This window comes from Amphiura filiformis, chromosome 8 (assembly GCF_039555335.1).
Source record: "Amphiura filiformis chromosome 8, Afil_fr2py, whole genome shotgun sequence".
NCBI classification, from domain to species: Eukaryota; Metazoa; Echinodermata; class Ophiuroidea; order Amphilepidida; family Amphiuridae; genus Amphiura; species Amphiura filiformis.
In genome coordinates, this window is record NC_092635.1 from 66,133,738 (window position 1) to 66,422,095 (window position 288,358).

Genomic DNA, 288,358 nt, shown 5'->3' on the forward strand with positions numbered 1-288,358 from the left:
ATTTTGACATGCAATACACCTTTGCAAGTTATGGAACAAGCAATTGATTCAAGAATATTATACGCAAACCACTTACCATGAGAATTTATCTTAACGGTACCTAAAAGCGGTTTCAATTATGATGGTTCTAGTATGCTCTTGCGTATTTGTAGAACTTATGGTTATGAGGGGACCGTCTTGACGCCTTCAAGGGTGGGTAAGATAAATAAACTCAATAAATAACAGGGTTAAGTGATACCAAGGGTACATGGTACGATTGCAATTGTGGTACAACATCTAAGAAGTGTCGGTCCTTCTGTACAATTTACAGTCACACTTTAGAAATTTGTGCTATATTGTCTTGCCACATTTAAGGTTGGCGGGTAATTTCTTTAAAGGTTCACATGGTTATTATTGTTTGTATGTTTTGTTCTTGTATTTATTTATTTGTTTGGTTTCTTATTGATAAGCCATCAAGACTTGCGCATTCCCCGAAAAGAAAATCTCAATATTTTGGATACAAATCTCGAAAAAGCGGCGCTGTTATTGATCAGTTTATGCCAAAAAGTAAAAAAATAAAAATATGCATATCATCGCTGGGCAGAAAAAAAACCTCGTAGTTTCAAAGCTCAAATGCAAAACCTCATACATTATGAAAAGCGTGGGCCCCATGACAAAATCTATTAATAAAGGCTTCAAATATACCACCCCCTAAAATTACAAAACATTTCTTCGCGTAACTTCACATACATTTTGTTGGTTTGTAATTTTTTTAATACCTGTGAAAAGAGGAAACAATAATTGTCTCTCCACTCAAAGTTCCCTCTTTTCAAAATCATTTTACTTTGGTCCATAATTATCACATTTTCCAAAAACGATGCTTTCAGAAAAACCCATTCATGTCAAAATTCATTTCAGAGAATCGTTGTTTTGTACTGAATGGTGGTTGCATGGGTGACTGAGGCATCAAAAACAGAAAGGCAAATTGAATGTTGAAAGTGCAACATTTTCTGAAAGCAGCGTTTTGAAAAATGTGATATTTGCTTGTTGAAATGGGACACATTTGGGAGGATAGCAAAACGATTCCTCTACCCACAGATTATTGAAGTTTTCAAATCAACAAAATGTATGTAAAGTTATGCAAGAAATGTTTTGTAATTTTAGGGGGGAGGGTTGCTTCTTTTGAACCCTGTATGTAACGGTTTTGTCATTTTGCGTGAGGCATAAAGACTGTTTGGAATTAACAGGGTTTTTAAAAATAGAAAATGTATATCGTCACTGGGTGGGAAAAACCTCATATGTACTTTTGGCCCTTCAACATGGATAAAACCTTGTAGGCATAGACTTTATATTGAAGAGGTTGCCTCATCCATCTTCAAGGGTCAAAAGTACATGCAGGAAACGCCTCATTTTTACTTTTGGCCCTTGAAAATGGATAAAGCCTTGTAGTTGTGGACTTTATATTGAATGGTTTGCTTCATCCATGTTCAAGGGCAAAAAAGTACATATGAGGTTATTCCCACCCAGTGACGATATACAGGGTGTCCCAAAAAAAAGAGGCCCCTCATTGCGCCATCTTTATCTCCTATTTCTAAAATGTTGATCAAATATATTTTGGTATGTAAAGAAACCTTGAGTTGTTAGCTTTAGTAAACTAAAACAATTGTATCAATCGGCTCACAACTTTTAAAGATATGCTCTTTTAAAGAAATGAACCCGTTTTTCACTCTGTCCACGGAGAAGGTTTGGCTACTTCAAAGATTGAAAAGGAGTACACATACCATGCATTAATATCAAACATTCCTCCATGATAACTTTATAAAATAACTTTATTTATGGAATGGGCTTTACCGGTGGGTTTATGGGCAATGAATTTGTTAATAGTGTCATTAATTTGTGGGTAAAATGGATGCCGAATGGGACTTCTTTTGCGTTACTTGCAATTACTTATTTTTTCTTGGATATTTATGCCTTTTTGTTTGATTATGTTTCTTACTTTCTTACTTTGTTGTTTCTTGCTTTCTTTTTTTCTATTTACAACATAAGTCATTTCTCTTTTTAGGATAAAAGGTAGCCCTAAAAGGCTGTTTGGTTTGTCTTTGGTTCTTCAGAAGTGAATTTACTGTGCTGCTTTGCCCTCTGCCTGGTCGCCTCCTTGGCGAAAACAGGTTTCAGCCCTGGTCCTCATTGCATCAATTGCGTTGCGTACCATCCTTGTGCGCCGGATACTTGCGAATGCATTCAGTAATACGTTTGCGAAGATCATGGATTTTGCCACAAAGGAAAACAAATCAAGTGGTGTGAGGTCTGGTGATCGTGCAGGCCACTCCACAGCATGAGCCATCCCAACCACTCTGTTTGCTATCCGTGGACAGAGTAAAAAACGGGTACTTTTATTCAAAAGGGCATATCTTCAAAAGTTGTGAGCCGATTAAAATAATTGTTTTGGTTATTAAAGCTAACGAGTAAAGGTTTCTGTACATACCAAAATATATTCAATCACCTTTTCAGAAATATGAGAAAAAAAGGGCGCAATGATGGGCCTCTTTTTGTTGGGACACCCTGTAGTTGGTTATTTTGTTATTTACAGACACTTTAAATAGTTAAGGGTTAAAAGGGAAATACTCGTATCAATAGGTGTGTGGGACATTGGCACGTCAAGTTGGCACACAAACAAGAATTTGACCAAAATTGAACCTATGAGCTTCTGATATGGGGGCACTGTTTATATATGAGGTTTTTAATTTTGACCTTTTAAATTACACATGAGGTTTCCCCGCCCAAGAACGATATCTAATACTCCGGGAAAGGAATGCATTTAACATCCAACATGACCGCCCATTATTATGCAAATAACATGGCAGATGACCTTTAAGCCTAAATTATATATTTTTAATTGCGCTTATATTAGGAGTCATACCATGAAACACGACCCTCATTGACCCCAACATGACACTGATGAATCTCAAACGGAAGCATTTAAACAAGGTTTATATAACGTCACTTTATTGACAGTCAATATTCAACGCATGAACCAATACAAATGTTACCTGCATTACGAATTTCACCAAAACTAAACTCTTTATTTTACATAGAATTAATACAAGGCACCTAGAATATATCATCAATTATTACTTAAAAACACAAGTTTAATGTCACAGAACAAAAAAAACCCCACACAAATCCACTTATAAGGTAACGATTAGTATCGATTATCAAATCGGCGAATCCGATTTTATGATTAAAGAAATAGATCGCTTTGTTCTTATACATAGGTACATATTACTATTACCTGATACCGCCCATATCTAATAATGTTTATGACAAAATGAAAGACACATTTTTGTCTCTAAACCACATAACTTTAACTAAGAGCACATTTTACCACATTAAAGAACGTCGTTATGTACCAACACACCCCCACCAACCGCTAGACAGTAGACATACACCCCCACTGACATCCATCCACATACACCGGCCATACCCACAGCCATTCTAGTTGACGTTGTTATGCCTGCTCTGTATAAAAGTACACTGTGAGCCTACCCACTATTAACACCCTTTTTGGCGACTGGAATGGAAAGAAGGGAGAAATAAAGAGAGAAAACGAGCACATACGTTTTTGGCTCTGGTGGGATTCGAACCCGAGACCCCTTGCATGCCAAACACCTAGACACGGATCTTCGCTGCCAGGGCCAGCAAATTCGTACCCATATATCATTTAGGGTGATTGCGTCATCACATCCCATGGGATGCACGCACGCGCCGTGAGGTTGTTTGTAGTGCTTTGTAGTACTCAGGCTTGTTAGGATTAAAGCAATAATGTATGATTAGATCACAATGATGCTCTCATTTTTTCGAGTTTCTATTTTTTGCACGATTCGGCAATTCCCCATAGAGTTCCAGAGTTAAGCGGCTAAGTGTTTTTTCCATTTATTTTACCTCTTTATTTCGGCTTAAAATAATCAGATAACCTCCTTTTGGCAAAGAATAACAAAATTAAAATTAAAAAGTAGTTGGGAATGCAAGAGGGCCAAGTTTGCACACCCTGTAGGATGTAATGACACCAATGGCGCTAAGTGTGTCAATTACCAAATTTGTGACGTTTCCAAAATCAAAAAGTGATTCAAGAGCGCGTAAGGGTCAATCAAAGTTCAATATGAATAATAAAACTAAATAAGCAACCTAGTAAATTAGCTGATCGAAATATAATACCTATTTGCCATTTTATAGGTAAAATTTAGAATCCGCGTGTTAACAATAAATTGTCATTTAAATAAGTAGCATGGCTTGCCACGCATATTGTTCACTACCATCGGCGACACATTTACAGGACACTTTCATGACTAATTAATATTTCAGTGACTAAAACATTTCGGTAAATCCGGCAAGCCTTAGATTTAATCCTTATTTCGTCAAGCTGATGCCCACTTAGTTACTGCGAAATTCAACGTATGCAGTGGCTTTCGAGATGTTCCAAAATGGTCTTTATGCTTGAATCTGGTTCTACCAGTATCAGTAACAAACTGGTGTTTGTCACTATGCACAGGTTACTAGCTACATGTTAAGACTGCCAACATATCCAGACGGTTCACAGAAACTCTCGCACATACACCCCACACACGCATCTCTATTAGATTGTCACTCCCACAGAAAAGTTTTACCTTCATACATAACTGTACTTTAACAGTTCCACAAAATGACAAATAATATTACAGAATCTGGTTGTACAGAATATAAAGCACTGTTTCCTATAATATTGGCAGTACAACGAAATAGATCATAACACATGTACAACAACCATTCAACAAGTCATATACAAAACAGACTTCAAGACAAAATATTCTCTAAATATCTTTTTTCCTAGAATTGTTTACAAGAAAGATTACTCTTATTTCTATATCTTCTTTGTGAACGAGCTGACCAAATAACTCTATATCTAGTTGAGCGATTAGAAAAATCATATTAGAAGGTATCTCGAATCTTGTTTTTTAGATATACAAGAAACAAATAAAGTCTGCACAAAAAGTAACTCAGCTGTAATAAATACGCCTATAGATTCAGAACAAATAATTGTTTTCACAATATTTCAAAATAGAGAAGGATGATTTATTTACAAGCATTTTGATACCCCATTCGTCAAACGTCGTTCAATATTAACAACACAGTAGTGCTTTTACAGAAAAATACCCGAATTTAAAAGTTGCAGTTTACAGCGATCAATGGTTATAATGCCAGCACTGTAAACACGTAAAGCTCTCCATTATCTTCGCCTTTACTTCAAATCAATACAAGTAACTGCAACTTTTAAATTGGGGTACTTTTCTTTCAAAACACTGCTGTATTGTCAATATTGAACAAAATTGGACAAATGGGGTATCAAAATGCGCGTAAATAAATCATCCTTCTTTTTATGTTGAAATATTGTGAAAAGAAATATTAGTTCTGAATCTATAGGTGTATATATAACAGCTGAGTTACTTTTTGTGCAGACTTTATATACTTAGCCAATACATATTTATGGGTTCCACATTTCTACTCACTATAATCAATCTATTTAACACGACTGTTTCCCTATTCATTGCGTCTCACACTTGATATTATTTGCCATCCACCTTAGGGACCGGCAGAAGTGCAAAAATGTACTTAGTATCGGAAACATCTACAATAACGACGATAGTGGATATCTGTTTTAGCGCGTGTTGCCTCCGGACGTTCCCAGCGGAAATATTACGCCATTGTTGTGGTTATTACTTTTGAAATGAAGTACAGAATGTAATGGACCGAAGTGAATTGCATCGGTTGAAAATGAAATTACTCTCTTAACAAAACAAAAGAGCTTGGATCACAAGGTTCAAAACCTAAAGACTCACTTCAATCGAATAGTAATGAAAATAATTGACCCAGAGAAATAGCCAAAAGTTGATTACAAAATCGAAAAACACGCCTTTTACATTATTTTTCATCATGAACCACTTCGATTATTATGACTGAATTTGACAGTCCAACGAGGCACTATTCTGGGGATTCGGTAGACTCATCCTTGTGCGCGACATTTAAGGGATGTGTATCCCGACAATCAAGTTTTTGGACATCAGAATATTGCCAGTGGTAATAAATCCTATAAGAGTGAGTTCTTAGCTATAAGGATTTTTTTGTTTACATCGTTAGTATACGGAAGAAGTATGTACCTCAATATCCCTACGATTCTACTTATTATTATAATTATGCAAAATAATTACGAAATCTCGACGTTGTGTCTGGAACCACCACCACCGCAACAATAAAAATATATAACGCCAAACTACAAAAATTCAATTTTTCAAAGGCGGTGATAGACAGACACAAGAGAACTCAAATCTAGTAGGTTTGTTGGAACAGATGACATTTAGCAGCTTCTGGAACCTCCTTTTGGCAAAGAATAACAAAATTAAAATTAAAAAGTAGTTGGGAATGCAAGAGGGCCAAGTTTGCACACCCTGTAGGATGTAATGACACCAATGGCGCTAAGTGTGTCAATTACCAAATTTGTGACGTTTCCAAAATCAAAAAGTGATTCAAGAGCGCGTAAGGGTCAATCAAAGTTCAATATGAATAATAAAACTAAATAAGCAACCTAGTAAATTAGCTGATCGAAATATAATACCTATTTGCCATTTTATAGGTAAAATTTAGAATCCGCGTGTTAACAATAAATTGTCATTTAAATAAGTAGCATGGCTTGCCACGCATATTGTTCACTACCATCGGCGACACATTTACAGGACACTTTCATGACTAATTAATATTTCAGTGACTAAAACATTTCGGTAAATCCGGCAAGCCTTAGATTTAATCCTTATTTCGTCAAGCTGATGCCCACTTAGTTACTGCGAAATTCAACGTATGCAGTGGCTTTCGAGATGTTCCAAAATGGTCTTTATGCTTGAATCTGGTTCTACCAGTATCAGTAACAAACTGGTGTTTGTCACTATGCACAGGTTACTAGCTACATGTTAAGACTGCCAACATATCCAGACGGTTCACAGAAACTCTCGCACATACACCCCACACACGCATCTCTATTAGATTGTCACTCCCACAGAAAAGTTTTACCTTCATACATAACTGTACTTTAACAGTTCCACAAAATGACAAATAATATTACAGAATCTGGTTGTACAGAATATAAAGCACTGTTTCCTATAATATTGGCAGTACAACGAAATAGATCATAACACATGTACAACAACCATTCAACAAGTCATATACAAAACAGACTTCAAGACAAAATATTCTCTAAATATCTTTTTCCTAGAATTGTTTACAAGAAAGATTACTCTTATTTCTATATCTTCTTTGTGAACGAGCTGACCAAATAACTCTATATCTAGTTGAGCGATTAGAAAAATCATATTAGAAGGTATCTCGAATCTTGTTTTTAGATATACAAGAAACAAATAAAGTCTGCACAAAAAGTAACTCAGCTGTAATAAATACGCCTATAGATTCAGAACAAATAATTGTTTTCACAATATTTCAAAATAGAGAGAAGGATGATTTATTTACAAGCATTTTGATACCCCATTCGTCAAACGTCGTTCAATATTAACAACACAGTAGTGCTTTTACAGAAAAATACCCGAATTTAAAAGTTGCAGTTTACAGCGATCAATGGTTATAATGCCAGCACTGTAAACACGTAAAGCTCTCCATTATCTTCGCCTTTACTTCAAATCAATACAAGTAACTGCAACTTTTAAATTGGGGTACTTTTCTTTCAAAACACTGCTGTATTGTCAATATTGAACAAAATTGGAAACATGGGGTATCAAAATACGCGTAAATAAATCATCCTTCTTTTTATGTTGAAATATTGTGAAAAGAAATATTAGTTCTGAATCTATAGGTGTATATATAACAGCTGAGTTACTTTTTGTGCAGACTTTATATACTTAGCCAATACATATTTATGGGTTCCACATTTCTACTCACTATAATCAATCTATTTAACACGACTGTTTCCCTATTCATTGCGTCTCACACTTGATATTATTTGCCATCCACCTTAGGGACCGGCAGAAGTGCAAAAATGTACTTAGTATCGGAAACATCTACAATAACGACGATAGTGGATATCTGTTTTAGCGCGTGTTGCCTCCGGACGTTCCCAGCGGAAATATTACGCCATTGTTGTGGTTATTACTTTTGAAATGAAGTACAGAATGTAATGGACCGAAGTGAATTGCATCGGTTGAAAATGAAATTACTCTCTTAACAAAACAAAAGAGCTTGGATCACAAGGTTCAAAACCTAAAGACTCACTTCAATCGAATAGTAATGAAAATAATTGACCCAGAGAAATAGCCAAAAGTTGATTACAAAATCGAAAAACACGCCTTTTACATTATTTTTCATCATGAACCACTTCGATTATTATGACTGAATTTGACAGTCCAACGAGGCACTATTCTGGGGATTCGGTAGACTCATCCTTGTGCGCGACATTTAAGGGGATGTGTATCCCGACAATCAAGTTTTTTGGACATCAGAATATTGCCAGTGGTAATAAATCCTATAAGAGTGAGTTCTTAGCTATAAGGATTTTTTTGTTTACATCGTTAGTATACGGAAGAAGTATGTACCTCAATATCCCTACGATTCTACTTATTATTATAATTATGCAAAATAATTACGAAATCTCGACGTTGTGTCTGGAACCACCACCACCGCAACAATAAAAATATATAACGCCAAACTACAAAAATTCAATTTTTCAAAGGCGGTGATAGACAGACACAAGAGAACTCAAATCTAGTAGGTTTGTTGGAACAGATGACATTTAGCAGCTTCTGGAAAATGTCAAGAGTCTGAGAACAATTACAATAATCCTATGTGATGTGATCAAGCAAAATCAGTCGGAAGTCGGAAATATAGATTTAGCCAAACTTAGCCAAATTCAGATATAGCCAAACAAAAAAATCTTCCAATGGGTTTTCTGCAAAATGTAGCTTCACGAATTATTGATGCATCACATAGAAAACTGAAAATTATGCCCGACTTCAGATTTTGTTTGACCACACCACATATCTGAATTTACCCTAGCCCCCAGCTCTCGACCATGGACTCTCAACAATTAACAAAGGAATACAATGAAATCTATTTGTTTTTCAAAACAAAATGTAATATATACAATAATTACAATTAAAATGGCTGTTCTGTGGGTGAATAGTGTTAAACGATAATTTATAAAATGACATTGTGACCTTAGCTTAACAGGCACCAAATAATTGGAGAATAGCTGTCGGGACGCTTAATTTCTTTTTGCAATCATTATGGGCCACAACCCCTACCCCTTAGGGTTATGGTTCTAAGGGCCAGGTTTAAGGGTTAGGGTAAGGGTTGAAACGTATGGCGGTTCATTATGGTTGCAAAAAATAAATACGCATCAGGGACCTTCCTCTACTTTCACTATCAACGCCGCCACTACATTATAAATGAATTCGACAAATGACGAGCTTATTTCCAAACCGTGTTTAGTCCACTATCCCATGTTTCTGATTTCCCTGTCTGATATTGCAATGTGTTGTGATGCTAGGTATTTCAGTTGGATGCACCATAACAAATCAAACAGTGGATGGACGCACAGTAACAATACTGTGTGAGGCTTTTGTTTCCCAAATGAGAACAATAGCCTGCATATTGTTATGCAGCATTGTTATGGTAAATAATAGCTTGTTGATGGTACTAATGTCAAACTTGTCAAAGTAAGTGTGATGCATCTCACAAGTAAATGAGACAGATGGGGTTGTGGAAATAAGCTCATCAAAATACCAATCTTTGGAATATCGATTTGTATCACCAAACCTATTATCAGTTAGATGACATGCAAACCACGTACTTATATACCGTATCCGATTATAAAGCACACTTTTATTAATTTAATGGTTTGATACAGATGTCTATTTGTCTTATCAAACTGAACATATCAGACATATTATTACCAATTACACAATTAATAACGGTTATGGAATATAAAACAAATATATTTTACGATATAATCGTATTAAATTGTGCTTACTTCAACGAAATGTATTTAAACTACCAAGCTTGAATAGCGAATGGTAAACAATTACTAATAATAGTTTATAAGGTTCATTCACCATTACATAAAATATGAAACTGATCTAATATTCTGAGTAGTTTCAGGTTTAAAATTCAAAATATACCTGCCAAATACATAACTATATCAAGTATATCATATTGCCATCTACATGTAGATGACACTTATACGGTAATGTAGTTTTTCAAATACGTTTTCCATAGGCTTCAAAATCAAAAGTCCACGTTTTGAGATAATTTTTTCAAAATATCAAAAGCTATCTCAAGAGCCAGTGAACTAATACTGGGCTTTTTTGAACTCATTCTAATGCATTTCTCATGCTGATTCCAAATATGGTCATGAAAATGTTCAATTCTAATTTTTAAAGGGAGTTTAAAATACCGTGAAGGTTCGCCTAATGGCACACATGGGCTCCTTTGTCTTGGGGTAAATTTCATGTACAAATAGAGAGCTCCCATTAATAATTACGTACGTACCCGTACTCGCTGGTTGGATTTTTACAGGAAGGCACTTTTACTTTGTGCCTAAAACTCAAGTTATGTCAAGGAAGCCCATAGCGCAGTTAGATGAATCTTTACGGTATGTGCTGAACAGCACCTATTCTCGTATTAAAGTCAAGGAATCAAGCATAGTAAACTGGCCTCAAAAAGAAACTTATAATTTTCTTTTGCTGGGTTCCAATTTTTCGCCTGTACATGACCAAAAATTACACACAGGATTACTTCAATACTCTACTCTAAACACATGTCAGTAACCAAGCAGTTGTCCAACTGACACAACAGTAAAATGCACTGACACGGAACGAACAGCTTCCAGGACCACATTCACAGGCGAATAATTGGAACGCAGCAAACCCAGAATGTGGTCCAGGAAGGTGTTCCATCGCAGTGCATTTTACTGTTGTGTCAGTTGGACACCTGCTTGGTTACTGACATGTGTTTAGAGTAGAGTATTGAAGTAATCCTGTGTGTAGTTTTTGTTCATTTTTATAGACAGGATTTTAAGATATGACCTTTATGAAGTTTCTTTTTGAGGCAGAGGAGGCTTAAAGGCATTCCTACAATGCACTGTGATTAGGAAATTTGATCAATATAACCTAATTTTAAAGGCAAAGTCCCCATTGCCACACACACAAAATGGTAATTTTAAAACTGCAGCCAACGAGCTAATAGTTGAGACTTATGACTGATATATGATTTTCTTGCAGGAAACATGCATATTGTCCCACTGCATTAATTTTATTCATAAGTCTCAATGTTTTGAATGTTAAATATTAGGATGAAAACACCAGATATTTGCACACAATCCCAAATGCAAGGTATAGTCAACTGTGCCACATGTGTACAAAAGCCAGACATAACAAGGTCAGAAACCCCATTGGGTTGTGGGAATGTCTTTAAACATCCTCTGTGTTTGAGGCCAGTTTATTATCTGTTAATTTGATTATCTTTCATATCCACTTGTATGCTATGAAGCATCGTATCACTGTTACCACGATCACATGGACAAAAACAAAAACAATTATATTGTATTTCCAGAGTCTGGATACCAATATCGATAATGTTTACGGTAATTAAAACCTATAGTATAAACTCAAGCTTGAAAATAACATCTTATAATATCATCACAAAGTCTTGACCAACGAATTTGCGCCTGCACGTACTTTATGTATATAGCTAAACTTTTTTATATTTTTTTTTCTAAAAACAAACATATAGATTGTGGCACATGCAAGACCTAAACTGCAAAATAACTTCTCGAAAAACTATCTATAAAAATATGCTGCTTTAAAGAGTTCGTCGCAGTAGTGTTCAAGAAACATGAACCACAGACGGACACCATAATGGTGGTCAGCAACCCTCATAGTATCTATAATTGACTAATTACACCTCAACGCACCAACACATCTTTGATATTACACATCCACTTGTCCACATTTACATACAATAACGTTACAAACGAGTAATCCCAGTCTGTTCATTCAACTTTGGTAATGTATCTATAGATTTGTTGCAACATTATATGGCGGGAAAATGTTAGTAGAACCGGTCTTTGCCCCCTTCTTCCCTTTGAGCATTTGTCTTCGACGATTGAATGTCAATGTCCTTAAAAAGTTCCTTTTGAAGTTTTCATTCAAGAACACGTAGACAATAGGATTATTAAAACTATTACTGAAGCCAACTAGTTGTACAATGGCTAACATAAGACGGTTATGTCCACTGTCAAGCAAATGGGTGAAATCTCGAAACACGTTGACTATATGGTAGGGGAGCCAAGAGGATGCGAAGAGAACCACCACTATGATTAACATTTTGGTTGCTTTTTTCTTGTACCGAAGTGAGCAGGCACTGCTAGCTTTAGATCTTGGCATGTCACCTGGTGTGACAGCTTTACGTACCCACAATTGATTGGCTATCCGCAGATACAGAACAACCATCGTCGTTAATGGGATTACATAGAGAAGCACAACTAGAAATAAGGTAAAGTTTTGCTTGTGTGTTTTCTTCGTCCACTGCTCTTCACAAAACCTATAGGTTCTTAACACTACAACATCTGCAAGTGTGTCGTGGTGCTCTATTACCTGGGTTACAACAAGGAGAGGTGATACTAGGCACATAGATAGAAACCATAATACTCCGACTACGTACAAAGCTTTACGAGGGTTTTTGATCATTCGTGCACGAAGTGGATAACAAATAGCGTGATGGCGTTCCAGCGCTATCACTAACAAAGTTAATGTACTTTCTACTATCGCCACCATAGCAATATAATTCAAGGCTTTGCACAGAAATGGTCCTAATACCCAATCGATGGTCAAAGTGTCTACTAATGTAAACGGTACACATAATAAAACAATAAGAAGATCGCTAATTGCCAGTGAAAAGATAAACATGTTGATGACAGTTCTCATGCTACGCCTTCGCGTTATGACTATAACTACTAGAGAGTTGCCAATTAAAGCCAAGACGAAAACGATAATGTAGGCGACGATGAGAAGGGTAACAGCTAATGTTGGCAGTACTACGAGAGGAGGTATACCTAGAATGGTTAGCACTTGTTCCTTTTCAAGGCATTCGGTGAATGTCATGTTAGTCCTGTTGGTACAGAGCATCACCAGAAGTTCCTCCAGTGACATATCGCTGAAGATTGTACTATCACTGATTGTACTATTATCCATCTTGGAGTTGTTGACTTGAAAATATGCCTTTTCGTCAAATCTGCAAAACACAATTAATATAAAATAAGAATAACATATATTGATATTACAATAATAATTAAATATATTAATAAATCACTTATCTTAATTAAATCAGTAATATGATATTACATAGCACATATTTAGCACCTTAGGGTTAAAATGATTTTACCATTTTCATGTTTCATTAAAGCAGACAGGTGCATTATTCAATTAAATTAATTTAAGCTTTATCATAACAACTGAATCACATCGATAATGGGTAATTGTTTGATGGGGATGCCGAATAAAACGTATGATGCCACGTCTTAGCCCTCATCCCCCAATTTATATAGTGTTAAAGTAGAGATTTTGCCGTAAGAAAGTCGATAGTATTGTCGAAATCCCAGTGAAATTTTAGACCTGAAACGTTGTGTTTAGATGTTGTGAACGAACAAATATGATAGCAATATCACCTTGATGATTACTACACATACTGTGTCTATGGGTCATTGTGAAATACGCTTTTGCTACTACTATCAAAACCGCTAGCGTAATTTAACTCAAAACTTGAGAATCAAATTATTTTGGTATGGACCTGAATTATGAGGTAAAAACACAATATAAAATATAAAAAAATTTCCCCACACCATTTCGAAAAATCACAGCCTTAGAAAAACTAAGGAGCCTTTTATAATGAAGCAAGTCCCTAAAACGTTCAACGACAATCCTGATGTTATCGGGTTTGTTTTAAATTAAGCTGAACCCTCATGTATCTTCATTAAAGCAACGGGAATGTTAACACAAGCTAGTGCATGATGAAGTCGTTTTATGGTTGAGTACAAGTGCTAGAGCTGCGATTCAAAACGAGACGATCAGTTACAAATGAAACTATCAACAGGGGTATTGAATTCACAGCTTTCTAGGAAAGTGTTAAATTTGACTTAATTTGAAGTCTAGAAAGGTATTCGAATTCACACTTAAGTCTATTGCAAATCTGCAATAATCTCGATGAACATACCAAAAAAAAAAAACCATCGAATTCCAAATTATCACATTTCTTCTTTGAGGCCCTTAATGCTCTTACAAAAAAGTATAACCACATCAAGACCCAATTACGTAGCCCCCTGTATACAAGCATATTATAGCCCAAGGCAATTCACACTTTATTCTGAAGCAAAAATATCGGGAGGGATAATAAGTAGGGAGTGACGGTGATTATTACAAAGATAATCTACGCTATCAGCGTATATCATCTGAAACATTATTATCACATGAGCCTTGTAAGATTTAATCATTGTCTTAATTTATAACATGACAGCAGTCTGCTTCAATTATTATTGTTTTCCTATTTTGAGGCCAACAAATCCAAATATGTTAAATGTATTTGACAACCCAATATATGACTGAAAAATGATTGTCACTAACAGTATTGTCACTACAGTATGATTGTCACTCGTAGTATCATTTCTACTTAGACCCCGAAGCGGGATATTCTTCAGTGATCTTTTATTTGTCCTGTTTTTATATTTTTGCCAGTTTAGATGTTGGTGTAAGTTGTCATAATTCGGTCGATTCACAATATAATGCACCTCCAGCGGTAGCTGAGGAAAGGCCAAAATACGCAGTGCATCCTGGGAAAATGTCGACATCCAAAGCCCGGGTAATACGAATACAACACAAGAACATGTCATAGTGTTTTTAAATGTCAATATTATATTGTTACACGCGAATGTTCACTAAACAGCACTTTACAATAATATGTAGTAGATCCATTTTCGATCTATTGATCACCCGGAATCCTTCGTGGAGCTGTTTTCAGCATTATTATTATCACACTCGCATACAAATCCAAATGTGCCTAGGAAGGCGATGTCGACTCTGGAGGTCAACAATTGGACTAGCAAGAGCAGCCGTTGGCGGCGCATTGTATTGTGAATCGCGAGAATTAAACTAAATCACAATATGCAACTTGTCACAGATGTAAAAGTCCCATTCAGTAATCCCACCAAAATATAAAATAAAATAAAATTGTCTATAAATCCCTTAAAAGTGAAGAATAAGTCGTTAAAATTGTTCTTTTGAAATGAAAAATTTGGACAGGAAAACAAGGGAAACGGCATTATTGACAAAGTGGAAGCCCCATTCAAATACATGTAGCTAATTTATATACTGTCAGTATATAAATTACAGATTCATGTAAAATGTTGTCTTTCATACACGGCTTTCGGCTGAACTACTGGTAGACTATGTTAGCACATCTATGACAATGATAAAGGGGCCAAAATATGAATTTTGATGCTTTTTACGATCGTCTAGATGACCAAATCACTGAATGGGCCTTTAACATCCGAAGCTTAAACCCTAAAGAAAACATAGTACCTTAAAGGTACCTTAAACGGAAAGGAAGGTGACATTAGAGGGCCCGTTAAAGGTAAATAAATTATGGCATCTTTTCTTTGCTTTATTATACGGGCCAACTAATCTCTCCTTTCTTTGTTTTTTATGGGCCCCTTAAGGTATCTCTTCTTTGCTTTTCAGAGGTCCACGACAGGGGCTCATTGACGGGCTCATTGAGGTATCTTTTCTTTGCTTTTTACATGCCCATTGAGGTCTCTTTCTTCTTTTTATGGACCCACTACGGTCTCTTTTTTTGCCTTTTATTGGTCCAAAAGGTTTCCTTTCGTTGATCTTTTCACGTCCCGACTCTAAATTGCAACGGTTAATGTAGTTGTGAACAAATGGTTGAACCGTTTGTTGCACTCTCTTGATGCTACGTACTTTGAAAAAAAAACTGTGTACGTGCAGTGCTTATATGATATAATCACCAACAAATGGCCATATGGGTCAAAATTAGTCTTTTGGTGAAGAGCTCTTTATACAAATTACACCATGTATTTTTGGGACAACTATGTGTTAGAGCACTAACACGTAGTTGTCCCGAAAGTATGCGTTTGTATTTTCGGGACAATTATGTGTTAGTGCAATATAAATAGCCAAGAAATTACTTTTACCAATTACGAGTCCTTTTTCAAAAGACAATTGACATCAATGGCTGTTTTATTGGATTTATATTGTCATTATAGGCACTGTATGTACACAGGTTTATTCAAAGTACGTAGCATTAAGACGTGAAACAAACGATTCAACCATTTGTTCAAAACTCATTAGCAGTGTATGCAGAGTTTGTATGTGTGTTTGTATTATCATTGACATTTTAAAGCATAATACCATATCAATAAACCGCTGGTCGGGCTACAGCTAGTTAAAAAAAATCTTTTCTGATAAGCATTTGATAGAGATTGTAATTTTATGACATTGAAGGCACCTGTGTGCATTTTATGCATCTTTGCAGACTTTTTAATCGTTTTTGCATTCTGATTTAACATAATACCGTTAGCGTCAGAACCAGGTGTGCACATTAATTGAGTTGTAACTTTTTATAAACATCTATCGTATGAAAATAAAAAAATAAAATGACATTAAAAATATGACTGTAAAATATCGAGTTATATTAACTTTAAAGGAGCATTTCGTGATCCGCAGCCTCATCCCCCACTTTTATCAAAAAAAGTTGAGATTTTTATATTACAGGAAAGCTCTGGCTACAAAATGTGTATGTACAAAAGATTTCTTGCAGATTAATTCGTTTAGCAACAATGTCGACTAATTTGAATCACGCTCGGGTACACCAGAACGAAATTACAACACAGTGGCCTATGGAGACTTGCACTACACATAATCATGCATAACTCGCAAACGCAAAATCGGAATCAACTGAAAATTTTGGAATAAGCTTTTTTAATGGATATCTACTGAAAAATGTCATAAGAAGAAGATGCTAGGATCACAAAATACTCCTTTAAAAGGAAATATAATTATACCCCACTGGATATATACACCCCTCGACACCCCGCCAAGTACCCACACGCAGCCTGCTTATTAGGCGTTGAGACAAAAATAACTAAAACATTGCATTTGCCAACATGTATACATGGTATAGAACGCTACAGCGACCATAAAATGTCGAGTTTTATAAACCAGCGTTGAGTTCAAAACGATTACGTTGAGATTGTAACCAACGCTGAGTTTGTAACGCCCAGTTTGTTTTTCGCGTCCAGATTTTTAAACGTCAAAAAGCGCCCTCTATAATTTCTCAATGTTATCCTTTCATAAAACTCGACGTGTAATGGCCGCTGTAGCGTTCCATAAAGTGCAGTGTCCTTTCCCCTTAAAATAGCCCCTAAAGCAAGGTTGCAAACCCTCACCTTATTTGAGTAGGAAGTCTGTAGTCTATAATGTATTAATTCTGACATTTATTGAAGTCATGAATCAAGAATTTGTTCAAGAATATGAAACTCTAGCAAGAGAAATTAAAGGGGCGTCAGCTTTGATTAGATATTGAAGTCATCATGTTTCTAGTATGCTCTTCCGTATTTTGTAGTGCATATTGTTGTGGGGAGCATCTTGACGCCTTCAAGGGTGGGTAAGATAAATAAACTCAATAAATTACAGGGTTAAGTAATATCAAGGGTCCATAAAAATTGGGTTGGCACATAATAATGATTGCATTCATATTCACACAATATAAACAAATAACATTATTGATACTTTATGACACAAAACGTCGACAATAACACATTTTATATAATACATTAAGTTGGATCTTGTCAAACGATAATCAGCACGATTGTACTGAATTATGTTAGGGGGTGTAGGGATTAGGGGTGCGGATTTGTATAAATGCACTAATGTGGTGATTAGTTGTTTGGTTATCAAAAACTTCCTTCACCCAATGGAATTTGGGGAGCTGCACAGATAATTGGTGGATGTTACAATCTTAGTGGGGATATGTTTGCGCCGCTGACCTAGTTGATGCGATCTGATTGTGATGATTCACTATGGCAGCGAAATTACAGCGAGTCCTCTAAGATCTGGAGAAAAGGCGCTATATAAATCTACAATTGAATTTAATTAAATTAATTAACATGCTAAAATAATATTTAAAACCTATATAAGTGTTTGCAAATCTAAATGACCCAATTTCTTTGGTCAAAAACTCCCAAAAGCTCTTATTTGTTCTTTTTGTTGTGTTTGATACAATCCCTATTAATTACCAAGGCGTTTTGAACGCAACTTTTGATCAAAATTACTCATTAATGTGTAAACTACGCATAACGCAGGTGGATTTGGATTTGGATTTTTTTACATGTTATCAAGAACTTTAATAATTTCGAAAGTATTTAAAGACGGAAAAATATTTGTCGACGGAAACTCCGTACTTTACAAAGTTGCAAGAAAGTCAACATTTTCTTGAAAATCTGGTCATGCTTACAGCCTTTCCATTTAGATGTACAAGAAGATCACCCACTATGCTGAAGGTTACATCCTGTCTAGACGATGTAATGTCAGCGCCCATGCAGGTCACGTACAATTAAAAATCACCTAAGCTAGCTGGTTACTGGCTGAAGATACAACCAAACAAAGGAATTTCCTTTTGTTTTCGGTTGTTTTGGAAACTCATTAGTGGCTCATATCTTTGGAACTGGGTGCTCAATTTCAATGGGGTTTTCTGCTAAATGCAGATTTTTAAATGTTTTTACTATTCTATAAGAAACTGAAAATTTGATATTTCCGATTTGGCTTGATCGCATCAAATATATTGATTTAGAAAATGAAAATGATTTTTTTGGCTACTTCGACCAACAATACCTCGTCTTTGTGAGTTGTACAAGGAGAACAGACTATCACTGTGTTTGTTTAAAGCCATATTATAACATTTTCAAACAAAATAGATTAGCATTTCTTTGCCATAAAATGTTAGCTTTTACTGTCAGATATATCCCCTTTTATTTTTGAGCCGAACAACTACGGCAAAGCAAAGAAAATTGGAATTTACTACCAGCGCACATGTCGTCAATTCGTACCACTCCTTCGGTCATGTTGTGGTACGACCCTTTGTTGTGTATATCACCGTCCCGCACGCCGTGTATGTTAGACTATGCCATAGTCGATTTTTGATAAATAAAAATGTTATTAATCATGATGAACGCATTCAGTTGAACTCGAAATTATACTGATATTTAGTACATCAAAATACTAGTATAAAATGGTTATAAAAAAGTTTAGGCTATATAATTATATTTGTGACAGTAAAAGTAAAGTATAGGCCCTATGTAGGCTTATATTATTGAATGCAACATATCATAATGGCATAATTATAATGACACTTCAATACTGAACAATTCTAATTTTAGAATCTGCCAGTTTATTATCCGAAAAACCGACTATGGACTTTCACTCTTTACCCCGGTACTCACACACTGTCAATCATACTTGTTTATCAATAAAATCTAACCACAAGACTAAGCATGGTGGTACAATACGCGCTAGATGCATACGTTCATCCACCAGCACAAAAGCGCCGCATTCCCTAGATAGTTGTGTACCATGTATAGTTACAATGGTACCAGTACGCGTCGGGAGGATTTAAACAATAACGAGATCTGGGCGACCAATCACAAGCCAGATTCATTTTTAAAGATGCATTACATCATCACCAATTTTAGTTAGGCCAGAAATTGGCCTAACTCTCAAGGCAAAGTCAGTAGTCCACTTGGGAAGCTAACAAACAGAGGGCGTACGGTGACTGAAAAGATCAGTTGTGAAAATCTATCAATTGTGCACTCATTAATTAAATCAGAGTTTTAAGCTTAAATTTAATAGCCAGAATAATGCACAATTGGCAAGTGGACTACGGAGAAGTCTACGTGTATGTAAGCTTATGTACTGTGCGTTATGAACATTGTGTATGCGTTCGACTAATAATTCCATCGTAATAATAAAGCGCCGGATCCGGCGTTTTATTCAAAATCTCGGATTTTGACAAAACTACAGCACCTAGAGTCTTGATTTTTGCAGGGTATATTGGCAGGGCTGTCAACTTTTTGGAATTGCTTGGCGTGAGACAGAGACGTACCGGGATTTGCCGCCTCCAATGTTCATTGTGTACCATGATTATTTGAACCACGGCGCTCGAGAATGTGAAAAGGGGGGTGTAGGAGCAACAAATTATTCATGACGATGCGTGAGATTTTACTCATTTTCCAGCTTTTTGCGTGAGCTTTACTACCTTGGCGTGAGATTATACTACCTTGGCGTGAGACCGTGAGAAAGTGACCGAATGCGTGAGACTCACGGCCAATGCGTGAGAGTTGACAGCCCTGTAATATTGGTTTAATAAAGTACAATTTAATCGTGTAAAAAAGGAATTTTAAAAATTCAGTGAGGGCGTCTTCCTCAGCCAATGTTATAATATGGGTTTAACTGCTGCCATCAGCATGGTAATGAAGTAATCAAACTGTAAATATTCTTAATCTGCATCCTTAGGTGCTCCTTTATTCGAGTGTATTCTCCTATTGCTTATTATCTTGTTGTTTGTATAAGAATTTTAACTACTGTTATTTAAAATTTATGTTTCGAAACGAAATCTATTCAAAACAAATCCTAAAAAGAGTGAAAATATTAACAAACCTTCTCTTTTTCGGAGTTGTATTGCCAATACCTTAGGGCAAGGCTGTACGACTAACACAAACTATAAAACGATTTACCCAGCGAGTCTTCAGTTTTGTCCCACATGTATTGTTTTTATTGTCACCATTGAATAGGCATGCTTTAGTAGAGAGAATGTTCTCTCATTAAAATGGTTGTCCCCAGGGCCTCGTATCGTTCATGTTTATATTTTAAACATCAATAAATTCTCTCGAGAAGAAACAGAAACAGTCATTCTCAAATCATTTGTATCTTTTGTCTTGTTTTGTAATTTTCAAACGAGTATATTTAAACTAAACATGGCAAGTTTCCTGAGACGTAATATCCTGATTGCTTTTTGAAAGAAAAGCCTAGACAGATGATCACAAAACAATCGTACCGATAGCTACTTATTCTGTCTGCTTTAGAGAGCGTTGCACTGAGAACACAATTACAAAATCATGACAAAAAACAATAATAAATAGAAAAGACAGCAAATGCGCACCTTATTATTTTTGCTTGTATGTTTTTTTCCTTGGTATTCGCCCGTCAAAATTCGCATAATCGTTTCTAGAATCTAAATGCGAGTTTTATCAACTTTCTGATAACAACTAAAATTACAAAGTCCCAGAATAGTCCCGGATAGGAAATTTATTTTTCTCAATTGTGGCGTGGTTTATCAAAAAGAGACACTTTTGGGCAGGTTATCAATTTTTAGTCTTAGATATAGATATAGTGAAAATGTTAACTAAGGTAAAGGTAAAGGTAAAAGAGGCGAACCTGTATATAAACAGTGAACGGAGTGCCCATCTCTCTTTCATTGGCGATTGGGTCAGACTCCTCCATATAATGTTGCTGTAGGGGGATCGCTGCACCTCCTCCACAGCGAGTCCCAGGTAACAACCTGGGTGGAGACGAGTAATCGAGATAAAGTACCTTACTCAAGGGCACAACACGATGGCGTCGCCGGGGCTCGAACCCACAACCTTCCGAGTATGAGTCGGAGCCCGTTCCGCTCGGCCACCGTGCTCCCTAAAGTATCTCGATATAGATTTGTATTTTATTAACCTCAAAGAAACCAATATAACAATGATGAATTTAGAAAAAACATGTAAACAGGATATTTATAACTTTATTTTATTGACAGTCAATATTCAATGCATGAACCAATACCAAACCAATACAAATGTTAACTGCGTTACGAATTTAACCAAAACTAAACTCTTTAATTACAATATTTTATATAGAAACAATACAAGGCACCTAGGATACCGTAAAGATTCGCTTAATAGCGCATACGTGTTCATTTACATTACTGGAATTTAGGCAAAACGTTCCCTCTCGTAATAAGCCCACCAACTAATAAGGGTTCCACCATTAATTGGTGGGATTTTCAGAGAAATGAACTGTCTATTTGTATGTGAGATTTACCCTAAGGGATAGGAGCCCATGTGCATCATTAGGCGAATCTTTACCATATATGGTCAATTATTACTTAAAGACACGTGTCAGAGAACAAAAACACACACATCCATACTGAATGTGACAAGTAGTATCATCTGTGAATAATACTATCGGCGAATCCGATTTACTAGATAACATCTTAAGTTACATGCCACTACAGCCTGTCTCAAAAAATGTGAAAGTGAAAAGCGCCCTCTTTGGCAATTAGAAAATTTCGTTGTGACATGATGTTTCCATCAACGTCAAGGGCGCAGTCTTAGCTCTATACGGTGAACGACGCATCACATACAGATCTATTCAGAGCTTATTTACGTTCGTAACCAATACACGCATCACATACAGATCTATACGTATAAAAAAACACAGGGAGACTGTAGCATAATATAGCGACAGAGTAAAAAAAAGAGTTTCGCATACAGAGGTATAAGTTTACACCATATTAAACAATAATTTTACTTGAATGATGGATATGTCAATTTCACCAAAATAAAGCCAAATCCATCAACAGAATTTTCAATCGCGGTTTTCTTGAAAAGGGTGTTGCGTCGTATGTGATCGAAATGTGATGCTGCCGACGATATCCCATAGATTTATTATAGAATATATTGTATAATTTACTGATAATTTTAAATAATAAATGTTATATTTTCATACTATAACACGGGAATAATATCATGTATATATGAAAAAAATGGCACTTTTAAAGCCGGGAAGGACTGACTGACCTTTGTCAATTTAGGTCATAGACTTGATATACCGCTTACGGTTGGTTCCCTGATGTACACGTGTTATGTTCTTTATGGAACCGTGGGCGTATAGGTTGGCAATAAATATTACATTGTGCAAGTATTGTTACAATGTTTACAAAAACCTTGTCTTCGGACATGCCCGGTGCCTGTTTATACAAAACGCCCTTAAGTGACTGGCAAAAGTAATATTTGTAACTATATTACCGGCGTTTCTACTCTAATAGATTCCCTTGTGTCTCTTACAAGGCACTCATCTAGCTCTGTGTTTTCTTCCACGGTTGCAGACATAACGTTCAAGATCTTAAGTGAGCTAACCTAGTAAGCTTTCATTGTTTACGAATAGAAACTGAATCTCTCTTCTCTCTTCCATATGGCTAAGATAGCAAACTGTACGCGAATACAAGCATATCTGCATTATTTGGAATCTGCAGTTTATACATCTTTGAAATGTTTTGAGTCACTGATAGTTGTAATAACGATGTTTGTGCCTGAATCAACAAAATACCAGCAGTGACGTAAGTGATTTTGTTGTGATAGAAGACAAAATGTGAACTTTGACTCCTAGAAGTTAAATAGTAATAATCGGTCGAAGTTGAAGATGCAGAATATCAGCAGTAGGCTACCACGTGTCTGTTGTTATAGAGGGAAGTGAAACGTCCACTATTCAGTCATGTAAACAATACATTGTTGTCATGTAAATAAGTTACATAAATATACCCCATACCATACACCCCTACATATAGCCTTACTCGAAATGTTAATCTAAACTGCTTTAACAAATCCACACAATGTCAAGTTACATAATGTTTCAGAATGTCGTGGTACAGAATAAGCACTGTTTCTAATTGGAAATACGATAAAATAGATAATTTTACATACAATGTACAACAATCATTCAACAAATCATACACAAAATACAGTTCAATGTGAAACAATTTGTTTCCTGAATTGCTGTTGCAATTAAATTTACCGTATTTCGGTTTAAGGGGGTACTACGCCCCTGCCCAATTTTGTGCCTATTTTTGCATTTTTCTCAAAAATTATAGCGCATTGGTGACAAGTAAGATATGTATATTATAGTACAACTACTGCACTGGAAATTTTATTTCAGCACAGACAACAGTTGTGGAGTTACAGTCAAAAATGAGGGAAAACCAATATTTGATCAATAAATCAATAACTACTTGCCTTGAGTTGCTGAATTTTATTATATTATATATTTTGTGGAGTTCCGGCAAATATTTTCTAAATTTGTTTACTACAAAGATTACATCATTAAAATCATATGAAAAATGTATTGTTTTCTTAATTTTCATATCTTCTTTGCGGTTTGACCATATAACCCTATATAAAGTTTTAGGATTAGAAAAAACCCTAAAAAGTCCTAAGACTTAGCTTCACAATAGGTATTTCAGGTTCAACATTTTTCCTCGCTATACTCGACCCATTTTATCAGTACTATTTTTCTTTTCATTACTTCATACATCTGATATTATTTGCCATCCACGTTATGGACCCACATAAGTGCAAAAATGTACTTAATATCGGAAATATCTAAGATTACGATGATAGAGGATATTCACTTTAGCGTGTTTTGCCTCCGGACGTTCCCAGCGGAAATATTACGCCATAGTTGTGGTTATTACTTTTTAAAAATGAAATACAACTTGTAATGGACCGACGTGAATTGTATTTCAGATCAGGTGAAAATTAATAACTCTCTTGACAAACAAAAAGAGCTAGGATCACAAAGTTCAAACCCCAAAAGGCTCACTTTAATCGAAAAATAATGAAAATGTTGACCTAGCGACACAGCCCTAAATGAGATTACAAAATCCCATCATGCTTAGCACGGATCTATAGAATTAAGAAGTACGTATTTTGACAACGGGGTACATTGTGGCCATACGTATGTTGTAATACAGCATATCCATCCCAGCACGGCATTTACCGTGCCCATACGACCCGTATGGACACAATGTGTTACGTGTACATATGTGTGTATCGGGTAAAAATGAAAACCCATTAAACAATTAAATGTGTGCTATAGAAAAACACGTTTTGACAAAGTGCGCGCGTAGGAGATTGTTAACTTCTTGTTTTTAACCTTCTTATGGAGTTATGGGCCTCAATCCTTGGGGTGGGGTGATAGGGGGACATTTGTAGCAAAATGACCTATTTTTTGTTCTTTTCAGTCACTGAATATGCCCCCACATTTCAAGACTAATTGACGCTGTAATTAAAGCACTTCAGGATTAGTCATTCACATGGTATATCAGTACACCATTGGACATTACAATCATGAAAATAGTATAAATTCGGGAAAAATTGAGGGCGTGGCTGTGGAGCAAATCACACATTATGGCTTTAATTTGTACCATCAATTATATTATTAGTTAGCAAACCAAGTACTTCATTACCGTATACTATAAAGTACACTCTCGTACCTTTTATGGATCTAATAGTTTAATACAGTTTTATCTATTAAATTCAGTTCAAGCTATTCGATTCAGTTCAATCTATTCAATTCAGTACAATCTATTCAATTCAGTTCAATCTATTTGTCTAATCAATTCAATACATCAAACATATTATTACAAATTACACAATATGAAACAAATATATTATATACGATATCATTGTATTGAATTTTGCTTACTTCAGCAAAATGTTTGAAGGTTCATTTACCATTATATTAAATATTCATTATAGAAAATAAAAACGATAAGAAATTACACTTATTCTGAGTAGGTTTGTAGTTTAAAATACATGTAAGTCTCCATATTAGGGAAACTATCACCAGATAAGTTCATATTTCTGGATCAGACAAACGCTTAATCTGCAAACGTATTTGTTAACCCTCAGATAACGCTGACTAGTAAAATTTTTTTCAATCGTTGAAGTAAAAAAGGATGCGACCGTATGGCCCAATAATAATTCCACGATAATCATTCAACTCAGCTCAAAACGGACTGCCATGGTCTGTTTTGTCTTAACACATTTGTGCCGTTGCCTTCCTCCCAACCATAAATACATGTACATTAACTGAATTAACTACCAATGACTGAAACCAGTTTGGTACTTTTTTCAAAATTGTAAAACTTCTGTCTTGTTGAAATGGTTAAAAATTGTGTTGCTTCTCATAGATGAGGGTACTTCTATACCCTTTCCATAAAACACTATATTGGAGAGTTAAATAGCGATACCCAATAAGTTGTGTACAAAATCTGATATTGATCCGTGGAAAAACGGCAACAAAACCATAAACCAAAATTAAACATAATAAAGGATACGAATAACCTCAATTCGCATATCTTTTTGTAATTTTCAATGAACTATTTTAGATTTAAAGATTCACTGACGTTTTCAATACAAGTCAGAAGTATGATATGTGGCATTGACCGATATCAGAATTATTATTTTATTATTATTTTTATAATTATTTTTGGTTGTCAAAACTGTATTAATTGTGACACATGAAATACATCAAACTGAAAACAACTTCTTGGAAAACATACTAAAAACACTTCTTTGAAAGAGCATGGATAGAGGTTTCCAGAGTAACATTTGAGAATCATGAGATACAGTCGGACGATCCTTACGTTTGTCAGCAACCCTCATAATATCTGAGTGGACACTACGAATGAGCCGTAAACTCGGCAAATTGTATTCTGATGCGTGAAGGTCGTATTCATAGCTCTCTCAATTCAGTGCGACAAGTATCTCATCAAACACTTTTTAAATCAATCAATCAATAATACTATTGCTGAAGAGGATAATAATACCTATTTCTGTAGAATAGTTTTTGTCTTTGTTTGCTTTGGCCAAATCCTGTTCAAGTGGTAGACAACAAAGCATTGTTATTTGTCTAGGTATGTATAATCAACAATTAACAATGAGAGGACATTCCTGAACCTCGTTGACTTGGGAATGATTTGAAATGACCGCCAATTATGACTGTTTGATATTTATTACCAGAAATGTGGAAAAAGAGACACATGTAGAACCGATAAAAACTAAAAATTGTGTTAAAGGAACAGAGTTCAACAAACCATAACACCGCTTCTGGATATCGTTTGAAGTCAAATGATATACCATTTTAAACCTTATGATATATATTTTCTAAACACGAAATAAAACAAAATTGACCGGGGACCGACTTTACGGCTGATTCGTGGTGTCCAGTCACATATAATATTTGCTGCCCCACCTTAAAATTACATATTGATAGTTACATACAAGGATGATACAAACTATCATTCAACTTTGGTGATGCGCTTTATAACGTTGTTGCAATATTACAAGGCGGGCAAATGTTAGTTGATCCTGTCTTTGCCCCCTTCTTCCCTTTGAGCATTTGCCTTCGACGATTGAATGTCAATGTCCTTAAAAAGTTCCTTTTGAAATTTTCATTCAAGAACACGTAGACAATAGGATTATTAAAACTGTTACTGAAGCCAACTAGTTGCACAATGGCTAACATAAGACGATTATGCCCACTGTCAAGCAAATGGGTGAAATCTCGAAACACGCTGACTATATGGTAGGGAAGCCAACAGGATGCGAAGAGAACCACTACTGTGATCAACATTTTGGTTGCCCTTTTCTTGTACCGAAGTGAGCACGCATTGCTAGCTTTAGATCTTGGCATGTCACCTGGTGCGACAGCTTTACGTACCCACAATTGATTGGCTATGCGTATATATAGAATAACCATCGTCGTTAATGGTATCACATAAAGAAGCGCAACTAGAAATAAGGTAAAGTTCTGCTTGTGCGTTTTCACCGTCCACTGTTCTCGACAAAATGTATAGTTTCTTAATACAAAACCTGCGAGTGTGTCTTGGTGCTCTGTTACCTGATGTACAACAAGGAGAGGTGATACTAGGCACATAGATAGAAACCATAATACCCCCACTACGTAGCCAGCCTTTCGAGGGTTTTTGATCATTCGTGCACGAAGTGGATAACAAATAGCGTGATGGCGTTCCAGCGCTATCACTAACAAAGTCAATGTACTTTCTACTATCGCCACCATAGCTATATAATTCAAGGCTTTGCACAGAAATGGTCCTAATACCCAATCGGTGGTTAGAATTTCCACTAATGTAAATGGTACACAGAATAAAACAATGAGAAGATCGCTAAATGCCAATGAAAGGATGAACATGTTGATGACAGTTCTCATGCTACGCCTTCGTGTTATGACTATAACTACTAGAGAGTTGCCAATTAAAGCCAAGACGAAGACGATAATGTAGGCCGCGATGAGAAGTGTAACTGCTAGTGTTGGCAGTGGTTCTACTAGAGGAGGTATCTCCTTTTGAAGGCATTCTTGGAATGACATGTCGGTCCTGTTGGTACAGAGTATCACTAAAAGTTCCGGCAATGACATATCACTGATCATCGTACTATCACTGATTGTACTATTATCCATCTTGAAGTTGTTGACCTGAAACTATTCCTTTTCGCCAAATCTGCAAAAAGCAATGAATACAGGGTGATTTTAAAAGAACTGTACCCAACTTCAAAACTTATAATAAAATACTTACCGACAAAATAAATAATTAATTAAATAACTTTGTATTGCAAGCTGTAATATGATAGTATGCTTCCTAATATTAAATCTTTACATCTAATTTTTATGAAAATAAGTACATTCTTCAAAAACAGACCAGTTTCAGTTTATCATTTGTACAAATGTTGTTCAATTCAAATTGTACATGTTCATTCAAATAAAAATAACGTGACTAATTGATAAATAAGTAAATTTGATATACTATATCAGTCAAGGATTTAACCCCTTATTCTCAAACAGTTAGCGAAAGCAGTGCTTTTTTTGTCTTTGACTTTGGGTGTACAGCCAAAGGACGTTCTCATGTATCTGTCATTGTTAATTTGTTCTAACTTCTTGCATGGAAATTAAAACAACACAACAAATGCTAGGATTGAAAGTTATTTGGCTTTGTTCTTATGATCCATTCTATGCTTCCTGACGCCGCAAGGCAGTAACAGCTCCGGTACTGCGACGTTGCAATGACTGGGCCAGAAACATACACTAAGAGCCTTCAGATATCTCACAAAAAGTAATCACAGATCGTGAACTCAGGGGATCATTTCGGCCATTCAACATCACATCTCATCACATTCAAATGAGAAATACGGACTGATTATTATATGATTCTCTAACCCCACAATTAGTTTGCGGCTGTCCTTACTTCTGTAGTAAATAGAGTCTTTTGGCGGTTGGCGCCTTGGCTTAGGCGCACACATGGATAGCTGCCTCTCATAAAGTTTGCCTCATCGACTACCAATGTCTACAGTTTTGGCAGAGAAGATCGGCACTTGTTTAGATTATGAGAGCGTGCAGAGCGTAAACCCGGAAGTGGGGTTCTGATTGCCTGAACCAATCGTCTGATAACAGACCGATAATCTGATTGGCCGATTGTGCGTCAAATCGTTAGCCGGCGCAGATCGGCGCCCTTGAAGTGAACACGAAACTTCGCGTATGTCGCTCTTTAACAGGGCGCTCGCGTCAATCTGAACAAGGGACTGCCGTTCTTCTCTGAAATCCAATTCCGATTAACTAGCAAATGACATGTGTTTGTTCAGTAGTTCAAATTTCCTTTTAAAATTTCAATTCTGTATTCTATTACATAATTTTATAAAAAACATGCATGCAGAGGCAGATTTAGCAAACCTGACATTGTAATTGAACATTAATAGTAAAATTGTGAAATACTTGACTTTTGCTACTATGCATGTATTCATGGTAGTTGCATTTTGGTTAATGTGACTTTTAGAGTAAACAGACACTCAGGTGTTGACCTCAAAATGGGACGATAACTTGAAAATGCGATATCTTCTTATCAAAACCACCTATTTGCAAAATTTTCCTTCATTCTAGTCGAATGTTTTAACAAATTTGGTGAGGTTGGGTACAGTTCTTTTTAAGTCACTATGTACTAAATTAAGAATTACATATAGTTTAATTGAAATACATTTAGGGTTTTCTGCATGGCCCAGGTTATGATAGAAAATTCGTTGCACAAGGTTTGGCACAGAGCAAAATGCTTTTTTAACATCGGTACATAACATTGCGACTAACTTCGCTGCAACACTTGCAATTATGTCCTTCTGGAATATTACCAAAGTATCCAGGGTCCCTTTGGACACTTGGACATAACCGAACACACTTAGGCTTCCTGCAAGGTTTAGCACAGAGAAAAATAATAGTATAAAATACCCGGGGTAAAATACATTAAACTAACACTACATTATTTTATAGAGTATACCATTCCCTTCCCCAAACTCAGGATACCCCAATATCCCTGCAAAGCTTGCAATTATGTCCCGACGGAATATTACCATCGTATCCAGGGTCCCTCTGGACACTTGGACATAACCGACAATTTCATATATGCTTACAATTATAGTTTACGTAATCATTTGCACCTATTGTGACTCATTGACCGCTTTACTGAACACTTAGGGTCAATTAAATGTAATTTTGATGGGTTTCCAGTGGTGCGTCAATTCAGCCATCCTTCCCAAGCACCACGAACAACATCATTGCCATCGACCCTAGACGAAGAAATACGGACTACATCATAGTAGAATACAAACTCAATTTCAAACACAGTTCAGCCTAGATGTTTAAACATAAGATTTAGCACTTTTAGCTTTATGACTCCTTATTTTTCATTTGTAAGTGTTGGGTCTTGACTAATGGGTTTTTCTTCCCATTTTGTTATGGTCGCACACATTTTTTGCGTCATTGCAATAGCCTATTCGCTCCAGAAGTAGTGATATAACAGGATTAATTAGTATTACCCTAGCAGTAGGTAAAACAAATTTTGAATGTATTGCCCTGCACTAGACGTACGCTGTAACTCTGCACCATTGATTATCAAAGAATAGGCATAAAGACCTGATTCGTAATACTATGACCTGGATCGTAAATCTATGGAAATTTCACATTATGCAGAGTCCATGTACGTTTCATTCATACCTGATCGATTAGTGCCGTTGATACATATACACATACATGGCAGGTGAAGAATGAGCCTACATGTCATGCTTATAGTGCAGGGCAATGCATTCAAAATTTGTTTTCACATTGCTTCAGTCTTCAGTGAATAACTTCCTATAGCAGCTCGTTGAGCACCGATATCGAATGATCAGTTCATGTTCGATCTATTTGAGTCGCTCATATAAAAAAGCGCCATTAGCTGAGAGCATAATTGTTGGCATTCGGTGAGAGCAAACGTCCACAATACAGGGTCATTGGGTGAAATCTAAATTGAAAAGACGGGTAATTGCGTGAGAACATGGCTTTGGTTTAATAGTGGTCTTTGGGTGAGAGCCAGAACAGTCCCACAGAAGCTTTGAACATTGAATTCTAGTTCTAAATGGTTTCAAATAGCATTGTTAAGTAAGAAAATCAGAAAATAAGTGATAAATGAAAGTTCAAATAGAACAATATGGACCTTTGCGTGAGAGATATAATGAAAAATAAAATCCTCAGCATGTGTTTTGGCTAATAGCGATGCTGAAAAAGGCTGTTTTAACAGCACTACGTACGCGTCATGTAGGGTAATAATTACATAAGTAATGTTACAATGATATCATATAAATGCGTTAATTAAATCAGCGATATGATATTAAACATATACACATTTGCACATAAGCCCTGAATGATTTCGTCATTTTCATGTGCGTGCGTCGATTATTACTTGAATCGTGTAACAACTAATTCCCAGTGATTTGGGAATTATTTCGACACTAACCAATCTACCATTGACGTTATAGAATATGGCAGCAAGCTTAATACAAATGCCAGAAAAAGTATAAATTTATCACTTTTATCATCTCCAAGGCCATTAATGTGGTTTAAAAAATAATGTATCACCGGCATGTATTCACCCCGTACAATACACAAACATAATTAAGTGAGGTGCTGCAAATCTTGATTTAGCAACCATCTGGATGAAATCCCGGACAAGGTATTTAAGGTACAAAAATCGTAACTTTTATCAATATCGTTGCACAAATTGGTCCTCTGTGTGCGAACAAAATATAGATTGAGTACTAAGACCCCGAAGACACCGCTTATGAAACCAAGAAATTAAAGTTGATGGTTGTCTATTTTTTTCTGTTTATTTCAAAAATTTTTATACACAATGTGCATGTACAGTATTGACACAGATATTACAAATAGAGAAACAACAAATATTGGGACTACATAATGTAACACAACTACTCTCCAGTTTCATACCTGAAAGAGGGGAGGGAGAAGGGGAGAGAGGGTCAAGAGAGCGAGGGCCCCTAAAGTGTAGGCATAAGAAAGAATAAGTACAGAGAAAGGAAAGGAACGAATGAATAAAGAAAATAATAATAAATTATTATTATTATAGAAACTAAACACATATCAGCTCTATGCAGCCATTCAATAATGCCAAAATCTTTATGCGTTACGTAATTAAAACACCCAGTTAGATGTATTTCACACCTGCCAAACACAAGTCACCCATTTTTGAAATCTGGACGTTGAATGTACCCTCTCATGAATATTGATTGGTAACATTTTCCAATATGTCAGCGCTCTGATCAGACACAACAGAACAATAAACCCTGCAGTGCGTTGGTTATCAGTATCACCTTTACGTGACTGGACACCACGAATCAGCCGTAAAGTCGGCCCGGTCAATTTTGTTTTATTTCGTGTTTAGAAAATATATATCATAAGCTTTAAAATGGGGGTATGGTTTATTGAACTCTATTCCTTCAACAAAATAGTAGCTTTTTTCGGTTCTACATGTGTCTCTTTTTCCACATTTCTGGTAATAAATATCAAACAGTCATAATTGGCGGTCATTTCAAATCATCCCCAATACAAGTCAATAAGGTTCAGGAATGTCCTCTCATTGTTCATTGTTGGTTATACATACAATGCTTTGTTATCCACCACTTGAACAGGATTTAGCCAAAGCAAACAAAGACAATAACTATTCTATATAGAAATAGGTAGAAGCTTATTATCTTCTTCAGCAATATGATTATTGATTGGTTTAAACAGTGTTTGATGAGATACTTGTCGCACCTTATTGAGATACCTATGAATACGACCTTCACGTACATTTTACACTGTAACTCAGAATGTAAGTTGCCGAGTTTACGGCTAATTCGTAGTGTCCACTCACATATAAAGCTGAGTGTTTGCCTTGTGGGATTAGCATTGATTTCAAATTGACTGACCAATACTTGCCGTATCACTTACTTTTTGAATGAAAAAGTTGATTTCCTTCATCACGCTTATAAATGACACAAATACAATGTGGAATTTTGCGCACGTAGACCATTTTATTCATCTCTGCCCAGATCATGGGCAGATGACACCTTAACAAATTCATTTATATTCAATCAATTCCATTTTCATGGCTTAGCATGGCAGAAACCAATTGCATTTTTCATTTCTATTCTATATTGGTTTCTCTCAAGCATAGTACAAATTTACATATCAGGCATACAGCCCTACCACGACGCAAGGACCTATCTGATATTAGTCCCGAGTAAGTTTTCAATTTAGATGTCTCAATGTCCAGTCAGTTACAATATATTGTTCAAGAAATTAAATAATGCGGAGATGGATAGATCATTTAGCAAGAAGATACGATGATAGATGGACTCATAATAGACTAGACACCTAGAGCAAACATTAGAGGCAGACAAAGTAGGAGATGGATGGATGACATCAGCGAATATGGTATCGTTATATTGAAGCCTTGTGATTTGTTAAAATACATCATGTGACAGCCCTTTATTCTAAATGGGTCAATGGCCGTTACACATCATACGCTTCGTTACGCGTTCAATATTTCCGTAATAACTCAAAATAATTGGGCCAAAATGTGATATTTTCTCTTTCAATCAACCTATTTCGTACTAATAGAATAGAAATAAAGGGTGTAGCACTATCATGGACCTGGACAGGTCTAACCATGTTGTGCATCCCGACCATATCGGTGTTATCTAAACTGAGCTCAAAAAGAAACTTATAATAAGGTCATATCTTAAAATCATGTCCATCAAAATGAACCAAAATTACGCACATATTTACTTTAATACTCTACTATAAACACATGTCAGTAACCAAGCAGTTATCCAACTGACACAACAGCAAAATGCACTAACATGGAATAACTTCCTGGACCACATTCACAGCCCAATAATTACAACCAGTACAAGATATCTGTGAGAATGATTACAAGATCCTTGCACTGGTGATAATTCCCAAAGAGTGAGTGGAATTGTAAGGGACAATACCTGTTTCTTGAAGAAAGTGCGTTAAAAGCATTACGCAGCACCGTTTTATCATGTATGCGAGGATCTTGTATGCATTCTTACAGATTTCTTGTGCTGGGTGCCAAATATTGGGCTGTGAAAGTGGTCCAGGAAGCCATTTTGTGTCAATGCATTTTGCTGTTGTGTCAGTTGGACAACTGCTTGGTTACTGACATGTGTTTTAAGTGGAGTATTGAAGTAATCCTGTGTATAATTTAGGTTCATTTTGATGGACAGGATATTAAGATATGACCCTGTGATTCACAAGTTGTGAAAAATTATAAGTTTCTTTTTGAGCTCAGTTTATTAAAATAATATTAAAAGGACTAAGATTTTATTTTATTGGTTAGCGACAACATGTATTTCGTATTTGACCTGCCTAATAAAACAATGAATTCTTCTAATTATTCTCTAATTAATCAATATTTCAAATGTGCTATTAATTCTCGTGGTAGGGAAGTATGAAGGTACCGTCTTGTAAATTTTATATACCATTATTATGCTTGTGTATAAAGAACAACATTATCAAAACGATATTTATCAATACAATATAATTATATTTTCATGTTGTTGATTTAACAAGATATTAACAATATTAAAATGCTGCGCTCGGCAATATTATACAAAAGGTGGTACTTAATCTTAGAGTCCACTATGTACACATCATTATTAATAGGTGGCACAGTGTAAGGCAAGAATAGGATGGGAATGGACTATTAAAGGCCCATCCAGTGATTTGCTCATCCGGACGATCGTAACAATCATCAAAGTTCAGATTTTGGTACATTTGTCATTGTCACAGATGTGCTGACATAGCCCGCTAGTGGATCAGCCGAAAGCCGTGTATTTAAGACAAATAAGGCATTTAACATGAATCTGTAATTTATATACTGACAGTATCTCTGTGGCAGCCCCTCGCATATGGAACATTCTTCCCAATTTTATTCAATCGAGTCATTCAAATCCTTACTCCAGAAACATTTTGTTCAAGCTTGCTTATGAGCTGGATTAATTTGTAGTATTTTTGTTTGTTATTTTTTGCTTCATGTATATTGTACTTGAAATGTTCTTTTGTTGATTGCAATTGAATTGTTCCTTGTTTCCATTATCCCTGCTGGTATATTTTGTTTTTGCTCTGTATGCGCCACGAGCGTTTGCTGCGGATCTGCGCGCTATAAAAGTGTACATATTAGTTATTATTAGTAGTATATTAGCTACATGTATTTGAATGGAGCTTCAACTTCGTCAATATTGCTTTTTTTGCCATTTTTTTTATTTCAAAAAAATCCCAAATGACAATTTGAATGACTTATCCTTCACTTTCAAGCAATTATTTATAAATAATTTTAATTTCTTTAAACTTGCGCTGGGATCACTGAATGGGACTTTAATGGGAAGTGTCCATGAAGGTACAGTCATGTGAATTTTATATACCATTATTATACTTGTGTATAAATAACATCATTAACTAAACGCTATTTATCAATACAATATATATTTCATGTTGTTGATTTTACAAGATATTAACAATATTGAAATGCTGCGCTCGGCAATATTATACAAAAGGTGGCACTTAATCGGAGGGTTCAAAATGTACACATCATTATTGACAGGTGGCACAGTATATAAAGGCAAGAATATGTAGGATGGAAATGCACTATAATTGGCACATCAGTTGTATATCACATCATTATAGCACTTCTGAGGATTTTCAGTAGTATAAAATAATTTTGTTATATTATTATTGTACTACTACTACCACAACATCTTGTATTATTTAGAGGTTAATAACTGCGCATCGGTTATTTGGAGGGCATTGTGAAAAATCTAAACATTTTGCCTTTGGAACCGAGGAATATACCGAGGGGCGTAGCCCCGATGGAAATTTCGAGGTCCAAAGCAAAAATGTTTACATTTTTCACAATGCCCGACATATTACCGATGCAAAGTTATTAACCTCATTCATTACCGTCACTTTAATCTCTTCACCTTACAAAATATCACAAAATTTTGCTCAAAAGTTTATAAAAATAGATGATTTTTACATCTTCCCTTTCCAAAAATCGATCAGGCTAAAACAGGACGACCAATAACAAAAGTGCGTCTCACAATCTGTGCAAATATGGTAGCGCGCAATCCAAATACGGCAGCCGGCACGCGCACAGTTTGTTCGACGCACAACAACACGCAAACGCCGGTCAATTGTGTGCGACATTGGAACAATTACGCATTTTGCGGTCAATTGTGAGATATTAATGACCTCGATTTGCGTTCGCGTTTTCACAAATAATTAACAAATTAGAATGTTTCATTAGGCAATATATACAAAAGGTGCTATTGAATCGGAGGGTGGAATATATACATAAAGCACGATTGTAACATAGAAAGTATTATGAATTGGCACATCAGTTGTATGTGACGTTTTAAAGCACTTGAAAGGGTTCTCATTATTTGTTTTTAATTCAACAAATTTATAAAACCCAATTTCTTGAGACATTCTATTGATTATAGAAGTAACTTTTTTCTTTTACATTAAACTCTTGCAATAATGAATCAGGCACAAATACATATCTGTGTAATATGTTTTTATAATAATTACAATTCTACGCTATACGTTGACGTCAACTAAGCGCACCCACCAATGACAACTTTCCAAGAAGTTCGGTCAGCGGTCAAAAGAATTTGATATAAATAAGGCTACCTTTTAGACGGTAAAATTAAAAATATCATACAATTAAAAGATATCTTTCTGAAATACTATATTAAACCCTTTATGTGTCACCTTTATCCTGTACAAAATTACCAACGTAATGACGTCACAATGTAAGTGCACCAAAAGTAAAGGCCAAAATATTCTGGCTTCAAAATAATAAAATCATGCGAATTTCACATAATATTTGGCTAATTAAGAAAGGTATTTACAAATCTAATCTATCAAGTTTGTTGGCCCTGGATGTGAGGAAGTAAATATCGATAGGTCTCAACAACCCCATGCCCGAGATCGAGACCTTTGATCGACCACCCTACCCCAGGGTAAGGTGACAGGTCACATTTTTCAGCTACAATGAGTACAAGGTGCATACATGCAATTCGCTAAGTTACTTATGCAATCGTTTTACTTCACCAGGAACAATATATTGGGGGCAGTATAGCCCCTGATATATGATTACAGTTAACGGAAAGGTTTGTGTTTAATGATATGTGAGTTGAAGCTTAACATAAGCTTACAAAAGGGACTCGTTAAACAAAGAAAAGCATGACATTTTACTATACATCATTATAATTTTATGGGTAATCACGCCACCTTATTTAGTAAATTAAGACGAAAAGCAGTACCCAAAGTAACTACCGCATGTACTTCTTCCCTGCGTAGTGCTGCGACATAATTATACCCGTCATCATCAGGAAAAGATCAGTAAAGAAATTGTTTGATCAGTGATTGGGATGTAAGTTATACGGAGTAATAAGATCGATGATCCGGTTAAATGTCACATGAACTCACATGTAAACTGGCTCACATACCTACGATACGGTTGTGCATAATTTGCCCACATTGTATTACACCTGAGATTAGAGAAAAATATGAGGTATAGCAAAACAAATACATCATAGTTTATTTCCAGGAAAGTAGTGAAAAACTACTTACCCTGAGGAGTTGTATAAATGTACTTCCCACCGCTCCGTGTTGGGAATTAGTAACAATTATACAACACCCCGATACAGAGGTTTTTACTTCTTCCCTTCAGGCCATGAAGTAGTTACATTTAAGTGAGATGGAAATGATTACAACTGGCACGTCGGTCATTTTAAATAGGATGGAAATAGGCACGTTTATCAATATATTTTAATCCTGATAAAATCTAGACTAAAAAACACTACTGATGTAGCAAGGCATACATAGATATTGAACAATGTTCTTGAGTTATTTGTGGATATATTTTAAGGCAATATGAGGACTAGCAATACATGAAACTGTTCCAGTAAGATTTGGTAATAGAAAGCACAAATAAATGTTTATTTTGAAAGATATTAATGTTCTCATTCCATTCTTCCATCAATTTTGCTTTGATTTTGATTATACTTTTGTTTGTTTAGTTTATACAATCCAATCCATACTACAATGTCGTAGCAACATCATAAGGCGGCATTAAACCCGTAGATGATCTCTTAACTCTCGATCTACGTCGTTGACGTCGACGGAGAATTGATAAAGTTTTGATAAAGTTTCTTTTAAAATTGTCGTTCAGGAATACGTATACGACAGGGTTGTTGAAACTATTACTGAAAGCGATCAGCTGAACCACAGCTAGCATCAAACGGTTTGGACTAATATCTTCCAGATATGAGAAATCACGCGCCAGGCTTACAATATGGTATGGTAACCAGCAAATTGCAAACAACACAACTACAGTGACGAGCATTTTGGTGGCACGTTTTTTGTATCGAAGTGAACACGCTCTGCTAGCGTTGTTCTGAGGCACATCTCCTGGAGCAATTGCTTTACGGATCCATAATCGGTGGGCAACGCGGATGTAAAGGATGATCATCGTAATCAGGGGAATGATGTAAAGAAACACCACAAGGAAGATAGTAAATCTCTTCTTTTGTTGCTTATTTCTCCATATTTCTTGGCAGAACTTATATTTCTTAAGAGCTAATACGTCATCATGTTCAGTAACTCTAAGAACTATAAGAAGTGGAGAAACTAGTATCAGCGAGAACCCCCACAATATCGATAATAATAAAGCAGCTCGTTTTGGGGATTGAATCATTCGAGAACGTAATGGGTAGCATATTGCGTGATGTCGTTCAAAAGCGATGGCAGTTAATGTCAAGACACTAGCCACAATGGCAACCATAGTGATATAATTTAGAGCTTTACACATGAATGATCCAAGTACCCAATCTACAGTAAGGGCATCAATCAAGGTAAATGGGATACAGAACACGACGATGAGGAGATCACTTATAGCTAATGATAAGATGAATAAGTTGATGACAGTTTGCATACTGCGTTTGCGCGATATTACTATAACCACAAGAGCATTTCCAACCAAAGCAAGAACAAATATAAGGGAATAGCAGACTACGAGCGTTATAACAGTCTTTGTTGAGAGGGGTTTAACAATCGGTTCGAAGTCATCCGTAAGATCGTATTCTTCAATGAATTCTCTGGCGGTGGTAAAGTTGAGTAGTTGTAAGAGTTCGTCTAGGGTCATGTTTGTCAGGTAGGAGAGAATACCACCTCGTTCCCTCATGTCAATGGATTGGTTCTCAGCTTTTGCCGGAAATGCTCTTTCGTTTGCCTGCATAATTATAAAAAAGTGCAAAAAAAGTTTGCTCTTATTTCTTTGAAATATATGTTTGAGCTTTTTAGCTCTTTTTGATATGGTTTATTAATCACTGAATAAGGTTAAACGCGCAATAGTTTTCTGAGAAGATAAACCACAGTCGTAGGTAGCAAAATGTTGACGATATTATGTCTACCTTGTGTTTCCAAAACCTATAATAATTCTGAAACGTCTGCCTACAGTTGATTATGGGAATATTTTAATTCGACATGACTCAAGTTTCAACATACCTAAAGAAGAACATAAGTGCAGAACATGTTGGACATACAGGATCATACTCATCTAATCATAATGATATTGCTCGAACGCTTACTACTTTGAGCCAAACTTTCAATCTTGAGCTCGAGTAGAAGTTTTCAATAACAGAATCATAAAAAGTGATATTCATTATTAACTCTCATATGTTTACATCCCATCCAGTAGAGTTCACCTTGCCATTCACATCACATCTTAAAGTATTTTAAGTCTGATTTTCAGTGTTAGAGCATTACTCCCAAGAAACTAAGTGCCTCGAGCAGTCAATTTATGTCTGTTTACACCTTTGAACATTGAACGAGTTAAGGTGGGCAAAACAATCGCTTTGCAATGGTTATATATAACCCTGGTACTACTAAGGGGGAAGGACGAGGTTGTACCAAACCCCCATTAAGGTTTTTCATCCTGTATAAAAAGGCAGTATTTACGCCAAAATACTTATTAGTTAATCGTGAATCTATCCTTTGAGCTCATTTTAGTGAAAACATTTTAATCCCAGCACCTTACCTGCGGTACGGCCGAACATCAAAAATTACCATACAGGGGGTTGGTGAGGTTTTCAGTTTCCTGTTAAAAAATTATTCCCAGAGACACGACTTTGTACTGGGATGTTACTAGGTTTAAATAGTCATTTCCTTTCATATTTAGGAGAACATTGAGTGAAAATGTTTATTTGTAGATTTTTTTAGCCGAAAATTTAGCCAGTTTTTTGTATATACTTTTGTACATGCACAATTTATCTAGGTCGCGCTCTCCTTATGACGTCATAATGAGATTAAATGAGAAAAATTTGTACTTATTTTGGCACCCAGTGGCTAGAATAGATCCATGGCTATATATTGGAACCATGATGATAGTATATGATGGAATAGTTTTGTAACAACCCGTCATTGTAGTTCGTATTACATAAATTGGCTCAGCAACACGAAGCTTATTCAGAAAGATGAGACTCTTATGGTTAAAGTTAACTCGGCTGGTACATGTACCTTTGTCCAAAAACGTTGCACGAAAACCTTCACTAAAGCAGATAGACCGATGTGGCCTCTCTACTAATAGTGCCGAGTAATAATTGTAGACAGTGATCTTACTTTCGGATACTGTATGTGTTTGCCATTGCAACAGTTCATCAATATTAACTCTTTAAATTGATGGTCTAAAGATCGTGCTCTCCCTTTACGATACGAGGTTTACAGAAGTTGTGCATAATAAAATCAGAAAGGCAAATGGGTTTTGCATGCTACGTTATGTCACATTGCCTGTCCATAATCAATCGTGTCTCTACCCTTTCCAATTTCTTTCATGTTGGTGAAAAAGGGGTAATCACTTTATCTATCATTTGCCTTAGAGGATTTTAAACACTCGAGTAATCACTTTGAACTCCGCACAGGATTCAAGGTGAAAAGAACGTATATTAATGGAATTTAAAATTTAACAAAAATATCGATATTCACTACACATTTATGTATATAACTAGCATTATGTTCAGAGAACAGAATATCGACCCTTGTATATTAAAATCATATCTCTGATGAACACAATTTAATGAAATATCAAGGAACAACCCCCACACAAGTGGCGAAACTGTGGAGTGACAATAGTCCGCTTATAAGTGACATAAAAGGAGTTTGATAAGATATCTAAACCCATTACGGTTGAGCGTTAACGATTAGAATTGTGAAAGCTATCCTGGAATATCGAGAGTATTTTATACACATGGCTATGAACTAGAGCCCCTTCCTGATGGAAAGTCATTGTTGGCTGTATCTGTAATGCCTTCAAGACCGTTCCAATAAATATTTATAAGCATAAAGTAATGCAGAATACCCTGAATACATTTATTACCGACACTACAAGTGTTGTTAAATAAATAAAACTGACAACGCCGTAAGCTTTTCGGGTTTGCGTTCTAAAAGTCAATTACCTCATAAATATCCTTCTATTGTCTGCAAACATCAATCCATAAGATCCACACCGCTAGTAGGATTTACCAAAAATGATAACAGAAATCAATGCCTAAAATGCGCAGTACGCGAATTCCATGGTTCGACAGATGTAAGAATCAGAATATTGCATATCAAGAGCAAAACGACGTTTCATACATTCTTAGATAGCGAGAACCAATCAGAGCAAACATTAAACAATTTTGAACATGCATTGATTATGTATTACCTGCAGTGCTTTTGCTTAACATTTGCTTGTATTTTCCAAAAATTTTAGGGACAATTTTGGTATAAAAATTGCAAAAATCACGGGATTTTTTCCTATGAAATAGGTTAATAAATGCACTTGTACTGAAATGGTGATGCGTTCTTATGCACTACCCCTGCGGGGCTCGTGCAGTAGACGCATCACCGTATCATTACGCGTGCATTCTTTTGTACAATTTCACTCTTAACAAGTGATTTATTAACCTATAAATAGAGTCTAGAGGACAGGGGTAGAGGAATTTATCGTTTTTTGGCCATCTTTAATGGCATGTCCTATTGGGTGGGTGTGGTTATATGCTACTGAACTACGTGGATATATTGACAACTTTATTTGATTTGATTTTCTGAAATACGTTTCCCAAGAATTTTCCCGACAGAAAATTATCGAGCACCCAAGCTTCTACATGTAATGCTCATAGCAGGTGTCGCTGGTCGTAGGCGGGGTTTGTATATAAAAACATTTAGATTAAAACCACCGATTGCATAATAACAAACCAACTCTGGATCCAAGTAATTTATATTAATTATTTAACTAGTCATAAACTATAAATTCTGGACATTTCGAGAATATCCAGTGTTACATTTGCAAGATGGCTTTTCAATAAATATCAAAAATTATGGGTACCAATAATTTTGCTACAGCCTGTAAGTATTGCTATAATTGTGTTCAAATAGCAAAGATGACTATGAATAATTGGGTTGGGTCAACAGTTCTTTCTTTCTGGTGCATTATTTCTCAAATTAATTGAACAAGTAATTATGTTTGCTATAGATTGATAGTACCCATACATGAAATGCATGGAGTAATTAATTATGGGGTTTGTTTTCAATAATAGATTTGCTTCTGTTATATAGTAAAATATATAGTCTACCCAAAAGTACGTGTATTTAAAGTTTCATCAGTGAGGTAAATATTGATAGAAAACTTTAATTTTCTGGCAGCTGAATCGTACAAACTTTGTGATATTAAAAGGGCAGACAACGATTATTGATAGTTGGGACAGTAACGGTATATTAAGCAAATACTTTGAGAAGATTAATATTAAAGAAAATAGTTTACATAGATTCATCGTTATTCAATATCTTCGCAAATATGAAATCTAATCGGTTTCAATTTTGTTATTGTAAAGCTTATAAAGCACTATAAATATTAGTGTATTTTTTCAAATTAAGTTAAAACTTGTTTTGATAGATCCTTTTAGTCATTCCACGATTCACATGACCTTGGATCTTGGTGTTATATATTTTAACCGAAGAGTAAGAGCTATGCATGTTATGTTGGGTAAATGTTTAAAAAGTTTAAAATATTTAATCCTTTTTAATGGCTGCTAATGCAGAGTGTCTATGATATTAAAAGGTCTCTCTTACACTTTGAATGTTGTATTTAGAAAGTAGTGATAATGTATACACAAATCATTCCACTATTCATGTGACATTGGATTCTCTGTATTTGATTATTAAACCGAAGAATAAGGGGTAAGTATTTGAAATATTTAATGCTTTATTGGCTGACAATAGAGAGTTTCCTTTCTTTGATGTAGAAAGGTTTCTCTAAAACTTTGACTATTGTTAATCCTTTATTAGCTGATAATGTATTGAATGTATTGAAAGAAAGGAAAGTAGTGATAAAAACACATTTAAGAACGGATACGCAATATTATATGATGATTAAAGTTTTAAACTTTTGATCCAAGCACAAGAATTTATTCCTACCTGAGAATTTTAGGTGGCTATCCATCTTTCATCAGTGCGATTGAAACTATGATGTGTATCATCAAGTCGTGACTGTTTTGACCTTAGATTTAATCATAGACTTCTGAAAAACCTTTTACATGCCCACGGGTAAGAATAATTTCTTGTGTTTGTATCTAAAGTTTTAAACTTTAATCATTAAAATAATACTGTATTGAACAAAATATCCACGATATGACATACTATTCTAATGCACGGATGTAATGCTCTGATTTACTCAACAGATCATTTCATAGAGCAGGTAAATGAAGATATTGACGGGCGCCTTCTGTTGCATTCACTTTCGACTTAGCACCTAAAAAAGAACAACCGTTCTCTCAATTTACTGATCAAATTAAGAGGTGTAACAGCCTCTTTCAAAGTTTGAAACTTTTGATCCAAGCACAAGAATTTATTCCTACCTCGGAATTTTAGATGGCTATCCGTCTTTCATCAGTGCGATTGAAACTGTGATGTGTATCATCAAGTCGTGATTGTTTTTACCTTAGATTTGATCATAGACTCCTGAAAAACTTTTTACATGCCCACGGGTAAGAATAATTTCCTGTGTTTGTATCTAAAGTTTTAAACTTTAATCATTAAAATAATACTGTATTGAACAAAATATCCAAGATATGACATACTATTTTAATGGATGGATGTAATGGTCTGATTTACTCAACAGATCATTTCATAGAGCAGGCAATTGAAGGTTAGTGCGCCTTCTGTTGCTTTCACTTTCGACTTAGCACCCAAAAAAGAACAACCGTTCTCTGCTGATCAAATAAAGAGGTGTAAGAGCCTCTTTCAAAATGCGCATTCGTTGTTGGGCACTTCCTAACACATTAAACTTGGGCTGAGACGGCTGAAAATGTCGTCAAATAAGCGCCAGCCCAATTTTATATTTATATATATTTGAAGACTCGTTCAAGTGACATGGCTTTTGAGAGGTGTCGATCAAGAATACACCATGTTATTATAGCGTTTCTGGTTGACAGTCATTGCCAGTCATTCGTATTTGCATGCACCCTTTTAACCTAGATTTGAATTCATAATAGAAAGATGACTTTTGTAATGTTTCTGAGAGGTATGTAGTGTGTGGAACAAGAATCAATAGCCTACAGTGTGTTGTTATAGCACATCTGGTTGGCAAACATTTTTAAAACACAAATTTCAATCATGTTGTGACATGACGTAACAGCATTATTAATGGAGTTAAAGATACGTGGCCTATTTCCGAATGGTGTTTTTAATATACATGGACAATGTGAAAAATCCTAATTTTAGATGAGGTGAAGTGGAATATGTTGGTCTGTTAATTTGTTTAACTGTTAATCTAGTGACCCAGCTTGCTCGGGAGGGGTGTATGTAAATGCCGCTGAATATCTACCAAGGCAAGTAAATCAACTGAAACTAGTATAAGAAAGTAATCTCCTGGTCATCACTTCTTTCTTTCTTTCTTTCTTTCTTTCTTTCTTTCTTTCTTTCTTTCTTTCTTTCTTTCTTTCTTTTTCTTTCTTTTCTTTCTTTCTTTCTTTCTTTCTTTCTTTCTTTCTTTCTTTCTTTCTTTCTGTCTGTCTTTCTTTCTTTCTTTCTTTCTTTCTTTCTTTCTTTCTTTCTTTCTTTCTTTCTTTCTTTCTTTCTTTCTTTCTTTCTTTCTTTCTTTCTTTCTTTCTTTCTTTCTTTCTTTCTTTCAAATTGTTTCAACTTTCGCTGTAGACATGTAATATCATTCATATAAAGATGACAACAGGTGTACATAATATTCAATTGAAACATTATATCAAAGTAAACAATAAATCAAAGAAAACTATCTTGGGATTTCCGTAGTGCAAAGGCATATAGGTAACTGTGCCGTACCATGCTATGTAATTGACACCATTCCGCCTAAAGAACAATGCTAAAGTTGTTAATCTAGGTTTGCATCTTTCTCAAGTTACCAACATTAATTCTAAGAGACAACAAATGACATAGATCTCAAACACATTTTTCTGCAAACTGCAATTTCGCTTCTCAGAAAAAAGTAAAATAGATCATGGCAACAATTTTGACTTGGTTTCTCTATAGTTCGGGCTCAAACGCTATGCTCAATTAACTAATTCGTCCAGAAAACCAGTTGGGCCATTTTCGCGCATATCAAGCTTGCAGTCAACTTTCAAGATTAGCAATTGCATTTTTGCTGTTCAGAAGAAAATGGGGTCATGGCATAATGTGACATGCAGTAGAATTAGTAATATCTTGGCTAACAGAAAAAACTTTACTTGGTGTCTATCCTAGTTCAGATTTAAAAGCTATACCCGATTTTACTATTTGTAAATTTTTCAAGCTTTTATCACGTACTTATTGTCAAAGATCTCAGAACAAAAGCATGTTTTTCCTTCACTTAATTGATATTAGTAAATACTAGTTGCTTAGGAAATGACATTGACGAAAAAGTAAAATTTAATACAATCAATGATATGATTGCCTATTATTATTTTCTAAACGGTATATATTTTTGTTACAACCCGTAGAACTCATTTTCTTTATCGGGCACTGCACACAAATTCGTGACTTATACTCCCGCATTTAGACTGGTGATCTGGATTGTCTATAAACAAAAGATTACCTTTTAATGTACAATTTTTGCGTTTATTGAAGGTTTAGATCACACTGCACTTGCAAAGGCGTGATATCAAATTGATATAGATATCCATTTCCCCGTCCGTTACACACAATTGCCCTAATATTTCACACCTGTGCCAATGATTAGGTTACACTCAATCAAGTATCGTTTTCATATTTAAAAGGAAGAGGGTCACGTTTGTGAATATTTGACTACACTAACGATTTGAATAAACTGCAAGACAAACTTAGTCAGAGAGGTGGATACGAAGTACGAAGTGGTTGACATCAATATGCAGGTTATGCTTGCCGTATTCAGACCAGGCACACATCTAAAGTCGCTCTGCAGGAACCACGCTCTGGTCATGACAACCGATACTCTCCACATAGCATCGCATTTATTAACTAAACCTCTTAATTATTGCACCTCTGAGCGTCCATTCGGAAAAGACTCTTACTTCAAATACAAAGAATATTTTAGTATATCCCCATTAGCACTGATTTATAAATCCATGACATTTGCACGTTTCGTAAAATGATCTAGTTGTTAGGAAGTACTCAGACTACATGAAAGCGTCATTTAACCTGAGCGCAACAGGTGGCACAGATTTTGACTACTTACGACTGACTCAAATTGAACAAAAAACGTCTTTATCTTGTTCGCTATCTACATAATTATGGCACCTGTAATATTTAGTCTGTATTTTGAACTGTAGGCAATAAATCTGATTCCTAGACAGAAGCATAAAATTCCTCTCATCACGGATGCCCTGACCTACATCTATTATCACTATCATAAGATAAAGCTCTCGTCTATCCTATACTTAATTAATGATTTAAGCACGCAATTTTGACAAAATAATGAGATATGTTTAAGGGTAGACGAGGTATTGTTGGTAAAAGCAACATTAAAAATCGATTTTCATTATCTATATCAATATATTATTGAAAACTAACGCCTTGATGTTTTGCAAAAGTTCATTCTACAAATCATATACTTTACAAACTTGCTTAATTTATTGTTGTTAATGAGTTATGTACGTTTTACAAAAGTGTTGTTGTTTCAGCCCTCTTTACAACGTAACTCAAGAACCGCAGCACCTATAAAAGTGTATCTGTGATATTTATATTCTTCTACACGCTCGCTATAAATTGAGCAATGCAGTTTTTGCCAAAGCTCACTACCATTCGTAAGATGCTGTGAACTACCAAATCACAACAGTTTAAAATAATTAATAACCTTAAATGAATCTAATATCTCTCTTGAGCATACATAATTTCACGTTACATACACGCTTAGACAGGGAAGATCCACGAGGAATATAAAACTGATGTAAATTTTTATGTAAATTTAAATCAGTTGGTGTGTGGTGCTGAAGTATTTACATTTAGTAAGGTTGAGAAGAACATAGTGTTTATTTTTAATGAAGTATTCAAGAGAAATCTGATGAAAATACTAAATAATATCAAACAGAGAGAGTGTATTATGATAACTTAATGTAAAACCTCCGGGTAATCAGGAACTAGTCGGGAAACTAGTTTCTTGAAATCAGGCACTCGAAGGTGTTGCAGTTTTGGAATAATCTGAAAGGGTCATCATCGGTGTTAGGGTATTTTGCATCTCTGTCGGTCAAATTGGGTATTTTCATTGCGGAAATACTACATCGTTTGCCTACATACTCATTTGCCTTAGTGTACATTTTACGTACAATTGGAGAAGTTTGGAGAGGACCCTCCTCTGAAAATCCCAACAAGAATTAAGGGTTCGTTCCTTTATTTGCTAGTGTGACTTCAACGGGAGAGCCCTTTCGGTTTGTACCTAAAATTCTAGTTACTCAAAGGAGCCCATTATGTGCCATATTAGATTTGTGGGAAGGTATAGTCGCAGCTAGTTGTAGTATGTGTATTATGCCTAAAGTATTACATCTAACTTTAACTTTTGTTTTTGAAATTGTCTTTTTAATATAATTATGTGCTTTATAGAGTGTGGTTTTGGGTATTGATAGAGTCTTTACTCGATGAAGCTATAGTTAAACCTGTATTACATTTGTGGGCATGTGAGAAGGGCAAACCATAGTCGCAGCTAGTTTTAGTATGAGATTGTATAATGATAAACGTCTTATATCTAGCTTGTATTTTCAAAATTGATATCAATACTGAAACTTTGCCTACAGTCATTAATAAAATATTGGGTTTTGACATGATTCAAGTCGCAAGATATTCCGATTTTTTTGTCTGAACTCGCAATGTTTTAGCAAAATAGTCTTAATCATGGATTATTAAATCTTGAGCTCAAGGATGGGTACCCAGCAAACACAAAACGTTTTCGACATCATTCGCAAAAGGTTATAAAAGGTTGTCAGAAAACGTTTAAATGTCGGGTTATATAAAGGGTATATTAAGAGTATAAAACGTTTTCATAACCTTAAAACATATTTTTTTGATAATCAACTGCTCAGCAAACAAAAATGTTTTACAGAAAACGCTTAAATGTCGGGTTATATAAAGGGTATAAAAACGTTTTAATAACATTCCAAAAACATTCTTGAAAACTTGATACAAAACATTCTAAACAGAATGTTATTTTAGTTCAAAAATATTTTGCGAAAAATGTTTGCCCAAAATATTTTCAATAACGTTTTATAAAAGTTTTCATGACCTTGATATAACCCGACATTTAAATGTTATTAAAAAGATAAAAAAAAAACATTTTAAGAACATTTCTGTGTTTGCTGGGTTCAAATATTTTAACATAATGTTATTTAAGTATTGACACAATATTTGGCAAAAAAGTTTGCAAAAATAGTTTACAATAACATTTTTTGAAAACATACAAAAATATTGTTGTAGTGTGTTTTCATACAAAACGTTTTAAAACGTTATCATGACCTTTATATAACCCGACATTTTAATGTTATTAAAACGTTTTTACCTAAACCAAAAGCCAAAATATAACTTATTTAAAATGTTTTAAAAACGTTTTTGTGTTTGCTGGGTAGGTCTTTAATATCTGAATCATACGATATTCAGGCTAACTATTTAACATCAAGTAGAGACCTTGCCATTCATATCACATCATTAAAGAATTTCAAGTATGATTGTAAATGTTAAAGCAGTACTCCCTAGAAAAGGAAGTGCCTATTGTGGATTATAACAAGTCAATTTAATTGCATTTACACGAATGAACGCGCGAAGTCTTATACTTCCGAGTTAAGGTGGGAACAACATTTAGATCCCTAAGCAGGAATATTAGTGTACAAAATACCGGTCCCGATCGTTCAGCAGTGGTTATGATAAATAGCGCAAAGTGTTTGTAGACAGTGATCTTACGTTCGGATATTGCGTGCCTTTCCCAATGAATCAGTTCATCAATATAATGTCATGTCTTTAAACTACATCGATCGATAGGAATGTCTCCTGATGGGCTTAACGATCACACCTTCCCCTCTGCGCTTAAAGATATTACGGATAATTAAGGATAACAGCACCCATTTATTTATATCAGAGGGTTGCCATGATTCTTGGTGACGTTCGTTTTTGGTATGACTGCCTCTAGAAAAACCTGGCAACGCGTTGGCATCATATACTTTGCAATAATAAGATTAAAGCGTGTGTTGAAGAACATTACTGAATATCTTGGGGGCTTGGATCGTAGGGTAAAACATTAAAAAACATCAAACTACTTATATTAAACAAGAACCTGAACACGAATTTTTACTTTCTTAGTATTAAAAAAAATGGCAAAATACTTGTTTAGGGTATGTTTTGCACGCGCTGAGTAATACTCGTTTAGGGTGCGTTTCGAGAGTCCATACATGAGCATGGTGTCCATCACGTAATGTAAGTGGCCCCCGGGCTCTATAGTAAATTTCTTGTGCCTGTGTATAAGCAAGAACAATACAACACATAAAGCACTGAGGAGCTAATCGCCAGTAGAACTAAACGGTGAACCATTTCAGACCTTCTATATGAACAAAGTATTGGGAAATGCGAACGTTTTTTAAAAAGCTTAAAGTTGACAAACTGCATCGGTTGAAATATTAAATATAAAAAAACTAAGTTGTTGTTATAACATTTCAATACTTACTTCATTAATAAAATTTAAAAAATGTACTTCGAGGAGAGTTAAATATCAAAAATATAAGTTTTGAATAATTATTCATACAATTTGTATTATAAAACAAATTTCAAAACATCTATATAATTTATTTGATATCAGAAGGACATTCCTCGTATTCAGAATTCCAGTTGGTGTGTCTGATGTGCTCTCAGGTCCTACGAAAATAAGGTGCAAACGTCTCTATCCGATCCCTTAAATTGAAACCTGTTTTGCAAGATTTTTCATGGTAATACTGGGTATTTTGAAGCAATATCCAACAGAAAGCTTTTCAACCGCAATTTACTGGAAATAAATAGAGCAGTATGTGATACACCCGCCGATTTGCACTCAGCAGGTTATTTTCCCAGATACTTTCAGAACCAACTGGTTGCTACCTCAGTGGGTAGTGGTGTGCGAGATGCTGAGAGTCAAGTAGAACTTATACAAAAACTGATCTCACACACGACTACCCCCAGATGAGGGAACCACTTGCAGATGAAAATTCTTACTTTCTGCTGTTTAAATTGTTATTGATATTTTGATAGCATTTACACACAATTGTCCCTACAGTGGTGACATTCTAATAAGTAACATTTTCATATTTAAAAGGAAGAGGATCACCTTTGTGAATATTTGACTACGCTAATGATTTGAAATACCTTTAAGAATAAAAAGCAGGACAAACACATTCAAAGAGGTGCATGCGGAGTGCAAAGTGGTTGATATGCGGGTTACCTTTACCGTATTTCGCCCATGGTCTACACTATGGCGTTTTGGGTCAAGCTGGGAGAAAAAATCCCAGGTCGACCCATAATAGCGTATCGATAATAATTGTTACCGGATAGACCACCTACATTATCGTAAATCTGTTTCTCCCAGGTCGACCGTAAATTTTGGGTGTTGCCACATTCGGCCCGCAAACGCCCAGGATTTGACCATGGCGAGTGTTAACCATTGTACAGCGCTCATTCATAACTTTTGCAAATTAATTCATTTACTCTCATACATGTCATATTTGTATTTATTAAAGTATTCTTGTTTTAGTTTGCAAAATACAGAGGCAAATGTAAGGAGATAATAGTCATACTTTCCAAGTTTTCTACATGATAAGCTTTACATCCAAGTTTGCATTGACGGTATATCAGCCGGATTCAGCCCATGCATGATACAGCGCTCTATCATGTTTTCAGACTTGTGAGAAAATGAAAGTAATACATTATGAGAAGAGGTCACAAATATGATCAAATAAACCAACAAGGAATCACCCTGCCGAAGTGCCGGGCATATACACGTTTTATGGATACTCTATTATTATATGGTCCACAAAAACCACCACCACGAATGTAGTGCCAATTTCTATGAGCCTAGGCTGTCTTTCGATCAACAAGCGCTGACGGCGCTATAAATCTCCCAGCTTGACCGATTCGGCGACACTAAGGTTCATTTTGTTACGAACTGTTATGATTCGTTCCATAAGTTCTTTTCAGAACAACATGGTTGGCCTGATCGACTCCTGTTTTCAGTATCGCAAGATAAAACACTTAAAAAGTGTACATGCAATGCCCGATGCACTTACACTCACTACTTTGAGCGCATTATGGAACTTTAAATCCCAAAGCTCCAGTATTCAGGTTAGGCGTTTTTAATAACCGAGCAACTTTTTAACCCTTATTTTTAACATCCCATCAAGTAGAGTAATTCACCTTGCCATTCACATCACATATTGAAGAATTTGAAGCCAAATTTTCAGTGTTAGACTAGTGCTCCCAAGAAACTTAAGTGCCTCGAGCGGATAAAAAGTCAATTTAGGTCCATTTACACCTTCGAAAATTGAACGCGTTAAGGTGGGCAAAACTGTCTAATCCCTAGGCTGGAGCGTTAGCGTACAAAAAATCGATACCGATCGTTTTGCAGTGGTTATATAACCCTATTACTACTAAAGGGGAGGGGGTTGTACAAAGTTCCAATGACGGTTTTTATCCTGTATATAAAAAGTCCGTATTTACGCCGAGCTGCTTAAAGGAAAGGTGACCTGATAAATTTGGAAATCAAATTCTTTAAAACTTGCGTATAACATAAAATGTCATCCCTTCCCAGCAAAAAGAACATGGAAATGTTTTTTGTATATGTGACTAATTCCTAATGGAATTACCGACATTTATACAGCATGATATTGATAGTCTACAGTGTTTTTATTAATGATAATCATCATGATCAAGTAATATATTGATTTCAAGTGAAAGGCCCTATTTTTCTCATAAACATATTGAAATTAGAAGTTCCAACTCAGTGTATTTCCGAAGACATCATCAAAAAACTGCCGAATTAGTCATGTGGTATACCATATCGGAAATATACCGATTTGGAACGCCAAATTTCAATATATTTATGAAAAAAATATGAGCTTTTATCTGATACCAAAATCAGCATTTTGATGAGGTAAAGTGGGGGATGAGATTGTCGATCAGGTTACCCACCTTTAAGTTAATCGCAGAGCTATCCTTTTTACTCATTTAAACCCCAGCACCTTACCTGCGGGCAACGTCGACTATCAAAAGTTGCCATACAGAGGTTTGGTGAGGTTCTCAGTGTGCTCTTTTAAAACTATTCCCAGAGACATCGACTTTGTACTTGGCAGTTAGGATTGAATAGTAATTTCTTTCAAATCTCGGAGAAAAGTGGGCGAAAATGCATGTTCGTAGATTTTTTCGCCGAAAATCAATTTTCCTATACCTTTGTACATCCAAAATTAAGCTAGTACGTTATGACGTCATAGCGACATTACGTGAGGAATGTTTGTACTTATTTTGGTATCCAGTGGATAGAATCAATCCATCACTATACATTGACACCATGATAATGGTATATGATAAAATAGTTTATAACAGAAAATTAGGAGATTTGTAACAACCACCTATTGCAGTTTGTATTACAAATTTTGGCTCAGCAGCGCGTGGGTTATGATAAATAGTGCAGAGTATTATCAATATTAGCTCTTTAAACTTCTACGATAGATCGCGATCTTACTTTACAATACGAGATTTACCGAAGGTGTGCATAATGAAATCAGAAAGACAAATGGGTTTTGGATGCAACTTTATGTCTCATTGTCTGTCCATAATCAATCGTGTCTCTCTTACCGATTTCTTTCATGTTGGTGAAAAAGGGTAATCACTTTATCTATAATTTACCTGAGAGGATTTTAAACACTCTAATAATTACTCTGAAGTCCGCACAAAGTGCCGCCGACAAGGGAGGCCCATAAAAGCAAAGAAAAGAGACCTCAGTGGGCCCGTAAAAAAGGGGCCCGTGCGTTCATTTTACCCCGGGCCCGTAATGGCTCTCGGCGGCACTGTCCGCACAGAATTCAAGGTGAACATAACGTAGTTTATGGAATTTAACATTTACAAAAATATCGATATTCACTAGACACTTATGTATATAATTGTCACATGACCAGTCCAGCGAGTCAGTTGTCTGATGAAGTGTGATATCACACGCAACGTAGCATTGTTAAAAACAGTAAGTCCATTAATAAAGTATTTTGATTCAATTCCAAATTTCATGTTACAACAACTGGATGACTGAGAACGTTCATCAATTTAACTAGAATTATGTTCAGAGAACAAAGGATTGACCATTGCATATTACTATCAAATCTCTGATGAATAGAATCTCATGAAATATCAAGTAACGACTCACCCACACGTAGCGAGACTATGGAGTGACAGTTAGTCCGAATATAAGTGACCTAACAAGTGTTTGACATGATATCTAAAACCATTACGGTTGAGCGGTAAGTGCGTGAACGATTAGAATTGTAAAATCTATCCTAGAATACCGAGAGTATTTTATACACATGGCCATGAACTAGAGCCCATTCCTAATGGAAAGTCATTGTTGGCTGTATCTGTAATGCCTTCAAGACCATGCCAATATTTATAAGTAGAAAGTAACGCTGAATACCCGGAATACCTTTATTGCCGACACTACGAGCGTTGTTAAATAAATAAAACTGACAACGCCGTAAGCTTTTCGAGTTTGCGTTCTAAAAGTCAATTACCTCTGCTGTACAATATTACCACATAAATATCCTTCTATTGTCTGCGAACATCAACCCATTAGATTCACACCACTAGTAGCATTTCATGATGCAGTCATGTCTACAGTAGAATTCATCTCGACCTTTGCAGGACTTTAAAAGCTATTAAACCAAGATAACACTCATTGAAACAGCTCAACTGATTAAATCGGATCTTCTCTGGCTGTGCACATGTGACTGTTTTCATGTGCGATATCGCAATAAAGTTTGTATTATAGCTTCAGTTGGGTAACCGATTATAAAGGAAACGAAAAGAAACAATGGTATGTGTACCATTGTTCACGAAATGAGACAATGGCGTGCTTTTTGTAAACCAGCATTCTTGAAAATGAGCAACATAATGATTGTTGACTTAACACGGTTTGGAAATAATTTCTTCATATTTTTGGTGTTATCTGTCGTTTACATATCCTTCCTAAAACACAAAAGTACGACCCTCTCCAAACACCTAAATTAGCTAAAAATTAAGGACATGTTACAAAACTATATTGTCTAGAATTTTAGAAGAGTACTTTTAATATTGGCCGGTTATTTTTCACACAGCGACGTTAACTAGGCAATGTACTATTACCTATAACATTAACTAAAACACCAAAGTACGAATATTTCCAAACATCTAAATTAGCTAAAAATTTAGGACATGTTAAAAACTATATTTTCTAGAACTTTAGAAGAGTACTTTTAATATTGGCCGGTTATTTTTCACACAGCGACGTTAACTAGTCATATCCCCATACTTTTAACGTAGGGCTATTTTAACGTAGGTCACGCGTCAATGGGAAAGAGCACTGTGTATTGTGTATAGGAAAACGGATAGTAACTGCAGTATGTACCAAACATTATTCACAGAATTCATTGCCTAAAAAGCGCAGTACGCGTAAAATTTATGGTTTGAGAGTTGAGTAGTTCTTGCAAGATGTGAGAATCAGAACATTGCCGAATTACAGTTGTAAAAAGTTGTTCATACATTCTTAGATAGCGGGAACCAATCAAAACCTGAGAAAATTGTAAACATGCATTGATTGTGTACTACAGGAAGTGCTCTTGCTTTACATTTGCTTGTATTTTCCAACATTTTGAGTGATAATTTTGGCATAAAATAGCAAAAATCACGGGATTTTTTTCTCGGGTATGAAATAGGTTAATAAATGCACTTGTACTGAGATGTTGATGCGTTCTAACGTACTCCCCTCTGCGGGACTCGTGTAGTAGACGCATCAACATCTTAGTACGCGTGAATTGTTTTGTACAATTTCACTACCAAAAAGTGATATGCATTTATTAACCTATAAATAATTGAAATTGTTAAATTTTGCAAATCAACAAAACGAATGTCAAGTTCTGCAAAGAAATGTTTTGTAAATCCTAAATTGATTTTGCCATTTCTGAAACACTCGCTCAAGAAAACATTCTAGAAAAACCCCGTGAATGTCAATGAATCATTGTTTCATAATGGAAGATGATTGCATGAGTGACTGGGTTATCGCATAAGCCTACATAAAAATTAAAGAAAACAAAAACACCACTAAATCAATCCTCATACATTACATGGGAAGGTAGCAAAATGATTCTTCTATTCACAAGACTTTTTTAAATCAACAAAATGTACGTCAAGTTATGCAAAGAAATGTTTTGTAATTTTAGGGAGGGATTTCTTTTGAACCCTGTAGTAAGCAAATGTTTTGAGAAGATTAATATTAATATCCCAATATTTGTTATAGAAAAGCTTATTCAGCGCTACAAGTATTATTGTATTTTAACTTGTTTTGATGGATCCTCTTATTCATTCCACTATTCATGTGACCTGTGACCTTGAATTCTTGGTGTTTGATAATTAAACCGAAGAGTAAAAGCTATGCTTGGTATGTTAGGTAAATGCTTAAAATATTTAATTCTTTATTGGCTGATAATACAGTGTTTACTGGATATTGAAAGGTTTCTCTTACAATTTCAATGTTGTATTTAGAAAGTAGTTATACTCGTAAAAATTGGTATTTAAGAACGGATACACAATATTATATGATGATTAAAGTTTAAAATTTTGATCTAAACACAAGAATTTATTCCTACCTCGGACTTTTGAGATGACTGTTCATCTTTCATCAGCGAGATTGAAACTGTGATGTTTATCATCAAATCGTGACTGTTTTGACCTTAGATTCGATCATAGATTCCTGAAACGTTGCACATGCACATGGGTAGGAATAATTTCGTGTGTTTAGGCAAAAGATTTAAACTGTAATCATTCAATATACCAACAGAAGATGAACTGTCATGAACACACTTGACATACAAGAATAATACAACCCTATATTATTGTATATGTTTCTTTATTTATTTGGCATTAACTAAGCTTTGAGTATATATAGAGGTTACAGCTAAATTAACATACTTTTTTTCGTATTTAAACTGCAGAGACAAACACATTAATCGTTTAGTAAATTTTGAAATTTGAGAGATGCCGAACTCAATTACTGATGTCAGTAAACAGATGCATTTGTAGGATTGAAAATAAATAATTCATTTTGCTCGACAAATGCATTAAACGAGTACTCACTCACTGTCGTGAGTACTCTTTTAATGGATTTATCAAGCAAGAATGTTTGAATCAATTATTGATGGTTATTCGTCGTCCGTCAACATAATAACACTAGTTCCAACAGCTAAATCTCTTGAAAGTGTTTTCGAGTTTTGTCTAAAAAGTAAACATCAAATGACTTGTTGACGTTAAAATTACTTCAGTTTCAATTATGAGGGTAATATTATATTATCACAGCCAGATATACTATAACAACACACATGTACTGTATTAAACAAAGCATCCAAGATATGACATACTATTCTGATGGACGGATATTATGGTTTGATTTACAGATCATTTCTTGGAGCAGGCAAGTAATGGTTTAGACGGACTTCTTGTGCTTGTGATTTACACCTAACAAAATAATGAACCATGATAAAATGTTGGTGTAAGAGCCTCTTTCAAAATGCGCATTCGTAGTTTGGCCCTTATTAACATTAAAGTTGAGCTGAGACAACTCAAAATGTCGTCAAATAATGTATATTTGAAGACTCGTTTCATATTGAGACACGGCTTTTGAGAGGTGTCGATCAAGAATACACATGTTATTATAGCATTTTGGTTGACAGTCATTGCCAGTCATTCATGTTTGCGTGCATCATTTTAACCTAGATTTGAATCCAGAAAAGAAAGACGACTTTTGTAATGTTTCGCAGAACAAGAATCAATAGCCTACAGTGGGTTGTTATAACACATCTGGTTGGCAAACATTTTACATTGATTTCACTCATGCTGTAACATCAAAAACCTTGATGGAAATCAAGAATAGGAACATGACTTAACAGCATTATCAATTGAGTTAAAGGTATGTGGTCTTTTTCCGAATGGTGTCCTTTATCTAACATGGCAAATTTGAAAATTTGAACTTTTAGATGAGGTGAAGTGGAATTTGCTGGTCTGTTAATCTGTTAACCAAGCTTGTACGGGATAGATGTAGGTAATTTCCGCTGAATATCTACCAAGGTAAGTAAGTCCTCTTAACTCTCTTCACGCGGGTGTCGAATGCAGACGACATGTTTAAAAAAAATGTTAAAAATTCAAAATTTCAGAAATGTAAATTTTCATGACCATATTTGGAATCAGCATGAAAAATTCATCAAAATGAGTACAAACAAGCATAGTATTGGTTTAGTAGTTCTTAAGATAGCTCTTGATATTTTGAGAAAATATTTCAAAACTTAAACTTTTTCCGTTGAAGCGCATGGTTAGCACGCAGAGCATTAAACTAGTAGAAGACCGTGATCTCCTGATCATCACAGGTAAATGTATCTTTCTTTCTTTCGTTTTTATTGTTTAAACTTTCACTGTAGACATGCAATATCATTCAAATAAAGACGAAATCATGTGTACGAAACATATCAAAGTAAACAATAAATCTAAGAGAACTATCTTGGGATTTCCCCTAGTGCAAAAGGTAACTGTGTCATATCATGCTATGTAATTGACACCATTCCGCCTAAAGAACAAATGCTAAATGTTAATCTAGGTTTGCATCTTTCTCAGGTTACCGACATTAATTCAAACAGACAACAAATGACATAGATCTCAATCACATTTTTCATCATAGAACTTATTTTTATCATCGGGCACTGCGCACAAATTCACGACTTGTACTCCTGGCTGGCGATCTGGCGTGTCTATAAACAAAAGATTATCGTTTAATGTACTTATACTTTCTGGTCTGGTCACGGTCTGGTCATGACAACCGAACTCTCGACAGCGCGTCGTATATATTAACCAAACCTCTTCTTATAATGAGTGTCCATTCGGAAAATACTCTTACTTTAAATGCAAAGAGTATCTGAGTAGTTTTGCACTTCTTAAAACATTAAACTTGAGCTGAGACAACTCAAAATGTCATCAAATAATCGTCAGTTCAAATTTATGTATATTTGAAGACTCATTCCATACTGAAACAAGCGACACGGCTTTTGAGAAGTGCCGATAAAGAACCAATACACCATGTTATTATAGGATATCTGGTTGACAGTCATTGCCAGTCATTCATATATACATGCACCCTTTTAACCTAGATTTGCATCCATAATAGAAAGATGACTTTTGTAATGCTTCTGAGAGGTATATGGTGATTGGAACAAGAATCAATACAGTATGTTGTTATAACACATCTGGTTGGCAATCATTTAACACAGATTTCACTCATGCTGTGACATCAAAATCTTGATGGAAATCCAGAATAGGAACATGACTGAACAGCATTATCAATGGAGTTAAAGGTATAATAATGGTCTTTTTCCGAATGGTGTTTTTTAATGTATTTTACATGGACTATCTGAAAAATTCTAATTTTAGATTCGGTGAAGTGGAATCTGCTTGTCTGTTAATCTGGCGACCCAGCTTCGGGATAGGTGTAGGTAATTGCCGCTGAATATCTGCCAAGGCAAGGAAATCTTCTTAAACTAGTTGATAGTGATAGTGATAATTGCAACTCTGAGCGTTCATTCGGAAAAGAGTCTTACTTTAAATGCAAAGAGTATCTCAGAGTATCATCAGCACTAATTTATAAATCCATGCCCTTTGCACGTTTCGTAAAATGATCTAGTTGTTAGGAAGTACTCAGACTACATGAAAGCGTCATTTAACGAAAGCGCAATAAGCGGCACAGATTTTGTCTACTTACGACTGACCCAAATTGAACAAAAAACGTCTTTATCTTATTCGCTATCGACACAATTATGGCACCTTTAATATTTAGTCTGTATTTTGAGCTGTAGACAATAAATCTGATTCCTAGACAGAATCATAAATTCCTCTCATCACGGTTGCCCTGACCTACATCTATTATCACTATCATAAGATCGATCTTGTCTATCCTATACTTAATGATTTATGCACATAAATGTGAAAAAATAATATGATATGAGTGTTTAAATGAATTTAATGTCTCTCTTGAATACATTTTCCGTTACATACACGTATACACAGGGAAGATCCATTAGGGATATACCACTTCTTGAGATGAACATAGTGTTTATTTTTAATAAATAATTCAAGAGAAAACTGATGAAAATACTATCAAATGTCAATCAGAATGTATTACCATAACTTAGTGTTGCATGCACTAGTTATATATACCGGGTGTCCCAAAAAACTGTTAGATGTATGTTTTTGAAAATAATCTAAGTTAATGTTAACAAATATAAATATCCTTTTCATGACATAATCTATGTACCCGCTACTAGTATCCCTGTGAATGTCAAGTTCACAACCTACGTACTTACCCCACATTCCAGGCATTCCTGACCAAGCTCTTTACGTGACATAATGCAACATGAGGTTCATTATACCACCGTACATTTGGTGGGGCACTTGAATTGGCCCAGCCATAGCATGGCAGATGCAGTATTTTATTCTGATAAACAAAAAATGAAACAGTTTTATTTCAAGAGTTCAGTCAGAAATGTAAAAACAAACAGCAGCGATTTCAAGTCAAAAAATGCAAGCAAGGCCTAAATGCAAAAGATTGTTATTCATTTCACTATGTTGATAACAGGAGATACATCGTGCAGAATTGCTTTCACCAAAAACGTGTTCTTCTCCAATGACCATCTTCCTTTTTTTGTTACCACCAAGAGTCAAGAAGTTCTAAAACTGATTTATTTTCAGTGTGCAATATTGAATTTTTCAATATGTTTCTTTTGTGCAATAAGTTCAACAATGAAAAATAAGAGAAACATTAAAAAAAAAGAAATAAAGAAAAAATCTGAAAACAAAGTCGTGCTTGTGTTCAACTTTCGTTGTGCGATATTTCGATGGTTAGCCACTCTTGACCCATTATAGTTAAGTTGCTTTTAAGATACGGATTCGAAACTTAGCAAGCAGCTTCAAGAAGGATGAATAAATATTACCTGAGAAAATGACAATGTTTTGTTGTACCATCACAAAATTCGGTTCATTTTCTACATGTAACTTTTTTATGGGACACCTTGTATATCTTGAAATCAAGCACTTGAAGGTGTTGTGCACTTTTGGAATAATTTGTGAGTGTCATCAGCGGTGTCATAATTGTAAAAATGATCAAAAGTTGGTTTATCTTACTTGTATCATAACTCAATTCCAAGATATTCCGAAACACGATTTCTTTCTGTTTGAACTCGCTCTATTTTAGCAAAATAGTCTTAATCATGAAATATATAAATCTTGAGCTCGAGGATGGGTAGAAGTTTTCAATATCCGAATCATAAAAAGGTGATACTTATGGTAACTATTTAACTCTTATTTCTAACGTCCCAATTGCTGTTATACAGAGGATAAAATCACTTAAAACTACTATTCCCCAAACACAAGACATTTTTAAATGTGACTGAAATTTATTATAGAATAATGGAAATCTGATTTTAGGTGTTAAAGCAGTACTCCCTAGAAAATGAAGTGCCTCTTGTGGATATATAACAAGTCAATTTATTTGCATTTACACGAATGAACGCGCGAAGTCTTATACTTCCGAGTTAATGTGGGAACAACATTTAGATCCCTAAGCAGGATTATCAGTGTACAAAAAACCGGTACCGATCGTTCAGCAGTGGTCATGATAAATAGCGCAAAGTGTTTATAGACAGTGATCTTACGTTCGGATATTGTGTGCCTTTCCCAATGAATCAGTTCATCAATATAATGTCATGTCTTTAAACTATAACGATCGATAGGAATGTCTCCTGATGGGCTTAACCATGTTAACGATCACGACTTCCCTTTAAGGCGATGATGCTAAAGTTTGCGCTTAATAAAATCAGAAAGGCAAATAGGCTTTGGATGCAACTCGTATGTCTCATTGTCTGTCCATAAATCAATCGCGTCTCTACTCTCCTATTTATTTCATGTTTGTTAAAAGGGGTAATCACTTTATTTTTTAATTTACCTTCAATGATTTTAAATATTCGCATATTACTTTAAGCTCTACACAGGTTTCAAGGTGAAAGTTACGTTGTAACGATGAAATGTCAAATATAATTCATCAATGTTCACTAGACGTCCATGTAACTAGCAATCTATTCAGAGGAGAACGACCTTTGCAAATGAATACAGTATAATACATATCTATCGATTCAGCGCCGACGGTAGACATTTACTAATCAGCTATATTTTCCAATCTCTGATGAACACAATGGAATGAAATGTCAAGTAACGACCCAGCCATACGTGGCAAGACTGTAGAATGACGAGTAGCCCGATATAAGTAACCTAAAAACAAGTATTTGACAGATTATAAATTCCATTACTGTTGGGCGATAAATACAATACTGAATAAAATTGTGGAATCTATCTTGTAATATAAACATATCAAAAAAAGCAACTAACCCCCCTTAAATAATGACCATTATTAAAAAACGGTTGATTGTATTAGAAATCTGTCAAATGCGTTGGCAGCATAATTTATTTCTGCATATTTTGACACCTCATTTGTAGCAATTGACTAAATATTGATGTCACCGCGTACATTTAAATCAATGTAGCCCAAGATTTGAAAGTTGTAGTAAATTCTATTGATTTTGCATTCAGTGTAATGGAAGGAAATCTGTGAAATGATATATGAGTGTTTTTGTATAGTAAAAATTTGTATGTAAGTGCAATTTTCAAATCTGGACCTTACTACATTAAATTGACTGGTGTTTTATTGTTTTCTAAGCTATCGTATTGGTGTCAAAATGCGCAGAACGAAATTCTGCTTCCAACGCATTGTAAAGATTTACAATACGATAGCCCCCTTTGAATAATGGCCATTATTTAAGGGGTTAGTTACTTTTTTGGGATATTTATGTCATTTACATACATGGCCATGAACCGAGGAACCTTCCTAATGGACAGCCATTGTTGGCTTTCTATATCTGGTATGCTGTCATGTCGATGTAATATGTATAAGCAGGAAGTGTAATGCTCAAATCGCCCTCACCATGACAAAAAGATGTTTTAAATACTTTATTTAATTCCGACGCTATATGCGTTATCAAATAGATAAAACTGACAACGCCATAAGCTTTCCGGTTTTGCATTCTAAACGTTAAATTACCTCTGCTTACCACATGTAAACTATAACAATTGTCTGCGAACATTACCCCATTATAACCACACCGTCAGTATGGATTCACAAAGAATGATTCCGAACATTTAGAGTGCAATACACATGCGTGAATTTCATATAAGCTGACAGTTGAACCATTATCGGAGGATAAAAAGCTAAAAGAATAGCAGGTTGACTGTTGTTGACTACGTCAAAAACTTAGCGTAAGTTATCTGATGGGGACACCAAGACTTAAAGAAGGCGACCAACCGTTTTTGGCAACATTTATTGCAAAACTGTTTATTACGGTCCGCTCGTACCCGTGTGCTCCCACTCTCATAGCCCTCCGACGCTATGACACTGAACTGTATGGAATTGGGTAACTTTATGTTTGAAACTGTTCGGACACCCAGATATTAGTGCAGATAAAGGAATTGAAAGTACACAGATACATTTATTAGGGGTCCGCCTTGATTTGCCACAATTATCCCGACAGAAAACCATTCAGCATCAAAGTTTCCGAGTTGCTGATAGGTGTTGCTTTTAGATTTAGAAACGTTTAACGCTAAGATGTAAAAACACCGATTGTATAATAACGAACCAACACTGGTGGTGCGCAATATCAATAGCAGTCATGAACGGAATTTGAAGCAAGGAAGGTACATAATTACATATTAGGAATGACTCCTTTATGTGGTACAGGTGAATTGCCTTAAACTATGTTGGTTCATTCAACTTTAATTGCAATAGAATGTTCTTTTAAACGGAAATTAAACGACATGGTACAAGACGAACTAGCTTCATATATTTCTACTTTTATTAAATCTGATCAAGTAGTAATTTCTGACAAGAGTAATTTGAATTAAGAAATTATATACATCTTTCAGAGTATTAGGTGTAATAAGAGGTAATTTGACAATGTCAAAATTAAAGGTATATTAAGAGCACCCCATTCACACGCAGGCATACAATATGTATTGTTTGCCTAAGGTATGCATAATGTAGGCACAGAGTACATATTGCCATGATTCCCAACGACTTTCCTTTGGTATTGTTGGCATCCAGTGAAACCTAGTACCACGAACTCTACAATACTAAGATTAAAGCATGTGTTGAAGAATATTCTTTTGGGCTTGGGCATGTTAAGCCCTTCTAGGCACGCGTGGCTTTATGGTAAATTCTTGTGCCTGTGTAAAAGCATGAGTAAACATGAGTGAGTTTCTAATCATTGGAGGTAAATTGTTAAAACTGCCACTGTTAGACATACAATATCATTCAAATAATTGAAAAACCAAGTGTATGTGATATTCAATTGAAAAAAGTGTATCAAAATAAAGAATAAAATAGAGAACTATCTTGGGATTTCCGTAGTGCAAAGACATATAGGTAAGTGTGACGCATCATGCTATGTAAATGACACCCTGCAGCCGAAGGAAGTGAATGCTAAAGTTGGTAATCTAGGTTTGCATCTTTCTCTGGTCACCGACATTTATTCTAAGAGACAACAAATGACATAGATCTCCAAGCACATTTTTTCATTGTAGAACTTGTTTTCATCTTTGGGCAAAGAAACTGTGGTTGCGGTTTATAGACATTCCAGGCATTCCTGACCAAGCTCTTTACGTGACATAATGCAACATGAGGTTCATTATACCACCGTACATTTGGTGGGGCACTTGAATAGGCCCAGCCATAGCATGGCATATGCAGTATTTTATTCTGATAAACAAAAAATGAAACAGTTTTATTTCAAGAGTTCAGTCAGAAATGTAAAAACAAACAGCAGTGATTTCAAGTAAAAAAATGCAAGCAAGGCCTAAATGCAAAAGATTGTTATTCATTTCACTATGTTGATAAGAGGAGATACAGCGTGCAGAATTGCTTTAACCAAAAACGTGTTCTTCTCCAATGACCATCTTCCTTTTTTTGTTACCACCAAGAGTCAAGAAGTTCTAAAACCGATTTATTTTCAGTGTGCAATATTAAATTTTTCAATATGTTTCTTTTGTGCAATAAGTTCAACAATGAAAAATAAGAGAAACATTTAAAAAAAAGAAATAAAGAAAAAATCTGAAAACAAAGTCGTGCTTGTGTTCAACTTTCGTTGTGCGATATTTCGATGGTTAGCCACTCTTGACCCATAGTTAAGTTGCTTTTAAGATACGGATTCGAAACTTAGCAAGTAGCTACAAGAAGGATGAATAAATAATACCTGAGAAAATGACAATGTTTTGTTGTACCATCACAAAATTCGGTTCATTTTCTACATGTAACTTTTTTATGGGACACCTTGTATATCTTGAAATCAAGCACTTGAAGGTGTTGCACTTTTGGAATAATTTGTGAGTGTCATCAGCGGTGTCATTGTAAAAATGATCAAAAGTTGGTTTATCTTACTTGTATCATAACTCAATTCCAATATATTCCGAAACACGATTTCTTTCTGTTTGAACTCGCTCTATTTTAGCAAAATAGTCTTAATCATGAAATATATAAATCTTGAGCTCGAGGATGGGTAGAAGTTTTCAACATCCGAATCATAAAAAGGTGATACTTATGGTAACTATTTAACTCTTATTTCTAACATCCCAATTGCTGTTATACAGAGGATAAAATCACTTAAAACTACTATTCCCCAAACACAAGACATTTTTAAATGTGACTGAAATTTATTATAGAATAATGGAAGTCTGATTTTAGGTGTTAAAGCAGTACTCCCTAGAAAATGAAGTGCCTCTTGTGGATATATAACAAGTCAATTTATTTGCATTTACACGAATGAACGCGCGAAGTCTTATACTTCCGAGTTAATGTGGGAACAACATTTAGATCCCTAAGCAGGATTATCAGTGTACAAAAAACCGGTACCGATCGTTCAGCAGTGGTCATGATAAATAGCGCAAAGTGTTTATAGACAGTGATCTTACGTTCGGATATTGCGCGCCTTTCCCAATGAATCAGTTCATCAATATAATGTCATGTCTTCAAAATATAACGATCGATAGGAATGTCTCCTGATGGGCTTAATCATGTTAACGATCCCGACTTCCCTTTAAGGCGATGATGCTAAAGTTTGCGCTTAATAAAATCAGAAAGGCAAATAGGTTTTGGATGCAACTCGTATGTCTCATTGTCTGTCCATAAATCAATCGCGTCTCTACTCTCCTATTTATTTCATGTTTGTTAAAAGGGGTAATCACTTTATTTTTTAATTTACCTTAAATGATTTTAAATATTCGCATATTACTTTAAGCTCTACACAGGATTCAAGGTGAAAGTTACGTTGTAACGATGAAATGTCAAATATAATTCATCAATGTTCACTAGACGTCCATGTAACTAGCAATCTATTCAGAGGAGAACGACCTTTGCAAATGAATACAGTATAATACATTTCTATCGATTCAGCGCTGACGGTAGACATTTACTAATCAGCTATATTTTCCAATCTCTGATGAACACAATAGAATGAAATGTCAAGTAACGACCCAACCATACGTGGTAAGACTGTAGAATGAGAAGTAGCCCGATATAAGTAACCTAAAAACAAGTATTTGGCAGATTATAAATTCCATTACTGTTGGGCGATAAATACAATACTGAATAAAATTGTAATATGTGATGCGATCAAGCAAAATCAGTCGGAACTCGGGAATATTAATTTTTCAGTTTTTTATAGGATAGTCAAAACATTTACAAAGCGGGATTTTGCAGAAAACCCCATTGAAATTGAACAACCATTTCCAAAGATATGAGCAATTAAAGAGTTTCCAAAACAATAGGAAACAAAAGGAAATATTTCCTTTGTTTGGCTATATCTCAAAATCAATATTTCCGAGTTCTGACTGATTTTGTTTGATCGCATCACATATATGTCATTTACATCACGACCATGAACTGAGGAACCTAATGGACAGCCATTGTTGGATTTCTGTATCTGGTATGCTGTCAAGTCGATGAAATATCTACAAGCAGGAAGTCTAATGCTCAAATCGCCCTCACAAAAAGATGTTTTAAATACTTTATAATTCCGACGCCACGTGGGTTATCAAATGGATAAAACTGACAACTTTGCTTACCACATGTTAACTTCTTTGTACTGTCTGCGAACATTACCCCATTGTATCCACACCACCAGTAAGGATTCACAAAGAATGATTCCGAACATTTAGAGGGCAATACACATGCGTCAATTTCATATCGGCTAACAGTTGAACCGTTATCGGAGGATATAAAGCTAAAAGAATAGCAGTTTGACTGTTATTACGTCAAAAACTTAGCGTAAGTTTACTGATGGAGACACCAAGACTTAAAGAGGGGGAACGCCCGTTTTTGGCAATAATAATGTTTTAGAAATGTTTATTTCGGTCCCCTCGTACCCGTGTGCTCCTACTCCCGTCGCCCTACGACGTTACGAGACTTAACTGCATCGATTTGGATAACATTATGTTTCTATTCCATCGTGCGGACACTATTTCATCGAATGAGGACGTTAAGACTAAGGAACACAAGCATTTAAAATCTGCACTTGGTGCTTGTAGATATCGCAAATGGACCAAATCGCAAAAAGAAAGCGCTTCATAAGCAAAATTCGCTAACAAAGGACGACGCTTCACATACTGCATCAGCAGGGGAAGAGAAACGACGACACAACGTCACCATCCCCTATGTGTCAGAGCTCTCCGAGAAAAGTCGCAGAATATTTAGAGGATACCAAATCCCCGTCTCCTTTAAGCCCACCAACACACTGAGGCAAAAACTTCAGGACAAAGTCCCGAAAGACAAACAGAATAACCTTGTCTATGCTATCCCATGTACAGACAATGGGTGCAATTACCTGTATATAGGGGAAACTAAGCAACCGCTGGCTAAGCGCATGTATCAGCATAGAAGAGCAAGCGCATCCGGTTGTGGAGATTCGGCTGTATACTCGCATCTCAACAGTACCAACCACACATTCGATAACAAGGACGTTGTCATATTGGACAGAGAATCGCGGTGGTTTGAAAGAGGTGTGAAAGAGGCTGTTTATGTGAAGCGTGAGGAGACATCTCTTAACAGAGGAGGAGGTCTGCGCCACAACTTGGCGGGGGCCTACAGTTCTGCTATCCAAAAGAGCCCTCGACGTCTCAGTTATGTGACCCCGTCACGGGTCACTGACCAATCGCCGCCGAAAAATCAGACGGCTTGAGGAAGCATCCAGGATATGATGTGAAACGTCGCCAGTCAATAAAAAGTAAGTCCAGTTGACTAGATTTTAATTTAAATCAACTTGATAATCTTCCTACTACTTAAATTGTTATATATATATATTTTGATATCCGTTTCACACAATTGCCCCCTAGAGTTTCACACCTGTTCCAATGATTAGGTTACACTCTAGCATGTATCGTTTTCATATTTAAAAGGAAGAGGATCACCTTTGCGAATATTTGACTACGCTGATGCTTCAAAACATAATCAAAGAGGTGCATGCGGAGTGTGTACTGTGTAGTGGTTGACGTTGCGGTTACCGTATTCAATCCATGGTCAATTCAGTTCAAAATCCACTAGCTCTACAGCAACTGCCATAATAGATACTACACTGGTATACATATAGTAAATACACAGTTCCAATGTTGCTACCGCACAGGACCACCATTAGTGGTACTGCACTGGTCTGGAACTACACTGGTACTTCACTGGTACCGCACAGTACCAGCAAATACCTTGGCGACGGTGTACCTGTGCAGGCGGCGCCAATATGAACCTTGTAGTGTAGTTATGATACATCTAATAGATGTGTCTAATATATTGTTATTACCTGTCATCTTAAAGAGAAGACTAATTAGTATGTATCTTGAAGTTTAGATAATAAATCTGATTCCAAGGTAGACATATTAAATTACAACAACGAATTATTCTGTTACGGTTTATCTGCCCCACACAAATGATTGTGAATAGTATAAATTCAACGTACAGACAGGAAAGAGACGGTAGTGATGTACCACTGACATTCATTTTATAAGACTATCTTTTGTGGTGTTCAATATTAAGTACTACCATTTGGTAGGGTTTAGAAAAATATCACGTTTGTTTTTACAAATTCAAAAGACAACTGATGAAGCAACTGTACCAATGCCATTAGAAGGTATTATGTGATAACCAAATATAGATATAACAAATTGGAGGAGTAAGAGATACTTCACAAATAAAAGCACACTGACTGATCACTGATTCATTCCACTTAGTGTAAATATTATGAATTTTGTCACGTTAATTAGATCTTGAAAGTGACAGCAATGGTTTCTGGAAGCAACAGATTGAAGTCATAACCGGGTGCCTCTAATGGAGTATCTCTAAACAAACCACCTCTGAGGCGTTTGTGTAAGTAAGCAAAGCATAATATTTACATACTGCGGTGTTCTAATCTATTTTTATAGAAAGATAAAATAACACTATTGTTACTATAATAATACCTGTCGGGGTTCCAACAATGTGCTGTCAAACTGAGGGTATTTGTTTTATTCTAATTTTACGACCATGACTATTTCCACGGTCGCTGAATTACGTTACCGAAAGGTTTCTCGTTGACATAGTGTGATGCTGTACATACTAAGCCACAACATCTTTTTTGGTCCCATAGCGCTATCGATGCTCAAAGATGTACCGATGGCACATTTTATCGTACCCTGCACATTTGTACAGTGCATTTGTTTTTTTATATAAATGAAAAACAATAACACTATGCAACTTTTAATTATTATGCTTGATACAATTTATTATATATCCATGGAGTGATGTTAAGAATCATCGGTACCTAACCGGGTACCGATAGTTGTATAGGACCAAATTGGATGTGGTGCCTAACAACATCTAAAGGTTGTGTCATAATAATAAGAGCTGGACAGGTTCATACCACAACTTTTTCAAAGCTCTACCAGTATCACCATTTAACATTAAATTTCAAGGAGCAATTGGTGGAATCCCTTGCACTTTTTGGAATCTTAGGATGGATCAAGTTAAACATTATGTTGATGGTCAAGTTAAACTATAACTAGACATGAGAATACAAAGTTCATTTTTCAAAACCAATTAGATTTTTTCACTGACACGACAGTTTCGAACGTCATGGGCGACGTTCTTCTTCAGAGTGTTAAGCTATGTCCACACAACTTCCCGACGAATTTCGGCATGTAGAGGACGTACTACTCTCGGAGATGATGGGGTCATAGATGTGACTTAGAAACCCTTAGAAACCCTAACCCTAACCCTAACTATTGCTGCCACTTTCAAGATCTAATAATGTATTCATCCTTTAATGGACATGATGAATATTAATTTAGTTTCGGACGAGGATGATAAACAACAAGAAGAAGTAAGGATCCAAAAAGCATCTAGTCTCTGTGGTTATCCAAATTGGTCTTTTAAGTAGGTGAAACAAAAAATAGGGTTAGTGTTAGGGTTTTAAGAATTTCTAAGTAACATCTATGACCCATCATCTCCGCGAGTAGCGCGCCCTCTATAGGCCGAAATTCGCCGGGGAAGTTGTGTGGACATAGCTCACCACTCCGAAAAAGAACGTCACCCATGACGTTCGAAACTGTCAGGTCAGTGAAAAAATCTAATTGGTTTGAAAAATGAACTATGTATTCTGATTTTTCTGCAAACCTGATGAGTTTATTTACGGACCTAAAACTAGACATAGCTGTGGTCTAAGCCGTTTTGTGGGAGGGGCAAACCATAGGTGCAGCTAGTTTGAATATATATATTGTATCTACCTACAGTAATTCTGAGCCTTATGCCTACAGTTATTAATGAAATTATATTTGATCTCGACATGACTCAATTCCAAGATATTCCGAAAGACGAGGAGGGGCAAACCATAATAGTCTCAGCTAGTTTTAATATATATTGTATCTAACCAAAGCAATTCAGAACCTTCTGCCTACAGTTATTAATGAAACATTTGGTCTCGGCATAACTCAATTCCAAGATATTCCGAAAGACGATTTTTTTCTGTTTGAACTCGCACTATTTTAGCAAAATAGCCTTAATCATGGAATATTAAGTCTTGAGCTCGATGATGGGTAAGAGTTTTCAATATCCGAATCATATAAAGGCGATACTTATGGTAACTATTGAACTTTCTAACGTCACAAAAAAGCCTCTTAGTGCTGTTATACAGAGGATAAAAATCATTAAAAATCACACAAGTATATAAACTACCTTGCAAACTTAACACTACTATTCCCCAAACACATGAAATTTTAAATGCGACTGAAATTTCACAATAGTAAAGAATTCCAAGTCTGATTGTAAATGTTAAAGCAGTACTCCCTAGAAAAGGAAGTGCATCTTGTGGATTATAACAAGTCAATTTATTTGCATTTACACGAATGAACGCGAGAAGTCTTATACTTTCGAGTTAAGGTGGGAACAACATTTACATCCCTAGGCAGGAATATTAGTGTACAAAAAAACCCGATACCAATCGTTAAGCAGTGGTCATGATAAATAGCGTAAAGTGTTTATAGACAGTGATCTTACGTTCGGATATTGCGTGCCTTTCCCAATGCATCAGTTCATCAATATAATGTCATGTCTTTAAACTACAACGATCGATAGGAATGTCTCCTGATGGGCTTAACCGTATTAACGATCACGACTTCCTAAAGATGATGATGCTAAAGTTTGCGCTTAATGAAATCAGAAAGGCAAATAGGTTTTGGATGCAACACATATGTCTCATTGTCTGTCCATAAATCAATCGTGTCTCTACTCTCTCCTATTTATTTTATGTTTGTTATAAGGGGTAATCACTTTATTTCTAATTTACCTGAAACTATTTTAAATTTCCGATATTACTTTAAGCTCTGCGCAGATTTCAAGGTGAAAGTTACGTTGTAACGATAAAATGTCAAATATAATTCATCAATGTTCACTAGACGTCCATGTAACTAGCATTATATTCAGAGGAGAACGACCTTTGCAAATGAATACAGTATAATACATTTCTATCGATTCAGCGCTGACGGTAGACATTTACTAATCAGCTATATTTTCCAATCTCTGATGAACACAATGGAATGAAATGTCAAGTAACGACCCAGCCATACGTGGCAAGACTGTAGAATGACTAGTAGCCCGATATAAGTAACCTAAACACAAGTATTTGGCAGATTATAAATTCCATTACTGTTGGGCGATAAATGCAATACCGAATAAAATTGTAATATATGTCATTTACATCCACGGCCATGAACTGAGGAACCTTCCTAATGGACAGCCATTGTTGGCTTTCTGTATCTGGTATGCTGTCAAGTCGATGTAACATTTATAAGCAGGAAGTGTAATGCTCAAATCGCCCTCACGAAAAGGTGTTTTAAATACTTTATTTATTTCCGACGCTACTTGCGTTATCAAATGGATAAAACTGACAACGCCATAAGCTTTCCGCTTTTGCATTCTAAGCGTTCAATTACCTCTGCTTACCACATGTAAACTATAACAATTGTCTGCGAACATTACCCCATTATAACCACACCGTCAGTTTGGATTCACAAAGAATGATTCCGAACATTTAGAGTGCAATACACATGCGTGAATTTCATATAAGCTGACAGTTGAATCGTTATCGGAGAATATAAATCTAAAAGAATAACATGTTGACTGTTGTTGACTACGTCAGAAACTTAGCGTAAGTTATCTGATGGGGACACCAAGGCATAAAGAGGGGGACCGGCCGTTTTTGGCAATAATAATTGAAAAACTGTTTATTTCGGTCCGCTCGTACCCGTTTGCTTCTATTCTCGTAGCCCTCCGACGCTGTTGTTGACTACGTCAGAAACTTAGCTTAAGTTATCTGATGGGGACACCAAGGCATAAAGATGGGGACCGGCCGTTTTTGGCAATAATAATTGCAAAACTGTTTATTTCGGTCCGCTCGTACCCGTGTGCTCCTACTCCCGAAGCCCTACAACGTTACGACACTGCATGGATTTGGATAACCTTATGTTTGGAACTTTTTGGACACCCAGATATTAGTGCAGCTAAAGGAATTGAAAGTATACACATATATACATGTACAAACATTTCGTAGGGGTCCGACTTGATTTTCCACAATTATCCCGACAGAAAACTAACATCAAATTCCGAGTTGCTGATAGAAGGCGTGGCTTTTAGCTTTAGAAACGTTTAACGCTAAGGTGTAAAAACACCGATAACGAACCAACACTGGTGGTGCGCAATATCAATAGCAGTCATGAACTGAGTTTGAAGCAAGGAAGGTACATAATTACATATTAGGAATGACTCCTTTATGTGGTACAGGTGAATTGCCTTAAACTATGTTGGTTCATTCAACTTTAAGTGCAATAAAATGCTCTTTTAAACGGAAATTAAACGATATAGTATAAGACAAACTAGCTTCATATATTTCTACTTTTATTAAATCTGATCAAGTAGTAATTTCTGACAAGAGTAATTTGAATTAAGAAATTTTATACATGTAACAGAGTATTAGGTGTAATAAGAGGTAATTCGAAAATGTCAAAATTAAAGGTATATTAATAGCACCTCGTTCACACGTAGGCATACAATATGTACTGTTTGCCTAAGGTATGCATAATATAAGCACACAGTACATGGTTCCCAACGACTTTCCTTTGGTATGGTTGGCATCCAGTGAAACCTAGCCAAGCTTTTGTACCATGAACTTTACAATACTAAGATTAAAGCATGCGTTGAAGAATATTCTTTGGGGCTTGGGCATGTCAAGCCATTCTAGACACGTGTGGCTCTATGGTAAATTTCTTGTGCCTGTGTAAAAGCAAGTAGTAAACATGAGTGATTTTCTAATCATTGGAGGTAAATTGTTAAAACTGCCACTGTTAGACATACAATATCATTCAAATAACAGAAAAACGAAGTGTATGTGATATTCAATTGAAAAAAAAGTGTATCAGAATAAAGAATAAAATAGAGAACTATCTTGGGATTTCCGTAGTGCAAAGACATATAGGTAAGTATGCCGCACCATGCTATGTAAATGACACCATTCAGCCGAAGGAAGTGAATGCTAAAGTTGATAATCTAGGTTTGCATCTTTCTCTGGTCACCGACATTTATTCTAAGAGACAACAAATGACATAGATCTCCAAGCACCTTTTTTCATTGTAGAACTTGTTTTCATCTTCGGGCGAAGAAACTGTGGTTGCGGTTTCTAGAAAGGAGGACAAGCAAATACATGTATTCCGGCATGTAGGCTGGCGATCTGGATTGTCTTTAAACAAAAGATAACCTTTTATATGTACAAGTGCTTGAATAATTTTATTTCAACTTTAAAATAAATGGCGTTTACGGTTTTTATGTTTATTGAAGCTCAGAATATTATGTTTACATAATTTATGTATACAAACTTAACAAAAAGTTAAAAGCATCAACACCAAAACTGATATAAAAAACGATTCTGGAGTGCCCTTAAGGTTTAGAATACACTGAACTTGCAACAGAACAAAGATGGATTCTAGATGAAGCAGCAAAACAAGTTTGATCTCCAGAAGGAAAAAGCAGAAGTCCTAGATGTAAATGATGTCTGTGAGATATTTACAAACAAAGTCCCAGGTTGTGCCCTGGAGACAGCAGGAAAAAAGACACACAAAAGATAGACAGGATTTCTAAGGAAACTTTTCAAATTATGAAAAAGAGACGGGAAATGAAGAACACGATTGGAATCCAAAATATCGAGTACACAGAAATATGCAAAACCACAAAGAAGCGAATGACAAATAAAATTCGAGCACACAACACAAAGATGATCCAGAGAACAAAGCAATGACTTGCCACTGGAAACTCTCAATTTATATCCTTGAAAGCGGACCGGGAAAGCGGAAGATGGAAGCATAATCTGAGACAGAGAGCAAGTCATTCATAGAGAATTGATCAATGATCTTAACCAGAGAAGTAATGGGACTAAAGATTAATATGAAACCAGTTCGCAACAGAACAGTTGGTCATAGTAGGGAACATCCACCGCATCAGTGGGTAGTAATGTCGGTGATGCAGAGATTAGAGTAGAACTTCCAGAGACACTGATCTCTACATCTCACACACGGATGAGGAAACCAGTTGGTTCTGCAAGTATCCGGGGAAATAACCCCGGGAAATAACCTAGTGAGTGCAGATGAAAGTTTTTATCTTCCCACTACTCAAATTGTTATATATATTTTTGATATCCGTTACACACAATTGCCCCTAGAGTTTCACACCTGTTCCAATGATTAGGTTACACTCTAGCATGTATCGTTTTCATATTTAAAAAGAAGAGGATCACCTTTGTGAATATTTAACTACGCTGATGCTTCGATACATAATCAAAAAGGTGCATGCGAAGTGCGTAGTGGTTGACGTTGTGGTTACCGTATTCAATCCATGGTCAATAATGGTTTATAATATGATATGTACTTCATGGTTTTTATTATAATGCGGTACATATATATACTACAACTATCGATTATTACCAAAATCGCAATTTAAAGCCATAATGTGTGATTTGCTTCACAGCGACGCCCTCAATTTTTTCTCGTATTTCTACTTTTTGCATGATTGTAATGCCCAGTGGTGTGCTAAAAAACCAAGCGAGAGACTAAGTATGAGGTGCTTTAATTACAGCAAAATGAAAGTTTTTACGGTTTTACTCAGAGTTCACCGATCGAGTGCTTGCTAACACGTCCCATAAATATCAGTTCATGTGTACACACGTATCACTGAATCAGTGACGTATAAATTGTATGCATACCGGTATTCGTCGTACATCTTGACGTATAAACTCTAGGCATATCGCTATTTGTATAACGTCTTGTTTGTTCATCCCAGCTGCGCGATACTCGGTGCAAATGTACATGTAATACAATCGGCGAGTTGCTGAATAAAATCGCAATTTTCCTTGTTTTACTTCATTTGTTTGGCTCGTAATTAAAAAGGGGCAATGTGATCAGTGAAAACTAACGTTTAAATAGGAATCTATTCTTTATGCAAATCACACATCATTGCTTTAAGCAAGAACGCAACAGAAATCATCAAAATGCGTAGTGAATAGATCAAATTATGAATTTTAATGTTCTTGTTTAAGGTTGGTCTTTACGAATTATGGAAACTTTTCCGTGATTTGAATACATCTTTACTAGATTATTTGAAGAAACATTGCAAGTATCTTGGATATATAAAGTCTTGGTACACTCAGATACTATTTGTAGTTGCAATACTGAATTACCCGCAGGTTTATTTATGCGTATAGCTACATTTTGGGCCACTAATGAGGAATTTTTTGATGTTGAATATGCTACAGTTCATAAATGAAATTCAAATATAGTTTTATGACGCTTATAAATGGTCTTTAGTAACTCGATTTGGTTGGCATTAAAATGATATGCACTTTAATTTTTAAATTTTTTGTCCATCACTATGCGTCCCCGTTCGGGGTCATGCATATTCTCTAAAAAATAACTGCATGGATATTTATTACTTGAACTATAGTTTGATCCTCTTGTAATCGGCGGGCCTTATAACATCGCGGATTAATATCAATATATTTTATTTGGAGAATTGTCTTATGACATCTCGCCAGAAGTATTACAACTTATTAATTTAAGTGCTATACTTTGTCTACTTTCTTTAACACGCAAAATATATACCAGCAGATCAACTATATCAATCTTAACGGGGTCTACTTTTCGACGTATGGGTAAAATCCTAATAATTCCCGCCGATTACAAGCTGATCAAAGTATACAACCAATTCATATCTAGTCATTAACCTTTCACTAAAATAACTAAAAGTTTATACGCAAAGACCAATATACCATTATCCAATCAAAAGCTATCTATAATATTTGAGCTAATACTAACTGAAATGAAATAAAGCGCCAATTATCTTGTTCTTAATAGTCTGACAAGTTTATTAATATGATTAATTACATGTAAATTTGGACCATGGAGATTGTTTTTCTGTTTACCTGCCTCTTATTTATCGACTGTCAGACGCTATCTGATGATTAGAGGAATTCCTAATCGAAAACAAACATGTTTACATTATACATATTTATTCATATATCGCCCACATCAATTTTATTTCCTTTAAGGGGGTACTACACCCCTGCCCAATTTTGTGCCTATTTTTGCATTTTCCTCAACAATTAAAGCGCATTGGTGACAAGTAAGATATGTATATTATAGGGGCAAGGACTACAACTACTGCACTGGAAATTTTATTTCAACACAGACAACAGTTGTGGAGTTACATTCAAAAATGAGGGAAAACCAATATTTGATCAATAAATCAATAACTACTTGCCTTATGTTGCTGCATTTTCAGTGCAGTAGTTGTAGTCCTTGCCCCTATAATATACATATCTTACTTGTCACCAATGCGCTATAATTTTTGAGAAAAATGCAAAAATAGGCACAACATTGGCAAGGGGTGTAGTACCCCCTTAATCGGTTGTGCTAAAGTTTCTATAACCATTCAAACTAACCTTTTTGCCGTGTTAACTTTAATATAGCAGTCAGATAGACATCGAGAAAACTCTGGTTGCGGGAAAAGCACACATATTGTATCGAGCAACCAATCACCAACCAAAGCTTAATGAAGAATTGTCCTTCTAATTCTTCTAATTGTCCTGCTAATTATTTATTATTTGATAGTTAACCTATAAATTACTGTAAACATATCCAGCAAGTCCAGCAAAAAAGAATATCACTATGTGGTCAATCTTTCCTAAAGGAATCATTTATATCAAGCCATAACGTACGATCTTTTTGATTGAGCTTCTCCAATCTTATTCAAACCTGAATTTTTGGTATATTGTAATGTTTACACAGTGTCCCAACTATAGACAAATCCAGTTTCACGCATTCCTACACCTCAATGGCAGCCATAGCTGGGTCCCCGTGGGCTCCATCTCACCTAAAATGTGAAATGACGCGGCCTTGGGGGTATTTTAAACAGCATTCTATCACCCGTGTTACACGTAGACAAAAGAATGATGACAGTTTACAACACAAACGAATCTAATATCGAATTTTAAGCGGCTTTAATCCACCCAATTGGCCAGTTACAACACCAGTTTGGTGCTGCGGGGACCCAGTAATGGCCGACCAAATCCTGGCCATGACTTGGCTCGTTGGATTCATCTATAATCATATTCAGTCATATTCATTGTGTTTTTATGAAAACAGAGCAAGTTTGAATTAAAGTCATAATTGTGACTTTAAGTCCTTCCATAGAACACCACAGCATAGCGGCTAAAATATTTTAATATTACTTAAAAGTGAGTATTCTTTATTTTTACCGCATTTCTTTTGCCTCATTTGTTCGGCTTAAAATGACAAGAAAACTTCCCTGACATTTGTTACTAAATGATATTTTATAATACTTTGCAAATAATAACCAAATTAAAATTTGATCGAAATCGTATATTAAGGCTTTTAATGGCAACCGGTGTTTGCACATCTACTCCCAGTTCCGTGGTTTAAAGATGCTTATTGATTTGCCTGGTACTTCAGAGAATTCGCAGAACTGTGTGCTCCCTTGATAATTCAAACGTTACATCTCTTTTTCTTTACCATGCTTAATAATGCATCTCAAAGCAACCAACTGCATATTGCAATGCGATTAGATTTGTCATTACCTTTTTGAGGAAGAAAAACCAACAACATTACCCTTTGCCCTTTAGATATTCTGGTGCTAGCTTAAAATGATCTTATCAATGATGCCTTCCCTGAACAAAAAAAGGGTAAATAATTCGTGTTACCATAGCGACGATAACAACTTTTTTACATCACAACTCAATTTACTTTTTTATTTTTTTTATATTATCCCAAGGAATATTTTATCTATTAATCTAACGCACGAATCAAGTATCACTACTTAATGTCAATAGTTGATGTAATCAAGCCCTAATCAAACCTTTGTGGACTCTTAAGTCAACTATGTGGCCTGGTTTTGATTTCATTCTGTTAAGTAGTACGATTGTCTTACATCCTATGCTCGGTATGAAATATCACCATTCCTCTGTAGTTATCTCATCAATTTCTATACTGGAAGATAGAGATAAAAATACTACTTTGCGTCTGATGTCATCTGTCAATCAAACTCGAGCACGGTTTGTTTACAATTGTCGTGATGATATGAGTTGCTGAACGCGGCGATAAAACCGGGCGCCTTATTGTTAATTTTGCACCTTCAAACATATAAACCATCTCAAAAGTTTGGTCTTTATAGTAGGAAACTTTCTTTCCCGAAGGCATCATGATGCTTTTGTCTTGTAAAAGTACGTAATTTTTTGCCATTTTATGCTATTCCTTTTCTCCGATCGGCACCAGATAAATAGACCAGTGACGTCAGACGCAAACTAGTCTTTTTATCTCTGTCTTCAATTATAGTCAGACGTAAAATGTCATAACAATCTAAAATTACGTACAAATGTTTTTAAGTTACAACTAAACCTTGGGTTTGTAAATATAAGTTTGAATGTTAATGCCTATTTTTTACACCTTCGTTAGTAGCATAGATGTTCTAACATAGCCTGCTTAGAGGTTATTCATAACCTCATTAATATACGCGAAGCCTGTAATCCAATCAAAAGAAATTGATTGCCTGACCGCGCACTAATTGCAAAGGTCATTAATAACTCACAATGACCCCGGACGCGCAACAATGACTTCTGCGCGCGCGTGCGTGTATAAGCTACGCGTTATGGCAACGCACACGCCTACGCGATGCCATCGCGCTTCTGTGATTGGTAGCTCTTGTTGTCAGCGCGAATGTTATATTCGCCTGGTTGATTTTTTTGTAGGGTAGGTTACAACAATGATTAAAACTGGTTATATTTAACAGCGTTTTATGGCATAAATAACATAAAATGCCATTTTGATTTGTTCAAAATATTAGACACGACGGTAATGAATGACAATAATAACTTTGCACCATCTATTTTGTGGTCATTGTGTGAAATTGTCGGGTTTTGTTTGGGCCTCGGTATTTTCCTCGGGAGCTACCGCTCCTCGGAAAAATACCTCAGCCCAAAACAAAACCCTCAAATTTCACACAATGACCTCAAAATAGATGGTGCGCAGTTATTATTGTCTAAGTAATAACTGCGCATCGATTATTTGGAGGGCAGTGTGAAAAATCTAAACATTTTGCCTTTGTAACTGAGGACTAAAGGTCCAAAGCAAAATGTTCAGATTTTACACAATGCCCGACATATTAACGATGCAACGTTATTAACCTCATTCATAACCGTCACATTGATCTCTTCACTGTACAAAATAACACAAAATTTGCTTAAAAGTTTGTAAAAACAGATGATTTTTACATTTTCTCTTTCCAAAAACCGATCAGGCTAAAATAGGACGACCATATGGTGCGTATAACAATCTGTGCAAATATAGTAGCGCACAATCCAAATACGGCAGCCAGCGCGCACATAGTTTGTTTGACGCACAATACGGCGCTCGCGGAGGTTACTAATATTTACTTTCGAACAATTACGCATTTTGCGGTCAATTGTGAGATATTAATGACCTCGATTTGCTTTCGCGTTTTCACAAATAACTAAATATAATTGGATGGCACGCATCGCCTTTATTAATGAGGTTATGAATAGTGGTTAAGTCGAAAACCGTGTATTAAAGACAAAGTAGTACATTTTAGTACAACAATGACTTAACCTTCTACTGTTTGGCAACTTTTACATATTGTTGTATTTTTGTACACTTTTTCTGGGATCACTGAATGGGCTTTTCTACAGAGCATAACCAAATGTTACCTAAAATAATTGCGTTGGAATATATTTGATGATAACATATTCCTACAGAATAGATAAAAGAAAGCTTTATTGTGGCATTAAGGGCAAGGGAAATGACTTAGAAGCACAGCAAGTTTAAGAAGGGTAACGTTCGTCATTTTTCTGACGGCTAATAATTTTAGACAATGCATCGTCAGGATCGTGAGACCTTGAGGTTCTAGGATAACATCCAGAGCAACCTTGAAGGATTACAAAAGATCTGAAGATGCGCGAGTATTGATTTATTTCGTCAAACTATTTGTCACTCACTACTTTACCCTACAACCAATGCTATTTGTCAGTCTTTATTGAAAACTGTGAACTCAGATGTCATACTGTACTTGGAAAGATGCAAATTCGTAAACTTCAAGTATATTCACCTTAAAATATCGCATACCGTACACACATGCATGACACATTGGACAATTTTCAACTACACTAAACTAAAAGGGGTCAAATCAATCTATGGTTTTGCAGAAAAGGGTCAGATCTATATTTTGTTTTGAACGTTCTGGAACATTCTCGAGGACCGTAGAGGAATTCTAGGAATTCTAGGAATTCTAATTCAAATCCATTAATACTACCCGTGATTATATTAACACAACAAAAATGCTCTCATTTATCACTCACTACTTAACCCTAAAACCAATGCTTATTTGTCAGTCTTTATTTAGAGGTTAATAACTGCGCATCGGTTATTTGGAGGGCATTGTGAAAAATCTAAACATTTTGCCTTTGGAACCGAGGAACATCCAGAGGGGCGTAGCCCCGAGGGATATTCCGAGGTCCAAAGCAAAATGTTTAGATTTTCACAATGCCCGACATATTACCGATGCAAAGTTATTAACCTCATTCATAACCGTCACTTTAATCTCTTCACCTTACAAAATAACACAAAATTTTGCTCAAAAGTTTATAAAAATAGATGATTTTTACATCTTCCCTTGCCAAAAATCGATCAGGCTAAAACAGAACGACCAATAACAAAAGTGCGTATCACAATCTGTGCAAATATGGTAGCGCGCAATCCAAATACGGCAGCCAGCGCGCGCGCAGTTTGTTGGACGCACAATACCGCGCACGCAGAAGTCAATTGTGTGCGACATTGGAACAATTACGCATTTTGCGGTCAATTGTGAGATATTAATGACCTCGATTTGCGTTCGCGTTTTCGCAAATAATAAAATATGATTGGATCGCACGCATCGCGTTTATTAATGAGGTTATGAATAAACACTGTGAACTTAGATGTCATACTATACTTGGAAAGATGCAAGTTCATGAACTTATATCCGCCTTAAAATCCCGCATCCCCTACACACATGCTTGACAAATTGGACAATTTTCACGTACACTAAACTAAAAGGGGTCAAATCAATCTATGGTTTTGCAAAAAAAGGTCAGATCTATATTTTGTTTTGAACGGTCTGGAACATTCTCGAGGACCGTAGAGGAATTCTAAGAATTCTAATTCAAATCCATTAATACTACCTGTGTTTATATAAACACAACAAAAAGAGAAAGTCCGCATTTATGTAACCTGTCATAAATCTAAACCTGCTTATGTTGTGACGATTTGATTGACACAGTCGTGCGCAGTGTTAGCTCTAATTTGAAATATACCTTATTTGCTACCAAAACCTCTAAATTGACAAACATTGTTACTAGTAATAGTATATGAAATTTGATTCACTTGTAAATGTTTCAAATTAACAAAGAAGCACGCAGAGCTGTAGAGGCGATCATTGGCATCTGTAAAGTAAGTAAAGAATTGTAACAATCCATATGCCTTGAAATTAAAAAATTGGCCATGCATAAAATTCCAACTGCTTGAACATTTTGATATGCAACGTTTCAAAATGCACAAAATTTCATATACTGGTATCAATCTTTTCATTAAAGAGCTTTTTCAAATTGGAGCTAACAAAATACTAAATACAACCGTGTCAAAACTATTTTTAGATTTTTAGATTGATGACGGGTTATGTAAGTGCGGAGTTTTTGTGTGTGTTGTGTTTATTTAGAGGTATAACCATCTATTGAATAGGAAGCCATCTAGATAAATCCCAATACCGGTCTTTTGAAGATTCTTCGCGTTTACTTTTAATCATTTACCATCAACTTTCGCAAACCCGTGTAAAATATGATACGTCTTTGTTAAATACTGTAATAGTCAATTATAAATGTATCTAGGCTAAACTATTTATTTAACCGTGAAAACACCATTACCTACTTACAGAATTATATGTGTCTCAAATTGCAATTTCTTGCTAGTATTACACGTGGGATGTTGGTTTTTCTGAAACCCGAGGGAGAGCATTGGGCTATTCCGTTTAAAATCCACACTACCCCTGTGGAAGATTTAGCTGAAGTCTTCCACAGAGGGAGTACTAGTATGAGTTTTGATTAATTGGGTAACTTCCATTTGAAATTCTCACTCCAGTTGTGGAAGAGCTGTGTAAAGCCATATTACAGAGGGAGTATGGTTTCAAAATAATTAACCCTGACCAATTACATTTGAAAAAATACTCAATGGAAGATATTTCCAAAATCTTCCACAGGGGTAGTGTAGATTTGAACTGGAACAGAGCATTGTCGTTTTTACTATGACGCTTCGCTGACATAATGTGATCATTTAAGCCTTCAATCTCTCATAATACATTGTGTAAAATATTGTCAGAAGAAAACTGACTTTTACGGTTTTACAGGACGCGGTCAGATATATCTGATTACGATAGCCTGCATGTTTTTATCCCTCGCCTCCAGTTGGTATGTTCAAATGTAATTTCGGTTTCTTTGATCAATTCTATACGAAATGTATATCGATATGAAACAATTTGCAAACTCAATTATTTTGAGTAACGATACGGCTACGCCCCTATACATGCAGATTTATATTTAAATGTGTATCTTTCAAAGTGGGTTCATATTATTCACTAGTGTGATCCTTTGTAAGTTTTATTTTTGAAGTCACAGATTCCGGTTCATTGTCTAAATTGTCTAAGTTTGATTCCGTTTTTCCACTTAAGGTGCCCACCTGTGAAAAACCCATCAGCAAATAAGGGTACGGACCCTGAATTCTTGTTCGAATTCTCTGTTAGTGCGTGCAGCTAACCCTAAGGTAAATGATCTCACGTGCCATTTAGCCAATGTCTATGGTATTCTTGCAACCACTGACTTTTTATGTCGCGTTTAAATGGAAGGTGGGGTCTGATGAAACTGTAGAAGTTCATGTTGACAGAGAAGAACTTCAGACCGTTACACAGTTTCCAAACCTTGGTGCAATCATCACATATGATGCCAACTCAGTGCAAGAAATCAAAATCAAAATTTATGTAGCGACACCGTCATTAGCCAGTCTGAAACTTATTTGGAGAGACAAAATAGGCAGCAATAATGAGCTTCTTGAGAGCATTAATATCTTCCGGTTTAGGTGTTAAACCTGGGAGCTGAATTTCGAGATGGAAACAAGGATTAACTCGTTTGAGTAGGGCCACTAATCTACACTACCAGCAAATAAGTAAGGATAATGATGGTAAAGTTCAATGGAGAGCACAAAAAGATAACTCTAGTGGTTTCACCATGTAATTAGGTGGGAGAAGAGTACAGCAAACAACATTTTGCAGGGAGGTACAGATAGGGTAAAGAAGAGACTTAAACCAAAGAAGACATGGATTGATAACATCAAATAATGGACTGAATTGAACTTTAACCAACTCATACAAACAGCTGAAGACAGAGAACTTGAAATTTTGTGTTTCTGTAGCCATCACTACGTCGCCCCAACGGCCTCCAAGCTATGTGACATAAATGGAATAATGGAATAAACTGATTTTGTTGTCAGTAAGATCAAATACTTAACGTGTGTAAGTACCGGCTGTCTCGAAAGCGTCATTCCTAGTTTAACACTATACTAACACAGACAACTTGAGCTAAACTGGATCAACATGCTGTCAAATCGGATTAACCCCAATTTCTACACAATCCTGTAAATTATTCCTGCTGTACTATATCCTTCAAATTCTTACTCTTGAATTTATATTTTGTTTAACCTTATTTAAAGGAGTATTTCGTGATCATAGCATCCTCTTTTTATGACATTTTTCAGTAGATATCAACGAATAAAAGCTTATTCACAAAATTTCAGTTTATTCCGATTTTGCGTTTGTGAGTTATGCATGATTATTACTGCTCCATAGGCTAGTGTTGTAATTTCGTTCTGGTGTACCAGAACGTTATTCAATATACCAGCACGTTATTCAAACTTGACGATATTTTTTGCTAAACGAATTAATCTGCAAGACATTTTTGTACATAAACATCATGTAGCTAGAGGTTACCAGTGGTATAAAAATCTCAACTTGTTTTGAGTGGGAGGATGAGGTTGTGGATCACGAAATGCCCTTTTCATAATGAACTCTTAATGTATTCTGAATAAGGAAAGGTTTAGAAGAGATTGTAGAATGTACCAATTGTCCGAATAAAGATTTTCATGTTAAGAAGGGTACGAATAGAATATTTCTCTGTTGAATTTACAGCTGGCATGTTTTTTATTGGTTTAAATATATCATGTTTAGAATCATTTAAGAAAATCCTCCAGTATTCGGGTTACAGAGATGTGATCCTTTGTAATTCTAGTACCTTTATCAATTATAGCATGGATCTGCAACTTGAGACACATAGACTATGTGAGTACATCAAGTGATTTCACTGTTAAATAATTGATTTACCCTAGATACATTTTAAAAAGTCACTACTTTAATATTACCATGACATGATAAAAAGCTTCAACGACCCGGTACTGCGGGAGTGCGATATCAGTCAAATCGTATTTACAGATGGGTTACTATTAAATAGACGATAGACCTCTTATCCAATCACATATAGTATAATTGGGTGTTTGAAGTAGAATTTCTAGAAATGATATCGCTCTTTGTGCAGTCGACCTACAGAACGTTTGTCGTTTAACCTCTTTTTGAAAAACCACAGATAGATTTGACCCCATATTGTCTTCTTAGATGTCTACATGAGTTGGTTAGATCATTGATGAGGATCGAAGGGTTTAACCGCATTTAAAAACACATCCATAATATATAGGCCTATATGCCGAAGGCACGATGCATGAGTCAATTGGATCATGTTGTCGTACAGAGATATATTTAGTGGGTACCCCAACACGTGCATTTCTAGTATGGACTCACGATAAGTTGCCAAAAAATGGCTTATGCCTCCCCCAATCAGACCCGGTGCACCCCAATCATGGTCGGTGCACCCCCCCTAATCGGATGACCCACGCTACACCACTGTCGTCTTATCTATTAGCATGCCCTTTAAGATCTTTTGTAAGCCTTAAAGTCACAGTCCCCGAAAAAGGAAACGAAGATCTTCATTTGTTTTATAGGAATTGTTAAAACTGAATAAAATCCATAATTGAAATTAACACTCCAAATGAACTTGTTCAAAGAAAAAAAGTTTGTTTCAGTTTTTTTCACTTAGGAAAGTCACTTCTTTCAAGCTAACACTGTATGTCTTGAACTTTCAAACATATTGATTTTCCTCAAACTTCACAACCATTTGCTCGCCCCCTTTAAAGAAAATTACATCCTTAAAAGGATGTAATTTTCTTTCCATTTATCTATATATATTATTCTGTATAGGACTTTATTGTTATCAAACATTTTCTAACGCAATTATTTTGAGTGCCGATCCGGCTAGGCTCTGATTACATTAACATTTATATTGTATATAAGAGAAATTTTTAGATTTTTAGTTTTTTAGTTTGTTAGCATAAAACGGGAATGAAGTTCAAAGCATATTAAACAATTTGGTTTAATAAACCTCCAGGTTTGTAAAATGTATTTGTTTATATCTTTACACAGTTTGTGATGGATGGGTATGGCATTTTTACCATTAAATCGGACTAAAGTTGATGAGCTAGCATTAAGCATCCAATGAGGAAATGATGATATCAATATAATCAAAGATAGGTCACAAGGCACTAACAGAATGAAATTGAAACCAAAGTACATAGTTGACTTGAAATTCCGCAAAGGTTTGACTTGGGCTTGATATCATGAACTATATGATCAACTATTGACTTTAAGCAGTGATACTTGATGCGCACATTAGATCAATAGATAAATCGTGTTCGGGATATATAAGAAAAATTGGCAAAATCCAAAATAATATGAAGTAAAATTGAGTTGTAGCTATGGCAACATGATTTAGAAAATTTTTCTTTTTTGTTCAGAAAGAGGCATCATTGATGTCATTTGATAAGATAATTATAAACAAGCGCCAGAATAGCTTATTCAAAGGGTAATGTAATCCTTTTTCCAGAAATATGATAAACAAGAAAGTGTTGTTGATTGCTCCGAGATATTGAACATGGTTAGGAAAGGAGATGTTACGTTTGAATTATCAATGGAGCACACAGTTCTGCGAATTCCCTAGACTACCAGGCGAATTAATAACCATTGAAGTGGGAGTAGATGTTCAAACACTGGTTGCCACTGACACATCATAATTTCTTTAAGGAAAGGTAGATTAAAAAAATATATGCTCACATCATGCTTGATCTTATTGTGCCTTACCCGAACTCATTTGGTCGTCCTTGCCAATGCCTATCTAATGGCGCTATTAAAGTACTCATATTTATCGCCACAAATCTTAAGAGCTTCACTTAAATACATATTCGGTTTTCAAGAACTTGTTACTTATTCCTCTATATACATAATTATACAAATAACATCCACAATTAAATAATCCAGATGACAGGCTTTGTTTTATTTTTATGCAACATAAGTGATGACAAAAGTTCTTGTATGGGGAATATTATGCCATTATTCGTGATAGAATTATTTCACTTGTTATCTTTACCATGAGACGTGGATGTGTTCAAGTTGCATGAAAGGTATTTTGGTTGTATTAACCGAATTATCGTTGCAAGTACTTGGAAAGATGCAAATTCGCAAACTTAACTCGCCTTAAGGGGGTACTACACCCATGTGGTAAACTTGTGACTATTTTTGCATTTTTCTCAAAAAATAATTACACACTGGTAACAAAAGTTATGTATATTATTGGGGCAAGGAATCCAATTACTACACTGAAATTTCAGTGACTCAAGACAAGCGGTTCAGTATATATGATAGGAAACGAGGTACATCCTAGCGGTACCTTATTTCTGATCATAAATAACAAACCGCTTGTTCTGGGTCACAGAAATTCCAGTGTAGTAATTGGATTCCTTGCCCCAATAATATACATAACTTTTGTTACCACTGTGTTATTAGTTTTTGAGAAAAATGAAAAAATAGACACAAATTTATCGAGGGGTGTAGTACCCCTTAAGAATGCCGCATACCGCACACAATTGAAAGGCAAGTCGAAAAATTCCCACCTAAACTTTTAAATTACCTGAGATATAACTATAATTATGTATAGTTAAATGCCACCATTATGCGCTTTGTTTCTAAATACGGTTTAAGGGGGTACTACACCCCTGCCCAATTTTGTGCCTATTTTTGCATTTTTCTCAAACATTATAGCGCATTGGTGACAAGTAAGATATGTATATTATAGGGGCAAGGACTACAACTACTGCACTGGACATTTTATTTCAGCACAGACAACAGTTGTGGAGTAACAGTCAAAAATGAGGAAAACCACTATTTGATCAATAAATCAATAACTACTTGCCTTGAGTTGCTGAATTTTCAGTGCAGTAGTTGTAGTCCTTGCCCCTATATTATACATATCTTACTTGTCACCAATGTGCTATAATTTTTGAGAAAAATGCAAAAATATGCACAAAATTGGTCAGGGGTGTAGTACCCCCTTAACCTTCCGATCCACAGCAATAATCTAATCAACCCGCGTATAAATCAACACAAACATAAACAGTCAAATCTATCTATGGTTTTGCAAAAAGGGGTAAAATCTATCTTGGGTTTTGAAGTCTGAAGGTCCATTGAACATGGAGTTCTATAATAACGCGGGGTTCCACTTCAGATCCATTACTACAGACTTGACATTTAATATGGAATATTTTTCGCAAAGTTCAAAGACTGGTCTGGACGGAGTCTGCATAGACCGCACGGTCTAAATATTAATTGGGGTGTGTCGGGAGATGATGTAAAATAATTGTTTGATAGAAAATGTGCTTTCGATATATTTACATTATGGTGCTCATAATCTAGCGAATGTGCCTAAAATGGCGGATTTAGGGAGGCTGAATTTGAGCTTTGTGGGGGACACAATTTCGGACTTTATGCAATGTGGTTCTGTTATTATCAAATTTATAGGGGTTTGAGGTGATATTTCTTAAACTTCGTCAACAACTGGCATTCATCACAGCTGAAATACACTTACAATGTACCAAGTTTTTGAACAGGGCAGGAGCTTAAAAATAGGGCTCTAAAAAGCTGTACGTACTCAGAAAGTTTGAATGGTCCCTGTGGTCAAATGTTATGAACTTACGGTACAAAAACAACTGTGCGGATTCATGGTTGTCCAATGAACTCACACTGTTTCTTTGTGTACAGTAAGTTTATAACATTTGGCCACAGGGGACCATTCAAATTTTCTGAGTGCATACCACTTTATAGAGCCATATTTTTTAAAGCTCCTCCCACTTTCCAAACTGGTAGATCACAGGTGCATTTCAGTTATGACGAACACTTATTGGTATTTAGGTTCAATAAAATTGCCTTAAACCTCAATACATTTGATAATATCAGAATAATGTTGCTCAAATTCAGAAATCGTACTCCCGCAAAATTCAAATTCAGTCTCCTTAAATCCGCCATTTTAGGTTAATTTACTACATTATGAGCGCCATAATGTAAACTAATGGAAAACACATTTTTGTCAAACAATTACTTTACATCATATCCCGACACACCCCAATTAATATTTAGCCCGTGCCGTTTATGCAGACCTCTACCAGACCAGTCGTGGAATTTTGCGAAAAAGTATTCCATATTAAATGTCAAGTCTGTACTACTATCCGTTGTCGTTGATAAAAATAAATATAATTCGTTCAGTGAAGATTAACCAAGTCCAAGCAATAATGTCCTTTGTGCGGGATATATTTTTCCAGTTGTCATGTACTATCAGTCATGTCACCTTTTTATTACGCGTTTGGTGTGTAAGGAAAGGCCAGGCTTCATTCGTAGCTTGGCAGTTACTGACACAAAAAACGTGAGTTCAAGATGCTGTCATGCAAATTGGATTAACCGATTTCTGTTATACTTTCATATAGGGACATTAAGGCTGCGACATTCATCCGTCACGGACTTTGAGAGGCGATTTATAGATCAGGAATCAATCCAGTATGTCGCTTGAGTAACCTAGTTGACAAATGTACATTTCAGCTGTAACCTCATTAAAGAGATGTTGTTTATCATTACCCTTCGTTCAAATAAGCTAGAAACGACACTGCTTTTCATTGTCTAAATCAATGTATTATTGAAAAATAAAACCATGATGTTTTGCATATACTTTAAAAACTTGGCTTGATTTATTGTTGTAAATGAGTTTTACAAACTTGTCAAAGGTGATGTGGTTTCACCCGTCTTTACAACATAACCCAAGAACAACACGACTTTTAAAAAGTATATCATTCTACATCCTCGCAATGAACTGATCTATGCAATTGTTGCCAAAGCTCACTACCATTCGCAGGATGATGAGGAGAGCGTGGCCTAGCGGTTAAGGCATAGGACTGTGAACCCAAGGGTCAAGGGTTCGAATCCCAGGTCCGGCTCTTTGTGTCCTTGAGCAAGACACTTCACTCTACTTGCTCAGTGCTTCGGAGGGCACTTTAAGCTGTCGGTCCCGTGTACATGCATATTTTCTCACATTAATGTAGTGTGCACGTTAAAGAACGTCACAGGCTATTCGAAAAGAGCAGGGATCATCCCGGTCATGTTGACTGTACTTCAAAATACACTCATCTACTCTAGGTTCCAGAGTAAAAAATAAGTACAGCTTGTCTGTACGCAGTGCGACAATACTCATACACATGAGGGAGGCACTTATAAGGAAGAAGAAGAAGAAGAAGAAGATGCTATGAACAACCAAATCGCAAACAGTTGACAACAGTTACTAACCTTAAAGCGCCAAATTGTGCTAGTTCAGTTTATAACAAAAGATCGTTTACCACGGCTTAATATGACAATTTAACTTTACATCCCGGTGTTGGATATTGTTTGAAAGTATGTTTTCTTTACGAGCAACATACATCAATAGGTATTGGATGGGTTATCAATGATGTGTTTCGCAGTTTGGCTTAACGTAATTAGGAGGTTTCGCCACGCCTTTGGGCTTCTTTCACTGCTTATGAGGCATCGACAACTAAGATGGGTCCATGCATGTGAGGTTTTCTTGCGGGGTCAAATAGATGTGAAATATTTATTGAATCTTCATTTTGTGGTAGCTTGATTATATTATTAAACCTATTTGGTTTTTATAATAACAGAGCAGAGATGCCTAACTCATATATTATAAAAAAAATGCCTGGGCATATTCGAAACTATACAGTTCACAACTTATAAGTTCCACCTAATGATTTTTAAAATAAATCGAAAATTATTTAACGAAATGTAAAATTGTAAAAAGTTATGAGTAACCTTATTTGTTTTACAAATCTGGGCCAATTTGTAGTGTCACACATCATTGCGTTCGGCCACAATGGTTCATTATGTAAAAAAAGAGGGAGTTTTAAAAGTTGCACCTGAGTCCATAGGAGTCAATTGTCAAAGAATACAGTATGTTAGGCCTGTCCATGTGTTTGTAATGGAAATAAAACTTAAAGTCTAGATGTTTAGTAGGGGATGTGTCCTCCTGCATTGTTGACAAGTGCATTGCAACGTCGCCGCATGCTGTTTATTAAATTCCGGACCCGTTGCTGGTCCATGTTCCACACATGTTGGATTGCTCGGGTTAGCTCTTGCAGTGTTGTGTTTTCATTGATAAGGTCAACCTCATTTTTAACATGGTCCCATCTGAAATTTTGTTCTAAATTTTCGAATTGCATTAGGTGCAACTCCCATACGACGAGCAATTTATTTCACCGGTACATTTTCATCCAGCAAACCTATTGCTCTACCGCGAAGAAATTCGGGCAAACTCGGCATTATTAAAGTGTGACTTTTCACATGTGATGAACTACTGGCGACGTGGTCTATTCTCACTGCAGTACATATCCCGTCCATCTCAGACATTTATCATTAAAAAGAAAAGAATAAAACACCTGCTTTGCTTTTTGAGAAGAAAAAGAAGAATACCAAAGATCAAGTTTTCTTTTACAAACACATGAATATCCCTGGCCTACTGTATTGTTTGAGAATTGAGCCCTATGGACTCAGATGCAACTTTTAACACTGTTTAAAACGGTCTCCTTTTTTTACATAATGAACCATTGTGAACACAATGACGTGTGACGCTAAAATTTGGTCCACATGTGTAAAACAAATAAGGTTACCCATATCATTTTACAGTTTTGCATTTCGTCAAATAGTTTTTGATTTATTTTAAAAAATATGTAGGGGGGAACTTATAAGTTGTGCACCCTATATATCCATCATCGGTTGTTAAAGGTTATTAATCACGAACTAGAAAAAAAAAACCTAATTGAAAGCAGACAAAGTTTTGTAAATCCGGTTTACAAATATACTTAACAAGGGCAGAAGCAGTGTCAGGCTGTACAAATCGCTTTATGGTAATATGATGATAATGTAGCTATTGACAGCAGACAGTGTTTACTCTTTAATATAATGCATTGTTTTCGACTAAAGATATCACCTAAAGTCATTCACCTTCTAGATCGTCTGGTCGGGTGGTTTATTTACTTACGACATCAAGGGCTGTAACAACTTTGGATGGTAAAAACTACTTTGAATAATGTATAGGTGTTTATATACCGCTTTCATCAAAGCGATTTATATACATACACAGTGGGCAAAAGAATAAAAGGTATCAGTTATGTTCACCCCTGCATATCCTAAACCTCGTCCGTTGAAATCGTTCAAGTAAAAAAGACACGATGGTCCAAAAACCTAAGGAATACGAAAGTTCAAAAGCTGCACTTTGCTCCATTGCATGCCCTATTGATTCGTACACAGTTCTCGAACAAGAGAACTAGTGCCGTGTCTTTCATTGATTAGCACATTCAAACTAACGTCGGGCTTTCAGTTTTAAAACATAAAAGTGCATCTTTTGATTTCGTTCCTTGCTTTGGTTTTAGATAAGAGGATAATAGGTATTGGCTGCTTGCTTTAATTTTCATTTCATTTCATTTCATTTCATTTCATACATTTCATTTCATTTCATTTCACATTTCATTTCATTTCATTTCATTTCATTTCATTTCATTTCATTTCATTATATTTCATTTCATTAAGAGACTATAGCAATTGTACGAAAACGTGCAAAATTGCAGGGTTAAGCTTCTCTTCCCAAATATAAATATAAAAATTCTTTGGCTAATTAGTTCTAACTAAAGGATTAGGTTTGGGCTAAATTTCATTTCATTTCATTTCATTTCATTTCATTTCATTTCATTCATTTCATTTCATTTCATTTCATTGCATTTCATTTCATTTCATAAATACTAGATAATATGTATATAATCCCAAACAATTACTATGATTAGTGCTCACGGATGTTTGATGGCATGTAGAGCTGTATTCATTTTAAAGCAAAGTTGAACACTGATGGCGCCATTTGTCTTAAATCTTGTTTGTTTCTTTACATGGGGTAGACGCTTGTATAATGACATTAAAACACCAGAAAAATGAGTAGGTACACATTTTCTAATTTTATCATGTAATAAAATGAATAACTCATGCTATTGGGCTCAGCTAGACTTTAATAATTATGTGTAAATAGTGTAAAATATAGTACCCCCAATTTGCACACAATTATACAAGTTATAGATTTAAAATTACCTCAAAAGGCAGAAAAAGATGATTGATAAATTTGATAAAGAAATGAAAATCTATGTTTATAACAGCTACAAAATATATGAGAGTAGAAAATGAGTAACAGATAAAAAATGTATGTGTATATTAGTATGAAAGCTATTGGTTTTGCCGAGGTCTGAATTAAAAAATATACGTACAATGCTTTGTTAGAAAAAATAATAAAATAATGATCACATCAAACAACCAAGTGAAGACCTGAGCGCAAGAACACCGTAAGTCCACTTGGCCCCTGAACATGTATACACTAAAGTTGCGTATAGTTTGGTAATGTTTTGTACATGTTCAGGGGCCAAAACAAATCTTTCACAAACTTTCATGATATTTTCACCCTAGAACATGTATTAAACATTACAAACCCTAAGAAACTATACGTAACTTTAGTGTATACATATTGAGGGGCCAAGTGGACTTACGGTCTTCTTGTGCTCAGGTCTTCAACAAGTGCTGTCTGGAATCAGAATCTCGGGAGTAAGACTAAGACTAAAATGCAATTCAGCACGAGAAAGGCAACATCAACTGATAACCTGATAACAACAAATAATATTTTGCTGCACATCACCTTTAGCGTATAAAGCTGTTTGCAAAATAACATAAGATATTCTGTTGATCGCTACATGGCGTCTGATGAGAGGGAGGTAAACAGAAAAAACAGTCTACGGGGACCAACTGTTACGCGATATGTAGTCATGATTATTGATATGTTTACCAAGTTAGTAAGATTAAACCAGTGGTCGTCTTACTTTAATTCAGTCAGTATTGGTTCACAAATGATACTCGTAGATTGAACTTTACTAGATATTTTCGTTTGTTTATAAAACATGACTTTTATTTGAAGACCTAAAAGTACTTAAGTCCACTTTGGGCTAAATTGTTTAGAGGTCGAGTGGGGTCATAAAATACAGAATTAGAAAAATTAACACACTTCTTCTTCTTCTTTTTTTTTGGGGGGGTCAATTTTAGGAGTTTTACTGTTACTCCGATTTGGGCACAAAAGTAATTCAAAATCGATATCGTGACTTATCTTATAATTGTCCGCATTACAATATTTTGTACATGGTGTTCATAACAAATTTACTGGTACATATTGTTTAGTTTAGCAATTGTAAGAAGTTATTTGGTGACTTTTAGCCATGAAAACTTGGGGTAAAATAGTGCTTAAGTCCAAAATCAATATATTGATTTATCTCGTAATCAATTGCCCGCATTACAATATTTTATAAATGTTGTTCATAACATATTTATGTTAGATTTTTTAGTTCCCTATTGTTTGGTAATTGTAGGAAGTCTAATGATTTTTAGGCATGAAAACTGTGTATTGCTCCAATTTGAGTACAAAAAGTACTTACGTCTTTCCATTAACTTCCTACAATACTTTAAAACTTTTGAAGGGCTATAACTCAAACAAAAATGGACTTTTAAGTACTTTTTGAGGTCAGGTCTTCATTTGTATATTAAACTTTATTGGACTATTTTGTTTGAGAGGAAACTCAAAAAGTACAAAGGCGTTTCAGTAAATACTGCATTTGTAAAGTTAAATATTTAACTGAAGCGCCAATTTCCGCCAACGAAATAGCAAACAAAGTTTTAATAGACTATCTAAATACTTTACTAACAAACAGATGGTTCTACGCGTGACATGATGTGGAACGATAAAGCTTTATAAGTATAGGAGTTTAACATTGTGCAGCTCCCTATATATTTACAATTACATTTTTTTAGAACAACGATTTTTGAATGTCTGCATAACATGATAAAGATAAACACAATAGAACTCCTGTATATGAAAGCAACTTGGTTTGTGATGAAATTTGCTATCGCCTACATCTTTCAATATAATAAAATTGGAGTAGAAGAATATAATAAAGAAATCCTGAACAAAAATTATGTCCTAGTAGCGTACTTCCATCTCATATCCGGTCGCAAATATGTCTAAACTAAAGATTCACCTCATGCACTCTTCCTAACCGTTTCGTAAATCTTGATACGTCACTGGACTATTCCTGGTTTCTAATAGTAAAACATGGTGTTGATAAAGGTAAAGCGGATGTTGTGAATACAGCTGTGAATCCTAGGTGATATAGACGAATCCAACCAACCAAGTGATGGTCAGAATTCATTCGGCCTTTAGGTCTCCTTTGTACTAAACTGGTGTTGTGGCTGCCCAATTGGGTCATTTTCTTGTTCACGTGTGATGGAATGCAGTTTAAAGTACCCGCCAAGACCATATCATTTCACAGGTGAGATGGACCACCGGGGACCCAGCTATGGCTACCATCGAGGTATAGGAATGCGTGAAATTGGATTCGTCTATAGATGAGTTGACTTCTGACGTCCATGCCTGGCAGTATTCGCACGCATCATCACAATATCCTTTGTGTTTTGCCTGGCAGTATGCGCGCGCATCATATTTTGTTCAGGGCTCATTAAAAAAAAACTCCCACCACTTCACAATAAGGCAATTGAACAGTGTAGTGGTTGCACGGGGTTCACTCAAGCATATCGATATACCAGTCCCTTGCCATTGGTGATAAACATTGAGGTCTACTTATCTATAAGCGAATGTACACTCAATCCCTGAGCAACGATCGAATGTTATATGTAAAGTACAGACTCCCCCTATATCTCACCCTTCCCCACTCCCCATCTTTCAATGTTGGAGGGTCTCACGGACCTGTTGACAACATGGCTGGGTCCAACATTGAATTGGGGGAGCGGGGGAAAGAGATATACCAAAAGACAGGCAAAGTGTGCCAACCTTTTTTTCCTAGATTGTAGCACTCTAGATTTTATCATTGGTCAAACACCAATTGGCCGTCGACTGAATGTAAATTGAGCTTTACTTTAAAACGATCGAATACAATTGTTGTTTTTGAACATATTTAAAAAATGTTGTACTTGTGGATATACACCAATGTATTTATTTCAGTGCAGGGAAATAGAGATTTTCATAAGTGTTAGTGCATACATGGTCTTTAAATTGATTTGGTACTTGTGAAACAAATTAACCAAGAAAAGAGAGAGAGAGAGATGGATTTAAACATCATTATTAGGGCTAGACATGCAGCTGGAGGACGTGGTTTTTTCCCAATCTATCATAAAGTGCTTTTCGTGTACGTTTTGGAGTATAATCGTATAATGACAGACAATAATCAATTGGCACGGTGGCACAGTTGTGCGGGCTCTGCCTCGCAATCGGAAGATTGCGAGTTCGAGCATATAACAAATATGATCCTGGAACAGTGTGCACTCAAACCATGCTCCAAAATCTCACAGAAGCGGTGTGAAATGTGAAGCTACCATGGGTAATTTGTATGTACTCAGTGGTGTGTTCTTCAGTCAGCCACTTGGTGGGGCGTTTCTGAATCAGTGGCAGTTACCAGTTCTCACAGTTACTGCATGTGCGTTGTTGAGAACATTCAGGTGGATCACAAAATAAGTAACATTCGGTTGTACGCATTTCTTGTCTCTGGGATAATGGAGGTAAAAATACAAAAACAAATGTCAAAAAAGTATTTTTGTTAGCATACCATGCTTTAAGATGCCTACAGAAAAGGAAAGCAAAGAGAATACAGTTTAATCTGTATCGTCTTTTCCTTGCCAGTACAAACCTTTACCAATCTAGTGCAGTTAAGTGGAGTCAAGTTAGCTCAATCGATAAGGCGTTCGACTGTGGTGCGAGAGGTTGCGGGTTCGAACCCTGGTGGTGCCTAGTACGCTCACGTGGAAAGAAAATTGAGTCAGCTTGAAATTCCCCTGGACAAGGAACTCACTGCTAATTTGTCTCGTTGTAACCCGTACGAAACTCGGGGAGCTGATCCTGGTTGCGATGGTTATTTGTGGAATGTCTAGGGTGCGCACTCTTGAAGCAACAAAGTCCCTGATTTTGTTGTTAAATGGTTTATGGAATGATGTGGGGCCGTAGTGGTCAGCGACAACCTGTAAAGTGTGCTGAGGCTTGTTGATCAACGTCTAGGCGTTGTGCCTATGCGTAGCGCACTATAAATCACTGCGCTTTTTTAAAGTTACCCATAAGCCTAGATTTGTAAAACATTATGTATACAATCAACATCCTTAAGGGCTCTGGTTTGGTGTACTGTGCAAACGTTAATATCCGATTCCGTAAGAAGCACGGTATTGAGGTTATAACGTGAAAAGGATATAACATTAACTGGAATTTTAAAGCTCCAGAGACCTGTGTTAATACTGTATAAATGCAGTTGAAGCAGTTGACATACAAATTAAAGCATATAATTGAACTAAAACTTCGTCTTTTTCGGATAATATTTCGCCTCCAATTGAGACATTTTATGCAATAGTAAGATGTTTCTCCCCTCCAAGCTACTCGGTGGGGCGGACAGGAATTTAACTCCTGCTTTTGATGTATAATTCATGACTTCTAACTATAAAAGGTTTCAATATAATTCCTAAGAATAATTCACCCGATGTATAGTACGATCTTCAAAAGTACATTTGCCCTTCAAAAGAAGAAGATAGATTTGACCTATTTTGTTTTCCCTGCATTCTATACATTAGTTGATTAGTTTCATTGCTGTGGTGAGTCAATAGGTTGAACCATATTTAAAAGAAAACGAAGTCTCTAAAGGCACGATGCCTCTATCGAAAATACGGGGTGAATTTAAGCGAAGTAGGTGCAGGTGAAATTTCCAGTGGTGATAAAATGGCGGATTAGCATTGCTTATTTTGCAGTTTGCGAAAACATTAAGGCCATTTTAGGAGTAGGAATTTGCATGTTTCCATGAATTCAGCACAGTAGACGATCAGGATTAAATAAACTGCTTTGTTATTAAGGGTGTAACACTTATGAAGAATGACAAGCTGAATATGTGTGTCACAATAATTCCATACCAATGCATACTCGTGTATCTTCAGCTATATTACAAATATTTTGATTCTGCAGAAACCGGCGTCCAGTATACCCTTAATATTGGACGCAATAACTGGCTTAAAGATATCAAACTTGATATAAATAGTATATACATAACCGCCAACTCAAAAGTCTAAATTAGAAATCATATTTGTTTCTCTTGGCAATGATTTCTTGCCAACCTAAAGAAACGAGTTACAATATAAGACGTATTATGACAATACTAGTCTGACTCGAAATGGATAAACTTTTAAAATTTCACCAACTATTAGCAATAAGCCAAAAAAATAAAAAATTCTCTAAAAATCCGGTAAATTTTATACTTGTATAACATTTGTAATGTAAGATGTGTTGTGGGAGCTGGTGGATCCATTTTGTTTTTCTTTCCTTCCACGAGCTCAAGTACAGGGAATAAAATTTGCGGAAAAAAAACTTTGATGAATGACCACTAACTAGAGCGTACAGAACTATCTGTGGAATTTGGGGCGCTTTGTGTTGGCGCGAAAGTCAAACTCCCACTTGGTGCTTGTGGTTAGATTGTATTTATAGGACATTGTGCTTTAAAAGTACCTGCTCAAAATCATAGTCGATCTGTGTCGCGTAGTTGTCCACATTAATCTTAGTATCATCAGCACAAACATTGACTGTTATCATACTGACATCTTAACGGAATACTACTCTACACTCAGTTAGACGATTTTTATGTTACAAAAGATGTATCAAAAGATGGTCCCCAGTAAGTTCATCCCGCACATCATGCTCGGCGATTGGAGACAACATGGATGGCCCTCTACAATGATAGTCCCAGTGACGTGTGAAGGACATTTCTAACGAGGAACAATGCTAAAAAGATGCTCCCCGTTACAGTAGACACCCAGATGATAACGGACGCAACGGTTGATTGTTTCCCACCAGGTCTCGCTGTCAGAATTGTTCAATAATGAGCTCTCATTATAATTATACCGAAATAACTTTTATTACGACTTACATAATAAACCTGTTGACTATCATGAGTATTTATGAATAATTTTGAGTTCAACTGAATGCGTTCATCATGATTAATAGCATATATTTTCTTTCTCAAAAATCATAGTCTACTAAAGAAAAAGAAGAACTAATCCCTGGTTGTTACACATTTTGTTATAGAAAGCACTAAAGGTTACAATTTACACTCCGCCCACCATGAGATTAGAGATATTACAGTCAATGTTATTTCCATCAAATTTCCCAATGATTATTTATGAATGGGCGCTGCACATGATATGTTTCTATAACTAGTCCAAATCCATCATAAAAAATAATAATGTGTTTTAATGAACCAACTTGCAGTCCATCGGAACCAAGCTAGAAAGTTAAAATATCACTCTCGCAGCCAAAATGTATTAACAATAAAAGAAACGTGGTACGGGTACAAAGGATACTTCTTTTAATTATGCTAAGCGGTCGGTCAGTCGGTCACCCACATTTGCACAGTATTTTTTGTGTGGCCTGAGAGTACATCTGAGTTATGTCCTTAATTAATGTCCTTCTGATATTAAATAATTTAGAATTTTTGAAATTCGCGATATAATACAAATTGTATATTTTTGATATTTAACAGTCTTCGAATAAACTTTATAAATCTAATGGCATGTACTTAAAGTATATGTAGCTAGGAGGAAGAGCTGTCCATCATATGAAAATTTTGACTTTTTGTATTAAAGATATACAAAGTTTCCCCAAAGACTTTAATATGTGCCTTCAGGTCCCCAAACATACTGTGCAAGCCTTAAATATCGTCTTTAACGTTGATTCATCAGAATATGCGAAGACCTGTTTTGAGGTCAATTGAACTTAATCTGAAAAATGTATTTATTCCTGGATTAGACAGATATTTATCTTACAAAATAGAACCTTTGATATAGTCATTTGAATTTATTTCATTATTAGTTCAAAAAATAGGAATATGTATGAGCAAGAACAATTTTATTGTTGAATAATTGCTGCATCAAATTCGAATAATTGCTGCATCAAATTCGCGTTAGTAGAAATTACATGTACTAATATGTTATGATTAAGCATCGCTTCAAGTCTGTGTGGGTGTTCCTACAGTTTAAGTCGGGCAGTGACTTTTCTGCTTATCTAATGGAACGGCAAATTCGGCCAAACCTTTTTAATTTCAGATCTATACATTCGAATGCATTCATAAGTCAGATCACGTTATGTAACCATTAAATAACACGCGTTAAATCATAAAATACTATAAATGAACATCCTGCTACTTGAGAGTATTGCTATTACTTGAACGTGGAAGTGCTTGGGTGAGTTTTTGCTTCCCTAAGACGTGTTTATAATCAAGCAAAGAAATCAGTGTAGGCAAAAAAATAGTACGTGCATTACATTCGGCAAGTTTTATTGTTCATGAATGTTTGAAAAATATTACAAGAGAACTATCGAATACCGATAAAGCTTATTGTTAAATGGCTTTTCACTAAAAGCTTTTCAAATAAAAACATTGCGAGTTTTTCGGTCGTATCTTAGATATTATATATTATTTTAACCTTGAAGTGAGAGTATTTGTTTCACTAAGGCATGTTTATAATCAAGCAAAGAAAACTGCATAGGAAATACAATAGTACGTGCATTCCATTTCATTTTAATGCACAACAGAAGCTTCTTACCACGTCCATTGTAACCAAGTTAAAATATTCCCTTTCTCTTTCTCAAAATTTCACTAAAAACTTTTAAAATAAAGATATTGCGAGTTGTATCTTAAAATATCATATATTATTTTAACCTTGAAGTGAGAGTATTTGTTTTACTTAGTCATTTTTATAAGCAAGCAAAGAAAACAGCATAGGAAATACAATAGTACGTGCATTCCATTCTGCAAAACTTTGTTGTTCATGGACGTTTGAAAGTAAGAAGCAAGTTTATTCAAATAATTATTACAAGAAAACTAATTAGAACGATCAAATACCGATAATGCCTATTTTTAAATGTCTTTTCTTCACTATTTTCTTTACTCTTCTATCATTTTCATTCAGGTCTTTAAAATAAAATAGCGAGATATGCAAACGAGTTTAGGAAGATCTGAAACATCCAACCACCCATGCCTACTGAATAATATTCCCTTTACTACCAATCAATACATATTTTAAAAACCTTAAAAAGTAGCCGTGTTATGTTTAAACAGATTGCGATTCATAAAATCTTAATGCAGATGAAAATAGTTGGGTTACAACCATTAGACTTATTACACGGCTGTTTATAACACTTTGCGATACAAATCTTGTTGATTGTAACAGCTTTTTATCTTATAATGTCCAGATTGTAACGAATTTTTAACACTACTTTTGGGCTTTGTTGCTGTAGCATTAATAATCTATTATATACATGCATCAATATGACAGTTGTAATTTCATATTTTTACTCAAAGCACCATTACATTTTACATTCCGCCAACTATGATGTAAGAGTTTATAATACCTAGGGTCATCAATAAATGGGCGCTGTACATCCAGCGGCGTCCCCGTTTGGCATTTGTGGGGATGACATGGGGGCGGTGTTGCTGTTATGATACGCACTTTTCATTTGATCTGCTAACGGTGCAAAGTGTTGTATGAAGCAAATTTTCCAAGAGTCAAAATTGCAAATCCGTCCCACTGACTTGCTCCCAATGCTAATATTAGTCAAAATAGAGTTAAATTGGGTCTAAATTTAATCGATCACAATAATCACAGTAAAATACTACTCACAAACAATTTTTAAAGCACAACAGAAGCTTTTTACCGAATCCTTCCTAACCAAGTCCGAAGTTAAAATATTCACTTTCGCTAGCCGAAATTCATTAACGTTTAGTGCAATAAGAAACGTGAGATGAGTATATAGGTTACTTCTTTGACACCTTTTGCGCAATTTTTAATTATCTTATTTACGTCTAAGTAAAAAACTGTCGATTTCAACGTTGAAGCATCAGAATACAAGGAAGACCTGTTTTTGATGTCAATTGAAATATCATTCTTAAATTTCTGGTTAGACAGTGATTTTATGTTACAAAGTAGAACCTTACCAGTGCTCAATTTTATTTCCCAAGAAACTAGTAAATTAGAAGCGACATTAATGTTTAACCCTGCAATTTCTAATACATTGGCGCTACATTCACTGTTTAGTAAAGCTTTCAAGATTACAAATGTGCTTTTTCAAATAACAGCGTTTCTTCACAAAATATTTATCTGGCCACGTAATAAAAGTAAGATCCCATCAACCCGGAAGCTTTGCTATTTTACACAGTTCTGAGTACACGGAAGTGTTATTGGGGTGTTTTCACAATGTCTCTATACTCAACTTATCCTGTGCATTCGTTCTGCTCTAAACATTCAATTTTAAAAATTAGGGCAGATAGGATTACGATCTTAGTTTTATTTATGCGTGACATGAGTGATGACAAGAGTGCTTGCACGACACAGATTTTGTCTATGAAGACCCGAGCGCAAAAAGACCGTAAGTCCACTTAACCCCTCAACATGTATACACTCAAGTTGCGTATAGTTTCGTACAGTTTGGTATTCTTTTATACATGTTCAGGTGCCAAAAATCTTTCACAACCTTTCATGATGTTTTCACCCTGGAACATGTATTAAACATTATAAAACCCTAAGAAACTATACGTAACTTTAGTGTATACATGTTGAGGGGCCAAGTCGTCTTCATGTCTGAAAGGTGATAACAATTACTTTTATTATCTTTACCATTAGACGCGGAAGTTGTCCGGTATTTTCATGTTTTCCTTTTATTTAGTTTTCTAACATAAATATACGTTCGGTTTATGGTTCTTGCAAAAATGCAGTTTTTGTATACAAGGTTCTGTCAGACACAAAGGATGCTTCAGTTTTATTTACCTAAGTCATACAAAAATATACGATATTGCAATAGAGGGTTGACCAAAAAAGAAAATAAGGCTTGTACAGGTAGAAAGTAGAAATTAGATGTAATAGTATGTTATGATTTTATGCATCGCTTCAAGTCTGTGTGGGGGTTTAAGTCACGCAGTGACTTTTCTGTTTATCTATTAAATGGAACGGTAAATTCGGCCAAACCGTTTTAATTTCAGATCTGTACATTCGAATGCATTCATAAGTCACATCACGTTATATAACCATTAAATAGCACGCGTTGAATCATAAAATACTATAAATGAACATCCTGCTACTTGAGAGTATTTTTATTACTTGAGCGTGGAAGTGCTTGGGTGAGATGTCTTCAAACGTTACTGAAGGTTGTTTTTAAATCCGGAAATAAATTCAATCCATACTGAATATAAAATGTTTTACTAGGCAATCGTTTTTCATTGAAATTGTCATTGTTCAATATTTCATTAACCCAACTTGGTACTGGAAATAAACTTGGCAATTTCTAAGGCAATACCCCGGGGCAATACCAGGCTCTTGCATTTATGTTATACTTTTTCCTCTCTTACGAAAAGTCTGAGATTAGTAACAAATCTTAATGAATAATTCACTGCTAATAAACTGCTTTAATGGAATAAAAACATTCTTCACAAACGTAGTTGTTCACCAACCCAGTGTTTTTTCCCAATTCGGAATAACGCTCCTTCGGATATAAACGGACCGACCACCTTTACTAGACTTATCAATTAATAGTGCCGTTATAAAAGAAAATGATGAATATGCGAAGTTGACTTAAGGACTTTAAGCAAACGGTTTTTTCGATGAAGAATGACTTGACACAAAATTTCCCTAAAAGCTTTTCAAATAAAAATATTGCGAGTTTTTCGGTCGTATGTTAGATATTATATATTATTTTAACCTTGAAGTGAGAGTATTTGTTTCACTAAGGCATGTTTATAATCAAGCAAAGAAAACAACATGGGCAAATCAATAGTACGTGCATTCCATTCTGCAAAACATTGTTGTTCATGGATATTTGAAAGTATGGAGCAAATGTATTCAAATATTACAAGATAAATTAGAACGATCGAATACCGATAATGCCTATTGTTAAATGGCGTTTATTCACTCTTTTCTTTACTCTTCTATCATTTTCATTCAGGTCTTTAAAACCTCTTTAATATCTCTTTAAAATTAAGAGATATGTGAATATATTTAGGAAGATCTGAAACATCCAGCCACCCATGTTTACTGATTAATATTGTCTTTGCTACCAGGTGAATCAATACTGTACATATTTGAAAACCTTATAAAGTAGGCGTGTTATGTTTGAACAGATTGCGATTTATAAAATGTGCACAATTTCTTGAGGATATCTTTCCTAAAACTATTTCTTTTCGTGTTATCTTAATGCAGATGCAAAAAACTGGATAACAGACTTATTACACGCCTGTTTATAACAATTCATGATACAAATCTTGCTGACTGTGTCAGCTTTAATCTATAATGTCTAGATTGGAACGAATTATTAACACTACTTTCGGGCTTTGTTTCTGTAGCATTAATAATTTATTATATACATGCGTCAATATGACAGTTGTTATTTCATATTTTTACTCAAAGCCCCACAGGTTACATTTTACATTCCGCCAACTACGATGTAAGAGTTTATAATACCTAGGGTCATCAACAAATAGGCGTCCCCGTTTGGCATTTGTGGGATGGCATGTGGGCGGTGTTGCTGTTATGATAAAAGTTATGATACGCACTTTTCATTTGATCTGCTAACGCGGTGCAAATTGTTGTACGAAGCAAATTTTCCAAGAGTCAATATTGTAACTCCGTCCCACTGACTTGCTCCCAATGCTAATATTAGTCGAAATAGAGTTAAATTGGGTCTAAATTTGATCGATAACAATAATCACAGTAAAATACTACTCACAAACAATTTTTAATGCACAACAGAAGCTTCTTACCCAATCCTTTCTAAGTTAAAATATTCACTTTCGCTAGCCGAAATTCATTAACGTTTAGTGCAATAAGAAACGTGAGATGAGTATATAGGTTACTTCTTTGACACCTTTTGCGCAATTCTTAATTATCTTATTTAGGTCTAAGTAAAAAACTGTCGATTTCAACATTGATGCATCAGAATACATGGAAGACCTGTTTTTGATGTCAATTGAAATATCATTCTTAAATTTCTGGTTAGACAGTGATTTTATGTTACAAAGTAGAACCTTTATTACCAGTGCTCAATTTTATTTCCCAAGAAACTAGTAAATGAGAAGCGACATTAATGTTTAACCCTGCAATTTCTATTACATTGGCGCTACATTCACTGTTTAGTAAAGCTTTCAAGATTATAAATGTGCTTTTTCAAATAACAGCGTTTCTTCACAAAATATTTATCTGGCCACGTAATAAAAGTAAGATCCCATCAACCCGGAAGCTTTGCTATTTTACACAGTTCTGAGTACACGGAAGTGTTATTGGGGTGTTTTCACAATGTCTCTATACTCAACTTATCCTGTGCATTCGTTCTGCTCTAAACATTCAATTTTAAAAATTAGGGCAGATAGGATTACGATCTTAGTTTTATTTATGCGTGACATGAGTGATGACAAGAGTACTTGCACGACACAGATTTTGTCTATGAAGACCCGAGCGCAAGAAGACCGTAAGTCCACTTAACCCCTCAACATGTATACACTCAAGTTGCGTATAGCTTCGTATAGCTTCGTACAGTTTGGTATTGTTTTATACATGTTCAGGTGCCAAAAAATCTTTCACAACCTTTCATGATGTTTTCACCCTGGAACATGTATTAAACATTATAAAACCCTAAGAAACTATACGTAACTTTAGTGTATACATGTTGAGGGGCCAAGTCGGTCTTCATGTCTGAAAGGTGATAACAATTATTTTTATTATCTTTACCATTAGACGCGGAAGTTGTCCGGTATTTTCATGTTTTCCTTTTATTTAGTTTTCTAACATAAATATACGTTCGGTTTATGGTTCTTGCAAAAATGCAGTTTTTGTATACAAGGTTCTGTCAGACACAAAGGATGCTTCAGTTTTATTTACCCTAAGTCATACAAAAAACATACGATATTGCAATAGAGGGTTGACCAAAAAAGAAAATAAGGCTTGTACAGGTAGAAAGTAGAAATTAGATGTAATAGTATGTTATGATTTTATGCATCGCTTCAAGTCTGTGTGGGGGTTTAAGTCAGGCAGTGACCTTTCTGTTTATCTATTAAATGGAACGGTAAATTCGGCCAAACCTTTTTAATTTCAGATCTGTACATTCGAATGCATTTATAAGTCACATCACGTTATATAACCATTAAATAACACGCGTTAAATCATAAAATACTATAAATGAACATCCTGCTACTTGAGAGTATTGTTATTACTTGAGCGTGGAAGTGCTTGGGTGAGATGTCTTCAAACGTTATTGAAGATTGTTTTTAAATCCGGAAATAAATTCAATCCATACTGAATATAAAATGTTTGACTAGGCAATCGTTTTTCATTGAAATTGTCATTGTTCAATATTTCATTAACCCAACTTGGTACTGGAAATGAACTTGGCACTTTCTAAGGCAATACCATGCACTTGCATTTATGTTATACTCTTTCCTCTCTTACGAAAAGTATGAGATTAGTAACAAATCTTAATAAATAATTCACTGCTAATAAACTGCTTTAATGGAATAAAAACATTCTGCACAAACGTAGTAGTTCACCAACCCAGTGTTTTTTCCCAATTCGGAATAACGCTCCTTCGGATATAAACGGACCGACCACCTTTACTAGACTTATCAATTAATAGTGCCGTTATAAAAGAAAATGATGAATATGCGAAGTTGACCTAAAAGCAAACGGTGTTTTCGATGAAGAATGACTTGACATAAAATTTCACTAAAAGCTTTTCAAATAAAAACATTGCGAGTTTTCCGGTCGTATCTTAGATATCATATATTATTTTAACCTTGAAGTGAGAGTATTTGTTTCACTAAGGCATGTTTATAATCAAGCAAAGAAAACAACATAGGCAAATCAATAGTACGTACATTCCATTCTGCAAAACATTGTTGTTCATGGATATTTGAAAGTATGGAGCAAATTTATTCAAATATTACAAGATAAATTAGAACGATCGAATACCGTAAATGCCTATTGTTAAATGGCGTTTATTCACTCTTTTCTTTACTCTTCTATCATTTTCATTCAGGTCTTTAAAACCTCTTTAATATCTATTTAAAATAAAGAGATAATGTGAATATATTTAGGAAGATCTGAAACATCCAGCCACCCATGTTTACTGATTAATATTCACCAGGTGAATCAATACTGTATATATTTAAAAACCTTATAAAGTAGGCGTGTTATGTTTGAACAGATTGCGATTTACAAAATGTGCACAATTTCTTGAGGATATCTTTCCTAAAACTATTTCTTTTCGTGTTATCTTAATGCAGATTCAAATAGCTGGGTTACAAGCATTAGACTTATATTACACGCCTGTTTATAACAATGATACAAATCTTGCTGACTGTGTCAGCTTTAATCTATAATGTCTAGATTGGAACGAATTATTAAAACTACTTTCGGGCTTTGTTTCTGTAGCATTAATAATTTAATATATACATGCATCAATATGACAGTTGTTATTTCACATTTTTACTCAAAGCCCCACAGGTTACATTTTACATTCCGCCAACTACGACGTAAGAGTTTATAATACCTAGGGTCATCAATAAATGGGCGCTGTACATCCAGTGGCCCCGGCCAGTGGCGTCCCCGATTGGCATTGGTGGGGATGGCATGGGGCGGTGTTGCTGTTATGATAAAAGTTATGTTACGCACTTTTCATTTGATCTGCTAACGGTGCAAAGTGTTGTACGAAGCAAATTTTCCAAGAGTCAAAATTGCAAATCCGTCCCACTGACTTGCTCCCAATGCTAATATTAGTCAAAATAGAGTTAAATTGGGTCTAAATTTAATCGATCACAATAATCACAGTAAAATACAACTCACAAAAACAATTTTTAGTGCACAACAGAAGCTTCTCACCAAAATCCTTTCTAAGCAAGTCCGAAGTTAAAATATTCACTTTCGCTAGCCAAAATTCATTAACGTTTAGTGCAATAAGAAACGTGAGATGAGTATATAGGTTACTTCTTTGACACCTTTTGCGCAATTTTTAATTATCTTAAGTACGTCTAAGTAAAAACCTAACGGCTTCAACGTTGATGCATCAGAATACAAGGAAGACCTGTTTTGATGTAAATTGAAATATCAATCTGAACAGTGTATTTCTTGTTAGACAGTGATTTTATGTTACAAAGTAGAACCTTTATTACCAGTGCTCAATTTTATTTCCCAAGAAACTAGTAAATGAGAAGCGACATTAATGTTTAACCCTTCAATTTCTATTACATTGGCGCTACATTCACTGTTTAGTAAAGCTTCAACACTTTAAATGTGCTTTTTCAAATAAAAGCGTTTCTTCACAAAATGTTTATCTGGCCACGTAATAAAAGTAAGAACCCCGCAACCCGGAAGCAGTGCCATTTCGCACAGTTCTCAGTGCACGGGTGTGTTATTGGAGTGTTTTCACAATGTCCCTATACTCAACTTATCCTGTGCATTCGTTCTGCTCTAAACTTTCAATTTTAAAAATTAGGGCAGATAGGATTACGATCTTAGTTTTATTTATGCGCGACATGAGTGATGACATGAGTACTAGCACGACACACTTTTGGTCTATATCTGGAAGGTGATGACCATTATTGTTATTATCTTTACCATTAGACGCGGAAGTTGTACGGTACTTTCATACTTTCCTTTTATTTAGGTTTCTAGCATTAAAGACCCATTCAGTGATCACAGCGCAAGTGTAAAAAAATTCAAATTATTTATAAATTGCTTAAAAGTGACGTATAAGTCATTCAAATTGTCATTGGGTATTTTTGAAATGAAAAATTTGGCAAAAAAAGAAGAAAACAGCCGTATTGACGAAGTTGAAGCCACATTCAAATACATGTAGCTAATTTATATAAATTACAGATTCATGTAAATGCCTGCATTTGTCTTGAATTCCCGGCTTTAGACTGAACCATTAGCAGGCTATGTTAGCGTATCTATGACAATGGCAAAGGTATACCAAAATCTGAATTTTGATGACTTTACGATCATAAGGATAAGCAAATCACTGCATGGGCCTTTAAGTTATTGGTGTTTTGAAAACATAAATATAAGTTCGGTTTATGGTTTTTGCAAACATACAGTTCTTGCATTCATTGGTCAGACACAAAGGATGCGCTCTTGTTTCAGTTTCATTTACCACAAATCATAAAAAGCACACGATATTGCAATGAAGAGTTGACCAAAATAGAGCTCGTACAGGTTTGACCACCTTTTTGCTTAGTTCGTTCTTTCTTTCTCATATTGTTCTTGCATACATTGGTCAGACACAAAGGATGCGCTCTTGTTTCAGTTTCATTTACCACAAATCATAAAATGCACACGATATTGCAATGAAGAGTTGACCAAAATAGAGCTCGTACAGGTTTGACCACCTTTTTGCTTAGTTCGTTCTTTCTTTCTCATATTGTTCTTGCATACATTGGTCAGAGACACAAAGGATGATGCGCTCTTGTTTCAGTTTCATTTACCACAAATCATAAAATGCACACGATATTGCAATGAAGAGTTGACCAAAATAGAGCTCGTACAGGTTTGACCACCTTTTTGCTTAGTTCGTTCTTTCTTTCTCATATTGTTCTTGCATACATTGGTCAGACACAAAGGATGCGCTCTTGTTTCAGTTTCATTTACCACAAATCATAAAATGCACACGATATTGCAATGAAGAGTTGACCAAAATAGAGCTCGTACAGGTTTGACCACCTTTTGCTTAGTTCGTTCTTTTTTCTTTCTCATATTGTTCTTGCATACATTGGTCAGACACAAAGGATGCGCTCTTGTTTCAGTTTCATTTACCACAAATCATAAAATGCACACGATATTGCAATGAAGAGCTAACCAAAATAGAGCTCGTACAGGTTTGACCACGTTTTTGCTTAGTTCGTTCTTTCTTTCTCATATTGTTCTTGCATACATTGGTCAGACACAAAGGATGCGCTCTTGTTTCAGGTTCATTTACCACAAATCATACAAAGCATACGATATTGCAATGAAGAGTTGACCAAAATAGAGCTCGTACAGTGACCACCTTTTTTGCTTAGTTCGTTCTTTCTTTCTCATATTGTGTAAGTGTTTGGTCATGACCAACGTTAACGAGTTTGATCACGGTCAAATCATTTGTCAGCGATCGTACTATATAGCAAAATGGAAAAACTCCCTTGATACTGCAAGATGTTATTACCGTTTTAATAGTAACTATGAAATTTATATCATACTTTGACCATAACCATCTAGCTTGAAATTCAATGCAACGCGCCATAGGCAACGTCAAAGGATCGAGACTACAATAATAACATGATAAACAGAGATTTTAAACAAGTTTTCTCAACAAAATGTTTGACTTACTTGATAGTTCATCCCACATCCGTGGGATTTCATCAGAAAGTGAGGTGGAGCGGTAAACACCTAGTAATAATAATAACAGTATTTTGCTGGACATAATTAAAAGGTTTAGGTTGCATGCATCGTAACATACGATATTATGCTGATCATTAGATAGAGTCCGAAAGGCGCCTATTCCTTACATGAGTAGATGTTCAACAGAATGAAAGATAAAGATAAACATTCTGCATGTTATAAATCATATCTTATGGTTACTATTACTTTCATAAATTTTCAATGATGGCATAAGATGCCATTTGAATTTAATTTAATATTAGTTCACATATTATATTTATGTCCAATTGATTGAATAATGATGAACATCACATGTATTTAAACATTTATTACTTTTAAATCTATCTGGGTGTTGGAAACATGTTAAGTCAGTCAGGGACTTTACAGCTAATGTAATGAATCTAATGAAATGCCAAATGGGGTCAAACGTTTTTCATTTCATATTGTAGATTCTAGTATATCAAGAGGTCACACCACGTTGCATCTTGAATTAATAACACGCGTTAAATCATAACAAACTATAATGAACATCCTGATACTTCAAAGTATTGACATAACTTGATCTTGGCAGACCTTGGCACGTACGTCTCGGAAATTTGATTGAAGATTTGAAAAATTCTGGGAATACTTCGATCCGCACTGCACTGTTAGTAAAATGATCGACTAAGCAATCGTTTTTTGCTTACGTATTGCCATTATTTAATATTACAGTAGCGCAACGCAACTTGGTGCTTCAAATGAAATACATCACTTTATTTATCATGTTTATAATGCAATATCAACAATATCAGACGCTTACACTTGTACTTTTCGTCTCTTACAAAAAGGCTTGAGGTTAGTAATAAATCTTATTACACAATTGATCTTCTTTAAAATACAATTCCTACGCGTATATTAAGCTGTTTCATCTAGCTTGACAACACAATAACACTTATGTATATAAGGTAAACATGGTTTGTGGTAGTTTTGTGATCAGAAGTTCCTGTCTTCCATATATATAGAATAAAGAAATCCTGTACAAACTTAACAGTTCTGATTTGCACTATTCTTAGCATCCGTCTCATATCCGGTCGCAAATATTACTCTTGGCTAGATTCACCTCATGTATGCACTTTACTAGAATTTTTCTTTATTGATGTCTTTTATGGTATTTGGAGTGCTCAAACCAGTTATCAAAGAGGGGAATTGATGATAATGAAAAGTAAGGACTTTAAGTAAACTACATCTTCGACAAACATACCTTACTAAAAATATCAGCCCAAAACTTTAGAAATAAACCATTAAACACAAATGAAAAACATTCGCGTTCCCCACTTATATCATAGATAGACTATGCTTTTTCAATGATGTGTATATCATAATTTGTAATTATTCTTGCAATTTACTATCACTATTATATTATATCACTATTATATTTATTGAATTATTTTTAATGTATATAATGATTGATGAAGAAAATATGAATGAATACATGAATTAATGTACCAACTTTTATTAGCGTAAAGTTGAATTTTGCTGTCTATCTAAAAGTTAATTGAAAGTAAAAGTCTTTGTTTCATCAGTATTAAAGGTCCATATAATCAATCAAAGAAATCAGCGTAGGTGAAATAATGATACGTGCATTCCAGTCTGCAAAATTTTATTGTGCGTGGGTAATTTAATGCAAGAATAAAGTTTATCCCAGAGACAACTATTTAGAACGACTGAGAACCGATAATAGTTATTGTTAATTGCGTTTTCAAGGCTACTTTGGAAATCAAAATCCTTAAATCGAAGCTTTTAAAATATGTACTTAAGGCAAATATCAAAGTATTTATTTCGGAGCAGGAAAGCCGATATTTGTACTTGTACTCAGGAGCATTGGATGCAAATTTTGGTGATGCGGTACTTTTTGTATGAGCATTAGTGCCTAAAACGGCCTAAAATGACGCTATAGCGCGGCCCTTTCCGGTCTTAATCTCCATTGCCTCCAAAACAACGGCATCGAATTGTGTAATAAAATGTTTACAAAATGCTAATTGAGCAAGTACGTATGCAATGCACTAGTTTTCGGGAGGGGCTATACGAAATATTTTTTAAAGTATTGTATATCACTGGTAACAATACTGTACGGTCTTTTCAAAAATAAAATATCCATCTGAAAAGGTGAGTGCGATCCGTAACAAAGGGACCGTTTAATATTTAGATTTTAAGGCAGACATGTTAAAAATTAAATTGTTGTTTTACGTAAACAGAAACAATGTTTTTCAAGCATGCTTGCCTGACCTAAATATATTATTAATAACGAGATAGAAAACCCCGGCTACATCAATGTGGCAAAAAAATGAGATCTGTATTATGTTTTAATGAATATATAAATTCTCTTGAGCGTCAATTGTAAGCGCTGCGTTCACTAGAGATGTGCTACTGACAATGATTCTTATATTAGTCTAGTTTCTCTGAGGTGTTCAGGCAGGTTCATGATGGAAGAAGCAGGAAAAATATTACGCTAGATTATGTGTTGTGATAAATCATGTCAATATCATCACGGTACTTAAAAAAGATAACATTTAAAAACTTCCATGGGCCACTTGCCGCGGGGCCACTTGTCTACAATCAGTGCAGTGTTCTTAAAACAGGACATCGGGTGGGCTTTTCTGAGGATAGTCCTCGCGGGTCTTGGATTGGCAATTAGCAGTGCTCCACACTTCAAACTTGATAACAAAGACATGTCAGTCATTTCTAATCGGAGACGCAAAATCGAAATAACAAATATTATCAGGAAAAGTACAACATGTATTAATGCCAACTAATGATTATTCTCTCATATTCTATCTATGGAAAAAATAATTATATTGACAGTATACAATGTCATCAGCATCATGTATTCTTTCGATATTATACCTGCATTACCTGGCTCAAAGGAATAGTACAAGCGTTCTTTACCTAACCACTTCAGTCGCCTCCTGTAAAATACATTTTTGATTATGTTTGTGATGTTGATACGCTGTCTATTTTCATAATTTATAATTTTAGACTCTCTCCAGAAGGTTAACTCTATTACGTGGTTTTCAGACCCAGTTTTTCCAGCTTACCTAGCGACGTAATAAAAACATGCATGACCCCACAACCCGGAAGCGTTACTGTTTCACAGTTTTCAAGACACGGAAGTGTTATTGAACTTTTTTCACCGTGTCTCTATACTCAACTTCTCTTTTACATCCGTTCTGCTCTAAACATTCAAATTTAAAATATTGCAGATATGATTACGTTATTAGTTTTATTTATGTGCGACATGCTCTCTAAATGTGAAAGAGTAAAAAATCACTCAAAAAGAGTGAAATCTCACTCTTTCAAAGAGCCATCTGAGTGACAACTCTTTTAGAGTGAAGCTCACTCTCAAGAAAGAGTGAAAAATTCACTCCGGAAAAGAGTGAATCAGAAAAGAGCATTTATTTATTTATTTATTTATTCATTTAGGCCTATTTTATATACAAGAATATCACAGCAGTTCATAACAGCTACTATGTGCTTTAAATTGTTCTGAGGCTAGGCCCCAGGTTAGGGTAGGGCCCGGTCTAGGAATATTGAACTGGTCTAAAGCTTAAGCACATACACAATGTTTCGAACTTCAGTGTGGGATGAATGATGAAAAACTATGGATTTAGTGAAGCTAATAGTCAAACTGTTCAATGGTGAGTACACTTAGGTGTAGGACATAACACTTGGCAAATACCATGTTTACGGTCACAGTCTGGAGAAGCGTGATGCGGCGTAACCTACATAAGCTTACATATGCGTACATGTAAACCGGCACTGGGCCGGTAACAAACTGCTCACATATGACTTAAGCTTACTGCCGCCGTTGTCTCCAGACCAAGTGTATACTTGCTACGAGTTATGACCTACACATAAATGTAGTCACTATTGAGTATGCTGTCTATTTCTTCATCAAATCCGCTTTCTTTTCGCCATTCATTCACACACTGTTCGCCATTTTGTTACACAAGTTCAACAAACATCGGCCGATTTTCGGCGCTTCTGATTGGCTGACAGTTTTGCGCCACTTTTGAGCGAGTGAGGCTCACTCGAAATCGCGAGTGAAATTATGTGTACTGTTTTCACTCTTTTAGAGCTAAAACCCACTCTTTTAGAGCTGACTTAAATTCACTCTGAAATTCAGAGTGGTTTTTCACTCTTTTACATTTAGAGAGTGAGTGATGACAAGATACATACTTTTGGTCTATATCTGAAAGGTGATGACCATTACCTTTATCATCTTTACCAATAGACGCGGAAGTTGTCCGGTCAATTTTACACTTTCCTTTTTTATTTTCTAGCATTAAGGCTTTAATATTTTTCCAGAAAATATAAATATAAAGTCTGTTTTGTGTTTCCGCAAAAGTACATTCGCCTTGGTATCAACGGACGTGATCAAGAAAACCTGTAGAAAGAAGGTTCTATTTTGCTTGTCCGAAGGAAATGCATTTACCTAACATGACCCAAGCAGAAAAATCGATGATTACCTCATTATGTGTGTGTGTTTTGCCTAAAGACTAGTGCCAATTAAGTGCCAATTCTATATCTGTCCCTCCAGTAATTTCAGCCATTGCGATGTCTGAACGGGTAGCTATTATCCTTGTTTTTTGGTATATAGCTTTGCCCCGAATCCCCCAAAACCATGTTGTCAACAGGTCTGTGATACCCCCTACACTGAAAATGGGGAGTAAAGAAGGGCGATATATATAAATATAGAGCCTTTCAAATTTTGATAGGGCATGCATTTCTGTTGCTTAGTACAACAGATACACAAGTTGTATAAAATGGCCCTGGCAAGTTCAACTCTTTCTTCGCCGTGGGTTCGCCACTCATATCCTGCCCATAGAAGCTGTTTTACATTCCCATTTTATACACCTGGGTGGAGCGAGACAATATATGTTAAGGGCCTAGTCTAATTACACATTACGATAACACCGCTTTGGTTCGAACCCGCAACATTGCGATCATGAGTTACAACCCGTTCCGGTGCGCCGCCGAGGACCGTAGCGTAATAAGAACTCCTTTGACTGCATGCAATAAACAATTATAAACTGGCCTCAAAAAGAAACTTATAATTTTTCACTAGGTCATATCTTGAAATCCTCTTCATAAAAATTAACAAAAATTGCACACAGGATTACTTCAATGCTCTACTCTAAACACATGTCAGTAACTAAACAGTTGTCCATTTGACACACCAGCAAAATTCACTGACACGGAACAGCTTCCTGGACCACATTCCCAGCCCAACATATTTCTTTTGCTGTCTTCCAATTATTCGCCTGTACATGAACAACAATTACACACAGGATTAGTTCAATACTCTACTCTAAACACATGTCAGTAACCAAGCAGTTGTCCAACTGACACAACAGTAAAATGCACTGACACGGAACAGCTTCCGGGGCCACATTCACAGGCGAATAATTGGAACCCAGCAAAAGAAATCTGTTGGGATGTGAATGTGATCCAGGAAGGTGTTCCATGTCAATGTATTTTGCTGTTGTGTCAGTTGGACAACTGCTTGGTTACTAACATGTGTTGAGAGTAGAGTATTGAAGTAATCCTGTGTGTAATTTTTGTTCATTTTTATAGACAGGATTTTAAGATATGACCTTGTGAAAAAGTTTCTTTTTGAGGCCAGTTTATAATTTGAAATCAACTTGAAACGCAATGCCACCAGAAGAGGCAACGATAATAAGAATTTTATTATGGAATGTAATGCAACATTACATGTTATGACAATCATTAGGCAAAAAGGTAAAAAGGTGCCAAGGCGTTGCATGCGTAGAATATAAACCTGATAGATAATCCACAAGGGAGACATTTTGCATGTTATGAATCATAATTTATGTTAATAGTCCTTTTATAAGTATACAATGATAGCCATAATATAGCCATTTGAATTCATTTCATTCACTATTAGTTTGCAATATGGAAATATGTATGTTCAATAACAACTTAATTGAATAATGCTGGATCAAATTCGTGCAATGTTTGTAATAATATGACTTTAAAAACATCACTTTCAAGTCTGTCTGGGTGTTGTCACACGTTAAGTCAGTCAGTGACTTTTCTGCTGATCTAATAAAATCAGATCTGTATATTCGACTGCACTAAGGAATCTCATCACGTTATATCTTTAAATAGCACGCGTTGAATCATAAAATAATACAAATGAACATCCTGCTACTTGAAAGTATTGATATTACTTGAGCGTGGAAGTTGTTGGGTAAAAATGTCTTGCAAACTTTATTGAAGATTGATCAATTTCCGTACTGTGCTGTTTGGAAAGTGTTTGACAATGCAGTCGGCTTCATTAAATTTTGGTGCTTTAAATAACTTTTGAAAGTATTGATATTACTTGAGCGTGGAAGTTTTTGGGTAAAATGTCTTGCAAACTTTATTGAAGATTGATCAATTTCCGTACTGTGCTGTTTGGAAAGTGTTTGACAATGCAGTCGGCTTTTCATTAAATTTTGGTGTTTTAAATAACTTTTCACTTAATAATGCTATATCAAACACTTGCATTTGTTCTTTTCCCTCTCTCATAAAAAGGCCGGGATTACTAATAACTCTTTATCTCTTTCAAACACATATACAAGATGCGTGACAAAAATGACAACATAATAACACTTATGTACGGAAGGATAACATGATTTGTGGTATAATTGTGATTGATCAAAGGTACATTGGCAGGTAATTAATTGACATGTTGAGGACAAAATTAATAACTTGATTTGTATCTGAGGAGATTTTAAGGAGGATATGGTACATTATAAGTTGTTAAAAACCTTTCTCATATTTAATTTACCACATAGATTAAACTTTATTTCTCCGTCTCGAATATGATTTCGGAAGGATTTCCAAACCTCTTTCTTAAAGCTTCTTGGATGAGAAGATGATAGAGGGCGGGTATTGAACTGAAGGCCTATAGATAATAACATCACTGCTTTTCTCCATCTGACTTATTAGCTCAGTTGGTAGAGCATCGGTCCGGTGATCCGAAGGTCCCAGGTTCAAATCCTGGATAGTCAGTGAAATTTTTTCACTGGCGGTCATTTATGTATGTGTTGACTTGTGTTAAAAACCTTTCTCATATTATAAGTTGTTGTTTTATGTAAACAAAAGTAAAGCTGCTTGAGCTGGGTTAATTGACTTACATGTTACCAATAATAATATAAAATACCGATCGCATCCATGTAAAAAATAAATCACTTAAAAGTAAATATAATAGTTTTTCATTGAACATCAAGTCCGCTCCATTAGATCGACCAATAATTCAAATACGATTGGTGACAAAGCATGCAAAGACTTAGAGAACACCTACTAATTAACTTCATGTATATAGTATAATAGAATAATGAGAATAAAGCATCATTATTATGATGAGGATGCCCTCACATTTCCCCCAAAATTACACGATTATAATGAACTTTAAATGAACTAAAATACGCTACATAAACCAAACTCAAAAGCAATACCGGTATTGCTTTAATGGACTTAAAATGTATCTCGAGCATCACTTTCTATAGCGCTACATTCACGTAAACGGGCAGATTCACTAGAATGTGCTACTGACAATGATTTTAATATTAGTCTAGTTTCTTTGAGGTGACCAGGCACGTCTATGCAGGTAGGTAGAAAAAATATTGTATGTAATATGGCAAATCATGTAAATATCATGGTCCGAAACGATATTTTTGTCAACTTTCATGGGCTACTTGTCTTCACAAAGTGTGGTATTCTTAAGTTAAGCACTTGAGCGTGGTTTTCTCGATGTCAGAGTATTTACCATGTCATTTCATTACTGCATTTGAATTATTGGCGCAGATCTAGATGCGGTGGATGACGCAAATCTCGCAGCCATTTCCGATCACGGAAGCCCTGGTATCATAGAAGAACAGCGCTTAACACCGTTTTACAGGTTAAAGAAATCTATAAAAACTTTCAACAAAATATATTATATTTAGATATGAATTATAGCAAAACTGTGTGTATAAAAAAGACAGGAAATAGGACAAGTAAATCAAACACGGTCCATTTGTAAATCAGTATAAAATGTTATATAAATATCCCGATAACATCCGCAATAAACACGGTATTGGATTATATCAATAGATGAAAAAGTATTGCTTTGAAGAAGTTTTGCGTTGTTATAAATCCAGTTTACCTACTGAGCCATATTTTGTAACACGGACTACGAAGGGGTTGTTGCATCCCTCTAATTTTCAATTATAAACGTCGTACCAATGTATAGCTATGGGTCTCTTCTATGCAGTGATACCAACATAAGTACAAACATTCCCCACATAATGTCGCTATGACGGCATACTGTGAGTGCACCCATGCAAATCAGGGACATTTTGGCTATGTACATAAATATAGGCAAATTTGTTGTCGGCTAAAAATTTTACGAACAAATGAAGTAGGAAATGACTATTCTAACTTACAAGTAAAAAGTCAGTAGTTCTTGGGAGTGGGTAGTTTAATGCATGAATGTAAATCATTGCTTTTACTGTAGAAACCAATGGTGGGCTTCACCAATCAACCTCTATGGTCATAGTTGATGGCCGGTCCTACCACCGGGTAAGGTACTCGGGTAATAATTTTATTACTAAAATATGCGATAATCTACGATTAGCTTATGCCGTTTGGGCGTTTTTTTAAATGACGGATAGCAAATCTTAGAGGTGGTACAACCCCATTCGTAGTTCTGCTGTCTTACAAGTTAAACGTTTGAAATGATAATCATGGCTAGGCTAGATAAGGGGATGATGTGTTCCAATGATATATTCTGTTTTCCATTGTGTCGAAGTGTCCTGCTATATTTATTTTGCTTTCAATTTTACTTTCAGTTGAATTGATATGTTTTTATTGTTTTCATTGTTATATAAAAACATATTTTGTCCAAAAAACAAGATAGATTTGACCTCATTGCTGCTGTCGATCGTTGAACCGGATTCAAAAGCAGGACTTTAATCGCTATATCGAATGCCTAGTGCCAGAAGTGGATAAGTACAATAAGTCTACAATATCGGAAATGTGTAGCTGCTATGTGTAGATGCGATCAATATTATGTGTGTATGTTGCCAAATGTTCACAGGGCAGTTTTTGCAAATACCCATTTCAAGCACTGAACAGTCGATATGCTAAAGTATTCTTGGAAGCTTAGCATCGATTTGGTTTTTTAAAACTTATAGCAAATGGATGTGGCTATTGTTGTGGTAAATTGGCCGATTAGCATTGCATAAATTTTGCAGTAATACTTGGCATCTCCATCATGTCCATGCACAGTATACGATAAGGAGTGACAAAAAGCCTTTTTGTAATATAGGAAGTGAATATGGGTGTCAAAAGTAGTCACTACAAATGTACATTCTTGCATATTCAGCTATATTAAAGTTAGTAAGTAATCTTATTAGAAAATTGTAAACGGTTTAAATGCAAGCAAATTAAAACCCTTTCATATCATCTGAACAGGCCATTTGCCATAATTATTTTTACTGAAAGCACGTATAGCATATCTTCCACTCACCGAGAGATACGGGTTGTCAAGATTAGTTATATGTTTTAGAATTAATGAATACGCGCTGCCTGTAACTCAGCTACTTTGATTTATACCTTATCAATGATGCTACTGTTAGTCAACGACAATTTAATACTTTGAAAAGATTTTTGACTTGACAGTTGCTTCGCATTATGTTTAATTTCATATTTATTGTACTTCAATCACCCTCTTGAAGGTTACATTCCGCTCACCATAAAATAAAAGCTTTTGCTGTGGCTTCTTTTTTGCAATTACAACCATTGGAGTAGTTGGTAGGTTTCAAAACAACTGACGCGAAGATTGATCTGTCAACTAAGCCAAAAGTATATATCATAATAGGAGCCTAAAATATGGCTCTTAAACGTGGTACGTACTTAGAAAGTTTAAATGGCCCCCTGAGGTCAATTGTTATACACTTACGGTACAAAAACATCTGCGCGGATTCCTGGTTGTCCAATGAACTTACGCTATTTCTTTGTATACAGTAAGTTTATACCATTTGGCCACATGAGGTCATTCAAACTTTCTGAGTGTATACCACTTTTAAGAGCCATATTTTCCAAAGCTCAACTCACTTTCAAAACTGCTACATTACAACTGCTACATTGATCAACACATATTGGTATTTAGGTTCAGTAAATGTCACCTCAAATGCTCAATAAATTTGATAATATCAGAACAATGTTACCCATTTCATGAATGTTACCCAAATTCAGAAATTTTACATTATGAGTACCATTAAATGTAAACTCATGGAAAGTACATTTTTGTATCACAAATTATTTGACACCATCTCCCGACACACCCCAATAAATATTTAGCCCGTGCGGTTTATGCAGACCCATTTCAAACTAGTTTTGGCACTTCGTGAAGAAATATTCCATACTTAATGTCAAGTCTGTATTAAATTGTTGTTGGCACATCGTAGCATCATTGATATAAGTCAAAGGAGCTCACGGTGAGTAGCAAAATGCTATAAGTGCTTTTAGTAAAAACATGTGGAAAACGTCTCGTCGGGATGATCCCATTGTCAAAACATGTACATTGCAAGTGCATTTCAGCTCTGATGAATGCCAATTGCTGACAAAGTATAGGAAATATCACCTCATCGCAATAAATTGGATAATTACAGAACAATTCAGCCTAAATTCAGCTAATTAACTATTATGAGCACCATGATGTAAAAGCATGGAAACTCAAAGGGTTTCAATAACCTTGCGGTTTATGCAGACCCCTTTCAGACTAGATTAGACACTTTGCGATGAAATATTCTATACTTAATGTCAAGTCTGTACTGTGATACATGTGTTTATGACATTTGCGACACATTTTGTTTTAATTTGTATTTTCAAGACATTTACCAATCTATATGAACCTTATTACGATCCACCAATGAATGCACTCCCAATTTTGCAACGGTTAATGTAGTTGTGAACAAATGGTTGAACCGTTTGTTACACTCTCTTGATGCTACCCAGCAAACACAAAACGTTTTCGACATCATTCGCAAAAGGTTATAAAAGGTTGTCAGAAAACGTTTAAATGTCGGGTTATATAAAGGGCATATTAAGGGTGTAAAACGTATCCATAACATTTGTTGATAATCTACTGCCCAGCAAACACAAAATGTCGGGTTATATAACATTTTTGAAAACCTGATACAAAACATTCTAAACAGCATGTTATTTTGGGGTTGAAAGAATATTTCGCGAAAAATGTTTGCCCAAAATATTTGCAATGACGTTTTAAAATCGTTTTCATGACCTTTATAACATAACATCTTAAGAACATTTCTGTGTTTGCTTGGTGCAAATATTTTAACATTATGTTATTTAAGTAATGACAAAATATTTGGCAAAAATGTTTGCAAAAATAGTTTACAATAGCATTTTGAAAACATTTTAAAAATATTGCTGTAGTGTGTTTTCATACAAAACGTTTTAAAACGTTTTCATGACCTTTATATAACCCCACATTTTAATGTTTTTTAAAACGTTGTTACCTAAACCAAAAGCCAAAATATAACTTATTTAAAACGTTTTTGTGTTTGCTGGGACGTACTTTGAATAAACTTGTGTATATACAGTGCTTATAATTACCAATAAATGGCCATATGTGTTAAAATTAGTCTTTTGGTAAAGGGCTCGTAATTGTTAGAAAACAATTTATTTGCTCTTTATACAAATTACACCATGTATTTTAGGGAAAACTCTGTATAGTTGTCCCGAAAGTATACGTTTGTATTTTCTGGATAATTATGTGTTAGTGCAATATAAATAGCAAAGAAATTACTTTTACCAATTACGAGCCCTATTCCAAAAGACAATTGACACCTATGGCTATTTTATTGGATTTAGGTCATATAGAAAAAAAGGAAGGTTTTATTTCAAACTCTAATCGTGACCCGCGGGTCAAATTGCTAGAATTGTACATTAAACACACCTAAACAGACACAATGCAATTTGCAGGCAGCAGCTTAATCAGCGCCAATATTGCAACATTGAAACAAACAACTATACAAACATCCAATCCAACCCAACCACATCCCCCAAGTAGGCAATGAGGATAAAGTGCCTTGCCCAAGGACACAACACGTTGGCACGAGCGGGGCTCGAACTCACAACCTATGTGTTATGAGTCGGGCGCCTTATCCACTCGGCCACACGTGCTCCCATATAGGCACTGTATGTACACAGGTTTATTCAAAGTACGTAGCATCAAGACAATGCAACAAACGGTTCAACCATTTGTCCACAACTACATTATCCGTTACAAAACGTAGAGTGTGGGCACAGCATACAAGATTTCAATGCTATTCTTTTTTTTATCCTGGATCTAAAAATGCGGACCTGGCCACTAAATTAAAGTATAATAGCATCCTACACTCCGGACGTTTGGCCAATATACATAATTCATTTTGCAGATTACGGTTTATTGAAGTGTTTTTACTGTGTCTCATTACTCATTTCTTCCTATGCCTCTATTATACTATAAACATCTAAATTTAAATAATGCAGATTTTTGAGCGACATGAGTGGTGACAAAAGTACTTTAACAACAACACATAATGCCTATTATTACACTCATTATCTTTACATAATACTTGAATTTGTCATTTGTCCTTCCTGAAGTTTGTGCTATATTTTCTTTCATTGAAGCCGCACAGATTCATGATTAATTTAGTTTCATTTATTTCCACAATGTTGTTTTGCACAAACGTACATTTGTTTCTTTATCATAGGACACGTGCACAGTTGTTCAGTTTGTGCAAATTAGGGTAAAGCCAAGAATTTTCTGCTTTACAAATGCTAAATTCCGCTTTTCTCCGCTTTGTAATTTTAGCACATTTCTGACATAATAAAATTTCACAAGAATCTTACTTTTACTGTAGTCGCCCTTCAAACTGAATTGAAGGACATGCGTTGTACGGTAAATCTATGACGGATTTTACTTTATTTTGATGAATTTTGAAGACCCATTTCATTTAGTATTTTATTTATTTATTTTCAATTGTATTTTTTTTTTTTCTAGGTCGTTTTTGCTTATTTTTAAATTTTTTCTCAGAAATGCGTTTTCCGCTTTACCTCCGAATTCCGCGATTTTCGCGGAATTTCCGCAACGCGGAAAATTCTTGGCTTTAAATTAGGGGTTCATTCATATAATGACTAGTCATGAAAATATATGAATGAACCCCGTTCATACATACCAGAACATTTTGTGGTTGAAATTTCATCAAAATAATAACAAAAACTACCAGTAACAATATTTAAAAACATGTTTTCTTTCATTTTCCCTACCCGGCGATCTCACATTCGGGACACCGGGCATAAACGCTGTTTATGCCCTTTCTCGACTAATCACGCGCGTTGTTACATAGCGAGTATGTATGCATTGCATGTTCATGCATTGCATGTTCATGGAAATTGTTTGTACAGTGTATCTACCTTGCTGTATTGTTTTATACAAGTTATAGTTGCAACAACACCCCATTCAAAACCAAATTAACACTCAGGAACAGAATAAAAGCAACAAAAGCTTGTTGACATTTATGTAACTTCGTGGTTGAAAATCATGAACTTTCAAAATAATAGTCAACGTTAGGGGCGGCTTGATGGCGATTGAACAACTTTTAGAACAATAGAGACCAGACAAAACCGGACTTTTGAAGTCGTTCCTTTATGTAAATCTAGTCTACAAAGATTACAGAAATACTTCACAAGGTCAAATTATCGTTCAAAAATGTAATAGGAGAGCCACTATCCACATTATGACATAAGAAAGTGTTTACTTATTTTATACAATCAACAAATATTATATATCTTGTGTTCGATTGAAGATATTAAATGTCATCACCTTCTAGATCATCTTGCCATGACCGACAATCAACGATCAAGAGAGGAAAACTGTATCCGGTTATGACATCACAGGTTGTAACCACATAATAGAGAGATTGCGATTTCCAAACGTAGGTATCTTTTCAAAGAGACTAATCTTACAGGTGCAAGTGGTTAGCATTTTTCTTTGACATCTAGGTTCAATGCATCGGTACCGCATGAACGTTGTAGTGCGGGGCGATATACCCGACACATGTTGGAGTTACCTATATTCTCTATGTTTAAAATTCAATTTGCTACCAGTAAGTCATGTGGTACAGCGAGCTGGACTTGAATATTCTGTATGTAGCCGCAGCGTGGGTTCGAGGCCCACCTCAGCGGAACTGAAATTCCCTTTTTTTTAAATTTCATATTATTGAAATGGGACTGGGCGAATTTATGTATGGCGTAAGGAGGAGTGACCCGGGCTGATTGCGTGCAGAACAATTCAACAGATGACTGACTATAAGACATAGCGCCAGTGTCTACGTTTGGAAAATCGCAATATCTCTATTATGACAATTTAACTCCCATGTACGTATCTGTAATACGTTATTAGAGTCGCAACCAACTGGGTTATATTATAACTTGAAATGCAATGTACGACAATTCAATAAACATCAGTAAACATTCCGGGTAAACACATGCGAACGCACAGCGCGTAGAACTCAAAAAGGTGTGCGAGTGGAGTTATATAATATTTATACACTCTGGGTATTTTTCTAATCGTGTTTCTATAAATTGGCTATGTGTTTCTTAGAGTGTATGAAATCAGATTAGGATTATCAAGTTAGACGTATTAAAACAATACTCGTTTTCAAACAGTGGGAAATGTTATGATAAATAATAATTTGATTGGATAATGGTGACAAATTATAGGTAAGTAAATGCGTATCACTTGATGAGAAAGTGAATGAGAGAAAGTTTCTCATGAAAAGTGTCGCCTCAAAGTAAGCATGAACTTTGTAATACTATACATCAAATCACCGGCATTTGTGTTTTCTGGATTTTCCTTCAAAAAAGTCCAAGCTTATTAGGCCATCTTAATTTAATAGTCTGTCTCAAAGCCCCCGCGCATTAGTAAAATCGCCTGCTTTTGGTGCGTTATTCCCACTGGATTTAGTCAATTTCATTTTTGTTCAAATCAACCACACAAAAATATCACGTCGGACATCGTCAGGCGTCAAAATAGCCTAAATCTTTAATCTCAATAAAATTCTTCATCTTGACCACAATGAAACCTCCTTGACAGATGAGAAGGTAGTCAATTCTTGTCAAGAAGCTCGTCCCACAGATAAAAAAAAGGAAAAAAAAACCTAACAAAAACTGCATTTTGCATTATGTTTTCAACTTGAGAAAGGCGGCTTAGCGTTTAATAAAGCTCGTATTTGACCTTATCTCCTTCAATTGTGGTAAGTAAATTAACTTTCCTAATATTTGACCGGGAAATGGTAACTTTTAATAGAAAAAGAAATCTTGTACAAACTTTGTGGTTCTATATTGCCCATTTAGTAGCGTGCATCTTACATCCGTTCGCAAATATGTCACAATGCCAGATTTACCTCGGATATGTAGTTGATCACCGACTTTTTTCTCCCACCTTGTCTAGTAGTACAATATGGCATACGCTTTTTTCGTGCAATTTTGTTATGTTACCGTACTAGGCTGTCGATATCCAAATTGTAAGGATTTTGACCAAATGTAAAGATTAAGTGAACATATTCTAACCAAATGGCCACTGGTGGTACACCACCGATTATCATCCTGTGACCGCGCCTCCCGATACTAACCTTAAGCAGTCTAACTCTCCTGCCTAGAACAACCAAATGCCTTTAAATAATGTAAAATATATTGTTTTCTGATCTCCATAATTTATTCTTTGTATACAGCTCCACACCCCCATACACACACGCACACACCAACAGGAAAAAAAAAAGAACAGTGCCCCGTTTAAAATAAGAGTTATGAAGTTATGAAATATTATAGTTCATGAACCGCAGCGAATGGAAAACATTTGTGATCGCCTGCTCCGCAGCCGATTGAAATGAAACAGCTTTTAGAGTGATTCAAGTACTATCTAGTTAGCTGTGATAAATATAATATTCTGTCACCTAAATGTCAAACATCATAAAAACACGAGGATCAAACTACTTAATCTTAATCTAGAGAGTACTGATTCTGAGGCACACATAGTAAACTAGTATAACATGTGATATTTTATTTAAACAAAAGCAGAAGCTTAATTCTTTCAGCAAGATCGTCTGACCTATATCTATTATCAGTATCGTAAGAAGAAAAACACCCACCTATATCACACTTTTGTAATCATTTATGTATGTATAGTGCATGTAATTGTGAAAACAAGTGTGAAACCTGTATGTCTAATGGATTTAATATCTCTCCTGAGCATCAACTGTTTAGGTTTCATGCATATGCAGACGAGCAGATCTACAAAGGATGTGTCACTGACAAAGATTTTAAGCCTTTAGTTCCTTTGAGGTGTTAAAGGCAGGTTCATGCAGGCAGGGCGTACGTAGGACGTGGACATGTAGCTACGCAAGGCTTCTCGGCGTATTTAGGAAATGTTGACCTGAACACAAAAAGCTTCAAGAGTGTGTTCGCATTATTACCACGCAGCTTCGTACCCAAACCTCTACAACACATATACACGGAGACGAACTTACGGTTCAAAAGCAAAAACTTCAACTTCTAGGGGAAATCTATTCAAGGCCACTCTGGCATAAAAGCCTCGTCTAGGGGAAAATATATTCAAGGCCACTATGGCATGAAAGCCTCCAGAAGTCGAAGTGAACGCCTAAATCGATAGCAGAAGTAAATTATGATCAATATACTTCAAGTTAAGAACAATAGTTTATATATGTTCTTATGCAGTATAAGATTAAAAGTTAATGTAATCTAGTTAAAAGACATCTCTTTTGATTTGGGTGAAAAAATACTTTTAGAATACTATTAGAATATTTAATTAAAACATGTTATATAACTACTTTAAAAATAATATGATAAGAAGATTAGCGAGATAGCTACCGATATTATCCCTGTTGAGAAGGTAATCGCCTAGCGAGTTCATTTATGTTTATTTAAATTAAGCATCTAAGGTAGAGTCTTTTGTGTCTGTCTGAATGTAGTAATTTAGAGCAAGAAAACCAATCCATGTGAAGTTGATGTAGAAGTCGATGTAACTCTGAAAACATATTTTCGCAAACACTGTAGTATTATTATGCAAATCTTTAATTGCTAAAATGTAATAATGCTATGCTAAGTAAGCCTAAACATAATGTACCCATTATGTGAATAAAAATCGAAAATCTTTTTACCCATCACAGTTTACTGATTATAAAACGATAATGTTAATCAGTCTGAAACTGCTCTTAAAATAATCATATGAATCGTTTTAGTGCAGTGATAGCGCCATCTGTGGTTTATTGCAGTGATAGCGCCATCTGTGTTTTAGTGCAGTGATAGCACCATCTAGCAAAAATGTATCCAATACAAGAATTGGGCCAAGCACCTAAAGAATTGGATTAGATTTTCTATACCCTCTCGTCTGTCTGCTTTCCCCCTCTTTGCATCTTTCTGTCCCTTTCTTCCTCTCTCCTTCTTTCATCTTTCTCCTCATCTTTTCCCTTTTTATTACATGGGCCTTGACCCTCAAGATAAGACTAAACATGTATGAGCTTGTCCAACGTCAATGGAATGACCATATCAAGTATAGTATATGCTAGTGCGCTATAGGTGAAATGATACTGGATCAGGTCGCATCACGGCCGCATTCAGTTGATTTGAGAATTCCACAAGGATTTGATTAGGACTTGATTTCATCAGTAATCGACAATAAGGAGTGATATTTGATGATTGTGTTATATTCATTATTACATTTAAAAATGAAGAAAAAATGTTGACTTCAAATATCCATTACTGGTTTTGTGTGTCTATGTGGCCACAGAGTTAGTTGACCTTTATATAAAACGATTTTTGGTTCAAATTGCGAGCTACTTAGTATCCCGATTCTTTCCCGCAAGTATAGGCAATTACTAACGCAGTTCAAAGTTTTAAAAGCAAGAGTCATGGCGAGTCATGGATATCTTTGAGAGAAGTGACGAAGTGAGAAGGCACTGCCACTATACATGAATGGTAACCAACGCCTGCATGTAAGGAACTCGTGTGTCAGTCAACACATAGGTAGCTCTGTTTTCGTCCACAAATAAGCTCCTCGGCTCTTCCTGTCGTTGTACCGAAGTAGGAGTTAACGTTCATTATGTTCCTCTTGATTGATATGTGCCATTCATTGAGAAACTTTATTATTAAACGTTATGTGCAAGTGCTAGCTATTTATTTTCAAAGGTAGTATGAATTATTTATATACTGTAGGCCCTATATATATCTTGACGCTATATAAATTGATGTTTATATATATTGACTCTATACAAATTGAGGTTTTTGTGCTTGCACGATAAACAGTGTACTTAGGTTACATTTATATATGCGCTTTTATAAATATATACGCACGTGACCACCTCGCACGCGCCGTCATAACAGCTTGTAGACAGTAAGTCTCGAAGTGACCTTCTACATAGCGGGTGGTCTTCCTATACATTTGAATGCAAAGGCGGAATAAGATGACAATACTGTGCAGCAAAATTGTCTATTTTGTTCAACTTTGTGATTATATTGTAAATGTTTCCGTCGTTGAATATTTTTTCAACACGTTGTTTTTGATAACATATTACAAATTCGGAATCCCCACATGTGCAACAATTTTGCTATTCAATTAAAGCTTAAATTTGATGATATTTTTTCAGACAGACTTTCTATCCTTTTCTGTATGGTGGTCAATGCATGAAGATTTAGTCACGCTTGCTGGTCTTAGTATATCGTGCCCATGAGTCACATGCGTATTTATAAAAGCGCATTTATAAATATAATCGAAGTACACTGATAAATGTTGAAGTGATAATAAAAATTACTAGAACATAAATGGTGCTGGTTTGTTACTTACAGATCAAGTCTTGCTTTCTAAGACAGGTGTTTCATGAAGCTGAAGGTAGCCCAATTAGACTTCCATTGACAAGAAGTTGGCGTTGTCTGTATAAATGAAAAGGAACACAAATCACAAGAATAAATGAGAGACACTAAACACCAAGGTGCGTATGCACAAAACAAGTTAGACTGTGTCTAACTTTCGACCTGGTCTAACTATGGAGATTAGGCACCACATACAATTTAGTGCTATAGAACTCTCGGTGCACGGTTAGGTACCGATGACTCTTAACAACACTCCCTGAAAATGTAGTAATAAATTATATCAAGAATAATAATTAACAGTTGCATAGTGTTATTGTTTTGCATTTAAATAAAAAAACGAATGCACTGTACAAATGCTCAAGGTACGATAAAAAGTGCCATCGGTATCTCTTCGGGCACCGATAGCGCTATAGGATCAAAAATAGTTGTGCCTTAGTTCTAAGCAGAAGGAACTTTTTGTTTTGGTATTTACATACCGTATTTTATGTTATTGTAGATTCTGTGAAGAGCAAATAAATGTAGCTTAATATTAGATTGCTGCAGTTTAACTTTTCTGGATTTTGCTAAAAGTAAAGGTGAAAAAGAAAAAAGTAAAAGGATCCCTCCCTAATTCTAAGCTCCATGGTTAGACTGGTCTAACTTGTTTTATGCATATGGGCCCAAATTAACACATATTTACATCTCTAATCTCTGCCAGTTGACCTGACAGGTTCCAAACATTTGTTAATTGTATATTGTCACTTTAAACACGTAAACGTACATTCCATTCCCAATGAGAGGGAAGCTGCAAAAGTCAACAAGATTTTTATCGCTGTAACTATGGAAACGATCCAGCTATTTTGATTGTCTATTTTGATATGTCTTGACAGTTGCCATACATTTGTTAGTTTTTATTATTATGCTGACAGTTGTCATATGTTTTCTTTATATATTTAATTCAATCAAAGTCCACTCATTCCCGCCATGACATAATCTGGGCTCAATAAGAAACTTAAAATTTTTTCACAAGTTCATAATATTAAAATCTCCTATCCATCAAAATGAACCAAAATTACACACAAGATTACTTCAATACTCAACTTTTAACACATGTCAGTAACCAAGCAATAATATTGTTTAACAGCAAAATGCACTGACATGGGGGCAGCTTCCTGGACTACATGTCACAGCCAATCTGATGTGTGTGTAAAACAATTGTAACAGCAATGTGGACTTTTCTGTCCCAGAATAACACTCGTACTCAACGAAAATAAACACACCCTTAAAATGGACACACATACGTTATGTCATCTTAAATCAAAACGGGTCGGAGGGAAGCATGACTTTGCATTCAAATATTGAGACAAATAAAGCTGACACATAAGAGGAATGGCATGGGTTCTATTACAGAGATCCCTTTATGAAATTCTCTGCCTATGTACCCGGCCCATGCATGGGTTTTCGAGAGGGGTGACGCTCAAACATTTCGTTTGCAATTGTTTTAGCTTCGTTGATCCATTTCCTATAACATCAATGTACTAATATCAAGAAGTAAATCAAAAATACATGCCTCCTGTCCTGCCATCCCGTTCGCCTTAACAGTTACTATTTTTTAACAGTGAATTTTCAAGGCCATTTGCTTTGATAAGAGTGATAAGACGTGAAAAAGCACCTTTACAAATGTCAAATTGTATTATGTATATTTCATTGAACTTTCAATTCCTTATATAATAGTATTATTTTCTTCTTACACAATCACAGTTGGTGATGATAACAGGATTAGAGTTGCAAGAACACCCAATCAATATGTAAAAATATCAGGGCACATTCTACACTATATCCATCATAAGCAACAGAGTAAGAGCAACAAATGATATTGTTTAATATTTGTAAAGTTCAAGGTTTTAAAACACGAGCTTATATTAGACAAAATGCAATATTACAATATTACAAGATAGTACTTCTTAAAGTTGAATTTCTATTAAAACATTTGTTATTAGTAAAATGTGAAATCGATCCTTTTTATAAATCTTGTTTTTGATCAAAGATTTCAAATCTTATCCACCTTGTACACCGTCTTACCAAGGTCAAGTACAGCTCTTTTCATGTATTAATGGCGATGTTATTGTATACATTGATTAAGACAATTCCTCACGGTTGTTTGATTTATTACTGTTTCTAACAAAACATTACACTTGACAATAAATACCAACATCTATCGCACGAATATACATATTTTTAGCTACTTTTAACTTGGATTTTCTTTTCTTTATCAAAATTATCATATCTTTTATCTGCCTTTTCGTGGTAATTGTTATTCAATAAACTGTATATTTCTGTGCAAATTGAGGGCGCTATTTACATATATTTTACATTTAATTTAGCCCAATTTTATAATAAAAAGTAGTTTGAAAATGTCCTGGCTACTCATTTTTATGATGTTTTAATGTCAGTATACAAGTGTCTATCCTTTGTAAAGATGCAATCACGATTTAAGATAAATAGCGCCACCAGTGTTCAACTTTGCTTAAAAATAAATACAGTTCTACATGCCATGAAACAACCGTTGATCCTGGTACCAGAATAGTGAAAAAAATGTGTTTATGCCGCTTAAAAGATATATAAAAAAGAATTTTAACAATTTCAACATCTTTCCATATGGATTTAAAAAATATTAGAATATTAGAATATAGTATCTGCTGTTATGACATAGCTCTAAACCATCTGGCATGAGGTCTTCGGCAACCTGGTCAATAGATGATAAAATATTCGTAATATATGTATAATGCATCTCTACAAATAGATTTGTCCGAAGCCAATGATAGATTTGACCTCTTTGTGTCTTCTCTTAGGTCGTTGGTTCATTGCTGTGGATCGATGAGCTAAACCGCATTTCAAACAAATCTATTATTTGAGGTACGTTGCATCCGTCAAGCTTAGAATCCTTGCATACAAGTTATGTTTACTGAAAACACTCGATGAATATAATGACGGTACTTGAGAATGATTTGTGAGAACTGTCTGATTGGTATTGTATGTGTGCGATTGACGAGAAGTGTGGAAGCAAGAAAGTTATCAAATTTGCATCTTTCCAAGTATCAAAACCGACTTAACATCTGTGTTACCGTATTAGGATAAAATTGAGACAAGCAGACTGGTTTAAAGTATTCACTTGAAATACGCTTGGTTTATTTAAGGACTTTAATTTCCAGTGAGTACATGATCATTTAATTGCTGTCACATGAGCCCGCACATGAGTTGGCAGATTAATGCTTTGGTGTTACTGGGGTTAGTAAATGTTTCGAATATGGGTATTTTGTCGACCCAGCGTCCATGGCTGGACACTCAATTGACCTTTTCGGTAAATCCCATAAGCATTTGCGTGTACACCCGAGAACTCGTCATTTGACGACACGTCGATCTGCGGGGGTCCTCTCGCTATTCCGAAGGTCCGCCATTCCGAAGATTTGCTATTCCGAAGGTTCGCTTTTCCGAACGTGTAATTTTACCATTCGCTATTCCGAATGTAATTAAAGATTCGCTATTCTGAAAATACGGTTCTCTATTCCGAAGGTTCTCTATTCCGTAAATTCCCAAAACACAAACAGGTTCTCTATTCCGAAAACAGAAAGGTTCTCTATTCCGAATATGAAAAAAAAATTATATTCCGAATATTCAAATATGGGTTCTCTATTCCGAAAACAAATAAAGGTTCTTTATTCCGGAACAAGTCACCATGTTCTCTACTCGAATATGAAAAAAGGTTCTCTATTCCGAATATGTTATATGCAGTGGAATTCGTAACATCATGGCTAACCGAAAAACTTTTACTTGGTTTCTTTTAGGGCCGTTTTCCTCCTTCATCAAACACATAATTCTGTCAAGGCTAGCACTAAAACTACAAAGGACCCAGGGCCCATATGTGGTACACTAACGAACTCTATCCCGTAGATTGATCCTTTGCCCATCTTGGCCCCAGAGGTCAAAGGTCACGGGCCGCAGATTTCGGATGGAGAGTCCTTTTTTCATATTCGGAATAGAGAACCTTTTTTTTATTTTCTGAGTAGAGAACACAGTGGCTTATATCGGAATAAAGAACCTTCTTTCGTTTTCGGAATAGAGAACCCATTTTTACATATTCGGAATAGAGAACCCTTTTTCATATTAGGAATAGAGAACCTTTTCTGTTTTCGGAATAGAAAACCTTCGTAATAGAGAACCTTTTTAATTTTCGGAAAAGTGAGCCTTCAGAATAGCGAACCTTTGGAACAGCGAACCTTCGGAATAGCGAAGTTCGCCCGATCTGTGCCGATGCGCACATCGTTTATCGAACATCGTTACTGCGCATTGCAAGTCGGCGTGACGTCAAATGACGAGTTCTCAAGTATACTCGCAAAGGCTTATGGGATTTACCGAAAAGGTCAATTAAAGTATACATGACCCCGAACCCGGAAGCTTCACCATTTCACGTAAGTCTCTTTTCAAAGTGTTATTAAAGTGTTTTCACTGTGTCTCTATACCCAGCATTCCCTATGCATACGTACTACAATAAACACCTCAATATAAAGAATACAGATAAGATTACGATCTGAGCTTTACTTTTGTGCGAAATAAGTAACGACATCAGTACTTCAACAACACACATTGTATATATACAAACATTACTCGTATTATCTTAACCATTAGACGCGGACGACGTCCGGAAATATTTGTTTTTTCCTACTGTTAAGTTTTCTACCATAAAAGCTTTAAAGGTATTTTTATGGTGTAAGATTGGTTTTGCGTTTCCACAGAAGTACATTTGCTTTTTCGGTATTAATAAAACCTTTAAAACAATAGTTTGAAGAATTTCATGCGGTAAATTTACATTCCTCTTATATTTTCATTTTATCATAATAACAAAGTTTATACTTATCATGACATAATCATATCTGGATCAATACCAAATTACTCTGTTAAAACCGTTTTTGGTAAATAAAACAGTCAGTGACGTAGATTTCTTTTTGACATTCGGTGAATGGGGTTGGAAAAAATGTCTTGAAGTATAGTAAGTTCAGCACCATTTGGCGACATAATAAGTTTATGGTAGAAATGCGCGTGAAGCGCGGCAAAAACTTTGCCAATTTGAAGCTAAACTGTTGAAATGTAGTGCAAAAATGGAATAAACTCGGGCGAAGCGCGAAAACATTTACACTCACTAAACCCACATACAGGCGTCAACACGGGAGGGGGGTGTATGGCCCTGGCAAAATATTGGCAACAACAGCGTAAGGGTAACAAATGTATTTATAGATCAGTGTTTTTTTTTAACATGGGAATTGACTGTTAAAAATATGTATGCTTAGATAAGGTTTTATGCAATGTAATATTGTATTCGGGCCGACTCTCCAAATTTCTAATTGAACATGCCATAAGTATACATCACCAAAGCTCGGACACCTTAATTACCAATATCATAATTCTGTTGTTAACCGGTTCACGTTTTCACTATATATTTCTTAACCTATGCCAGCCTTTTCAAATTTAAATAATGCAGGTAATATATATTTCACATTCGTATTGTTGCAAGACACAGTGATGACAAAAAGTACTTCCTTGACACAACTTTTGCTTATAAATATGCGACAACATCTCTTAAAGCCCATATGATAACCACTATTCCTATTACCAACAAATTTCTTGCTTATATAACCCATAAATATCTTCCTTTTACGATTTATAAATCAGCATAGTATTCAATTGCGTTAAAATATATTGTGCGTGGGTAGTTTAATGCATCAAGACAAGTAATACAATTATCACAAGGCAACAATTAAGAAAGATTGAAAACCAATAATATTTTTGTAAATTGTCTTTCAACGCTATAAATTCGATATCGATGCCTCCAGATCGAAGCGTAATATGGCAATATACCAAGGTTCTTATTTGAGGGCATGAAAGAAGATATCTTAAAAGTGCACATGTATCCTTGAAAGTGATTTGGTACTTTAAAAATTGATTTAACGCTGTTAATGTAAGACGACGAAGCACGATTTCCGACCCGGAGGGGTCTTTTGTGCATATTTTATAGCGTACAATATTAGTTGTTATACAACATCATCCTGTGCGAGTAGGATGATTCGAGATACCAATATATTGATTTTAGAAAAAAACTTGAGTTTCATGGTAACGTTTCTTGATCAAAATTGTACATTACTTGTATTACTTACATAATGAAAATAGTGTAACGGTGAGATACAAGCATATATATTATCATCGCGTAAAGTAGGTATGGATTGTTCTAAGCATTATGTATACAGTTAGTTAAATGTATTTATTATTAAATACTTTATTATTATTATTATGATTAAAGAGCAAATTTTTCAAAGTCGTTTACAGAGATTCTACTAACAATCAGTGAAGTAAAGCAAACAAGAAACGTTATGATAAATGCTAAGGATATGAGTTAAGATTTTATGTTTTCTAATGTGCATGTATTATGTAAAGAAAAGAGAACATAGTTGGAAAATGGTTTGATTTAGAAAGGGGTGCAACATCGTGGTCAGGGGTTTTGAAAAATAAGTTCAACAATCATGGCAACCGATCGTTGATACCATGGCGTGTTAGTATATACCCTCTAGATCACTGCTATGGGAGTAGTGGACTCAAATTGCAAGGTACGTTTTTCGCTACAGGGCGTTTTCAAAATGTCCATCAAACCCATTAAATGGGACATTTATGGGTAAAGTATTCATTCTATAGTACAGATCCAATAGGTTTGCATATATTTTTGAAGGATTTTATAATCTGTGCTACAATGTAAAGGCAGAAGTTAAGTTCAGGAACATTTCAAAATGGCTGCCATAAAATACCACAAATAGTGTTGGAACCTATTTCATTCCAGATCTTATTGCCAGTTAATTTAATAATCAAATTAATCATTCTTTGATACTGTGAGTTGTTAGTATAGATCCTCTAGAACAATGTTAGGGGTAGTGGACTCAAATTCTAAGGTACAATTTTCTCTAGAGGGCGTTTTCAAACTAGCCATCAAAGCACATCAAATGGGCTATTAAGTGTTCAGTACATAATTTTTCAAAAATATTTATATAATCGACTTATATATCGATATAAAAATATTTATTTATCCCATTGAGTGTGTTTTTGATGGCCATTTTGAAAACGCCCTCTAGTGAAAAGCGTACCATACGAATGTACCCCCTAGCAATGATCTAGAGGCACGGTTGTTTGATAGCATGTAAAACTACGTCATTTTCACGAAAAGGTGAACACTGATGGCGCTATTTATCTCAAATCGTGTTTTCATCTGTACAAGGGGTAGACACTGGTATAATGGTATTAAAACATTAGAAAAAGAGTAACAAATAGCAACGACATTTTCAAAAAACTTTTTATCATGAAATGTTAGGAATACTGACCTATATTACTTGGCTTAATTAAATTAAAAAAATATATGTAAATAGCGCCCTCAATTTGCACACAAATATACGGTTTATAGAAGAAAAAATACCACAAAAAAGCAGAACAAAAATAAACAAGTTGGAAAAGAAACGAAAATATCCAGGTCTAGAATTGAACATATGTAATGTTTTGTTAGAAAATCTAATAAATGATCACATCAAACAATCGTAGAGGGTCTATTCCAAAACCCCATTCTATCAAATATTGGTTGATACCCTTACTTAAGACCCGTACGAGATTTAGCTCATAGACTAATTAAATTGAACCTAAGATTTTTCTTAACCAATGGTAGAATGGGCCTCTTTTTCTTCGTCTCTGAGTCTGTTTGTTTATTACTGTGAGTCAATGAGTTGAATAACACTTAGAACAAATCTATAATCTGAGGTACGTTGCATCCACCATTCGGGGAATTTTTTTATACAAAGAAAGCACTGAAAGCACTGGGTGAATTTAATAGCGGCAATTGAAGGTGTGAATGTTTGAGATAAACTACCCGAATAACATTGTATGTGTGCGGTTTACGAGTATGTTATGGCAGCATGTTACCGAATTGACATCTTTCCGAGTTTCTAGTTCGATGATCGGGGCTGACTAAACATCTGTGTTATTCAGGGGTGTTATTATAGTAAAATGGAGAGTAACGTACCGGATGTGGCAGTCAAATACATCAACGTATTTTCATCTCAATTTAAAGTTATTATCCCCTACTAGAAACTGAAATTCAAATCCGGGGCTTGAACTTTAATTGAAAATATTTATATTCTCTCTTTTTATATGGCTTTCGAATTTTGACAAACAGTTAATGATCGTGCAACAACAAATTTAATTAAGATGGCATCAAGGAAAATATGTAAGATAATTATCGCGTCCTCTACGGAATGATATCAAAACCAGACCCATATTGACTTTGAAGCTCCACATTGATGACATTACGTTTTGTTACCTGGAGAGATTTGATCATGTCTCACCTCCTTAATCAACCAAATCGACGGGTAATAACTCTTGTAGAGAGGGATCAACATTTAACCACAAAGTGCCTCAAGCAAAACTCACATCCTGGGAACTAAATACCACACATTTTTATGTAACTCATTGACCCATGTGTGTCATATACTGCCTCTAGCTATAATGACAGCCTGGTGATCTGGTCAACAGATACAGGAGGGAATTCATTTTTGATCAATTCTCTTCAGGTAGTGAAACATAATGAAAAGAGGTAACAGGTGTGGACAAATGGAAGTAGGAGACCAAGAGGTTGCCATCAATAATGTCATACCACGCAAACCGTTAGCAAAAGTAATTATTGAAAGTGATTATTCAAAGATGAGAAGTGGAATTGTCTCCGATCGTATTAGACTATAATTAACAAGAAGTACGTGTTGGTTATAATGTGACATGTCTGGTCAACGGATACCGAAGGCGGCAAATTTGAAATTGAGATAAAGGCAAAAATATGGAGTAAAAAACAACAAAATACAAAAGAAACTAGACATCACAAATCTTCATAACTATAGAACCAAGTATGCTAGACCTTTGGTGTTTTCAGTATAACTATGATATCCTAATGTTGGTATAACATGTATAAGGTAATAATTATAGTAACTCAATTTTCAGAAATGCCTCCTTTGGCCTCCATGGACCAGATTAAATTGAATGAAGTATACTCATCACAGATCACAGGAATTAGCCAGAGACAGATCCATGTCCACATACCGTATACCTTCTGCCCTTTAAATATAAGACAGTAAAGCACACAGGGTCGTACACAACTGTCGATCTTGATTTGGCCCACGCTCTGTCCAATAAGCTGAAATCATCTTACGAAAGACGTTCACAAACTTTTTACAGTTTGGAAAGACCGCTCATTTTGACAGGATAGTTATTTATATTTATACTAAAAGCACTTTTAGCTTACATAATCTTACGGTTAGATAGAAGTTGTGTCACTTAAAACGATTATATGAATTTTATTAACAGGGATGCATGCCCACTGCCTGTCATGCCAGAAGCTAGAGTAATATTAACCCAGTTATATATTTTGATTGATGTCAATGATGCTGTTGTGTGTCTTCAACACTTAACCCCCTGAACACTACTGGTCGTCTTACAGCATTTATGATTGGTTAATGACCTGAAATGTTAATTTCAATTGCCAATTGTGACTAGGCTTTAAACTATTTATGGTCAAACTTGCATTTGCAGATGATCTTATTAATACCCTCCTTGATTGGTTCAAAATTGGACACAACATTCATTTTGGCCAATCGGCAGGTAGTTCTCATAGGTTAACTTGACAATCTAAACGTCTGTTTACTTATATAAACACCTCAAATAAAGAAATATGTAACCTGATCTTGTTACGACAATTTGATTGATAAGGTCGGGTGCAAAATCTTGTGAGATCCAATTTGATTTCATATTTGCTACCAAACACTCTAAATTGACACAGAGATATCCGTATATGAAAGTTGCAAATCAAAACATGCACGCAGTCGAAATTGCTAAGCGTGGTAAAGCTTGCTTGTCTGCAATGGGCCCCTGTTGACTATCACTAGTGCCGGTACAATTGTACCGGTTTATTCAATTGTTAATTGGAAACGCATGGATGATAGATGAGAATGAGGCGCCGCTGTGTGCCCGTGGTAAACACCAATGGTGGATATACGAGATATTGAGTTGAACCATTTTTCAAAGACCTACAAATCAACAGGACTCAAATGACATTAACAGAGTTATAAAATTTGAAACCATGCTGTATTAAATGGTAGAAAGCAACTTGTTAATACCCAGTTAAAAGTTGGAACAGTTCAAGGGCGCGGGTATTATGGTTTTATTTTGGCTAGAATTGATAAGACTGTCTAAACCTTCTCCTAGGCTTTATTTTAACCGGATCCTTTCTAGCATTGTTCCTTCGATGTGCTAAACCTTCATTCTCCTCATTCATCCATGCGTTTCAAATAAACAATTGAATAAATCGCGCATTGTTCCGGCACTTGTGATAGTCGGCAGGGGCCCATCGCCGGTAAGCAAGCTTGACCACACTTAGCATTTACGACCGCGTGCATCGTTTAGATTTGCATCTTTTGAAAATGCACTGATGTTGGTAACCATCTTTGTCAATTTAGAGTGTTTGGTACGAATGAGGTACGTCCTTATTACCAAACGAAATACCTGTTTCTTAATCATTCAAATTGTATTAGCTTGATGCCCCATGCGCGGGGAAAATAAATAATTTGGCGTTTCCTCTCACGTAGCTGGACACGCAATCAAAGTATACAACATCCAGGCACTTCACCGTTTCATATATAAGTCTGTTTTCAGGACACGGAAGTGTTATTGGAGTGTTTTCACTCTGTCTCTATCATCAACTTATCCTATATACATAGTAAACACTTTAATTTCAAGAATGTAATAGGATTACGATTTTAGTTTAACTTTAGCGTGACATGAGTGACTACAAAACTGCTTACAAGACAGACCTTTTGTCTGTAGACAGATAGCCATTACCGGAAGTTTTCTGGTTTTATTTTTCAATTTGTATTCGTCTTTTAAGCTTTAGCATTGAGACCGTTGTATTTTGGAAGACGTTATGATTCGGTGAATAGATTCATCAGGTTTGTACTTCAAATCAATTGGTAATTTTTGCGTGACAAAACCATTTAGTGTTTACTTTGTTAATATTTTGTCCATCTCGTCGGAGGACTTCATCAGGGCTAGATGTGAGTATGTGATGAAAGTCAGTTTCCCGGGAAAGTGGATCAGATGCTCACATCTGATGACATCCTCCCACGAGATGGACGAAACTTTAAGTAAGTAAAAACTTACTAATGTTGTCATACAAAAATGACCAATTAGTTAGGTATGATTCGGTTTTAAATATTACAAAGTATAATCTGTAACAAATTAGAATCACAGTGACATTCACAATCACATTTTGTGAAAATGTGCAACTTGATAATATTTCCTGTATTAAATAATAAGTTGGCTACTAGAAACAGTTTAGTTGGCTTATTTTAAAACTCGAGTTTACCTAAAATTGTCTAAGAAATGGTCTAGAAAATGAATTGGGCTTGTTGTACCCCGTAATATGTAATTAGTATTTTATCATTAATTATCATGTTTTTCTGAAAGTAGAAATTACAACATTAAATGTATGACTTACACATTTCATGTTTTTCATGTCTCTGGTTGTTGCCCACAAGTTATGTCAGTCAGTGACTTTTCAGCTTAGCTATTGAAACGGTGTATTTTTTCAAACTTTTTTTTATTTTAGATTCGTAGATTCTAGTAGTCAAGAAGTCACACCACGACCACGTTTCTATCCTTAAATAGCCTTTACATAACACGTGTTCAAATATAAAAACTATAAATGAACATCCTGTTAAGTATTGACATTACTTGAGCTTGGAAGTGCCTGGGAGGTCTCGCAAACTGTATACCCAAGACGCTGGCGAAGAAGTGCTGGAAATTGACAACCAACTTTTTCTTGGGGGGATTAAATGGTCATATAGCTAGTACCTGAAGTATAAATTTGAATAAGAAAGCATTCTTTTTGGTCAAAAAGATGCAAATTTGCTATCCAGTTTCGTGTGTCTTTTACATACAAGACGTAAACTGACACCGAATTTAGATCTTGTAAGAGGGTGTTTTAAACACGATTAAAATACAGCAGGTATACGGGTATTCCTTTCCATATGCGATAGAGACTTCGCTGCTTCGAGTGTCTTGTTAGCTTCGTAAATAGTATTCCCGATTCATACACTTCAGGGCGATTCTCTGCACTATGTCTTACTTTTTTTATAGTGTGTGCAAAGCGGGGGTGGAAGCAGTTATGTGTGTAGGAGAGGGTGTGAGGGACGCTATATAATCTGATATTATTCGGCTCATATCAGCAAGGGTTTTACTCTGTGGTCTCGTGTCATCCTTTTATTTAAAGAAAGCTTGCCTCATATTCAGTGCTTGTTACATTGTAGTAAAATTATAAGTAATTTTTAAAATATAAAAATAAAATCATGAAGGCTGCACAGCAATTCCGTTAATTAAATTTTTCGGTGTAACGAGGGGCTCCCTAACACTGTAAGAATTTACAACATAGATATAAATGGATCATTATCAGACAAATGATAATTTATTTCCAATGTATTATTCTTTATCATCGGGATAGGCACGGTTTAAAGCTGTAATCTTTACAACACAACGAGTTGTATAATGCAGAGGAAATCAGCGTTGGTGAAACAATAAGCTCATTATGCGTGGGTGGTATAAGCAGGAGGTTGAGAATGACACACAAACTCAATTATCGCAAGAACAACTAATTAGACATTTTTGTATTTTGCCTCCGAAATCGAAGCGTAATTTTTGCCGGGAATTTTTGCTTGTCGAACGTGATTTGATGCTAAATTATTGTCCCAGAAAAGAGAGATTGATTTTAACACTGTCAATACATGTAATATGACAAGAGGAAATATAAATTTACGACCGGAGGATTCTATTTATGCGTGTTTTGGAGTCCAATATCAGTGGTAAAACGATATCATAACACTGAGTGGAGCTGTACTAGTTGATATGATTCGAGGTACCAAGAAAATGTAATTATGAACTGGTTTGTGTTGAACTTGATCTTCAATTATAGTGGTTTTCCTATATAAATCAAAATTATATAAAGTGTTTTTATTATTTTTACACGGTTATGTTTTCCCACCGGCAAGTTAGGAAATGGGAGGATTTTTGTCAAGATTTGGTACAGGTTATGACCTCTAGATATAAGTTAAAATCCTTCAAAGTATTATGCCTTAAGATGTGAAAGACGAATACTTAAGTTATGAAAATATTTGTCAAAATTATATCTGATTTAGATTTTTTTTCGATAAGATTAGTGAAATGCAAAATGGAACTACAAATGTATTTTTACTGCGGGAGGTTTCCAATTTCTGGGCAAGAATTTCGTTTGATTGATAAAGGTTCTTTTTCAGATCTAATTAAAAATGATACTACTCACTCCGAAATATTTCATATAATGAGAGAAAATATACCATTTTGAAGCATCAAACCCTAAAAAGTACTTTTTTGGCTATATACAGTATCTTAATATGTGTCCGGGAATGACCAAATTAATTTCTTCACATCAGCGCATTAAGTTTATAGAACCATGCAAGCAAAATATACTATCTGCAAACAATTAATATTACTGTGGATTCCATTAACTTGACTGTCATTTGTTTAATTGGCAGTAGCATGAATATACCAGCAAAATTGATATAAGCCTACCGCATCTGCCTCATATATCATTCTCAAACCACGTTGCAACAATGTACAATTAATTAGAGGTTAATGACTGCGCATCAGTTGTTTTGAGGGGATTGTGAAATATCTAAACATTGTGCTTTGGAACCGAGGGATATGCCGAGGTCCAAAGCACAATGTTTAGATATTTCACAACACCCGAATAATAACTGATGCAAAGTCATTAACCTCGTTCATAACCGTCACCTTTCACTTTTTTAAATTCAATTTACGTCACATCTTCTTCTTTTAATTTGAAAACAGAACACAATTTTAACTTTATCTGTCGTTTTCCCTGTAAAAAATCGAATAGCCCATTAAGGAAATACCGCTAGCGACCAATCACACTAGCACGCAATCATGCGATGTCCAAATACGGCGGCCAGCGTCCGCGTAAATTGTTCGAACGCGTAACACGTCACGTAACGCGGTCATTGTAGAGCGTACTTTTAGCTACGTCACGAGACGCGGTCATTATACTTTTCAATGACCTGCATTTGCGTCCGCGTATTTAAAAGTTATTATCTGTGATTGGATCGCACATGCTGCGTATATTAATGAGGTTATGAACTTCAGACAATAAATGCAGTGAACAGTAATTATTCGGGAGAATGTGTCCGGGAATGACCAAATTGTTTTGAGGAATGAATGTGATATTTGTCCTTTTCAATGTTTCTTTGCATCAACGCTTTAATTTAAAAAAAATATGAAATTGTCAGTATCAGAAAAAACTTCAAAATTCTCATAGCAACAACGTACAAAAGTATATATTCATTGACATGTATTTGAATAATTGCAAAGAAATACCAAATATGTAATTATATTTAACACTACAGTAGTATAACAGTGAGCTACAGCATAACATTTACTTATTATTATTTCAGACAATCTTTCCTTTTTTTAATATAGCTTAAGATGACTCCTTTTGTCCCCTGTTTGTTTGTTTGTTTGTTTGTTAGTTAGTTTGTATATTTGTTTTGTTTTGTATCATCTCCCAAAATATTTCCGGGATGATTAAATTATTAAAAAAAAAAGTTACCTTTGTTCCTCTCATTGTTTCGTCAAATCATTATTTTACCAAAATATACTACGTAGAAAAAGATGACAAAATTCCATCTATCATCGGCAAGCGAATGTTAAATGGGATTCAATTGAACTATTCAATGTCTGTTATTATTTAGTCGCATGAAGATACCAAGAAAATGTATAGTACCGCACCTGTGCCATTTGCCTTTCTCAAAATCCGTAACAATGTACCCAGTAAACACAAAACGTTTTCAACATCATTCGCAAAAGGTTAGAAAAGGTTGACAGAAAGCGCTTAAATGTCGGGTTATATAAAGGACATATAAATGGTATAAAACGTTTTCATAACATTCAAAAATATTTGTTGATGACCTACTGCAAATATTCTAACATACTGTTTTATGTGTTGATTAAATATTTAGCATTAAAAGTTTGCAATTTTTTTTACAATAACATTTAATAATATAATAATAATAATAAAGACATTTATAAAGCGCTAGTATGCAATAAAGCCTCTTAGCGCTGTTATACAAAGGATAAAAACATTATAAAAACACATGAGTGGAGTACACAAAGTATATAAACTACATTACAGACTTAAAAGCTACCATTACAAACTTAAAAACTACTATTCCCCAAACACAAGTGACTGAAAATTCACAGGTTACAAAGCAATAATCTTGAGCAAAATTAAATATTGTTTAGTGTGTTTTTATACTAAACGTATTTTAATGCTTCCATGACCTTTATATAATCCGACATTTAGTGTTATTAAAACTTTTTGATCTAAATTTAAATCCAAAGTATAACATGTTTAAATGTTTTAAAAACATTCTTGTGTGTGCTGGGTAACTGCATTAAAATGTAATAATTACTGTTTATAAGTAGTTTGAATAGAATATCAGACTTATTTTAATGGTCAAGTGGATCATATTTTGAAGCAAATAGAAAAGATGAATGGACATGTTAAAAGTACTAAACCGTAAAGGGTACGTGTTTATACCAAAAAGGTGAAAGCAAAGCAAAAGTAAGACAAGCCAATACTATTTACAGATTCGATTTCACACCATAATGTGGTGTGATCAAGCAAATTCAGTCTGAAGTCGGTCATATTCAGTTCCTTATTGGATTGTAACACGCATTGGCAAAGCTACATTCTGCAGCAAAGCCCATTGAACTATTGGACAACTAGTTCAAAGGATTTGAACAGCTATAGAGTTACCAAAAACAGTAGGAAACAATTGTTGCCTTTGTTTGGCTATATCTATAGATCAATATTTCCGAATTCCGACAGATTTTACTTGATCACATTACATATGCTGAATGTTATTATTATACAATAAGTAAAAAGAAAGTTTCCACAATATTACATTATAATGCAAATGCAATCACGATTCAAAAAGGGCACTGAGTTTAATTGCTTTTTGGTGAAAATTTCCACAGACAGAATTCCATTATCTATTTCATTCACCTGTCACATTCAAACAGTGGATTGGTGCATAACCTGCTCATTTATTAAATTAATGTCACTTTGACTTTTCAAACTATTCACCACTTTGTTCTGCTTCATTTGACATCCTTCCTTCCTTCCAATACTGTGCTGCTCTCAAATGGCTGAGAATAAACGCACAATGTGTGTGGGCATGCGACGCATAAGACAACAGGAAAATTGTATACATTGGTACATGTATATAGAGGTGCGAGTAAAAAGGCTGGTGGTGAGGTTACTTCAGATAAAAGATTCTACTGATAAAAGAATCTGACATAATTATAGAAGAACCTCTAACATATTCATTATTCATATTAAGGCTGCATGAACTTGTTGACATGTTAAATCACACGATAAAAACGCCATTTGTTTAAGTAACCTGAAATGCAAGAGGTAGGGTTACTTTCAACGCTCTAGTCATAAATTTGATGCACTCACGCACTGTACACTGATTTTGGTTTGCAAAGACTAACGCCTGAAATCTCTTGGGTAAAAGATGCAATATTGAGCAATATTGAAGTGTATGTTTTCCAGTGAGTACCACTTTCAATGTAATACCATTTTAACACCCAAAGTGTGGGTAGCAGTTTGTATCACAAATCTGTGCAAACATGAAATATTCATTATATAATTCTGCACAGATCAATTCTGTATACAGTCGTGTAAGCCACACTAATAACTTTATTACAAAAACGGGTATATATAAAATATGGTGACCTTCAAATTGTTTTACATTAGCATACAAATGTACACGATATGTAACAATATGCATCTTATCTTAAGCAGATCTTATTTGTGTTAATGCTATTTACTATTCGATCTCACATATGCTGAATGCTATTATTATACAATATGTAAAAAGAAAGTTTCCACAATATTATAATGTAAAAGCAATCATGATTCAAATGAGCGCTGAAGTTAATTGCTTTTGATGAAAATTTCCGCAGACAGAATTCCATTATCTATTTCATTCACCTGTCACATTCAAACAGTGGATTGGTGCATAACCTGATCATTTATTAAATTTGACTTTTCAAACTATTTACCCACTTTGTTCTGCTGAATTTGACTTGTGTGATAACAGAAACTGACATTATAGAACCTCTAACATATTTACTTTGTTTATTAAGATGATGGAACAAGATTATTTCTTTTCAGGCTGCATGAACTTGTTGACATGTTAAATCACACGATAAAAACGCCATTTGTTCACGGAACCTGAAATGCAAGAGGTATGATTACTTTCAACGCTAGTCATAAATTCGACACACCCACGCGCAGCACACTGATTTTGGCTTGCAAAGACTAACGTCTGAAATCTCTTGGGTAAAAAATGCAAAATGAGCAATATTGAAGTGTATGTTTTCCAGTAAGTATTTGTGATTACAAAATCTGTATATATAGAATCTCTAACATATTTATTATTTATATTAAGATGATGGAACAAGATTATTTCTTTTCAGGTTGCATGAACTTGTTGACATGTTAAATCACACGGAACCTGAAATGCGCAGCACACTGATTTTGGCTTGTAAAGACTAATGCCTGAAATCTCATGGGTAAAAAATGCAATATTGAGTAATATTGAAATGTATGCTTTCGAGTTAGTAGCAATTTCGATGTAATACCATTTTAACACCCAATTTGTGTATAGGGTAGCAGTTTGTATCACAAATCTGTGCAAACATGAAATATTCATTATATAATTCTGCACAGATCAATTCTGTTTACAGTCGTGTAAGCCACACTAATAACTTTATTACAAAAACGGGTAAATAAAATATGGTGACCTTCAAATTGTTTTAAAATATCTTACAAAATGTACACGACACGTAACAATATGCATCTTATCTTAAGCAGATCTTATTTGTGTTAATGCTATTTACTATTCGATCTCACATATGCTGAATGTTATTATTATACAATATGTATAAAGAAAGTTTCCACAATAGTATAATGTAAAAGCAACCACGGTTCAAATGGGTACTGAAGTTAATTGCTTTTGATGAAAATTTCCGCAGCCAGAATTCCATTATCTATTTCATACACCTGTCACATCCAAACAGTGGATTGGTGCATAAATTGCTCATTTATTAAATTAATGTCACTTTGACTTTTCAAACTATTTACCCACTTTGTTCTGCTTCATTTGACTTGTGTGATAACAGAATCTGACATTATAGAACCTCTAACATATTTACTTTGTTTATTAAGATAATGGAACAAGATTATTTCTTTTCAGGTTGCATGAACTTGTTGACATGTTAAATCACACGATAAAAACGCCATTTGTTTACGGAACCTGAAATGCAAGAGGTATGATTACTTTCAACGCTAGTCATAAATTCGATACACCCACGCGCAGCACACTGATTTTGGCTTGCAAAGACTAACGCTTGAAATCTCTTGGGTAAAAGATGCAATATTGAGCAATATTGAAGTGTATGTGTTCCAGTAAGTACCACTTTCAATGTAATACCAGTTTAACTCACATAATTATGCTTAATGTTATTATTATACAATATGAAAAAAGAATGTTTCCACGATATTATAATGTAAAAGCAACCACGATTCAAATGGGCACTGAAGTGAATTGATGAAAATTTCCGCAGACACAATTCCATTATCTATTTCATACACCTGTCACATTCAAACAGTGGATTGGTACATAAACTGTTCTTTTAAAAAAAAAATTAACGTCATTTTGACTTTCCAAACTATTTACCACTTTGTTCTGCTTCATTTGATTTGGGATAAACGAATCTGACATATAGAATAACCTCTAACATATTTATTATTCATATTAAGATGATGGAACAAGATTATTTCTTTTCAGGTTGCATGAACTTGTTGACATGTTAAATCACACGATAAAAACGCCATTAGTTCAAGTAACCTGAAATGCAAGAGGTATGATTACTTTCAACGCTACTCATAAATTCGATACACCCACGCGTAGCATACAAATGTACACGACACGTAACAATATACATCTTATCTTAAGCAGATCTTATTTGTGTTAATACTATTTACTATTCGATCTCACATATGCTGGTGTTATTATTATACAATATAAGAAAGATTTCGCAATATTATAATGGGCTCTGAAATTAATTGCTTTTGATGAAAATTTCCGCCGCAGACATAATTCCATTATCTATTTCATTCAGCTGTCACGTTCAAACAGTGGATGGGTGCATAAACTGCTTTTGACTTTTCAAACTATTTACCACTATTTATTGCTTGTTTTGACTTGTGATTACAGAATCTGTATAATATATAGAACCTCTAACATATTTATCATTTATATTAAGATGATGGAACAAGATTATTTCTTTTCAGGTTGCATGAACTTGTTGACATGTTAAATCACGCGATAAAAATGCCATTTGTTCACGGAACCTGAAATGCGCAGCACACTGATTTTGGCGTGTAAAGACTAACGCCTGAAATCGCATGGGTAAAAAATGCAATATTGAGTAATATTGAAATATATGCTTTCGAGCAATTTCGATGTAATACCATTTTAACACCCAACTTGTGTATAGGGTAGTAGTTTGTATCACAAAATGTGCAAAAATGAAATATTCATTATATAATTCTACACAGATCAATTCTGTATACAGTCGTGTAAGCCACACTAACAACTTTATTACAAAAACGGGTATATAAAATATGGTGACCTTCACATTGTTTTACATTAGCATACAAATGTACGCGATACGTAACAATATGCACCAAGATGTACTAATAATTAGTCCGATATTCAGATTTACACTTTTAAAGTCGGTGACCCTACTTTAGGATATGGATTTTTATGCATGCATATAAAAACATTTTCAGCCTAAATGTGATTAATTAGAACAATTAATAAGTTGGTACGAGTGAGATGCATTGTGGTTTCTATCACTGTAAACAACGAAACAAGCAAAGGTGTGGCGTATTTTCTCGAGAAGAAATAGTGAGTTTATGTCAAGCAGTATCGTAATCGCTTTCATTCAATAGGCTTTTACTAACTATAGTGGGTAAAGCAGTATTCAGACTTTTCATTGTACGTACAATATTGTATGCAACATATCTACGTTGTTTAATCTATTGCCATTCTATTTACAGTAATGTTTAAGTTCTAACGAATGTTTGATGACGTAAAATCGATAATATATTTCTACTAGATATTACATGTAACATATTATCGGAACATTACTGGAAATAGAATGGCAATATATTAAATAACGTAGATATGTTGCATACAATATTGTAGTACAATACTCGGAGTCTGTGGAGCGCTTTAGCGTACATAATAAGCGTGGTTACCACAAATCGATTTCCCCATTTCTGATGTGATACAAAAATCTTCTCAATGATGGGGTAAATTGGGAGATAAGGCTGTCAATCGGATCAAAGATAAAACGTCTCAGTCGAATTCAAGACGGGAATTAAACTGTGTTATCCAATAAAGTTTTGACAATAGCCGAATTTCGTGTATGCTATACGAAGTATCAAGTTGGTACCAGTTACTGTGTTGGTTGTGTAGCTAGCCTATTATCATGATACATTTTAGCATACATACTATTAGCAAATTTACATTCGAGTTACGCTGAAGCGTTATGATAATGCTCAAAGAAGCTGTTTAAAGCGAATTTCTTTAACTTAAAGTTATGGATGAAAATGGCCTTCACATTAATTTGATTTTTAGATTCGACTTTCATTGCCCAATGGGTGCCCATTGTCATGAAATGGCAAGGTTCAATCAATGGTTCAATCCATAATAAATACATTAAATAAGTGCACGGATAAGCATGTCACTTACATGTCACAGAAAGCGTTTTGAAACGTCAAATTGTAGGGTAATGAGAAATATAGGATCTATTATAAGATACCAAAATCTGGGGGATGAGGCTGTCAATCAGGTAAAAAATAATAATTTAACATTGATTCAAAAGCAATGCTATGGATGCAATCCACTTCAGAGAAAATACTTCGCGATATTGCCTGAATACATAGATTTCCCAATGCATCGTCTCAATACCAAAGTTATTGCTTGAGTCAATACTACTTAGCACTTTATTACAGGATCAACTTGAATGTGCCTGGCAGGTGCTCAAATTGTAATGATAAATGGACAAGATTGCAGTACGTTAAGGTACTTTGCAAAAATGATGAAATATTCTGTTTTTATACTTATATTAACAGCGACTGCAACAACAACAACAGCAGCATCAATGGCAACAACAACGTCACGAACATGAATCGAACTTATTAATGATGACTGCTAAGTTTTAATGTTAGTTGAGTACCATTACCGTTATACTTTTGCTCACTCTTTTGCCGGAACAAATGTCATCAAAACAGGTAAGGTTACACAATTATTCAAAGATTCTAAATAAAAAGTGTTGTTTGACCTATCTGCAATGTTTCCTAGGTAACAGAGCAAAAGGGGTAAAACACATGGAATCCTATTGATAATTTTATAATGTACTAGTAATTATATGTGTTTAAACATCCTACTCTATACACGATATTCTTTATTGGAATTGTTGTTGCAATAACTGTCAAAAAAAGAACAACCTTTCACCAGTATCCCACACTAATTTTCTGCACCGATGTTCGTTGATTATATTGAATGTCAAACAGATAACGCCTTTGTACTGGGCTCTACAAGAGATCTAGAACATAATACCACAGTGTATTACCCTTGATTAAATGTCATGTAATATCTAATTCAACAATCAGGTGATCAAAGACAGAAACGCGTAATTTACAGAAAAAAAAGTATTCATTGTGTTTTAACAATTGCCTCTGGGGCACCGTTCAATTTATTATTAACTTAATTCGCGTACTAAACTCGCTTAATATTTGGTAATTATTAATTGTGCAATTTATTTATGTATCGTCCTTTGCATACTAGTATGTAACATCAGATACAAACTTCATACCTTACAGGTCTATAATACATTGTTTTCAATACAAACTATACTGATCATAAAGCTAATGTTTAGGGATGTCACCGTATGTCACAAGCTCGAATGTAGAGAATGGATGGGATGGGGTTACATATTATTTGTTTAACTAAGAGCTACTACGGAACATATTAAAGCAATCATTGTAATCAATGCATAACATGATCTTAAATTCGCAAGACTGTCTTTTGAGTTGAAATCAATCTGACTGACAACCTTTGAGAGTGAGTTGTTGACCCTGGCAGTTACAGCACATACCCTTAGGTTCTTGTCGTTGTTTTAACCCCTCTCGTTCGTGAGGCAAAGAAGATTGTCACAGCATCCCACAATTCGTTATTGTAAAATGTCACTTTCATCAGTCAGATAAAACACCTTACCTTAGAGTATCAGGTTGCTTAATACCCAGAGGAGGAAATGTTCACTGTAGTTTTTTTTTTTGTATAAAGTATGCCAGGAAGAAGTGGTTGGTTCCACTTCTCTATAAAATTTCATTATCAAAAGTGGACTTATTAAAGTTAACCTCTTTATTATTAAAGTTAACTTCTTTAAGAAAAAAGAGTATGCGGTACTAAGTACAGCCCCGGTACAGCTTCTTAACAGCAGTAAGTATACGATATATTACTGCAGAGCGTCATTGGGCTCTCAGACTTGAAGGGCAACTGACGTCAGTCAGACGTCAGTCTCGGCTCAGCTGGTGTAACATTCTTATAGAAATGAATAGTGGGATGTGGGAATGTCATCTTTTTCTTTCGTAAGCCATCTGTCAATCTTTTTATCTGAAAAGTTTGAATCATCAGCTTGAACTTGATCTGCGTAGACTGCGTTTATCGAGTTGGCAATGTCAATACGGTGGCTAACACGTCAAAATTGTGCCTCAACTAAGGGGAAAATTGAGTGCTGCTGATTTTGTTATCATTTTAAGTTAGTTAACACGCGAATCGTTTTTTATTTTTTGATGGAAATAAATTTTCCAGAGATGTGAATATTGTCTAATCCTCGTTCAACATGAACAACGAAGGGAGATGCTGCAGCCCCAACTATTTTCTAGTAAGCTAGTATGAAAGTTGGTGCCCTTTCAAATGTACCACACTTGCTTGCCGACTATCCCAAGTGTCAAGTATAATACGCGGTTTGTTCAATCGTTAAGGTTAACAATTATGTTAAACTGTTGCGATTTGGTAGTTCACAGCATCTTGCGAATGGTAGAGAGATTTGCTAAAAATCGCATTGATTGCATAGCGAGTGTGTAGAAAAGTTACTAAGGGCTGACTTAATGTGGTTCTTTTCCTCGGGAACTTGTTAAGAGTCACTGATGATGGTGTCAGCTCTATATTAGAGAGTTCGAATTACTCCTGACTTGTGTACGAGTGGATGATGGGAACCAAACTGGAGATGATCAGTATGTGTGGGGTTCCTATACACCTTAGATGTCAGGGTAACATCGCTTTGAACAGATATCAAACAGTCGAGAAACGCAAGGGTAATGTCTTTGCACAATTCTTGAGTGAATTTTTTTGTTGTCATCCACGCTATTGATGTGTTCGAAGAACCCGTCGAGCTCGCTACATGTCATCGATAAAACGCAACCAAACCTTCGGTTTTGTACCCTGGTTCGACTTCAAGGCCTGTTGTTCGAAGCTTTCCATACAAAAATTCACCACTATTGGTGAAACGGGGGAGCCCATAGCACAGTCATTTCCCCTTGTAAGAAAAATATGTTGTGTTCAAACAAATTTCAACCATTTCTACGATTTGTTCAACCTTCAAGTTTGTCCTTTCACTCAGTGTATTATCACTCTCCAAACCCTCTTTCAGGGCAAAGTCAGGTGGTGTACATGTGAAAAGAGCAGTTACATCATAGGATGTTATAATTTCACCTTTGCATAACTTGAGATCTTTATTTTAATTGAAAAAATCTTGCGTGTTCTTAATATGGTAAGGTGACCGACCAAGGGCCAAGTATTTTGGCAGCGTGTTTGGCGAGGTAAGTTACGGACCTAATGCTACTCACTATGGGCCTGACAGGAATTGGGTCAGGTTTGTGGATTTTTGGAAGCCCGTAAAACGCCTGTACCACAGGCTCAGAGGGTGGGGGGTCTAACTGTCTCTTGAGCACAATGTCTATGGAACCATCAGTAGTGATTTTATTGGTGAAATCAGTCATTCGCTTTCTGTAGCCACTGGTTGGGTTGTAGCCTACCGGTTTGTATGTTTTCTTGTCCTTGAGCAAATCATTGCACTTGTCATCGTAATCGCTTTCATTCAACGCAACAACGCATGTACCTTTATCAGCTGGGACTACGACGATGTTATCATCCTTGGTTAAATCTGATAAGGCTTTCCGTTCGTCCTTGGTGATATTCGACTGAGGCAATTTGGTATTACAAAGCGTTTGACAGATTTGATGTCGTAATGAATCCACGTCCGATGGTGTTAGATATGCTACTGGAACTTTCTCCGGTACCATAAATACCAATTATACCAATACCAATTATTCCAATAAATCAAGCAAGTTTTCAAAATATATGATTTGTAGAATGAACTTTTGTAAAACATCAAAGTGTTATATTTGAATAATATATTGATTTGCTTACTTACTTGCTTATGTCGACTTGTCTAGTCGGACTTATATTGATTGACATAAAGACTCATATTGATTTAGATAATGAAAATCGATATTTTGGCTGCTTCGACCAACAATACCGCTTCTACCCTTAAGCGATCACAACCTCCGGCTCCGTTTTCGATTTTGCGAGCATGTGCACAATTATGCCTGGGCTTGTACCAAAACAAACCTAAAAGAGGTTTTGTCTCCAATTGACAGACCTAGCGTTTGTTCTTTGGTTTGTTCACTGTATAAAGGTGACATTCGATACGCTTTCTGCATCATCACATTGGACGCTATGCATTGAATAGAGTTAATTAGGGATGATTTGCCTAAAAGTAACAGGAGTTAGCAGAAAAGTAATACATTTCAATAATCAGAATTGCAAATTTAATGGAAAAAAACATCCCCTGGCAGAGTTAGTGGCGCCTCTTGCAACTCCGACGTTTATATCGACGATACACAGGGATATAATGCTATTCTTTCACGTGAACATGCAAGTCGAAGTACAATCGATCACATAGTTGTTTGATGTGATCGTTGAATTTTCCCAACAAAACATCATAAAATATTCAATTCTAGATCTTGACAATACCAAGAGCTATCACACTACTTTTAACATATATTTTCGATTCTATATCAAATTATTCATCTTTTTCTGCTGTACATTTTGTGTGCAAATTGAGGGCGCTATTAACATACATTTATAATTTTAATTAGCCAAATGAAATAAGTTATTCCTTACAGTTCATGATAACAAGTTAACATTTCGTATTCATTTGTCTTTTAAGACGCACAGATTTAAGATAAATAGCGCCATCATTGTTCAACTTTGCTTTAAAATGTTTTACATGCCAACAAACAATGGCTGGAAAATAGTCTAAATCTTCATAGCGCATCTACATCTACAATAAAGTTATAAAGCACAAGTAGCGTAAGTAGAAGTAACACCCCCACCACAACCACGTATGAGGAGAGAAAGTACATTTTTGAGATGGTATTAATATACATCGACATCCATTTGAAGAGAAAGGAAGCTCATTATTTTCCAAATGCCGTCATAATCTGTGGGAGTTGAGTTTGAAATAAGAAATCAAAACCGTGTTTTATTACCATACTAGAGACATCCTAATAATAAATGATACAGTTTTCAACATTATAAAACAAGCGTGACGTGCAACAGTTTATTGTGTGTCAAGATAATAATTCGCTGAAATTTCCTTTCAAGTTTTGTAATTAGTATTGTAACCTAACACTACGGCTAGAAATTTATTACTAGAGCTCAATATATACTTCGTACTCTATCAATGAGCGCGTTAGCTATCAACGAGCAAGCTGAGCTAATCAATATAATTTGGTTGTTTGTATTTGCTATCTAATAATGCTGATCTGGGGTTTGTTTGCGCAGAAAAACCATTATATAATGTTTTGTTAGAAAAATTAATAAATGATCACTTTTATAACGCAAACTCTTTTGGGTACTAACTTCCGAATAAAAAGACGATATCTCGATAACTAGACGGACTAAGTCTATAAGAGACTTATTAAAGTTAACCTCTTTATTATTAAAGTTAACTTCTTTAAGAAAAAAGAGCATGCGGTACTAAGTACAGCCCCGGTACAGCTTCTTAACAGCAGTAAGTATACGATATATTACTGCAGAGCGTGATTGGGCTCTCAGACTTGAAGGGCAACTGACGTCAGTCAGACGTCAGTCTCGGCTCAGCTGGTGTAACATTCTCATAGAACAGAATTGTGGGATGTGGGAATGTCATCTTTTTTTTTCGTAAGCCATCTGTCAATCTTTTTATCTGAAAAGTTTGAATCATCAGCTTGAATTTGGTCTGCGTAGACTGCGTTTATCTAGTTGGCAATGTCAATACGGTGGCTAACACGTCAAAATTGTGCCTCAACTAAGGGGGAAAATTGAGTGCTGCTGATTTTGTTATCATTTTAAGTTAGTTAACACGCGAATCGTTTTTTATTTTTGATGGAAATACATTTTCCAGAGATGTGAATAATGTCTAATCCTCGTTCAACATGAACAACGAAGGGAGATGCTGCAGCCCCAAATATTTTCTAGTAAGCTAGTATGAAAGTTGGTGCCCTTTCAAATGTACCATACTTGCTTGCCGACTATCCCAAGTGTCAAGTATAATACGCGGTTTATTCAATCGTTAAGGTTAACAATTATGTTAAACTGTTGCGATTTGGTAGTTCACAGCATCTTGCGAATGGTAGAGAGCTTTGCTAAAAATCGCATTGATTGCATAGCGAGTGTGTAGAAAAGTTACTAAGGGCTGACTTAATGTGGTTCTTTTCCTCGGGAACTTGTTAAGAGTCACTGATGATGGTGTCAGCTCTATATTGGAGCGTTGGAATTACTCCTGACTTGTGTACAAGTGGGTGATGGGAACCAAACTGGAGACAATGATCAATATGTGTGGGTTTCCTATACACATGCGGTACTAAGTACAGCCCCGGTACAGCTTCTTAACAGCAGTAAGTATACGATATATTACCGCAGAGCGTCATTGGGCTCTCAGACTTGAAGGGCAACTGACGTCAGTCAGACGTCAGTCTCGGCTCAGCTGGTGTAACATTCTCATAGAAATAAATTGTGGGATGTGGGAATCTCATATTTTTTTCGTAAGCCATCTGTCAATATTTTTATCTGAAAAGTTTGAATCATCAGCTTGAACTTGATCTGCGTAGACTGCGTTTATCTAGTTGGCAATGTCAATACTGTGGCTAACACGTCAAGACTTTGTTATCATTTTAAGTTAGTTAACACGCGAATCGTATTTATTTTTTGATGGATATAAATTTTCCAGAGATGTGAATAATGTCTAATCCTCGTTCAACATGAACAACGAAGGGAGATGCTGCAGCCCCAAATATTTTCTAGTAAGCTAGTATGAAAGTTGGTGCCCTTTCAAATGTACCACACTTGCTTGCCGACTATCCCAAGTGTCAAGTATAATACGCGGTTTGTTCAATCGTTAAGGTTAACAATTATGTTAAACTGTTGCGATTTGGTAGTTCACAGCATCTTGCGAATGGTAGAGAGCTTTGCTAAAAATCGCATTGATTGCATAGCGAGTGTGTAGAAAAGTTACTAAGGGCTGACTTAATGTGGTTCTTTTCCTCGGGAACTTGTTAAGAGTCACTGATGATGGTGTCAGCTCTATATTAGAGAGTTCGAATTACTCTGACTTGTGTACGAGTGGATGATGGGAACCAAACTGGAGATGATCAGTATGTGTGGGGTTCCTATACACCTTAGATGTCAGGGTAACATCGCTTTGAACAGATATCAAACAGTCGAGAAACGCAAGGGTAATGTCTTTGCACAATTCTTGAGTGAATTTTTTTGTTGTCATCCACGCTATTGATGTGTTCGAAGAACCCGTCGAGCTCGCTACATGTCATCGATAAAACGCAACCAAACCTTCGGTTTTGTACCCTGGTTCGACTTCAAGGCCTGTTGTTCGAAGCTTTCCATACAAAAATTCACCACTATTGGTGAAACGGGGAGCCCATAGCACAGTCATTTCCCTTGTAAGAAAAATATGTTGTGTTCAAACAAATTTCAACCATTTCTACGATTTGTTCAACCTTCAAGTTTGTCCTTTCACTCAGTGTATTATCACTCTCCAAACCCTCTTTCAGGGCAAAGTCAGGTGGTGTACATGTGAAAAGAGCAGTTACATCATAGGATGTTATAATTTCACCTTTACATAACTTGAGATCTTTATTTTGATTGAAAAAATCTTGCGTGTTCTTAATATGGTAAGGTGACCGACCAAGGGCCAAGTATTTTGGCAGCGTGTTTGGCGAGGTAAGTTACGGACCTAATGCTTCTCACTATGGGCCTGACAGGAATTGGGTCAGGTTTGTGGATTTTTGGAAGCCCGTAAAACGCCAGTACCACAGGCTCAGAGGGGGGGGGGGGGTCTAACTGTCTCTTGAGCACAATGTCTATGGAACCATCAGTAGTGATTTTATCGGTGAAATCAGTCATTCGCTTTCTGTAGCTACTGGTTGGGTTGTAGCCTACCGGTTTGTATGTTTTCTTGTCCTTGAGCAAATCATTGCACTTGTCATCGTAATCGCTTTCATTCAACGCAACAACGCATGTACCTTTATCAGCTGGGACTACGACGATGTTATCATCCTTGGTTAAATCTGATAAGGCTTTCCGTTCGTCCTTGGTGATATTCGACTGAGGCAATTTGGTATTACAAAGCGTTTGACAGATTTGATGTCGTAATGAATCCGCGTCCGATGGTGTTAGATATGCTACTGGAACTTTCTCCGGTACCATAAATACCAATTATACCAATACCAATTATTCCAATAAATCAAGCAAGTTTTCAAAATATATGATTTGTAGAATGAACTTTTGTAAAACATCAAAGTGTTATATTTGAATAATATATTGATTTGCTTACTTACTTGCTTATGTCGACTTGTCTAGTCGGACTTATATTGATTGACATAAAGACTCATATTGATTTAGATAATGAAAATCGATATTTTGGCTGCTTCGACCAACAATACCGCTTCTACCCTTAAGCGATCACAACCTCCGGCTCCGTTTTCGATTTTGCGAGCATGTGCACAATTATGCCTGGGCTTGTACCAAAACAAACCTAAAAGAGGCTTTGTCTCCAATTGACAGACCTAGCGTTTGTTCTTTGGTTTGTTCACTGTATAAAGGTGACATTCGATACGCTTTCTACATCATCACATTGGACGCTATGCATTGAATAGAGTTAATTAGGGATGATTTGCCTAAAAGTAACAGGAGTTAGCAGAAAAGTAATACATTTCAATAATCAGAATTGCAAATTTAATGGAAAAAAACATCCCCTGGCAGAGTTAGTGGCGCCTCTTGCAAATCCGACGTTTATATCGACGATACACAGGGATATAATGCTATTCTTTCACGTGAACATGCAAGTCGAAGTACAATCGATCACATAGTTGTTTGATGTGATCGTTGAATTTTCCCAACAAAACATCATAAAATATTCAATTCTAGATCTTGACAATACCAAGAGCTATCACACTACTTTTAACATATATTTTTGATTCTATATCAAATTATTCATCTTTTTCTGCTGTACATTTTGTGTGCAAATTGAGGGCGCTATTAACATACATTTATAATTTTAATTAGCCAAATGAAATAAGTTATTCCTTACAGTTCATGATAAAAAGTTAACATTTCGTATTCATTTGTCTTTTTAAGACGCACAGATTTAAGATAAATAGCGCCATCATTGTTCAACTTTGCTTTAAAATGTTTTACATGCCAACAAACAATGGCTGGAAAATAGTCTAAATCTTCATAGCGCATCTACATCTACAATAAAGTTATAAAGCACAAGTAGCGTAAGTAGAAGTAACACTACCACCACAACCACGAATGAGGAGAGAATGTATATTTTTGAGATGGTATTAATTTACGTCGACATCCATCTGATCAGAAAGGAAGCTCATTATTTTCCAAATGCCGTCATAATCTGAGGGAGTTGAGTTTGAAATAAGAAATCAAAACCGTGTTTTATTACCCTACTAGAGACATCCTAATAATAAATGGTACAGTTTTCAACATTATAAAACAAGCGTGACGTGCAACAGTTTATTGTGTGTCAAGATACTAATTCGCTGAAATTTCCTTTCAAGTTTTGTAATTAGTATTGTAACCTAACACTACGGCTAGAAATTTATTACTAAAGCTCAATATATACTTCATACTCTATCAATGAGCGCGTTAGCTATCAATGAGCAAGCTGATCTAATCAATGTAATATGGTTGTTTGTATTTGCTATCTAATGCTGATCTGGGTTTTGTTTGCGCAGAAAAACCGAACGTATCTTTTGTATTGAACCGCTTGAAGAAACGTTTAATCCTCGTCCTCACGGTTGTTTGATGGCATGTAAAACTGAGTCATTTTAAAGAAAAGTTGAACAATGATGGCGCTATTTATCTTAAATCTCGTTTGCACACTTGTATAATGATATTAGAACATCAGCAAAAAGACTAACAAATAACAAGGGAATTTTCAAAAATGTTTTATCATGAAATGTAAGGTATAACTCACATTATTTGGCTAATTTAAATTTGAAATATATGTAAATAGCGCCCTCAGTTTGCACACAAATATACAGTTTATAGAATAAAAATTAGTACACAAGGCAGAAACAGATGAATAATTAGATATAGAACCGTAAAATCTATGTTAAAAATTGCTACAAAATAAATGTGTATATACAGTTTATTAATGTGATAGCTGTTGGGGTTATTCAGGTCTAGAATTGAGCATTATATAATGTTTTGTTAGAAAAATTAATAAATGATCACTTTTATAACGCAAACTCTTTTGAGTACTAACTTCCGAATAAAAAGACGATATCTCGATAACTAGACGGACTAAGTCTATAAGAGTGAAACGAAAGAAACCTATAGACGAATCCAAGGAGCCAAGTCATGGTCAGGATTTGGTCGGACATCTTCGGGTAGCCGCTAGCACCAACCTGGTGTTTTGAGCGTCCAATTGTGCAAATAAAAGCCGCCTAACACCTAGAGAAGATGCAAGGACGAGGAGGGTTAATAGAATAATAGCTAATAATATATATAATGGAAATAATTCCGCAGGTAATCCCGTCGCATCTATTCATACATAGTCCTTTTGTTCGCAAGTAGGCCTATACATCAATGCATAGATACCGCGTGTAGTTAATCCGATTATTATGTCACTTCAACAGCGAATAGACCATGCTGTGTGTTTTGTCGAAGGAACTGTATTGTGTTATTCTTTTGTCTACCTGTGTTTTCGCGGAAGGTGTAAAACGGGTGATGGAATGCAGTTTAATATTTCCGCCAAGGCCGAATCATTTCACATTTTGAGTGCATTGTAGCCGACGGCTACCCAACTAAAGGCTGCTAGTCAGGTGTAGGAATGCGTGAATTTGGATTCCTCTATACTGGGCCTCACCAACCCATCATCTATGGTCATTATTGATGATCGGTTCCACGTCTGAGTAAGATGATGGGGTAAAAATCGCATCACTAAACATGTTAAAATGAGCGCAAATGATAGATGGACGATAATTTTAGGGGAACAAACCCGCAGTTTTTTTTTAATTTACCCCTATTTGTAGTAGTAAAGTTAAACTGACACCTGAACACGGCGCTTCAAATACTATTGGAAAGGTGGCAGATTTTGGCTATATTTGGTATATCTATTTGCAGAACTTGTCAATTTAAAGTTTATGGATACTGAGAAGAAAGAACTTTATACATGTCATACATGGTGATACTAATGAAAGTAGGGCACGGTGTGATAAATTATGTTGCTAAAAGTAGACGCGTTTCTAATTCTGGTAGTGTACGCGGTACAATTCCCTCAAAGTAACCTAATCAGGACTTCATGTATGATTCATCCAATACGAGATTAAACAAAAAGCCATGTTGTTGAACGCTACAGCATTAACACCACAAGGAACCAGTTTAATCAATAAGATATATAAAGAATTATATCTTATTACACTTTCATTTAGATGAAACTTTACATCACCATCATTATTATGGTACATGTTCATCAATGAAGCGGTAATATTTTGTGAAATGCAATTCTTCATTCTGCAGACGACTTACAGCCAAGATACTTACGTACGTTTACCGTATATCTAGCAAATATCCGTAAAATGAATTTTGATAATGAACATCTAGAGTACATTTAGCTATGATGTGTTTTTCATATTTACAGATATAATTTGTATTTAAGTCTTTGGTGCTAAAGAGTAAATGTGTAAACAACTTGTCAATTTGTTTGGAACATGTATAATTGATTGTCAATAGAGTTGTGCGAAGGCTGGGTATCATATATGGATCATTAGTTAGGTCAAGATCTTTGTTTATTGCATGAAGATAAAGTCGTTACTGTCAGCTATCTTGGGTATCACACCTACGGTTGGACAATCTGATGAAAGCGTTTCTTACTACAATCTTAAGGTTAGCAACTATTTTAAACTGTTGCGATTTGGTAGTTCACAGCATCTTGCGAATGGTAGTGAGCTGTGGCAAAAATTGCATTGATAATTTCATAGCAGGCGTGTAGAAGAATTCAAATATCACAGATATACTTTTGTAGGAACTGTGGTCCATGAGTTATAACAACAATAAATCAATAGCAACAATAAATCAAGGAAGTTTTCAAAGTATATAATTTGTAGAATGAACTTTCGCAAAACATCAAAGTGTTATTCAATAAAATTTTTAGATAATGAAAATCAATTTTTTGGCTGCTTCGACCAACAATACATGGTGTACTTATTTACGTCTTATAGTCTACTTGTACTTCAAATTTATATCACACTGCACTGACACTTAATGCAATCTACAGGGTGGTTTTATACAAAACCGTGACTAGAAAATGTGCATATCCATCATGAACATAGTGCTGGTCGGAAAAATAGCCTTCAGCAAACAAACAACATCAACTTAAAGTAAAATCAGTTTCACCTTAATTATATTCATGTTGGGAAAGCGTTCCAATTGCATGTTAAATCAAACATGCTGCTCTAACCTTAGGCTTTTTTTTTTATCAAGCACTCAATTTCCTTTGAGATAGTTTGCAGAGTAATCTACATGTCTGAAACATCAATCGCACACTAGACGGGGATTATGTACGCATCATGATTGTTTCATGTTTATGGAGTTAAGCAACATCCATACCGAGTGAATCAAAATAAAGTATACAGTTTGAAAAATGGCACTAGATTAAAAAATGTATGAGGTATTTGGTCAAAATGTTGTAGTTGATAGCTGCATCAACATATTGTCCCACCCACCCACCCCCCCCCCCCACACACACCCACACAGCTGTAAAATCACTGGTGTGTGACCATTAAGAAGGACTCAGTGGTTAATTTTGTGTGACGAATAAAAATGCACGTTACATTAGGTTATAATATTTTTGCTGTAAATTTTCAAAAAGCGTTTTTGAATATTATAGAAATGTTTAAGACCTTTAATTTAACCCAATATTTAAACATTTTCTGGCAACATTTTCTAACTTAATGTCGAAAACGTTTTGGGTTTGCTAGGTATACATCAAGAAATCGCACCATATCTTTAAATAAAGTCCGCACAAGAAGTAACTCAGCTGTTATAAATACGCCTATAGATTCAGAACTAATAATTGTTTTCACAACATTTCAACATAGAGAGAAGCATGATTTATTTACGCGCATTTTGATACCCCATTCGTCAAATGTCAACAATATTAACAACACATTAGTGCTTTTACAGAAAAATACCCGAATTTAAAAGTTGCAGTTTACATCTATCAATTGTTATAATGCCAGCACTGTAAACACGTAAAGCCCGCCATTATCTTCGCGCTTACTTCAAATCAACACAAATAACTGCAACTTTTAAATTGGGGTATTTTTCTTTCAAAACACTGCTGTATTGTCAATATTGAACACAATTGGACAAATGGGGTATCAAAATGCGCGTAAATAAATCATCCTTCTTTTTATGTTGAAATATTGTGAAAACAATTATTAGTTCTGAATCTATAGGCGTATTTATAACAGCTGATTTACTTTTTGTGCAGACTTTATATAACAAGTGCTCAATTATATTAAATATAAAAGAACATCCTTTGGATGTCTCACAAGCTTCTTTGAAGATTTATCCAGAAGTTGTTCGAGTCGTACAGCTATAACAAAATGTAAGAAGACACCCAAGACGCAAGAAATTCACCAATACATTCACCTGGAATGTTTCTTGTATTTAGGGGAAATTGGGTTAAATGATCTTAATGCTAGCAATTAAAGTATACATTTATATAAGAACGGATTCTTGTTGCGTCAAAAACATGTAAATTCGTTTTCATAATGCGCAGATAATACGTATCAAGTTGCGTGTGTCTTTTATAGAATACGTAAACTGACACCGAAATAAGATCTTGTAAGAAGATATTCCAACGCGATTAAACCGGTATTGTCGATTACATAAGCTTTCCGTATGCTTGGTAGAAGCTTATTTCAGACCCATAACTTTTCCGTGATACGGAAAACAGATCATTTTAACGGAATCGTAGGTAGAAAGTGGAAAAAAAGATTTCATGTACATGTAGTTGGAAAAATAACATTGAATTAATTGAAAAAAGTGAACAAAATACGGACTTTAGATAGTAAAGCGTGCAAAACACGGAAAGCTACACACAAACAAAACATGGGAAGTGACATATTGACAAAACGGAATTTCAAAAGTAGAACACTGACTTATGATTCTATACAAATCATTTAAATTCTGGGAACGGATTGAAAATGTGATATGAAGTAAAATTTTAATTTCAAAAAAGAAAATGTCAAGAATTTTAAGAAATGAAAGCTGTGTTATTGCTCAGTTCCATGCATTATTTGGTCTTGTTTAGTTCTTATATTAAAATACCCAACAGGTTTTAGACGATACGATTTTTTCAAGGACAGCCTGTATTCGGGGTATCAAACATTCGAACTAACAAGTAACAAAATTACAACATAGATAACTGTCAAATTAAGAAAATTATCAATTATCAGACGAATGGTACTGAGGTTTTTTAATTTTTGTAATCAGGTTAAACTGAAATCGACGTTAATACTTCATCCATATGAAATTATTAATATGCGTGAATATTAATACACGTCGCCATAAACCATTCACGCATATTAATAGGTTCATATGGATGAAGTATTATTAGTTTATTCAATTATCACAAGAACAACTAATTAGAAAACGTATATTTTAATTTCCGAAATCGAAGCGTAATTTGTACTTGTTGAAAATACACCCATATATTCAATTCTGTGTCGCCATAAACCATTCACGCATATTGATAAGTTCATATGGATGAAGTATTATTAGTTGATTCAATTATCACAAGAACAACTAATTAGAAAACGTATATTTTAATTTCCGAAATCGAAGCGTAATTTGTACTTGTTGAAAATACACCCATATATTCAATTCTGTGTCGCCATAAACCATTCACGCATATTGATAAGTTCATATGGATGAAGTATTATTAGTTGATTCAATTATCACAAGAACAACTAATTAGAAAAGGTATATTTTAATTTCCGAAATCGAAGCGAAATTTGTACTTGTTGAAAATACACCCATATAATCAATTCTGAGTTCTAAGGAGGTAAACAAACATTTTAAAAGTGCATATGTTTGTCTTTGAACATGATTTGATACTTGCAAAAATATTGTCGCTGAAGAGAGAGGTTGATTTTATCACTGCCAATACATGTAATGTGACAAGAGGAAGCACACATCTTTGGCCCGGAGGATTTTATCTATGACTGTTTTGGAGTCCAATTTCAGTGGTAATACGACGCCATAACACTAAATGGAACTGTTCTGGTTGATGTGATTCAGGGTACCGAGAAAATGTAATTATAAACTGTTATGCATTGAACTTGAGCTTCAATTATATTGATTTTCATACAAAAATACAAATTTTATAACATGCCTATTTCATTTATGTTTTCTCAACGTCAAGGTAGGAAACTGCAGGATGTTTTTTTAAAGATGGGATATAGGTTATGACCATAAGTAAAAATGCTACACGGTATTATGCTATTGTGCCTTTATATTGTGAAAGACGAAAGTAAGCAACATTTCATGTAAATATTTATTTTAAAAATTGATTTAAATATTTCCACATAAATCAGTGAAATGTAATCCGTCTTATTTAAGAAATAATATTTATATCGAAGTAAACATATTTTTCAGTGTCTGACTAAAAAGTATATAGAGTTGTTATAGGAGATACAGTAATATGGTATACCACATTTGAGACTAATTAGGCAGGTTTTTTGATGATATCTTCGGAAATACACTGAGTTGGACCTTCTAATTTCAATATGTTTATGAGCCTTTCACTTGAAATCAATATATTACATGATCATGATGATTACCATTAATAAAAACACAGTAGACTACCAATATCACGCTGTATAAATGTCGGCAATTCCATTAGGAATTAGACACATTTACAAAAAACATTTACATGTTCTTTTTGCATGAATGCTTGAAAGGGATGACATTTTATGTTATACGTAGGTTTTAAAGAATTTGATTTTCCAAATACCGTAAAACTCCGTCTACAAGCATATATATATATAGTGTTTTTATGAAAGCTAAATTAATTCGATGCAAGCGTTAATATACCAATATAATAGATTGGTCTTAAAATAATACTTGTTTGTATAATTTATGCTTAGATCCGTAATTTATTTGTTCAAATTCCATAATGGCGCCTGGATTAATGTAGCTTTAATCAGAGGCACTCTATATGCTTGTAGACGGGGTTTTACGGTATATCAGGTCACCTTCCTTTAACATCTGCAAACAAATGTTACATCGGATAACATTAACTTTGACTGGCATTTTTTCGTTAACAGCATGAACATATCAGGAATATTGATATTGCCGCACCTGGCTCATTTGTCAGGAATGACAACATTAATTATTTTCATTTTTTTTAAAAATCGATGCATTAATTTCACGACACAATTAACTTATCTGCACCAAATGACAACATTCCATCTAACATATGTTCTTTTCAAAACCGCAGTAACAAAGTACAATTGGCGTCAAACGATATATTTATTGAAATGTGATTGTTTAACAATTTATTGTTTAACAATTTACAACGGAATACTCAATAATTATGTAATTATAATCAAAACTAACCCAAAGTGAGATGCAAAGAGAGGGAAAAGTGTAGTTCATAATATCAAAGGGTATAATTGATAGACCGATAACGCCTTTGTAATATGAGTCCAGGAGATCTAGAATGGGTTGGTCAAAATCATCAAAATAGGTAAGGTTACAACATTATTATTAATAAAAAGTATTGTTTGACCTATATAAAATGTTACCTAGGTAACAGGGCAAAAGAGGTAACACACTGTGAATCCTCTTGATCTATTTTGAATTTTATGTAACGAAACTTTTGCCACCCTTTTGCCATGACGCACGAAAATACTTATGCTATAGTTCATAATATCAAAGGTAGAGTTGATATACCAATAACGCCTTTGTAATACGGGTCCATCGATCTAGAACAAATGCTACAGTCCATTACCATTGACTAGATTGACTGTGCAATGGAAAATGCCATTTAATATCTAAATCAAAAATCATAAGCGTAAATTACAGAAGCTGTCATTGTGTTTTAACAATTGGGTTCTAGCGAATCTGATTAATTACTACTAAACTCGCAAGATTGATAATAACATCAATTTTGAAATGCATTTTTGTAACTTTTTGTAACTTAATATTATGTAAAACAGATAAAAACTATACATACCTGCGACAAGTCTAGAATATTTTTTTTCGATATAAACTGTATAGATCGTAAAGCTAATGTTTATGGATATCAACGTATGAACTCAAGGTCGTATGTACAGGAAGGTTCGTATAGGGTAACATACTATTTGTTTTACTAAGAGCTACTATGGAACATAATAAAGCAACCATTGTAATCAATGCATAATAGCATCTTGAATTCTTAAGACCGTCTTTTGAGTTGAAATTAATCTGACTGAAAACCTCTGAGAGCGAGTTGTTGACCCTGACAGTTACAGCACATACCCTCAGGTTCTTGTGGTTGTTTTAACCCTTCTCGTTCGTGAGGCAAAGAAGATTTTCACAGCATCTCACAATTCGTTATTATAAAGTATGCATAGAAGAAGTGGTTTTCCCCACTTTTATAAAATGTCGTTATCAAAGTTGACTTAAAAGTAATAAATGCAGGATAAGTACAGGAGCTTCACAATCAGGTACGCATACAATACAAGGCTTTTATAGAGCTCCATTGATATCAATTCTGTTGGTCTCTCGGACTTGAAGTGGTTTTGACAGACGTCGGTCTCTGCTCAACCTGTGTAACATTCTCATAGCAATGAATTGAAGGGCGTGTGGCGATTCATCTTATTTCATACGTCATCTTTTTGTCTGAATTATCAGCTTCAATTATGCCTCGCTATAACTTGGTTGGAAATGTCAATACCGACGTTGGAAATCATGCCAAAGATTGCACTGCTTTGATTTCTAGGGAAATGTGAATATCATAAATCTTCGTCCAACTAAAACAAATTTCTAAAATGAACTACGAATGGGGATTTGGGACCCCCCAATATTTACTATAAAACGTGGAATACCAATATATTTACTACCAATGTATAGTTACATATAGTTACAGGAATTGTAAAATTTGTTCATTTCAACTTTGTAAAGATGAGAATCCCCTCTGATTTAATCAAGTTGAATCACGATAACAAAGTTAGTCAGACCTACATTATTTTTAGATCTGGAAATCCCCAGATCTTGCAGAATGATCATTGCATTGCATAATATTGAAAAACCAGTTGCTAGAATAAGGGAAGTAGTGAGCTATTAATATAATGAGGGGATCTTACCTTTTATTATAATGTAACAATGATTTCGCAGTAGAACTATGATAGTGATCCAAGTGTGAGATATAGGATTATAGCGCAGAAGATGGGTACAGCCAGTCAAAAGTGCTCCTTTTCCGGTCAGATTTTGAGTACGCCAAAAAGGTGCATTTTCCCCAAAAGGGAATTGTCTGTCAGGGCCAGTGAAGCGGTATAGAACAATTCCTATTCCTGAAAAGAGTGAGTAAAAGCAACATCGTTCAGCGATTATCTAAGTTTTTGTCAATTAAATCATCAATCTGGTCGGGTTGAAACTAGCCCCCCTCCTCCTTCCCTTGTTACAAAATATGTTCAGTTAGTTGAGAGTTAAATGGGGTCTGCTCCCTGAATATGTCTAAAGCCGACATTGGAGACACGTCTTTTATCATCACGTTGGACGTTATGCATTGAATAGAGTTGACTAGGGCGATTTGTCTAAAAGTAGCAGTAGTTAGCAGTTAAGTAATGCGTTTGAATACTTATAGAATACAAGACTTGGAGGAGATAAGTGAATTGCAAATTTAATGGGAAAAACGCCCTTTGCAGAATCACCGGCGCATTTTACAAATCCGACATTTAATGCGACGATAAATAGGACCATAATGCGCACAGCTAGCAATTCGTCAATGTGAAAATGCGAGTAGAAGTGCAATTGATCAATGGCTGAACAAAAGACTTTAACATCCGCACAGCGCATTCACATCACCATGCTTACTAAGTGTCATTACCGTCCCATAACGCATATTACAATGACATGGCGTTTCAAGTTAGCTCAATCGATAAGGCGTTCGACTATGGTGCGAGAGGTTACGGGTTCGAACCCTGGTGGTGTCAAATATCTCGTGGAAAAATTGAGTTAGCTTGAAATTCCCTGGACAAGGAACTCACTGCTAATTTGTCTCGTTGTAACCCGTACGAAACTCGGGGAGCTGATCCTGGTTGCGATGGTTATTTGTGGCATGTCTAGGGTGTGCGCTCTTGAAGCAGCAAAGTCCCTGATTTGTTGTTTAATGGTTTATGGAATGATGTGGGCCATAGTGGTCAGCGACAACCTGTAAAGTGTGCTGAGGCTTGTGGATCAACGTCTAGGCGTTGTGCCTGTGCGTAGCGCACTATAAATCACTACGCTTTTTTTTCTTCTTTTTTTCAAATACTTTGCAAATAAGGTGAGCAGATGTTGTTATGTTTGTTTATCAAGAGACTTCACAAAAAGTAACGCAGCCGTTATAAGTACGACCTTTAGTTTCAGAACTATTAATCGTATGTACAATATTTTAAAAAGTAACGCAGCTGTTAAATCCGCCCACAGCTTCAGAACTGATAATTGTGTTCACATTATTTTACATAGAGAGAAGGATGGTTTGTTTACGCGCATTTTGATACCTCATTTGTCAAATGTCGTTCAATATTAACAGCGCAGTAGTGCTTTTAAAGAAAAATACCCGAATTTAAAGGTTGCAGTTTACAGCGATCAATGGTTATTACGCAAGCATTGTGGCACGTAAAACCCTTTATTTATCTTCGCGCTGACTTCAAATCAATACAAATAGCTGCAACTTTTAAATTTTTCTTTAAAAACACTGCTGTGTTGTTAATATTGAACGAAATTGGACAAATGGGGTATCAAAATACGCGTAAATAAATCATCCTGCTTTCTATGTTAAAATAATGTGAACACAATTACTAGTTCTGACGCTATAGGTGTATTTATAACAGCTGAATGATGGTTTACTTACGGTAAATACACAATCGTTCTTTTTTATGTTCAAATATTGTAAATATGATTTATTTACTATTAAAATAGTTTAGATATTATATAACGGCTCTGTTACTTTTTAGACGTCTTTATTTAGAAATTTCAATTCATGGATACTGAGTAGAAAGAACATTTTACATGCCATACAGAATTACAGGATAATACTAATGAAAGTAGGGCACGGTGAGACTATTGTGATCAATTGTGTGGCTAAAGGTAGACATGTTTCTAATTCCGGTAGTGTACGAGGTACTATTCCTTCAAAGTAACTTAATCATGCCTTCATGTACGTTTCATCCAACACAAGATTGAACGAAAAGCCATACTCTCTGGCAACGATATAAACACCACACGGTGCCAGTTTAATCAACATTCTCTATTCAATTTATTACACTTTTATTTCGATAAAACTTTCATCACTTGATTTGAAACATCACCAATAAAGTGACATAATTGTAGCTTTTTCATATTTTGGATCTTCTGAAAATAATATGTATGTTTATTAATTTGATTCTAGTTATCCTATAGAAAATGTTCATCAATGAAGCTGAAACGGTTATATTTGATAAAATGCAATTCTGCAGATGTATAGAGTAAAGAGCCAAAATACTAATGTGAATTTACCACACCAAGCAAATCACCGTAAAATGAATTTTGATAAACATGCATCTAGAATACGACTTGATGATGTGTTTTTCATATTTGCAGATAGCCTTTGTATATAAACAGAAAATCTTATTTTAAAACTAATAATGCCACTGCTATTGTGACGCAATGATTGAATAGGTGTAATAATCTTGTCAATGTGTGAAGTCCCTTTACCAGGCATCAGTAGTCAGGATCATGGCTGGTTAGCCCTATTGCTGCAAACCATTATATGGAGTGGTTCGAGCAAAATGCACTAAAATCAGCTGACCACCCATTGCGTATTTGGCTTCGATACGTAGACGGCACTTTTGTTGTTATCGACGAGAATAAAGCACATTTATTTAAGTTTACATTATTTGGTTGTTTTGCATGAGTAATTCAATTTCAGCTCCCTTAGAGCCATGTTGTAACATTTGCTGTGGAGGATGCCCTCAATATTTTTCAAGATTCTGTTTTTACACGCTTGTAATGTACCTTAGTCATGTAAACTTTAAATACCCTGCACAAATCAAAACTTTGGATGCTGTAAAATCCGAGATTTTGAATAAACCGTCTGAACAAGAAGGTTTATTATTACGATGGAAATATTATTAACATACGGGGTGTTAATACCACAGTACGCCTTCCGGTACGGTCATACACACATCAAAGGACCAAACCGTAAAACGAGCGATGGAGTGACATGCATTGGTGACATCGGCGCTGGTAGTAAATCCCAATTTTCTTTCCTTTACCTCAGCTGTTCGATTCAAAATTTAAAAAGGAAATATCAAACAGTAAAATCTAACTCTTTATGGAAAAGAAAATAATACTAAGGGACGCACCATTAGATTCTCAGGGGGGGGCAAGGGAGTTTGGGTCAGGCAGAATTTTTTTTTTTCGCCGCCGAAGGCGGCAGAATTTTTTTTTTTTTTCGCCTCCAAGAGCACCAAATTTTTTTTTTCACCGCCTTCGGCGGTGAAGTTATTTTTTTTCAATTTTAATGTACATTTTTATACAAAGTTGGGTGGGGAAATTTTTTTTTACTCATCAGTGAGGCAAAGTTGTTGTTTTTTTCTCACTAGTGGGCAAAGTTTTTTTTTTTTTCCTCACTAGTGGGCAAAGTTTTTTTTTCAAAAAACTCCCATGCCCCCCCCTGGAAATCTAATGGTGCGCCCCTAATCTATCTTTTATGGAAATATTACAATATGGCTTTAATGTATACAACGTTAGCAAAATTAACCGTATACAAGCATAAGCCATGCCTATGTAATTAACATCTGTTCAGTTTTACAGTTTTACACTTTGCCTGTTATGAAATTTCAATATTGTAAGAAGTGATGGTAATTCTTAAAACTGAATATGAATTTTATACAGGACGAAATGCACAATATTACCTTTTATAACTTATTTCCCCTCTGACTCATATACTGCCGTGGCTTTCAGAGAAACGGATCATATGGCAACATCTATGAAAGATAACGAACCCCAGTGGCAGCTCAAGCAGTAATGTTTTTAAGTATTTTAAAGGAGAGATGAATATTATGTTCTATAATCCATTATTTGAAGCTGAACTTAAAGTAACTCACTCCTCATCTGTGTTAAGTACTGCCTCTAGCTATGATAACATTGACACCTGGTCATCTCAAAGACAGATGAAGAATCCCATTGGAAGCATATTAAACTATCAAGGTAAATTAGAAAGTCGTTAAAGGAGAAATGAACCTTAAGCTTGGTGACCCATTTTAATGATCAGGTCTATTTGACGCTGTACTGAATATAACTCACTCAATATCTGATCAGCTCAGAGACAGTAATATAAATCAGAAGCCTGGCCTCAGTGACATAATAGAAATACAGTATAGTTCTAAAACAGCCAGTTTATTTTTTTCTTCTTCAAGAAAGACGATTTTTGTTCTTCTTCGAAATGTGTTACTTGAAGTACATACCACTAACTCACAACGCCTCATAAACTATATTCACAATCTGGGCACAATCTAAGAAACGCGTTATCTCAGCTTTAATAATAATAGGATTTCAACCAACGTTTCTGATTAATGTTCATTTACATTCTGTAATAAGTATCCGACCTGTTGAACGGAGACCTGATTTTCTTACCGAATTTTGATTCATGTCATAGCATGAATTTAGTTATTAATTCTCTAAAGGCTCGGATGAGTCCCTGAAAGTCTTTGAAGTGCTCTTCGCCGCTTCCTTTTTTTAGCAAATGAAAAAATTAAGAGTCTTGTTTAAAAATTTAAGTGTCTTGATTGAGTGTCTATCAAGGTCTGTTATATATTCATACATTTCCTGCTTTCCATAGGATTCAAATTACAATTTCATATTATCTGTTACAGTATCCAAAGAGAATATGAATTACGTATTAGCCATGTTAACGAGTTGATCTACGTTTCGTGCAGGATAATAATATATAGTCGCTGGGAGGTTTTGTCATTAGGGCACACTTTTTGCATAATTATGAGGTAATGCATTTGAACTTTGAAACTGCATTATGAACTTTTGCCCGCCCTTTTCCCGCAAACTTTTTGATTGAATCATAAGGCAGAAATTGTGTGTTCAATTAACAACAAGACTTTGAAACGGTCATAAACCCATTATAAAGTTGCCTTTTTCGACGGAATGACACGCATCAGCGTTAGAATTAAATTGCAATCTCCTTTGTCTCACCTCACTAGTTCTGCTAACAATTAAAAGGGGACATATCTGACGGTAAAAACTAACATTTTGCTGAAAAGAAAATACAGATTTATCTGTATGAAAACGATACATTGCGAACTCAAATCTATTATAATAATTATCGCTCAGTATCACAGTATCGTTCTAAAGCTGCTCTGGATATGTTGAAGTTTAGTAACAAAATATTCATATGAGGATATCCGATAGGCTTCAACTGATATTTCTCACATTAATCAAAATTGATATGCACCTGCAAAAAGATCAGGTTCTGATCACGCATGTTTTAAAAAAGCCTCGCTCTTAATATTGATCTCTCTGAAAACTCGATCCAGTTATCAAACTCCACTAAGCTTATGACGGCTTATGCTATCACATCTGTCAACAATGTACGGTGTAATGCATCTGCTTTCACATCCTAAATCGCTGACCAAAACCAACTTTGGTATTATCCGAGTATTATAGGTAAATTAAAATATCGCTAGTAAATCCTTGACTGGCTAAAATATAATCACGCAGTTAAGCTTGACGAAGCTTTTGATTCCCATTGTTTTGTATACGTGGTATTTATAAGACAAGCAAAGTATCAGGTATTAAATAATGCAGGTTTAATATATCATCTTAGAATCCCAGAGTGCTAAGCTTTACTTGAAGACCTGAGCGCAAGAAGACCGTAAGTCCACTTGGCCCCTCAACATGTATACACGATAGTTACGTATAGTTTCTTAGGGTTTTATAATGTTTAATCCAGGGTGAATACATCATGAAAGGTTTTGAAAGATTTGTTTTGGCCCCTGAACATGTATAAAACATTACCAACCTATGCAAAACTATACGCAACTTTAGTGTATACATGTTGAGGGGCCAAGTGGACTTCTTGCACTTAGATTTTCAGTCTTGATATTTTCCTTAGATTTTATTAGACCTACTTATCTGCTGTGCCAATCCACAGCAAATCTACAGGTGCGAGTCCCATTCAGATGCACACGCTAGGATAAGAAAGTCTATAAAAACATGCTGGCCTTTCAAATAAGTAAGAAGGTAGAAGAAAAAGATCGGACATCTCAGTCAAAAGCGTATTTCCTCAGGAATAATAATACTAATCACAAACTATATTATACTATACTATACTATATTATACTATACTACACTATACTATACTATACTATACTATACTATACTATACTATACTATACTATACTATACTATACTATACTATACTATACTATACTATACTATACTCTACTATATTATACTCTACTCTACTATATTATACTATACTATACTATACTATACTATACTATACTATACTATACTATACTATACTACTGTAAACGTTTGCCTAATGGCACTATGGGCTCCCTTGACATAAGTGGAATTTTAGGCACAACCTAAAAGTGCCCTGTCGTAAAATTCCCACCAGCAAATAAGGACAAGAAACCTTAATTCTTGTTGGGATTTCAGAGGAGGGAGCTCTCTATTTGCACCTGAAATTTACTCCAAGGCAAAGGAGCCAAGGTGCGCCATTAGGCGAACGTTTACGGTATACTACGACGCCACGGTGTTGTGCCCTTGAGTAAGGCACTTTATCTCGATTACTCCTCTCCACCCAGGTGTATGGTACCCGCATTCTTAAATGTTGGGAAGGTAACAGACTCGCTGTGGAAGATCCCCCTATAGCAACATTACATGGAGGAGTCTGGCCCAAGTCGCCAATCAAAGAGAGATGGGCACTCCGATCACTGTTTATAAAGGGTCGTCTCCTTTACCTTACTATACGTTTGTATACCTTTTATACGCGATATTTTTTCCTATATAAAACGTTTTGTATTTGCTTAGAACTCTACCGAGCCGTCAGAAGTGACATCTTATAAGTTATATTTTGATCCGAACGAAAAGGATCATTCCGATAAGCTTTGTTTTTACTCTATGCCTATGATATAAGCACTGATAATATGCCGATAGCAAAACTGTTTAGCAAAGATTTATGCTATAGTTGCTAGAGAAACGCGAATAATTGTTGACAAATAGAGGTAATGGATTCTTTTTAGCACACTCAAAATATCGATCATACAGGCAATGTTGACAATCTTATAACTCTTTAGCTTGCGGTTAGCATTTAATCTTCATCATGTTAAAATCTGTCGGTATTTTGGAAAAGAAGCAAACTAAGACATAAAAACTAGACATGTCTAGTTTCAACATTCAATTTATAACTCCTGAACTAAGCAACGTAGAAGAATATGACAATCGACTTTTTATTCTCTGTGATGAGAGACACATTAAAGGAGTATTTCGTGATCCTAGCATCCTCTTTTTATGACATTTTTCAGTACATATCCACGAAAAAAGCCTATTCCCAAAATTTCAGTTGATTCCGATTTTGCGTTTGCGAGTTATGCATGATTATGTGTATTACACTGCTCCAAAGACAATGCGTTGTAATTTCGTTCTGGTGCACCAGAACGAAATTCAAATTTCACGATATCTTTGCAAAACGAATTAATCTGCAAGAAATATTTTGTACATAAACATTATGTAGCCAGAGGTTTCCAGTGATATAAAAATCTCAACTTTTTTGAGAAAAGTGGGGATGAGGCTGTGGATCACGAAATGCCCCTTTAAGATACATTACAACATGATGGGGCTATTTTTAAGTTTTGGCACCACTGTGACTCCGACCCCTCGTTGGAACCACAGGGGCATAGAAAAAACTGGAACCAATCATATTTTTAAATCGGTGATTAGTTGTTTGTTTATCAAAAACTTCCTTCACCCAATGGAATTTGGGGCGCTGCACAGATAATTGGTGGATATTACAATCTAAGTGCAGATAGGTCTCCGCCAGGTTCGGCAGCAACTGGCCTAGTTGATGCGATCTGATTGTGATGATTCACCATGGCAGCCAAAATACGGCGCTTTAAATCCTCAAAGATCTGGAAAAAGGCGCTATATAAATCCGAAATGTATTTATTATTTGTTATAATAATATCATTTCAGGATAAAAAAAAACATTGGTTCCACTAATGTAGCAAAAAACATCCCAACCCCACAGCGCCATGTACTATAAAATTCTACAATATTCTATACTTCTCAGAAGTAGACGCTGATAAACTAACATCCCGGCCAATAACAAAACATGATTACAGGATTTCAACATTATAGGCACATGTTGTGACAGGAAGAAGAATTCTCACCTAAAGCAAGTGCAAGTCTCAAAATCAGATCATATTCTCCCGGCCGACAACACTTGTAATGTTTCTTATTAGCGATTTATAATTCCAACTCACTGCATACATCCTACGTGGTGGTTTTATACAAAACACAAACTAGAAAACGTGCAGAGGCTCTCTCAAGAACCGAATCACTATGAACAAAACACTATAAACCATCTTCAACAACGTGTCTGTAGCATCGTTGCATGCAGTAATGTTCATTTTCTGAATTTCTGTTAAAAATATTCAAACCAGTTTCAACTTAAAATTATATTCTTGTGGGGAAAGAGTTGCAATTGCATGTTAAATAAAATGTGCTGCTCTAATCATGTTTTTTTATTTATCAAGCATGCTATGTCCTTTGAGACATTGGAATTGGAATTATGCACGCATTATATTTAGTTTTACTTATGACTAAGGTAACTCATTAATGTCCATACAACGTTAGCAATATTAATCGTATCAAAACAGATGCATATAGCACAGTTCCGTCTCAGGATTCCTGTAATCTGCTGAGGCAGTGGCGTAGCGTCATAGGGGCACGGGTCACGTGCCCCCAATCGATTGCAAAATTTATAAAATTCCATAAAACGGATTGTGCCCCCGCCCCCATCAGACCCGGTGCCCCAATCATGGTCGGTACCCCCTCAATCAGAATGGATGTCCAAACCAACCACTTGTTATAAACTGTTTTTTCTTCTCCTTCAAGTAAGATGTGTTTTCCTTTTTTAAACTGTGTTAGCGAGTCCTTCATGATTAATTGCACCCAAGGACAAACACAATGAGTCCACGAATGTGTGCTAAGATTCCTCGTAATTTAATGTAATTGTTCAGAAAATTCAATATAAAACTTAATTCACAATCTGGGCACAATTGTAGTACAAAAAGTAAAACAGATTCAACTGCACTCATCATGTTATTTTTTCTATATAATTGATCATTTCAGAAGCAATTGGTTCCGTCCTAAAAAGTGACCAATGGTGTGTAAGTTGATGATATCATTGTTTCAAGAAGATCTTCTTTTAGATATGTCAGTTGGTTTTGCTGATTTCAACAAACCGTTACATACTGGAGATAGATTGTATCCCTGCGAGTTGTTGATTTTAGGCTCCTGGTCTCTCCTAATGTGAATCACTTCAAGGATTTTTCTCTGTGTCGTTCCTGTTGTTGTCCAAAAATGGGGACTCCTTCCGAGACCGGACTGAGAATGAGTGGATGCACGGGAACTGACACTTGGAGCAACTGACTTATGTTCCTAAAGCCATATTATAACATTTCTTTAAAAATAGCTTAGTATTCATTTTCAATAAAATGTTAGCATTTACTGTCAGATATGTCCCCTTTTAATTTTGAGCCGAACAAGTGAGGTAAAGCAAAGAAAATCGGAATTTACTACTAGCGCCAATGCATGTTACTCCGGCGGTTGTAATATGGTACGACCCTCTGGCGTGTGTGTGTGTGTGTGTCCCACACGCCGTGTACGTAGGGATGTGTTGACATCGCATACGAGTTCGACTAATATTTCTATCGTAATAATAAAACGACGGTTCCGGCGGTTTATTCAAAATCTCGGATTTTGACCAAACTACAGCACCTAAAGTCTTGATTTTTGCAGAGAATCTTTGTTTACTAAAGTACATTCCAATCGTGTAAAAACCTGAATTTTATATTTTTTTGAGGGCGTTCTCCTCAGCAAATGTTATAATATGGCTTTAAGTCTAAACTTGAGTTTCCTTCCTGTTTCACCCATATGTAACCAGAGCTACGCGTGCATGGACAATGCTGCTGCCAGATCTTTACGCACCGTGGTGTTTTATATCACGGTACGTTTAGTAATAAAAGGCAATAGGCTTCCCACCAGCGCTTCTTGCGGCTCATTAATGTTCATTTATAGTCTGTAATAAGAATCCGACCTGTTGACTATAAATCCGATTAATTCTCTTAAGGTTCGGATGAGTCCCTGAACGTCTGTGAAGTGGTACTCGCCGCTGACATTCTTACCCGAGCGTTCTCAGCAAATACGAAATTTAAGTGTCTTGTCTGAGTGCGTATCATTGTCTGTTACTTATTTATATATTTCCTGCTTTCGATAAGATGCAATTATTTATTACATAATCCAAAGGGAATATGAATTACTACTAACGATTGAATTATTAAATTACGTTTCATGCAGGCAGAAGTTGTGTGTACAATTAATAAGTTGCTGCTAGTCTTTTCAACGTTCGTAAACTGTTTCGTAGTCACATTTCTTTGCATACATGTATTAAACTGCACTTTCCAAAGGGTGCTATGTCATAAATATGCTTTTGCGAGCTGCATCGTGTACCGGTTAAAAATATGTTATGAAGACAAGTGTCACAGTATCATAATAAAGATGTCCTGGCTATTTCGATTAGCTATAAAACTTGTTTGCTTGTAGAGTCTTTAAAAAGAATCTTTTCGTCTATAATTAATGCAGACGTCCAAAAGGCTTCACCTGATTTCTCTCACATTCTATGAACAGTAACCTCAGCTAATCTACATATCTACTTTCACCTGCAAAATATCGTATTATTGATTCACTTGCGGAAATCACATTCGATCCAGTTATCGAATCCGCGGATCTTATGACGGCTTACACTGTCACATCTGTCAACAATGCTCAGCGTAAGGCATCTGTTTTTACATCCTGAATCGCTTTCTAAAACGGCGTTGGAATTATTTGATTATCGAAGTTAAATGAAATATCACTATCAAATCCTTAACGGGCTCAAGTATAATCATTTAGTAAAGCTTGACAAAGTTTTGTTTCCGATTGCTTTATATACGGAGTATTAAGATAAGCAAAGGATCAAATATTACATAATGTAAATTTTAATGTAACCCCGTAGAATCCCGGATTGCTAAGCATTGTTTTATATATTTTTTAAGATAATGAGCAAATTTAACAAATAATTTTGGAGTTAGATTTTAGAAAAAATATTTCATTTTCTAATGAAAGGAAAAACAAATCAAAAATAAAGAAAAACTTGGATTTTGCACTAAATAGCGCCCTCTATAATTTGTTTTTACCTCTTCCTAAGAAAAGGGAATGTTTCATCAAGATTCTAACTCCAACGTTTTTTTTACGTTTGCTTACTATATTTCATATGAAAAAGAACTACTGTACTCTTTTGAAATTCAACACCTAAAAATCCAAGATGGTCAAAATTAGGCAATTTTTTTGTACCTTTTGCATTTATTCAACCTAAGTGACCTTGATACCAAATATGAAGTGTCTAGTATGTTTAATAATAAAAAAGTATTTTCGGTGGAAACCGTCCTTTAAACATAATTATGTGCATACGTTAGAGAACCCTTCATGATTGTAATTACACCCAATTACAAAAGCAGAGAGTTAATGTATCTACTCTTGACATTATCAGTGACCGCGGGGAAGAACGAAAAAAGTGACCACTTAATCAGAAGACGTCAGTGTAGTATATAATCCATATTCTCCGGGCGTTTTATCAGCACTAGCTTAAATTATATAAACTTTGCTCTATTGATGATTATGTTAAGCTAATTGTCATTAAATGATTTAAGATTACCATATTGATCAGGTATCCGCAAAATTGTTTTTTTTTTGTGTGTGTTTAGAGAGCTTTGCAAGTACGTAACCTCTATCCTCTAAGTTAACACACAAATTGAAATTAATAGCTTCTAATACATTGTCCACACTTTTAAGAATATCAATGGACATTCGCCATTTGAGTATAAAAATATAAACATATGAATGAGAGAGAATAATTAGCACTATTTATTGTCCGTAGAAATAAGAAATTATTATTTGTTTGCAGAGACACTGGTTGCAGTGATGAAAGTACGAAAGGCAACGTAGTAATACGTAAATTATGCTTTGTTTTTCGACTTTCAAAATAATTATATATAAAGAGAACTGAAGCATCGTAGGTTATCTATGCTTTAAGTGCTCTTGCTTGCGGGTTTAAAGTATTGTTTACCAGAAACTAATGGGCGTTTTATATTCAAAACGTACATGTATGAATAATAGTATTCACAATGCTGCCAAATTAAGCCTTCAGTAGTGAAACCTGACAAGTTACTTTTCTACCCGACAGTAAAGGTACATTCCAATAAGCTTTGTTTTTGCTCTATGTCTATGATATATGAGATAAGCACTGATCATTATGCTGATAGCAAAACTACTTAGCAGAGATTTATGCTATAATGGCTAGAGAAACGCGATTGATTTTTGACCAATGAACGTGATTGATTCTTTTAAACACACTCAACATATCAATCATATAGTCAATGTTGACACTCTTATCATTCTTATTATCGCTTGAGGTAATATATCATCTTCACCATGTTAAAATCTATTCGCATGTTGGAATGTTGAAAAAGAAGCAAAGAAGAAGTGAAATGGATCCCAATGAATCAACCTTTAAATCTATACGAAGAAGATATGTACTGAAACATCTACTTAAAACATAACCTGCCCTTCGGTCTTTAAAGTCATTATGCTGCCTCCCCGGGGCTGAGTGCATCCGATCGATGTTAAGAAGAGCATAATAAATTGGTCAAGTGGTAAATAGAGTGGTTCATTCAAACCTCTGTGTTCGCATGGCTTTAAAAACTATCATAGTCATGGATTATGTCAAGCTAACTTGAACACAGAAAAATCTCAGAGTATCTGTTTTCAAAGGTAGTCTTGTACAAAAACGTTAAGGCTGAAGATCAAGAGATCTTGAACTAGCTTCCTGTAAAAGCTGGTATTTTAAAATGATGGCTCGGTTAATCCTTGAAACTGACATGCGAGACAACAACACGGGCGTTGTAAATAATGCAAAAAGCAATTCCAATTTCATTCCGAAATATGAATTTACAAACTATTTGATTCCCAACCAAAAAAAAAATCTCAGTATCATATTTTCTCTTTAGTCGATTCATGTTTCTTGAAAACTATTGCAGATGGAAGGTTGAATGTCTTCAGTCAGACAATTTATCAAGTGTTTTGTTTTATTGTGCCAATGAGGGAACTTTAGACTACATGTTTTTAATGATTTAAAGAAAACAAAACAGTGTGAAATGTGTGACTAATATACGAATTTTGTAATATTGATATAAGTATTTTGTAATATTGAAAAAAGGAGCGGAATTAGATTCCATCAATATACTCGTTCATATGTGGAATAAAAAGTTAAGGATTATATAATGAAACTTTTATAACAAAAGTCTCGATTATCATGACTACTGGAAACTTTTAAGATTATGAATAATGTAAGCGAATGAAGGTTTAGAGTTGTAAACAAAAGCAATAGAACGTCATTAATAGCTTACTGAATTCAAATTCGGTTTTTGTTATCCATGTGTAGCTAATTTGTGATCAGAACATTCATTGTTATGCTTAACGCTGCTATATTGTATAACATTAAGCTTTCCGCGTTTGCCACAATTCAGTATTCAAACATTGGTTGTACTTTTCTTGCCGTGATCTTTCAAGACTTCATGTTTATGTGGAACACATTAAGTAAGATGCATTAATTGGATTATCAATCGCTATTTTTATTCAATATGGTTGTCCGTTGTATTTGTAAACGTTTGATTTCTCTCTATGCCTATGATAAGCACTGATCATGATGCGGATAGCAAAACTACGTAGCAGAGATTTATGCTATAATGGCTAGAGAAACGCGATTGATTTTTGACCAATGAACATGATTGATTCTTTCAAACACACTCAAAATATCAATCGCACAGTCAATGTTGACACTCTTATCACTCTTATTATCGCTTGAGGTAAAATTTCATTTTCACTATGTTAAAATATATTCGCATGTTGGAATGTTGAAAAAGAAGCAAACTAAAACTCAAAGTGAAATGGATACCAATGAATCAACCTTTAGATCTATAGGAAGAAGATATGTACTGGAACATCTACTTAAAACATAACATACCCTTCGGTCTTTAAAGTCATTATGCTGTCTCCCCGGGGCTGAGTGCATCCGATCGACGTTCAGAAGAGCATAATAAATTGGTCAAGTGGTCATTCAAACCTCTGTGTGCGCATGGCTTTAAAACTGTCATTGTCATGTATATGTCAAGCTACCTTGAACACAGTTAAATCTCAGAGTATCTGTTTTCAAAGGGAGTCTTGTACAAAAACGTTAAGGCTGAGGATCAAGAGATCTTGAAATAGCTTCCTGTTAAAGCTGGTATTTCAAAAATGATGGCTCGGTTAATCCGGGAAACACATCACACGAGACAACAACATGGTTGTTGTAAATAATGCAAGAAGCATTATTCCAATTTCATTACGAAATATGAATTTACAAACTATTTGATTCCCAACCAAAAACAAATCTTAGTATCATATTTTCTCTTTAGTCGATTCATGTTTCTTGAAAAATATTGCAGATGGAAGGTTGAATGTCTTCAGTCAGACAATTTATCAAGTGTTTTGTTTTATTGTGCCAATGAGGGAACTTTAGACTACATGTTTTTAATGATTTAAAGAAAACAAAATAGTGTGAAATGTGTGACTAATATACGAATTTTGTAATATTGATAATGTATTTTGTAATATTGAAAAATGAGCGGAATAAGATTCCATCAATATACTCGTTCATATGGGGAATAAAAAGTTAAGGATTATATAATGAAACTTTTATAACAAAAGTCTCGATTATCATGACTACTGGAAACTTTTAAGATTATGAATAATGTAAGTGAATGAAGGTTTAGATTTGTAAACAAAAGCAATAGAACGTCATTAATAACTAACTGAATTCAAATTCGGTTGTTATCCATGTGTAGCTAATTTGTTATCAGAACATTCATTGTTATGCTTAACGCTGCTATATTCTAAACTATTAAGATTTCCGCGATTCAGTGTTCAAACATTGGTTGTACTTTGCCGTGATCTTTTAAGACTTCATGTTTAAGTGGAACATATTAAGTAAGATGCATTAATTGGACTATCGAGCGCTTTTTTATTCCATTTATATGCTTGCCTGTTGTATTTTTAAACGTTTAGTTGCTTGAGAGATTCACTGTTGTTATTTAAGTTTGTATATCGTCACCTTGGTACGATAATTGCCTCATTTTTTAGTTCTGTGGAAAAGTACAAAACATGGTTCACCAAATGCTAATGAGACAAAATAATTTTTTTTATCAGAAACGATTAGGGTGATTACATAACTGATACATTTGACTTTCAGTGAATTTGGCCTGTGAATACATGCAGACAAACAACAGCTAGCATTAATTCTGGCGTTAAAATGCCTAACTCACCAATTTTCACCTGTCAAAATTGACTGACTCACACCAAAATCTCCCTTAAGATTGGTCAATGACATTATTATAGCAGGGGCATATGCTAATAGAGACAAGATTTAGGCAAAAAGGCAATTATTGTAGCAGGTTGACGATATGTTAAAGTGCTAAAAGATCTGCCCTACCGGCCCGTTTGCACAAGATAACGCTGTAAAACTTTTGAGAAAGAATGAAAAATCCGTAAATTGAAGAACTTTTTGTTTGCGTGGTATCTGAAAAGACAAAAGTTTGAATGATATATTTTCTCTTAATATATGACACTTGTTTTTGTGATAGTACCAAAATGCATCCGCACGGCATCGGTTTCAGTGCGTTAAAACAATCTCAGGTCAACCTACGTTGAGTTTTTGATCATTTGGCCTCTAAATCATCTAGTGTCTTTGAGAGTTCTGATTATGAGAACATTCCGCCTGAAATTACCCATTTTCTCATTGACCACTGTGTAATAGATAATTAGTGGTATTGAACCAAAAAGCACTTGATTTTTCATTTCACGCCCCCCCTACCCCGAACTATTGAATTAAAGGCTGAATAAATGCCGAAAACATCCAATCTACATGTATAGTGCCACTTGCACTATATTTATTAACGAAAATGAACGAAAACACATACATTAGAATTTTTTTTGAATATTTATGTTGTATATAAATATGGCTATACATTTGCAAACAAGGTGAAAAACAATTGCAGAGTTATTAAACCCATCTGACTTTCCCTCGTTAATAGCATGCAGCATTAGTTACACGTATTTCAACGTTAAATAGCATTTACTAATTGAACTCAAACATAGCTTACTCAGGTATAAAATGTATATTTTTGCAGTGCGTTGTTAACTTGTTATATTCCATAACTCCATCTTGGTTTTCTTTCTTTGTGGAAATTACTTGCTAACTATTGTATTATTATATAATTTTGTACTGAAGACTTGATCCATGCAACTTAACACCCTGTGTGTCTTTGGAGTAAAGTCGTATCGGCAAATCATTAAACTACTGCGTGACACGACAACGTATGTGTTGATAATGCAGTTCGTATTTACATTTCCAATTACGTTCTGGAACATGAGTGTTATAAGCTTTCAAAAATTCCAAGCCATACACCCAAAACAATTATTTAAAATTTGTTCCAAAACAGTTTGAAGTTGAAAGTCTTCCTGATGATATCAAGCTCAGTAGGAATGCCCTTGAGCTTAGATCTAATGTCAATTTGTAATTAAGAGGAAACTAAATTTTTGATGAAATCGTAAATTGAGTAGTGTATTTTTCTTTTTAAATCTGAGCAATTATATGTGAGCGATTGCGTCTGATAAAAGTATTTACCGTAATATTTCGTAAACCCATATTTTATTGGTGGAATATCTATGAAAGTCACAATCAAAATTTCGGAGTGTCTTTCCAGAAAATAAAACAACAATAACACCAACATAAATGAAACAAAACTAAAAAAACCCACAAAAAACAAAGAAAAAAAACCACCCAAAAAATAAACAAATAACTGAACAAATAAAGGAAATAAAAAACTAACGCAAAAAAGAGTAATCCAAACTTTGTTCCATTACTGTAGTACGTAATATAACATCATGTGTGCTGTAATAATATAAACAACATTTCCAATTCCGAAATATGAATTTGATTCCTAACCATGCGTTTGCAAGTCATAAAATCACACAGTATCATATTTTTTAATCGATTCATGTTTCTTTGAACATATTGAAGTCGGAAGGTTGAATGTCTTATCTGACACGTTTGATCGAGTGTTTAGTTTATGTTGCCCTTGAAAAATTTGTAGACTCCATATACATAATGATTTTAAGAAAACAAAAACAAAGTAAAATTCGAATAATAATATAAGAAGTAGTTAAAATGCGCAATATTTATAAAGACGTGGTGTAGATTTCATCAATATACATGCATGGAAATCAAAGTTGTATGTTTGAGGAATCCTGTCAGGAAATCTAATTAAAGGAAAACTTTTCGCTTTTCATATAGGTGCCACTTTGGCAACTTTGAAGATTATGAATAATGAAGTAAAAAAGCTATAAGAATATTTTTCTTGTCGAAACCAAGTCTTGGGAGTGATGGTACTTGATCCTTCCTTTTCACAAGGAAACATTTGTTGGTGAAAATTCTATGACTGGCTGAAAAATCCGTCACAAATGTGTCTTAGATTACAAATTTTTTTACGGATTTTTCAACCAATCACACATTTTTGTCTCCTAGTATTTGGTTGATTGGTCACCGACAGAGGGCGCACTAGCACTCAGAAGTGGACTGAAGTGACTAAGAGATGCCCCCCCTTATCTCTGTTCATGGTCTTTGGAGTTCTCTAATCTCTTATCCGCATGGATTTGTTGATGCGGCGATCCCTTGTCAACCATTTTGACGCCGCGCCGTCATGACATGATTATGTTGAACTACATGTACGTGGTCTACAATTGCTGATTTGGATTGTTCGCTTACATATTGTTTTTTGGGTTGTCTAGTAAAGATTCCTTTACGTTTTGCTACTTTATCCGATTCCTTCTTTTGTTCACCCAATCTAATTTCAAAACGACCTATTTCACCCACATTAATAGAGTCATAATTGGCGCAAGGTATCCCATTTACACAATTTATCGTACAAAGAGTGTCTCTTTTCGTCCTTGTGGTGAACTATTAAAGAATTTCCTCTGGATGGTGTGTGGCCGTATCACGGTATCTAAAATGTGAGTGGTCGTTTCTGACAATTTCTCAACATAAGAAACGATGACAATATTCCTTTGTTTTGCTCTGTTGAACCCTTGCTCATGCTGGGTTTTCCATATGTTTATTGTCCATTTTTTCATTTTACCTGATTAAACGTCCACTCAGGGTAGCCACACTGTTTGAGGGTAGCCAAACTGTTTGAGGGTAGCCACACTGTTTGAGGGTAGCCACACTATTTGAGCGCTTTGCTTGTGACAAATCAACCACAAGGAATGATCAAGTACCATCACACCAATGATGGCCTTCGACCAAAATGGGCGAACTGTCAGTCAGTAAATGTATTTAGTTTTGACAAGAACATTCTTATTCCACAAACCCAATTTCTTCAATAAGAGATGTGAATTAAGGTATGTAAATGCAAGGAAATTAAGAGGATGCCGGGTTTCATGTTTAGGTTTGTAAACAGTGAACATCATTAATAGTCTAATGCATTTATATCCGGTACGTGTTACAAATGAGTAGTTGATAATTATGTTAGTAGATTCATTAGGATGCATTAGTTACGCTGCTATACACTGATTTAGTTTTCACCCTTTTCGGCAACGCATGTTCATATTCAAACAAGAGTTGTACTTTTCTTGTCGTAAATGTTTAAAGTCATTATGTCATTATGTGTGGTGCTGAGTTATATGAATACTATGTGTAAAGTCTTTATTGGATTACCGCACACTATCTTTTATTCATTATGGTAGTCCGTTGTACTTTTAAACGTTTAGTTGTTTGCAAGATGTTTGTAAGATGTTTGCAAGTTGTTTACAAGAGGTTTGTTCCTTAGTTCGTCCTGGTTGAAAGCGTACTGGGATGTGCAGCGGTTTTGGGGGTACCTTTTGGTATTTGTAAAGCACCCAATCTGGGCAAATTTGGGTGCTTTTTGGATGATCCTTGGGACATTTGTATACTGATGGTTAGCAAAAACAGCACAATGTAGGTATAGAGAAAGTCAGCATCGGAAAGTCTGCGAGGCACGTCTCGTATTTTTTTTGTTTTGCGAAGAACCACCCCGGGTTACTTAGTTTGTATATGCTAAAGTGCTAACGTCCAGGAACTACGATCTTGCACAAGATAGCATTGAAAAAGTTTTTGAGACAGTATTACAAATCCGTAATCTAGTACAATGTATACACGACTTTTCCCTCAGAACTATCGACGAATGACTATTTGCTGAAAGCATCCGGATAAATGTTTATATTGCGCCATTGTATAAATACTATTGTGTTATACTATTATTTTCGTCGATAAATTAAAGGAAAAAATGAAAGAGCTGAAAGTGTGCACTAGAATGTTACAGCATACTTTATAGTTTGAATAGTTTCATTCCATGAATATTGATGAAATGAAATTAGTTTTCTCTTTGGAAGATTAGAAGAATTATTTTTTGAATATTCATTAGCATCCGTTACATTAAGTCCCTGGTATTTACTAATTGAACTCAACCATAGCTTGTGTTTTTTAGAGGGTAAAGGTTTTGTGTGTTTCTTTGGTGCGTTGATTTAGAGGAATTTTCATCAAAATGTTTTTGGTCTGAATACTTCATCAAACTTAACACCCAATAAGGATTTCGAGTAAAGTCGTATCGGCAAATCAGTAAATTGCTGCGTGATACTACAACTTAAGTGTTGATAATGAAGTTGGTATTTATATACATTTCCAATATTACTTTCTGGAATGTGAGTGTTATAAGCTTTTAAATATTTCAAACCATGAACTGACAAATTGTAGTCAAACCAAAACCCAATTATTGGTCGAAGTTAATATATTCTTCAGTTTGAAAGTCTTCTTGATGATATTCAGTAGTTGTGAAGGAACGCCCTTGACCAAAATCTGGATTAAATTGAAACAGTTAAATGAGTAGGGCAAAATCAGGGTTGTTTTTAACCTGAGCAATAACTGTTGGATATCGTATCTGATTTGATTTCCGTAAACCATATATTATTGGTGCCATATCCACAAGAAAGACTTTCTGAATGTGTTTCTAATAAAAATGGGTAATCTTTGGTTACATTTTCTTCAATAATGGTATCGATTGCAAAGTCATTATCTCGGCTACAAGCGGTATGAAAGGAGTTATGTAGAAAATAGAAAATAGAGAAACGTAACCGTGGAATGGAAATTTAGGCATGTCTACATAACCACTTATATCAACTTGTCATGCTTTCAATGCGGTATTACCTTTGCGCATATCTATTAATCAATATGCATTGGCAAAGACAATGCACAGGTATTATTACAACTTTTTTCGCAGTTGATGAAATGTAAGAATGAGTTTAACTTTTGCTAATGCAATCTTCCTGTAATTATATTTCCGTGCATTCATTATGTGACATATTTATGTCAAGAATCCATTTTCCAAACAATGGATATTATTTGTGGAGCTTTCACTGACTAATGCATTTAATTAAGTATGAAATAAAGGCTTTTATTCACGGTTGATTGATGTGATCATTTATTAGTTTTGTAAACAAAACATCATGTATAACCCAATTTTAGGCTTAATCAGCTAAAAGCGATATTATGCTAATGTATACAGATGCTTTTGAGTCATTTTCAACTTTAATTTTACCTCTTTTACAAAATTATTTACGTTTACAGCATTTTTAAAGCTTTTTTTGGATATAAAATTAATCTATTTATGACAAAATTGGTGGCGCTATTTAGTTACTGGTAATTACTCTTTCAAGCGTTTAATATAAATAATTACATTTATTTTTTAATGAAATATGTTTATAAAATGTCTTTGTTGCTTATTTCACACGTTCTATCTATTTTAATGGCAGTAATGATCACCTACCCCTTGCAAATTAAGAAATATGATTTAGGATAAATAGCGCCACCTATAGTTTGCATTTACTTAATAATGAAGCCAATTCTATATACATCAAACAACCGTGTATTTTATTGCCTTGATGTTTATTGTTTTGATAGTACAATACTAATTAAAACAGCTTCACTCCCTGTTTAACGTTTGCGTTATCTCTAGTGAAATATACGTACCATAAAAATGGAAAACATAGAAAATATCTTACACTTCCCACAATGCATTTCTTCTATTTTAATTTTCTGTACTGATTTGCTATCTAGTGCAACATAGGTCGATACTGACAAAAAGTACCTCAATTAACAGAGCATCCAGATGTTGCAAAATATGTTTATTTCTTAACTACTCATGTTAGCTAGTCTGTTCAGATCATAAAAACAAAGGGAATTAAACTGTATAAAGTAATAGAGTGTCATTTGATGCAATGAGGTTATGCATCACGTTGCAAGGGATTCGGGGAAGGGTAATATATCTTCTCTGAGTGAAAACTATATTTTGTATGCCACTAGTTTCTTGTTTAAAAGTTTGTGATAGCTTAAAAAGGTAAACAAGGAGCAGCTCTAATGCTTAATTTAAAATAACATTTATTATATCTTTTTTGATTTATTTGCCATAAAGTTTGAAATGAGATAAAACTTGTAAGCAATTAAATGGGTTTGATACGATCGACAGGCGCATCTGCTATTTTTCTTCATAAAAACCAAGATTTTGGTATCAGAAGAAGGCTCATATTTGTTTCATTCCTCTTGCAAATTTGACTTTTTAGATGTTGCGAACAAAAACATGGATTGTGGTTAAACATCGGGAAATATGATACTATCCTATGGGCATTGCTATACACATTTTCGCTTCTCATATCTAAACCGCTTGATCAATACAACTCAAATCTTGAAACATATTACCTTAATGTTTGGTCTAAATATAAGGTAGAGAATTGAATGAAAAAATCGGACCAAGGCCTGATAACAGTTCAAAAGATTTCTTTTAAACAAAACTGAAACTTGTATATCCTATTGATCATCTATTATGACCGATATGTTCTACCAACAAACCTGGCGAATCTATTTACTGTGTTTATTTCATGATTTACTGACCATGCTATATCATCCTAGTAAATACGAACATTGCCGCTATTACATTAGAAGAGTCAGAAGACACACGAATGTAAAATTAGGTTTAATTGACTCTTGACTTCGACGAAAGTGTGTGAAAGCACAATATAGCAATTGGGCGATCATTATTTAATACACTTTATGAATAATTAATATTGTTAAAACCATAAGCAGTGTGATGAAATTTCTGATTTTTGCTTGTTAACCTATAGTCTAACGAAGTCTAACAACTGCCAAACGGCTCAATGTCATCATCCGACCATTATTTGCGCTCCATTTTGCGAAAGAAAATTACAAATCTCTACGACTTTATTTTTATGAAACTCAATTTTTACCCAATTTTGACTGACGTTTCTTGGAGCCCTTGACCAAAGTATCTGAGAATGGAAGCTGTCCACCCACCTCAGCTTCACATGTGAAATTTATGTGATCACTTTGCGAGTTGACATGCTCTGTGAATTAGCTGAAACGATCCCGTTTAGTCACTACGAACGTGTCATCTACCTAGCGAAGCCACACTCTGGGTGGATGTGGTGCAGACTCAAGGGCCAAGCTTTCAAACTATTCCATAAATAGCTTCCATGTCGTTGGTGAAACTGGACCACACATGTCGACGTTATTTACTTCAATAGCGTTGTATACAGGTCCACTGATAATCAATGCGGTGGCATCGTATGAAATAATCAATTCATCCGTGGCAATATTGAGGTGCTCGCAAAATTCACATATTGCTTTAATAGTGTCTATAATGTGGTGAGGTGTTTTTCCAACAACCGAACTAAGAATGTCAGCCAAGAATCTCGAGGAGTTGTAAATAACTGACCCAATGCTGGAAATGATGGGTCTTAGAGGAATACCAGTTTTGTGCACTTTTAGCAAGATATATCTTAGGCACATCACACTCTGCTGGAAACAATCTTTCTTTTAAAGCAAAGTCAATGGCCCCACAAGACTTGAGATCAATAAGAATCACTTACAGCTCCATTTTGTATCATATAAATCAGATTTGTTTTTTGTCGAAAATCCGAAGGGGTTGCAAATAACCCCTTTCGTTAAGGATGTTAGAAAAATACCCCAGTTACACAATGGATTAAAAGGGATATGCTCCCACCACCACCATAGCATCTCCAGTACCAAAGCCACCAGCAGCACCACCAATAATATCACCAATGGCATGACAACCATTACAATTACCACTATCACTGGTAGGGGAGAACAGATAAGCTTTCAAATAATACCAATTTACTTTGCCTTCATTGATCTCACAAATGAAAATCGCTATCTTCCAGGCGTTATAAGCTATAGCCCAAGGGAGTCCTAAATAATAAAATAAGACAGTGTTTTAATACCATACTCGATACAAGCTAATAAAAGACGGTTAAGTTTTCAACATGATAAAACAAGCTAGACGTGCATGGATTATTGTAAGTCAAGATAATAATATTTCCTTTGATGTTTTGTAATCAAAGTAATCTAATACAGACCAGTTTATTAATAAAGCTATTTATACTTCATCGGTAGTTAAAATGTGCGAATTGATCTGACCAAATGCTTTAGAGGATTATTTCAATTTGCTTTGTAGTGAACAATCAAGGTGCGTAAAAACTATTAGTTTGTCGCTAGCGACTATAGTATAAACCTATGTCGTGTGTGACTAAATTTTTTTAATTATTCTGAACATTAACTTTTCAATGTTTTAATGCCTTCGCCTAAATTGTAATAGTGGTTACTTGTTTGTGACAGTAAAGTCACTATAATCTGGTGAAGAAACTTTCAGTCAGGCTCGGGCGTCTGCTAAGTATATTATTAAGAACGCTATTCAACAAGTGGGCAGAGGTGGATAATCTTGGATACATGCTTAGAAAACTTGCCAATACAAATCACACTATGGGCCAAAATGGCATCATGCCTCATGTCGAAGTTGTATTTCATGCATTGAACAACTGGCTACTGATAAGTTGACATCGCATTTTGGAGATTTTGTACCAACCAATCACATAAAAGATTATTATATCGTGCACGCACAGGCACATTTGGGTCAAAGTAGATGAAGTAGGTGAGAATATTTAAGTACTGAAAGTTATGAAAGTAGGGCACCGTAGGACTTTTGTGATCAGTTATGTAGCTAAAATTAAACTCGTTGTTACGTTTGGTAGTACAAGATGTACTGTTTTAAAGTAACTTAATCAGGACTTGTTTATTTCATCAAATACGAGATTAAACAAACAGCCATGAACGACGACATGAATACCGCGCGATACAGGTGTAATAAACATTCTCTATTTATTTTATTATACTCACACTTAAAACAACATAAATCTGATTTTGAACATGGCTGTATTGAGGATTTTTCCGTTCTCAGGATCTTCTGAAATTGACATTGATTAGTTTGATTAGAATTTAAAGAATATCCACAAAATCTAATCATCCTGCAGTCAAAGTAAAATCAGTTTAAGGTTATTAATTATTTTAAACTGTTGTGATTTGGTAGTTCGCAGCATCTTACGAATGGTAGTGAGCTTTGGCAAAAACTGCATTGCTCAATTTATAGCGAGTGTGTAGAAGAATTAAAATATCACAGATATACTTTTATAGGTGCTGCGGTTCTTGAGTTACGTTGTAAAGAGGGCTAAAACAACCACACTTTTGTAAAACGTACATAACTCATTAACAACAATAAATTAAGCAAGTTTGCAAAGTATACGATTTGTAGAATGAACTTTTGCAAAACATCAAGGTGTTATTTATCAATAATATATTGATCTAGATAATGAAAATCGATTTTTAGGTTGCTTCGACCAACAATACCTCGTCTACCCTTAAACAACAAACAAAACAAAACAACACCTTAATCACATACATAAATACAAAATGCAGTCACGAAATCTGATCTTTCAATACCTTGCAAATTGAAAATTATACATAATTATTAATAATATATAATACTGTCTGGTGTTAAATCTAAAACAATCTTGTTTATTCCTGTAACGTAATTCAATCTGTCTGCGGTATGTATAATTGATCGTCAATAGATTTGGGTGAAATCCGATTATCAGACATCGTTAACCAAGTCAATACCTGTGTTTAAGGCAGGAATACGAAGTCATTTTCACTACTTGATACCTTTCTTTTCTTTTCTTTCTTTCTTTCTTTCTTTCTTTCTTTCTTTCTTTCTTTCTTTCTTTCGTTCGTTCTTTCTTTCTTTCTTTCTTTCTTTCTTTCTTTCTTTCTTTCTTTCTTTCTTTCTTTCTTTCTTTCTTTCTTTCTTTCTTTCTTTCTTTCTTTCTTCCTTCCATTCTTTCTTTCTTTCTTTCTTTCTTTCTTTCTTTCTTTCTTTCTTTCTTTCTTTCTTTCTTTCTTTCTTTCTTTCTTTCTTTCTTTCTTTCATTCGTTCTTTCTTTCTTTCTTGTTTATGTTTCATAGACTAGATGCAGATGCTTCAATTTGCGATTAAATTTCATTCGGTGATAAAGAAATGCTTAATGATAATTTAGTATGTGGATATTGAAGAATCTTCACAGGTAATTGAATACATGAATACAAAAGCCACCTAAGTCCATGGGAAGTGATTTTGAGAGAAAAACCTGTGTATCATTTTAATTCCTTCAGTTAGATTTACCTGGTCAATATGGTAATTTTTACGTGCAAATGAGTGGATTAACCTGTATTAGGTATGACGATTAGCATTTCAGGGACTTCGTGGGGTTCATTTTAAATTTTGGACTTAGGTGGTTTTTGAATCATATACAAAGACAACAATGTTAGAATGAGATTACCACTAGTAAGATAATACAAAATAAAGCGCACAGGTATGTATAATGTTGATAAGCATTCTGCCATGTAATATAAACCACACACTTTCTTTTATTAAACCCATTTTTTTTTTTTTTTTTTTCTCTCTAGCAATGAATGTGTTACAAGTGGACTTTTATACATACTGGATTTTAATCAATGTGTTACAAGACTCAAATCATGGAATTGGGTGATTCTTTCATACATGCTATTTTTCACATGCTCAATAGACACAGAGGATGAATTTGAGTTGTTCTTTCATACATATGACAGGCCTATGTAAAGCAACACTTTCCCATGCTTAACTCAATTTGGTTTAAGTATGGACTTAGGTGGCTTTTGTATTCATATATTCAATTGGAACCATTTTATTCACGCGTACACTTACTACTTACTATCCGAAAGTATGATGAAATTTAATATATGATTAAATCAAATTAGTAATTTTGCTTGCCAAAACCAGTAAGTTTTACTTACTAATATTTCGTCCATCTCGTCGGAGGACTTCATCAGATGTGAGCATCTGATCCACTTTCCCAGGAAACTGGCTTCCGGTTTTGAGTAGTCTTACTTCCAGTCTTCAAAAGTGGGTCAAATACGTGACTTAGGAAATAAGTGCCCTCCTCTCTGTTCATGGTCTTTGTCCCCCTCTTTCTGATCTCCATCGCTTCTCGTACTTCTCTAGACTTTCTGACATGTTCCTTGCCAAGTATCTTGGAATCCTCCCAATTGACGATATGATTTGCCCTTGCGACATGGTCGGATATGGCCGACTTTGTTTGCTCTTGCTCGGATGCCCTACGTTCTGACCGTGTGAACTTTTTTCTCGTTGGCTTTCTTGACTTCCGCTTGGTGTTCCGCGAGCCTAATCCCAAACAGACGAGACGTCTCGCCAACATAACTGAGATCGCAATTTTGGCACTTATTTCCTAAGTCACGTATTTGACCCACTTTTGAAGACTGGAAGTAAGACTACTCAAAACCGGAAGCCAGTTTCCCGGGAAAGTGGATCAGATGCTCACATCTGATGAAGTCCTCCGACGAGATGGACGAAATATTAGTAAGTAAAAACTTACTGGTTTTGGCAAGCAAAGTTACTAATTTGATTTGATGTACAAACCTGATGAATCTATTCACTAATATATGATTGATTAATTGAACTGTCTGTTTGGCTTGTAAATATTTGTAATGATTAGAGTGATAGCGATACTTTTCTAATCTACGTTACTGTCATCTATATTGTCGATATATTATAAACATCTCAAAAAAGTAACTAACCCCCATAAATAATGACCATTATTCAAAAATGCGATTATATTACAAATATGTAAAATGCGTTGGAAGCAGAATTTATTTCTGCACCTTTTGACACCTCATTTGTAGCAATTGACTTAATGTTGACGTCACAGCATACATTTAAATCAATGTAACCCAAGATTTGAAAGGTGCAGTAAATTGTATTGATTTTGTATTCAGTAGAATGGAAGGAAATCTGTGTAATGATATATAAGTGTTTTTGTATTGTATGTAAGTGCAACTTTCAAATCTGAACATCACTACATTAAATTGACGGACGTTTTATTGTTTTCTGGGCTATCGTATCAAATGAGGTGTCAAAAATGCGCAGAAAAAAAATATGCTTCCAACGCATTTTACAGATTTGTAATGCAATAGCCCCTTTTTGAATAATGGCCATTGTTTAAGGGGGTTAGTTACTTTTTTGAGATGTTTATATTAATACATATTGTGTGAAGTAATTTAATTGTGACAGTAATTACATTTTCGTATTATTATGTTGATAAATAAATTATCTACTATCCTCAACAGTTACGACTGCAACGAGTGCCGCTAAAACGCGTGTTAAGAACAAGCATTACAGTACTGCAGTACTGCAGTACTGCAGTAACGCTCTACTGGCTATTTGGAGTTTGTCATTAAACCTATTCGCCTATTTTGTAGAATCATTTCGTTTATATTTTATGAGGGATTCCGATTTTTGTTTATATAAAAAGAAAACCAAAATTGATTTGCACCTGCAAAAAAAATTGCATTATATTTTAGCTGATAGCGCAATAAATCCGTAATATAATCTGCTTATGAATATCTTATTACTAGCTTCACTTTTCGAAATTTGTCAATCTTACACCATCACATCACTATTAAGCAATGCTCAAAATTTAAGGTATCTTGTTTTTACATCCTAAATCGCTAGCCAAAATCAATGTTGAAATCATTCTCCAAGTATTGTATTTAATATTTGACATCCTTGCTTGGAAAAGATGGAATCATTCCAATAACTTTTAACAAAGATTTTATAGCTTTACATTGTTTTGTAAGTAAGGTGTGATTGAAAGATGCATACCAAGGCATGAAAAGTATATCTCTTTATTGGCCAGATTTTATTTTGGACATGTCTATTAATTATTGTGGGTGGTTTGGTATATCGTCACAACAGGTAGTATGCATTCAAATTACTCATAGATGTACAAATGTGATGGGTTTTTTTTTCGTGTATCCAGTTGCTCGGTAAAGACACACGCCTAAAGCTCTTAAGGAATCAATAGTCAGACATATACCTGATATTTACGTATGCAATGGTTAGCTTTAACTGTTTACAAACATGGTGGCCTTTAAATCATTTTTTCTAGTAAACACTTGGATCAAAAATAATGAAACACACCAATATAAATGTTACTATAGCATGAGTTTGGAAGATGTCAATAGCTTCTTTCTTTAATTGCGATATGCAACCAAAAACAACGTAACACTTATCAAATTTTCGTTGCGTCTTACAACATTTGGTCATCATATGCATTTAGGCGGCACCCTAGGACAAACGCAGTCATTTCGTACTATCAATAGTGTTAGATCCTCCGTTTGAAATGTAACAAATTCTACAAACAGGAAATGCTTAGGGTGATAGAATGAGAGAACGTGAATATACATCCCGAAGTACCGTAACTTACATCTCTGATATAGTCATCATATATAGAACACGGTCATTTTCCTCAAAGAACTGTCTTTGTTATCCCAGCAAACACAAACGTTTAAAAAAACCGTTTAAATGTCGGGATATAAAATATTGTAATAACCTTCAGAATTTGTTTTTTAAACTTAAGGTTGGTCTGAACCCTGGAATTATGGAAACTTTCGGGCCTCATAACTTCTAAATTGTTTGTCTAAAGTATATAAAAGTATACATATTTAGAATGGCAAAGACTGGATAAGTTCATCTGTGAGGTCAAATTTGGGCCAAAATGGCACTTTTTTGGCCCAAAATCTAAAAATAACGGTTTATGGCCCACTTCTTTTTTGTGCACCGTAACAAAAAAATTCTTGGGCCAAAATTTAATTTTTATTAATTTTTAAAAACTAGATCAAAATATCTAGGACCCGTTTTTTAATTTTTTTAATTTTGACCAATTTCACCAAAAATATTTGAAATTTGTGCCAAAATCGGGCTTTTTTATGATTTTTTTGAAAAATCAACATTTTTTGACCATTTTTGGCGCAAATTTCTCAAAGTTAGTCGAAATTCAAAAAAATGAAAAAACGTGTCCTAGATATTTTGATCTAGTTTTTAAAAATTAATAATAAAAACATTTTTTGGCCCAAGAATTTTTTTTTTTTTTTGCACAAAAAAGAAGTGGGCCAAAAACTGTTATTTTTGATTTTGGGCCAAAAGTGCCATTTTGGCCCAAATTTGACCTCACAGATGAACTTATCAAGTCTTTGCCATTCTAAATATGTATACTTTTATATACTTTATACCAACAGTTTAGAAGTTATGAGGCCCGAAAGTTTCCATAATTCCAGGGTTCAGACCAACCTTAATGCAAAACATTCTAGCATAATATTATTAAGTGTTGACGAAGTAATTTGTAAAATGTTTGGTAACAAACATTATGCCAAAGCTACAATGTCCCTGCACATTTAAAATTACGTCGCAGACACTGTACTTTCAAATCAACCAGACACCCATTTAACAAATATGATATTCAGATACTTCAGCTAAGAAGCACACACCTAGACATATTACATACACATAAACCATCACATCCCGGATTGGCTCCTTTGGTTAAGTATTACTATGAGTTACACTGTGACAACAAGAGGTTCTTTGTCAAGCAGATTATAGCTAATGTTTACTACATAAACTATATACCACACACGAACTCTTACATCAGGAAATTAATGTGTATAATCTTTGTTCAGGTCTCTATTTGTATAATCTTTAAATCTGAGGCACCCTGTATTTTTGTAACATATTTATCAGGCACGGAGTGCGGAAAGCCACGGCAAACACAATTTGTATCTTTACACACTGAATCCATTACATCTTTGTCCACAATTCCAAGTATTGCACCGAGCATTCGCTATGAGAGTATGAGAAAGATCACTATGGACCACAATGGCCTCATCCCAATGGCATAGTTCAATAATCTCAATTGAACAATCATAGTGCAAAATTTGACCTCAAATTGCAGAGTATGTGTTTTAGTACCCAAATTTTCGAAGGTCATTCAATGAGTGTACAAATGTATTGGGGTAAAAGAAGTGTGCCTTGATAAATGAACATGCTGTGGATCCTAGTGGATGTAGTTGTGTTTGACAGAGTCGAAGCTGCCCCGTGGTATATGTAATCCTGAAGCGCAAATATTACTCTCATAATTTTGTAGCGTCTTTTAATCACATTAATAATAAAATTGTTATGATTTTTATTAGAAGTGACAAACCTGGTGCAGAACTCGAATTTGACACTTGTCCGTGGCAAGGGAGGGTTGTAAATGCCTGCGGTAAGTTGTACCACGGCCGGCTTTTACTTATAGCCGGACGTGTTATGTACCGGCGTGAAGCCATAAATATCTTGAAGTGTTAAAGTAAAATCTAACCTAAAACGCAGTCATTAAACGCATTTAGCGCTAAAGGGCCCAGTTGATCAAAACGTTAACCATTAGCCAAGCCTCCCATCAGATTTAACCTAACCATACTAATATAAAAGAAGTAGGTCGAATTTACATTGTGGTTCATAGTTGAAATAATACATAAAGCCAGGACACAAAGCCCCTTTTGCTATCTACGCAAATACATCTTTGATGACATCGAAAAACATGTGCATGCTATATCATGCTTATCCAGGCTGTTCATTGCAACTAAAAATACATATGAGTAGTATATGTATTGTTAATGAACAAATATTGAAATAGGCACTTGTTTATATTGTTCCGTAGAAATATGAAACTGGAACTTATCTGCATAGACACTGCTTATGGCGATGTTAGTACCGAGGGTAATGTAGTGGTTAATCCTGTTTTTGTGTTTTCGATTTTCAGGTCTATATAAAGAGAGATAAAGTATCTCAAGACTCTTGCTTGCGGATTTAAAGTATTCTTTACCGGGAATTAAAGGGTATTCTGTATCAGATTAATTTCAAAGACTTATTTAGCCCTTACTAGTGGATGACCCCTACACCCTATATGTTGGAAGGTACCACTTCAGGGAGGGGTGTACTGCTGCTAGAGATAGATGACATTATGTGGTACACAGAAATGCACTATTGCAATTGAACCAGAGTTGCTTTTGGTGAGAAAAAGGTCATACAACTTTGCATATGTTTAACTTTTTCCCTCCAAAAATGACATCAATGTTAAATGTCGCATTGTGTACTACTGTATTATATAAATACATATATATTAGTTTTGCGGTATTATTATTGTTATTATTATCATTATCATTATTATTATATGACAACCCCGTGTCAATTCATAAAAGAATAAAGCATGGTGTAAAATAACAATTATGAAAAACAACATTGATAATAAAAATCACACAATGCAGCCTTTTGAGATCGACAGTGGGTAATGCGGTCGATAAATTAAATTGAAAACGTTAGCCTATCATTCGAATTGACAAAATATTTGTATGCCCCCATTGAGCTCATACGTACCCAAAGACATTTTTGAGAATGCATGTTTGTACCACAACCTTGGGAAGAAATTCTTGTACTTAACGAATGTATAGGGTCGTGTATGTCTGCTAGTATTATAAATAAAATAATTTGTCATTTCCCTTTCATTTGTCATTTGTTACTTCTTTAAAAACTACCACATTTTTGGAATTAGAGCATACAAAATCAGAACAATACTATTCAAAATGCTACGCCATCATTATAAAGACACTCGAACAATTTATTTTTGACCCGATGGCCGAATGAAAACGTGCATTCCAATAAGCTGTGGTTTTATTTTACTCTATGCCTATAAATGATGAGATAAGCACTCATCATATGCTCATAACAAACCTACTTAGGAAATATTATGCTACAGTTGCAAGAGATCAATAAACGTGATTCGTTTTACAACACTAGCAATAACCAATACTAGTATTCAAATCCATGCAGTCTCTATGAAAGACATGGCCATAATCTTCCATACAAGGAGCGCTGTCACCATTTAGGTACCTTCCCCTTTGAAATGTACACTCCCTTGTGGAAGATTATGTTATGTCTTCCACAGGGGGTGTATGGATTTCAACTGGAATAGCCGTTGACGCTCTGATTCCTCTGTCACCTGAGGTAGTATTATATATTTGTCATGCTTAAGTCTGTCCGTATTTCGGATGATAAAGCATTATAAGACTCAACGAGAGTTGGATGAAAGAAAAATCCAAATCATTCAGAACTATAATCAAGAGCAAAGATATATCCCGGGAAATAAAAAGCCCTCTGGTCTTTAAAATTTACTAGTTCAGAAGAGGAAAATCGGGCAATTGTTAAAGACACGGTTCATTCAAAGCATTGTGTCTGCGTAGCGTTGGGTAATGTCACTCTCATGTACCTATTTATTCTAGTACACCGAGGCTCAAGAGGTCTTGAAACAACTTCCTATAAAAGATAGTATTACAAACATTGATGGCAGAGTAAATCCGAGAAAGTGATACATAACACTACCAGTTTGGTATTATATATTATAATATATAATGTAAATTCCAATTACGTGCCGGAATATTTGTTCTACGAATGAAACAAAAATCTAATCAAATCCCAGTATCATATTATTTTCATCGATTCAACATAGAAAGTGAAAGGTTGAATTCCTCCCCTCGGACATTTGATCGGGTGTTTACTTTAGAGAATTTTAGCATTTATCACAAATTTTGTGATGATTTGAAGGAAATAAAATAAATACAAAACGCGTTAATGTTACAAAAAGTAGTTACAAAATTGTAATAGTTATAAAGAAATTGTGTAAACCTACAAAATGATTGCTATGAAATAATGGTTTCCCGTTTCGAGTAAAGAGAAGATGGATGTTTTCTTTAACTCAACGTTTCGATTATCATGACTGCTGGCAACACGTGATGAATAGTGTGATTTACTTGAGTGAATAAAAGGTTTGATTTGATGTTAGTAAACAAAAGGACCACAACAGGAGTTAGGGCTTCCATATTTGAAATATGTGACAAACCTGGTGCAAAACTCAAATTTGACAGTTGTCCGTGGCAAGGGAGGGTTGTAAATGCCTGCGGTAAGTTGTACCACGGCCGGCTTTCACTTATAGCCGGACGTGTACCGGCGTGAAGCCATACATATCTTGAAGTGTTAAAGCAAAATCTAACCTAAAACGCAGTCATTAAACGCATTTAGCGCTAAAGGGTCCAGTTGATCAAAACGTTAACCATTAGCCAAGCCTCCCATCATATTTAACCAAACCATACTAATATAAAAGAAGTAGGTCGAATTTACATTGTGGTTCATAGTTGAAATAATACATAAAGCCAGGACACAAAGCCCCTTTTGCTATCTACGCAAATACATCTTTGATGATTTCGAAAGACATGTGCATGCTATATCATGCTTATCCAGGCTGTTCATTGCAACTGAAAATACATACGAGTAGTATATGTATTGTTAATGAACAAATATTGAAATAGGCACTTGTTTATATTGTTCCGTAGAAATATGAAACTGGAACCTATCTGCATATACACTGCTTATGGCGATGTTAGTACCGAGGGTAATGTAGTGGTTAATCCTGTTTTTGTGTTTTCGATTTTCAGGTCTATATAAAGAGAGATAAAGTATCTCAAGACTCTTGCTCGCGGATTTAAAGTATTCTTTACCGGGAATTAAAGGGTATTCTGTATCAGATTAATTTCAAAGACTTATTTAGCCCTTACTAGTGGATGACCCCTACACCCTATATGTTGGAAGGTACCACTTCAGGGAGGAGTGTACTGCTGCTAGAGATAGATGACATTATGTGGTACACAGAAATGCAGCAATTGAACCAGGCGGGAAAAGGTCATTAAACTTTGCATGGGCCTGTCTAAGATGTGTTGTTCATTAGCTGAATGACCTGATGTAAAGTTTGACCTTTTCCATCCAAAAATGACATCAATGTTAAATGGCGCATTGTGTACTACTGTATTATTGTCATCTAATTGTACACTTTATATATTAGTTTTGAGGTATTATTATCATTATATGACAACCCCGTGTCAATTCATAAAAGAAGAGAAGCATGGTGTAAAATAACAATTATGAAAAACAACATTGATAATAAAAATCACACAATGCAGCCTTTTGAGATCGACAGTGGGTAATGCGGTCGACAAATTAAGATGAAAACGTAAGCTTATCATTCGAATTGACAAAATATTTGCGTGAAGCCATACATATCTTGAAGTGTTGAAGTAAAATCTAACCTAAAATGCAGTCATTAAACGCATTTAGCGCTAAAGGGTCCAGTTGATCAAAACGTTAACCATTAGCCAAGCCTCCCATCAGATTTAACCAAACCATACTAATGTAAAAGAAGTAGGTCGAATTTACATTGTGGTTCATAGTTGAAATAATACATAAAGCCAGGACACAAAGCCCCTTTTGCTATCTACGCAAATACATCTTTGATGATTTCAAAAGACATGTGCACGCTATATCATGCTTATCCAGGCTGTTCATTGCAACTGAAAATACATATGAGTAGTATATATGTATTGTTAATGACCAAATATTGAAATAGGCACTTGTTTATATTGTTCCGTAGAAATATGAAACTGGAACCTATCTGCATATACACTGCTTATGGCGATGTTAGTACCGAGGGTAATGTAGTGGTTAATCCTGTTTTTGTTTTTACGATTTTCAGGTCTATATAAAGAGAGATAAAGTATCTCAAGACTCTGCATATTTTTTAACCTTTTCCCTCCAAAAATGACATCAATGATAAATGGCGCATTGTGTACTACTGTATTATTGTCATCTAATTGTAAACATTATATATTAGTTTTGAGGTATTATTATTATTATATGACAACCCCGTGTCAATTCATAAAAGAATGAAGCATGGTGTAAAATAACAATAAAGAAAAACAACATTGATAATAGAAATCACACAATGCAGCCTTTTGAGATCGACAGTGGGTAATGTGGTCGACAAATTAAATTGAAAACGTTAGCCTACCATTTGAATTGACAAAATATTTGCGTGAAGCCATAAATATCTTGAAGTGTTGAAGTAAAATATAACCTAAAATGCAGTCATTAAACGCATTTAGAGCTAAAGGGCCCAGTTGATCAAAACGTTAACCATTAGCCAAGCCTCCCATCAGATTTAACCTAACCATACTAATATAAAAGAAGTAGGTCGAATTTACATTGTGGTTCATAGTTGAAATAATACATAAAGCCAGGACACACAGCCCCTTTTGCTATCTACGCAAATACGTCTTTGATGACTTCGAAAAACATGTGCACGCTATATCATGCTTATCCAGGCTGTTCATTGCAACTGAAAATACATATGAGTAGTATATGTATTGTTAATGAACAAATATTGAAATAGGCACTTGTTTATATTGTTCCGTAGAAACATGAAACTGGAACTTATCTGCATAGACACTGCTTATGGCGATGTTAGTACCGAGGGTAATGTAGTGGTTAATCCTGTTTTTGTGTTTTCGATTTTCAGGTCTATATAAAGAGAGATAAAGTATCTCAAGACTCTTGCTCGCGGATTTAAAGTATTCTTTACCGGGAATTAAAGGTTATTCTGTATCAGATTAATTTCAAATTTTTTTAGCCCTTACTAGTGGATGACCCCTACACCCTATATGTTGGAAGGTACCACTTGAGGGAGGGGTGTACTGCTGCTAGAGATAGATGGCATCATGTGGTACACAGAAATACACTATTGTAATTTAACCAGGGTTGCTATTGGTGTTCCCTCAAAAAATGACATCATTGTTAAATGGCGCATTGTGTACTACTGTATTATTGTCATCTTTATATATTAGTTTTGAGGTATTATTATTATTATTATATGACAACCCCGTGTCAATTCAAAAAAGAAAGAAGCATGGTGTAAAATAACAATTATGAAAAACAACATTGATAATAAAATCACACAATGCAGCCTTTTGAGATCGACAATGCGGTCGATAAATTAAATTGAAAACGTTAGCCTATCATTCGAATTGACAAACTATTTGTATGCCCCCATTGCGCTCATATGTACCCAAAGACATTTTTGAGAATGCATGTTTGTACCATGCCTGATAAATATGTTACCTTGAGAAAAAACTCTTGTACTTAACGAATGTATAGGGTCGTGTATGTCTGTTATTATTATAAATAAAATAATATGTCATTTCCCTTTAATTTGTCATTTGTTACTTCTCAAAGAAAAAACAAACAAACACATTTTTGGAATTAGAGCATACGAAAACAGAACAATACTATTCAAAATGCTACGCCATCATTATAAAGACACTCGAACAATTTATGTTTGACCCGATGGCCGAATGAAAACGTGCATTCCGATAAGCTTTGGGTTTATTTTACTCTATGCCTATAAATGATGAGATAAGCACTCATCATATGCTCATAACAAACCTACTTAGGAAATATTATGCTACAGTTGCAAGAGATCAATAAACGTGATTCGTTTTACAACACTAGCAATATCCAATACTAGCAACGGGTTATTCCATTTTTAGCGTAGTCACCATTCAGGTACCGTTACCCTCTCCTTTGATATGATTAAGGTCATGTCTTACACAGGGGGTGCATGTATTTCAACTGGAATAGCCAAACGTTGACGCTCTGATTCCTCTGTCACCTGAGGTAGTATTTCATCTTTGTCTGTCCGTATTTCGGATGATAAAGCATTCTAAGACTCAACGAGAGATGGATGAAAGAAAAATCCAAATCATTCAGAACTATAATCAAGAGCAAAGATATGTCCCGGGAAATAAAAAAAAGCCCTCTGGTCTTTAAAATTTACTAGTTCAAAAGAGGAAAATCGGGCAATTGTTAAAGACACGGTTCATTCAAAGCATTGTGTCTGCGTAGCGTTGGGTAATGTCACTGTCATGTCCTTATTTATTCTAGTACACCGAGGCTCAAGAGGTCTTGAAACAACTTCCTATAAAAGATAGTATTACAAAAATTGATGGCAGAGTAAATCCGAGAAAGTGATACATAACACTACCAGTTGTGTATTATAATAATGTAAATTCCAATTACGTGCCGGAATATTTGTTCTACGAATGAAACAAAAATCTAATCAAATCCCAGTATCATATTATTTTCATCGATTCAAGTTTTTTAAACATAGAAAGTGAAAGGTTGAATTCCTCCCCTCGGACATTTGATCGGGTGTTTACCTTAGAGAATTGTAGCATCTATCACAAATTTTGTGATGATTTGAAGGAAATAAAATAAATATAAAATGCGTTAATGTTACAAAAAGTAGTTACAAAATTGTGATAGTTATAAAGAAATTGCGTAAACCTACAAAATGATTGCTATGAAATAAAGGTTTCCCGTTTCGAGTAAAGAGAAGATGGATGTTTTCTTTAACTTAACGTTTCGATTATCATGACTACTGGCAACAAGTGATGAATAATGTAATTGACTTGAGTGAGTTGCTTACTTACTTGCTTGCTTATGTCGACTCTTCTAGTCGGACTCCCATAATGACTCTACAAACTGCTCTGTCAAGCATACAATTTTGATGTCTAGATCTGTTAATCCCGTATCATCTGCCAACATCTTGATATAATCCTTCTTAGGTGGGCCTCTTGTTCGTTTTCCATGTTTGGGCTGCCACATAAGAACCATTGAAGCTGCTTCCTCTTCGCTTCTTGCACAGTGCCGTGCAAACTTTAACCTTCTGATCCTGAGCCTCTCAGAAATTGGTAACAGATTCCCATACAGTTCTTTATTGGTGATGTGTGTTTGCCATGAGATATCTATTGCCTTCCGCAAGAGACGGGTATAGCAGCCATTCATAGCTTTTCTCATGTTGGTTGTTATTTTCCATGTTTCAGCGCCATATGTTAGTACCGATTCTACAGTAGTGGTAAATAACTTGATCTTGGCAGATTACTTTTCCAGATCTTGTCCATGCTGTTGCATGATTTCCAAGTAAGTGCCGTTCTGATGTTAAAGTCCTTCTCACTACTGGCAGTCCATGCACCTAGATATTTGAAGTCGTGAGTAAAAGGTTTTGCGGATGTAGAAAATGTAACCGACCAGCTTGCCAGAGGTAGGGGTATTTGAGGGATGGTATGACCTGTGAGAAGTGAGAAACCTTTGCAAAATGAAGGTCCAATTTAAAGAATTTGGTGGAGCATTTTGACACATTTATTGTGTACAATTTTAGTTGCAAAAATCGGAACATGGATTGAAATTGAGGCCATTCGTGGACAAGTTTTCATTACTATTGTATAAATTATGGTTTTGAACCAGAGGATGATTTAAGCACTTCCCAGCAAGTCTTGCGGTTAGCATACACACGTGCATGGTTAAATTTGAATTTGGACAGATATATTTACAATAAAAACACCTTCAAAAAGTTGGTCGATTTCACATTTTATGTTATCTACAGAAGGTGTGAATTATCCTTCATGCATGCATCACTTAGATCTGAAATCGACCAAGTAATAACGACACACGGGCAATTCTAAAACAACATCTTTTGCACAGAGTTCAATGGGATTTGAAAAGTAAAGTGGCAGTTGAAACTCTAGTGATAACACTTTTACAGTGCATGATTGGGCTTCCTTAAATAATCCTTTTTTTGTTTTGAACATAGAGTACTGGCTAGGTAGGGGGATCTGTTTATACACATAAAAGAGGTTTTAAAATCTTGCAAAATGAAGATTCAGTTGAAGCTATTTGGGTCCTCATTTTTACGATTTTTATCACGAGGGTCTATAATAGAAATTATTTATGCGACATTTGACACACAGCACCTTATGGTTAAATACCACTAAATAGGCCTGGGCGATACATTGAAATACGATGAGGAACTATTTGTTTTCATGGCATTCGAAAAGACTGCATTAAAATCGCTGAAATTGATCAAGTTATATTGCCAAAAAAGTACTTTTTAGAGTTTGATGCTTCTCTCATTATATGACATTTTTGAGGTAATAGTACCAAAATTCATACGCACGGCTTCGGTTTTTAGTAAATAGTCGCCTTATCATATTGTCTCAGGTCAACCTATGTTGAATTTTTGATCATTTGGCATCTAAATCATATAGTTTCACCTGATATTGGTGGCATTGAACTGTGAGAGTTCTGAATATGAGAAAATTCCACCCGAAATTAGGCATTTTCCCATTGAAACACGTGTAATACATAATTAGTGGTATTTAACCTTATGGCTTTGATTAAAGTGGCAGTACCCACCCACCTTGAAAAAGTGGGAGAGGGGCATTAGCCACCGGTTCCGCCGTCGTCAATTCAAAGTCGGTACTTCCTACCCATGGGTAGTCGATTTGTTATATAAGAACATTCCCAGCAAACACAAAAACGTTTTAAAAATATTTTGGCTTTTGGTTTAGGTAAAAGCGTTTTAATAACATTAAAATGTCGGGTTTGTATAAAGGTCATGATAACGTTTTAAAACGTTTTGTATGAAAACACACTACAACGATATCTTTAAATGTTTTCAAAAAATGTTATTGTAAAATATTTTTGCAAACATTTTTGCCAAATATTGTGTCAATACTTAAATAACATTATGTTAAAATATTTAAACCAAGCAAACACAGAAATGTTCTTAAAATGTTTTTTACCAAACCTTTTAATAACATTTAACTGTCGGGTTATACAAAGGTCATGAATATTTTGGGCAAACTTTTTTCGCAAAATATTTTTTTCAACCCCAAAATAACATTCTGTTTAGAATGTTTTGTATTAAGTTTTCAAGAATGTTTTTGGAATGTTATTAAAACGTTTTTATACCCTTTATATAACCCGACATTTAAACGTTTTCTGTAAAACATTTTTGTTTGCTGAGCAGTAGAATTTCAAAAAATGTTTTTTAAGGTTATGAAAACGTTTTGTGTTTGCTGGCCATTGTTATTCAGTTTGTGTACGCTAAATTACATATGTCATGTTCGTCTTCAGCTATCGCTTTGCATATGGTAGCGGTGAAGAGAAAGTGTTCAAAATAACAAAATAAATCTGTTATACTACGTGACACAAAAACGTGTGCTCCAATAATGATAACATTCCAAAGTACATTCTTGAATAATGAATGTATTAGAATCATATATAGATCATGAAGCATGAATGCAATGGTATGAAGTTTTCGGTTTCTGATATTTTACACAAAAGAAGGTTGAATGCATATATTTCCGCAAACATCTGAAAATCAAGTGTTATTGTAGCCTTACATGAAATATTTGAATACTAATGGAATATTTCAAACATGTTTCATACTTTGAATATTTATGAGAAATGTTCAATGCCTTCTATGAATATAATATACATCCAAATGTTTAGACGTTGCAAAGAACCAGATTGTCTATTATATTCATTATTATTATATAATTGTAAAACTTGTCAAAGTTTAACATGAAAAACTTTCAGAAAGCTTGTCAATTTGTGGATTCTTGCAAGTGAAGTGTATATCATTGAAATCAGAGTAGAGGAAAGAGCAGATTAATTTAATTGTTATACTTAAGGTTTTGTAAACAAAAGCTCCAGATCAGCATGTGTTTATAATGTTCGTGGATTAAATTCAACGCACCACAAAAATGTAAATTTATAAATATTTACAGTAAGAGAAGTACACATTAGATTTAAATACCAAAATGCTTTTAAGCACAAAAAATGCTTTTTAAGCCTTAACTTGCAATTATTTATTGTCATGTATTATACTGACTACTTATTTCACCGTCATAATTCATATTTTGACTTGTAATATCTTATAGTTGATTTTTCAACAAAGATCCTATTTGTACTTTAAAAATATTTGGGATTTGAATTTTGTAATCAAAAGTATGGTTGGACTTTGACAATTTTTTGGAATGTTCATGAATTAGTTAATCCATGTCATTGTGGACTTAGTCCATTTTCCATTACAAATTGTATTAGGGAATCATTGTGATTTAAATAATCATTATCATAAGGTTATATAATCCGGTAACCAGTTTTCTTGTATAACTCTGTATTGGTTTTTTTATTATTGATGGAGAAAAGAAACTCAACGAATTATTATTATTATTATTATTATTGAATAAATTACTTGTAAATAATTTACAGTATACACTGGTCCGTCTGATTGTTTTTCCTAGTGTCTTTACTGAGCAATAGTTAGGATTTGTATTAACACTTCGGTTTAAATTGAGAAAGTTTGGGGATCTTACGAAGGCTGTTTGTAAGCGAGTTCCGAACAGCTGGAGCAGCAAAATGAAATGAGCGTTCACCGGCTGATTGAAGGTTAACCCTAGGAGTTTTGAGTAATTTTTCAGAGGATGCTTAAGGGAGCGGGAAGGTTGATAAGTACAAAGCGCAGATGACAGGTATGGTGGTAAAGTGCAATCGAAGTGACGAAAAGCCCAAAACAGCAACTTTAAATTGGATGTGAAATTCGACGTAGGGGTATGTTTTGTATGTTATTACATGAATAAGATAATTTGTCATTTCTTAAAACAAACAGTGCCACACTCATGAATTGGAGTTGTAAATCAGAATAATAATATCCACAACGCTGCGCCATCAGTAAGACGCACTAACAAGTTATTTTGGCCCGATTATAAAGGTGAATTGCGATATTAAGCTTGGTTTTTATTTTATTTTACTCTATGCATATCAATATCTACCAATAAACGTGATTCGTTTTACCACACTAGCAGTAACCAATGCTAGCAATGGGCTATTCCAGTTGAAATCCATACGTCCTCTATGAAAGACATGATCTTCCACACATGGAGCGTAGATTTCAAATAGAGTCACCAATCAGGTAGCATCCCCTTTGGAAATGCACAGCCCCGTGGATGTGTATGGATTTTAACTGATATAGCCCAACGACGCTCTGATACCTCTATCGCTTGAGGTAGTATTTCATCTTTTTCATGTTTAAATCTGTCAGTATTTCAGATGAAAAAGCATTTTAAGGCTCAAAGAAAGATGGATGAAAGCAAATACGCAAATCATCGAGAACTCTAATTGAGAGCAAAGATATGTCACGGGAAATCTACTTCAAAAAATCTGCCCTTCGGTCTTTAAAATTGGCTGGTTCAAAAGAGCAAAATCGGCCGATTGGTAAAGACACTGTTTATTCAAAGCAAGTTTCGTGTCCACGTTGGAATATATCACTGTCATGGAAAAAAATAAATGTCCTTTTTAACGTATATAGTCGTATCTTTTAAACATGGAAACGTCATTTATTTTGGTACATCGAGGCTCAAGAGGTCTTGAAATAGCTTCCTGTAAAACGTTGTATTACAACAACAATGATGACACAGGTAATCCGGGAAACTGATAATACTACCATATGTGTTCTGTAAATAATACAAATACAAATTCCAAATATGTGCCGAAATATTAGTTGTACCAATGAAACAAAAATCTAATCAAAATCCTAGTATCATATTTTTTTTCATCGATTCAAGTTTTTTAAACATAGAAAGTGGAAGGTTGAAATCCTCCCATCAGACATTTGATCGTGTGTTTACTTTATTATGGCCTCAGAGAATTCTTACCTTTATCGCAAATTGTATGATGATTTGAAGGAAATGAAATAAATATGAAATGCGTTAATATTACAAAAAGTTGTTAAATATTTGTAATAGTTATAAAGAAGCGGTGTAAGATTTTCGAAATGATTGCAATGGAGAAGTTTCACGTTTCAAGGTATACAGTGAGAAAGTATATATAAAAGTTTTTTTAACTTGATAATTCGATTAACATGACTACTGCCAACAAGTGATCAATAATGTAAGTTACCTAATGTTAGTTTAGTGAATAAAAGGTTTGATTTTATGTTGGTAAAAAAAAAGACTACTTTCAAGAGGGGCAAACCCTTGGTCAAAAACGGGCTAAAAGTACTAAAAAGCATACAAATTGTCCAGAATCCAGGGGGTAAGAGGGCTACTTTACCCTTTGCCCCTCCACTGGCTACGCCACTGTGGTTAAGGTCTTTGCCATTGGTGCGAGAGGTCCCGGGTTCAATTATTCGCATCACCAAAAATAATAATAATAATAATAATAAATCAAGTCCACTCCCGTCTCTCTGCTCTTGCAGTATGAAAAGTTTTCCTTAGGTTTTCCTTAGAATATGGGCTTATACAAAATATGTACATGCCAGTGAATATTTATGAAAAATCTCGACAGAATTCGCCTTTATTTTATATCTTCTTGTTTTTCATCGCCTTATTCTGATATCAAAATCATTACACGTCGCCTGAAATACAAGATATTTACAGTCCCCTATGCTAATCTTCGAGCACTTTTATGGTAAACAAGAAGGAAAATCTCTACTTTTTCTTTAAAGGCATAACCTTTTCATTGAATTAGTCATTTGTATGCGCAAAGCTTAGTTAAATTCAGATGTATGTATTCATGGTTTTCATAGTTTAACTCTCAAAGTTTGCGATAAGTGTCAGGTATTTTTATACGGACGACTTATTCTTCACTGTCACGCCCAAGATGGCTTTGGAACCCATACATTTATATCGGTAAAGCAGTAAACTGCTACGTGACACAACAACGTACGTGTTGATTATTGTCGATCTCGATACTATTTATGATTGTTATCCATTTATAATGAAAGACAAAGATAAGAAGACGAGTTTGCGTCTGACGTCACTGTCAATCAAATTCTCTACGATCCTTGATTGGCTAATAGCGCGTATAAGGAAAATCGATTCATCTGGCTGGTGCCGATCGGAGAAAAGGAATAGCAGTGAATGGCGAAAAATACGTACTCTTACAAGGCAAAAAGCAACTTTTCTAGGCATTGTGGACATGGTGCCTTCGCCAAAAAAAGTTTCCTACTATTAAGACCTAACTTTTGAGATGGTTTGTATGTTAAAAGGTTAACAATAAGGCGCCCGGTTTTACCGCCGTGTTCAGCAACTCATATCATCACGACACTTGTAAACAAACCGTGCTCGGAGCAAGTTGATTGACAGGTGACGTCAGACGCAAACTAGTCTTTTTATCTTTGTCTATCATTATACTTGAGTTAGAGGGGTTTTGAGATATCACCCCATATGCACCCTCTAACTGCGGAAACGGGTGGGTGTATCGACTAAATAGATATATATAAGCCATGGATTTCCAAATCATAAGCTGAACAATTGATTATGGTTAATATTTTCACCATACATTAGTGGATGGTCCCTGAGGGATTAAAAGAAAACGAAGTTAATAAATTTGTAGAATTATGTAACAAAGCGTTTACTGATCACAGCGCACTTTTATTTTCTTATACCATATTTTGATAAAGTTTTATCTTCAAGAGAGACTTCCTCAAATGTTTTTGTAATACTAACTAAAACTACTATCCCTTAGGTATATTAGTAGTATGTATATTAGGTATAATTACTAAGATATATTCTGGTATATTCTAGTCTTAGAGAGAGATTAGCGTAAATTTTAGTAACGAGCGGATTAATTTGGAATTATAAAAAGGAAACACGTTTGAGTATTTATACACAGAAGCGTTTATGAGCATTATCGGCTTTACACGATTATCAAATTCGATATTACACATATCAATTTGTATTTAAATATTAATTTTAATTAATGTGTATCATGAAATTGTGATCCAAACCTTAAACCGAATTTGAGAATGAGTTGAATTTGTCTTAGCGTAATGTTTTGGAATTTATATTTCAGGGCTACGTCGTAAGTGGCACACGTGTATAAGATCCATTATCCAAACAATCAATACTCTGTATGGCTGCGGAGCGTTCAACCCTGCGTTTACTTCTTAATGCTTTTATGTATTTTCGAACCATTTGTGATCTTTATTGTCTTTAAATATTATATTACTTAATATAAAGTACCACTTTGCGATATATGTTTGAAACAAAACACTTTCATTCGAAAATGTCATAATGGCATTTTGAACATTATTTATGTTCACGCAACCGTATTTGATTGAGTTTTTAGATTTTAATATTTGTTTAAAGTTTAAAGATGAAATTATCAATTATGAATTGTTATTTTTTCAGGTTATTAAAATTGATCTATTTTACTTAGGTACAACACATGCCGCATTTCTACATATTTGAAAACTAAATAAATAAAAGGGAGTTAAAACGCATTTAATAATGTAAAGAAGTTTTGATTTCATCTATATCGATCTATATGCCGTATGGTTAGATGAGCGTTCTAATAATTTTGAATATGTACACTGGTTGAAAATGGATTCCTTCTAATGTAAAATGACCTGGAATTTAAATTAAGCGAAAAGATACTGATATTATTATTAAAATTGACACAATTCTCATTGTAAAAGAAACTTATGTGAAGCAAAAGTAGCCAAATGTCCAAAGGCAAAATATGAGCGATTCTCGCTCCTGAATAAAATAAATAATACATGTCATCAACAGAAAGGTTTTCAGGATTTATTTTTGAAGCCCCTTTGTGATATATCTAATACATATCAAGATGCTTAGATTTATGGTGTCAAAACAAATGGCTGACATGCAAGTCTCTGTATGAACACATGCCTTAAGGAAAGTAACCAACCTTCCCACCAGCGATTCGCCTTTGTTAAGTAAATATCTCTCAATGCTATCGTATTATAGATTCTGGTTAAACAGGCTAAAAGGTCTTACATTAGGTATGACAAATAGATCAAGCATGAAGGTTTTTGTTTTGATGCCACAGATAAGTCATGTTTGAATGTTACATTCAAGGCTTTTAAGACAGTGTGGCAAACATTAAGTCTGCCAATTACACGGACGAGCTGAATTTTGGTTTTTGTTGTATTTAACTATTTGACATAGAAATAAATATCTCATTTCGAATAAATGTTGTATCAATTGTTTTGTTGTTGTTTGCTTGTTGTTGTTGTTTTTTTAAAATTTTTGGTTAGTTAAAAAAAATTATTTCAAAACATAGTTCATGCTCATGCTAAAGGAATTCATTTGATGTGAAAATGAGGAAGTCATGAATAACACAAAATTAATGTTCTTAAAACGTTTATTCATAGCGTGTTAATAACATTCAAATGTCGGGTTATATAATGATCACGAATTCGCATATAAAATGTCGTTGTAAAATACTTTGGGCAAACGTTTTTGTAAAATATTTTGTCAACATTTGAATAATTTTCTGTTAGAATGTGTTGCATCATGTTTCAACAATGTTGTATGAATGTAATTAAAACGTTTTTATAGCCCGACATTTAAACCTTTTCTGTACATTGTTGTGTGTTTACTGTGAAGGTGATTCTAATTGTGGCTCTGGTTAGGTAGGCCTATTCATCAATACTTGACAATTGAAACCAGACAGGAAGGACGTGTTGTGTTGTTAATTTTTTTTTGTGATCTGGGTAAGGGTAGATCAATCGTGACTCAACCGCGTTAGAGGTGTCCAGACAAATCTTTCTCAAGACTGGGACAGAATCATACAGGACATTTCTCGTCGAATGTCATCTATATCGGTAGTTACTGGTACTCAAGGCATTGGCATCACATCGCAGCTGAAGACTGAAGGTTTCAATGGTGAGCAATTAGTACTCATCAAATAAATGTAATGTGGAAACAATGTTTTTAATTTTGTTAAAATACATTTACTTGCTTTACCATGTTAAATTCTGATAAATATGGATTTCCAGTATGTAAAATACGTTTGTATTAGAGCATGAATTGACTTAATTTCCTGAGTTGCCCTTATGGAAAACAGCACCATATCAAGAATGAACCGCCAAATAGGTAATATGCTTTAGATCATTGCGACTCAATAAAAATATGCCTGTCACCTCGAGAAAGGTTAAAAAGCTTTTTAATACATGAATGTGTTTTGTTTTTCTCTAACCAGGCGCGATTTACCAATATTCTTAGATTATCTTCTCTTCATTTCAATGCATTTTCATGAGAGTGACACAGATTTCGCGTGGCTGCTGTGCACGATTTTGTCAGTAGCATTATCAGTTTCTGTTGCTTATGTTTGTTTGTCTGTTATATTTTATGTTTCCAATTCTGATGTCTTTAATACATACATACATTTTGATGTAATATTCATAAGGAACCATGATATCATGAGATCAAAATGGAACTTTTCCATGGCCTCGTGAAATGGAACAGTCAAAACGATGATATATTTGATTGCATGAATATAGGGAGGCTATGATATCGAAAGCCCATGGATTCTTGTCTTACTATGGGATAATATAGCGAAATATTATTTTGACCTAGTCTCAAGGCGCCTTTGCTTATGGTGGATATTATTAACAGTTCCCTTTCCCTACGGATCGGATGCCCCAGGCAGGGCAATAGCGTACATATCGTGTTTGTGAATAAACACTACCATAACGGATTGGGACGGTTAGAGGTTATCACCCTACTCATTTCTAAACTGACTGGGAGATACGTGTTCATGTATAGGTATCTGTGCCATGGACTAATGGCTCAGCTCTCTGTACCATGGACTGATGGCTCAACGTCCAATCTAATTTATACTATACAATTACAATTTTTCGTGTTATTTTAATCAGCTTATTGTATATAACCGGTGAATCTGCTGTTATTTCGTATAAATACATATTGATTGTAGCCATAGTAGATGGAGCAATTGACAAATATAATACGCTCTTGGGGTTTAATAATGAAAATTTATTTCGGGTATAAACCAACTGCTGCAATCACTGTAATCCAGGTCTTTAAGATTGTGTATTTTGATTTCCTACTCGTTCATCTATACAAACTGTTTGCAATGAATTACAGCATTTTATTTGCGAAGATACAAACACTTGGCTATTTAATATTTATCTAGGCCCAAAATGTATGCACGCAATTACTTCAAAAATAAACAAACTGCTATACCGGCTCGATTCGATGCAAATTCCTGGCGTAACAGCGCTAACTGTCAAATAGTACTTGTTACCGTTAGAGATTTTACCTGTCAGAAGAAGCAGATGTATGAGGATGAGCTCGAAAGCAAAACAAACATGAAACATGAAAATATTTGCCGATAGGCCTACAGCTTGACTTACAAATACAATAAACCGAAAAAGATTAGCATGCATTTCCAGTGGCGAGGCTAGATATAGAAAGCGCAAACTTGTCGTATTAGAGAATTCCTTTTAAAAAGATATTGAAAATTGTTTGAGCGAAAACAACAATCTTATACTCACACTACAATGATTTTGTATTGTAAAACGTTAAAAGCAAAAGATTGGAAGTGTCACTATAAGTTAGAACGAGACAAGTAGAAATGATATGCTAAAGGTTGAGGACTTTTAGAGGATATTTAGTCAACTAGTTAAAATCCAGTTCAGTTCAGTACAGATAAAAGCAGCAAGTAAACATAGTATCTATGAACAAAAACGGTCAATTTGTCAAGAGATCACTGTACTACTTGTATACGGTACTTGCTGATTCCAACTGTCATTCAAATGGTCTTTTTAAGGATAAGACAGTCAAGTAAAAAGACAGAAGACAAGAGCTTTGCTCATTTCTGGGGCTCAGATGGATTCCGCAAATTTCAAATTGTAGGATAAATTTTGCTTGCAACAACAAACTTATACTCACACTACAATGATTTTGTATTCTAAAACGTTAAAAGCAAAATATCGGAAGTGTCACTATAAGTTAGAACGAGCCAAGTACAAGTGATATGTTAAAGGTTGAAGACTTTTAGAAGGTATTTAGTCAACTAGTTAAAATCCAGTTTAGTTCAGTTCAGTTCAAATAAAACACGACAAGTAAACATAGTATCTATGAACAAAAACGACCAATTTGTCAAGAGATCACTGTATTACTTGTATACGGTACTTGCTGATTCCCATTCAAAAGTTCTTTATAATAATAAAAAGACAGAAGACAAGGGCTTTGCTTAGTTATGGGGCTCAGACGCATTTCGCAAATTTCAAATCGTCGGATTACAATTTTCAAATTGTTGGAATAATTTTACTTCAGAAACATGTTAGTCTATACAGATTGACATAATGATACAATATAAATTTATATTATGTGGAGGTGCTAGATATTAAAAGTGCACAGTAGCAACAGATTTGTTGAATAGAGCATTACTTCCCAAAACTACTTTATTTTCTAACAATATTGCAAGTGTCACTATACATGTAATACATTACACCGGGACATTACACAAAATCATATTACACAAAAACAAGCTTAACTAAACAAAGAACAGTTTCTTCGATTCGAGACTAAACAATGCTATCCATGGAGAGCCTTCGCAATCTACCAATCAATAACGGCTAATAGTCAGAGAAGTCTCATATTAAAATAGATACACATCCCTATAGAGGAGTAAACTTTCCATAAAAGAAATGTCTGGATTTCCAGGTGTGCTTCCTGACAACGACTGGAATTTCAGTTGCCAATGTTACTGGAAAAAGTTTGAAAATAAGATAAAATGAATAAAAAAAACCCACATAATTGTCCGAAATGAGCTGTCACATTGAGGATTTCTGATTTTGAACTATTTTTCTCCTGGATATTTTCGCCTTTGAGCACTTTAAACAAAAAGTCCGGAAATCTGAACTCCTCTATACGGGGTGTGCATCTTTTTTGTTTTTTGTTTTTTGGAATAACCCATTACAGATCGTGTTTTTAAAGTCACATGCACATAGAGAAAATTTTGTATTAGAGCATGAATTGACTTAATTTCCTGAGTTGTCGTTATGAAAAACAGCACCATATCAAGAATGAACCGCCAAATAGGTAATATGCTTCAGATCATTGCGACTCAATAAAAATATGCCTGTCACCTCGAGAAAATTTTAACAAGCTTTTTATTTCATGATTGTATTTTGTTTTTCTCTAATCAGGCACGATTTACAAATATTTGAAGATTTAAACTTCATTTTCAAATGCATTTTCATGAGAGTGACAAAGATTTTGCGTGGCTGTTGTGCACTATTTTGCTAGTAGCATTATCATTTTCTGTTGCTTATGTTTGTTTGTCTGTTATATTTTATGTTTCCAATTCTGATGTCTTTAATACATACATACATTTTGATGTAATATTCATAAGGAACCATGATATCATGAGATCAAAATGGAACTTTTCCATGGCCTCGTGAAATGGAACAGTCAAAACGATGATATATTTGATTGCATGAATATAGGGAGGCTATGATATCGAAAGCCCATGGGTTCTTGTCTTACTATGGGATAATATAGCGAAATATTATTTTGACCTAGTCTCAAGGCGCCTTTGCTTATGGTGGATATCATTAACAGTTCCCTTTCCCTACGGATCGGATGCCCCAGGCAGGGCAATAGCGTACATATCGTGTTTGTGAATAAACACTACCATAACGGATTGGGACGGTTAGAGGTTATCACCCTACTCATTTCTAAACTGACTGGGAGATACGTCTTCATGTATAATAGGTCTCTGTACCATGGACTAATGGCTCAACTCTCTGTACTATGGACTGATGGCTCAACTCTCTGTACTATGGACTGATGGCTCAACTCTCTGTACCATGGACTGATGGCTCAACTCTCTGTACTATGGACTGATGGCTCAACTCTCTGTACTATGGACTGATGGCTCAACTCTCTGTACTATGGACAGACGGCTCAACTCTCTGTACTATGGACTGATGGCTCAACTCTCTGTACCATGGACTGATGGCTCAACTCTCTGTACTATGGACTGATGGCTCAACTCTCTGTACTATGGACAGACGGCTCAACTCTCTGTACTATGGACTAATGGCTCAGCTCTCTGTACCATGGACTGATGGCTCAACTCTCTGTACCATGGACTGATGGCTCAACTCTCTGTACCATGGACTGATGGCTCAACTCTCTGTACTATGGACTGGTGGCTCAACTCTCTGTACCATGGACTGATGGCTCAACTCTCTGTACTATGGACTGATGGCTCAACTCTCTGTACTATGGACTGATGGCTCAACCCTCTGTACCATGGACTGATGGCTCAACTCTCTGTACCATGGACTGATGGCTCAACTCTCTGTACCATGGACTGATGGCTCAACTCTCTGTACTATGGACTGATGGCTCAACTCTCTGTACCATGGACTAATGACTCAACTCTCTGTACCATGGACTGATGGCTCAACCCTCTGTACTATGGACAGACGGCTCAACTCTCTGTACTATGGACAGACGGCTCAACTCTCTGTACTATGGACTGATGGCTCAACTCTCTGTACCATGGACTGATGGCTCAACTCTCTGTACTATGGACTGATGGCTCAACTCTCTGTACTATGGACAGACGGCTCAACTCTCTGTACTATGGACTGATGGCTCAACTCTCTGTACCATGGACTGATGGCTCAACTCTCTGTACTATGGACTGATGGCTCAACTCTCTGTACTATGGACAGACGGCTCAACTCTCTGTACTATGGACTGATGGCTCAACTCTCTGTACCATGGACTGATGGCTCAACTCTCTGTACTATGGACTGATGGCTCAACTCTCTGTACTATGGACAGACGGCTCAACTCTCTGTACATGGACATGGCTCAACTCTCTGTACTATGGACTGATGGCTCAACTCTCTGTACTATGGACAGACGGCTCAACTCTCTGTACTATGGACTGATGGCTCAACTCTCTGTACCATGGACTGATGGCTCAACTCTCTGTACTATGGACTGATGGCTCAACTCTCTGTACTATGGACAGACGGCTCAACTCTCTGTACTATGGACTAATGGCTCAGCTCTCTGTACCATGGACTGATGGCTCAACTCTCTGTACCATGGACTGATGGCTCAACTCTCTGTACCATGGACTGATGGCTCAACTCTCTGTACTATGGACTGATGGCTCAACTCTCTGTACCATGGACTGATGGCTCAACTCTCTGTACTATGGACTAATGGCTCAGCTCTCTGTACCATGGACTGATGGCTCAACTCTCTGTACCATGGACTGATGGCTCAACTCTCTGTACCATGGACTGATGGCTCAACTCTCTGTACCATGGACTGATGGCTCAACTCTCTGTACCATGGACTGATGGCTCAACTCTCTGTACTATGGACTGATGGCTCAACTCTCTGTACTATGGACAGACGGCTCAACTCTCTGTACTATGGACTAATGGCTCAGCTCTCTGTACCATGGACTGATGGCTCAACTCTCTGTACCATGGACTGATGGCTCAACTCTCTGTACCATGGACTGATGGCTCAACTCTCTGTACTATGGACTGATGGCTCAACTCTCTGTACCATGGACTGATGGCTCAACTCTCTGTACTATGGACTGATGGCTCAACTCTCTGTACTATGGACTGATGGCTCAACCCTCTGTACCATGGACTGATGGCTCAACTCTCTGTACCATGGACTGATGGCTCAACTCTCTGTACCATGGACTGATGGCTCAACTCTCTGTACTATGGACTAATGGCTCAACTCTCTGTACTATGGACTAATGACTCAACTCTCTGTACCATGGACTGATGGCTCAACTCTCTGTACTATGGACTGATGGCTCAACTCTCTGTACCATGGACTGATGGCTCAACTCTCTGTACTATGGACTGATGGCTCAACTCTCTGTACTATGGACTGATGGCTCAACTCTCTGTACCATGGACTGATGGCTCAACTCTCTGTACTATGGACTGATGGCTCAACTCTCTGTACCATGGACTGATGGCTCAACTCTCTGTACTATGGACTGATGGCTCAACTCTCTGTACTATGGACTGATGGCTCAACTCTCTGTACCATGGACTGATGGCTCAACTCTCTGTACCATGGACTGATGGCTCAACTCTCTGTACCATGGACTGATGGCTCAACTCTCTGTACCATGGACTGATTGCTCAACTCTCTGTACCATGGACAGACGGCTCATATTTAAACATTACATTTTCTATACTCTAGAATTTTACAAAAGAGCAATTTTAATAATCTATGTCACATGGAGTGGCTAAAGTGAATAAAAACAGCGAAATGTCATTAGTATTTCCTGCAAAAATCATGATAGTTCAGCAAACAGAGAATGTAATATCTATAATATAATAAAGATAATTATAACACACGACTTGGTGGAGTTGTTAAAATACTTCGCCCACCAAGATTACCCTTATCCCCACCCACTTCATTATGTTTCCATCTTCAATCCATCGAAGTTATTCAAATTAATACGGTGTATTAACTTTAATGATAGTAGCTTATTCCGGATTTCTGGTTGCATATGTTAGTGTTAAACACAATAGAGTATGTTTAAGTATCAAGAGTCAAAATATTTCTCCACTGAAGAATTTACCCTTTCAATGCAAAACAAAAGCATCTTATTTTCCGTTTAATCTTGTTTGATTGAATATATTTGATTGTTTTTATAACAAATACTAATACTTATATACTTTTATCGTGTTATTTTAATCAGCTTATTAGCGAATATGCTCCTATTTTGTATAAATACATATTGATTGTATCCATAGTAGATGGAGCAATTATTGACAGATATAATACGCCCTTGGGGTTTATTAATACAAAATTATTTCGGGTATAAACCAACTGCTGCAATCACTGTAATCCAGGTCTTTAAGATTTTGTATTTTGATTTCCTACTCGTTCATCTTTACAAACTGTTTGCAATGAATTATAGCATTTTATTTGCGAAGATACAAACACTTGGCTATTTCATATTTATCTAGGCCCAAAATGTATGCACATAATGACTTCAAAAATAAACAAACTGCTATACCGCTTCGATTGCAAATTCCTGGCGTAACAGCGCGAACTGTCAAAAAGTACTTTTTACTGTTAGAGATTTTACCTGTCAGTAGAAGCAGATGTACGAGGATGAGCTCGAAAGCAAAACAAACATGAAACATAAAAATACTTGCCTATACAGCTTGACTTACTAATACAATAAACGTAAAAAGATTAACATGCATTTCCAGTGGCAAGGCTAGATATAGAAAGCGCAAACTTGTCGTATTAGAGAATTCCTTTTAAAAAGATATTGAAAATTGTTTGAGCGAAAACAACATTCTTATACTCACACTACAATGATTTTGTATTGTAAAACGTTAAAAGCAAAAGATCGGAAGTGTCACTATACGTTAGTACGAGACAAGTAGAATTTATTACGTTAAAGGTTGAAAACTTATATTTAGATACTAAAGATATTTAATCAACTAGATAAAATTCGAATTTAACAAGGCAAATAAATACAATATCTATGAACAATTTGTCACGAGATCACTGTACTGCTTGTATATGGTACTTGCTAACTCTCACTGCCATCCAAAAGTTCTTTATAAGGATAAGACACTCAAGGAAAAAGACAAAAGGCTTTGATCATTTCTGTGGCTCAGATGCATTTCGCAACTTCCTAATTGTCTGATTAAATTTACAAAATTTTCAAATTGTCGGATTAATTTTACTTCAGAAACATAATACAAATTGACTTAATAATACAATATATATTTATACGATGTAAAGGTGCTATGTATTGAAAGTGCAGAGTAGCAGCACATTTGTTGAATAGAGCATTACATCACAAAACTACTTTATTTACTAACAATATTGCAAGTGCCACTAAACATTTAAGTTAAAAGACGTTTTTGATCACTGGTTCACTATGAAACAGACGAAACACATGTAAACAAAGAGGCTTTCAAAAGAAAGGGTTCAAATAAGGTTAATTTGTCTAGAGACTCACTTAAGTTGTTTTGTAAAAATATAACATCAATGATATCGATGATAAAACAATGCTATTCAGACGGGACTAAAAGACGATTTTTTCCATCGCTTACATAACGTAAATTCATATTACATAAAAACAAACTTAACCAAACAAAGAATCTGCGATTCGAGCCTAAACAATACTATGCATTGACAGCCTTCACAATCTAGCCATCAATAACGGTTAAATGGCAAGAAAGCCTCATATTTAAAGCAACAGCATTAAATGTTGTTAAAGTTACATAGAGATGTTGCATATATGCCAATTTAGTACATGTATTTATCGTAGAATGCAATGGTAGTATAAAGACGTAGATATACAGTACATCGGAAGCGCATAATAGCATATGTTTGAAATTATTTGTACAGAAAATTGGAAATGAATAATAATTTTCGTTGTAGACTCGGAAACAGATGACCTTTATTAAATCACCATTTACATCATTAATTTTATTTTGTATCAGATCGAACAGTACCAATCTAAAATAAATACTACTTTGTAATGAGTTTGATAAATATTACGCATATCGCTGATAAATAAGGTAAAGTGTAATAAAATGTGATTTTAATGATGTATGGATTACATCTCCTTTCAAAATTTGCTTCTCCACTCAAAATATTATTGTTGGTCGATGTTTAACAGTAAATCACACATATTAAACCACGACCTTTAGATGTATAGTTTGCCAATAGCACTGGTTCCATAAAAGGCATGATTGTGCTGGAAGTATCAATAATATTATATTCCAATCAACAGTAAAACGAAATGATATTTGTTCAAAATTGCCTGATCTCCTATATTGGATGATATCAGGTATCTAATGGTGTGAATATAATATACACTGTGTAGAAGTTCTGGAAATTCATAAGAATGATATCACCCATTAGTAGCTGAAATTGTACGCATACTTACATTAAGAGTCTCTCATTGAGGATAAGCTTCACTGACTGTTCGTATTCCAACTCGCTATTAGATCTCCATTTAATGTTCCCTTTGTAGTGTAACAAAATGCTTCAAAGTAGGAAAACCGAGTATGTCAAAATGCGAAAACAATGTGATATAATTAATAGCCGAATGTAGCAAATATGTACCAATTTCCAAGCTGTCCCAGATCTGAACGGTGGTTAGGTGTGCATATATCATATAATGCGATGTTCACACTTTGAATGCAGTAATCATACTGGCAAATTGTCGTGCTCGGAAGTTTTATATTACGCTGTCGTACACAGTGACTGATGTGCCATTTTGTGCGCATGTCATCCTCAGCTACCATCAGTTTATTATCTACAGCCAGTGCAACACTCGGTACAAAGATATGATTGTTGCTCTTCTTTGTTTAAAGGGTTTAAGGGGGTACTACACCCCTGGCCAATTTTGTGCCTATTTTTGCCATTTTCTCAAAAATTATAGCGCATTGGTGACAAGTAAAATATGTATATTATAGGGGCAAGGACTACAACTACTGCACTGAAAATTCAGCAACTCGAGGCGAGTAGCTATTGATTTATTGATCAAATATTGGTTTTCCCTCATTTTTGACTGTAACTCCACAAATGTTGTCTGTGCTGAAATAAAATTTCCAGTGCAGTAGTTGTATAGTCCTTGCCCATATAATATATATATATCTTACTTGTCACCAATGCGCTATAATTTGTGAGATAAATGCGCAAATATGCACAATATTGGGAAGGGTTGTAGTACCCCTTAAATGATTGAACAAATCAAATACAACATCGTCAGAGGCATATGTATTTGAATTATTGCAATGGTTTCAAAAGATTTGGATCATAAAGATTCCAGTGTTTGTAGAATGAAACATACATTAATCTTGAATGTGCTTCTTTACTTTACAGAAAAGGATCTGTCGATAATTATTAATTGAAATTCCCCTGGACAAGGAACTTACTGCTAATTGTCTCGTTATAATCCGTACGTAACTCGGGGAGCTGATCCTGGTTGCGATGGTTATGTGTGGAATGTCTAGGGTGTGCGCTCTTGTAGCAGCAAGTGGTTTATGGAATGATGTGGGGCCGTAGTGGTCAGCGAAAACCTGTAAAGTGTGTTGATGCTTGTGGATCAACGTCTAGGCGTTGTGTCTGTGCGTAGCGCACTATAAATCACTGCGCTTTCGGTTTTTTTCTTTTTTTATGTCACAGCCCATTTGTGTGTAATACAACTGATACAATTTCAACAGCAATGTTGGCTTTGCTGTCTCAGATTTGCCTCACAAAAATAACACTCGTAGGCCTACCCAACGAGCATAAAAGCACCCCAACACTCTCTCACGAATACCTCCATTTATTTCGACTTCTTCACATTCCTTAAACTCTATGTTGCCGAAATTTTCAGGCTGTGACAAGCGATTCCATGTAAGTTTATTTTTTCAGTGTGTAACTTTGGTTCATTTTGATTCACAGATTTTCAAGATATGACCATGTGAAAATGTGAAAATGTGAAAAAAAAGTTTGACCCCAGTTTAGCTATCCATGTACACTGTTGCCTATACAAGGAGAAAAAATTCTAATTGAGAGCATGCGAACACTTCGCAGAGCCGTTGTAAAGAACACCGGGGGTAACACAAAATATTGATGGAAGCAACAGAACTGAAACAAAACGAGCTACAGAAAACTGAAACATAAGAACTCGAAAAGTTCGCGAGACAATTTCACAAGTTATTTTTGACCCTTGGCTTGGTTTTACTTTGTGTGTATGATATATTAGATGAGCATTAAAGGGGCATTTCGTGATCCACAGCCTCATCCCCCAACTTTTCCCAAAAAAAGTTGAGATTTTTACACCACTGGATACCTCTGGCAACATAATCATAATGTTTATGTACCAAATATTTCTTGCAGATTAATTCGTTTAGCAAAAATATCGCCAAATTTGAATTTCGTTCTGGTGCACCAGAACGAAATTACAACACATTGTCTATGGAGCAGTGTAATACACATAATCATCCATAACTCGCAAACGCAAAATCGGAATCAACTGAAATATTGGAAATAAGCTTTTTTCGTGGATATCTACTGAAAAATGTCATAGAAAGAAGATGCTAGGATCACGAAATCCTCCTTTAAATGACCATTGTACTGATGATAAAGCTACTTTAAAGATTCATACTACGTCTATCGCTTAAAACAGTTTTCTTTATCATGTTTAAATCTGTCTGCATTTCGGATGAGGAAGCGTACTATGACTTAAAGAGAGATGGATGCCAGAAAGGTTATCGTTGAGAATTATATTGACAGCAAGAGATATGTACTGGGAAATCTACTTCAAAATAACATGCCCCTCGGTCTTTAGTCTTCTCTAGTTGAGAAAATAAAAGCGGTCAATTGGTAAAGACAAAGGTTCATTCAAAGCTTTTGTGTCCGTTTAGCAATGGAACATGTCGCTGTCACGGATATGTCAAGAATATACACACAATATACCTGCAGGTGGTCTTATATTTTTAAAATGAAAACATCATGTATGTCTCTATACGCTGAGAGTTTATACTAGGGGAAAGGTCAAAGGCTAGTATGGTTAGGTCACTCAGGCACTCTCTTTAATACTATTCACCTTTTATAATACCCGATAGGTAAAAAAAAGACCTAAAAGACCTTTAAGGAAAAAATGTTTCTTCAAAACGGAAAACGAAAGGTCAAAAAAGGCTCCACTTTCGTGATTTTTTGTAAATATGTTGGAATGGACTTTTGAATGTTACTATTCTTAAAACAGATGCTGTTTTGCCATATTTTAGATGCAAACACTTCTACAGCGGTAGCTGAAGCGCAATAGCATCAAAAGTATGAATTTCCATTTTCGGATATCTTGCACAAATAGCGATGGAAATGCATGTCTTTCCCAAAACATCCACGGATCAAGTGTTTAGATTGTGCCCTAGCGTGAAGATAAGGGAAGATTTATTCTATCGTCAAATATATAACATATCCATAAACCGTTTGAATACTAAATGGAGCATTTCATCCATGTTCCATATACGTAGTTTGAATATTTGTAAGAATATGCATGCAATTGAAATTGTTATCATTTCAAGGAATAGGAATGTACCGTCATGGACATTTTTTGCAACACACGAAAAAATGTATGTTGAAAACAAAGGATTCGTAAGGTTCCGCAGCCTTAAAAGTCTTTAGGATTTTGGTGTAATTTTGTCTAATATTAAGGTGGTACTACACCCCTGATAAATTTTGTGACTTAATTTTTGCAAACTAACTACACACTGGTAACAAAAGTTATGTATATTATAGGGGCAAGAATCAATGATTCCAGACAAGTGGTTCATTATATATGTGAAGAAATGAGGTATATTCCAGCGGTACATATTTTCTTATCATAAATAACGTACCGCTTGTCTTGAGTCACTGAAATTCCAGTGTAATAACTAGATTCATTGCCCCTATATTAAATATACATAACTTTTGTTACCGAAATCCTAAAATACTTAAAAAGCCTTACGAATCCTTTGTTATTATTTTTTTGAGACAAATGCAAATATAGTACCACCTTAAGCAATTATGTACTATGAAGAGCTTGTTGCCAAAAAGCATTAAGTCAATTTTTAGATAGTTCTGAGAATAGTTCTAAAATATACAAAATACATTTTAATGCGTAATTAAAATTAAAATGCATTTTAATGCATAATTAAAATTATGTTTGTTAATTGAGTGGCCCAGTATAAAAACGGCCCATGGCACATTTTTCATCATTGGGAGAAATCGGCACTGTAAATGTACGAATGTTCAATAAAATACATAAGAAATTTGATGCTTAAAAGATTAAATTGCCAACATTCCCGAGTTACATTCATGATGTGTTATGTTTGTATGGATGACCTTTGGTGACCTTTGACATTTTTCAACAGCGCCCTCTATTTTTCAAAAATGTGCCATGGGCCGTTTTTATACTGGGCCACTCAATTGTGCCTTAACTTGCATAACATGGCGTTGTAAAAAGTCTGACCATGTAATATACATGTAACACTAGTTGCAACTCCCTACAAACTTTCAAACAGCATCCAACCAAATGTTAATTAATGTTGTGCTTTTGATTAAAATGACTAAATAATCGTATTTTCAAACTTTAATAAATGCATACATGGGAACAATTTAATACTGCACGTACAGTTAACAATTCTTCTAACAAATCCAAAATTTGATGAAACTGTAATTGATTGAGGTATATAACATCAAATATTGGTTTTGGATTTGCTTTGAAAAAATTTAGAACTGTATATTTCATTGACAATCCTTATGAACTTATTTGTGAATATTGCATGGTTTAAAATTTCGAGTTTTTTTAGACGAATTGTACTGTGTAAACTTGAAATGCTATTGAAATCGGAAATGAATTAAAGAAAATGAAATTATAGGGAATTTATAAACAAATGTGCATACTGTAGAGAAATTATTACAATTCCATGGGATTGTTTTCCTTATTAAAAAAAACAACTTTAAATGGTGTCTCCGGCAATCATAACATTATGCCTTATATGTTGGAAAAATAAGTATCAATCACATGGTTTTATTTAAAACACACTCAGTCGGCTCTCAACACGCGATATTCAAAATTCCCGCGCCGATATGGTCTAAGTGCAATGACGTATTGGTTATTTGTGCTCAATTGTAGTCAGCATTCATTGTATTACTGGGACGTCATTGGACTCGACAATTTCGGTGCCCGGAAATTTTGAATATCACGTGTTGAGAGACAAATGTTTTTACTCGTTTTTATGGTCACTATGAGTTTGTTTTAAATAAAGCTACGTGATTCATGCTTGATAATTATTGTTCTTACACATAAGGCATAATGTTGTGATTGCCGGAGACTCCCTTTAAAATGTTATGCTACAAATTCAAAGCTATTTAAAGTTTGAATTAGCACTACCTAAAGAATGCGTAGCAAGGTAAGGCGATATCTAATTTCGAAACAAAACTATCCGTTAGAACGAAGTAAAAATGAAACATACCTCGTAGCTTCGCTGTTACAGTGTTTCATAGCTAAAGGAATATATCAAATATGTTGGAGCTCGGATGACTTTTGCAATGTCGAAGCCATCATTTTATATGCATGTCACCTCCAAAGTACTAGTTTTGGATATGCACACCTGTTAAAAAGGATTCATTTCAATGTAAAAAGATCTTGAATTTATTATATTTCAGCAAAAAGGTACTTAAACTTGAAACAAAGTTATGTGAAGTAAAAGTATCCGACACCCGGAGGCATACTATGAGCGATTGTTGCTTCCAAATAAAGGAAATAATGCATGTTACCAAGAAAGGGTTTTAAGACTTATTTCTGAAGCCCCTTGACATATCTAGTATGTATAAATATTAAGGTGTTAAAATTTATGGTGTCAAAACACACGATTGACGTGTAAATCCCAGTAAAAATGGATGAATACTCATCTTTCCACCAACAATCCGTCTTTGTTAAGTAAATCTTTCCCAATACTATCGCGTTTATGTAAAAAACTCATCTTTGAACATACCAAAGGGTCTTACTTTAGCTATGACAAATCGATCAAACATGAAGGGTTTGGTGCCATGGATAAAGTCATGTTTGAATATGGCAAACGGGGCTTTTAAGACAATGTGAATGGCATTTGGTTTGCCTGATTATACGATGTACTAAACGAAGGTTTGTGTGGTATTTAACTATGTATCATTAATATCTCCAAATAAATATCTCAGTTCGAGTCAAAGTGCCGTGGTATTTTCATGTCATATAATAACCGATATTGTCAACAAGTCATTAAGTACTGGTACCTTTCCTGACCCATTGAAACATGCAATTATTTCTCCGATAATTAAGAAACAGTCTCTCAAAGCTGATGAATTAAAGAACTATAGACCTGTCTCTAACATCCCATATATCTCAAAGTTGTTGAAAAGTGTGTCATTAATAACATCAACAGGTACATTAAAAATAATGGTCTTGGTGAGGTTTTACAGTCGGCCTATAAACCAATTCACAGTACGGAGACAGCTTTGTACAAAGTGAAAGATGACATCATGAAATGTATGTGTCAACATCAGCGCGTCTTTCTGGTTCTGCTGGATCTCAGCAGTGCCTTTGATACGGTTAACCATAAAGTGCTGCTTAAGAGACTGGCTGACGAAATTGGGGTTCGAGGTAGAGTACTAAGATGGGTCCAGTCATATTTGTCCTGTAGAACAACTAGGGTGTGCGTTAATGGTGTGCTATCTGACCCTCATGACATTGAGTTTGGTTTACCTCAGGAGTCCATTGTAGGACCTTCAATGTTCATAATTTATACACTTCCTATAGGTAGTATTGTAAGACAGTTTGGTGTATTGTATCATATGTATGCCGATGACATACAACTTAACCCAAAAGATCATGGTTCCACAGCTTCTTCGCTTCATCGGCTCTCTGAATGCATCAAATCCATAATGAACTGGATGAATAATAACATGCTTAAGCTAAACGATGACAAGACAGAGTTTATGGTAATAACATCACCACACCTCAAATACCACATATTTCCTATATCTTTGCTTGTTGAGGACGTTACAATATCTCCTAGTGACAGTGTTCGTAATCTTGGTGTCATCTTTGGCTCACAAATGTCCATGTCTTCACATGTAAAATCTCTCTGCACAAACTTAAACTTCCAACTCCGCAATATTTTGCGTATACGTAGGTTCCTGGACTATGACACCTGTCATCTCGTCACGCGTGCCATTATTCTCTCCAGACTGCATTATTGTAATGGACTCCTTCTTGGATCAACCAAAACAGATATCCAGAAATTACAGAGGATCCAGAACTGGGCCGCGAAAGTTATTTGCCAAGCGTTGAAACGAGATCATGCTACGCCTTATTTACACCAACTTCATTGGCTCCCCGTTGAGGATAGAATTACCTTCAATATCTTGGTGCTAGTGTTTAAATGCCTCAATGGGATGACACAGGACGACTTATCGCAATGTCTTTCTCTTCACATTCCAACCCGTCAAGGTCTCCGTTCAGACACAACTCGCCTCTCTGAGCATAACTCAACAAAGACATTAATATCTTTTTGAAAAAAAAAGACATTCTCATACACAGCTCCTCACATCTGGAACAGTCTACCTGTCATCATCAGAGAGTCTACCACATTACCTGCTTTTAAGAAATCATTGAAAACACATTTGTTTCCTGCTTAAGTGACTTTGTCTTATATACATGCCTGTATTTCCTCATATTTGTAGTTTTAGTATAGTTCTTCTTGTTCAGTGCTGCGTTCTTTATGTAGCAGCGCTATATAAGAATTTTGTATGTAAACGGTTCCAAAAAAGTTAGCCCCCCCCCCCTAAGACATTTTAGTATAACCCAAAAACGGCTTGATAAATTTTCTTGTTTTAAAGTTTGGAACATAGGCTGATTAGTTATACATCAAGTGAGCGGGTTTTTGTTGCTACTTTTTTTATCATCTTCATTGCAAAATGCAGCCATTTATGAAATTTTCGGCCAAAAAAAAGTTGCACTTTTCTACATAGGCTTTTTATGCTTCAATTTGTGTTTGACAATTTTTCCCTTTAAGTGAGTAATTTAATCAAAAAGAAGCATAATTTACTTTAATTAAATTGAAGCTTTTCCTGATTTAGGTGTCACACATTCAAAAACAATTTTTATGGTTCAGTGAATAAAATAAAATGAATGCTGCAGCTTATTAATGTCTTTCAATAATGAATAGGCCTTCCTTCATGTGAGATGACTTCTAGCATTGTTCTTCTCTGCTGTTGGTCAAGCTGGTTCCCCGCATGCTGCAGAATTTGCTGCAAAGTCCTCTAAGGTGGTGTTGTCCCTCTCTTGTCCGCTTATAACAAGTTGAGTCTTGATAATGGCCACCCATATGAATGTTTTTTGAACCATTCAAGGAATAACCACTTGAAACAAGCGTATAGGGATCCAGCATAAACATCTAACCAGGAATCTGTTGGTCCATTGGTTAAATTAATCAATGAACACAAGATTTATCATTGAAGTCACAGTTGGTCCTTCCTAATAAATTTAATTAGAATGAAAAACTTATTAAATTTACGCATTTTAATGCATACAAAAAGCCAATTTAGAAAAGTGCAACTTTTGTTGCTGAATAAAATGTCAAAAATAGCTATATGATTACTCACTGGACCATAAAACATGTTTGAAATGTGTACAAATTAATTCATGAATATCTTAACTTAAGTTATTAAAAAAAATGAATATAGAAACATTCCTTTGTGATTAATTTTCTTCAAGTGATAGTGGTCTGAAACCAAAAGTCATGCATAAAAAGCCTATGTAGAAAGGTTTTGGCCGAATTGTTTTATAAATGGCTGTGTTTTTCAGGGAAGATGATAAAAAATAACAATAAAGCCCCGTTGACATGATGCATAACTAATCAGCCTATGTTCCAAACTTTAAAACAAGAGAATTGATCAAGCCGTTTTTGAACTATACCGAAAATTCTTAGGGGGGGGGACTTATTGTTTTGGAACCGTTTATGTATGTAAATGATCTTGGCATTAATTTCATGATTATGTCATTGTGCACGTAGTTCTAGTTTAAGGTTCTAATACTTGTCATTTGAAGCGAAACAGGAAGGAGATGTTGCAATGCAAAGTCTGGTTGGGTTATGTAATATTTTCCCAACTTCTCAATAATTAAACCAATCAATCAATCAATCGATAATAATAAAAATAATGCATTAACTTTACCTATTCGTTTCTTTTGATTTTGTATTTAGCGTACAGTTTTTTGACCTGCAATTATTTTGTAAATGTAATTGTTATATACTGCGCCAATAAAGTATCCTTACAGTTGGAAAAATAATCACAATTTCAAAACTGAACAATATTAGAGTCAATTTGTTTTTTAATAGATGCACTGTCTAATTCTGCACATTATGACACCACATTGAATCCAATGTGACTTCAAGAAGTGAAGTTACAAGCATTTGATTAGACGAAGGTCAGTTTCAAAAGTGACACACTGGCCTATTCAAAACTCCACAGACCACAAATCTGGTTTGAGAGTGGTGAATGGCTAATTTATGCGTTTGGGTTTAATTTAAAACAAAAGGAACAAGAGAAAACTGAAACAAAAGAACTGACACAAATAATGAAAGTTATGAAAAGTACAGAGAAGTAAAAACTGAAATAAAAACTGCTTGAAATAACGCTTCATTGAAGAAACTGTGTTGTCTCTTTGTTGCGCTTGTTGGAAACTTTTTGCGCCTTGTATAGGCCAGTTTGTCACTTTTAAAACTGGAACCTCGTCTATTCAATTGCTTGTAACTTCACTTCTTGAGGTCACATTGGATTCAATGTGGTGTCATAATGTGCAGGATTAGATAGTGCATCTATTAAAAAAACAAATTTACCCCAATATTGTTCAGTTTTGAAATTGTGATTATTTTTCCAACTGTAAGGATACTTTATTGGCGCAGTATATTAAAGATGCAATCGCTATGATTCCTTACACTCTTTACAGTGATACATATTTCATACAAAATACATTTTCATAAAGGTGACAACGAATACGTGTGACTGTTGTGCACGATTCTACTAGTAGCTTTAATGTTCTATGTTGCTTTTTGTCGTGGGTGTAAAGTCTTCCAATAAAAATGCAAATTACATTTTTCCCTGTTTGTGATTATTTTTATACGTACATGCATTAAGTCTCTCAATCCACGCGGGTGTCGACTGCAGACGAAAAGTTTCAAAGAAATCTTTAGACCTAGTGTAACTGAGGAGATTAGTCCTGATCTACATATGTGTCTGATGGTCGCCATATCGTCACGTGGTAAAAGATGGATTGTTCCATTTTACCGAAGTTTATATCAATCATACATACTCCAATATAATGTACCTCTGGCTTATATCGGATTCGGATGGGTTACGCATGCGCAAATTGGGCTGAGGAGCATTTTCTTTCCTGCTGGTACATGATACACGTACTTTCTTTCTATGACAAAGGCGTGGTGGCTGCTTGACGCTAACAACCGGCCGCCAACGGCCAATACGCGCTAGCGAGCAAGAAACCAATACGAGGATCCCTGAAATATTTTGGCCTTGGTAAGACAGATTCGCTGGCTGATTTTGTCATCAAATAGCAAGATAACGGGACGATCATTATCCCGAATAACCAGTTATACATGAAAATATATTATTAAAGTATGAATTTCTGCATTTGATTCTTGTATTGGACTCTTATTATGACTTTGAGGACAAATGCTTGGAAAATCATAAGAAGTGGTGACGTCACAGAATTGTTTTTAAGTATTATTTTTTGCTCCGGGGACCCACGCATATATATTAGCTACGTATCCGCTTTTAGTAAAAACGTGGAAAAAGGATTGGATTTCCGCCATCGCACGTCGTTTTGGGAATAAGGGGTAAAACTCGTCGCCAGAGTGCTACACTATCGTAAGTGACATTTTTGGCCAAAATGAGATTTTGACGAATTATGGAAGGCCACATAAAAAGGCACATTTTAAACCAGGTTCTAAGTTTCAAAATTGCTTAATTATTTTTAATTAATAAAATAAAATATCGTAAGTGCAATGCAATTTTAATTAATGCATGCAAGACTATCGTATGTGCCACTTACGATAGTCTTGCACGCTAATTTTGTTTTTCATTTGCTGCAAGACCATCGTATGTACCACATACGCTACTTTATTGGGCCTAAAACAACAAAATCACGGAATGCTACACCATCGTAAGTGCAAAACACTCTCTAACACATCACTGGCTGTGACGCTGACGGTTGTATGCGTTGTCATCACGCTGGCTAAGTTCATAGCTCCCACGACTGGTAATAGAAACGACAAATCCGGTGTTTTTAGTTTTAGATTCAGTAATAAATCTTGAGAGATAACATTACTGCAAAAGGTGTCTTGCTATTGTTAATATTATGTGCCAAAATAAATTAACACTTGTTAAGAAACATAAAATGACAAAATATTGGATATTTGAGCCGATATTATGCATATCCTAATTTAGCAATGAATGCTACACTATCGTATGTGGCACATACGATAGTGTTGCACTCTACACTCATTTCAATTTGAGTGTAACACTACCGTATGTGGCACTTACGACATCTAAATCAGTAAATGATTCATCGATTTATTAACTTTAACACGATTTTTATAATTTATATTATTAAAATCAAATTGCTTTACATTCCCATGTCATTTTATGGCTACTTGGAAACAAACGGCTACGCTAAACACAAAAATGCTCCTCCTGTAAACCGGGGTGCACCGCTCAGTCCGACACGCCGCTAGTCCGACACGCCGCTAGTCCGACACGCCGCTAGTCCGAATCTGAAAAACACTTTTTTAGTCCGACACTCCGCTAGTCCGAATTTAAAATACACTCTGCCAGTCCGACACGCCGCTAGTCCGAATGTGAAATGCAATGCGCTAGTCCGACACACCGCTAGTCCGAATCTGAAAAACACTTTTCAGTCCGACACTCCGCTAGTCCGAATATGAAAAGCACTGCGCTAGTCCGAAACTGAAAAACACGGCGCTAGTCCGACACTGCGCTAGTCCGAATTTAAAAAGCATACCGCTAGTCCGAAACTGAAGACCATTGCGCTAGTCCGAATCTGAAAAGCACTGCGCTAGTCCGAATCTGAAAAGCACTGCGCTAGTCCGAATATGAAAAACACTGCGCTAGTCCGAATTTCGGACTAGCGCAGTGTTTCTTAGATTCGGACTAGCGCAGTGTTTTTTAAATTCGGACTAGCGCCGTGCTTTTCATTTTCGGACTGACGCACCTCTAAGTATAGGGAATTTGTGTTGTCGGACTAGCGGCGTGTCGGACTAGCGGCGTGTCGGACTAGCGGCGTGTCGGACTAACGCCCTGTACCCCTGTAAAACTGTCCAAACTGCACTTACGATAGTGTAGCACTGCCGACGAACTATTTAGCGGCGGTGGCTGATGGCCAAATGGTAATTAATCAATAAACCGTGTACGATCTATGTATGAGTGAATATAAAAATAACATCCTCCTGAATAAAGATAAATGGCATTTTTACACACTATGATCACATGTGATCACATCTAATTAGTAATATTACTAGATTATGTTGTATTGAATGGAAATCCCTATAGTCATTGTCGTTGCGTACTTGTTGGCTTGACAATCTATGGTTATATCCCGCCCCAATTTATTCAGTTTGCAATAGTTAAATAACCTACAAAAGGTGTTCCCGAAAGTAGTATTTCTCTTGAAAATACAGAGGAAACGGAGAATAGTAACATCTACACATGAGCAAACTCGGAGGACTGTGTTAAGGTGGTACTACACCCCCTAATAAATGTTGTGACTAATTTTGCATTTTGCTCAAAAAATAACTACACACTGTATGGTAACAACAGTTATTTATATTATAGGGGCAACGAATCGAATTACTTCACTAACATTTCAGAGATTCAAGATAAGTGGTTCAATATTATGTTAAGAAATGAGGTACATTCTAGCGGTACCTCATTTCTTATCATAAATAACGTACCGTTTGTCTTGAGTCACTGAAATTCCAGTGTAGTAACTGGATTCCTTGTACCTAAATAAACTTTTGTTACCATAGTCACAAATTTATTAAGGGGTGTAGTACCACCTCAACTCTTCGCTCACCAAGATTTTTCCCCACCCAATACACATTTTGTTTGCTTCTACTTTATATCGAGTTATACAAGTTCAATATTAACATTTATGATATGTGACCGTCCACGGCGAATGAGCCGTAAATTCCTCCCCCGGTCAATTTTGTTTTATTTCTTGTTTAAAAAATAAACATCATAAACTTAAAAATGGTATATCATTTGACTTCAAACGATATCCAGAAGCGGAGTTATGGTTAGTTAAACTTTGCTCCTTCAACAAAATTATAACTTTTTTTTTTTTTTTGTGTGTCTCTTTTTCCACATTGCTGGCAATAAATATCAAACAGTCATAATTAGCGGTCATTTCAAATCATCCCCAAGTCAACGAGGTTTAAGAAGGTTCTCTCATTGTTAATTGTTGGTTATGCATACCTATACAAAATACAATGCCTGGTAACCTACCACTTGAAAAGGATTTAGCAAAAGCAAACAAAGAACAGAGCTATTAAAAGTTCTATAGCCATCTAAGGTAGAAGCTTATTATCCACTTCAATAATAGGATTATTGATTGGTGTTGTGACTATCAAAATAAGACAGATGTCGCGCCAGCTTAAGTGACCGATGAATACGACATTCGTACACATTTTACACCATAACTCCGAATACAATTTAGGGAATTTACGGCTCGTTTGTATTGCCGGGTCACATATATTATTCGAGTGTTGGGGTGAACCTGTATGTGTTACCTTTATGTTTTGTTTTCAAATATCACGAATATCAAGAGTCAAAATATTACCCCAAGGATGCATCCTTTCAATGCAAGATAAAGCATCGTACTTTCCTTTATAAATTAGCTTGATCGAATATCAACTACTGTATTTATGTTACTTCCATCTTTTCATTATAACCAGTTTATAATATTTTATTGCTGGTGAATAATAAAAATACCATAACAAATCATTACCGATAGAAGCAACAGATGGAAAAAAAAACCCACACAATTGTATCCATATTAGATAGAGCGATGAAAAATTAAAGAGGTACTGTTGAATATTGTTTTAATGAACAGCTGTATTGTATATTGGTTTCATTAGTACAACATAATTTTGGTTCTAAATCAACTGCTACAATTAAAGTGCAAAACCTGACGTCTAGTTTATTTTTTGTCCATTCATTATACTTTTCATTAAAGATTCAGAGTTTGTTAACTTAATCAAACAGTGTGTTTTGTTGTGCATTCTGAAGTGAATTTGTGTATTAAAAAGATCTTTTATTTTTGAGTCATTAACGACTCGTAACGTTTGTAACTAATCTAGAGTACTAGTGCAGTACCAGTTCAGTACCATTGTGTACTATACGTACGCAGTGTATAATCGAGCTTGAATTTCCTAATCGTTCATCTACACAAACTGTTTGCATTCTTAATTCTAGCATTTGCCTAAGGTACCTGGCTATTTCTTACTCATAGCAATTAGCAAACTCCTTGGCCTAAAATATACTGACATAATGTCTTCAAAAATAAACCACTAACTATAGATTTGTGAACGCGTATTACTTGTTTGGAGAGAAATTAGACAAAATAATGCACGCGCGCTGATGTTGATGTGTTGATGCGTCCAATGCACAATCCCCGAAGGGGAGTGCATTTGACGTATCAACATCAACATCGGCACAAGTGCATTATTTTGTCACTGCGCGTAGTACGCGGAGTGCACATTAGGCACAATCAATGCATTGTTTGGATTTGTTTAACGCTTGCTCTGATTGGCTTCCGCAAATTTAAGAGTGTATGCATTTTTATTCTAGAGCCCTTTAGGGCCAAACCTGGCATAATATCACCACCTAACACATAGTATTTGTCCCAGATTCTAGCTGACAGCAGTTTTCTGCACAGGGATAAGCCACAAAAGCAAAACACACAGAAAACACATTTTCCTTAAATCCATTGACGGTATACTTTTGTATGAAAATATGAGCTTCTACAGCTTGACGTACTAATACATCAAACGTTAAAGGATTTGCATGCAGTTGGTGAGGCTAGATATAGAAAGAGCGAGCTTCCCATATTGAAAAATTCCAGGTACAGATTTATCGACAATTTGGTTATAAAATTGTTTGAGCGAACACAGCAATCTTAACCTCACAAAACAATGATTTTTTTTGTACTATAAAATGTCAAAAGCAAAATTAGTTAGTCTCAAGTAGTAGGGGACACGTGTACTTAATAGTGCTAACACTCGAAGAGTTTTTGAAGATGTATAGCCAACTAGTCTCCGAACTATTTTATATTCTTTGCAAAACATTAAATTACTAAACCTTGTATTACACACGAAGGATTGCAAGTGTCACTATATAAACATTACATTGTAAAAAGCTTAATTTGATTTTTTTTTTAATTTTTGATATTTAACAGACCTCGCAGTAAACTTTATAAATCTAATGATATGTACTTTAGCAATTAGATATGCCTAATGTGCTCTCATATCCCACAAAAAATACTGTCCAAACGTTGTTACCAGAGCCCTTAAAGACGTAATTAAATAAAACAAATAAAGATTTATATATCACATCCGTGCTTTACTACCTTGCCGTATGCTTCCTGGCCAATCAATGCAGCAAGCGAGGCGATTTTTGAAGAGGTTTTCATTGATAATACGCAAATGCAACAACTGGGTTATGCATGTTTATACTTGAATTGACACTTGGACGGAGCTATCATAATTGACACCAATGTAACTCGTACATAGTGTCTTACTATTTTGACTCCTTAGAGTCTTTCTTGCAAGAGAGAATGCGCTTTGATCCTTGTCTAAACAATGTATGTTTTTGCTGCACAATATGACATATGCTGCCATATTTTGGTATCGTGTTTTCATCTGTATCAGTTTATGTGTATAGTCGACATAAGTGGAAAAGTAAGGATGAGGCTACAAATCGGACACTCTATTAAACACCTTTAAATGACGATGAAGGTTTAAGAATGCACCTTTATCGTAAGAACAATAAGAAAGCTCTACCATACGACTCTAAAACATAAGATTATTTGAATTTACGGAAAGGTACTGTTTGAAGACCATTGTTGAGTAAGCAACCACTTGCGTTTAAGCATCCATTTAATTCCTAATGTGTGGAAAAAATCAATATCCTTATAAAATTATTATTTAAAGAACGATTATGTTGCTATACAAATTCGATGAAGTTTGTTTTTAATCTTATAAAAAATTCATTTAAGCAATTTGAATGGTACCTGATCTATTCATTTGCGGCAGACTCATGTTTTATTTTCTTGTGGTCGTTTTTGACTAAGATAGTACAATTATTGTTTGGTAAATGAGTTTTGTTTTTTTAATCATTTAAGCCAGACAAACAGAATAATTATTGTTTTCGGAAATAACATCTAATTAAACATTAGGCTTTATTACCTGTTCACTCAATGTTAAACTTTATAAAATGTTTGAAGCATATTTAAAACCTGTGTGATAAATTCTCAATGAAGTAATTTTTCTGGAAACTAAACGTGTCATATTCTTTTGATGCAAGAAATTTAACAATTTTCCACAACGATAAAAAAAAATCTAAGGTATTATTTCCAAACACTTTAATATCTGATTTCAACGAATAAAAGCAGCATTGAAAAGGAAAGTATCTCTATTTTAAGAATATGTAGAAAACCCCTATAATTTGACCCCTGCACAGAAGTGCCTTTGTATCTTTGTCTTTCAGAACAAATATGCATTAGAAATGTTGAATACTTTACATATTTCATATTATGACATGCCCTGGATTTATGGTGAAAGGAGGTGCAGAAAATTGAGGTATTGTTGCATAATAAATAGTTTTGTAGACTAACAACACACGGTTGACGCAACACTAATTTTAGACCTATACCTCTGTTTAGGCCTATACGATCAGCAAAATATGACATAAGGAATTATGTTGAATATCTCCAATTTTGAGGAGGCTTTTTCCCCCCACTTGTTGTATATGACGTTCAATTAAATTTGGGGGGGGTGCAAAATCGGCCAATTTTGCGCAAAATTGCCACAAAAAGTGGAAATTTACGTAATTGTGTGGGTTTGCCTCAAAAGTGAGGAGGGGGGGGACAGGGGGCATTAAAAATATTTGCCCACCACCTTGCCCTCGGTAGCGCCGCCACTGTAAAATAAGTAAGATACCGCATAATTATATGAAAACACGTTATACTTTATAATGTTGCATTTTAAACAGGTACACCCGGTATGAGTTATTTTAAACTATGAATATAAATGTTTTAGGGATCCTCATCGCTTTTGATAACAAAGACTCATAGATTTATGAGTATGTCAGTCAGATGTTGCCATCGGGCCTATACAACATTAAAAACTCTCCCATTCGTGCCGAATAAAAACTCACATAAGTGATGTGAATGATATGTGCGCCACCCATCTTGAAAAGCTTGATGCTCTTGCCAACAGATACATGTATTTGAAGAAATATTTTGGTATTCTTCATCCTGGCACCATGGCTTTCACTCACATGCACATAAGGTCTGCACATCAAATCTGTCTCGGATCTGTACCGTGACGTTCATTTGACAGCTCATATCTCTTCTAGAGTAAAAGGGGATCTCCTTGCCAACCACTTGCTGGACACTCATCTCAATAACTCGGAGTGTCTATTCTGTTCTATTCTCCGGATGAAATATTTCGATCTATGTATCTATATTTTTCACAAAGAAATAATCCAAGGATTATTTGAATATCTACACCACGCTTTCAAATCTAGATTGCTCGATTTTTTTTGTTCTTGAATATTGCACTGCGAAATTCAAACACTTCTTTTGTATACTTTGATCAAGGTTACTTTAAACCAACATATTCTGTGTTCACACGGTTATGTAACAAACTGTAATGAAAACCGAAACTGCTTTCTGCAAGGTTTAAGTTTCAAACAAAGAGTACAGACAAAGATATCGGTAATGAGGTTAGTCAAGTTTAGGCAGGATAATTGGAAACCACGTGAATAAAAACAAAACCAATCCTGAAACGACCGATTTTATGTAAGTTTGCAGACAATCCATATCTAAAACCAATCGGGTTACCCCCTTTAAGAGCCCAAGATAATATAGACATCGTATTATAATATTCATGAGGCTGCGTCATAAAACCATTAGTAGTGACCTGTTTGTGAAACATTTTCAGAAATAATTTTTGATCCGGATATAAAGATGCATTCCAATACGCTCTGAGTTGGCTTTGCTCTATCCATATGATAATGCGATAAGCAGTGATCATTATACTGATAACAAGTATACTTTCAAGTTTTATTCTACAGTTGCTAGAGAAAAGCATCTACGTTTTGACTCACTTGAAATAGGTGATACGGGCAATGTTGACCCTCATATACGTCTATCGCTTGAAGCAGTTCTTCCTTTATCATGTTAAAATCTGTCTGTAATGCGGATGAAGAAGCATACTAATATACTCAAAAAGAGATGGATGCAAGAAAAGGTCTAACTTGTTTTGTACCTTATTGTACTATATTGACAGCAGAATAATGTAAAGTCTGCACGAAAAGTAACACATCTGTTATAAATACACCTATAGCTTCAGAACTAATAATTGTTTTCACAATATTTGAACAGAAAAAGAAGGATAAGTTATTTACGCGCATTTTTATACCCAATTTGTCCAGTTTTCTTCAGTATTAACAATACAGCAGTGTTTTGAAACAAAGATCCCCGAATTAAAAAATTAATTCAATTTAAATTTACGTGCTACAGTGCTGGCATAATAACCGTTGATCGCTGTAAACTGCAATTTTTAAATTCGGGTATGTTTCTTTAAAAGCACTACTGCGTTGTTAATGTTGGACAACATTTGATAAATGGGGAATCAAAATGCGCGTAAATAACCACCCTTCTCTCTATGTTGAAATATTGTGAAAACAATTATTAGTTCTGAAGCTATAGGCGTATTTATAACAGCTACGTTACTTTTTGTGCAGACTTTACTTCAAAATAACATGCCCTTCGGTCTTGGAGAAGAGCAAACTCGGTCAATTGGTAAAGGCACAGGTTCATTGAAAGCTTTGTGTACGCATGTCAGTGGAACATGTCGCTGTCATGGATATTTCATAGCGCTGGCAGCTCTGGGCAAAGATTAAAATTTGTTAAAATGGTCCTTATAAAACTTGAGGTATATTACGACTATTGACTATTGTAAATGTTTGTTTAGTGATTCAAATATTTGATTTTAATGTTAGTAAGCATAAGCAACAGAGCCACAGTGTTTGCCTCTCATATACTGCACACCAAAAGTATCCGAATATTAAGATATTGCTTTTGTTCGAACCCCTTTTGTGCGCAGAATTTTTCACAAGGTCATATCTTAAAATCCTCTCCATAAAAATGAACAAAAATTGCACACAGGATTACTTCAATACTCGACTCTAAACACTGGTCAGTAACCAAACAGTTGTCCCACTGACACAACAGCAAAATACACTGACATGCAACACCTTCCTGGACCACATTCACAGCGCAACAGATTTCTTTGGCTGGGTGCCAATTTTTCGCCTGTACATTGTTACGAGCCGTACTTGACCCAAGGCCAAAATCACCTTTTACCCGAACTCACACGAATGCACAACACAAATACACTGTTTGATTAAGCTAACATAATCTAAGTCTTTAATTGAAAACAAAGTATGCTTGGTACATATAACAACAATTACAATAAAATCACACAATCAGTTTTATTCTATAGGTACTTAACCAGCGGTCTTCTTGTTGGTGATTCTAGAGTTCTTGCAATGTTCTGGACGACTGATGTAATATATCCTTATTCACTTGTCCTGCGAAAATCAGCGAAGTCCATAGTACACTTGCATTTATAAATCCTTGCGTATAAAATCCTCATACGAAAATGATGATGCTTCCTCCAATCTCCTTTGCACTGCTATCTCCACAAATATATCTCCTTGCGCTGCTTTATCCACAAATATATCTCCTTGCGCTGCTTTCTCCAAAAATGGTGTTTCTTTCACCAATCACTCTTTTTCCAGGGAACAGGTTTCTTTAACACAGCTCCGCTGTTTTTTGACAGATGCGTGGCCTTCACAAACCCAGCAAACTCCAGCAATTTGACAGAAGAACTTTTAATCCTTTGATGAGGAAGAGCACTTTTGTGTGCTCGCTGTCTTCTTCGTTGCTGTATTAAAATTAGCTCAATTATTGGCTATATAACCTGGTTAAAATGTACTTCTTTTTTGAAGCACGAAGACCACCACACACATGTGGAGTTTTCAATCTCACATGACATTCTGTAAACTCCCAACAAAAGCCTTCAGCTTTTTATATCAGTACTCATGCAAAAAACCCATCATCTATTAATAAACCATTACTTCAATCACATTGTCACAACATTGCTGCAATCTTGGGATTTCCCAATATTAATAATACACATTCACCTTTCACTTCCTGGGGGGTTTTCCTGATGGTGCAATAATGAACTGGGGCTTTCCAAGTTCCAAACATAGCTCTGACTTTGTTTACAATAATTTGGGGAATTCCAAAATGACTTTCCACACCATTATCTTGCACGTACAAGGGGCTTTCCCATCTCATGACATACTTTCAGCTTGTAAACAAAGTTAAATAATTAAATTAAATTAAATTACTCAGGGCACATCACAACATGAACAAAAATTACACACAGGATTACTTCAATCCTCTATTCTAAACACATGTCAGTAACCAAGCAGTTGTCTAACTGTCACAACAGTAAAATACACTGACACGGAACAGCTTCCGGGATCACATTCACAGGCGAATAATTGGAACCCAGCCAAAGAAATATGTTGCGCTGTGAATGTGGTCAAGGAAGGTGTTGCATGTCAGTGCATTTTGCTGTTGTGTCAGTTGGACAACTGCATAGTTAGTGACATGTGTTTAGAGTAGAGTATTGAGGCAATCCTGTGTGTAATTTTGGTTAATTTTGATAGACAGGATTTTAAGATATGACCTTGTGAAAAATTATAAGTTTCTTTTTTGGCTTAGTGTATTATAAAGCGTTAAGTTAACCACAATTCAATGTTCATATCAATTTTTGAAACTGGGACATCTGTAGAGAAGTCCAACAATCACTGTTGCAAGAAAAGTCAAGCTTTTTCACACTAATTGTGTTACAGCCTTGCTATATGGCTGTGAGTCCTGGGTGATATCTACTGACATGGAAAATAAGACCAACGCTTTTAGTACATCATCAACACTGTGCCTCTTATCAACTCTGTCAATTCACGACAACTAAGATTCCTGGGACATATCCTGAGGATGCATGAAGATAAACCATGTAGAAGATATGCTCTCTACACCCCCATTATGTGGTAAAAGAAGATCTGGAAGGCAAAGAACATCCTACTTGTCTTATGTGCAAAAACTGTTGGGGGAGGGGGTTTCGACAGCATTTTACTGCCAGATGCCATTACCACAATGGCTTCAAATCGTAGTACATGGAGAAACATTGTGGTCAAAGGCGAATGAAATTATTCATTTGTCATCAGACATTAGTTTTCACTTGTTCTGATATTATCTCTATTTGTTTGTATGTGGAATATTCTAGAAATTCAATGGAAAATGCTGATGAATAAAGTGAAATTTATGGATAATGGGCTATATTTAAAAATTAAGTAATATGCTGTAATATGCTAAAATTAGTTATAGCTATTTTAGAAGAAATTATAAGGCCTGGAGAATGAATGATTTGGGCAGATATTTAACAGGAAACGTATGTTAGCCAGTGGTATAAAAGTTACCATAATTGTGTGAAGTCTTCAAACTTCGGTTCGCGGTTCTTGTATGTTGGAGAGGAGAAAATACACCAAAGGTGGTAGTGAAAGCCAATAGTGCTTGATTGTCTTGTCGACTCAAAGAACTGACAGACTGATATATCTCTATCAACGAACTGCGGTATTTTGCTGGAGTAACATTGTGTATCATCTGACTATCAAGTAGAGCAGATAGCATGTTCAAGTGATCTCCGAGAGAGGAGCTTACGGTTAGTCAGCATAGAAGACCATATAAAAACACTTCCACAGCAGCTGGGAAAGTGAAAACAGGACTTGGTCGCAACCTGTGGTAGACCAGGGGTTTCCCTTGGGTAGACATGATTTTGGACATTGCCGGATCTTAGATCAAGAACTGAGATTATCAAAGGAATCTCCTATGATAGTCAGCTAATCAATAGCACTAGGCTTAGATAAGTAATCTTAGCCAAAGAAATCTTTGTAGTAATTTTAAGCATAACTCTTGTATGATTTTGCAGTGTGACTTGATTGATAGCCATACTGAACTAAATTTAATCAATAAATAATCATAAGTTATTTGATATAATAAACAGTGTGTTTGCGTGTTCGGTGTTAAGTGAACTCTGTAGCAGGTGATTTTGACCTGGGTCATTTTAGTGACAGTAACACTCGCCATCTTTCGACTATTTTATTTTGTTAGTTATAGGTTTAGTGTCTTCAAGATATTGCTTTTGTTTTAAGTGTTCGAGTCCTTTTTGTACGCAGATATTATTTGTTATGCCTAACGTTAGGTATGTTAGAAAGCGTTAAACCAAGTTAACCACAATTCAATGTTCATATCAATATTTTGGAAACTGGGACATCTGTAGAGAAGTCCAACAATCACTGTTGCAACAAAAGACAAGCTTTTTCACACTACTAGTGTTACAGCCTTGCTATATGACCATGAGTCTTGGTTGATATCTACTGACATGGAAAATAAGATCAACGCTTTCAGTACATCATGTTACAGGATATGCTGAACATCAAGCGCACTGACCATGTTAGTAATGCAAGGATCTATACCATCACCAACACTGTGCCTCTGATCAACTCTGTCAGATCACGACAACTACGATTCCTTGGACATATCCTGAGGACGCAGGAAGATGAACCATGCAGAAGATATTGCTTTCTACACCCCATTACATGGTAAAAGAAGGAAGATCTGGAAGCCAAACAACATCCTACTTGTCTTATGTGCAAAAACTGTTGGGGGGGAACTTCGACAGCCTTTTACTGCCAGATGACATTACCACCTTGGCTTCAAATCGAAGTACATGGAGAAACATTGTAGTCGCAGCCGAATGAAATGAACGAAAGAATGATCAATTCTAACTTTCGGTTTGAAAGACTAACATTAAGCTGAAGAAATTATCATGAGAATACTTATTAACATGAATGAACCAAATTTCAACTAGTTTCGCTATGATTTATCACCTGCAGGTTTCAATTTAAGCTTAAGTAATTAATTTTTGTAAAGATTCTATAGCATTCATATTGCGGAATGAACTATGGAATGTTATCATTATTAAAATATATGGTTTGGTGTCACGTTTTAGATAAACATATGTTATTCGAACACATTTTTTCACCGCTATCATGTGCAAGGTGGTAGCTAAAGCGCGATAGTATCACGGGAATGAATTTTCAGTTTCTGACATTCTACACAAACAGCGATGGTTAAGTGCATGTCTTTCCCCAAAAATTTAACAAATTAACTTAAGTGCCCTAGCGGGAAAATGAGGCAAGATTTCCTTCATTCGACAAATCCAAAAAAACACACAATAAAACATTTTAATTAATGGTGCATTTCATCTATGCTTCATATTTTGAATGGATAAAAGAATATTACATAAACATAAATATGTAGCTTTTATTGATGTGGAAATTTAAGGTCAGTTGCTATGGTATCACATTCCTATGATACTATTGCGATTCAGCATGGAAGGATAGAGGTTGGAAGGCTTCTTGCTAGCCTTTCGAAGTCGGCTGCCGTTCTTTTGTTGCAAACTCTTTCCAGAAGTAGTTGCGAAATCTAGGCTCATACAGAAGAGAGATTAAGTCAGTTAGCTGGGCAGCGTCAGAGGATACACAAACAGGATTGTCGTGGGTGTGGTCTATATTCATAAGAGTAAATAATGTGAAAGAGAAGTACATCATCAGTATTCTCAGCCAGGTCAGGCAGGTCAGCTAGCCTAAGGCAGACACTTTTGAGACATTATTACAAATCCATAGATTTGTATTCCTTATTTGTTAAAAAAAGGTTTTTGAAATATCAGGCTACAATAGCTATCCATACCACATTTTAACGTTTTATATTTCTAGTACCTAAAGAATATACATGTAGGAAAGTAGATACCAAATTCAGAAACAAAAGTTTAAACGAAGTCAAAATAACCTCGTAGATTTTGTGACAGTGTTTCATAGCCGAAGGCTATATCAAATATTTAGGAGCTCGGATTACTTTTTCAATGTCAAAGCCATAATTTTATATGCATGCCACCTTCTACCGTGCTTGTTTTGAATATGCACACCTGTTGAAAATGAATTCCTTTTATAATATAAAAAGATCGTGACTTTAGTTTAGCGAACAGATACAAACATTGTTTTTAAGTTGACGAAACCGTTCTTGCTAAAACTAACTTATGTAATGTAAAAGTAGCCGAATACCCGGTGGCAAAATATAAGCGTTCTAAGTAAAGCAAATAAAGTAAGTTATCACAAGGAAGGTTGTCAAGATTTATATATTTCTGAAATTCCTTGATATATCTAGTACATCATAAGATATTTAAGATTTATGGTATCAAAACACACCTTTGACGTGCAAATCTCTTCATGAAAATAGCACATGCTTTAAGGAAAATTACTAACCTTTTCCATCACCTTTCTTAAGTAAATCTTTCCCAATACGATCGTGTTATGTAAACATCTCAAAAAAAGTAACTAACCCCCCTTAAATAATGACCATTATTCAAAATATGCAGCAATTGACAAAATATTGACGTCACAGCGTACATTTAAATCAATGTAACCCAAGATTTGAAAGTTGCAGTAAATTGTATTGATTTTGTATTCAGTGTAATGGAAGGAAATCTGTGTAATGATATCTGAGTGTTTTTGTATTGTGCAACTTGTAAGTGCAACTTTCAAATCTGGACCTCACTACATTAAATTGACCGGTGTTTTATTGTTTTCTGAGCAATCGTATCAAATGAGGTGTCAAAATGCGCAGAAATCAATTCTGCTTCCATCGCATTTTACAGATTTGTAATACAATAGACCTGTAATGGGGTTAGTTACTTTTTTTGAGATGTTTATAATAGTCTTCGGTGAACATGCTGAAATGTCTTACTTAAAGGCCCTTTCAGTGATTTCACAGGAACAATAAAAAAAATGGAAATTTGTCAGAGTTGCTTAGAAATAAAGAATAAGTCTACAGAATTTCATTAAACCACTTTTCCCTGAATACATCGACAAATTAGTCATGTTTGAATATGGCACACGGTGCGTCGAAGACAGTATGACAAACATTTAGTCTACTTTTTACACGGTTAAGCTGAATGTAGGTTTTTGTGGTATTTGAATATTTTTCATGAGTGAAATAATTGTTTTCAAATAAGTATCTCATTTTGAATCAAAAGTAGTTAACGCTAAAATACTTGTAGATTTATTTGTTTAGCACAACTACGATACTTTTATTTATGTGCTGTTTAATAACAGAAGACCTATGGAGCCATAACATAGGTACAATGGCCAATTGGCTATTTTACTCGCGCGGAGTGAGTCAAAATATCGAAATTAATCAATAGTAATTGGCCAATCAAATCACAAGAAACTTTGTATGAGTTATATAAAACAATACATCTTACTGATTATGATCCATACATAAACTCAATACACATTTTACACAACATTACGTATGCCTTAAAGGGGGGGGGGGTAACCCTATCGGTTTAGGATATGGATTCTCTTCAAACTTACATACAATGTCAAATATTGTCCCCTTTATCAATCTATGTGAGAAAACAGGAACAATTTCAGCATAAATGTGAATAATTAGCATATTAGTAAGCCAATACACTGGTACGCGTGAATTGCATTCTGGTCGGGTATCCCGAAACAACGGCCGAGCGCATGTCCCGGTGGAAACAGGAAGTGTTCGCCTTGGCACTGAAAACCGGCTCGCCCCTGTACACTTTTATACCCTCTATTCATACTGTTTAATCTTAAAAAACATTACATATCACTGCGCTCATTATCATTCTTGACAAGATAGCCCATGCTGTATTTACTTCGCTTAATTATTTCTTTATTTTTAGCTATATGATGCACATTTTCACATATTTATGATGTTTTATTTTTAACTAATTTTTTTAATGGGGGGGAGGTGCTCTCATAATTTTTTTCATATTCCTCGTATCATGCTTGACAATATACAGGGTGTCCCAGAATGATCTATACCGGAAAAGATGGATTTTTTTAGGTATGAAGGGCATGTTGAATGGTCATATTGTTTTGCATTTTAAGTTCTACATATATTTAGCTTTCTCAGATTTTTTAGATTTTAAAATTTGACGTTTCTAGTAGAAGTTATAGAAGATTGCGTAAAAATGGCGACTTCTAAGTTTTGACAACGCAACCTATTTTGAAAATCTGTAACATTACTAACCGTTCAGCACAAAGTTATTTGGATCAAGTTATGCAGGTATTTTAGTTGTGCCCTGTTCATATTTCCCCTAAATAGCCGATATCTATCTATTATTTATGACGTTACGAAGCAATCATTATATGGAATTAAGGATTTGTGGCCTAATCCCATTCTCTCTTTGGCGGTAGTTTTAAATATAGCTATTGTGGTGTGAGGTCCATGTCATTTGAAATGCTTGCAGAGATCGAACTGGTTGTGGTACAGAAAAGACAGCTCCTCAATTTACTGTACAGCAGCGTGGATTTCTTTCAAAAACTTACTGGCAAACCGGCATCTATGTTGAGACGCAAAGAAGATTCATTAGACGATAGTGTACTTAGTATAACGTAAAGAAGTTTGACGAGCACGGAACTGTCAGGAATCGGCAGAGTGAAGCTTCAGGTGCTCGTAGGACTGTAAGAACTAGAGCGAACATTGCAGCTGTCCGGCAAGCTTTAAGGCGCAACCCCAACAGTAGTTGTCGTCGAAATGCTGTGCCAAACATCCCACGTTCTTCATTTAATCGTATCGTGCCATTTTTCAAAGGTATGCGAGTCGTTTTTCATCGATTTTACATTATTGCATTCCACGCCAAAACAAATAAAGGTAGCGTGCTGAAATTAACAGAATAAGTAGGAGACATGTCCAACATTATAACGCTGGTATCAAAAATAGATACACTGCCCGTCTTCTATTTTTAGTTATTTTTGAAAACACGGTACAAATCATTCTGGGACACCCTGTAGGTCATGTTTCCTTATTTATTTCGCCTCTTATGTATTTCTTTATTTTTGTTTTTTGTTTTATATCATTATAGCGCCATCTATAGTTTGACATTAAGGGGCCTATTTGATGTATTTTTGCGGACGAATTGGTACTGGGGTGAAGTCTTCCGAATCTATTCCGATTTCATTCTATGACTACCCAAAACTCCCGTGTCGTGTAAAATGCGAACAACTGGTAACCTGTAAAAACCGCTGTGTTTCATGATTTCTCCGGAAATACATCGACTTGGAGCGTCAAATTTCAGGATAGTAATGAGAAAAATAGTATCTATTATGTGATACCAAAACCTCATCAACAATGAAAAAAATCGGGGGATGATGCTGTCGATCGGGTTATGGACCTTTAATGTTTATTCTCAAAATGTTAGTCCATTCTGACGCAGTTTCTGCGCGATGATATAATTGCATTGCTGACAAGTTGAAAAATTGGATTATTGGGCTGACTCGTGCAGTAACAAAAATACAATAATTTCCGCCACTTGTAAACTAGTAGTATATGTGAGAAAACATATTATAGTCTTTGGATTTCTAATATGTAGAACACGTACTATTACGTATATAATTTGAATTGACTTATTTGTCCTTGTGTAAAGAACACCATATCAATAAAGAACCGCCAACTCAATAAAGAAACAATACCTGTTACCTCGAGGAAGGTTTAATACATTTTTTATTTCAGAAATGTTTTTTGTTTTTCACTAATCAGACTCGATTTTCCGATTTTCTTTGATATGAAGTTTCTTCATACAAATACATTTTCATGACAAGTGACAAAGAAATCGAATGATTATTGTTACCATTTTATATGTTGCTTGTATACGTAGGTGTAAAGTCTTAAACTAAATATCCAATTCGAAGTACATAATCTGTAATTTTGATTTTTTTTCTAGGTCCTTGTCATTCATGGGATAGTACATAAACATTAACTGTCTAAGAGTCTGATTGTCAAAATATATTAACGAAACAATGTATATTTTCAATACAAAAGGTCAGCATTTTCAAATGATGAACAGCTTTTCCTCCCAGCTACATAAACTTTAAGTGTTTATCATTATAGTTATAAAATTTACTTCGAGGAGTGTCATATATCAAACATATAAATGTTTAATATTTGTCATAACATTTTTATTTTTTATTATATAGCGAATTTCAAAAAATCAAAATTATTTGATATCTGAAGGAAATTCTTCGTATTCAGAATGCAATTTGATGTGTCTGATGAGCTCTCAGGCGTCCCACAACAATACTGTGCAAAAGTTGCTATCTAATCCCCTAACCAATTTCACACTCTATTAGGATTTGTGCATCTGTATAGGAACTACCCTTTTTGCTATATAATAGCCTTTCGAAATTAATTTGCTGAAGGTTGCGGTCTACATACATCAGTGAACAGATCATCATCCTTGTTCTCATTTTTCATTTCAAATAGTTTTGAACATTGGTAATGAGTACACGAGTTCTTAGTTACTCTAATAATATAATACATCAAAACCTAAAAGTGTCAGTGATAGTGTTGCTGCAAAGCCCTCTTCAGGTACTTGTTTAATGGGAACTTGCATGCACTAGTAACAAGTTTGAGGCTGTTTTAATATAATGACAAAAAAAAAGTTTGAGGCTGTTTTGCAAAACCACCGTCCATTGTGGTGATGTAGTGATACTTTTCTTTGAGCACTAGCTGTTACATAGTACTTACTGTTAGAGCTTCTACTTGTCAGCCGTCGTCTGCATGGGGATGAGCCTCAAAAGCAAAACAAATAGAAAGTACATCTTTGCTCAGATCGACAGACGGTTTACATTTATGAAACTTTGAGACTATTCAGCCTGACGTAAAATACAATAAATACATTACATATTGTGGCTGGATATAAATAGAAAGAGCAAACTTGAAATTATTAACGAATTCCTTGTAAAAAGAATAAAAATATGGGTAGCAAATTGTTTGACCGAAAACAACAATCTTAAACGAGCAAAACAATGTGTTTTGTATTGTCAAACGTTAAAAGCAAAAGATTCGAAGTGTCACTTTAGCTTAGCATGAAACAAGTAGACTTGAATATGCTTTTTGAAAATATTGAAGGATAGTAAACATGATATCTATGAAAGCTTATGAACGAAGACGGTTCAAATTGGGTCAATTGGTCTCACTTGTACTACTTGCATACCAACGCTATGCACATATGGTACTTGATGATTCTCAATGCCATTTAATAATACTTTATTCTCAATGCCATTTAATAATACTTTATTCTCAATGCCATTTTATAATTCTTTATTCTCAATGCCATTTAATAATTCTTTATAAGCCATGTAAGCAGAACAAAAACTTTACTTGGAGATTCGACGCTCAGGTCCATATCGTCACTGGGCGGGATAAACCTCATATGTACTTTTAGCCCTTGAATATGGATGAAGCATACTATTCAATATAAAGTCTACACTTACCAGGCTTTATCCATTTTCAAGAGCCAAAAGTAAATATGAGGTTTTCCTGCATGTACTTTTGGCCCTTGAACATGGATGAAGCAACCTCTTTAATATAAAGTCTGCACCTACGAGGCTTTATCCATGTTCAAGGGCCAAAAGTACATGAGGTTTTTCCCGCCCAGTGATGATATGGAAAATTGTAAATTCTTAATTTTACTTTAAAACATAACTTATGTCAGATTGAGAATATTTATATTCTGTGGAGGTGGTAGGTGTGAAAAGTGAACTGCAACACATTTGTTGAATAAAGGTATTTCATCTCAAAACTGTTTTAGCTTCTAACTTTGCAAAATAACAACATTTCTAAACCTTACACAACCATACACACAGAGGACTGCAAGTGCTACATGACGTTATATTGTTTCAAGTACGAAAAGTAAACGGTTCAAATAAGGGCAATTTGACTAGATAATAACTTAAGTTCCTTTTAAAGAATATATCACCATGAAACTATAGCAACGGTATTCAGACGGGACCAACAGACAAGTTTACCATTGCTTAACACGGGATTCGCTCTTACAAGGATCAGTTGGGTCTCTTTTGAGAGGAGTATAATTATGTCTTCGTGTTATACAAAAGTGATCTAATTTTGATCATAATCATTTCCTTTGAGTTTAATACCACAGTACATCTACCATTGCCAGGCGGGAAATTAGAAATTGAAATGTCCTTCCTGATACTTCCTGACGTCATATATTTATCACTGAAGCGGAAGTTACCGGGAATCAAGGCGCTTAACATCACAACTCAGCTAAAGGTCAGTGGTACTGACTGCAACGTTGGTTGCTCCAAGATATGTGGAAAAATGAAGGTTGTTATTCTCTGGAATACTTACGCCGCTGATAAATGAAGTAAAATGCGATGAAGTGTGATTTTAATGCCATATTACGTAATAGTATTGCGTCTCCTCTACAAATAGCCGTCAATTACGAGTCGTTTGTGACTCAATGCCAAAACACCCTTTTTCCAAGGTCACTTCAGAATGCACTACAAAACATACTGTTTAATTAAGTTAGCAATATCTGAGTCCTTTAAGGCCAAAAAATAAAGGTTTGTCTCAAAGCTCACGAGTGGTTTGAAAACAAATGCGAAATGCGATTTTTTTATTCCTGCCTTTTTTATGGTTTTTTGAGAATTTTTTGAGAATTTTGTTTTTCACCGAATTTTTCAGGAAAATACTTTTTTTTAAATAAAAAAGATTCCGCATTTCTCTTTTTGTTCAAATCTCGCGATATTACAAATGCGGGCGCGAGCTTTGAGACAAAACTTTATTTTTGGCCTAATAAAATGTGAAATCTGATACATAAACATAAATTCATGTAATCAAATACACCTATTATGAATGTTTCATAATGTTACTTAGCCAGCAGCCTTCTTCTTGATGTTGATTTGAAAGTTCTGATGTCAATGTTCTTGATGTATATCTTGATTCACTTGTCCTGCAAAGATCACTGTTCAGCGTAGTCCCCCGAAGAATTTTATATCCTTTGCAAAAAATCCTCGCACAGTTGACTATCTCCAAACTGGTGCGTTTTCAGCTTCCACACAATTTCGAATGGAAAATAGGCCTGCATTGCAATTGTCCTCCTGTTTCCACTTACTTTGACAGATGTGTTGTTTTATAAACCAGACTTCAGCAAGTCGACAGAAGAATAATATTCATTTCTTGAAGAACCATTTTAAAGCTTATGATATATATTTTCTAAACACAAAAATAAAACAAAATTGACCGGATCGACTTTACGGCTCATTCGTTTAGTTTAAATCTTGGCGTATTTTGGGTGACGAAGCATACTAAGTCTCAAACACAGATGGATGTCAGAAAAACTGTAGATCTATTGAGAGCTATATTTAACAGCAGATATTATATATGTACTGGGAAATCTACTTCAAAATTTCTTACCCTTCGGTTTTTTGGTCTTTAAATCTATTAGTTGAGAAATGCAAAATCAAACTCATGAAAAGTCCAATTGTATCCACGACGTAGCAATCGCTGGGTTTCAAGAAAACACAGCGTACTTGCAGGAATGTGTTTTGGTAGTTGAATTCTATTCATCATTACCATTCTGAAAATGTATACTTTTATATACTTCTCATCATTACATAGAGATACAATAAAAACAATATCTAAATTACTGACTTGAGAAAAGTATACAGACTATTGTGTTATCTTTAAAGAATGGAACCACCATTTATTTTTGTATGCTTAGTCTTAAATAGGTCTAGAATCTGCTACCTGTAAAGAGTAAACATACAAATCCTACCTGGAATACGAGTCTTGCACACACAAGATGAATCCAATGCAGTAATTTCAAAGCCATCAAATCCCGGTATCATATTTTTCTTTAATCGATTCATGGTTTTTAAACATGGAAGGTGGAAGGTTGAATACCCTCAGACATTTGAGCAGGTGCATACTTTATTATGATCTGAGATAAGTTTAACCTATGTGATGATCGAAAAACATTATTTGAAATACGTGAACTATTTACTAGTTACAGAAGTTTGTACGAGTTTCGGTCCTTCAAAATTATTGTCATGAAATACAGCCAGGAAATACATAGGAAACTTTTCATTAATTTGCTGTCTTGATTACTACGACTATGGCAACTTTGAAATGAGGTAAATTAAGTTTGGTTTCTATTTAAAGTTTGTAAACACACGACTGACAGTGCTGGCTTGTCATAATTCAAATTCAGTACTTGTTGCCCATGATAATATTATCAGAACATTGATTGTTATGCGTGACACTAGCTACAATCAAGGGCAAAATTGCTGGGACACTTACACAGTTAATCTGCGTGTTTCTACTGGGGAACGGTTGGCGGGTAACGTGGTTTAGTTTAGAGTGTTACCGGTTAATGTGCCCAGTGGAAACAGATCGGTTCAGAGTGATGCGGTGTGGACAACCGGCAACCGTGATCCACCTCATTAGGTAGACGATGTGGTGTGACACCCGTTATTTCTGCCAGTGGAAACAACGGTTAACGGTTGCTGGGTGTTGAACATCTTTTATATGTTGATTTCATGTATCACATCGTGACCTTAAAAGCAGCTTGGGGTCAGGAAAATACTTTCAGTACTTCCGGTACACACCTTACTTTACTTTACTTTTTGTCCTCCGCTTGTTCCTCTCAGAGTCGCGGGGAAATGATGGGACGTCTGTCTTGGGCTGCATGGGTAGCATCTGTCAGGTTGGTGTTGTGCCTTGTCAGGATTTTCTTGTCCCCCTCAATCCATCTTCTTCTTGGTCTTCCTACAGGCTTGGTACCGGACAGTTTGCTGTTGTAGGTCCGCAGGGCTGGTTGATTTGTGGGCATGCGCATAAGATGACCAAACCATTTGATGCGATGGCTTTCAATCTGGTCTAGCATAGGCTTGGTGCCAACCATGTCTCTGATGACTTCATTTCTAATTTTGTCCCGTCGTGTCTTGTTTACAGCTTTTCGTAGGCATTTCATTTCACAGGTGGTGATCTTCCGTTCAGTCTTTTTGTTCATAGCCCATGTTTGTGCCTGGTAGCAGAGAGTCGGAGTATAGATTGCGTTGATGATTGTTCTTTTTGCATCCATTGGCACAGCTGGGTGGGAAAGTATAGGCCCAAGCATGAAGGTGATGTTGTTTGCTTTCTGGCATCTGGTTTCAATTTCTCGGTCTATCTTCCCGTCTTCAGTAAAGATGCTGCCCAGGTACTTAAACTCCTTTGATTGCTGGAGGGTTGTGTTGTCAATCTTGATGTCCAAGGTCTTTTGGGATCGGCTGATCAGCATGGTTTCTGTCTTTGGGATGCTTATGCTCATGCCATACTTCTGGCAGGTTGCGTGCAGTCTGTTGGTGTGGTTTTGTAAGCTAAGGCTGTCTTGGTGGATGAGACATTGATCATCTGCAAACAGTAGTTCATTGAGAGCTTCTTCATCTAGATTTGCTTCTTGGGTGATCCTGTCCATAAAAATGTGGAGCAGGGGAGGCGAGAGGACACATCCTTGTCGGACACCTGACTTCACAGGAAACCACTTGGTGAGTCCTGTCCTTGTCCTGACAGTACAGAGGCTGTCCCTGTAGATGGCTCTCACACTGTCCAGCAGTTGCCCTTTTACACCGTAGTCTTCTAGCACAGTCCAGAGTAGATCTCTGTTTACTCGATCAAACGCCTTTTCTTGGTCTATGAATATAGTGTACAGATCTTGGTTGTACTCAATACTCCTTTCACACAGCTGTCTCAGAGCAAATATGGCATCAGTGCACCCTCTGTTCTTCCTGAACCCAAACTGCGCTTCGCTCAGCTGATGTTCAACAACTGGTCGTATTCGTTTCTCTAAGATCTTTCCATAAATCTTCCCAGTATGGCTGAGCAGAGAGATTCCTCTATATTTGCTACAATCTCTTTTCCTCCCTTTTTTCTTGCAGATGGGGACAATTATTGCACGTTGCCAGTCATCGGGTACAGCTCGCTCCTCCCAAGCCCTGTTGAACACTCTTGTCAACCATTTGACTCCTGTGTCTCCACAAGCACGTATGGCTTCTGTTGTGATGTCATCAAATCCAGCTGCCTTGTTTTTGGGACTGGTTTTAATAGCATTTCTGACTTCCTCCTGGAGTATGGGTGGATCAACTTCCTCTTGGAACCGAGGATGGAAGGGCTGCTGCTGTTGTCTGTCACCGTCACCGCTTGGGTTGAGCAAATCTTCGAAGTATTCTCCCCATCTGTTGGTGATTTCGCAGCTGTCTGTGAGGGGGTTTCCATCCTTGTCGTTTATGATGGCGGTTGGGTCAAAAGGCTCGTCCCGCTGTTTGTAGGCTTTAACTGCTTTAAAGAACTCTCTGCTTGAGCTACTTGATTATTCTGCCAGATCTTCCCCATATGTTTTCCAAGACTGGTCTTTACACACCGCAACCCTTATTTTAAGCGCCTGTAGAGACGTGGTGGTGGTTGCCTGAATCGGATTGTGAGTTACCTGGTAATACCGAGTAAAAAAAAAAACACGGAGTGCTCAGTGTAAACACGCAGAATGACCCTCCCGGCCCCCCTTATCCAAATGACTTTGAACATATCAATTTGCTCTGCATGGGGCGGGAGGGGATACGAAATACAAAAATGTAGGTTGGAATCTACACAAACAGAATATAATACGGTAAACGGTTTTAACTAACCTCAGGCGCGAAATATGTGCACCTGATGGCAGGCCTTTGTAAGACTGAACACAAAGTTGGAACAATTATCTCAATAATTTTAAATGTTATACAATTGCGTAAAGTTGCACCTTAGATTTCCTCATATTGTGTATCATAAAGTTGGTTACCGCCTGCAATTCAAACGTTGATAATAACTTTGATACCCTAAAGTGCTTTGCAAAATTCATGATTTTTTCAAGGATTCTATAACATTCATATTCCGGAATGTACTTTTGAGTGTTGTCATTATTGAAACATATGCTCTTGTATCACGTACCATATTAAACATTTGCTGATATCGTACAAATAGCGGTTGTTGAATACGTTTTGTCAAGAGTTTATATTGCGAAGAAATTTCCAAATGAAAGAAAACACGTACATGAAAATGTTTGAATGTTAAGTTTTGAATATAGCTTGAATATATATGAGATGTGTTGAATGTATTCTATTAATAATTATGCATGCCATTGAAATGGTTATGTATTTCAAAGAACAAGAAGGTATTTTTTATTACTTTGCTTATTCTTAATTGTAAAGTTGCTTAAAGTTTACCGCAAAAAAGTTTAGAAAAGTCTTAGATATTTCTAAGCGAAGTGTTATCATGATTATGTTATTGAAATCAGACTGCGGCTATGTTAGTTAAGGTTTTATAAACAAACGCTGTTCTTCATGTATATATACCTAATCGCAAGATCTTAAAGGATTTAGTTAAGCTAGGTAGATTAGGGTGTACAAAATATCTGTTCGATTTCCGCATATTGTATTTTCACTATGATTGTTTGCTGTTGTTGTGACGATAATTCATTCGATAATTGAATATTGATCTGAGTGCCTTAGGCCATGATACCCGTTCATCAAGTGAACGTTGTATCGTCCCGTGCATCAATTGCATTGACTGAAGCGATGTTTTGTTTGTGCGTTAATAAAGACTTCACTCCTTGTTAACCCTGCAACTGTTTACAGACGTGCCCAAGATTGGCTCATGATGTTTAGTTAGATTGGTCAACATGATGGCGAATATATTGTCATCATGTCTTACACGTGAATCATATTCAGTTATACTTATTATGCTGCGATGTAACTCTGGTAAGACTTATTATTAACCTTGTGTATTTTGATCTGTTTGTCTGATGATGTAAATTCATAATAAATTCTTAAACTTAATTTCCGTTTCATTTGGTTCATTTCGTGATAGTCATTCCCTTTGCCGTTCATTATTCCTCCTCCTTTGGGACTCCAAATCTGATACCTCGCTCTGCTTTCCCCTTGGACTAAGTCCCCAATTTTGATTCATACTACTGTCATTTGTTTTTTATATTTTATATGCAACACTGACAACAACAACTATTCAGTATCGAAGCCCGGTATCGCAGCTACGTAATGTTACTATGTCAACGGGATCACGCGCTTAAGTAATGAACCACGATCGAAACAATCAGTACACAAAAAGGCATACCAAAATAGCGTGATCGTAATGATCGCCATCCAAACAGTGCTTGGTTCCGATACCATCACGGAGTTACGTAACTACTTCGTGGTCTGATAGTTATATGATCAATGGTCTGATCTACTTGGGTTCGATCCTTTTAAGAAAAGAAAAATAGCTGATCATTTATAATGCATAAATGAATAAAGTAATGTAGTTACACAATTTGAAACATTGAGGCCGTTCTATTTTTCAAAGGTCATTTAACTGTTAAATGTAGTGGAATATATCACGCATTGATAGGTAGCAGGTGGAGCAAATTTTGTCAGCGGTTTTGTTGCCGTTTGTTCGCAGTGCCTATTTATCTAAAAAAATAAGAAAATTAAAATTAAATTAAAATAAATTCACAATATTCGTTCGTAAAATGGGGACAAAATCCAAAAACATTTCTTGACCCTTCTTCACATAAAAGTGGGGGTAGAAATCAAGATTCGAACAAGTACCATTCACCATTCAAGGCGCACCCTCTACCGACTGAGCTAACGGGTCAGACAATAGAAGGGTGTAATTTTGAACTGAAGAATATTAAAAAAATATGAAGAAATTACAATGTTATAAAAAGATTTACCAAAATGAGTTAGGTATAACGTATGAATCGATTTACAAATTAAGCCCAATGGCACTTTGAGAAAGAATACCTGAAGAAACCCCAAAACATTTGCTGCTCTAGCAACTAACCTAGTGACCTAAAGTATTGGGCCATGTCACGATATTTTTTTCTGAGGCATTATGTCCAGGTTGCTCAATTTAACATACACGTATACTTAATGCTGTTGAGATTTTACAAGGATGGCGCTCTCACATTTCTAAGAATCCAAAAGCGCCATTAGGCGAACGTTTACGGTACTTTATTTTGCAGATTACAGTTTTCATGATCACCACAAGGTTTGAAAGTTGGATGCTTTTTCGAAAACAGTGTTAATGTTGGAGGAAATTTAGACTAAATAGTTGTAATCACATTTTAAAAAACATGTACGTATTTATCTGGAGTGTGGTATCAATATGAATGCAATAAAAAAGCTATAATAATAATAATAAACAGACACTTAATATAGCGCATTATTACGAAGAGCATCAATGCGCTTGAAACTTCGAGATCATTGTAAAATCTTGATTATTTCGGGTGATGTGTATTGTCATTGAAATATGTGATGCGATCAAGCTAAATCAGTCGGAACTCGGAAATATTAAATTTTCAGTTTCTTACAAAATAGTAAAAATAATTCACAAAGCTGCATTTTGCAGAAAACTCCATTGAATTTGAACAACCAGTTCCAAAGATATGAGCAATTACAGAGTTTCCAAAACAATAGAAAAGAAAAGGAAATATCACCTTTGTTTGGCTATATCTCAAAATCAATATTTGCGAGTTCCGACTGATTTTGCTTGATCGCATCACATATAGTGAAGGAATAAAAGAAAAGAAACAAAAATGGTAAATTCTGCTTGTAATTTATTATGTAAATAATTGCTTTTAAATAACCATTACTATTAATAAAGTTTCTAGCATTATAGCAGGCTGTACTTTACTTAAAATTTACATTGCATTGTCTGCTGTTTATTGATTAGTCATACTCGTATGTGTACGTAAAACCTTGATTTCTAGACATTACGTTCAATGTTTTATTGTTTGACTCTCATTGTTTGCGTATTGTCATGGATAATAGACAGATCACGAAAGTACGTAATAATAGCAGTAAATAATGAGCAAAATAAATCGTTTGTGCATTTCCTCATGCACTTCAAACTTACAAGTTATTTATTACCGTATCTAGCTAGAAGACCAAATATTGAAAATCTCTCCTGGTTTGGGTAAAAACACGTCACATGATGTTGCCCAACAGTGACTGAATTAGGTTCAAATAATATCTGTTCCGAGCGTGACGCTTGGTATTGGCCTGTTCTGTGGTGTTCTGTGGTAACTTCAACTGTAAGAGATTAAGTTAACGTGTAAGTCACGTCCGTTAGAACACAATTGGGATATTAAATACAAACGTGTTTCCTCTTCACCCGGGCTTCAGCGTATTATGCATCCCAGCGTGTATGGGACTCTATGAATATACCGATTGGTCAATGTATAAATTTAGCACAGGTTATAATTTTAGGCAAAAGCAAGAATGTCTCGCAACCAGGATTTTGATACAAGGGGCCAGTATGAACAAAATACATCAAGGCCACAGGGCCGGCAGAGCTTTCTGCTAATACCAAAATTAAATCAATGAGTGATGAGGGAGACTACGTAGTCACCTAATTTATCAGTAAGCTGATACAAAGTCCAGAAAAATAAAATATACATCGAAGGCTGTTGTGACAGTGTTTTATAGCCGAAGGGTATACGAAATATTGTTTAAGCTCGGATGACGTTTACAATGTTACAGTCATGATTTTATAGGCAGGGGCGTAGCCAGCTTTCTTTGTCGGGAGGGGGGGGGGTAACATTTTTGGGCACAGTAGAAAAAAGATTGGAGCTGCATCATACAATACATATACCGGCTTTGTTTTTTAGAGAGACTGTACATGTCTTCGAGCTTCCCAAAAGGCACAAAAAAATTTATATTTTACACTATTTTCGCCCATGATCGCGATGAAAAGGGCTTTATTGTGACAATGTGCGTGCGCAATTTGGTTGAAAAAGAGGCGCCTTGCCCCTTTTCTTTTCCTTTGCTCTCCAGATTTCTCTTTCATTTTTTTTGTCGGGGGGCACTCTCCTCCTGCCCCCCCCGCTGGCTACTAATGTCACCTCCAGTGTACTTATTTTACATATGTTAACCTGTTGAAAATGGATTCCGTATAACGTAAATTCACACAATTCTCCTTGTTAAAATAACTTATGAAAGTAAAAGTATCCGAATAATCTGGAGGCAAAATATGAACGGTTGTCGCACCTGAATAAAAGAGATAATGCATGTTTTAGGTTCTAGAGATAAGGAAGGTGCGCGAATGACATATTTCTGAAACCCCTTGTCATACAGCACATCAAAAGCGGGGACTTTACGACAAAGTGCCTTTGAAGATCAAATATAAAAAATGGGATGCTTTTTCATTTATAAAATATGAATACCTTGATCAATTTTAGCAATTGAAGTGTCATTTTAAAGCTTGTAAAATACTTTCAAAGCATAAAATCAGATCTCAAATTTGATATCACCTGCAAAGTTTCCCCTTTTGATGTGCTGTCACATATTTATATTAATGATAAGATTTAGTCAAGCACACAGTTGACATCTCAGCAAGAAAATAACATATTCTTTATGGAAAGTTACTAACCTTTCCACAACATTCGCTTTTGTTAAATAATACAAGCTTGCTCGTATGCTTATCCATGCTGACATCAGAATTCCAACAATAAAAATGATGGAAGATGTGAATATTTCGGGTAGAAGAACCTCAAGTTCCTTTATCATGTTTATATGTTTACAGAGCTGCGGTACAATGGCATAATCTCCCACTGCACATTTTTTTCAAACCTCATCATGGCATTGGTTAGGCCTATATGCATATGAGTTCAAGTATTTTATTGCTGTCTAATAATGCAGTGCATACTTTTTTGTAATTACTAGTTCACCCGTAGCAGTGAGAACAACTGATAGCGATGCTGTTTTACCCCTGATGACCCTTTTGAATTTGTGACATGTTCACGTTATATTGAGGATTTTTTACCACTTTTAAGCCCGATTGGGCATGCTCTAACATTTGACCACATATGATCTTTGACATCAAGTGACATCGATTTGATTTTGTTCACGCTCCCGTAATAGAATTACTTTCACTAAGTGTAAGTTAATCGTGGAAAATATACAATTTAGCCCCTGGATGACTTTTGTCATCGGATGACCATGATTGTATTTTTACATGTTTCCCTTATATGCAGAATTCCACCCACCAAGTTTAAGGCTGATCGGACGAAGTTTTAAATTTGAACCCTCCGTGATGACCTTTGACGTCGGTTGACCTTCATTTTATTTCGCACATATATTTCCCTTGTATCAAGGATTCCACCCACCAAGTTTGAGCTCGATCGGGCAAATTTTGAAATTTTAACCCTCCGTGGTGACCTTTGACCTTGATTGACCTCAATTTCATTTCGCAAGAATATACCTCTAGTATCAAGTATTCCTCCAAATTCACGACCTTTGAACATGACATTTGATCACTTTTGATGACCTTTAAAACCACCCAAAGGATATGCTAATGCTTTCCCGGTACCTATCTAGCCGGATAGATATACACACACCCACAGACACACACCCACACACTTCGCTGATTATTTTTGTTCGTTGTTTCATTGCTACGAGCGTATATAAGTATTTTTTTATCCTCATTTTGTATTATAGTATTCTTTTCATTTTTGTATTGATAGTCTCATCGATTTGTATTGTCTGATCTGGACCTCATTGGAGATCAGTTATCATGCATTGAAACATCTTGACAATAATAAAAATAAAATGAGTGAAAAAAAAATGAATCCCCAATACATGCTTTACCGGGAAAGCATGTATTTCCCGGTATTGTACCATCGCCCTAAGATACCGGGAAAGCATGTCGTATGGAGCCACTATTCATTGAACGTGCTTAACGTTAAAACTACTGAGCTTTTTTGTAACACGGAATAAACATCATATACCGTTATATTTGGTACCGATGTATTGCTATGGGTCTTCTCTATCCAAGAATACCAAACTAAGTACAAACATTTCCCACACGATGTTGCTATGACATCATAATGTGAGGGCGCCCATGCAAATTTGGGAAATTCTTCCTATGTACAAAACCATAGGCAAAATTGAATTTCGGCTAAAAATTCTACACGAATTTTCAAAAGGAAAAGACTATTTCAACTAATAAGTAAAAAGTCAGTAACTCTTGGAATAATTTTACTGTGCAAAGCAAATGGTGGGCCTCACCCCTCCACTCTATGGTCATCTTTGACGGGCGGTCCTACCCCCAGGTAAGATGCTGGGGTAAAAGTTTTATCACTAAAATGAGCGCAAAGAATGGATCTACGATTAGGTCGTTTGGACGGAAAACGGATTAAAAAATCTTAGGGCGGTGGTACAACCCCTTCGTAGTTCTAGTGTTAGGTCGTACTTTTGCTATGCCACCCAAATAAATCAAATGTACAGAGTTTTGATGTCATGGATAGCACACGAGGCTTTTAAGATAGTGTGACAAACATTTAGTTATTATTTAAATCTTGAGTTATTGTTACTCTTATGATTTGTCTAAATTGCCCCGTGGCTATTTTCATTTCTATCCATACATGCATAACCTCTGTCTACGAGGGGGTATCAAAAAGTTTTTGAAATCGCCCAGAAGTGAAAGAGCTATGCCAATGAAATTTTGTCAGTGTAGTCACTGGTGCTTATGTACACTATGGTGCAAAAATGGGCTCATAAGTATGTTTACTTTCTTTACAGGTAGAGCTAGATGCCAGTAACCTGCTGCCCTTGTTACCGTGCATATAAGCTGCCAGATGGAGAAAATCGAGGGTAGCAGCGTGAGATCCTACTTTTGAAGGGTCACAGTGCCCAGAAAATCTATAATAAAATGAAACCTGTCTACAGTGGTGATTGTCATATGGTACTGTTGATTTTTGGAAAAGGAATTTTTATTTCATCATAGATTTTCTGGGCACTGTAACCCTTAAAATGGAATTTAATCCCTCTTTGTGCCTCGATTTTCTCCATCTTGCTGGTTATGTGTTACCCCCTCGTATTTCTAAACCTGTGGCCACCGATATGTGCCACTGTCATGTTTAAGACAAATGAGTTGCTTGTCGTCCAAAACGTATTGTAATTTTTTATTTAGCAAGGCAACCTGAGCAATGCTAGTGGCACGTCCAACGATGAAATTACCGATGAAGTATAGAAGTGTTATCAATGTAAGCCCATTTTAGAGTCAGGCATTAATTCCTTGCTAAATCGTGACCCTCCTCTTACTCCCGGTTCTTACTAAACTTTGTTCGGCTTAAATACAAGAGGCGAATGAAATAAACTCATAACAACCGTGTACTGATATGGCGTGCACGCAGTTGAACGCAGCAATAATACGCTATCTGTGTCTAGCGTAATGCGTGACTGTTGCACGCATATCTGAATTTATGCGAGCCTGAGTTAGGACTGCATTGACCCACGCAGTAACAAAAACCGAATAATGTTCACCTGTTAGAAGCCGAACAGACTTTAAGAAGGGATAGTTTGATCGACCACCTTACCCCTGGATAACCTTAACAAACTATGCAAGTATCAAGCAATACGTTAATTTAACGCTAGCTTTGTGGAAAATAAATAAAATAATTAAGTATCGAAAGCTAACGATAAATAGGGCGCATCCGCTTAATGTATGCCCAATGCATGTTTTGGGCCCCACTTTCGTGACATACTATTCTCAAGCTGAAAACATTAACAATGGCCCTTGATCGGGATGAATTTGGGTGGAAAATGGCCTCCTTGCCTTTTGCTCTTTTCATTTCTAAATATTTCGATGTATTTAAATTATTGTGAAGATTGAATAGTTTTAGCCATTTTACAATGTTTTATGATTTGTTTCTTACCTGGAGACCGCAATCATAATCAGCAATGGTTGGTGAACGATAAGTTTTTTGTGTGTGGAGGACCAGTTCGACTTTAAAATTCATGTAGCAGTTGAACCATTCGATACTACATGCATAATATAGTTTCAGGTCTCCTTGTATTTATTTGTCAAAATACAGCAATTCTATGGTAGTTTATTGTAATACTAGACAAAATAAAATAATATTATCAAGTCATTTATATCAGAAAATAGATCCTCCTAAATCTCATGATCAATATGTAGCTTCCAATTCATGAAACATATCTATGCAATGGCTTTTTAAATGGGACTCCTTTATTTTACTTGACAAATGCGGCTTTACATAATAGGAGATTTCCAAGAAGCCAGCAATGTGGCATGCTTATTTCCTATTCATCGTAAATTCAAAATGCCGCTTTGCTTCAAGGCGGACTACTTCAGGAGATATAGCTTGTAAATTATGTAGGTCAGGAAATGTTCCTTTCTAAAGTTAGGAAGGGGGTCATGCAAATAAGCACAAGAAAATGGCGGCTGCACATTAATCTCCTCCCCTCTCTGTTCTACTATCTGGATCGTGTTTTGATTGTGCAGTAAATTGAAACACATTAGCCTACATAATATCATGATATGTTCCACTGCACAACGTATCAGCGGGTTATTGCAACCTATAAGATTGTCTGAACTACAGACTTGACATTTAATATGGAATATTTTTTCGCAAAATTCCAAGACAGGTCTGGAAGGGTTTGCATAAACTGCACGGGCTAAATATTAATTGGAGTGTGTCGGGAGATGGTGTAAAATAGTTGTTTCATAAAAAATGTGCTTTCCATAAGTTTACATTATGGTGCTCTTAATGCAGTGAATTTGCCTAAAATGGCGGCTTTAGGGAGGCTGAATTTGAGCTTTGTGAGGGATACAATTTCGGACTTTATACAACATTGTGCTGTTATTATCAAATTTATAGGGGCTTGTGGGGATATTTCTTCAACTTCGTCAACAATTGGCATTAATCACAGCTGAAATACACTTGTAATGTCCCAATTTTTTAACAGGGCAGGAGCTTAAAAATAGGACTCTTAAAGGTGGTACGTACCCAGAAAGTTTGAATGGCCCCCCTGAGGTCAAATGTTGTAAACGTATGGTACAAAATCACTTGCGCGGATTCCTGGTTATCCGATTAACTCACGCTGTTTCTTTGTGTACAGTAACTTTATAACATTTGGCCCCAGGGGACCATTCAAACTTTCTGAGTGCGTACCACTTTTAAGAGCTATATTTTTTAAAGCTCCTCCCACTTTCAAAACTGTTAGATTAGAAGTGCATTTCAGTTTCACTACTAATTCACTACATAATAAGCGCCATAATGTAAACTAATGGAAAGCACATTTCGGTCAAACAATTATTTAACACCATCTCCCGACACACCCCGATTAATATTTAGCCCGTGCGGTTTATGCAGACCCCTTCCAGACCAGTCTTAGAATTTTTCGAAAAAATATTCCATATTAAATGTCAAGTCTGTATATGGCTTTATATGCTGCTATAGTTTCGTATCAGTATACAATAGAAACACTGACGGATATGAATTTCGTTTTTTACAATAACTGGGAAAGTAGGGATGAGGATGCTAGCCGAGCCATTCTCCTTTATACATTAAGGTTACCATTTTCACAAAGAATCATACGTTTTTGAATGCAAGGGGATGGTTGATAAAGCCCTCTATTTGTTCTCTCAAAATGTGGGTTTGAAAAATATGAGCTCAAGGTAGCTCAGTTATTGTTCGAAGACAACGATCATCAGGTAAGATATTTTTTGCGCAATGTTGTGGTATCTGTTACATTGTAAACATAATGTTAGCATATTTATAGTTAAGTTCCTAATTTTTGTGCAAAATTCCATACTAGCATAGTTACCATTTTCAAAACGATTGTTTTACTATACAAGTTAGGTCAAGTTTGTTTTCCATCTTATCAAAAATCATTTCAAGATAGTACAGTTATTTGGTAAAGGAATCAGTGTTTCTAATCATTTTAAAAGTCATACAAACATCATTGTATTCGGACACAAAATTTGTAACGTTTAACGAATAAGAAGTTGGCCTCACAGATGAATTGATCAAGTCTTTGCCATTCTAAATATGTATACTTGTATATACTTTACACCAACAATTTAGCAGTTATGAGGCCCGAAAGTTTCCATAATTCCAGATTTAAGACCAACCTGAAATGTATTAATGTATTGAAAATAGATAGATCAATAAATCAATAAAATTTCTTCAATTATAGTAAGATTACGTTACCAATTTTATTGGCCAACATAGATTTCTGATATGCTACAAAACTCGACCTACATAGACATAATAGCTTGTTATTTAGCCTACACGTTTGTTTGACGTAAACTCAATAACTTTTCAGACATTTTAAAGTGTAATACTGTTACAAAAGACATTCTTGGGCTAGATAAAAATATCTAGGAGCCGTTTTGTTATTTTTTTTGGATTTGAACGAAACAGAAGTGGGCCAAAAAATCATTATTTCGGATTTTAAGCAAAACATTAGCATTTTGGCACATATTTTGACCTCACAGATGAATTGTTCAAGTCTTTGCCATTTTAAATGTGTGTACTTTTATATATAATTTAGCAGTTATGAGGCCCGAAAGCTTCCATAATTCCTGGGTTAAAACCACTGAACCTTGAGTGATAATGTATTTACCTCCACTGGGAAGTGCACGTGTCAGAAACTATGGATTAAAATATTAAGGGTTCCAAATTTGCCTGAAAATATAACGATATCGATGATTTTACTATGCTTGGAATTCAACAAACGCCAAAGGTATTCCCACAAGCTTTAATTGAATATTGATATTTCCACACGTAAACCTCCTAAAATCGATTAGGCAATATTAAAGACATGAAACGGGAAGTTAAACCAATGCTACTTTCTTTTGTGAAACGTTTCGAAATTTCAAATTATTTGACAGAAAATCATACATTTACACCATAAGGAGGGAATACACGCTGAATTTGAGGCTTAACCATTTCACTTCCCACAGATCATTTGACCATATACTTTGATACAGGAATTTAGCTATGAGAAAATAAAAAATACATATAATAACACCCTTTATCAGGTGTCTGTGTAAATTCATCAAGTGTTTGGTAATCAATCTAACTAACAGTTGGGTACCATGCTATTATTCAAAACTTTCGTTCTGATATATTATTGGCCTTAACTCAAAGTCATGAAACGTAAGACATATGGAAATTTAAATGCTGTTTTTGGATGCTTTGACTCATCTCATAAGATAAGTAATGAACTTATGAGGGAGTGAATACGTTTTGAAATTACTTGGTACTCTAGGTCGGTAAACATGAGTAGAATCCAATACCGTATTTCCCTGTCCTTTTCAGAGAGCTGAGCTTTCGTAATTACGAAACTAGCGAGTACAATCTTCGTCTTCATCTGAAAAAGACATATCTTAGAAAGATTAAATCCTACTTCGAGCAAATACGTGTACCACGTTTAATATGATATGAAATCAATTTTTGATATATTTTATTAACCCTATAACTACTGAGCCATATTTTGTAACATGAACTACGAAGAGGGGGGTTGTTGTGACCCACCCCCGTAATTTTCAATTATAAACGTCACGTATCGTTATATTTGATACTAATATATAGCTATGGGTCTTCTCTATCCAGTGATACCAAAATAAGTACAAACATTCCCCTCATAATTTCGCTATGACGTCATAATGTGAGGGCGCCCATGCAAATTTGGGAAATTCTGGCTATGTACAAAAGTATAGGCAAAATTTATTTTCGGCTAAAAAATCTACAAAAATGCGATTTTCACAAATGTTTCTGCCAAATATAAAAGGAAATGGCTATTCTCACTTAACTAACAAGTAAAAAGTCAGTAGTTCTTGAAACAATTTTACAAGAGCGAAATGATTTTTATCAACACTAAGATGTATTCTTTCACTTGAAACTGATTAAATACAACTTGCTAATATTTATTCGTATTTTTGCTTGATTTATTTCACTCTTTTCAACTCTAAAAAGTCACATGGCTCAAGACAGCTTAGTAAATTGGCGGGAAATAATGAGTCAGAAATGCGCAAATATTGTGATTACGCGCGCGATTCGCGTCGCGTGACGCGGCGCAACTCTGCGCGTATGTCCAACGCAATCAAGGCGCATTCGGTATGTTGTTAACGCCAGCAAATGTGGTGCAAACAAAACAAAAATTTGCCACTTAGATTTTTTAATTATTTTGAATTTTGGATTATTATAGATTCGTTGGTGCAAAAAGATGCTTATCTAGACCATGCACCAGATACAGCTTTTACAAGTGTGAAAGTCTTACCGTTTTAAAATTTAAGGACATTTGTGCATAATTTTGACATTTTTTTACTAAAACGTCGATTTCGCAGAGTTCACTTTTGACAAAATTGCGCGATTTTTGTGACAAGATAAGTCGAAAAAGCAAAGGGTAAACTTTTTGCACTATCCTTTAGAGTACATCAAAGTCTAGGGAAGGTTTTTTCATGTTTTCAAAATATTTGTTTTAAACAAAAATATACACCATTATGTGCAATTTTTAGCTTAATAGAGTGACAAAATGGCTTTTTTCACATGTTTTTTTCAATATTTCGAAAAAAGAGACGAATTTCAAAAAAATAAAAAAACCTTCCCTAAGTTCATGTCTCTTCTTCATAATTACTCTGAACGGATTTTTTTCTAAGTTGTCACAAAAAAATTGGGGTAAAAAAGTGACATTTCGTCGACGGGTCCTTAAAGAAGTTTAGCAAAATTACCCTCAATTAGAGAAAAGCGAGGGTAATTAATTTTGTTTCACTGGTTTCATTTTCTGATATTGGATTTCATAATTTGATCTTATATACCTCGACACCTGCTGATGTTTGACCTTTTGCATGTCAACACATTCCTGGTGCTCTGGAGGTCAGTTGGGCAGGGGAGTGAGTTTCAGGGCTGGAATTGCCAGAGGGCATATAGTATGGTGACCCAAGTGAAGTCCAGCTGGTTAGGATGACAGATTGACCACTGTGTTCTTAAGACTAACTTTCATGCTCATGGCAATTGCCATGGCGACTGGCTGTCAAAGCTGAAAACATTTGAAGAAAGCATGGATTCAAAAGTTTTAAGGATATGTACATGAAATGAGATTTTTGAACAAATCTGACGTCACCGTGGGATTCCTTGACTCATTTCCTTTCCAAAAATGTATAGTTTTATATACGTTGGACATACAATTCAGAAATAATGAAGCTCAAAAAGGTTCATGTTCTCTCCCATTACGCTGCCCTTAAGGGGTTGGTACAACCCCCTCTTCGTAATTCTAGGCTTAAACACGGACAGTTCGATACAATTTGTGTACATTACAAATATCCAGAAAGACAGTATAATGTAATTTACAACTTAATCCCTACTGTTTATACTGTTTAGGGACGTTGTTGTTTACCTTTCACGTCAACACTGTCCCTTACATATTTAAATGGAATCATGGACTGATGAAATCTTTAAAAGTACGGGGAACTATGTTATACGAATGTGTCAGTGCATAAAATTTGCAGACTTGGTGGATATACATTATTGACACCAAAACGTGGCTTCCGGTATTGAATAACGGATGAACTATTTTTGAATTGAGGTTTGTTTTTCGGAGAGTGTCGAAAAAACAGACTTCTGCGTCCAAAACAATTTGCGAAGTCCTCTGAAAAGAGTAGAACATAATAAATTGAATTTATTCTACTTCATTTGGGAAAAACAATGATCATATATCAGTAGGTTAAGAACAGGTCATCTTCGTTGATCCAGAAGGATGCTGGGTCTTAAAGAAAAGGGTTAGTTTACAAATCCAGGCTGACACAGATCTAAAAAGATATGCTTATCTGTGTAAACGTATCTTGTCGGTAGTTTATATTGACTGCCACTTACACAACATCCCGGTAACACAACTCAGTTCCCTCGACCTATGTTTGGACAAATCAATAAAATGTTCAACTTCAAAAATATGTTGTGGAATAATGTTTTAAATCGTCTGTATTTAAATCGTGCAAATCTATTTATGTCTTCACAAGTTAATAACCAGTTAAACAAACTTTTGATCAATAAGAAAAGACAAGTCAAGTTATAATATCTCTTTGGTCAGCATCGCTTTGAACTTTCGCAACGAAATCCACAGAACTATAAATCGCGATCACGGATTGGAGTCTCTAACCTTGTATAATCCCCAAAGGTCAAAGGGCAGGTCAATTTGAGAAGATAAAAAACAAACGTTTTATAATGTGCCCTGAGTTACATTGGTCAAGGAGCAAAAGCATCCATTTAATTCCTAATTCATACAAAAACCCATTTACCATTTTAAAATCTTACCATCTTCTTAAATATAATTTAAGCAGGTCGAATGATATAAGATCTGCTGATTTGTAGCACACTCGTGTTAGTTAAGTGTTACTTTTCTTGTTTTTTCTAGTAAGATAATACAATCAAAAGTACGGAAAAAATTAATTTCTAATCATTATAGTTCATCTCTATTTAGGTTAATAATTGAAGGAAATCTAAAAACTGTGTCAAATAATCCAAACCTTTTAAGAATCGACAAAATATGATCCTTATAATTATTATAAACCAAAGCGACAAATAATCTTAATAGTAACTCAATTTAATTGTTTATTCGCTATTATTAACATTAATATCGATTTGACGCCGCCATCAAATATACATAAGGCAGTTATTTTCAAATCTATTATTGATGTCGTTATAGGCACATTAAGTCTCTAAATTTTGAACTAATGAGCTGAACTGATATTCAAAAATGGAAAACATAATGTTCAACAATTCACTTAAGGAAGTCATGTACTACTGAAAAAAATGTTCCACGTCTGAAATACTTCCCCATATAACTCTCTATAGTCATTCAAACCTGGATGTGTATGTTTTTCAAACATCTCGAGAGTAATACAACATATTTAGTTCCTTTTAGTCTCTTATTTCTCTTCGAATTCCCACAGTTGACTAGACTGCAACTACTAATGTTGACTAGGCTACAGCTTTGTACTCCCAAAATAAGTAATCATGGCATCACACCGCTTATTGCATTTGGCTCACGGGTCGGAAATATGAATTTTATTGCTTTATTGCATATAAATTGTTATGGATGATCTCAATCTGAAATGAACAGAAAAGTTTTAAAAATAAATTTCTCATTCAAACGATGGCCTCTCTCTCTCTCTGTACCACTACTTTTTGTATAAATGTAACAATAGTAGAATAACAGTTATATTTTAATCACGGATTCAAATATTTTCTAGGGAGACTCCCGTTTTAATGTTTGGAGATTAGTCAACCGAACTAAAAAAAAAACTTAAATTTGCACGATTGTTATTTTTGACAATTTCAAGATTTTTATAGAAAGAAAAGCCTCGTTTTTGTCAAAAATAAGACATATTTTTACCACGCATTTTAAATAAATTAAAACCTTTACAGGCCAACAAACATGGATTAATGAACTGGTATTTTGTGTTCTATACTGTTCCAAAAGACAGCATTCTTCATACTTTAATTCCGAGAAAATATAAAAATACAACAATACCTCATTTCAGCCTCTCATTTCCCTTAACTGGAAATTAATAAAAGTGGCACAATTGTGATTTTACCCTTTCTTAAGGGTTTTTTACCCTTTTTTAAGGGTTTTTTACCCTTTTTTAAGGGATGGTGCCTCAGTTTTGAAAGTTCCTATAACCCATATTGTTAATTTATCGATTATGACCAGTACTGTCCCTACCGAGCTAAAATTGGCTAAAGTTACTCCTCTTTACCAAAAGAACAAAAATACTGTAAAAATAAGTAATTACAGACCAGTAAGTGTTTTGAGTGCAATATCAAACATTCTTGAAAAATCAGTTTATGTTCAATTGGAAGATTTTTTGACATGAAACAACATTTTGTATGAACACCAATCAGGTTTCAGAAGCAAGTTTTCAACAGATTCTTGTCTCATTCATTTGATGGACCATATCAAAACTCAATCTTCCCGTGGTTTATATACAGGCATGATCATGATTGATCTCCAAAAAGCTTTTGACACGGTCAACCATCAAATCTTATGCGAGAAATTAAATGCAATGGGAGTTGAATCTGTTGACTGGTTTCATTCATATCTTTCAAATAGGCAGCAAATAGTTCAAATTAACAATGCTGATTCTAAATCTCTTAATATTTCATGTGGTGTGCCCCAGGGTAGCATACTGGGGCCACTCTTATTTTCATGTTACATTAATGATATGATCATTAGTATAGACCCAGACTGTAAATTGATGTTGTATGCAGACGACAGTACAATCCTATTTTCTCATACAGATCCTAGTGTCATATCACAAAAATTAGGCCAAGTTCTTGAGTCTTGCAGCAATTGGCTGGTAGACAACAAATTGTCTTTACATCTCGGCAAGACTGAAAGTATTATCTTCGGATCCAAAAGGAAAATAATAATTGTTGACAATTTTTCTGTTGAATGCTCTGGCCAGGAGTCTGTGAAATATCTGGGTATTAACATTGACCAATCTGTGTCTGGGGATTGCAAACAATATTATTCAAAAGGCAAATTCCAGGATGAAAAAATTATGTATCGCAATGGCAGCTGTCGCAAAATTCTGTGTTCGGCCTTAATTCAATGCCACTTTGATTATTCATCTTCTTCATGGTATTCCGGACTTAGTCAACGGCTTAAAAACAAACTTCAAATCACTCAAAATAAAATGGTGCGCTATATTTTAAATCTAGAACCCCGGTCACATATTGGTCAAACCGAACTCAACAGTCTGAATTTTTTAAATGTAGAGTGTCGAGTAAAATTTTTAAAATTATGTCATGTGCACAAAATTTATTATGGGTCAAGTGCCCCCTACCTGTGCCAGTTTTTTACCAAAACCTCAGAAATTCACAACTATAATACTAGAAGGCGGCTTTTTAATTTCCATGTGCCTAAAATCAAAAGTTCAGCTGGCACTACTTTTTATTACAGTGCAATACGGGATTGGAACATGCTTCCAAATGACATCAAAAATATCCCCAATCTTAATCATTTCAAGAGTGCATTAAGGAAACTTTTCAGTAATGGCTAATTTCCAGAGGGGTCTGTTGTCCATTGTGTGCTTTCTTTCTTCTTTTGTTTATTCTCTTGCCTTTTTGCCAAAATCTTTCTTTCAAGGACCCCATTGGAAATGGCTTTATGGGTTATCCCGGTTCCTAGTGTATTTTTATCTTCACATTGTATCTTTTAATTGCTTATTTTGTCAAGTGTTATATATATGTAATGTATTTTAATCTGTGCAATATAATATATTTATGTATTTTGTATTATGGAACCAAATAAAATCAATCAATCAATCAATCAATCAATCAATTTCGTTGTTAACTAAACATATCTCGAGATTAAAACAAGCAAACGTCATTCCAGAGCTAAGACTAAACCCTTGACGTTAATGTAAGTATCATGCCACAACAGTATTTTCTAATTGCCAAAGAGGGCGCTTTTTACTTGCACAATTTTTTAAACAGGCTGTACAACTTAATCCCTACAATTTATACTGTTTAGGGGTCTTTCACGTCAACACTGTCTCTTAAATATTTAAATGAAATCATGGACTGATGAAATCTTTAGAAGTGCGGGGAACTATGTGATACGAATGTGTCATTGCATAAAATTTGCAGACTTAGTGGATATACATTATAGACATCAAGACATGGCCTCCAATATTGAATTTGAAGTCGTTTTTTTTTCGTAGAGTGTCGAAAAAACAGACTTCTTACATTGTGTCCAAAACAATTTTCGATGTCAGCTGAAAAAAGTAGAACATAATAATTATGCATTTATTCTACTTCATTTGGGAACAACAATGATCATATATGAGTAGGTTAAGAACAGGGCATCTTCATTGATCCAGAAGGATGCTGGGTCTTAAAGAAAAGGGTTAGTTTACAGATCCAGGCTGACACAGATCTAAAACGAGATGCTTATCTGTGTAAACTTATCTTGTCGGTAGTTTATATTGACTGCCACTTACAGAACATCCTGGTAACACAACTAAGTTCCCTCGACCTATGTTTGGACAAATCAATAAAATGTTCAACTTCAAAAATATGTTGTGGAATAATGTTTTAAATCGTCTGTATTTAAATCGTGCAAATCTATTTATGTCTTCACAAGTTAATGACCAGTTAAACAAACTTTTGATCAATAAGTAAAGACTTGCGTGTAAATAACGGAAAACTGTCACCCGCTTTCCCCCATAAAATGTTGAGAAATGACAATGTCTTCAGCGGGTTCCCAATGTGTCCAACATTGATTGATGGGGAGGGGGAAGGGTAAATCATTGTTCCCAAATACAATATTATTGTTATTTCTATGATCATAAGAAATTCTGGACGGAATTTACGGCACAGTGTGCCAAGCGTTCCAAGAACTTTTTTCCAAGATTGTAGGTCAGTTAACATAGTATGATCATGGAAGTAAGTCTCTTACTTCCATGGTAGGATTCAATCTTTCCCTGTCCTTTTCAGAGAGCTGAGCTTTCGGAATCCTAGCGAGTAGCATCTTCATCTTCCTCTGCAAAGGACTTATCTTAAAAAGATTAAATCCTACTTAAAGTAAATACGTGTACCACGTTTAATATGTTATGGTGAAATGAAAATCATCGGGCCTCACCAACCTCCCCCCTTCTATGGTCATCTTTGACGGTCGGTCCTACCCCGGGTAGTTCTCTGAAAATAGTATCACATAATATATTGAATTTATTTTACCTCATTTGGGAACAACATATTTATCAGAGACAATATGTGCAATTTATCAGTAGGTCAAGAACAGGTCATCGATCTTAATTGATCCAGAAGGATGCTGGGTCTTAACGAAAAGGGTTAGTTTACCAATCCAGGCTGACACAGATCTAAAACGAGATGCTTATCTGTGTAATCTTTTCTTGTCGATAGTTTATATTGACTGCCACTTACACAACATCCCGGTAACACAACTTCTAAGTTCCCTCGACATATGTTTGGACAAATCAATTTAATGTTCAACGGATCTTCAAAAATATGTTGAAAAATAATATGTTTTGCATCTTCTGCGTTTATTTATTTATGTCTGCACACGTTATGGCAGTTCAACTAACTTTTAATCATGTTTTAAAGTTTAAGACAAGACAAGTGATAATACCTTTGGTCAGCATCGTTACGAACTTCTGCAGTGAAATCATATAATATGCCCCAAAGGTCAAAGGGCAAATCAATCACACTTGTGAGGAATATGTGTGTCACACCTCAAAATTTCAAGATTAGTCGAATTTTCCAAATCTTCGAAGACCACACTCTATTCGTCAAGTAACTTTTGCTTGTGTTACTATACAAATTAAGTAAAGTTTGTTTTTCTTAAATATATTTATCTTCGGACACAAACTATTATGAATATTATGCGTTGTGTCCTAATTATATTGTCACAGATATTAGTAACAAAACCATCTTTATTTAGGTCAACATTTGAAGTACATCTAAAATCTTGTGTTGGATAATGAATATCGTAAAAACAAAACCTTTTAAGAAACGTCAAAATGATCCTTAGGCGAGTGCTATAATTATGGTAAGCAAATTAGCTTTGCAAATTACAGGAATACATTAAAATATTGTGAAAAATGTCTAGTTTAATAGTAACTAAATTTAATTGTACATTCACAATAATTAATATCATTATCGTTTTTGACGCTGCCATCAAATATGCATAAAGTAATTATTTACAAATCTATTATTGATGTATGTTCAACAATTCACTTAAGGAAGCCATGTACCACTGAAAAAATGTTCCACGTCTGAAAGACTTCCCCACATAACTCTCAATAGACATCCAAACCTGGATGTGGTTTGTTTTTCAAACATCTTGAGAGTAATACAATATATTTAGTTCCTTTTAGTCTCTATTTTCTCTTCTAATTCCCAATGTTATAACTGATATCCTTTGTGTATGATTTAGTTTTGCGTAATGTAATTACTGGGCTCTCAAATTACTCCATGTTTATGAAATTTGAGATCGTTTTGAGACGAAGAATTTAGTCGTAATATCATAACATATCTTTTACTTCTATAATAGTAAATGCTAATAGAGGGTATACGTAGGTTAAGGCTTAGAGTAAATGCAGAAGTAACCTTGTAATATCTAGTTTTTAAGATAAATTATGTTATCCAACGTAATAATATATCTTACTTAGACCTATATAAGAATTCCTACATAAACTATTATTACTATATGCTTATGCTGTGTTGGTAGACAGATATATTCAGATAGTTAACTCAATATTTCGTATAACACATATCGTCATCTGCGGGGGGGGGGGGGGTCCATAGGGGCTTTCAGGGTTATTATGCGGGGAGCTTAATGGCTCTAAAATTGCCCAAAAAACGGCTGCTTTTACATGATTTTTTAACAAAGTGGGGGGGGGCGGCTTCAGCCCCATAAGTCCCCCCCCCCCCTCGGACACGTCACTGTTGTATAACGAATAGAGCTAAAGTTTCTGAGCACGGTTGAGCACTGGAGTGTGTTTCTGATTCAATGGCCCCTCTGTACCCTTGACATTTTTGCACTCCATTTGATGAGTGGATTTTGTTGGCATCAACAATCCCCTAATTGCAGTGTATCCAGATTATCTGATATGTGGGGCAAAGGGTGCGTGACCATTATCCCCTACCTTACCAAGTTACATTAAAAGTATCAAGTCACTTGTCATATGAACCAATGATATTCATCCTCATTCTCTGTCTGATGACATTGGTTTACACAGTATGAAAAAAAATAGTCACGAGAGTCTCAGATCTCATATTAATTGTACCATGATGTTCCTTGGTCCAAAACCAAACTTTTCATTTTTGTGATCCTTTTTATCAGTTGCAGGTCTTATGCCAAATAGTCGGAGACCACACTCTACTCATCGAGTAACCTATTTTGTTAATATAACGTTGTGGTATTAGATACATTGTTCACGTAACTATACGCATCCGTTTAATTCCTATCTCTTGGAAAAATCCATTATACTCGTATAATTACCATTTTAACAAAGATTATGTTACTATACAAATTAATTAAAGTTTGTTTTCCTTCTTATCAAAATATAATTTAAGCATATAGAAAGGTATCCGATCTGCTGGTTTGCAGCAGACTCGTGTTTGTATAGTGTTGCTTTCCTGGGTGTTTCTACTAAGATAACACAATCATTAGGTAAATTTATCCGAATTTCTAATCATTTAAGCCAGACAAACATTATTGTATTCAGACATAAAATACAACAAATATTATATGCTTTATTTCCTGATTAATGTCAAATAACGGAATAAGTAACAAAACAAACTATATGTAGGTCGATGTTTGAAGCGTATGCGTGATCTGTGTTTGATAATGATATCCGTAAAATAATACCTTTCAATGCAGGCAAACTTAGTAATAATTTGTGCATATCATAATATTCTTCTTATTCCAAATTTTTAGCCTTGATTCAATGCTTCTGCCTTTTTCTTCTACTATCACTTCAATATGACGGAGATTAAAAGAAAATGTACATTACATGTATAGGACGTTGAAAAGTGCAACTTTTCCTGAAAGCATCATTTTTGGAAAATGTGATTATTTTGGGCCAGAACATAAAGATATTGAGAAGAAAGAACTTTGGGAGGGTAGGAAAACTATTCCTCTATTCACAGGTTTTAAATTGTTCAAATCGACGAAATATATGTCAAGTTACGCAAAGAAATGTTTTGTAATTTTAGGGGGGGGGGGTATTTTTTGTAACCAAACCTGTCAACAAAAGACATGATAGATTTATGGCAGGCTTACGCTTAATCATTGGTATTAAACATCTATACGCGCCAGAATTTTAGTTATCCTTCCCAAATCTACAGCGCCCCACCTTCATAGCTTTCTGCCAAGAATTTTCATATCTAATGGTCGCTCGGTCCTAAATAAGACTAATGAACTATATAGAATATGTTGAGAATGAATATGCTGATATTGCCGTGATTATTGAATCATGAGTTAAAACTAATACTGCACCCAAGCAATATAATATTGAGAGTTACATACAACGTAATCAACAACCTTCACGTGGATGGTATGTTGATCTATGTGCGTGACAATATCCATGCAGAGGTGATTAATGAGGTGGTTGTCCCAAATGAGCTGGAGGTTACATGGCTATTAGTTACTCATCCAAAGCTGCGAAGAAAAATTCTAAGTGACCACGATCGTGTCAGTTGAGTACCTAAACCTTCTAAATGTGTTAAGCGACCAAAGACTCTAATCTAATAGATGGTAGATGGATCCAGAGCTAACTCTATAAAATGCCAAAATGTTATTTATTATTTACTATTTATTATTCAGTCCAAGGCTGACGCTTTCTATCAAACAGTTAATGAGGATATTGACAATATCTTATTTAACTTAATGCTGTAAGCTTTCGCCAACAGTGATAAATCCATATAGACCATTTAAATCCCCCAAAAAAGATTTATCAAAGAGATCAGGAAAGCAAAATCTGCCCATAATACCAACAAGTTTAGGACACTCCAGCAGACTGAACCAAGTCGGTGGCACAAGGAGAACAGGTACCTGGAAAAAACTTGAAAAGACAGAAACGGGCAGATGTTGCTGCTTCTGACCATGTGAGTGTTGCTAATGCCATCAATAAAAACTTAGCCATTTTTCTCTAATTCACAGCAGCCATTAAAGTTGAATGATCTCCCAGCATATCTATCTAGTCTTGTATCACCGAATATGGTCCAATCATGGGAGTTCTACCATGAACTTAGGAAGATGTCCGCTTCCAAAGCAGGGGTCGCCCCCTGATAATATCCCACCATATGAAGAGAATGCATATGAGCAAATCCTAAGCAAACTCCGCCTGGATTGTGGATGCTATTCATCCCATGTTGATCAAAGACAATTAAGTGACCAGAAGGGATTGTCTCCCACCTACTGCCTCAATGATATCTATCACCATTTGATGTCAAAGGCCGATAAATCAAGAAATGTTGGCACACTTGTGCTAACAGATTTTTAGAAGGCTTTTGACTTGATTGACCATATGATCACAGTCACAAAGCTTCACAAAGGAAACAAAGAGTGACGTCCAAAATTACTTACCCCGAGTGGGTAGAATTACATGGTTGTGTAAACAAAAGAAACAGTAATAAAAGACATTCCAATATAGTTTGATTGTTGAAGCATCTAAAATCCGTGTTGGGTAATAGTTTTGGTAAATTGATATTAATTAGCGACAAAGTACTTACTTACCCAGTAATCTATGTGTATGATGTATTTTTGATTAACGAAATTGATGATTACACATTGTTCCGAAAAGTAAAAATGATTGTAGTTTAAAACGCGGTAAATTGATAAAAAAAACACACCAAAAACAAAACAAAAACTCGAGCGGCTTTAATACAGGAACCTTATTTTAAACCTTATCATATTTTTTGTGAGTTCATCAAGCACTTGTGAATCGTTCAACCCAAATTCAGCTACCATTGTGCCAAACTGGAAATCGATTATAGTCGATATCTATTGAGTGCTTTAATATCACTGATCTTTCTTTCCTACTCTAATTTTTTCTCGAATACTGCTTTTAAACAAATAAAAGAAGCTAGATGTAATCATAACCTATTCAGGGACACATATGTTTCCCTCAAGTTAATGCAGACCATTAATATTTAAGTGATACCATGAACTCATCTTGAAAAGTACAGATATAACCATTGGGACACATATGGTTTTTGAAATGTTAACGCTTTTCATTTATTGCATTTTTTTTACCCAGTGGTACTTTTTATATATAAATTGGAAGATAGGCAAAACAATTCAATGTAAATATTTACCGGTATCTCGGGACCGGCAAATAAAGTTTTAAAACGGAGCCAATCTTTTTTGAGGTTTTGTGTATTGTTGGCGCCATCCTAGATCGAAGTGGAACCTCGAGATAAACCCCTTGCCCAAGTACGAAATATCGCATTTTGAAAGAGATATAGTACGTATAAGTGTTCTGCTTCATGTCTCATCCTCTCACTCATTCTCTCCCACTGTTTGTTTCTTTTTATGTACTACTCGACAAATGGGTCGTTGTTTTACGCTTTCGGCAACTATTGTCCACGTTGATATTTTGTGTCTTAACTATAATGGGTTTCTTTCAGTTCTATGTATATTTATACTACATGAACATGCAATTACATTAGCACTTACACCGACGTTGAGACATTGCCTCCAGTAATGATTAACATTCTAAATCAGTTCTGATGAGACTGTAAACAACATAATCTTGACTCATTACATTTTTCCCTCTAAAAGTTGATAAAAAAAAACTGACAAGAAGTAAATTTAGTAAAATAGACAATTTAAAAATTGATTCTGCTGGATAAAAATACAATAAATGGATAGTTTATGGATCTAACACGGGATACTTTTGCTTACCTGTGTACTTTAATGTAATCTAATTAAGTTATTATTAGTTATCAAGTAATTAAGCATATTTCCTACAGAACATCATGAATATAATCGTAATTGTTCAAACAAAGAACGTGAATCTGCTAACTTTGAAAGAAGTAATATAATATTTTCATAAATAAAATGACATATTACATTATCCAGAATCATCTCATTTTAAAGTACTAGGTGTATATGCCTTAATGCCCCTGGCAATTGCTTGCATATTGTAAGGATAGACGGGTGCTCAACATGGCGAAAGATATTTCAAACGCAAATCATCACTTACTGTAGATATGAATAAACGCCGTACTTGAGCCCTTTACCCAATAGAAAAATGAGACGAAACCCACATAACAAATCCCCACCGGACACTGGTCCGAATAATGTCGTATCACTGTAAAACGCACAAACAAACCGGCAAAGGGTTCCATGTAATTGTCGAAACACTGTTTGTGATCAAAATGACCTTGACCAAATTTACCATATATTGACCACTTTATCACCGTCTATTGGGAAGGGGATAGTGTTGTTGAAGCCAAAGATAAACTTTGTTTCCAATTCTATGATTGACCAGTAATAGTGGTTTTCCTGGGTAAAATAGTGCAAAAAGTGTTTTATTATCTCTGGCTGAAATCTAGCTGTTGCCATCGTTTAACTCAAAATCAACTGTTTTCGAGCTTTTGGTCAATAATGACATCATTTTACATTTATCTGTTTGTAGTTTTTGTGATAGCAATGGAAAAATAGACCCATCATACCAAAACCATTATATTGACATTTCACAGCGAAAATCGAGAGGAGGTGCAACTATCATTACCTTGTTGGACGTCTTATAAAAAATGAATCGGGTAGACCACGGTTAATTACTCATTAAATTAAAGATTATTCATACAAAATAAATACCAAGTTTAACCTTTATATGTTAGCTACCAGATGCCGAAATAATAGAAACTTATCCTTCCCTGAAAGGATGTGTTATTCCTCTTTGAAATAATTTGTTTTCTTAATTGATTCGTATGGATTGGCACCGAAGGCACCAAACTTGTAGTGTAATGTATGGTAATAAGTTTTATATAACATTATTTCTACAAAGGAATTATAAAAAGATCCTAAAATTGCACATCGTACTATCATTGATTCTTTGAAATAGCAATGAATATGGTAAATTTGGGTTGGAAATTTGACACTTATTGAAGTCACTATCTATCTGAACTTGGAAACCGATAGAATCACGTTTGTGTCATAGTGTTCATTAATTGTTTAATTACCACGCTTTAAAACCTGAACTAAGGAATGCTTCAAAGTTATTGGAGCATAAGAATCCCCCCTACTTTACTATGAAGACCTGAGCGCAAGAAGACCGTAAGTCCACTTGGCCCCTCAGCATGTATACACTCAAGTTGCGTATAGTTTCGTATAGTTTGGTAATGTTTTATACATGTTCAGTGGCCAAAACAAATCTTTCACAACCTTTCATGATATTTTCACCCTGGAACATGTATTAAACATTATAAACCCCTAAGAAGCTATACGTAACTTTTATGTGTACATGTTGAGGGGCCCAGTGGACTTACGGTCTTTTTGCGCCCAGGTCTTCATATAGTAATTTTCCCCAGAGTAATTTGTTGAAAGTAGCTGTAAACGTGGTAAAGCAGAGAAGATGATAAAAGAGGAGGTCGCTCGCTGCCCACATCAAATAAATAATGTGTGCATCCGCCTATTGATGGAAACAATGATCTAATCCGATTGATCAACTAATACGATAAGTGGCTTTGCGAGTCACGACTGTCTAGCTCTAAACGACGCATGCCCGGATATCAATTTGTTACGTCAGTTGACCGCGAAATATAATTTCTGTATTGTTTGGCATGACTGGCTGCTAAGTTTGACCGAGATCCCTGTGAAAAAGACCCGCATTTTGGATCCAAATAGCATTTTTGGACACGTTTGGACACAAAACGGGAGTATATGGAGAAACTGACACGAGTTTGAATTACTGATTACACTGGTTTTATGTTTCCGTAAACTGCCGCAAATATTCAAATAGTTATCATTTAAATTTCTTTTCCTTTGACCTTATATTAATTTGACTGGAAAATTAATTATGCTTGACTTTCCATAACTTAACAATTTTTTTATTTTTTTTATGGGAGTTGCAATATATATAATGCTTCTTCACTCGTTTAAAAATCATGGTCACCCTGGTTAGTATTATTTTTTTAAACAAAAAAGCATGATTTGACTGCAAAATTGGGACTTTAACGATGTACTTCCGTGTGTGGAATATTTTCTCCACTGGAGAGAACTACCAAATCAGACGAGCGTGTGGCGGATGAACAGATTACCACAAAGGAAGTTTCAAGTGGTGTTTTAAGTACCCCAAACAAAGAAAAGTGAATAGAGGTTAACTGTGGGTAATCGGATTATATGTTCGAGCGATCTCCTCTTTTCTCATCTTCTCTGGGTAAAGGCATAGAGTTATAATTGGTTTTGTACTAGTATGCATAATGGTCGCCATGAAGCATGTCGTGAATGCCTGCAACAAAGTGATGCTATCTGTGTAAAGACGGTACCTTGCTAATAACATGCCTACCAATTCTTCGTCTTTTAGGTTAATAACATAGTGGAATAAATTATTTCGTACAGTACGCTACATGGCGAATAGAATATTATCACATTTGGTATGCAGATTATCGATCCTAACAAAATATTTATGTAAAAGCGCCAACGAGTCTACACTTTTAACTACAGGGTTTAAGTTAAAGTGTCATGACATGTTTCTATAGTTAGCAACTCAAATAAAATGTCAATTGCAACATACAGACTTTACAGTAAGTATGAAATATGCCAAAAAGTGTCAAAACTAATCTGAAAGGGGTCTGCATAAACCGCACGTGTTAAATATTTATTGAGGAGGGGGGAGATAGTATCAAATAATTTTTGATAGAAAATGTGCTTTGCATGTGTTTACATTATGGTGCACATAAATTATGTAGTTAATTAGCCTGAAATGGTGGATTTAAGGAGGCTGAATTTCAGTGAGGGGGGGGCAGGTTAAAACTTCTGAATTTGGGCAACATTTTTATCATATTATCAAATTTATTGAAGTGATATTTATTGAACCTAGATACCAATAGGTGCTGGTCAGAACTGAAATGAATATATTTAATGTACCAGATTTGAGGAGCTTCTG

At 35.2% G+C, this 288,358-nt stretch overlaps 1 protein-coding gene and 1 non-coding gene across 4 annotated transcripts; one reads left to right on the top strand and one right to left on the bottom strand.

Moving 5' to 3' along the window:
- Nucleotides 1-11,867: 11,867 nt before the first annotated feature.
- LOC140159373 (QRFP-like peptide receptor) lies at nt 11,868-226,168 on the bottom strand. Of its 3 annotated transcripts, none has more exons than XM_072182823.1 (4): nt 225,926-226,168; nt 169,784-169,990; nt 130,457-130,542; nt 11,868-13,299 (listed from the first exon to the last, which is right to left on the bottom strand). In XM_072182823.1, the coding sequence occupies exon 4, from the start codon at nt 13,257-13,259 to the stop codon at nt 12,081-12,083; it is 1,179 nt and encodes a 392-aa protein (XP_072038924.1). In that variant the 5' UTR covers nt 13,260-13,299; nt 130,457-130,542; nt 169,784-169,990; nt 225,926-226,168; the 3' UTR covers nt 11,868-12,080. The 3 variants fall into 3 exon arrangements, with proteins under 3 accessions (XP_072038924.1, XP_072038925.1, XP_072038926.1); XM_072182824.1 differs by lacking the exon at nt 11,868-13,299 and adding an exon at nt 26,475-28,476; XM_072182825.1 differs by lacking the exon at nt 11,868-13,299 and adding an exon at nt 38,417-39,648.
- Nucleotides 118,481-118,554, top strand: Trnat-ggu (transfer RNA threonine (anticodon GGU)). The gene has a single exon. It is a non-coding gene; the product is annotated as a tRNA-Thr (tRNA).
- Nucleotides 226,169-288,358: the final 62,190 nt, after the last annotated feature.

Coding starts and splice junctions, on each gene's coding strand:
- LOC140159373 (XM_072182823.1), bottom strand. CDS start 13,259: ATGGATAATAGTACAATCAGTGATAGTACAATCTTCAGCGATATGTCA.